Here is a 288,358-nt window from a genome sequence, read left to right on the forward strand (position 1 = left end):
AGTCAGAACATGTCTGTTCTTAAGAAATCACAGTGGTTTCTGGGTAGAGGTCTGATAAATGAATAGACTGATGTAAGTTATCTTAGGGTAAAGGTCTGATAAGTATTTTGAATTTGTGGCAGGTGTTGTGGATGACTTCATCAGACCAAAAAGTCAGATTTCATCCAGGGTTAAAGGTACATACGTCACACTTCCTTAATAGTCTCCTGGCTCCATTTAAGAGTGCTCTCTTAGCAATACTGACTCCATTTTGGTTTTCCATTCACAGTTCTCCAAATTTCTCCCTTCTGATAGAGATGTATCTTTAGAAAGCATTGATGATCAACCACTTGGTTATTTGACATTAGTATTAACCCCCTTGGCACTGGGGAGACTCATTCCCAGAAAGCCATGTCCCACAGAGGAGAAAGAGAGGTGATCATGCAGAAGGTATATGATTTTAGAGAGTTTAGAGATTTCATAGCTTGAATTTTAAAACTTTAGTCATGAATCAGGTACAATAATAAAAAAAAAAAAAAACTCACTAGTTTATAAATAACAGTTGGAACAAATTATATCTGCTTGCTCAGATGGCTGAAGTCTTTTATTATGTGTGGGGAAGACTTATAAGATTTGCATTTGCCCTTGACAAGCAATTTTAAGGAGACTGTTTGGGCCAGAGAGTCCTTTTAGCAGTTTGAGTTAAAAGACCTCTTTTCCATTTTTTTCAGTCTTATGATTTGGAGATGGTCTAGACAGGAGTTCCCTAAGAAGATGAGGTAGAACATTTATATCTCAAAGAAACAGGGGGAGAAATGCACAACTCCTCTGAGGACTTTTGTTCCCTTGGGGTCAGAATTAGGGCCGTTAATTCAAAATGACCACAATAGTCATAGACATTTTCATTAGGTCCTTACAATTATTGTTGTAATAATCAATCAACAGTGCTATAAAAAGAAAGTTCAGAGAGATATGGAGAGCAAGGAAAACATTGTGGTGAATCTTCATAGGAACAGAGAGGAGCAGAGTGAGAGTGAGAGAGTCAGAGACAAAGAGAGCTCTCAGAAGCCTCAGAGGAATTTGCAGTTCTGAAATCCTTCTACAGAATTGTGAGCAGTTTCTCTGAGGGAAATGGATTAATTATTATGTTTCCCGAGTCCTCAAAAATGCCTGTTGAGATATGCTTCCATTTTTGCCTTACATTTTTCTAATTGACTGCATGGGTGAAAATGAAAGTGTTAGTCGCTGAGTCATGTCGGACTGTTTTGAGACCCCATGGACTGTAATCCACAAGACTCCTCTGTCAATGGAATTCTCCAGGCAAGAATACTGGAGGGGGTAACCATTTCCTTCTCCAGGGGATCTTCCCTACGCAGTGATCTAACCCAGGTATCCTGCATTGCAGATGGATTCTTTACCATCTGTGTCACCAGGAAGCCCTGCATAGGGAAACTAATTTAGGAATTTCAAAGAAGCCCCATGTTGGCCAATTTTATTATAAATCATCCCAAGTAATTGTAGTCCAGCAAGACAAATACTTGCAGAACTCAGGTCCATAGTTCTTATATGCAAGACCAGCAGAAATTCCAGGAGACTGCCTTAGAGAGTGAACTTCCCATATTCCAAGAGTAATTACTTACCAGAAAAAGAAAAAAGAGAACCAAAATCATTAGAATAGAAGCTAGCAAACCAAACAAAACAGAAAGTGAAACCTTGAAGGCCACTGGGGCAAAATAGAGAAGACAGGGAGAAAGATCCTAGAGGACAGTAGCTGGTAACAAAAGACAGCCTGCCTCCTACCAAGACAGGAGGTTCAGTACAGAGGACTTACTGCCATGTCAGGACAATGGTCCTAGGTCTCCTTGGGGCCACTGAGGAGACCACGGAGCACACGGGAATCTTGCTGTTACCTCACTCAGATCCAAGGTAATATATACAACCCCAAATGAAAAATACTGATTTCCTACTACCTCTTTGGAATTTTGCAATGGGTAACATTTTTTTTTAAGGCCATCTTAGAGGTACTGCATTTTGTGAAGTGAACTTCTACACAAGAGGATAAGCCTGAACTTGAAGTGACCATTACACTGTTACTTAAATTCCAGGAGATGAGGTGCTTACAGCAAAAGGTTGGAAAGAGATAAGCAAGGTCACTCACTTCATTCACTATAAAAGTTAGTCTGGTATTTCCAAGGTTCAGCAAGTGCAAGTCCACAGAAGATAAGAATTGTCCAGGTTTGCTTCCCTTTCTGTCCAGGTCAAACCTAAGTCTTCTGTGTACATTCCTTCTTTGAAATCCACTCAAGTTATTTTAAATCTTATTCTTTTAGAGTTCAAGGACTAGACTGGTCTGATTCATTCTCTTGGTGAAGAGGAGGTAAAGATGATGCTCGAGCATTAAAACACCTAGATTTGCCAGGCAAACAATTTGGATTATATGTATTACAAAGCAATTATTTAAAGTGGTAAGTCTTCCAGTGTATTTAAGGATTTTATAGCTCAGTAAGCGCTTGAGAGAGCTGGGAAACAGATTGAAGAGGAAATAGCCATTTCTAGGTAAATATACTTCTTTTCCAGAAAGGAGAAATAAACTGTTAGAGATTCTAAATTTTTTTTTAAGGGAAAATAAGTTCCTAGTTATAGAAAATCTCAGGAACAACATACTATGGAAATGAGGTACAGCACTGCACCCATCCTGCATTTGCCACATCAGCTGTAGGCCAGACTCAGCCTGGGTCACATACATTATGCCTTTAATTCTGAAAACATCCATGAAATGTGTATTATCACTCCCACTTCCTGGAGAATGAAAATTAAGTTCAGAGAGTGGCGATGATTTTTTCAATTTGGTTTGGAACTGAGATTTGATCTCATGAAGGAGCCCATGCCCTTTCCATACTGGACAATACCAAGTTGAAAATGGAGAGGTTATGAGCTCGCTCAGGGTGACCACTCCACAGTGACACACTTTCCTTCCCTTTCTTTGTCTTATTTTCTCCTTAAAAAGTTGGGTGTATTTCTTTTTTTTCAATTATCATTTTTAAAAAGTATACAATTTTTGAAGGTTACTTTTCATTTATAGTTATTAAAAATATGCATGATTTTACAGTCTTTAACAGAGTAGTAAACAAGGGAAAAGTCACTGTGGCATCTTTATTTAGCATATAGAGTTCTACTTTGCATTATAGAGAATTTGAGTTAAAAGGCTCCAGGAGTAAAGAGGATGACAGGAAGGGGATGAACTTAGAGACAACTGTATCCAAGCACCTTCAATTTAGTGATACTTTAGACTGTAATAAGAAGAATTTCAGGCTTTAATACTTACTTGCCTAGATTAAGATATGCAGTCAGTACATTGGATTAATACTGGCCCGTGAGAGTTTGGGAGTTCCAGTGTTCCAATTTGCCTTTTCCCTTTTAGGGATTACAGTCTAGAGGTCGGTTTGCTGTCACACTGAACGAGAGGGTGACAGCCTGATTTTGGGTGTCAGATTCTCTGTTGCTAGGAGATCAGAGATTCTGAGCAACTGGATGCTATTTGATACACAGTCTAGAAATCAAGGTGACTTTTATACATGAACCACAAACACTGTTGGATGACTTGTTGAAACAAAGAGGAAAGAGACAAGATTTAGCATGAGAAGACCTGGTCTCAGGTCTCTGCTCCCCTCTTGCTCCCCATACCAGATTGGCTTGGACAATTTTTAGCCTTGTTGATGGAGAATTTTCTCATGTGCAAAATAGAGGTTTTAATATCAGCTTTGGAGATTTGTGAACCTAAAACAGGACAACTGGCACAACAATTGTTTATAAACTACCAAGTAATCATTTGAAAATTACTAGTTAATATCCTTTTGCTTCATTTAAGAGGACCAAGAGGACCTTATCTTCCTAATTGTCCTCACTTGGTGGTCTGAGGTCTCTGATCCTGATGCCATTTTTGTAATTTGTATTCCTATTTAGCTAAAAATTATACACTTTCTTACCAAGTTTTTCATTGATACTTTGTTTGATACTTTGTCCTTTGGCAATCTTAGCTCAGGCTGGGTATAAAATGGCAGTTCAATCAAACTGTATTTTTAAACAAAATATGGACTAGAGCAAAGGGTAAGACAGGATCTAGAAGGTCAGGGGGTTGAGGGTGTCAAATCCCTGCTCTAATGGTTACCAACTGTGACTTAGTTTCCTCCCTGTAGAATGGGTAATGAACAGTAACTACCTCCTAGGGTTTTTGAGCTTTAAATGAAAGCATACACATGTGGCATTATATGTGCCTAAATGCAGCCATGAAATTAAAAGACGCTTACTCCTTGGAAGGAAAGTTATGACCAACCTAGATAGCATATTCAAAAGCAGAGACATTATCTTGCCAGCAAAGGTCCATCTAGTCAAGGCTATGGTTTTTCCTGTGGTCATGTATGGATGTGAGAGTTGGACTGTGAAGACAGCTGAGCGCCGAAGAATTGATGCTTTTGAACTGTGGTGTTGGAGAAGACTCTTGAGAGTCCCTTGGACTGCAAGGAGATCCAACCAGTCCATTCTGAAGGAGATTAGCCCTGGGTGTTCTTTGGAAGGAATGATGCCAAAGCTGAAACTCCAGTACTTTGGCTACCTCATGTGAAGAGCTGACTCATTGGAAAAGACTCTGATGCTGGGAGGGACTAGGGGCAGGAGGAGAAGGGGACGACAGAGGATGAGATGGCTGGATGGCATCACTGACTCAATGGACATGAGTTTGAGTGAACTCTGGGGGTTGATGATGGACAGGGAGGCCTGGCGTGCTGCAGTTCATGGGGTCGCAAAGAGTCGGACATGATTGAGCAACTGAACTGAACTGAAAACTAATAAGTGGTCAATAAATATTAACTGTTGTATTACTGTTATTGGAAACACAAAGTTTTTCTCATAACAGAGCATTTGACTCTTTCATGTGGTCAAAGGCAAAGCTGTATGATGCTGAGCTGTGTCAAGCTGTGTTCTAGGGAACTGGTGGCATATTCCACAGTATCTAGAACATGCCCCAGTTCAGTGGCTTAGTACTGGAAATGTAGCCACCTTCAGTTATTCTTAGGCTGTGAAGGTAACTCCATGCAGATATGATTTGATTTAGTAGTTAAAAAATGAAGTATAGCCAACTTTACTGGTTTTTAATAGTAACTCATTAACTTTCAAATTTCTACTAAGGTTTTTCCTTCCTCCCCTCCTCTCTCTTTAAAATTTCCTCTCCTTTTCTCTTCTTTCCTTCTCTTTCCTCTCCTTTCTTCTCTTCTTCTCCCTTCTTCTGTTCTCCCTACTTCCTTTTCTTTGCCTTCCCTGATCATCTCCCTCCTCTCTCTCTCTCCAGTTGTCTCTCTCAGAATCTGTGCTAAGTCAGGCTGGAGCACAGACATCCATCAGACATGATCTCTACCTACAGTCTGAGAAAAGTGATAAGGTGAGGGGACAAAGGATGATGCAGTGAGGTAGTATGTGGTAAGAATCTCAAGTAGCCTGATGATTTAGAGGAAAGATCAGAGAAATTAGGAATGTTCCCATACATGAACTCTGAGTCAGACACTGAAGGATGGTTAGGATCCGGCCCCAGGAAGACTTAAAGATACACACTCCAGGCTGAGGAAACAGCAGGAACAAAGGCATGGAGGTGGGGTTTGCCTGAGGAAAATCATTGTAAGAGACTTAGCTACAATAATTACTAATGCTTCTCACTGCCTTTTGCAGTCAGCTCACTCTTCATGGCAACAGTGGTTGTGATGGAGACAATCTCTGGTTCTGACCTACATTCCTAGGCCTCAAATTGCTTCCCAGGCTTCACTTTCCTGGCCATTCTTCCTAGCTCCTGAGGTTTACCAGACATCCAAGTGGAATTTACGTGTGTCATTTACCCATTCAGACAATAACCATTGCTATTGTCAATCAGTCTCTAAGCGACCATCATGGTCCCTGTTACTCGGTCCAGTGCTGCTGCCTCTAGTTTTATGCTGTGATGGAGTCATCAGTGAAGTGAAACGGAAGCAGCTTCAATTAGGGTCATGCACAAAGATGCCTTCCTCAGTGCTGCCTATGCCAACATCTTGACAATCACCCCTGGGCGTGTTCAGCTCACACTTTCCATACTTTTCTCATCCATTCATCAGATTCTCACTGAGTGAATCAAAATTCCCCATGTGGATGGGATGTAAGCGACAGTAAAATATGGCACCTACCTTCAATATAGACTGGAGGAACTAAGAGAATGTAAGGCAGAAGGTAATTGGGAGCACAAGAGAGGGACAGTGGCAGTCTTTTGGAGCTGGTATAGGGATGGTCCTCCCCACCCCCACCCCCACAAGAGGTGTTAAAGGGAGTGGCATTGAAGTTAAGCCTCAAAATAAGAGGATGGTTCAGTTCACCTGGTCTCTTAGCCCTTTAGAAACACTTTGGAATGCTTGCTTGTTTGGGACTTTTTTTTCCCTATGAAATTTGTATGTGGTCGTAGCCCCATGGTTGGAGGGTAATAGGGAACACTGGTTCTTACCTGAACATCTGCCTCATGACTCTTGAGTGCTGTCATACGCCACCACATCATATTCACCTTCTGATGCCTCCGTAAGTGATGATGAGACTTTGCCCCTTAAAGCTCTAAATCTACCAGCTTTCAAAGACATGTAGTCCCATCAAGAGGGTTTGTTAACTCTGCAAACTTACACAGTTATATTAAAACAATGCTTTTCAGGTTGAATTTTAGCCTGATGACTTCCTTAACTTCATGGGAGTTTTGGTGTTTATTTCCTCAGGATGAATTCCAAACTTACTCTCGGAAAAAGGTAATGTGGATCTGCCTGTCAGCCTTGAACAGCGCATTTAGGCTCAATCCTGACAATCCTTTCATCACCGACGAGGAGAGCATCATAAATAGAGCCATAAGAAAGCCAGACCTAAAGGTAAGTACGATTATGGCTCCTGCAGATGCTAGAGAAGGTGAATCTTTTTTCCTTCCAAATACAAGATTAAATTCATATATAGTCAATACTTTAAAGTAACTATAAATGGAATATAACCTTTAAAAATTGTGAGTCACTATATCGTACACATGTAACTTACAGAATATTGTACAGCTGCTATATATTTCAATAAAAATGGTTAAATTCAGATCCTCCACTGTGCCAATCTTTAATTTACAGTATAGAACATTATAAAGAATATGGATTTTGGAGCCAGAGCTCAGTTAAAATCTCATCTTCATCCTTCAAAACTGTAATCTTGAGTCAATTATTAAACTCTGATAATGCCTACTGCTAATATTAATTGATGAAATTCAATTAATTAAGAAATGCAAAGATCAATATGGTTGCACGTATGTAGTAGATGTTCAGTGCATATTAACTCTTAGGAGTATCATGCCCTGTATAAGCTATGCAACGGGATTTGTCTTACAATAAAGGTTAATCCCCAAAGAATATCCTAGGGAGTTTATGTCTATAAAATGATCTTATTTGAATTCTGTCATTCAAATGTATTTGGGTTACTCTTTTCCCATCATATTAAATTAATATTACTTGAATTATGACTAGTTAACATTCACATTTCAGTTCAGTTCAGTCGCTCAGTCGTGTCCGACTCTTTGCGACCCCACGAATCGCAGCATGCCAGGCCTTCCTGTCCATCACCAACTCCCGGAGTTCACTCAGACTCACGTCCATCAAGTCAGTGATGCCATCCAGCCATCTCATCCTCTATTGTCCCCTTCTCCTCCTGCCCCCAATCCCTCCCAGCATCAGAGTCTTTTCCAATGAGTCAACTCTTCGCATGAGGCGGCCAAAGTACTGGAGTTTCAGCTTTGGCATCATTCCTTCCAAAGAAATCCCAGGGCTGATCTCCTTCAGAATGGAGTGGTTGGATCTCCTTGCAGTCCAAGGGACTCTCAAGAGTCTTCTCCAACACCACAGTTCAAAACCATCGATTCTTTGGCACTCAGCCTTCTTCACAGTCCAACTCTCACATCCATACATGACCACTGGAAAAACCATAGCCTTGACTAGATGGACCTTTGTTGGCAAAGTAATGTCTCTGCTTTTGAATATGCTATCTAGGTTGGACATAACTTTTCCTTACAAGGAGTAAGCTTCTTTTAATTTCATGGCTGCAGTCACCATCTGCAGTGATTTTGGAGCCCAAAAAGATAAAGTCTGACACTGTTTCCACTGTTTCCCCATCTATTTCCCATGAAGTGATGGGACCAGATGCCATGATCTTTGTTTTCTGAATGTTGAGCTTTAAGCCAACTTTTTCACTCTCCACTTTGACTTTCATCAAGAGGCTTTTGAGTTCCTCTTCACTTTCTGCCATAAGGGTGGTGTCATCTGCACATCTGAGGTTATTGATATTTCTCCCGGCAATCTTGATTCCAGCTTGGGCTTCCTCCAGCCCAGTGTTTCTCATGATGTACTCTGCATATAAGTTAAATAAGCAGGGTGACAATATACAGCCTTGATGGACTCCTTTTCCTATTTGGAACCAGTCTGTTGTTCCATGTCCAGTTCTAACTGTTGCTTCCTGACCTGCATACAGATTTCTCAAGAGGCAGGTCAGGTGGTCTGGTATTCCCATCTCTTTCAGAATTTCCCACAGTTTATTGTGATCCACACAGTCAAAGGCTTTGGCATAGTCAATAAAGCAGAAATAGACGTTTTTCTGGAACTCTCTTGCTTTTTCCATGATCCAGCAGATGTTGGCAATTTGATCTCTGGTTCCTCTGCCTTTTCTAAAACCAGCTTGATCGTCAGGAAGTTCACGGTTCAGGTATTGCTGAAGCCTGGCTTGGAGAATTTTGAGCATTACTTTACTAGTGTGTGAGATGAGTGTAATTGTGCGGTAGTTTGAGCATTCTTTGGCATTGCCTCATTTAAAACATATTTATAACAGACTTCTTTCTCTGAAATTTATATAGGTGTAGGCAACTATTTAAATTGGTTTTATGAGCTCAAGGTCAGTTTTTAAAAATAATAAAATCAATTACTGAGCAGTTCTCTACTGTCAATTGTTACCACTCAGTTGTCTTAATTGCCAAAATAAACAAAAGCAAAAAAAGGTCAAGCACCCAACTAACAGATTGCTTAACTTGTTAGCTGGCCATGAACCTGGAGAAGTAGGCATCCCAAATCATCCCATGGACACAACCTCAGAATATTATTGGCCTCTACGATCTTTAAATTTTTAAAAAATATTTTTTTATTTATTTGGACTTTCCTAGTAGCTCAGGGGTAAATAATTCACCTGCCAATGCAGGAGATGTGGGTTCTATCCCTGGGTTGGGAAGATCCCTGGAGAAGGAAATGACAACCTACTCCAGTATTCTTGCCTGGGAAATCCTGTGGACAGAGAGCCTGGTGGGTTGCAGACCATGGGATCACAAAAGTTGAACTCGACCACAACAACAACAGCATAATTTATTTGTTTTGCTGCACCAGGTCTTAGTTATAGCACATGGGATCTTTAATCTTTGTTGGTATCTTTAGTTATGACATGTGGGATCTAATTCCTTGATCAGGGATCAAACCTGGGCTCCCTGCATTGGGATCTCAGAGTCTTAGCCACTGGATCACGAGGGAAGTCTCTCCACCATCTTTAATTCCATCAAACAAATAAATGGACTGACAAATGAAGACACATGTTCAATAAAATATGAGGAAGGGGAAGAAGTCTTGAAAAGGAAACTTCTGGGACCTAGGCTCAATATCTGCATTTATCAGTGTTTTTAAAAGTGCCTTAGTTGACTCCAACTATTGCTTCATGACAATATGACAGTCTTACCGTTTCTCTTTGTGCTTAATTAGATCACCAGTTAAGGGAAGTTCAGATTCATAAGTAAAATTGCTTTAAAAATTAGAAACAGAAAGTCCTAATATAAGCATTAACCTTTCTTCTCCTTCCCATTGCCAGTACCCTCAGATGCTCATTTCCTAGAGTTCATTTTCTTGAATAATGCCCTCACAGACTTCTAGAATCTGTCAGTCTAATCTTTTTTTTAGTGTCTCTTCCATAGGTTATTCTGCAAATCTGTTGCTTACAAAATTAAGTTCTAAATACTTACCCAAGCATTTGAGAATTCATACTCTGATCTTTATTTATCCTTCCAGCCTCCTTCTCCATTCTGCTGTCAAAGAGGTCCCCCCTCACCTGCCTTTCCCCACAACTAAATTGTACAAAACCTCTTTGAAATGTCATCTTCTCATCTGAACAAAATTCTTCCAATCCTTTAAGAATGCAGCTCTGAAACTTCTTCTCCATGACACCTTCTGTCATCTACCCTCTATATTTCTACAGTATTTCAATCCTATAATTTTTGCTTTATTATGCCTTCATTTCTTTGACATGTATATAATTTGACTGTATGATATAGTTTTCCCTTTTTATAACATATTTCCTTCCCTTGTTAGGTTATCAAGTAGTGGAATGCAGAGGCTGAGTTTTACTTATATAGTAAGTCCATGGTGCACATTGACTGAATGAAGACTTCAAATAAGGAATGCCATTTCTGTCATAGCCAAGGACAAGATATGCTAGGAAAGGATAAAATCTTAAGTATGTTAGGGCTCTCCCTTTGCTTCTTCCACAAATGCTTCTTTAGTCTCTGGATTGTGTGTATCCACTGATCCTCAAACTGGGGATTCCTTAGTACTTGTCTTTTGCAGGTGAGGTGCATAAAAGTGCAGAAAATAAGATATGTTTGGGACAACTTGGAGGGGCAGTTCCGGAAAATTGGGTAAGTTGTTTGAGCAATTGTATCCAAAAAGAAAAAGACTATCTCAGAAATATTTTGTTAAATATGTCTTTCTCAATATTATTATTATTTTAGCTGTTTGGAAGACTGGCTAAGTTCTGCCAAGATACACCTAAAGTTTGGATCTGGTCTGACAACAGAAGAACAAGAAATTAGGTACCAAGTTTATTGTTATCTATCTATGTACCTATAGATGCATAGATGCCTGTACTGTTATCTATATTGTTATTGATCTATACTGACAGCTAGAAATGACTGTCACCAGGTAGTCTAAAAGAGGGCCCTGGAAATGGCTGTCTTAACTGGTTATTAATAATATCAGAATATGTTGTAGTGCTCTATTTAATATTATTAAAACAAATGTGTTTATATACATTATCTCACTTCATCAGAGCAACTTTGTGGGTGAGTTAGAACAGACACCCTTATCATCTCAATAAAACAGACGAAAAATCTGAGACTCAGAGAGGTTAATGGCCTAAACCAGGTCACACAGATGGAAGTGACAGAGGAAGAATTACATCTTTGACTATAGGTTTAGTTATCTTTTTACTCTGCACGATGCTTCTCAAGGTTACTATAATAAGGTTAAACCAGTTTTGACTAATCAGGAAATATGTATTACAATATATAATGTAGCAAAATAATAATTATAGAGCAGTAGAAAAATATCACTCAAGACTTGTAGCTCTTCTACAATTCTAACTCAGTTACTGGGCATAGGAGTGAGGTTTGGGAAGGGCATTGTGTTGAATGTCAAGAGCCTGTTACTAATTTCCTGTGTGCTTTAAGCACATAACTTCTCCTTTCTGGGTTTCAGTTTCCTAATTATTAAAAGTGGGGAGGAGAGCTCTATACACATGTTGCTAGTCCTAAGTTTCTATGATTCCTGCATTCCCCTCCTGACCATTTTAGAGTGGAGCTTTGGTGGCACTTTGAATAAACCCACAGTCTACAGTATCAGCCTCAGTTGGATGCTTGTTAGAAATGCAGAATCTCAGACCACACCTCACCCTTACTGAATCAGAATCTTGCCATTAACAAGACCACAAGGTTATCTACGTGAACATTACATTTGGGAAGCACTGCTGTAATACATTTTGTTAAGTTCTTTGATCTGAGCATTTACATAGAAGCCACAGATAAAGTGTTTTAGTGTTCTTAACAGCAAAATACTCACAGAGTCACTGTTCTGTAGAATCAAAGAAACACATCTCTGAGTTTTCAATTAAAGAGCTGTGTATCTGTGCAACTATTTTTGAGAATTCAACATCTTTTCACTCACTCACAAAATAAATTCTGCAGCTTCCCAGAACTGAATAGGAGGAGGGAAGCAGGCATGGTATTTCTTATCAGTAAAACTGTTCTCTTGTAATGAACCCCTGTCCCACATCCATGGAGCCAGAGCTGGGGAGAGACAGAGTTGAGAGGGTGCCAATCCTGAAACTGCCTGAATGGAACAATGACTAAAATTAAACATCCAAATTACCATCAGGGAAAAATTTAAACTTCATGAAGAGTCTAGTTTAATAAATGTAACAGGGTCATGTTTATTGGTTTTGCACCTGGAAACCCTCCCCTTCTCCAGTTATTTTGAGAAAGATGGAGGTATTATGTTACAAGAGAGGCTTATATTGATTTGACAAGTGAGAAAATGAACATGGAACAGACCTTTTTATGAATGAATGAGAAATCATTTATTTTTATAAATAAAAATAAAGACTGAGCGATCTGTGATCTCTCCCCACAGGAGGTTAATATGTGGGCCAAATACTATTGATGTTGAAATCACACCCATTTGGAAGCTGCTCATCAAGGAGGTAATCAGTATTTTCTCTTGGTGCTGGCTAGAAAAGTTTGGTTCTAGTCAAATGATCAAGAATGCTATTTGTCAATGGAAACCATAATTTGGACTATTTTAAAAGAATGCTAAGCATAGTCACGTCCCTCCTCTTTCTTGGGGTCTATTTTGGCATACACAATGCCTGTTAGAGCATAAGATAGGATGCTCATGTGTTTACTTACCCTTTAATGACTCAGTGAACATAGGATTTCCGTTCTCTGTGTCCTTTTTAATCCAATGCTTTTGTCTCCTGTCTCATCTTTGTGACACTGTAATAATAATTAAAACTTAACCAACTCAATCCCTTTCTTATGGGCAGCATACACAATTTCCTCAGCACCTAAAATTGTAAGAGAAAAGTGTTTGTTCCGCCTTATTTGTTCTATTAATCTCAGTGTGTATGTGTGGGAGGGAAGGAAAGATTTGACCATCATTTATGTCCTTGAATTTTTTCTCTTTGACTCTATCCCTGGGCTTATTCTTCATTTTACAGTGATTACTGACACTGTAACTATACAGCTATACTCTGGATCCTCGCCTGCACATGATCTCTGCTCCTCCTTGCCTTAAAACAGGCTTAGTAAACCCCAGCTTCTTTCTCAATAATTTTTAGCAAGCTTTAAGGCATGAATGAGAGCAGAAGAAACTGATAAGAAAAGTTTCTGTGTGCTTATTCCCTAACCAGAGGCAAAGATTACAATTTCTGTTTTAGAAAGATGAAAATCAACTAGAAGGAATTTGAGTAAGGGCACAAAATGTTTTTAACCTGAGCAGGATTACAACTGTTGGAGTTAAATCTCTACTTTCTCCCATAGTGTTCTAGATGCTCAGCTACAGATTACCCCTTCGGCTTGGCTCTCTATGAGAAAATTTAGTCTTCAACTCATACGATAAAGTACTTGAAAGGCTTCAGATATGACAATGTTTGTCATAGAGAAGGACAGTAAACTAGAAAGAATTTAAACTTTGTAAACCTGACCTACTACTTCAGTGTTCTGAAGGCCAGTAAATGTAAACTGGACATGATTCTACTACTACATACACATGACAGACATACACTGTGTTAGTTACTCAGTCGTGTCCGACTCTGTGCGACCCCTATGAACCGTAGCCCACAAGGCTCTTCTGTCCGTGGAATTCTCCAGGCAAAAACACTGGAGTGGGTTGCCATTTCCTTCTCCAGGGGATCTTCCTGACCCAGGGATCGAACCCGGGTCTCCTGCATTGCAAGCAGATTCTTTACCATTTGAGCCATCAGGGAAGCCATGATATTATGTACTCCTCAAAGGACAGTTGTCAAAGGACAGTTGTCATGGTCAACATGAGGAAACATGAGATGATACTTCATAAATTAATAAGGTGCCGTGTGATTAAAAGTAAGTTGCTCTGGGGCCAGATTGTCTAGGTTCAGGTCCTGGTCTATCATACTTGCTGCTCTGTGATGTTGGGCAATTTCTTAATATCTAAGGCTCAGTTTCTTCATCTTTACCATGGGGATAAGTAATGACTTCTGTTTTAATGAGATAATTATGGGAATTAGATGAGTAAATTCAGGTCAAGTTGCTTAGTGCCATATCTAGTACATGGTAGTTGCTGCATAAATAAAATAAGAATATTTTATAGGATGATTTGTGTCATGGAGATGATTATGACACCAAAAAAGCCAATGAATAGCCAAGTGTAAAGCCTAAATATCTCCTTTGTCTTCTTGTTTTTATGTCTGCCAATAGGTTTTAAATCCGTTTTATGTATTTCAACTCTTCAGTGTCTGTCTGTGGTTTAGTGAAGACTATAAGGAGTATGCTTTTGCCATCATAATCATGTCCATCATTTCCATCGCTTTGACTGTATATGATCTCAGAGAGGTGAGTTTAACCACTAACACTACAGTCTCAAAAAGGAAGAATTCTGACTTTGTTGAAATTTTGTTAGAAAAGAGTACAATGGGGAAATAGTCATTGCCCACCATGTGTGTGCTCAGTCGTGTCTGACTGTTTTGTGACCCCATGGACTGTAGCCCACCAGGCTCCTGATCCGTGATATTTTCCAGGCAAGAATACTGGAATAGATTGCCATTCCTTTCTCCAGGGGATATTCCCAACCCAGGGATCAAACCCAGGTGTCCTGCACTGCAGGCAGATACTTAACTGCTGAGCCACCTGGAAGAAGTCACTGCTCACCTCATAACAAATGAGACCACATTTGTAAATATCTAGCACAACTGCTCATGCTCAACAAGTACTGGTTCTTCCATTCCTTCACATCTCAATCCCTAACCTTTCAAGTTATTTTCCCCCTCTGTTTAGTTTATTAAGTTTTACTAGAATATGTGTATATTTATGAATTAAAAATAAGTGAAAAATATGTAGAGAATACTGATGGATCTTAAAGATGGTGGAGGTAGAGGAGTCTTTAATGTTTAATAGGGACTTCCGTGGCTTAGTCAGTAAAGAATTTGCCTGCAATGCAGGAGACTGGGCTGGGTCAGGAAGATCCTCTGAGAAGGAAATGGCAACCAGCTCTAGTATTCTTGCCTGGGAAATCCCATGGGCAGAGCAGCCTAGTGGGCTACAGTCCATGGGGTCTCAAAGAGATGGACATGACTTAGTGACGAAACCATCGCCACCAAGGAATGTTTAGTATCTTTACTCTTTATGTTGAGTTGGTACTCATTTGTCAACACCCCAATCCAACTCTTGGTTTTCCTTATACCTATACCAGGGGATCCAGGTGCTGTTGGGAAAAAATATTACACTGTGTAGGTTGGTTGATTGTGTTATAAACCATGAATATTGATCTCATCTGGGCAAGCTTTCTCTATGTCTCTAGTCAACGTGCTCTCCAATTGTCTGAAATTAAAGTTTCAGACCAAACCTTCATTCGAGTTTCTAAGATGCCTAACTATTCACATTCTACCTTTCCTCTAACTCAGCTAATAGTCTGTTTCATTGCTTTTTTCACAAAGATGGAAACTATAAGACAGGAATTTGCTCAATTCCCTGTTCTCCAACAACCAGATGATTTTTGTCTCCACCTTCCTCCTGCCTTGATCTCTCTTACATACGAGGAAATGCCATTTGCCTGCCTTCTTCTTCTTCTAATTTTTTTTTGTGTGTGTGTATTTATTTTTATTTATTTGACTGCACCAGGTCTTGGGAACTCTTAGTTGCTGCATGTGGGATCTAGTTTCCCAAGCAAGGATTGAGCCCAGGCCCCCTGTTGGCCCCCAGGCTCCTATTGGGAGCTCAGAGTCTTAGCCACTGAACCACCAGGGAAGTCCTCTGCCTGTGCTTTATAGCATTCTGTCCTACCTTCTCAGCCTGCTTATGTGGTCAGCGAATGACTCCTTCTGCTTCCCCTCCTTAAGAGCTTTCACATCAGCATTTAAACAAGCTCATGTTTCTCTATCAGCACTTAAACATGCTCAAGTATTTCCCAACTTAAAAAAAGAAAAAGAAACAAATGAAAAAAGTTTTCATTTTTTTACTGTACCTTAAACTTCAGCTACGACTCTACCTCTTTTCTCCCTTTGAAGCAAAACTTACTGAGCTCATTTTGCTTTTTTCTTCATTTACTCATCTCCCTCTCATGTCTCACCCATACTGAGCTGGCTTCCTCTCTTGTGATTCCATTCAAACAACTATTGTTAAGGTCACCACTATAATCCTAAAATAACTTTAAAATTAAAGGACAATATTTTTCTTTAAATTAGGTGGTGGTGTTGTTTCTTGATAGAAGGAATAACATATGGATGTAATAAAAAAATTCACACAGAACAAAACTGTAAATGAGGAGTAAATACTCCCCTTCTTTCAGTGTTTGGGTCTCCTTTTAAGAGGCATTCACTGGGACCAGATGCTTTACATACTTCTAGCACAGTTAAACACATATGCATTAATTTGTTTTGTGTAAATGGAAGTATACTATATATACTGTTATACACTTGCAATTTTCACCTAATATATCTTAAATATCTTTCACCTAATATATCTTAAATATCTTTCCATATCTGCACAAATATACTTTTTATAAACTTACCATAATTTTGAAGCCAGTCATATTGATGGATATTTAGATTGTTCTAGTCTTTTGCTGGTAAAACACTGATATATTGAGGATATTTGCACATATATGTTTTCACACATCAATGTATATGTGTGTTTACAAATATGTATAAATCACAAATATGTGTAATTTATATCACATGTAAATGTGTGTATAATGTATCTGTATTGATAAGGAGATATGAATTTTCTATATTTGAAACTAGAACTACTTAATCATAAGCTATATACTATTTTAGTAGACATTGTCAAATGTCTCTTAAACAAGTGAATACTAATATTCCCCTAAGGGTAGATGAGTGTTTTCCTCATTTTTGCCACTATAAGTGAATACAGAATTCTTTAACTTTAATTGCATGTTTTCCATTGAGAGTTGAACTTTTTTTCTTGTTTTAAGCTGTTTGTTTTTCTTTTGCTGTGAACTGTATTCATGTCCCTCATTAATTTTTATTGGGTGGCTGGTCATTAGTTTGAAGATTTTATGATTCCCTTCCTACAGTGAATACTTTTTCAAAAGTGTAGATTTCACTAAACCTCTCGGTTGCATTTGACTATGTTAACTACTTTCCCTTTGGCTTCACTGACAGCACACTCTCCACTTCTCTAGATGTTCTTTCATTCTCTCCCCCCACCCCTCCACCCCTGCCTCTTTTTTTTTTTTTCATTTTGGCTGCTCCTTTCAGCATGAGGAACTTCCTTGACCAGGGATTGAACCTGTGCCTCCTGCAGTGAAAGTGAGGAGTCTGAATCACTAGACCACCAGGGAAGTCTCTTTTCATAGTTCATCCCTCTCTACCTGGCTTTTCAAAACATGGATGTCTAAAAACCAAAACAATAGGAAAATGTTTACCACTTAAAGGCTTCCTCTTCCTCCATCCCTCCACTTGTGCAACCTCTTTTATTAGCTTCTTGTGCTTTCTTCCAAAAATTTTTTTGGAATATACATATATTTTGTTTTTCTTTCCTATGTAAGAGGGAGCATAATTACATTATTTTCTACCTAGCTTTATTGCTATTATTAATAATGGTGTCTTGATGGTCTTTTCATAAGAGTACAACTGAGTCTTCACTATTCTTATATTGTATATACTAATGAATTCCGAAAGCATATGCTAATGACTTTCAAATTTATGTATATATTTCCAGTCCAAATATCTCTTTTGAATTTGAAACTCATAGTTCAACAACCTATTTATTTCAATGTCACTTAAGATTTGTATTGGTTCATTAGCTATATATGCTCCAAAAATACTTTACTTTTTCTATTTTATTGTTGATCATAGTGATATATTTATGTGTGTGATTATTTGATTAAATGTATTTACCCAGTAGGTTGTAAATATCTTGATGGTAAGAATCATTTCTGCTTTGTTGACCATTTTACTGCTATCTCTTAGCATAAAGATTACTCAATAAATGTGGAATGACTGCATAAATAAATAAAATAATAGATTAATAGCAGAAAACTTTTTCACCTTATATTATTCTGTTGACTATTCTTAGGATATATTAATCAAATCTGTAAATGATTCGAAGCTAGGAGATTGAAGGAGTGTCTTAAATAACAAAATCAGAAAAAAGAAAATGAAAAGACCAAATGATTGGGACTTTTTAGTCCCCAGAACCTTATAAAAGGTCTTTCACACAATAGTTTCCTAATAAATGTGAAATCCAATATATTACTATTTTTGTCTGCTCTTATTTTTTCACTGTCAATGTCCCATATATCTTATATATTAAAGTATATAAAATACTATGAGGAAAGAATAGGAACCATTAAAGTCCTTATGAAGTTAAATTAGGAACTCTAATGTAGGATGACCCAAAGCTGAAATAATGCTTGGTTCTTGAAGCTATTTAGGTATAAACATAAATCTTGAATGATCAAAGTTCTTTTGAGTGGGCAGAGCATGCTGGGAAATTTCTTTCTACTAAGCAACACATGCTTCTTATCACTGGATGAAGACCACCACAAGTTGGATGCTTTTTCAGTTGAGTAGCAGGCTACTCCGTCTTGTTTATAAAGAGTACCTTCAGTTGGGTCCACCTTTAAAGAAGGCTGACACTGTACTGGTTATTATCTGGGGCCTATCCTAAAATAGAAAAGGCTTTTTTTTTTCCTATTGTCTGTTCTTCTTTTTCAGCAATCTGTAAAGCTCCACCGTTTAGTTGAAGCACATAATAACATTACAGTCTCTATATATGGGAAAAATGGTAAGTCACTTCATTTTAGATCTATGTGTTGTCCATATGAAATCAGAAAGGGATTTAAATTTTTATTTCTGATTGTTCCTACTACTCTCATCTTCATATGTCCGTTTTGCTCTGCAATAACTTAAAGGGCTGAGGACCTTGACATTTTTTTTCACTTAAAAAAATGTGGAGTAAAATTGACATACCATAAACTGAACATATGAATATTTAAATTGTACAATTTGGTAGGTTTAGACATTATACCTACCCATGCACTATCACCACAATGAAGATAATGACTGTCCGTCGCCTCTAAAAGCTGCCTCGTGCCTGTTTGTAATCTTCCCTCTCAACTTCTTACTGTGCATCCCCATCCTCAGGCAACCACTTTGCATGTTCAGGATATTTTATAAATGGTACTGCACAGTATGCATTTTTGCCTTTTAAAGTATCAATTCAGTTCAGTCGTTCAGTCGTGTCCGACTCTTTGCAACCCCATGAATTACAGCATGCCAGGCTTTCCTTTCCATCATCAACTTTTAAAGTATATCTTGGGTTTAATTTTGTGAAGAACAAAGTTCATAATAATTTTGAAGTTCATCCATTTTTTAAGAACATTAATAGCTTATTCTTATTTATAAGTGAATTCCATTGTCCAGGTAGACCAGTTAGTGAATGCATTTAGTTGTTGACGGAAATTTGAGTTATTTCCACTTTGGGACAATTACAAATAATTCTGCTTGAATGTTTGGATTCAATTCTTTCTATGGACATGCATTTTCATTTCTTATGGGAAAATACCTGACTGTAGAATGACTGAATCATATGACAAATCCATATTTAACTTTTAAAGAAACCGCAAAACTGTTTTCAGAAGTGGTGTGCTATTGTGCTTTCCCACCAGCAGTCTGTAAGAGTTTCAGTTGCTTCACTTTCTTACCACTACTCAGTATGGTCAGTCTTTTTCATTTTAGTCATTTAAAAAGGTGAGTGGTAGTATCTCATTGTTGTTTTAACTTGCATTTTCCTAATGACTAATGGAGGGCTTCCCAGGTGGCTCAGAGGTTAAAGCGTCTGCCTGCAATGCAGGAGACTTGGGTTCGATCTCTAGGTTGGGAAGATCCCCCTGGAGAAAGAAATGGCATCCCACTCCAGTATTCTTGCCTGGAGAATCCCATGGATGGAGGAGTCTGATGGGCTACAATCCATGGGGTCCCAAAGAGTTGGACACGACTGAGCGATTTCACTTTCATCTTTTGCAAACAGATATCCAAAATTTCCTAATACCATATATTGAAAGGGCAATCCTTTCTTCACTTAATTGTCTTTGCACTTTTGTCAAAAGTCAGTTTCCTTCACCTGAATGGATCTATCTGGACTCCTTATTCTCTACTATTCTAATATTTACTTGTCTTTATATTAATTCCACATAACGTGACTACATAAGTCTTAGAATAACATTAGTCCTCCAACTTTGTTCTTTTTCAGAGTTGTTTTGGCAATATAGGGCTCTTTGCATTTCCATATGACTCTTAGAATCAGCTTGTCGATTTCTACCAAAAAAAAATATGCTAAAAGTTTGACTGGGATTGTGTTGAATCTGTAGATCAATTGGTGAAAAATTGGTATGTAACAAATTTGGGCCTTGTGACCCATGGACATGCTATCTCTCCATTTAATCTTCTTTGATTTCTCTCAGTCATATCTTATAGTTCTCAGTGTAGAGCCTTTTACATTCTTTTTCATTATTGGGTTTTCACTGCTCACAACCCCTCTCAGAGAACAGAATTAAGAGAAACTACATATAGAAAAAGGCAAGCAAATATATTTGCGTATATTCTTATATATACACACATGCACATCTATGTTATTTTACCATCTATCTGTTGAAAATCATCCATTTACACTATCATTTCCAATTCCAGTCCAGTACCACAAAGTTCATTCTGATTTTATTTCTGTTTCTTATAACTTCCTTTCTTCCGTGAGAAACCTGTCTCTCTTCAGCCTCATTATATCAACTTATAGTATCAATCCTGCCTTTCTCACCTGGCTGGACTCCAATATCTCAAAACAGACCACTGCCACTATGGGGATCTTGTCTCCCTCCTTGGGCTCTGTCACTCTGCACCCAGCCACGTAAGCACCCACTCATCCAGTTAAGGCTTCACCATGTGGAATGGTCTACCACTCCTATCCCCACTTTACCTAGCCCCCTGCATGGATGTCTATCTTGCTTAACTGCTTGTAGCTTTGGGGCTTTGGGACTGAATAAGGAAGGTAAGAAATAAAGGAAGGTCAGAAAGAAGGACAAAAGGCAGAAAGGAAGGATATATTTTTCAATTTTCTTACTATGAGTAAGAATAAATATCTTTTCAAACACCATGCCGCTTGTAGTATGTATGTGTGTGTCTGTTTGCATGTGAATTATATGGTAACAATTTTGCTATACAGTCATTTGCTTTACATCTTTTTTTTTTCAAACTCTTTTTTTATTAGGAATATTAATCTTTTGTCTGCAATGTAAGTTTCAAACATGTTCTCTGAATTTGTCATTAGTTTTTTCTCTGCCTATTTATTTTTTTATTGCCACACAAAGGTCTTTATTTTATGTAATATAATATATTACCTTTTTTCTTATTGTTTGCAGATTTAGAGTCAATGTTGTGGAATTGCTTCCTTTTCATATATGCTTTGGTTGCTTTTTCATTGATTTCCAATTTAGGTAGATGTTGGACTGTGTTTTTGTGGGAAAAAACCTGACTCAACTTTGTTTCCTCACACTTCCAGCTGGAGTCCAGGAGCTAGAATCACGCTTCCTGGTGCCTGGAGATCTATTAATTCTGATGGGGAACAAAGTGCAAATGCCATGTGATGCTATTCTGATTGATGGCAGCTGTGTGGTGAATGAAGGCATGCTGACAGGTACAGTTCTGTCGCCTCACATACAGCCTCCGCTGGTTCTCCCAGGTTTCTCCTGAATGATAATGGCAGAGCATGTGGCTGCTATGGGACCTTCCTACTCTCACAAATCTTACTAATAGTCCTGCACTGGACAGACCCGAGAGTTCAAATTAAAACTGATTTCTATATGCTAGGTTCGATAACAGTCCTAACTTTTGGAGAATTTAGCATTTCTTTCCTGCAAAAAAGATTATTACAATCCTGTCATTTTAAAGATTTAAAAACCTTTAAAGGTCATTTGATGTTTCAGAATCACCTGTGGCTTTTATGTTTAGTGTTTTTCTATAAAATGTATCTTCAGATAAATACAGATGGTTTGAAAACCGTTATGACATCCTGAAACACCCTTCCTGCCCCAGGTCAAGTTCAAGCTCTTTCTAGCTTGGTTTGAAAATGTTGAAAAGTGGTTGATGCAGGATTTGCCAAAGCTGCTACTTTGAAAACGCACACTGGATATTTTTGAATAATTGTGTTTCATTTTTACTTTTCATTGTTATTTATTCTAATTTTAAATAAATAAATATTTATGTCTTTGGCTTCACCGGGTCTTAGTTGCGGCACCTGGAATGTTTTATTGGGTCATGCTGGATCTTTGTGACACACGGGCTTAGTTGCCCCAGGCATGTGGAACCTTAATTCCCCAACCAGTGATTGTACCCACATCACCTGCATTATAAAGTGGATTCTTAACCACTGGACCACCAGGGAAGTCCCTGGATTTCATTTTTCAATTGCATGATGGAGCTGGAGAGATGTCATATCAGGGATATGGGAGCTGAGGTTCAGAGAGAAGGTCTTATTCAAGGTCACAGTGCTTTGAGTTCTAACTCACATATGCAGTTAGGAGGAGATGTTACAGCCTTTCTGTAAGAATCACAAGCGCTTTTTCAGAGATGCAATTGGAGGCTGTAAATGTATTGATGTACCATGATTCCCATTAAAGTCCAAATCAAACCATTTCTCCTGGTGGACCGGGAAGGCATGAAATGCAGACATCAGCACACAGTCCGTGTGAACTTACAAAAAAACAAAAACAAAAACGATGTGACAGGTCAGGTTTATTTCTCTAAGGAATCCATAGATTTGATAAAAACCCCTTTGTGCTGGGACATTTACAATACCAAATATCATTTTCCTCATGAAAGCAGCTCTAGTATACTGGGACATATCCCTTACTTTATATTATCCTTTCTATGAATGGAGGTAGAGGATTTTAACGAGCTTTCTCAGAACAGGCGCTATTATTTACTTTCACAATTCATTCACCACCTTGTATTAGCACTTCAATCCACTGAAATCTGCCCTTCCCAGTACACTGGCGAAAGTCGCTAAAGTCTCAATTGGCGAATCCAATGGATTCTTTAAATTTCTCATCTTTTTAGCCGACCTGTGGCATTTGACTATTCTGACCACCTCTTCCTTCTGAAAACACGTCTCTCTAACCTTCCCAGATAGCACTGTCTCTTTCTGAATAATACTCCAGTGTCCTGTGCGGCTCCATTTCCTCCACCTCTTCGATTTCTGAAGCTGTTCAGGGTTCTTTGATTTTTTCTTTTTTCATCTTTCATGTGATCCCTAAATAATCTTGTCTCTTCCCATAGCTGTAATTATTGTCTATAGGGTGATGAACTGGGACTAAATATCTCCAGTCAAGACCTCTCCCCTGAGCTCAGGACCCAAATAAATTAACTGCCTGCAAAGCAACTCGCCGTGGTCCTTCCACAAGTCATCTTTAACTCAGAGACCAAAAGGCAGTTCCTCCTTCCTCCTACAAGGATTCCAACAATCTTTGTGTTAATGATTAATACCCGCCCTCTGCTCATTCTTTCAAGTCAGAAACCAGGAAGCCACTTAAAATTCCTCTGTCGCTATGATCTACCAATATAAAAATCTCCCCAAGTTTGGTAGCTGCTCACTTTTTTATTTCTCAAAACCAGTTCTTTCCTGCTCCTACTGTCAGCTGCCATAGTTCAGACCTTGTCCTCTTCAGCTGGGACCCTTGCGATGGTTTCCCAACTGTATGAGTCTGCAACCTCATCAGTCTTCCAATTCATTCCCTGTATTGAAGACAGAATACACTCTCTGGTATGTAAATGTGATAGTACTCTCCTGAATTGGACAACGAGATACCTCCCTATTTCTCTCCTGCCACCAGTGCCTAATGAAAGGGATTTAAACACTCAAGTGTGTGCATGCAGGGCTCTCCAAGTCTTGGCTCCTACATAGCTCTCATGACCTCTTACTCCCCAGCCCTGCACAACTTGCTATTCCCTAAATGGTTGTTTCCAATCTATCTCAGCATCCCTGTTTGGTTTTATAAGACTTAGAGTATTTCTAACATGACATTATATTTAATTTTTTTAATGGCTGTCTCCCTCTCTGGACTACAAACTTCTTAAACACAAGAACTGTGTTTCTCCTTATATCATCTATACCAAAGGTTGTTCCTGCTAGGTGACAAGCTCACAAAAAATGCCTGGCATGTGATGGGTTGGTGAATGCAGGATTTAAATGAATGAAGGTCTCCCACCTCACAAACTGAGATGCTTGTTTTCTGTAGGAGAAAGTATTCCAGTCACTAAAACTCCATTACCTAAGGTGGATGGCTCAGTGCCCTGGAAAACACAAAGTGAAGGGGAGTACAAGCGGCATGTCCTCTTCTGTGGAACGGAGGTTATCCAGGCCAAGGGGGCCTGCTCCAGCCCTGTGAAAGCAGTGGTACTGCAGACAGGTTAGTTAGCACCTCCTGCATTTTATTATTTTCATGAAATACTTTCACTCCATTTATCTAGTGCTTTAAATGAATTAGGCAAGGAGCAGTCTTTAGATGACAAACCCCATATGTGTAAATAGAGATATTTAAAATGTGAATTTAACTATGGCATATACCTTTTAGTAAGAACAATAACACTGGTGACAATAAGTATTATTCACGTGCTTTGTAATTTGTAAACTATTTCCTGCTGCTGCTGCTGCTAAGTCGCTTCAGTCATGTCCGACTCTATGCGACCCCATAGACTGCAGCCCACCAGGCTCCCCTGTCCCTGGGATTCTCCAGGCAAGAACACTGGAGTGGGTTGCCATTTCCTTCTCCAATGCATGAAAGTGAAAAGTGAAAGTGAAGTTGCTCTGTTGTGTCTGACTCTTGGTGACCCCATGGACTGCAGCCCACTAGGCTCCTCCGGCCGTGGGATTTTCCAGGCAAGAGTACTGGATTGGGTTGCCATTGCCTTCTCCGAAGCTAGTTCTACATATCAAATTAGTGGAACAAAGATGCCTGTCCTCACTTTGTACATGAATAGGCTGGAGCCCACACAATTTAGGTCAAGTTTTTCTTAAAAAAAAAAAAAAAACTCACACAGCCAGTCACTGACAGAGCAGGACCTAGAGCTTAGGTTTTCAAACCCAAAGAACAAACCCCAAGTTTTTTCCATGCAGGACTAGAAATTGAAAACTTGATGATAAAAAGCATTAGAAGTTGAATCCATCTGTATTTACTGGACCATTTAAATTCAAGTGTTCTGTGTGTGTGTGCACGCATACACACATGTGTATGTGCACACTTACAAGTCCTTTCCTTAAAATGAAGCTATATTTGGCAAAGCTGCGCTCTGCCCCCATAGGGTGCTTTACTATCTCTGGGATGCACTGAAATTAGAAATATAAAAGGAAGCAAAGCCAGAGAGGAATAGGCTCTGAAAGAGCTAGGATATATTCATTCTAGCATTTAGGTATTTTGCCAATCATCCTTTAATTGTGTTTGGGCTTAAGCACTGTTTAAGTTTCTCTAGAGGAAACAAAGGCCCTGTTAAAGATTAGAAGAGCACTAGCAGAAGGATTTGTCATCCTGAGAGTGTGAAGTGTGTGTTTACTGCTTCAGGATTCAACACCGCAAAGGGAGACCTCGTGAGATCCATTCTCTACCCCAAGCCGATGAATTTTAAGCTCTACAGAGATGCCATCAGGTTCCTCCTGTGCCTCGTAGGAACAGCCACCATTGGGATGATCTATACTTTGTGCGTCTATGTGCTCAGTGGGGTAAGCTGCTTTCATTCTTTTAGTACAATGCATGTAGACTCATTTATATAGTGTCTCTTATTCTCCTGTTGACCTTAATCTAAGGGGTGGTTTTCAAACCTGGGAAAACAAAGCCAAATGCTGAAACCTGCCTACATATTCCCAGATCCCCAATATAAGCAGTTGATCACCAAGCTCCATAATAGCCATTGGATCCAGTGGGATAAAACACTGTGTTTATGGAGATAGTAACACGCCTCTACTCTTGGATTTTGCCTTACTCTATTTTTTCATCTTTAATTTAAGAATATGTTTATTCCAATAATGTAGTATTTTATAGCTGTTAAGTGAGGAATTTTAAATAAAAACCAATGTTGATAAGGTCGTGGCAAACTGGTACATTGTTCTCCACTGGTAGCAGTATGAATTGTTACAGACTTTTTCATTACACTTTGGCAAAATATAGAGAAAGCCAATAAACGCGTTCATTCTCTTTAAACCACATTTGGCCAGCTCATATAATTTCTAGAAATCTGTACCAAGATAGAAAACAAAGAGGAGAGGAAAAGTCATGCGCATTAAAGTGTTCACAATGGATTTATCTGTAATAGCTAACTTTGTCCTCCCAGGAAACTCCCGGGGAGGTAGTGAAGAAAGCCCTTGACGTCATCACAATTGCAGTTCCTCCCGCTCTGCCTGCTGCTCTGACCACAGGCATTATGTATGCCCAGAGGAGGCTGAAGAAGAGAGGCATCTTCTGCATTAGCCCCCAGAGGATCAACGTATGTGGACAATTAAACCTGGTCTGCTTTGACAAGGTATGTGTGTTTCATCATCACCCTCGGCGCCATTTTTATCATCACTGTCATCATGCGCAGGTGCTTTACATTCTTGTGAGGCAGGAAACCTTGGATGTGGGTACTGGGTACCTGATTTCATTTTGTCTCTGATTGGATATGTCATCTAGGACAGATACATCTCTTCATCTCAGATTCTAGGGTTTAGAGAAGGGAAAGTAGGAACTGAGTAGGTGAATCTTTTAGGATTCTTCCAGCTCCAATATTCTATGAATCTCAATGAATTAAAATAGCATTCTGTCCCTCTATAGTCAAAACCGTCATACGAAATTTAAACCTTTTACTATGGTTACTACTGTATCCCTAATGCTAATATTATTACCTGGCGTATAGTCAGTGTTCAATAAATATTCATTGACTTAATGAATGAATAAAAAAGAAAATGTTTATTTAGCTGTCTCTTACTATGAGACTGGGTTAAAATAAATCCCCAGGAAATCTTTCTTTTCTATAGTTTTCCATCTGCAGTAAATTGCTTAAAATAATCCTTGATCCCATACCAGTTACTCCCAACCAGCCTCTTATTCTGCCTTCTCCTGAATATATTCTTTTCATCTGTATACACATGCTGGTATGAAGGTGGGAGCTATAAGAGGGTAAGATGGAAATGAAGGGCTGTTTTGTACCCGTGTCTTAATTTATAAAGGTGACTAAGTGGCTGCTGGCAGAAAATGCCATTGAAAAATGTGTTTAATGTTACAGTTCCCCGACAGAAGAGGTGTGTCCTACCAGGCAGGGCCAGAGATGGAATGCCAGATTTTGATCAGGAAGGAAAGGAGGATTGAGGGGAGTGCTCAGGTTATGGCCTTTATAAAGGAGTTTCTGCAGGAAATAGAAGACAGGGCAGGGTACATAGATGACAACTAGCTATTTGGAATGATTTTGATGGGTTTTGGTCTCTAGGATTGACCTCTAGTTGTCTAGTAGCTGGCCCTGGGGTGATGTTTCCAGGGGAGTGTGGCCAGATAGAGAAGGTATGACTCTTGACTGGTTAGTTTGCATATCAAAGGCATATTCTTGGCTGAGACCCTGGCTATCTCTAAGAACTGGCTGGCTCCAAGGAGGCAGTCTCTCCATCAGAAGGTTTCCTAAATTAAAATTTTGGTGGTGATCATACTGAAATAGAAGTATAATGTTGGCAAAACTTATATAATGTTATTTATAATATAATGTAAACCACTGTCTTGGCAATGAAAAATAAATTGTAAAAGAGAAAGTCCTTTTGCATGTCAAATGTCATAATATATACAAAAAAATTTTTTAAGATAAACAATTCGTAGACATTATAGTCATGTGAATCCACATTCACATGCCCACACTCCATGCCCACGCATGGAGTCAGGAGAGAACAGAGTGACTTTGATCAGAGCAGAACCTTAGTGATGGGAAAGGGTGTTGTAGACCTGGAATATCTGGCTAAGAAATTTTAATATACATTTTAGATAGTGGAGAGCTATTCATTGAAGGTGTTTTCTTCTTCTTTTTTATTGTTTCCTTCCATTTACTGATTTTTTATTGTGGCAAAAGATTTATAACGTAAAATTTACCATGCTAATCATTTTTAAGGGGCTTTAAGTGCTTTCATGTTGCTATGCAGCCATCATCACTATCCATCTCCAGAACTTATTCTCTCTTCCCCAACTGAAACTCCGTACCCATTAAACAGTACTGGGAAGGTCTGGGATAGCAGAGACTTAATGGGATCAGAGCTGTATTTTATAATTACTGGAATATCAAAGAGATTTACGAAGAACAGAAGGTTAATATGGTTCGTGCCACCATGTCAAAGTTAATTTGTGATCAAGCTAGCATCACACAGAAAGATGTTCTGTTTCTAGCATCATATTATCCTTGAGCTTGGAAAGGGAAACAGGGGTGGGGAAGATAATTGTGAAATGAATTTGAATAAAAAGTAATAATTGCAAACAATTTTCATTATTCTCAGCTCTCACTCTTTGCAGACATTGCATTCAACACTATATTATCTCATTTAATCTTTTCAACAACCCTATATGATTATGACCACATTACAGATAAGGACTCTGATGTTTAGGGGACTAAATAATTGGCCCAGGTCACACAGCCAGCGTTTTAAGCCAGTCCAAACTCTTCATCACTTTACTAAGAGAAATACTAACAAACACCTTTTTAACAAATAGATGTCAAAATAGCAAACTATTTCTTTAGAACAGTGAAAAATTATACTTCTATTATTTCTGATGACATACTTTTAACTTCTGCTATAAATGCTGGGACTCACCCATTTTTTTTTTTAAGTTATTGAAGTGTAGTTGATTTACAATGCTGTGTTTAATTTCTGCTGTACAGCAAAGTGACTGAGTTATACAAATACATTTTTTTCATATTCTTTTCCATTATGGTTTCTCAGAGGGCACTGAACATAGTTCCCTGTGCTATACTGTAGGGCCTTCTGTTTACCCATCCTATATATAATAGTTCGCAGCTGCTAATCTCAAGCTGCCAGTCTGTCCCCCTCACCTCACCTCCCCATTGGCAACCACAAGTCTGTTACCTGTGTCAGTGGACATACTCTTTAGCTCTCAGAGCAGGCTTACCAATGCCTCTCCCATCCATTCAGTCTTTCATTAAATTCTCAAAACAGGTCTCTGAAATATGTAGGCAGTAACTGTTTTCTTCCCTTTATCTCGGAGAACACTAAAGTTCAAAGAGATTAAGTGCCAGTTTGTCCCACAACTGGTGTGAGTTCATCAAAGCTTCCACCCAGGATTCCAGATACCCATCTGACTGTGTCATTCCCCAAGTGCTGAGCTTGACCATGGGTTTGTGACATACATTTTCCTGTTAAAACATAACTTACTGGTGTCACTATGGGCTGCTGAGTCTTCAGAGTAAAGTGAGCTCCTGTTTCTGTTTAGACAGGCACCTTAACAAGGGATGGCTTGGATCTCTGGGGAGTCGTGCCTTGTGATGGGAATGGGTAAGTACTCGGGACCAAATGCATTATCATTTCCTCTTTCCCAGTTTTATCCTGAACACTAGTAAAGAAGAGGTTCTGGCACTGGCTTTGGTGATCAGTGATTGCTAGAGTGATGGCCAAACTTCATTTAATTTCTTTTCTTCACTATTTCCAAACTCACTAAAATGTGCATCCTCCCTCCACCCCTGTCCCAGCCCCAGGATTCTCACGGAACCCAGGAACTGAAGGGCACGTTTTGACACTGCATTCATCTTGCTAATGTGTGATTAGCTGTCAGCATATTAGTCAGGGGCCAGTGTACATCATTTGGGCAACACCTGGACACTGTCCTTCAAGGAGTTAATGTTCATAGCACGAACTGGAGTCTTTCCATGTGCTAGGAGGAGCATGGCCCTGACTTGCAGACACCGAATTTCAGTATGAGGAATATCTGTGGAACCACAGCTAGTGTACCTCATTTTCCTTTATATTATAGTTCTGGCTTCTGGAAAGTCCTCTTTTTCTGGCCAGAAAGGATTCCATTTTGACAATTTTCAACTCAGGGTAGTAAAGATTTATTGCCTGTCCCTCTCCTGGGCCTCTCTCATTTGAGTTTGTTTCACAGCCTCCTTTTTCTTCCCACTACAACTTCCAGTCTGATCTGAACATGAACATTTGACAAATTCAGGTTTCGAGTTTGTTTGCTTGTTTTTAAATGGAGGTATAGTTGATTTCTTGGCTCAGATGGTACAGAATCCGCGTGCAATGCAGGAGACCCGGCTTCGATCCCTGGGTCAGGAAAATCCCTTGGAGAAGGAAATGGCAACCCACTCCAGTACTCTTGCCTGGAAAATCCCAAGGAGAGAGAAGCCTGGCGGACTACGGTCCATGGGGTCACAAAGAGTCAGACACGACTTAGCAGCTCAACAGCAACAATAGTTGATTTCAGGTTTTGTTTTTTTAATGAGAATGCTTCCCTCTCATACTTGCAATGTAAGTCACGAAGCATTTTATACATACATTTTATACATTCTTCTGCATTATGCGAATGCATGTGACTTATCCATAATATACTTTATTTATATATATTTAATACATTTTCATATTAATATACTATTAAGATACAAATCCATTTCCTGGGTTAAAAAATTGATTCTGGTGCTTTTAGCCATTTTAGTCTATAGAAGAAGGTTGTTGTATGTGGTAAAGTTTCTCGTTTTTGTTTTTTTTTTTCTTTTAAAGGTAGATTTGGATATATAGCCAGTCTTGCTTATTAGTATTTTTCTGTTTCAGCTTCTATAAAAAGCATGCATTTATCCAAATATGTGAGGATTTAGAGAGCACGTTTTCTTATTTATTAAATTTGTCCCTAGTGACATATAGCTCTATAGCTGGCATGCACAGTAGATACACAGTAAATGTTTGTTTATCTAAAATGAACTAAGTATGTTCTGTCTTTTGAATGTTCTTCTGCTTATTGAATTAACATCATCTTAGTCACAAAATTTTTAAAACTTTCTGTTTCTAAAAGTGACTTGTCAAATTTAATAAAACTAGCTGATATAATATTTAGATTATTGATGGATTAATTCAGCCTGTCACTCTCTTTCCCAGTCCCTTCCTTTCTCCAAATGCTCAAAGTTGGCTCCAAGTGACTAAAAGAGCAATTCATTTTTTAAAAAATGACAGATTTAATTAATAGAATAAGAGAAAACAGAATGAGTTCTAAGTAAGAAGTCAGCACTTGATTTAAAGCTATTAAATATATTATTGTAAAATGTAAGATCATTTCTAATAATTCTTATCTTTTCCAAAGAGGGCCTTCCCAATGTGCCAGGTACTTCAAAACCATTGGAAATCTACCTGACTACCTAATCTTGATAAATGATAAACACTCAAATAAAAATTCAAGGACTGGGATGACAGAATTCTACTTATTTGTTGTACAAATCAGAGTCTGGCCCAATCCTCAGAAATATAGTATGTATTCAGAATTACATATGGAAGACAGTTTTTGTGCTGTGTTAAATATAAGATTCTTTTTTCCTGATCTATTTGCTGCACAGTGTGAGGTTGAGAACCTGTTTTAATCCCTGATGGTGATTGCTTCCTTTTAGTTGTTTACTAAAATACCAGGGACACATTGTAACCGCTGAGGTACTTGAACTTTCAGTATAATAATAGATACCACCATCAACAAGGTCAGTAATCAGTCAAAAGGTTTTTGAGCTCTTAAGGAAGCTTGAATGAGGAAGCCAGGAAGAAAAATGGCTTAGGTTATGAGTTAATATTCTGCCGTCCCTGCTTTCAGGAACAAAAGGCTAGAGCAACCAAGGGAAGCGCAGTGTCCATATCATGAGAAATAATAGTCTGATGCTGAAGACCAAATTTTAAGACAAAGTATGACAAAAAGTGAAAAATACAAACTCTTCCAAGAAAGAGTAAATAGGAAGTTCAGAGATCTGGAAACTGTATATTGAAGGCACAGCTAGAGGTTCCTGTGTAATCCCAGAGGAAGGGAGTAATACAGTGTGTGCAACCAAGTTGGCCCACAAATCTGAAAGAAGTGGACACATGGAGGAGGATGGGCAAGTAAATTCTGACTGGTCCCAGGAGACAGATTTGGCCTCAATCTGGGAAGCACCTTCTGCTACTCGGGATTCTCCAAGTAGGATAGACTGCTTTGTAAACCACTTACTGTGCAACACGTGTAAGAAGGGCCTGACCAATGAGAGGATATCCTTTCATAGGCCCAAGGCCAAATTTGGTAACTTCAATTCTGAATTAGTGAAAGAACCCTGCATGTGACGTTTGAGTTGTGTCTCGGTAAATTTTTAAATGAGGCCACTTCTATAGGAGGTGATGGAAATGATGCCTGCAATATAGACCCTAGATTCCAGGGTAGAAGAGGGAAATGCAGTGTCCTTTTCTAAATGTTTTTTAAATTTGTCATTTATTTAACATTATGGTCTTTCAAATCTCCAGTAACCAAGTCATTCATTTATTTACTCTTAAATTTGTCAACTGTCTGCCATGGACCAAACATCAGATATGTTGAAGAGAGATATGGAAGAAACAACCCTACCCTGAAGGATAGATTGAAGGCGATATATACATAAGAAGCTATAGTATGAGCAAGCCTGTTCTGTCTAACAGCATAGGAAATAGTGGGTCCAGAAGTTCAGGTGGGAGTAGATGCAGTTGGAACTAAGGGTGATATTTCTAGCTCTTTCCATACCTCTGGATTTAAATCAGTGCCAGAGAGGGGCGTAGGGAAAAGAGGGAAGAAAGAGCTTGAAAGAACCTCAGGACCTTTCTCATGCTCACTGAACTCATGTAAGGATGATGGCTGAATGAAACACTATTCATTTGAGGGGATTAGAAACTGAGTATGCAACAAAGCATATTAACTTATATTTTTAAAAGATAGTTACCTCCAGAAGCTTCACTTTGGCCTGGAGGAAGAGGACTAAAGTCCTTTCCCTTTTCTCCTTTAGTTTCCAGGAAGTCCACAGCTTTACCTCAGGCAGGACTTTGCCATGGGGCCCACTGTATGCAGCCATGACCAGCTGCCACTCTCTGATCCTTCTCGATGGGACCATCCAGGGAGACCCACTGGACCTCAAAATGTTTGAGGCCACCACCTGGGTAAGCCTCTGCTTTTCAGAGATTCTAAGAAGCTTCTTCAAGGCCAGGCCAACCCAGGTTTTATCACAGCTCTCCAATACTTATAGCATTAGAGGTCTCCAATATGGATTACATGTAGCAGTGAGGGGCAGGCTCATCTAAACCATTTTCTGCTTGTACAATGTATTTCTGTATTGGGGTTATTGTGAGGATTAAATGGAACGATGCATGTAAGAAATCCCTGGTACTGTGCCTGGAATCTATTACCAGCTCAATAGTCTCAGTATAATTATTATATAATTATATTCTAACTCTTCTCAACTACAATATGAGTCATGTCTGATTTCAAAGTTTTCTAGAACATGGGGATTAGGAAGCATCACGTCCCCAGTGCTTAGGGTAATTCATTGTTACCAGGAGTTTTATTTCTATTACTTTAGTATAATTTTCTCTCTAAGACAAGGCACTAAAAAGAACACCATGAGAGCTTTTGTTGAGACTGAAGTGGATTTCAGAGAAAATTATCTTGTTCAGGACCAAGTATCTGGTTTTCCCAGTTCTCATCTTGGCTCTGCTCTGACTCCTTGACCTCATGAGTATACCTGTGGCAGATTCATTTTGATATATGGCAAAACCAATACAATATTGTAAAGTTAAATAAAATAAAATTTAAAAAAAATAAAAATAAAAAATAAAATGAGGGAATTGAACTAGACCAGCAGTGTTCACATAAAAGAAAACAAAAAAGCTGGAATCTTTTCTTAAAAGGAAACTTTATTCAAAAGCACCCTACCCAAAACAAATCATTGGAGTTACTCTGGTTAAGATAGAAGATGGGGAGTAAATGTACAGCTTAGGGAACATGCATCCTCACGTACTTAGCCACAGTCCACTCCACTCTCTGTAATCTGCTTCAGTTCCAGGTCTGTGTAATAACATGTGTAAAATCCTCACTGAAAGAGACAACCTTTAGGGTCCCTTCCAGCATTAATGGGGCCTCCCTGTGGCTCAGTCAGTAAAGAAGCTGCCTGCAATGCAGGAAACACGGGGTCAATCCATGAGTCTGGAGATCCCCTGGAGAAGGAAATGGCAGCCCATTCCAGTGTTCTTGCCTGGGAGATCCCATGGACAGAGGAGCCCCGTGGGCTACAAAGAGTCTGATATGACTTAGCAACTAAACCACCACCACCTCCCATTGTTAATAGGGCATGCATCTGTACCAGTGTGATATAACTTTCTCCATCCTTCCTGGGTTACTGTTTCTGTATCTTTAAGTAGGAATTATAATTTCCTCTCTGAGATTTTTTTTTTTCTGCCACCGCTCCATGAGATGATTATAAAGCATTATGGCATCTTTGGGTAAAAGGTTCCTTTGCCTATAATTTAGGATCATTGTTATAGCAATTTAGTTCAGTCGCTCAGTCGTGTCTGACTCTTTGCGACCCCATGAATCGCAGCACGCCAGGCCTCCCTGTCCATTACAAACTCCTGGAGTTCACTCAGACTCACGTCCATTGAGTCAGTGATGCCATCCAGCCATCTCATCCTCTGTCGTCCCTTTCTCCTCCTGCCCCCAATTCCTCCCAACATCAGAGTCTTTCCCAATGAGTCAACTCCGCATCGGGTGGCCAAAGTACTGGAGTTTCAGCTTTAGCATCATTCCCTCCAAAGAAATCCCAGGGCTGATCTCCTTCAGAATGGACTGGTTGGATCTCCTTGCAGTCCAAGGGACTCTCAAGAGTCTTCTCCAACACCACAGTTCAAAAGCATCAATTCTTCGGCGCTCAGTCTTCTTCACAGTCCAACTCTCACATCCATACATGACCACAGGAAAAACCATAGCCTTGACTAGATGGACCTTTGTTGGCAAAGTAATGTCTCTGCTTTTGAATATGCTATCTAGGTTGGTCATAACTTTCCTTCCAAGGAGTAGGCGTCTTTTAATTTCATGGCTGCAGTCACCATCCGCAGTGATTTTGGAGCCCAAAAAAATAGAGTCTGACACTGTTTCCACTGTTTCCCCACCTATTTCCCATGAAGTGATGGGACCAGATGCCATGATCTTCGTTTTCTGAATGTTGAGCTTTAAGCCAACTTTTTCACTCTCCACTTTCACTTTCATCAAGAGGCTTTTGAGTTCCTCTTCACTTTCTGCCATAAGGGTGGTGTCATCTGCACATCTGAGGTTATTGATATTTCTCCCGGCAATCTTGATTCCAGCTTGGGCTTCCTCCAGCCCAGTGTTTCTCATCAGGTACTCTGCATATAAGTTAAATAAGCAGGGTGACAATATACAGCCTTGATGGACTCCTTTTCCTATTTGGAACCAGTCTGTTGTTCCATGTCCAGTTCTAACTGTTGCTTCCTGACCTGCATACAGATTTCTCAAGAGGTAGGTCAGGTGATCTGGTATTCCCATCTCTTTCAGAATTTCCCACAGTTTATTGTGATCCACACAGTCAAAGGCTTTGGCATAGTCAATAAAGCAGAAATAGATGTTTTTCTGGAACTCTCTTGCTTTTTCCATGATCCAGCGGATGTTGGCAATCTGATCTCTGGTTCTTCTGCCTTTTCTAAAACCAGCTTGAACATCAGGAAGTTCACGGTTCAGGTATTGCTGAAGCCTGGCTTGGAGAATTTTGAGCATTACTTTACTAGCATGTGAGATGAGTGCAGTTGTGCGGTAGTTTGAGCATTCTTTGGCATTGCCTTTCTTTGGGATTGGAATGAAAACTGACCTTTTCCAGTCCTGTGGCCATTGCTGAGTTTTCCAAATTTGCTGGCATATTGAGTGCAGCACTTTTGCAGCATCATCTTTCAGGATTTGAAATAGCTCAACTGGAATTCCATCACCTCCACTAGCTTTGTTCGTAGTGACGCTTTCTAAGGCCCATTCGACTTCACATTCCAGGATGTCTGGCTCTAGATGAGTGATCACACCATTGTGATTATCTGGGTCATGAAGATCTTTATTGTACAGTTCTTCTGTGTATTCTTGCTACCTCTTCTTAATATCTTCTGCTTCTGTTAGGTCCATACAATTTCTGTCCTTTATCGAGCCCATCTTTGCATGAAATGTTCCCTTGGTATCTCTAATTTTCTTGAAGAGATCTCTAGTCTTTCCCATTCTGTTGTTTTCCTCTATTTCTTTGCACTGATCACTGAGGAAGGCTTTCTTATCTCTCCTTGCTATTGTTTGGAACTCTGCATTCAGATGCTTATATCTTTCCTTTTCTCCTTTGCTTTTCGCTTCTCTCCTTTTCACAGCTATCTGTAAGGCCTCCCCAGACAGCCATTTTGCTTTTTTGCATTTCTTTTCCATGGGGATGGTCTTGATCCCTGTCTCCTGTACAATGTCACGAACCTCATTCCATAGTTCATCAGGAACTATAGTTCATAGTTCATGATTCATAGTTCATCATTCCATAGTAATTATAGCAATTACTGTTTACCAAAAGTTAACCATGTACATCACAGTCCCTGCCCTCCTGTACCCTGAGGACCGTCCATCCAAATTAGACAGAGAGGAAAGAGCAGGAGCAACAGTGAACCAGGAGAAGAAAGACAATAAGGTACTGGCTATTCATGCTCAGTGTTTTCAAGTTAAGCCCTCTGAAATGGAGAAAGCCTTTATGCCGCAAATTCCAGCAGAGAAAGCAGGAGACATTGACTAATTTAGAAGTGTCTGGCCTTCAAGTTCCATAGTATTTCCGATGCATTATTTTTTTGTGTCGAATTAAAATCTGGTTCACCTGCATGTAGCTGAGGGAGGAGAATACATTGAGACGGTCTGAGAATTTTCTCAAGGGGAGGGTTTGAGCACAGTATTCATGAATGAAAGGGAAAGAAATCTCTACAATGAAATATCCTGTATGAAATAGGAAATGGTGGTTTCCAGGGACGATTTCCAACTCAAGGGAGTGCCAGGATGTGCCATGGTTGTTAAGCCCTGTGGAACATCCAGTCAGGTAAGCCTTGCCTGCTCTCTACCCCACAACACCCAACTCAGAAGGAAAGTCCTGCGAGACCCACAATTTTCAAAGTTCAGAAATGTGTCTTCTTTGATTTCTACATGTGGAAATTGGTGAGACCTTGTTTCCCTTATTTGCTAAACTGAGGCCTGGAGGAGCAGTAACTAATTCCCCATAGCTAGAAGCTATGTGGTATGTCTGTCTCCATTCCCCCTCCCTCTACCAGGTCCCAGTGGAAGGAATTGCAATCCTGCATCAGTTCCCATTCTCATCAGTGCTGCAGAGGATGACAGTCATTGTCCAAGAGATGGGGGGTGACCAGCTGGTGTTCATGAAAGGTGCACCAGAGAGGGTGGCCAGCTTTTGCCAACCTGAGACAGGTAAGTGATCAGACTTACATTACAACAGGAAAATCTGTCCCACATATGTCCCTTCATCACTGGATTGGCAAATCTAATTGTCTACTGGCCATCACCAATCTGATGATTCAATGGTACTCCAAACTCAATACCAAAATCAAGCTTATCTTTCTCACTCTGTATTTTCCAACTTGGTGAATGAAAGTATTACTCCCCCACCCCAATTTAGGATTCTTCCTAGATTCCTGTCTCTCCCTCAGCACTCCTATCTTGTCAGTTGCTACTCCATGGCTCTGTCACTCCATCAGCTCAGGCCCTCATCATCCTTCTACTGGATCACTTCAATAGTTGGTGAATTGGCTTCCTCCTCCCCAGTGTTCCCTACTCTGATTCATCCTTTACACTATGTGCAGATCAGTTTTTCTGTCACATAGCATAATTATACTGTTATTTCCTACTTGCATTCTTTGGTTGCTTCTCATAGGCTCCAGGATAATCTCAAACTCCTTTAGAATCATATCTAAAGCCTTCATGATCTGACTTCTATCACACTTTCCAGATTTTCTTTACTATGCCTGTCTTCACATCCTGTGCTTCCCCTGAGCTAAACTGTCAAGGTTTACTGCCTCATGGCCCCACGCCTGAGTACATGATGCTCCCTCAGCCAAATGCCCTTTTTCTTCTCCATCTGACCACCTCCTCCCAGTCTGGTAGATACACTAACGCTCCCAAAGTGTGCTGCCCAATTGCCTGGATCATAGCAAGCATCTCATTCAATTGTATTCTTAGTCTACTGTCTGTGACCTTACTAGACAAAGACCCTCGAAACAGGAATTACAGTTCAATCGCTGCATAAACAATGCCTGATCCATAATAGACTCTCAATAAATTTTTGTTGGTTAAACTGGAGAAAAAAAGAATTATACACTTTACCCATTCTTCTTTTTTTTTTTTTTTCTTTTGAGTACTTCCTTTTCACTTCTGCTTAACTGGATCTCAAGAAGTCAACCATGACAATGTAGTGATATTTAAAGTTCCCACTGACTTCTATACATACCTTTTGTAGAGATGTGTTTTCTTGGGCAAGTGTTGATTCTATTTGCAAGGAATTTCTCCACCAGTACCAATTGAGTTTCATATTGCACACTAATCTTGTGTTATTTTCTGAACAGTACCAACTAGTTTTGTTAGTGAACTTCAGATTTACACGACACAGGGCTTCCGGGTCATAGGACTGGCCTACAAAAAGCTGGAAATGGATCACCACATCTCTGCCTTGATGAGGTAAGAGGGGAGGAGGGGAGAATTTTGGCAAAGCAGAATGATTTCATGGGACGATACACCAGATTGGGCAGCGGACTCAGCAACACAGCTTACTGAATTTTTATGTATAAAATGTCCTTGAACTTAGTAAATGGGGATATAGTCATTCCTTTCCTGCCTAAATCACAAAGGTGATGTGAACTTGACTGGGAGAATTGACCAGAAATAGCTGTAAAAATTATAAAATATGGTTGTACAGCTTTGTGAAACCAAATATGTGAATATAACCTATGTTTCAGAGAGTTTGAAAGTGTGGTCCTGCTCTCATTTTGAACCAAATATAAGTTTGATTTTAAATTATTTTTTTGTTTTTCATTACTTAGCTATTTGGGATTTTATTATTTTTATTTTGTGTCAAAATTGGTGAATTTGTTGAAAGTTAGAAAATATAACACTTGACTGAAAAAAATCTTGATAAAAAATGCACAACTTAATAAAACAAATAAATATAGCTTGGGCCCAACATATAATCTAGGTAATACTTGTTGAAAAACAAGAAAAACTTCAGAGAAGCTGTTATAAAGAGAGTTTTCTTATAGATAGATCAAAATAAGGATGCTCAAAAGTTAAAACGTACTGGAGTGATTAGCAGTTCAAATTTATTTGTTGTTTTATTTTCCACTGTTTTCAGGCAATGGTATTTATTTCATTTTCAAGTTATGTCCAATACTCTATGTCAGCCACTATTGGTGACACTGTTATGGAGATAATCAAAGCTTAGTTTGTTATTTAGGATTTTAAATTTGGGAGGTCTAATGTAATTGTTTTCAACCTTGACAAATTCAACACTCTCTTACTATAACTATTAGGTATCACTTCCTTTAATGTAAGAAAATAAAATTCATATGTAACATAATCTGCACACATTCTCTTTAAAAAAGAAATATAATGCCCTCCTATATAGCAAAAATAGAAGCACAAACTATAATGCCTTACAAAAAGTAATAAATAGTTCAATAAATACTCAATTGACTCCATTAAAACAAAATGAAACAATACGTTGCTTACACAGTAAGTAGACTCATTGGGGATGTAACAGGAAGGAATGCAGATTGATACAGGTGTTTTATTCATTGGAATCTCAGATATCTCTGGCAGTCTTACTGTCAATGAGGTGACTCTGTGAAATGACTAAAAATTCTTAGTAAAACTGAATATAATAGAACACTTTCCTCTCAATATACATTATATTCCTGGAGAACTCAATGCAATATTAAAAATATGTAAAAAATACTTTGTGTTTATATGTAAGAGAGAGCTAAGGGAAGTATGAACCATTTTATATTTGCTTATTGCAATACATCCACAGATGTTTTTAGTGTCCGTGAATCCTATAAAATATTCAAAAGGCATATTCAAAAGGGTAAAATTTTGCATGCCTAAAAAGTTTCCAAAATGTCCTCTAAAGGCAGTATACAGTGGAAGTGACAAATAGATTCAAGGTATTCGATCTGATAGAGTACCTGAAGAACTATGGACAGAGGTTCGTGACATTGTACAGGAGGCAGGGATCAAGACCATCTGCAAGAAAAAGGAATGCAAAAAGGTAAAATGGTTGTCTGAGGAGGACTTACAAACAGCTGAGAAAATAGAAGATGCAAAAGGCAAAGAAGAAAAGGAAGGATGTACCCATTTGAAAACAGAGTTCCAAAGAATAGCAAGGAGAGATAAGAAAGCCTTCCTCAGTGATCAGTGCAAAGAAATAGAGGAAAACAGTAGAATGGGAAAGACTAGAGATCTCTTCAAGAAAATTAGAGATACCAAGGGAATATTTCATTCAAAGATGGGCACAATAAAGGACAGAAATTGTATGGACCTAACAGAAGCAGAAGATATAAAGAAGAGGTGGCAAGAATACACAGAAGAGCTATTCAAAACAGATCTTCATGACCCAGATAACCACGATGGTGTGATCACTCACCTAGAGCCAGACATCCTGGAATGCGAAGTCAAGTGGGCCTTAAGAAGCATCACTACGAACAAAGCTAGTGGAGGTGATAGAATTCCAATGGAGCTATTTCAAATCCTGAAAGATGATGCTGTGAAAGTACTGCTCTCAATATGCCAGCAAGTTTGGAAAACTCAGCAGTGGCCACAGGACTGGAAAAGGTTAGTTTTCATTCCAATCCCAAAGAAAGGCAATGCCAAAGAATGTTCAAACTATCATACAATTGCACTCAACTCACACACTATCTAAGTAATGCTCAAAATTCTCCAAGCCAGGCCTCAACAGTACATTAACTGTGAGCTTCCAGATGTTCAAACTGGTTTTAGCAAAGTCAGAGGAACCAGAGATCAAATTGCCAACATCCATTGGATCATCAAAAAGCAAGAAAGTTCCAGAAAAAACATATACTTCTGCTTTATTAGCTAGACCAAAGCCTTTGACTGTGTGGATCACAACAAACTGTGAAAAATTCTTCAAGAGATGAGACTACCAGTCCACCTGACCTCTCTCTTGAGACACCTGTATGCAGGTCAAGAAGCAACAGTTAGAACTGGACATGGAACAACATACTGGTTCCAAATAGGGAAAGGAGTATGTCAAGGCTGTATATTGTCCGCCTGCTTATTTGACTTATATGTAGAGTAGATCATGAGAAACGTTGGGCTGGAAGAAGCACAAGGTGGAATCATGATTGCCAGGAGAAATATCCATAACCTCAGATATACAAATGACACCACCCTTAAGGCAGAAGGCAAAGAAGAACTAAAGAGCCTCTTGATAAAAGTGAAAAAGTTGGGTTAAAACTCAACATTCATAAAACTAGGATCATGGCATCTGGTCCCATCACTTCATGGCAAATAGATGGGGAAACAATGGAAACAGTGAGAGACTTTATTTTGGGGGGCTCCAAAATCACTGCAGGTGGTGACTACAGCCATGAAATTAAAAGATGCTTGCTCCTTGGAGGAAAAGTTATGACCAATCTAAACAGCATATTAAAAAGCAGAGACATTACTTTGCCAACAAAGGTCTGTCTAGTCAAAGTTATGGGTTTTCCAGTAGTCATGTGTGGATATGAGAGTTGGACTATAAAGAAAGCTGAGTGCTGAAGAATTGATGCTTTTGAACTGTGGTGTTGGAGAAGACTCTTGAGAGTCCCTTGGACTGCAAGGATATCCAAGCAGTCCATCCTAAAGGAAATCAGTCCTGAATATTCATTGGAAGGACTGATGCTGAAGCTGAAACTCCAATACTCTGGCCACCTGATGTGAAGAATTGACTTATTTGAAAAGACTCTGATGCTGGGAAAGATTGAAGGTAGGAGGAGAAGGGGGTGACAGAAGATGCAGTGGTTGGATGGCATCACCAACTCAATGGACATGAGTTTGAATAAGCTCCGGGAGTTGGTGATGGACAGGGAAGCCTGGTGTGCTGCAGTCCATGGGGTTGCAAAGAGTCAGACACGACTGGGCAACTGAACTGAACTGAACTGAGAGGCAGTATCACCTCTGCTAAGAATTACTGATCAATTTCAACCCCACCTTTGTCAATGGTGGGTGAGGCCCGGAGGGGGAAGTGACTCATCCAAAGTCATTGAGTGTTGACTCCCTGGACTTATTGGCCCAAGGATAGTAGGCCAGCTTACTGTGACCCTTAAAACTTTGGCTATTACAGTTCTGGATCTTTGCTGTAATTTAACCAACCCAGGTCACTCAAGTCAGAGAGCTAGAAGTGAACTTTGAGACTGAATCTCACAGTTTAAAGAGGATGCTTGGGTCAGGGATATGGAGCGGTTGGGAATGGAATTTTGTTTCCTGAGAGTCTTTTGACACATATATATCAAGATTCTGGCTGAGGCACTGCTGCTTCTGATTTCTGTGATAAAATATTTGCGTATCAAGTTTCAGACTCATGACTTTGGAGCTTGTGAATATAACAAAGCATTCACAGTAGGGACACATGGTTGGGAGGGGCAGTTGGTGAGAGCAGCAGCAGACAGGAGAGTCCATAGCCCACAGCGTTGAAATTCCAACTCTCCAAAATCTGGTAAGGTCTATATCCAAGTTCACTGGTAGAAGCTGACCCTTGGTTGTCATTTGGCCCATCTTGTGTTAAAGCTGCATCACCACCGTGTCTACTTCTAGCTAAGTCAATTTACCTAATTAGACATTTGCCCTAATCCATGATTAACGCAGAACATTCTTTCTGGTGTGTGTGTTTACTCAGAGTGCTTCCAGCACTGATATCATAATTTCTGTGATGGTTCTTGGCTCTCTTTATGCCTATTTCATCTTTTAAAAATCACATGGATTTTAAGAACATGAAGTGTAATCACAGGAGTGGCAATGCTCCTTCGTATTACACTCCCCATTCTTCATTATTTTTAGGTGCTTCAGGAGGAGGTATAACGTTTGTGCAGGAAACAGGAAAAGATAGCATGCTATTCCAAGTTACAGAGTGTGAGCCCCTTCAAGGGCTATGTCTTCTCCTTATTTCATTTTCTAGATCAGATTGAATGAAAAGAAGAATTGTGTCACACTTGAGCTAGGAGAGACTTTGCAGATTCGTTATTTTCACCACCTGCTTTTGAAAAAGTAGAGATAAATTGCCAGGCAAAGAAGGTGATTTGCCTATGGTTACACAACAGGATAGCCTCAGAGCTTGGATTGGAATGCTGGTCTCCTGATTATTGTGCACTGAACCCACATGCCAGAGGAACCAGAAAAATGACTGCCAAAGTGGGTTGCAGACTTTGTCAGATCTTGACACTACAGCCATTTTCTTGGTGCCTGGTGCCTTGTGGTTGGACTGTGTCAGTGATCTCTGAAAATATCTAAAACCTGATGCCTGTGTATGAAAACTACTAACAAGATTAGAGGACCTCAGTTAGGCATCAACTACATTATCCTTCAAAAAGTAGCTCAAATATCATCTCCTCTAGGAAGGCTTCTCCAGTCATTCCACCCAGAAATGATTACACCATCCTCTGTGACACCAGAGAACTCTTACTTGTACATGATCACAATACTTTCCCCAGCTTTCCATATAATCAAAGTGATCAGGATTAATCTTGTCCTTCCAATTTGAATGTCAAGTTTCTGGAGTTAGGAACTACTATAATCCCTGTATATTCTCTTCCTCTTTTCTGAGCCCCGTTCCTTGCATTTATTTGTTGTTATTGTTATTTAGTCACTAAGTCATGTCTGACTCTTTTGTAACCCCATGGACTGTAGCCCACCAGGCTGTTTCATCTATGGGATTTTCCAGGCAAGAATACTGGAGTGGGATGCCATTTCCTTCTCCAGGGAATCTTCCTGACCCAGAAATCAAACCCATGTCTCCTGCATTGGCAGGCAGACTCTACCACTGAGCCACCAGAAATGTTCTTGCATTTATTTGGGTGTCCACTAACTGGTTATTGATCTGACAGATTTGCTGGCTTCAGTTCCCATGAGAACCCTCTGGCAGTAGAATTTCTGAAAGAGGAAATGAATTTTCCAGGGATGCCTGGGAAAAAGTTATACTAGGCAGTAGGGCATTTTCACTGGCAAATATTTGCTAAGCACATCCTCTGTGCTCGGCACCACATGGGTGTTATTGAACTTGTCATTGAACCAAGGAAGTTTACCGTTAAGGATCGGAGACAGAGAGATAGATCAAGTAGCAAAGAATGACAAATAAAATACAAGCTGAACTGAGGTAGAAGTAATAGGTTGAGGTTGAAATTATTTCTATTATGGGAAGTCTTCATGGGAGGTGCATGTGAGTTTGATTTCAAAATATAGGAAGGGTTTCCATGACAGATCACAGGGAACTTATAACCTTTTCTATGAAGTAAGAAGAAATGTCTTCTGGCAGTCTAGAGCAAATGTTTAAAGATGGTTGTGTACAGAACATACCCATGGTCCAACCTGGCTGGAATGTGGGGTGGATGAAGAATTTAGTGATAGGTGAAGCTGGAAAGATCTTTTGGACTCAGATTATGGAGAGATTTAAATGCTAGGTTCAGAAGGATAGGGAGTGTTATCTCTCTGAGCCAGCTTTGAGGTGAGTAGTTCAAGTTATATCTACTTCCTGCCACTCCTGTAGAGATGTTAGCAGTGGCCTGGGGAGTGTCTCTAGTTCTGGTTTGGGCTGCTGGTTGGAGTGAGGCCCAGCATTGAGACACACACAGCAAGAAGGCAGTTTAGTTCTGCGTTCATCTGTACTTGGGCAGACTTGAGAGGTGCTGGTGCCTTGCTCTTGTGTCTGCTAGACATATTTGGGTCTCAGATAAATGAATCATGGAAGAATCACTGAAACCCCAACCCCAGATGTACTCCCCTGCACTTAGTCCTGTGGAATGTCTTGGAAATGTTCTTGTGATGGGCAGGAGCCTGAGAGAATTCATTTGTTTGCACAAACAGCCACACTTTATGTAGAAGAGCAACGCTACCCACTGAGAGAGAGACACACACAGAGAAAGGGAGAGAGAGAGAGAAGCTTGGTTTCAAAGGAAGGGCTCTTTTTAAGACTATGGCCTCATGTCTCTTGGGACCAAAACAGTATTGATGATAGCTTTGATTTCTAGAGAAACTAGTGTTTTATTTTATTTTTCTGTGCTGCACTTACTTTTCATGATGTTTTATACCAGGGCTAGAACTTCTCTCTGGTGGTTGCTAACAGGTGAGGTGACAAAAATCACCCCATCAGATGGAAGACAATTTTGTGGTTATTTTATTCATTCTCTACCAAGATTAAAGTGAATCATGTACTGAATAAGCACCCTCTCTTCCTCTCAATTCCATCAGAGCAAACGTCTCCATATCCTTGTGCCTTCTCTTGTCTTTTTTCTGGAAGGTTCCTGCACATATTCAGGGCCTCAGCAATGGTGCGTGAATGAGTGAGTAGAGACCACTCTGAGAGGATGATATCTGTCATTGTTTTTGTTTTGCTTCCTGTAAGAAAGACTATAATGGGTGAATTCTGTTCAATCATTCATACACTTCCAGGGACCAGGTAGAATCAGACCTGATATTTCTGGGACTGCTTATCTTGGAGAATCGACTGAAGGAAGAGACAAAATCTGTCCTTGAAGAGCTTATCTCAGCCCGGATAAGGACTGTGATGATCACAGGTATAGAACAAAATACGTGGGTGAAAACAGGAAGAAACTGATGCAGAAATAGACACAGTTCTCTCAAAAAGTAGCAAATCTTTTTGACTCCCTAATATGGGCCAGGCACCATTCTAGATGCTGGAGATGGGCAACAAGAAAGGCAAAGTTACTGTTCTCACTGAGTTTTCACTCACATGGGTTAAGACAGAAAATCGGTCAATCAATCAAATCAAATAAACAGCTCACAATAAGTGTTACAAGCTACGTAAAACAAAACAGGCTGATGTGGTTAAGTGTGTCTGACCGGCTACTTTAGATGAGGTGTTCCTTCTGAGAGGGGACTTTCGAAATAACACTTGAATAAGAATCCTTAAGCCACGCAGAGATGTTGATTTCATTGTTAAATATTCAGAGAAGAAGAATGCTCAGTCAGCGTGGTCTGTACACTACGCTGAAGGCCCATCAAATGAGATCTATGATTCTGGAAATTATGAAATGTCCCTCTAGTCTCACTCTCAAACCCCAAATCACAAACAAGGGAATGATGAGACAGGATCACGCAAGAGAAATGTGTAAAATTTCCTAATGAATGCTTCTGAGTGGAGAGTCAATGAGTTCCTTAAGTATTTACATTTTTTGAGTGTGTGTTGCCTTCCCTTTCTCTGCTCTCAAAGTCAGATGCATTTAGCTCTATGAATTGTGGCATCAAATACAGTCTTTCCCCACCAAAGAATTCTCTCTCCACCCTACTGCCCTTGAACTCAGTTCTATGTTGGGGACTCAAGTGTACCTTCACTTCCCCTATGGTACTTCTCTATCCCCCTCCGCTACCCACCCCTCCAAACCAAGAGATTTTTGGATCACTTTTACCCTCTCCTTTCTGAGCCCCTCAGTCCAACTTCTAGGTGTTGCTGAGTTAATTTACTACTTACTAGAATTCCCCTTATATTATGGCTCTTCTGTTTCAAAATTTTTATTTAACAATTATTGCATGCATTCTCAGAATCTATTTTTAACCAGTTAGACTTATGTAGAAGTAAGAACTTATGGCTCACAACCTTCCCTCTTCACCTCTTCCCTCATATCAAAATTTCTGTCCTGCTTCTTCCCTTGCTTGGTTGTAATTTTTCTGGAGAATTGTCTTTGGATGAGGTGAAAGGGAGATATGCTTTCTGATCTATTATATACCCTGAAATATCTTTCTTGGCTTTGACAAGGAAATGATGTCTTGCCTAGGTATAGGAAGTTTGGATTAGAGTCTTTCTTTAAAAGTTTTTATTGGAGTGTAGTTGACTTACAATGCTGTGTTAGTTTCAGGTGTACAGCAGTGATTCAGTTATATATTTTTATGTTTACACATCATTTTATATATAGTTTTACTCAGTTTATAAGTATTTATATATAGTTTTCCAGGCTCTGCATGAATTGGTTCTGTCTCTTCAATCCCATTTTGGGGTACTCTTCCTTTCTTCTAGGTGACAATCTTCAGACTGCAATAACAGTGGCCAGAAAGTCTGGAATGGTTTCTGAAAGCCAGAAAGTCATTCTCATTGAAGCAAATGAAACTACGGGGTCCTCATCAGCATCTATTTCTTGGAAACTACTAGAAGAGAAGAAACACATTGCATGCAGGAATCAGGTATACCTACAATCAGACCTTCTGCCGTATTATCTGACTCATCACACGGTGTTGGTCTCTGAGCGGCTTTGACTGGCAGAGGTGTACGTGTGACCTGGGGTCAGCATACTTCTTCAGATGTCTAACATGTATGCAGTTCAAAGCACTCAACTATATCACTTTACCATACCATTCATACTGAGTTTTAAAGTATGGTGGTTTCCTGGATGCTGGAAATAATACATCCCATTAAGCTTAAAAAAGTCTTTAGAAAGAATATAGTAAGTGAGACTGCAAATCTATTTCCCTTTTTCCCCTTGCTTCCCAGCTATCCCATTGAGTTCAAACTGGATTTAGTCCCTAGGAGAGACACTGCTGTGTGCACTGGAAAAATCAGACCATGTCTTCAAGATGGGGGAAAAAAGTTTATTCATTTATCCCCAATCTTGCCAGTATTCTATCTTTATTGTGTCTTTGTGAAACAATATTAATTCTGCTAGCAAAAAAAAAAAAGAAAAGGAAAGTTTTCACTTCAGGAAGAGATTTATTAAGCTGCAATGCTTTCATATTTTTACACTTAAAATGTGTGAAATGTGCTTTTCTCTGGGACTCACTGAGATCAAATTAGGATGCGGACAGGACATGAGTGTTAGTTATCCTCCTGTTCACTAGAGGCCGTTGATGTGCAAAGATTGATCCAGCAAAGAGAAAGTGCTTCTCTGAGGAAACAAGGCTGGAGTGTGACTTTTAAAGAGAGACCCCAGACTGTCATAGTTGCCTTTGCTTAGATATGCTTGTGATCCTAACCACCTTATCAAGTCTAAAATAACTGTGTCTTGCTTTGCAGGACAGTTACATTAATATCAGGGAAGAAATCTCTGATAATAGCAAAGAAGGAAGTTACCATTTTGCTCTAAATGGAAAATCCTTCCAGGTTATAAGTCAACATTTCAGTAGCCTACTGCCAAAGGTAAGCTCTAAGATGGTACCTATCTCCTGGTAAAGATGCTAACAATGTCAAAGAGCATGATAGTAAGTGATTTCAAACCTTTAACTAGGTTAGCTATACCTACAGAATGTATCATAAGGAAAGCAGATAGTTTTGCAGAGGTCACTGTTTAATTTCATGCTAGATTTAAAATAAGTAAACTTGATTAACCAATTATCCATCAACTGTAGGATTAAAGCATTGGTGATTTCTCAAGTGATAAGATTGCTTTGAGGTAGCTGTCACTATACTGCCATGATTGAGGGGGTCTCACAGTATAGTGGAATCCAGCTTATACAGGAAGGTAGGCCAAGGATGGGGCTTCCCAGGTGGTACTAGTGGTAGAGAACCCTCCTGCCAACGCAGGAGACTTAAGAGAGGTGAGTTCGATCCCTAGATCAGGAGGATCTCCTGGAGAAGGAAATAGCAACCCACTCCAGTATTGTTGCCTGGCGAATCCCATGGACAGAGGAGCCTGTTGGGCTATAGTCCATGGGGTTGCACAGAGTCGGACACAACTGAAGCAACACAGCAAGGGCAGACCAAGAATAGAGGAATTCCACTAGGCTTTTGATAGAGATTCTCTACACAAAAGAGTGTCAAACTTAAACCCATAGTGGGGCCTGGTAAGTTATATACATAAAACATCTGAACAAACTAGAGGAGGATTATGTTCATAGTAAAGCAAAATGATTTATTTGCATTCAATTGCTCATTATCTTGGGTACTGTTTAAGAAAAAAAAAGAATGAAGACTTAAACTGAGTGAACTCTAAGCTGAGTTTACTCAAGAGGAGCAGGGAGCATACAGCTTTAACAGAAGAGTTTAGACTCTGTTGGATGGTGCTCAGGTTGATGGAACCGTAGAGGTTTTTATACTACAATCAATGAATGTTTCATAGCCCAAATCAGGTTGGAGATATCAGCTGAGTCTCACAATTGGTCAAGCCTAGATAGTATGGCTAAGTCAAAGGCTACAGATAATCACTCTGTCATCACTAGGTTGTTTTTCTGCTAGATTCAAATGAGCTTTCCAAAAAGCAGTTGCCTCCTTTCCTTCTTTTGGTATCCTGACATAATTTTATCTTGCAGTTTCTCATACTCTACTGGTTTAAGGTTCTATTAAGCTCCAGATTTTTCAGGACCACAATCCCCATGGCAGCTGAGTTAAATTCTTGTAGGTCATTGTTTTCTTCAACTCTATTAAGTAGTCATCTTTACTGATTTTAGTCTTCCTGATCACTAACCTGATGACCAAAGTCTCAATATCTGTCTTCAAATCTGAAGGAGGACTTCTTAGAAACACTGTTTTCTCACTCATGGATATCATTAACCAGTCAGTGTTCTGAATGCCATCAGTTATTTCAGGTATGACCAGCTGACATGATTAAAACGTTTCCCTTTTGCGTTTTTTACAGATACTGATGAATGGAACCATCTTTGCAAGAATGTCTCCAGGGCAGAAATCCAGTCTGGTGGAAGAATTTCAGAAACTAGAGTAGGTTATTTACCAATTCAGGTAGTGTAAAGTGCATACAGGCATAACAGGGGGAAAGTAAGAGGTACAGGAAGTCACTCAGTTGTTTAAGGCAGTGTTTGTTTGTTTGTTTTATAATTTCTTTCTTTTCTTTTAAAATTTAAATTTATTACTATTTTTAATTGAAGCCAATTTGCAGAATTGGCTTCCCTTGTGGCTCAGCTGGTAAGGAATCTGCTTGCAATGCGGGAGACCTGGGTTGGATCTCTGGGTTGGGAAGATCCCCTGGAGAAGGGAAAGGCTACCCAATCCAGTATTCTGGCCTGGAGAATTCCATGGGCTGAATAGTCCATAGGGTCGCAAAGAGTCGGACACAACTGAGTGACTTTCACTTTCACTGCCAAAAATCAACATGAATCAGCCGTAGGTATACATATGTCCCCTCCTCTTTTATTTTTATATCTTAAACATTTATATATTTGGCTGGGCCAGGTCTTAGTTGTAGCACACAGGATCTTAGGTCTTCGCTGCAGCCTATGGGTTCTAGTTCCCTGACCATGGATCTAACCCAGGTCCCCTGCACTGGGAGTGCAGAGTCTTAGCTCTGGACCATCAAGGAAGTCCAGGGCAGGGTTCTTAATGTGGCTACTCATGACAGTCACCTCAGGAGCTTTGAAAAATTAGCAATACCAGGACACCACCATCTAGAGATTCTGATTCAGGTACTCACGTGGGTGCTTGGACATTTTAAAATTCCTTTTTAAATTTTAAAATTTAAAGGAATTTTAAAATTCCTTTCATAAGTCAATTTTGCATCCAGAATTGAGAATCCCACTGAACTAGAACATAAGGGGCACAAGAAATAACCCTGAAAGGTCATTTGAATTTGACTTCTGAAGGTACAATGAAAATGTACACTTTATTTTTACAAATTATTTTTATAGTTATGATATATAAGGGATCCTATAACAGGAGAGAAATTCACATAACCCTGAAATATTAAAGCATTCTTATGCAAAGAATCTTGTCCATCCTAAATTAGAAAGATACTCTTAATACAAAGTGTCTCCATTAACAGAATTCCATCATTTGGGATCCTTTATTTCCTGTTAATGGAACTCCATGGAGTCTCTGGGGCTTTCTCTACCTCTGGTACTGGAGCACACCCACACAACTCCCGCTCCTGTTCACTTCATTCAGTCACTGAAAGGGCAAACAGTCCTCTCTTCTGAACATGGCCGAAAACCTCTGCAGTAAACTCATTGTCTTAGGTAGCAGTGTGGAAGAGAAGTACAGCAAATTGTGCAAACACTGTCAGATTGCTCCTGCCTTAAAAAGCAGACTATTTCCATCAACAATTCAAGATAGCAGTATCCATTCAGCCTTGAAAATCTATCCTGAAATAGAGATATATTTTGTTTCTTCAACTTTTGATCCTGGCAGCCCATTTTTGAGTCACTCAAGTGACTGCTGACACAGTGGATTTCCTCTCCAGTGACTAAACATTACCAACAACTAATTTTTATTTATCATTTTAGAATGCCCCACCTCACTGAATACTCATAATGCTTTGTAGGGGAGATGAATGATAGTCAAAATGGAAAGTTATCAGGTCAAAGATCTAGATCTCCTGGTTTCAAATCCTGTGCCCTTCCCACCATGCCATGCTGTCATATAATGATGAACTTCCTGTTTTACAGCTGACAGAGTTGCCTCCTAGATAGTGAAGTGCAGGGTCTCCTTGAAGCACCTGGACTTAGGACGGCTATGTTGGTTTTCTTAATCCATTCAGGAACTGCTGAGTCAAACTCTACTTTTGGTCAAACCAGACTGTTACGGAAACTCCCTTAAAATAAATAATAAGTTTGAGTCTTAAGTAATAAAGTTTATTTTATCTTTTTAATTAGAATAATTAGTAGGTACGATTGCCTTGATCTCCTCTACAATTGACACTTTGTTCCCTTTTAGTTACTTTGTAGGTATGTGTGGTGATGGAGCCAATGACTGTGGGGTAAGTAGCTGCCAGTGGGGGGCCATCGTCTTGCCCTCAACTGTATTTGCTCCAAGACCAATAAGAGATAGCATCTCTGGGGTTATGTACCGTCTCCATTCCTCTTGATGGAGAAACTGATGGGGAGGATTTGGGAAGGTTTGGACCAGAGCCACACAATGACTCAATGACCAGTATGGACTGAATGGAGTAGAATTTGGCTCCAGAGCCTGAACTTCTTTGGCTAGGTGTCGGAGTGACATCCTTTCTTATGTGGTAAGCAGAGCAAAGTATAATCATCTTCTGGCCAGAGCTTGGGCCTACAAGCCACCTTGTGGCCAGATTAACTAGCCTTTCTTATGCAGCCTCAGGAGAGATGTATGTGAGTAGACAGTAAGCTGACTCTTTGCTTTCAGGCTTTGAAAATGGCTCATGTGGGCGTCTCTTTATCAGAGCAGGAGGCGTCTGTGGCTTCGCCTTTTACCTCCAAAACTCCAAACATTGAATGTGTACCTCATCTTATCAAGTAAGTAGGTACTTTCCTCCAGCATTGTTTTAACCTCTCTTGACTTTTAGGTGTAGATCCCTTTATTCTGCAAAAACCAGGGGAAATGTGTGTCCCTGGGTGGAAAGCGTGCTTTGTGGGAGAAAGCAAAGATTCTACTTTGGGGTGGATTTACCTCCTGGGAAAGCAGTGGCATTTCTAATGAAAACCACTGAACAGATTATTTTTAGAAGATTGGAATCTGGAACTTGCTGCTGCTTTGAAAATGGTAGTCATACTGTTAGTATTGTTTTGAATGTATCTCCTTAGATACTTTCTTAATGGAGGATTTACAGAAACCCTCTCCTCCCTATCTGTCTTCCTTTCCTCTTGTGTCTTTAAACTTCTTTGGAATATCCTTCCTATCCCCAGTTTCCAGAATATTTATTCCTCTTTGCTGCTTCTACTACAGTTTCCCTTGGTGCTTCGTTCTCCTCCCCCATCCCAGAATATGTACTTCTGTTGCGTTTTGTTTGAATAATAGAGATGGTGAGCATTGTGGCTGCTTTTGGTTATTATAACTAGTATGTGTTTACAGTTTATGAAGTGCCAGCCTGGGATTGTAGGGATGGTCATTATTTCTTTTACAAACAAAGAACTTGAGACTCTGAGAACTTCATGTAGCCAAGCTCACTGCCATATAAGATTGAAGATTGTATTAGAATTAATTTTGCTTCAATATGTTTTATGTACAAATGTCATACTCTTTCCACCACATTAAAATAATGTTTTGATTAGCTACTCCCCATTTAAAAAAATGTATTCATGCACTTGACAAATATTTATAAAGCAGGGACTCGGTACCCAGAACTGTTGGAGGCACTGGGAATCCAAAAGCAAATAAATCAAACATTCCTTGATCTCACAAAGCTTTCTTCTGATGAAGAAGCCAGACAATAACACATACACAGATAAATCAGGAGTAGTGTGAAAAGTCATGAGATAGCTCAGGTGATGGAATCAATTTCTTCAGATGTGGTTGTGTCGGGGCGCCTTTCTCAGGAGGTGAGGGAGGAGGAGAAACCACCTTCTAGGTGGAGTTAACTACAGCAGCAAAGCCCTGATACAGGAAAAGGTTTGATTTGAGGATCAGGTTTTGGAATCCCAGGAAACTATTCCAACCAGAAGTAAATTTAAATTCTTCTTTTTTTCCCAAAATGAAAGAGATAAAAGTGATATTTGATAAGTAATCTATTTTAAGCTTTAAATTTATACCATTTACTCAAAATCAATTAACAGTAACACAAATGAACATGCTCATTGATTCCAGTCTCTTTAAGTTGGATGCAAGCCTTATTTGAGTGTGCATATTATTTTAGTTCAGTTTTAGAAAAAGTTGGGACTGCCAAATGAAATTTGAATGAGATGTTTGCCAAACCCCTTTAGCACCTGGAGCATGAAAATAGCCCCCAAACCTGCAATCTTATTTAAATTTCTTAGTTCACGGATGAAGAAACTGTGACCAAGAGGAGGAAAATGAACTTCCAAGTCACATTAGTGAATAATTATGAACTCTGGGACTATTTCTCAAGTCTCCTGACTCGGAGCTGAAATAATGCTCACAGACAGGACAAAAGTAATTCCATATCTGGGCTTTAAAGCTCGACCAAAGGCTGGTGGACCTTGGACTGGAATTAGTCTTCATTGAAAATCTGGCATACTGACCACTGATTCCCACTGACTTAAGACTGTCCAGTCTGTTAGACAAACAATCAAATTATCAGGCTTTGATTTTTTCTTCTGAGCTCAGCTGAACAGCACAGGATAACTGACCTCATTTCCTCCTGTGATTTTCATTTCATTACTTTCTCATTTTTTTTCTCATGCAGGGAAGGCCGTGCAGCTCTCGTCACCTCATTTTGCATGTTTAAGTACATGGCTTTGTACAGCATGATTCAATATGTTGGTGTTCTGCTGCTCTACTGGGTATGACTTGGGACCTAGTCTCTTGGTTAGTGAGAGCTAAAAGTAGTGGTCACTTTCAATCTGCAATGCCTTTTAAAGAAAGAGTACAAATAGGATATTTCAGGCTTCCTTGGTGACTCAGACGGTAAAGAGTCCACCTGCAATGTGAGAGATAGGGTTCGATTGGGAAGATCCCCTGGAGAAGGGAATGGCAACCCACTCCAGTATTCTTGCCTGGAGAATTCCATGGACAGAGGAGCCTGATGGACTATGGTCCATAGGGTCGCAAAGAGTCGGGCATGACTGAGCGACTAAGCACACACAACAACTAACTTACTAAATTCCTGAAAATTTAGCAATTGACTTTCATAAGTTAGTACAAAGCAGCATATCACTGATTCCTTGAATATAGGGATTTGAAAATAGGCATATCATATCCCCCAAAGTACATAGATCTTGTGATAGCTTTTAGTATTTAACAAAATATCAAAGAAAAGACATACCTGTTTGTGAATTCAACCTATAGGCTTCTTCTATTGACTAACCCTGAGAAAGGGAATTCTACTTGTGCTGAAGGTATCCAGATTCACCTCTATGTCTTACCCTCTTGCTCCTGGGTTGAAGGTTTTACTTCTGTTATTTTCAGATTATATAAGTCCTTTTCCTTTCACTGATGAATGGGCTGAAAAAAGAAAGGCTGGTTACAGAAATCTGGCCATATTTTGGAATCCCAGTAACTCATTATCCTCAAAAGTAGAGTTAAAAGTAGAGATAATGGGTACTCATTGCCTTTTCACGAAGGGGTTGGGGGGCAAGGAAGCAAGTTCCTTGAAATCAATAATACCTGAATATTTTTTTCTTAAGAATATCAGCATGCTTTATCAGGACTTTCTACACCCGAGAACGCAAATCATGGGTTTAGTTATTCTTATTTTCCCTTGATGAAATTTAGGTAAGATCACCCCATTTCTCATTTACCATTTAGAAAGTCCTATTTTGTTGTGCCAGACCAAACTCCAATCTTTCTGATAACAAGTAGAACAGAGAGAAGAGATGAATCTGGTAGAGTGAGGTGTTCCCCTCAACAAGGAGTAACAGAGATGTTCAAAGGACCAGCCCAGAAAGCACACAGCGGTGTCCCTTCTGATTAGGGAGAAGTTCACGGGCTTGTCTTTGATACTCTTGCTGACATGACCATGCCCCTGACCATATCGCCTTGGTCTTCTAATTGAAAATCCTATGTTGCCACGAGAAAATGAGTGCGTTTATATCAGATTTCATCCAGAAGGTTCTAACTGTTTTGAGCCACTTTCATTTTTATTTTCAGGAGACAAACAACCTTTCAAATTACCAGTTTCTGTTCCAGGATCTGGCCATTACAACTATTATTGGTGTAACAAGTAAGACATCTTTTAAATTTTCTTCTCGGAGATGCTGCCCTGCACCTGTGTCCCTCTCTGCCTGCAGGGTTGGTCCACCATGAGAGGCAGTCGCTATAGCAGCAGTGACGCGTGCCTTGTTCTCAAAGGGATATAGTCTGCAGGGAGAGAAAGAGGAAACAATCTTCAGTTTTAAGCGTTGAAAGAAAGTGTTATCCAAGGAAAAGCTGGCTAGTTATTTTACTGTTTTCCACAAAATATAGAGCTTCTATAAAGGGTCGCTAAACATTTAAAATGAAAAAAAGCACTTTGAAAATCAGGAACACTGTCTTCCATGTGCTTTTAAGTATAGTTATGGTCCAAATGTGCCCAATTTATAGAAGCTAAATGGCTTTCATGGTTTCCATTTCCAATCCTAGCCTCTCAGGATTTAGAACGGAGATTAAATGTAATCTTGCCATTACGCTACTCTCACCCACCACCTCCGACTATCCATAATATGTGAATTGTCTCCCCAGTTTCCCTGATGTGGGATTTTTTCCCCAACCTGACCACTAACCGTCATCTTGACCATATTCTCTGCTTTTCTCTGTTACATATGAATGCCACCGGTTCCACTTGTACTTTTAATCCTACCTGCCCCTACCTCCTAAAGGATTTTGTTTCTGTAAAAAATCTTTTTTTCCACCATCAACTTTTCTTTGGTTGGCTTGATCATTCCAGTCAGTGTATACATATATATTTTTGTATCTTCTTTCTTTAAGAAGCTCTTCCATGACCCAAAATCCACCATACACTGCTGTCCCCTTTATTGTCAAACTTCCCAAGTAGTTGAATAGACCAAATCTGTCCACTGCCATCTCTAATGCTACCGCCATTTTGTTTCAATCAGCCAGATTCTAACATTCAGTGGAATGGATTTGGATTCTGAACCTGTGCTGCTGCTTGGTGGGAGGCAGTGGTTTCCTGGCAAATATTTACCAACCAGCTCTTCAAAAATTGTATATAAATTTGGGCTTCCCTTGTGGCTCAGCCAGTAAAGAATCTGCCTGCAATGAGGGAGACCTGGGTTGGATCCCTGGGTTGGGAAGATTCCCTGGAGAAGGGAAAGGCTATCCACTCCAGTATTCTGGCCTGGAGAATTCTATGGACTATATAGACCATGGGGTCGTAAAGACTTAGACTCGACTGAGTGACTTTCACTCCACTTCAGGTATACACACACACACACACACATGCATATGCATATAAGTTTGGGCTTCCCTGGAGGCTCAGGCAGTAAAGAATCTGCCTGCAATAAAGGAGATGGAGGTTTGATCCCTGGCTCGGGAAGATCCCCTGGAGAAGGGAATGGCTACCCACTCCAGTATTCTTGCTTAGAGAATTCTATGGACAGAGGAGCCTGATGGGCTACAGTTCATGGGGTTGCAAAGAATCAGATGCAACTGAGGGACTATCACTTTCATGCATATAAGTTTACTATGAGCTTTACTAAAAAGAAAATAAGTAGTGAACAATTAACAAATAGTAATAAAATATACATTACTCTTTCTTGCAAATTCCATTTAACCAGTTGATTCTCACAGAATGCTTTAACTGAGTTTCATCAAAATCTTGTATCCTTAGTCACTATACAGTTGTGATTGATGACTGAAATAGTTCCAATGTGATGGTTGATGATGTTTAGTTGATGATAAACTCTTGATGGTTTATCAACCATCAATAGTTGGTTGATGTTTTTCTTTTCCTGAATGAGCGAAACAACAAAGCCTTATGGTGAAACTTTAATCACATCCCATCAGTCATGTGAGCAACTTGTTTGCTAATTTGACTAACAATTCTTGAAAACTGGAAGGATATTTCCTCAGTTAAAAAACAATTGTTCATGATGTAATGGCTACAGATGTGACACACTTTTAAGTTCAATCTCCATTGTTAACTTCAAGAACAATGATAATGCTGCTGCTGCTGCTGCTAAGTCTCTTCAGTCGTGTCCGACTCTGTGAGACCCCATAGACGGCAGCCCACCAGGCTCCCCCATCCCTGGGATTCTCCAGGCAAGAACACTGGAGTGGGTTGCCATTTCCTTCTCCAATGCATGAAAGTGAAAAGTGAAAGTGAAGTCTCTCAGTCGTGTCCGACTCTTAGCAACCCCATGGACTGCAGCCCACCAGGCTCCTCCGTCCATGGAATTTTCCAGGCAAGAGTACTGGAGTGGGGTGCCATTGTAGTAAAATCATTGCGACGTTGTCAGTTTTGAGTATTCATTATCTTTGTTTTTAAGATATTTATTTACTTGCTCTTTTATATAATTTTATTTTAATAATGGCTGTGTTTAATAACTGACTTTTGAACTTCGCCACAGTTGGCTCTTGTGGTCTTGTATGAGCGGCTCTAGCCACCACTGGCTGGGAGGGTCCACATTACTCATACATTCAAAAATACCCGAATATACACACTATTGTATGTGAAGTAGGTAAACAGCAGGGGCCTACTGTATAGCACAGGGAACTGTACTCAATATCTTATAATAACGTATAATGGAAAAGAATTTTAAATGTATATGTGTATGTGTGTGTGTATAACTGAACCACTTTGCTGTACTAGCTAATACAACGCTGTTAAATCAACTATACTTCATTTAAAAAGATGTACCAGTCTTAGATTGCCTCTTCCACATGGCTCCTGGACTTGCTTTCACACTATTTCCTCTAATACCTTCTCATCATCATATTAACAGCTATCACACCAACTCATCATTAAAAAAATTTGTTCAAAAGCTCTGCTTTCAGAGAACATACTCAAGGAGAGCAACCATTGTGTACTATCCACACCTCTGCTGCCACTTCCCCAACACTGCTCTTGTCAAGTCCACCAAGGACTTCCTTGCTGTCAACAATACTGATCACTTCTCTTTCCTCATTGTACTTGAATCTCTCAACAGCACTCTCCTTCTTTAAAAGGTTTCTTCTCTTGGTTTTTGTGATGCCACTTACTCCTGAATTATCTGTTGCTTTAAAGAATACAGCTTCCCCATTTCTTTTGCTGGCCTCTGCTTCTTAAAGTATGTGTGTGTGTGTTTATGTGCGCTTAGTCGTGTCCAACTCTTTGCGACCCCATGGACTGTAGCCTGCCGGGCTCCTCTGTCCATGGAATTTCCCAGGCAAGAATACTGGAGGAGGTTGCTATTTCCTATTCCAGGGGATCTTCCTGACCAAGGGATCAAACTTGCATCTCCTGCGTACCCTGCATAGGCAGGCAGATTCTTTACCACTGTGCCACCTACCTGTGCTCTGACTTTCAGAGTGTTCCAAGGCTTGCGTGTTCTTAGGTTCTCTTGTCTTTTCAATCTACACCATCCCCAAAGTGATTTCAGCCAACTCTATGAATTTAATGTCATCCATATGATGATGAATCCCAAATTTGTGTCTCTAGCCTTGATGTCTATCCCAAGCTCTGGAAATGCAGCTGCTAAGCATCTAATCTTAGCTATTTAACAGTATGGAGACTTCAGAGGCCCAAACAGAACATTTTATTTCATCAGACCTGAGAGTCAACAAATTATTATATATTTACTGAGTATCTGGTTTGTACTACTTACTGTAGTAGGCAATTAAAATACTTCAGTGGAAAAAAAATAAAAATTCTTTTCCTCGTGAAATCTACATTCTATTAAAATAATACCACAATCTAGCAAGTTGTTCAAATTGAAGACCCAGAGTCATCCTTAATTTTCCTTTTTTCTTCACCTTTACATATAATATATCTGCAATTCCTGTTGCCTCTGCCTCCAAAAAATATCCTGCCTCCTTGCTTGCCATCCCCAGTGTAGCTATGGTCACAAAGCCATGTCACCTCACTTAAGGATTTCTGTGATAACCCTCACAATTGATCTTGCTTCCACTCTCGCTGCTTTCTCTTCACCCCAATTTACCTTTTACACAATAGTAAAAGTGTTACTTTTTTTACATGTAAATTTTGTTGTCATCCTTTCTATTTCCACCAAGTCTGAAATCTTACATGAGCCGGCTCCTGCCTACTTCTCTAAATTCACCTCTAACCATATTGCAACTCAGGTCCTTGTTCTAGACACCCTGGTTTTTCTGTCTTGTGAACTTTGCCAACTGTGGTCACCTCAGCATCTTTTTTTTTTTTTTTGCCATTTTCTTTGCCTAAAATACTCTCCCAGTAGAACTGCCTATGGCTTTGGCTTTTTCTTTAGAGTCAGATCTTAGCTTAAATGTCACCACCTCAGAAAGGTCATTTAAACAGTGACCAAGCCAGTTATTCTCCATCACTCATTCTGCTTTGTTTTCATGCTGCTTTCTGCAGTTTGAAATTATGGCATTAATCTCTGTTTTTATCTTTTTTTGCCTGCTTTCCTTCTCTCAGTGTGTACACTGCATGAAAACAGCACCTGATCTACCCTGATCACTGCTGTATTCCCAGTACTTCTGACAGTGCCTGACACGTCAGAGGAGCTCATTAAATATTTGTTAAATCTACCATAAGAACATTCTTGGACAGTCCTTACTGTTAACAGAGTAATCCTTCACATCAAGTCAGCTCTGTCTCTCTGTAACTTTCACCCATCTCAGTTCTCAGTTCTGCCATTTGGGAAGACAGAGAATAATCTGATTTTTCTGCCGAAATAGTCCTTCAGATATTTGAAAACAGCTCTCATTTTCTTTTTGTGATTCTTCTCTTGCCCATAACAAACATTTCCAGATTTTTATCTATTTTTTGATAAATATACTTGACTCTTTAATGTTTTTATGATTGATTAATATAATTAACTAATATAATTCATTGTGAAAATAAAATGGAAAACATTACAAGATATAACAAAGACGAAATCCACCTATATTCTACTATCCAGAGCTAACCAATGGAGGCATTTTGACATATTTCCTTCATATATATGTCATATATATGTCTATACATATACATGTATTTGAATTATGTTTTCTATATTATTTTGCATCCTGATTCTTTTTGTTTACCTTTATGCCCACTTTTTAATGTCATTAAATATTTTCAACCTTTTTGATTGTATTAAATTATACATAGTATAAAATTTGCCATTTTCATCATTTTAAGTATACAATTCAGGTACATTAATTACCTTCACAACAGTGTTCAACCATCACCACTATCTATTTCTCATTTTGCATCATCCTGAACAGAAGCTCTTTACCTAATAAGAAATAATTCATATTGCCCTTCTATCCAGTCTCTCATAACCTCTGCTCTACTCACTGTCTCTATAAATTTGCCAGTTCAAAATGTTTCAAATAAGTTGAACCATTCAATATGTGTCCCTTTGTCTCTGGCTTATCTCAACATAATACTTTCATATCGCCTATGTTGTAGCATGCATTAGAACTTCATTCTTTTTATGGCTGAATAGTATTCCATTATATATATGTATATATCACATCTTGTTTATCCATTTATGTTGATGTGTTCAAACACAATTGATTTTTTTTTTATTGTGTTGATCCTGCAGCATAGCTGAATTCATTTTTTAACTTTAGTAGTTTTCATGTGGATTCTTTGGGATTTCCAAAATATAGGATCACATCACCTGTGAGTAGAGATTGTTTTACTTCTTTCATTCAATTTGAGTGGCTTTTATCTATTTTTCTTCTCTAATTGCTTTAGATAGAATTTCCAATGCAATGTTGAATAGCAATGGTGAACGTGGGCATCTTTGTTTCCTTCCTGATCTGAAGGGGAAAGTTCTCAATCTTTCACCCTTGAGTGTGATGCTAACTGTAGATCTTTTATTATATAATATATAATTATGGGGATTACATGTAATAAGCTAAATGTATGACAATCTAGTTGAATAGGTACATTAACATTAGTAGCAGGCAAAAACTCCTGCTTTATAGCTCTGTCTCCTTCTATATGGTTATTACAAATTAAATCTTTATCCATTTTGTGCTCAGTAACATACATATATAATTATTTCTATGCATTTGTCTTTTATTTTTAATTTTTTTTGGCATTTGTCTTTTAGATAATGTAGGAATAAAAAAATGAGGTTAAAAGACAAAATTGGAATAATATAGGATTTTATATTTGTCTAAGTAATTACCTTTACTGATGTCAAAAATGAGTATGTCAATAAAGAGAACTTATTAAAAAGGGTTCTTTAAAAAGAATGTCTTTTTGCTTCATTTTAAAATTTCTATTAATACCCTCCTTTTGCTCATATATTATTTGACTGACTTTGTTTAGCTTTTAAGCATATTAAAGACAGTTATTTTAGAGTCTTTTCCCAGTAAGTCCAATGTTTGGGATTTCTCAGAAATAATTTGTCAGTTTATCTTATTCCATTAAATATTCTAATGTTGTAACTCTGGAATCAGATTCTTTCCCTTCCCTAAGTCTTGATGTTTTTTGTTTTGCTGCTTTTTGATGGCTTTAGTAGTCCATTTATTTAGTAACTTTTCTAAACTATTTTTCAAAGATTTGGATCAGTTGTCACACATGGTCAATAAAATCTCTATTGCTTTAGCTTTTGTTCAACTAATATTTTGATGGAAATATCCATGAGTTGAATCCCATGACATGAACAAAGAAATTCCTCTCCCAGTATTGCAGACTGGCTCTGTACTGAGGCACTTCAACACATGACCAAGCTTGTGCTGAGTTGAGTGATTTTTCAGGCTTAAAACCTTCAGGTCTTTTCTGGTCTTTCCTGACCATTCATTTTGGCATGCACATGACTTTCTACATTCTCCAAAGGCACAAGTACTTTTGAATACTGTAATTTTCCAAATAAATGCTCCTTAACTTTTCTTTCTAAGCCACAAATGGTTATCTTATGTCTCAACTGCAATTTTTTGCTCCCTGTGACTGTGGGTAGCTTGTTAGCTTTACAATGTTTTCAAGGAGTGTATGGTGCTTTTCTGCCTTTACTAAGTTTTGTATTAGATGAAAGAGAGACGAACACCTTGCACAGTCCTCAGGTAGTCCCCAGACAGGTTAGAACTGACACACATAATTACTTGTCTATAAAGTTTGCTTTTCCCTTCTGTAACCAGGGACCAGGATCCCCTGCTGGGAATGCAGACAACCTTGTTCAAGGTTGCCAGTAAACTAAGGAGGGAGTGGGGCAAGGGCAAGTAGAAAATGGCACAAAGCTTTCCTCCCATTTTTAAGCTATCTTTTTCTTGATTCAGCATCTGCTTGGTTGCTGGAGACTTTTGTCTGTTTTTCAGAGTTCTGACAAGGCTGGTCCTGACACCTTCCTTTTGTCTTTCAATGTTTCTGTGGAGGGATGAGATCTTGGAACCACCTAATCTGCCATTTTGCTAATGTCATGCCTTGTTTTGCTATTAGTAGTTGAAAGCACTACTTCTCAGTGATTACATGTTGTTTCATTGTAGAGATGTACCACAATTTATTGTAAACAATGCTGTGGTGAACATCTTCCTACATCTCTATGTTTTTAGCTTAGGATAAATTTCCAGAAGTGGAATAGTAATGTCGCAAGTTATGAACATTTTTCAGTCTCTTCATATTTATTGCCAAATTGCCCTGCAGAAGGTATTTTTGTGTCAATTTATGTTTCCACAAGCAGTATATGAGAGTGCTCATTTCATCACTTCCTCATCTATAATTTAATAGTTTGCCTATTCATTAGGGGGAAAAAAAGGTATCTTGTGGTTGTTCTATGTCTTCTCTTTTAAGAATTCCTCATATGACTTAAGTTTGCATGCATTCATTGTTTTATTCCTTCTGTTTGTGATATATTCCAATTTGTCAGTTTCTTTAAATACGTGGGACCAAGAAGTTATACCATACTTCTGATGAAAAATACAAAAACTGCCTCCTGTCATATACCATATAAAACCTGAATTTATTTTGTAGTGAATTTGAATGGTGCCTATCCCAAGCTGGTGCCTTTCAGACCAGCAGGACGGCTGATCTCCCCACCTCTGCTGCTCTCCGTGATTCTCAACATTCTTCTCAGCCTCGCCATGCACATTGTGGGCTTCATTCTGGTTCAGAGGCAGCCTTGGTATTCCTTGGGGATACACAGGTAAGATCACAGCCTTAGATTCTCGCATTCCAACTTCTATCAAACATCATCTGGCCCATGTGTCGAGAGGCAAATAGATCTTCATTCTGTTAAAGGTTTTGGCTTCCTTAATGCCCTTGGCATGCAGAGTGTGTGTCTCTGTAGCACTGTTTGGTGGCTTCATTCATTGGTATTTCTCTTTACTCATTTTGTATGATATTGAACTATGACCATCTTTTATATCTAAGGTGAGCATACATTATAGTTTAGCTAGGTAGCCCTATTTTAAGCTTGATAATTCAATGAAATGGTTAAATTTTTTCCTTTCCTATTGAAATCTGTGCCTGTTGGACAATCGATTGTACAGTCATTCTTCTTGTAAATGTTCAGAAATCTTAAGCAAACAGAGGAAAGAGTCATGACTTACATCTTTTCCTCCCACATAGGTTTAATACATGATTCATGCCCAATTTATTGAATAAGTAACTTTTTGAACCTGTTTATCTATCTATCATTTATTCATCTAGCCAAAATACAGGTCTACACATGCTCATTTCTTCCTGTTGCACTTTTCAGTATATTCTTCCCAAAGTGTAGGCAATTATAGAAGCCTTGGGGGGCACAGAGTCATGTAAATACATATGCTTCAGAAGGGCTTGTCATCTCACTTCATTAGCCTTTTCGGTTTCCTTTTTAGTGCCTGCACAGTGCAAAATGACACCATTTCAAAGTTAACCGTTTCACCAACTGCTCCAGTAAAGAATGGAACTAATGGTGTCTTCACAAGTTTTGAGAACACTACTATATGGTTCTTGGGAACAATCAACTGCATCATTGTGGCTCTTGTCTTCTCTAAAGGAAAACCATTTAGGCAGCCCACATACAAAAACTGTGAGTAGAATTATACCAAATCAGAGGAGAGAGCTCATTCTTTGGAGAGGAGAACAGACATGCCTGGCTCGCTCGAGGTGCAGTTCAGAGTTGGTGCTCATCTAGGGTCTTCTGACTTCCACTCCAGGGCTCTGTAAACACATGCAGCCTCATCTCCTGGTCCTTTGCTTCCTCCGTCAAAGCTGCATAAAATTCTAGAATTTCTTAATCCACCTCTTCCCCTCACTAGAAATGTCTCTAGGTATCTTTTCATGGGATCACTCTGAATTGGGAACCTTGTGCGTGTGTGCTCAGTCGTGTCTGACTCTGTAAAACCCCGTGAACTGTAGCCCATCAGGCTCCCCTGTGCATGGGATATGCTCGGTAAGAATACTGGAGTGGGTTGCCATTTCCTTCTCCATGGGATCTTCCTGACCCAGAGATCAAAACTGCGTCTCTTGCATCTCCTACACTGGCAGGCAGATTCTTTACCACCAGTTGGGAAGACGCATTTAATTCTCTGCTTATCAGAATTCATCTCAGAGGATGTGAGAAGAACGATTACAGCACTCAATTGGACATGGCTATGACGTGTACAGTACAATAGTCAGGTGGTCTGTGTGATTGGCAGTTCTGGGAGCAGGTTCAGCCTGGGGGATCTTGACTATAGATCACTGAGGCTGATGACCAAAGTACCTCTCATCTCCTTACAGTCTGGGCTGGGGGTGAGGGAGCATGTTAGGAGACATGAGTGATCTGGTAAGAGACATATATTTATACAGCATCACTCCCTCTCTAAGTGGGAAAATGTAGAAGCACAATTTGAAGACTCAATATCCTCTGTTCAGAGAAAGTTATTTTGCTCTTCTTGGGGTGAGGAACCCGTGGAGTGCTGACCTGCACATGACTGCAATTTAAACATTTCCTGCTGGTGCTGTCCTGTTTATTTACAGACCTCCCTTTTTCCAGAAAAGGACTTGTATTTGCAAATGATTTGCATTAAAGAGATTTGGATATCCCCAAGGCATTTATTGAAAACATATTTTGTCAATATTACCCTGTATGCTGTTATTTCCCATTTTTATTAATTAAAACATATAGCAAGCATGCTAAAATTTCCACTTAACTCAAAGGCATGCAAAAAATTGTAGAAGTGAGACTCATTTCATAGAAATGAGTACTTTTCATCTATTATGCTTATTTGGATGAAGAAATCAAGTAAATCTAAGCAGCGTTAATCAGTATATGTCTGTCAATGAATGTGAGACTTTCTACTTAGATTTCTCTAAATGATAACTTGTATTCTTATTTCCTCAGATATATTTGTCCTTGTGCTGGTCGTACAGCTGAGTGTGTGTCTATTCATTCTATTTGCTGATATTCCAGAATTATATAGGTGCCTGGATGTAAGTCTTATCTCTGGGATATGGTGATATTTTATAGTTATATAAAATCCTGACTTCAAAAACTGGGCTGCAATTGCAATTGACATGGATTCGTGACACCTATTATTCTTTTGAGATGGGAGGGTTAAAAAGAATGCTGAATTTATTCACTTTTTTAATTTAAACTAGTCAGGAGATGAAATTCTGTTTAGTCTTGACTTCAAGTATTTAAAAAACATTGAACACTTTACCTTTAAAAGATCACTGTAAGATTGGAAATTCAATTTATACATTTCCTTTTTCAAATGTGAGAGAATTTTTCCTAAATGGTTTTGTTTTGAAGCTGTTTAAACAGTTTTGCCTGTAACAATTTTGGGGTTAGTTCTCAAATTTGTATTTACATCTTTTAAAAACATCTTTAAAACATGTTTTTCTGTATGTACATACTTAAACGTATTCAAAACTTTTCAAAGATCCATATCCTATCTCAAGAACTCTCTTACATTTTGTAATTTTGAGACAACTTTGGAACTCTATAAGAGACAGAAATTTTACATAGTCAAGCAAGGGAAAATGTATATATTGATTTATTCTAACTTTTTCTTCTTTTGAATCAGAAGTTAACCATTAATAAATGTCTTTTAGACCAATAAATAGAATACAGAAGAGATGATAAAAGGAACTGAGCTTTTAGTTCTTTGCAAAATTTCCTTTCTGCTTCTCCATCTCAAAGATAAGTTCATGAGGGCCAAGATCCCATCTTATTCATTCTTGTATTTCCAGTGCCTAGCATAGTGAATGGTACATAATGGCAATGACTGATGACTGATCATTGTAGATCAGGTTCCTAAATGTAGACAAGCCTTTAAAGTACACAGTGCATTCAAAACCAGCAATACCTTCACAAGCCCACAGTGACATCTGACTTAGACGCTAATATCTACATTCAGTTTTTCATTTTTATAATTGTATTACTGTAGTTAACAGTGCAATTGTATTCATGAACTAGATTAGGTACTCATGGAGATAAATGGTCTTTGCCTACCAGCCTTGTAAGTGAGTTAAAATTCCTTAATCCTGCAGAAATTACAGGTTGGGACATGTTGAATTTAGTTACACTCTTTAATAATAAGGGGGCTTCCCTGGTGGCTCAGCGGTAAAGAATTTGTCTGCCAATGCAGGAGACACAGGTTTGATCCCTGGGTCAGGAAGAGCTCCTGGAGAAGGAAATGGCAACCCATTCCAGTATTCTTGCCTGGGAAATCCCATGGACAGAGGAGCCTGGTAGGCTACAGTCTATGGGATCTCAAAGAGTTAGAAACAATTTAGTGACGAAACAACAACAAAATAGTGAAGACTCTTTTGCATGACTTCAAAAGATTCTGCAAAGAATTATTTCTCACATTAAAATAATTTTTTTATTATTTCATAAAATTATGCATACATTTTATATAATGAAACTATGCAGGTAAGGAAAATTATAACATTATTGAGTGGATCCTTCCATCTTTGAAAATTCATATATTATAAATGTATATTTGACTGAGTTATGAAGTTCATTTTATTTTAAATGGAATCATGCTGCTTTGCAACCTAGTTATTGCTCATTTTTTTTAAAATTCATAATTTTTTTTAAAATAGAGAAAACATTCTCATAGTTTAAAACTCAAAAGTTAGAGAAATTGTGTAGTGAAAATCTCCCTTGTCATCCTTGTTCCCGGGTTACCATTCCCTCTCTGTGGAGACAACTTGTAACACCAGTTTACTTTGCATACTTTTGGATCTGTATTATACACATGTATATATACATTTCTTAAAGGTATATTTTACCACATTTTTACACAAATAATAGCAAACTATTATATTTGTCCAAATCGTCTGATATGGAGATGTCCAGGTGAGATGAGATGTACAAGAAAGTTGTTGGAGAAATTACCCATAGAGGGAGGGGATTAGGCAGCCAGTGAAGGCGGGAGGGGGCCACACTATGATATGAGTCTGATCCCTCTGAAGGACAGAGAGATGGAAGGTGAGCTGAACGAGTCAAGTTTCAGACTGCAGCACAATTCCAGGAAAGTCAAGCCAAAGTTGCCCATCAGAGGTGTCTCACAAGAATGCGTGTGGGTAGAAGCCCTGGGGTCCTCACTTATTAACTCTGAGCAGACCATGCATGCAGAGTGTGGTCACAGAGTGAGTATGGTGGTAGATTCTAAGCATGCTGGTAGTTGGAGGGTTTGCCTTTTGTCCTCCAAGCAGCAGGAGATCCAGGTGAAGCATTTTCACGGCTTCCACAACCACACACACAATCCTGCACTTCGCTCTTTCATGTAACAGTATATTTTGGTGCTTGTTGCATATTAGCACATGATGTTTTCTTATTCTAATGTAGTATTTCAATGTCTATCTATGTATACCATAATTTATATGAGTCCCCTATTGACAAACATTAAATTGCCTCTAATTTTTTACTATTACCAGCAAATAAAATAACTTTACACATATATTATTTCAGCCATGTATATCTCTAAGAGAAATTCCTTGAAATGGATTTGAACTTTGAATTTTAATATCACTGCCCTTCATAGAATTGTACACCTTTTATCCTCACCAAAGTATAAGGCAGCGTATGAGGCAGCGCCAGGTGCGTAAGAGTATACTTGGCTTCCATTCACTCATTCATTCATTTGTTAATTCATTCAACATGAATATGTAAGTATTATGTGCCTGGGGAGGGGTCAGGGAAGATAGAGAGAAAGAGGGGCAAAAGATAGGTAGTGACAACCTGTTTCATCTCTGATTTCTGCATTGGTGAGAAGCCTTGTCATGACACAGCCTGGGAAGCTGTATGCACGGTCCTGAGGGGGAAGCCCTGACTTAGGGCTCAAACTAGAACTCAGCTGAAGGGAGATATGAGACCACAGAGAAGAGGTTTGACAGGTGTACCCTCAGAATCTCCTGGGAGTAGAGCCACATTCCTGTATTCCCTCATAAAAACAAAACAAAGCAAGTAAACAAGAAACACTTTGGGGACTTCCCTGATGGTCCAGTGGCTAAGACTGTACTCCCAGTACAGAGAGCCTGGGTTCAATCTCTGGACAAGGAACTAGATTCCACATACTACAACTAAGACTCAATGCAGCTAAATAAATAAAAATTTTAATAAAACCCCAAAAAACACTTTTACTATTTTTTTTTTTTGCAAAATAACCAAATATATTTTAGAAAATTTAGAAATTACAGAGAGGTAAAAAGAAGAAAGAAGGAAGATAAAAGAAAGCAACAATCAGTCCCCAAGTTATTGGAATCATTGAGTGTAATACTTCCATATTTTCGGTGCATTGATGCATAGACATACTTATGTATATAAAATGTATATGTATGTATATAAATGTAATACAACATACACGTCTATGCATGGGCTTATTGCATATGTAATTTGAAACCTATGAAAAAGTACACTATGAACAGCATGAACTTTTTGCAGCATGATTTGTCTTCAAACTGATTGTACTTCATCTCCCGCCAGCTGCTCTGCACTCCTGTCCTGTGGAGGGTCTACATTGTCATTATGCTGAGCTCCAATTTCATTGTGTCCCTTGTCGTGGAGGTATGTGTCCTCGAGTTGCTGATACCTGGTTGGGTTGGTGGGGGCCATTCTCTGGGAGTCCAAAAAGGAACAGCTTTAGCCAAAAAGGTTTAGCAGTGCAAGAGGCTCCCTTCCTTGGCAACATGAGCAATGATGGTTCCCTGTGATGAATTCCAAACAGGGCATTAGTTTTCCTGTCTGTAAAGTGGGGCTGGGGAGGATGGAATAAGGTCTTATCCATATCTAAAATTCACATATAGAGAGCCAACTAAATTTATTTTTTGAAATTGAGATATGAGTCACATATATTAGATTCACTTATTTAAAGTGTACAATTCAGTGGTTTTTTTGGTATGTTCACTGAGTTGTGTAACCACCACCACTTTCTAATTCCAGAACATTCTCATTACCCCAAAAGAAATCTCATACCCATTAGTGGTTGCTTCTTATTTCCCCTTTTTCCTCCTTCACCCCCTGCTAACAACTAGTCTGCTTTCTGTCTCTATGAATTTGCCTATCCTGGTCATTCCATGGAAAGGGGATGGTATGATATGCGGCCTGTTGTGTCTAGCTTCTTTCCCTGAACAACTTGGATCATTTTTACTTTACAGATGGGAAATGAGATTCACAGTAAGTTTTTCCTGAGTTTTATTCTTTATGCTCCATTTCCTCAGTAAAATGAGTTGGTGCTCCCCTTTTCCCTTGCTATGTGCTTTACTCGCTGCTTCTTCAGTGCTGTCAGACAAAGTCTCCAGTTCTTAAGGCTTTCTTTCGGGGAGAGTTAAGGCATCCAGTTTGCACCCCAGAAAAGGCATCCAGTTTGAAGAAGGATGAGCTATAAAACTCCATCTGTCCTCATCCTGCTCTCGCAAACCCAGGATGGTTCCAGTGAGGGGGGATTCATGGCGGGCTGGGGGCCCCAGGGCCTGTCGTCCCTGCAGTGTCTTGTAAGCACAGAGCCTTCTTTACAGAGCAGAGTGAAGGCTGCGCAGGAGCTGGTGGCAGAAGAGAACATAGAATTAGGGTAAGGAGCATCTCTCTACATGCTAAACCAGGGCCTCCCAAACTTGAGTGTGCATCAGAATTCCCTGAAGGGCTTGTTAGAACACAGATTGTCCCGCCCTGCCACCAGCATTTCTGACTTGGTAGGTTTGCAGTAAATACAAGTTTTAGTTTTTCCAGTAGCTTGCCAGGTCATTCTGATGCAGCTGACTCAGGAACCACAGTAAAGAGCCCTATGCTAAACCATACGGTCCCCAAAGCCACCAGATTAATCAAAGAGCATCACCATGAGAGTCCTCTTAAGGAGTTGCAAAAAGATTGCCCTTGCCCTTTAAGGGATAATCTTATGTGTAGATCTTATTCCTGTCCATGATCACTTTATTTCCACTGTTTCAAACATCTTTCTCCATCTCTGTGTACTGAAATACCATCCCATCCTCTGTGGCATAGCTGTGGTATTATCCTGTTCATGAATTTTTCCTGATGCATGGATCAGTTAGGCAAGTAGCAAAGCTCAGCTCACAGTGGTTTAAACAATAAAGATATTTATTAACTCACTTAGCAAGAAGATTGGAAGCCAGTGGCTTCAGATCTAGTTTAGGGTCTCTATGGCATTATTGGGAACCTGCATTCTTCCACCTTTCTGTCTCACCATCCTTAGAAACTGACCTTTCATATTTGTGCTTGTTGCTTATGGTGCTCAGCTTAGCTCCCATGTAGCTGTGTTAGCTGGGTTTGAGGTCTGTTTTCAGTGCAGGTAAAAAACAAATGGAAGAAGAGTTACCAGCAAGCTTTTTTTCTCACAAGTATGAACCTTTTATAAGGGAACAAAATATTTTCCTGCAGCTCACCAGTGAGCTTCCTCTTATGTCTCATTGCTTAGAACTATGTCTCATTGTCAGTTTTAGTAGGAAAGGATTCTGGTAAAGTGGATCTATGCCAAAAACTTGGACAAATTGTCCTGGACTAGTTATAATTTTTTTAAGGTGGCAAGGAAGAGCCAGGAGGAATGGATTGTAAGGTAATCAAGCAACAAAGCCTGCCATAATCCCCCTACAGAAAACCATTCTCCTTCAGTATATTTGCAGTTAAGAATATAGTTGCAGAGTAGATTACTTGACTTTGAATCCTGGCTCCACCCTTTCTTGCTGGCTGATTTTGGTCAAGTTTCTATACTTCTCTGAGTCTCTGTTTCCTCATCTGCAAAATGATGATAATAATAGTAACTCATCTCATAGAATTGGGTTTCCCAGGTGGCTCAGTGGTAAAGAATCCACCTGCCAATACAGGAGACATGGGTTCGATCTCTGGCTTGGGAAGATCTCCTGGAGAAGGAAATGACAGCCCACTCCAGTATTCTTGCCAGGCAAATCTCATGGACAGGGGAGTCTGGCAAAGGGCTTCCCTCATGGCTTAGTCGGTGAAGAGTCTGCCTGCAATGCAGGAGACCTGAGTTTGATGCCTGGGTTAGGAAGATCCTCTGGAGAAGGAAATGGCAACCCATTCCATTATTCTTGCTTGGAGAATCCCATGGACAGAGGAGCTTGGCAGGCTATAGACCATGGAGTTGCAAGAGTCAGACGTGACTTAGAAACTAAACCACCACCAGATGAGCCTGGCGGGCTGAAGTCCATAGGGTCACAAGAAGTTGGACACTACTGAGCATAAAGGTTTATTCAATTCTTAAATTTAAGAAGTGAGCCTGTCTACCTCCACCCCAACTCCCCCACCCCCCACCCCCACCCCACCCCACATATGGAGAGGGTAATTTGGTATGCACAAAACAAGTCTGAATGAGACCTTATTATAATTGCTAATCTCACAATCTAACAACCTCCTTCTTATAGGCAGAGGAGCTAATGTAGACAGTTTTAACAGCCCTTCTTGTATTACTTATGTATTTGTGTGTATATGTAAGTGTATATATATGTGTGTGTGTGTATATAGATATACATGAATTATTTGAATTGTTTGTCAAAAGAGTTCATGTGATAAAATTTTTGTTGTTTCTTGTTTGTTTGTTTTTTAAAGAAATGGTGTGTTATCAAGGCTTTCCTTTTGTTTCTCCTTCTGTATCTAATTTACAATGTAGAATGACAGGACAAATATCTCAGTGCTTTCTTTGGTTTCCCCTTTCAGAGCAGCAAAGTAATATAGGTTATCACATTCTAGAATTGTAACAAAGTTCAAGATATGGTGGAGAGCACTAAAGTCTTTCTGTGTGTGTGTGTGTGTGTTGATTTGTTTTGTCTGAAGCCTGCTAAGATTTCCTGGATGTAAGTTGGATTTTAAAATCTTTAATTAAATACCCATGATCTTACCTTATCCTAGCTCTAAAGAGAACTACTGTTCTCTAGTTAATTAAGGAGGACAAAAAAACTTTGCTGTGGGAATGTAGAAGAACAGGTCTGGCGAGGCGTTTCCTAAGGTTTCCAAGATGCTGATGAGATAGCTATGTGAGTATTTAACTGATCAGCAGATGATCAGTTTTTAGAGGAATATTCAGACTAGCTCTTTTCTTTGATTTCCATAAGCAGTGTACTCAGATGTCAAAGATGGGTGGATTTTAGGAAACCACTATCTCTAGCAAAATTCCTTGTAGAATCCTACAGAATTAACTCTTTCAGTTTAGCAAAAATACCACTGACAGACAGCAAAACTAGTTCTAATTCTAAGGGACCTCTTAGGCCCTCATATTTTCCTCTTTGTTTCTTTCATGATAACTTCTAAGATGGTCTATCTCTGTGACCACACGTGATAAAACAATGAAATTAACATGATAACCTCTTAGGCACTATGTGTTATAAGTTATAACTTGAGCTCTATTCAAGGTTCAGTTTAACTCATGACATAAAATGTTTCTGAAGAGACATATCTTTTGCTATCTTAGAAAAAGGATTGCAATGAAATATTTGTAGGTGAAGTTTAGAGGTTTATATGAAAAAGGCTGCAATGCCAAACCCTTTATTAAATGAATAGTTCAGAAGAATGGTAAAGGGAGGCAGCTATGCCATGCCATGTCGTGCCCTGCATTGTAACAGGAGCTGCTGCTGCTGCTGCTAAGTCACTTTAGTCGTGTCCGACTCTGTGTGACTCCATAGACGACAGCCCACCAGGCTCCCCCATCCCTGGGATTCTCCAGGCAAGAACACTGGCGTGGGTTGCCATTTCCTTCTCCAATTCATGAAAGTGGAAAGTGAAAGCGAAGTGGCTCAGTCGTGTCCAACTCTTAGCGACCCCATGGACTGCAGCCTACCAGGCTCCTCTATCATGGGATTTTCCAGGCAAGAGTACTGGAGTGGGGTGCCATCGCCTTCTCTGGTAACAAGAGTTATACAATCCCAATGACAAATCTAAAAGGACAGAATTATCATTTCTAATCACTGAGGCTCAGATGGGATAATTAATCTGCACACAGGAGGTAGGTGTCAGAGCTGGGACTCAGATCCAAATCTGTCCAACTCCAAAACTGTGGCCCACATTCCCAGTTTTACCTGTGTTCAAGCTTACACAGTGATATGCTGGGATATACTTGGTTTCTATAAGGTCAATACGATTTGGTATTTTAAGTGTCATTTATATTAAATCAGCAGCAGCATATTAAATCATGTATAGATGTGATATGGAGTAAACTGCAGAATTTAGATGCTTTTACTGCTTCCCTGGTGGCTCAGATGGTAAAGCGTCTGTCTACAATGCGAGAGACCTCGGTTTGATCCCTGGGTCGGGAAGATTCCCTGGAGAAGGAAATGGCAACCCATTCCAGTACTCTTGCCTAGAAAATCCCATGGGCGGAGGAGCCTGGTGCAGACTACTGTCCATGGAGTCGCAAAGAGTCGGACACAACTGAGCGACTTCACTTTACTTTCACTGCTTCCCTGATAGTTCAGTTGGTAAAGAACCTGCCTGCAATGCAGGAGACCCCGGTTCAATTCCTGGGTTGGGAAGATCAGCTGGGGAAGGGATAGGCTACCCACTTCAGTATTCTTGGGCTTCACTTGTGGCTCAGCTGGTAAAGAATCTGCCTGCAATGTGGGAAACCTGGGTTGGATCCCTGGATTGGGAAGATCCCCTGTAGAAGGGAAAGGCTACTCACTCCAATATTTTGGCCTGGAGCATTCCATGGACTGCAAAGAGTTGGGGTTGCAAAGAGTAGGACACGACTCATCGACTTTCACTTCATATTTAAGATACACATGAAATTCAAAAGAAATTTCATCCTTGAGGCAGACTACTTAAAGCTATATTTCTGTTTCAGAAACTCTCTTCCAGAAGCATTTCTTAAATGTAAAAGTTTGAGAGGCCTTGACCTCTCATGTGAAATCACCTTGGGAGGCAGAGACTTAAGATCTTTGTCAAGCTAGATTGAAGCAGTCAATGTGGTAGTGCCTTATGAGGACTATGTTCTGGAAACAACCTCTGATTGTAAACAATAACTCTTTTATTTTGCAGGAGGCCATTATTGAAAATAGAGCCCTGTGGATGATAATCAAAAGATGTTTTGGCTATCAGTCAAAAAGCCAGTATCGGATATTGCAGAGAGCCTTGGCAAATGACCCCAGTTGGCCCCCAATAAACCAGACCTCCGACTCTGATATGCCAGAATGTGGCAGGGGAGTGTCTTACAGCAACCCAGTGTTTGAGAGCAACGAGGATCAACTATGAAGACAATGTGATATCCAAGTTTATATAACATAGAAACAATGACAAAAGGGACCATTTTCAGTTATTTTACTTTTTTTTTAAGCAACAAGACTCTTTTAATATCAGCTGGAGGTTTTGGAATCAAAAACCTATCCAATCATGGTGACAAATTAAAGTCTTTTTGATAAGATACTTTCTACAGAGCTGAACACTGCCCTAAGGAGAACACTTTTCTCCTGGCTTCTGAAAGTATTAGAGGTGTTCAATGACTCAAGAATATCCCAGGGATGGCAATGGGCCAAGAGATTGCCTGGCTGAAGGAGAAGGAGAGTATGTAATCTTTCTTCTTAGATGTATATGTTTTAATGAGTTGAGGGAAAGTAGCATAGAACTATAAACATGTTAAAGATCATTTTTGAATTCTTATTTCATTGATGGAAAAACAAATGCTGGAGAACCATCACACTGCTCTTTACTGTCTGGTTTCCTTTCCTTTGTGGTACTTTTCAGATCTGAGATATTTTCTTCTATTTCTGGCCTCTCCTGTGTATTAGTAAGGACAGGCTAAGCCAATGCTGTAATAACAAGCAACTCCAGTATCTCAGTGTCTTTACACTCAAGAACGTCTTTCTTGACCCAGGGGACTCTTTAGAATAGCCCTCCTCAGGATGGTGACTGCTCCAATCTGATGGTTCCACTGACTCAACACAAGAACTCCATGTGTACTGAGATAGGGAAGGAAGATGGAGGCTCTTCACTGTGCCAAGGTGGCACACATCTCTCCCATCACTCACAATTCATTAACCAGGAGTTTGGCAAAGGAGCTTGGAAGTAGAGTCTCCTTAGCCCTGGCTTCATGGGTTTGCAATCTGGTGATCAAACCAGGGCTCAGAAAGCTCCCATTCTTGGTTTAGTACTCTGCTGTTGCCATCTTGACATTCTTAATTTTTAACAAGCATCCCCACAGATTGTCTAGTTAGTCTGGCTTATATTCCTGGGAAAGAAAGGGAAGTAGCCCACATCACAGAGCGCTAGAACTATCCACTAAACTGTCTCCTGACCCTGTGGTCTTCTTTGTTTTAGGAGCCCCTCATCTTGTGTGCCCAGTTCCAGAAATTTTTACCCCTTTGTTCCATTATTTTTGAGAAAAGTTAGTCTTGTGCTACAACATTATATTATCATTAACATAAGTCCTCGTACAACCTATGCATTTCTTAAGTTTGAGGCTTTAGTTTTTAGAAAGCAAAATTTTCCCTTAATTGATCACTCCTACAGTTTGGTTATATTGAATTCACTTGGCATAGAAAACACCCAGGTTTCTGTTAGCTCAGCAGACAACACTGAATTCTAGGAAAACATCCACAAATAGTATTTTTAAGGCAAAAGCAACATTTTCATGGCAAACAGCTAATTCTAAGTGAATATTTGGGGCAGAGAGTGAGTCCCTGACTGACTTGGCTACTTACCAAGAATATCTGCAAGCATTCCCTTCCTCTGCTGGATTCCCGAGCATCGTCAGTGCCTTGTGACTGCAGATAATTCTGGAACATGGTGTTTCTCAGACACAAAGCTACCTTGTTCCTTCTGGTTTTAAAATAGGGTGTGAAGAATCATTAAAACAGGCTGCAGGATCATTGTCTTCCTCAGTACAGAAAGGAATGTTTCCTTTTACAAAGTCAGCCTTGGCAATGATAGGACAGCTCTAAATGTCTTTTCTAAAACTAATAGTTGTTCTCATTTTTCAAAAGTTGTGGGCAGGGGCAAGCTGGAGACAGCCTACAGCCTAGTGATGAGCAAGCATGGGCACACCATTCACACTTTGAAGAGCCCCCTCTCACCAATTATGTCATCTCCACTAGCCATCTGAGTTACTTAGTTCTCCCGGAACTCAGACAAGGGAGGGCTTACCATCCCCATGTTACAGATGAGAAAGCTGAGATTCAGGGGAAGGAGAGCACAACCAGACCTTGGACACACATTTTCTGAACAAACCTTCTGTAACCTCCAAATGCCTCCTAATTACTAAGCTCCAGCAGGGCAGGGTGCACGGTGTGATCTCACAGTCAAACAAAGAGTGAAATTCTTCTCTGTCAGGTGCAGAGGCAAGCCTTTGTAATACCAGCGCCTCCACTTCAAAAGAATGTCAGGCAGCCTGCCAGCCTTGGACTAGAGGTGTGTTAAAACCCCAAACCACAGGTGTTTGTTTGTTTTTCTGCAACTCAGTTGCTTTTGTCTTGATCAAAAGTGATTCCATCCTCAGCAATTCACACACAGCTGGCAGGGAACAGGGGTGGAAAGCTCTAGTTCCTTACCCACCAAACAGCCCTAAAACCTTGGCCAAAAGGGACTTGTTCTAAGCATGGTTCTTGAGACGAACTAGATCTTAGTGAGTAAAAGAGCAGGAAATGCTTAACCAGGAAAAATGGAGATTCGAGAGATGCCAGAATGGCATTCAAATAGTTGAAGGGGTTAACCTGAGAGAGAAAGTTCTGACTTGTTTCTGGTGGCTCCACCAATGGGTGAAGACCATGGTGGGAATGGCTTCAGGCTGACACGAAGACTGCTGCCTTATTAGTCAGCGTGGACAGAGGTGGAAGCTGGTGACCCCACAAGGTGTGCACTCCCTGACACTGGTGACTGCAACGGGTATTCGAAGATCAATTAGCAAAGGAAGTCAAGTATTAGATGAAACTCAGTTACCTGCTGGATTCCTTTCAGATTTGATAGCCTGGATCTCAGCTTCCAATTGAGTTTTTATGACTGCTGAGCGCCCAAAACAGCAGCTGGACCCTGTGGGGGGCTGGGTGGGGGAGGTCCTGTGGTGAGGATACACAGGCTGACTGCTCTGTCACTTGGAAGGTGGCTTCTGATAGGGACAGGAATCTAGAAGAAAGCTGCACAGTGAGGGATTCTGACTGACAGACTGACAACTGGGGGATACTTCTGATGTATTTTCTCAGAAAGAAATGTTTGAAATATTTAAGAAAAAGAGAAAAAAATGAGAAAGTGCCCCAAACCCAAGGGCCGCACGACTTGTACCCACTGCGCTTTCCTGACCAGGACCTAGAGGAGAAAAGGACATAGTCACCTGGTCTAAATCATGTGGGAGAGTCCCTGGCATCTTCTTTTACCATCTGAGCCACCAGAGAAGTCCCTAAAAGTAGCAGTGGTGTTTAAATTTTCTACGGGAGTGGGTAGCCATTCCCTTTTCCAGGGGATCTTCCTGACTCAAGATCAAACCTGGGTCTCCTGCATTGCAGGCAGATTCTCTTACCACTACTTCCCTGGTGGCTCAGACAGTAAAGAATCTGCCTGCAATGCAGGAGACCCAGGTTTGATCCCTGGGTCAGGAAGATCCCGTGGAGAAGGGAATGGCTACCCACTCCAGTACTCTTGCCTGGAGAATTCCATCGACAGAGGAGCCTGGTGGGCTACAATCCATGCGGTCGCAGAGAGTCAGACACAACTGAGTAAGAGTTTCACCTGTATACCTTCACTGTATACCTGTATACCTTCACTCCAAGGTATACAGCTCTTACCCATGGAGAAGAACCCTGTCTCCAGGCTCACCTTACTGAATATGGAAGGGTGGAAATAGAGAATGGAAATACGGCTGTGCCATCTGTGTCCTTTCTGTATTCACAGAAGTGTGCATTGCACACTTGCAGATGTGATGACTGGAAAAAATGACAGTTCAGAGCCTTGTACGCAGTTTGTGCTATCATCAATTATCCTGTACAAAAGCGATGAGTAGAATCTATCATTCTGTTGTTCTAAAATCGATCCCTCTTTCTCTGCAGTGAAGTCTTTCACTCTGGATAATAAAATAAGGTAGTCTCCTTCAGTTATGTGGCCAAAAAGCCACTTCTTTACAAAGTCCCAGGCATTTCTAACACTGCAGATGTGACTATTCCCTGCTTTGTTACAGGGCGTTATAGTCTCCAAAATACTTTCATTCTCGGTCTGTTATTTAAGCTTCATAACAATCCTAGGAGGAAGGCAGGGTGAGGATTACCCTCCTCCTCCTTTTCATCATATAAATCCTCCAAAGCCTCAGTAACCTGTCTGAGGGCACCCGACTCATGAGTGGAGCCCGGAGCTGGCTTCAGACGTGGGACCCCTGCCGTGAAGTCCCTGCGGTGCCACTCCTCTGTGTTGTTCTCCCTGGGATGTTCATAGCATCAACAGACAAGAAGGCAAGCAAGACAACTATCCGATGGATTGTCATCATGAATATAATTTCCTCCAGAAAGAGTTTTTAGTTTTCCTAGAAGTTCTCTTGGAGCTAACCATCTATCACAGAAAAGGTCAGCTCCCACAGCTGAGAGAATAAAATTTAAAACCAGAAGAGCTGATGTCATGAGAGCAGACAGAGTTCTGGTTTCTGCCTTTTGTCTCCAGAAGCAGAAGCCTGGATCCCTGCTTGAACTTTGCTCAGCCTCTGCTTGTACAATTTCTGTAAAAGGGTCATATGACTTCTCTCTCGGCTTTGTACTATGCTCACTTTTTTATGTGAAAGAAAAAAAAAAAACCCTTGAAAATTGCTGCCACACAACATTGTCTGTCCTTTGATATCTTTAGACTTGTTAATATGACCCTTTAAACTTTATCAGCAAATTGGCTTTCTTCAGAATTGAACAAACACAAATAAAAGCAACAACGACCAAACGTATCTCTCCTGGAGGTGTTAACCGAGCCACCCTGGCCTTCCCAAGCCTGTCGACCTTGTTCCTTCATCAGAAAGGCTGCTCTTGCCATGCTCTCTCGCTTGAATATTCCCCCCACTTCCACCACCCCGCCTTCCTCACGGCCGTCTCCTTTTCCTCCAGATTTCAGCTCACTGGTCACTTCTTCCAAAAAGTCTAGCCTGATCTGAGCACTTTATCCAAGGGTTTCCTCGCCCTGCTAGCTCAGCTTGTTTTTTACATAATTACTTGAGCAAACTTTCAGGAGACCGAGGTTGAAAAAAATCCCAATTGTTCAAAATCATGCACTTAGGAAATGGGTGACCTGAGTCTAATATCCAAGTCTAGGCTTCCAAGTGAAGATCCTTTATGGTCTTCGCTTCTAGCCAGATTCTGCTAATCAAATCAGCTGGGGGAAAATCACTGGGGGAAAAATGTAACATGTTGTAGAGCAACTTCCATGTTTGAATGAAGTGTGTTCAAGGGATTATCCAGGCTCTCCTGGCTCTATTTCTTTGCTCTCTCATTCCTATTATCTCTTCTCAGTGTTTCAACCCCATGAAAAATCTGATAAAGTACTGGCCTGTGATAAATGCTGCACACACATCGACCATGGAGACTGTTGAATTTGAAGGTGTGGGTGAGGATGACAATATTGCCAGAAGTGTTGAGGCAGTCCAAGTGAGGGTTGGAAAAGAATTTCCAGACATAGAGCATTTCCTGAGGGCGTGAGTTTATTAAGAACAAAGAGCAGAGATAATGTGGGCACTGCTAACATGGCGGGCTGACCTCCTGACGGACCAAGGGGAGTCAACAGTTTTTGTGAGTTAATGGCTAGTTTTTATAGCCTAAGATAAAAAAAATTCCTGCTGGAAAGTCAGCATTAGGAGATTGGTTACCATGCTATTGGTTGACTACCAGACCAGGCACCTTTGCCTAATTTGGAGTCAGGAAGCTTGTTAGTGATGACCAGGAGCCTTTTGGCAACAGTTACAAAGGGGGTCAGTCAGCTTTGGAAGTGACCTTGGTTCTGAGCTCTGCTTCTGCAGCCTTGGTACAAAGCCTTGCACCTGTGGCCTTGGGGCAGGACTCCATAGGTAGGTTTCATGTATGTTGCATGTATTAGGCATTGCACAACTCACAAGACACCATTCCTATTGTATCACAAGCCAAAAGTGGTGTCTCTGTGTGACATCAAGGCTTTGTGGGTAAGTGAGGACTTTTCCTTGTGTAGCCACAAACATAGCATGTAACAAAGAGTCTCACTGGTCCCCCCTCCAATCAGTTCTTAAGCCCCTGAACACTCCTGTGGCACTGTCTCGCATGTAGAAATTCCCTCCCTCAAAAACTTTGTCTGAATTGAGAATCTCTTATCTCATTTCCCCAACTGAAGTCTCTCTTCTGTTTTTGCTTCTCTAGGTCCCTATGAATTTTATTGCTCAACTCTGATCATGTTCTGTCCATGGTCAGAAACCCTTCATAGTCCATGTTATCTACCAAATAAAATGCATATTGCCTAGAAAGGAATTTAAGACCCCTTGCAATGGCCACATGTAGCCTTATCTCAGACATTTCTCATCCTTGCACTCTCTAACGCAGCAAACTACTGTTCCCAGCGTTCAGTAACTCACTTGTTATTCCCAGCATACAGGAACCATTTTTCCACCTCAATACCTTTTCTCATGCTGTTTTCTCTGTAATTGTTACTCTTATCTTCATATATCCAAATCCCACCTATTTCTCAATTGGGATGCTACTGAATCTGCCAAGCCAAAAGAGAGATCTCTTTTATCTACACATGCATCACACTCTACATATTCACCCTTTGTGTAGCAGGCAGCTCTTTTCACCTTGTATTATGATCCTGTAGTGTTTCAATTTCCTCTCGTGTCTACGCAACCCCATTTTAACTAGAAGCACATTCGCTGAGGGTAGGAACAAAGCCTGATACATTTCATCTTCCTACTCTGCACCCAGAACAATGCCATGGTTGGGGCTTTGTAAGCAGCTGTGGCATGATTGAATAAAAAATATAATCACTGGGACATTTTGTTGATTTATTTCTCCTTCTTTGTCTGTGAACATCTGTTTTGCATTCAATACAAAGAAGCTTAACTAAAACAATAGGACATGAATAAAGGCAACCAAAAGTACAAAGTATAGTGATTCCCAAGTTGTGCTTAATGAATTTGGCTGTCCATGTGTATAGTAGATGTGGGGAGGTGTGCTGTGAAATTAGAAGGGCTAGATATATGCTACAAAGACCATCTCAGTATGTAGAGGACACTAGAAATTTATTTGTGAATGCAAAGGCTCTTCTAGAAAGGTACTCAACTCAAGGGAAGAGAGAATCAAGCCAGGCAAACTTGTTTGAAAAACCAAACAGTGGGTACTGGGGAAGAGGGGAAAAGTTTAAGTATAATTAACTGTATATTTTCAATCTGTTCTCTGGTTTCACCCTGAATTTACAAACTTTCGCAAGGGCCTGTGATGAAAACAGAGAGAAAGGGCTAGAGATAGAGACACCGAGAGAGAGAAGGATGGGGTAGGGGTACAGGTAGAGATAGAAGCCCACTCTGTGGTTGGTGTGTCAGGATGTAATAAAAGCACAGTGAAGGGAATCCACCTGTGCCCTCTGTCACTTGGCAGAGAGGTGACTGGGGCTTACTCTATAAGCCCCAGAGTAAGAGGCATTTTGCTAGTGGCTGATGGTATCACACAGGTATTATAAACATTCTGAGCATGTCTCCAAATGGCTAAGGGAGTTAGTAGCTAAAGGAGACAGAGGATGGGGAGATGTGATTAGAGCATCTAATCCAGATTTATCCAGATTGCAATGAGATTGATCTAATCCAGATTGCAGTCCCCGGCAACCAACCTCCAGGTGAAATAAAACTCACAGAAACCTCACGGAAGCATCAGAGATCATCTTGGGCTGGTGGACTGTGGTCTGCAGGGGAAAGAAGAGCATGCTATAGCACTCTGTGTATCTTCTCAGTGATCCAGAGGGACTTCAGCATGACAGTGCCTCTGTGACCCTGTTTATGACTACAGTCCTGGGTTTATGTGACCAAGGAAACATCAGTTACAAAGATAGGAGAGATACCTCTCCAGGAGGTGAAGGTGCATTTGGTGAAAGTATATGCAGGAACACTTAGGGATAAAGCACCCTGAGCAAACAGCTCAGAGACCCAAGGCCATAACAAGTTCCTGATCTGCTCAGGAACTGAACAAAGTACGAGACAGCTGGCTGGATGCACTTTCCTGAAAGCTGAGTCACTTCTTGACTCAGGCCAAGGTTAGTCTTGAGAATTGGTGCGAGTGCTCAGCCAATCAGTTGCAGTTACTCTGCAACCACATGGTCTGTAGCCCACCAGGTTCCTCTGTCCATGGGATTCTCCAGTGGGTTGCTAGTTCCTCCTCCAGGGGATCTTTCAGACCCAGAGATTGAACCAGTGTCTTCTGCCTTGGCAGGAGGATTCTTTTTACCCCTGAGCTACCTGGGAAGCCCTTGAGAATTGGATAAGGGCTAAAATAGCCTCAAGCGTTGAACCACAATCCATGGCTAATTGAAAACTGGTTTGATCTGGGGACAATTTTTTAAGTTCAGATCCTCCCTAGATAAATTCTATAACCTATAATGTATTTGATCTGGACGCCAAAAGTCATATTTGGGAAAGATCAAGTGTTTGTGTCTGCCCACATCTCACTCTGGCACAGCAGGTGTCCCAGGGCAAAGTGGGAGCTCAGGCCTGCACCTGGAGTCTGGAGGGTGGGACAGAGCTAGCCTTTGTGGGCATAGAAATAGCCATGCTAGCTGAGGTCATGGGCTCTTGACCTGTACCCCATGTCTGACCTCATCAATGGGATCAAGCAGTGCTCAGATAGATAAAGTCAATCTCAAAGGTGTCTCTTTCAGACAATGGCATATGGTAGCTAAGAGCATAAGCTTAGGAGTCAGGCAGGTTTGAACTCTAACCCAGACTTCTTTCATTTGTAATTTTGAGAAAATTACTGTGTCTACATCTTCTTTCCCTGACTATTGGCATGAAAATATTATTTATTACCTAATTTGTATCTGCAAAAATCAAAGAATATTAAATGCAGCACATTATTTTTTTTCCTACATCTCTCAAGCTTTAAGGAGGATTTTAAAATCTTGGCCTTGCACATAATATAGCTGTTTAATGTGTTATGTGAATCAGTGAAGGAGTAAATAAAAGAATGCATAAGTTGAGAATGAATGAACTGATGAGAAACTTGCAGGAACTGAATGAATCTAATTTTATTTTACTTAAAATGTAATAATCTATTATTTGCTAATTGTTTAAAATTATTTTCTTAGTTAATCTCTTATTTATTTAAAATGAGATGCAGGGTGGCCTACTGCTGGCTTTTGTTTACAGAATCAGTTACTCACACTTCTAAAGCCAAATTTCTTTTCAGACTTTATTTTGAAGCTCTTCTTGTCCCATAATCTGACTGCTCTGAAGGACTGCTTTTTAGAACTGGCCCTTCCTGGATGACTTCTGAGTCTATAGAATCTCCCATGAGATGCGAAGTCCTGTATAAATAGTCCAGATTCAGACATATTTGTAGGTAGTGTTTGGTTGATCTTTTTGTCCACTCTCTCCAAGGAATTGTCCATAGCACTTCATAAAGTTCTTTTTGGAACATGGTGCTCAAACTTGATACATCATGAAAATCCCCAAGGAGCTTATTAGAAATAAAGTCTTGCACCCAAGCTCAGATATCCTCTGAATCTCCAGAATGAGTCTTGAGGAATCATAGCTTTGTCAAGCTCTCCAGTTGATTCTGATGATAAATCAGATTTATGAACTATAATCCTAAAAGAATAACTTAGTTTATTTTTCCCTAAATGTTCTATCTTGCATTTGTCCTCATAGAGACTCATCTACACTTTTTTTTCTGCCATCTCCCGCTGTGTTGATATATTTTGTGGCATATTTCCTTTGAAAATACTATGTCACTGCTATATTCTCGACTCTATGTTAAAAAGCAGTTCCTGGTGGGGGGAAAGCCTGTTGACAGACTTCTTTCCCTTTGAGATGAGCTAATTTGTCCCTGCTCTTTGTTAGAGTACTAAGTACTCCATTCTTGACAAAACAATCACCTGCTGGCTAAGTTCAGTGGGAAAGCATGGCCACTAACCAAAAGCAAAAATGTAGAATGGTGTTTAATACCTTGTATTCTTGAAGTTAGTTTGAAAATATATGTAAAACTTTTATTCCTTAAGGTATCCAATCTAATCCATCCTTTAGATGAGGAAGAAAAAGAATAACTGATACTGGACCATGCCCTGGTCTGAATATACTCATCTCTCCAACCAGGTTAAATCGTCTAGAATTGATTAATAAGAAATCAATTTGCTTTAGGACATGAATTTAGAAGGTTTCATGCAAAGATGCGCACAATAAAGGACAGGAATGGTATGGACCTAACAGAAGAAGACGATGTTAAGAAGAGGTGGCAAGAATACACAGAAGAACTGCACAAAAAAGATCTTCATGACCCAGATAATCACGATGGTGTGATCACTCATCTAGAGCCAGACATCCTGGAATGTGAAGTCAGGTGGGCCTTAGAAAGCATCACTACGAACAAAGCTAGTGGAGGTGATGGAATTCGAGTTGAGCTATTTCAAATCCTGAAAGATGATGCTGTGAAAGTGATGAACTCAATATGCCAGCAAATTTGGAAAACTCAGCAGTGGCAACAGGACTGGAAAAGGTCCGTTTTCATTCCAATCCCAAAGAAAGGCAATGCCAAAGAATGCTCAAACTACCGCACAATTACACTCATCTCACATGCTAGTAAAGTAATGCTCAAAATTCTCCAAGCCAGGCTTCAGCAATACCTGAACCGTGAACTTCCTGATGTTCAAGCTGGTTTTAGAAAAGGCAGAGGAACCAGAGATCAAATTGCCAACATCTGCTGGATCATGGAAAAAGCAAGAGAGTTTCAGAAAAACATCTATTTCTGCTTTATTGACTATGCCAAAGCCTTTGACTGTGTGGACCACAATAAACTGTGGAAAATTCTGAAAGAGATGGGAATACCAGACCACCTGACCTGCCTCTTGAGAAATCTGTATTCAGGTCAGGAAGCAACAGTTAGAACTGGACATGGAACAACAGACTGGTTCCAAATAGGAAAAGGAGTATGTCAAGGCTGTATATTGTCACTCTGATTATTTAACTTATATGCAGAGTACATCATGAGAAACACTGGGCTGGAGGAAGCCCAAGCTGGAATCAAGATTGCCGGGAGAAATATCAATAACCTCAGATGTGCAGATGACACCACCCTTATGGCAGAAAGTGAAGAGGAACTCAAAAGCCTCTTGATGAAAGTCAAAGTGGAGAGTGAAAAAGTTGGCTTAAAGCTCAACATTCAGAAAACGAAGATCATGGCATTCGGTCCCATCACTTCATGGGAAATAGGTGGGCAAACAGTGGAAACAGTGTCAGACTTTATTTTTCTGGGCTCCAAAATCACTGCAGATGGTGACTGCAGCCATGAAATTAAAAGACGCCTACTCCTTGGAAGGAAAGTTATGACCAACCTAGAGAGCATATTCAAAAGCAGAGACGTTACTTTGCCAACAAAGGTCCATCTAGTCAAGGCTATGGTTTTTCCTGTGGTCATGTATGGATGTGAGAGTTGGACTGTGAAGAAGGCTGGGCGCCGAAGAATTGATGCTTTTGAACTGTGGTGTTGGAGAAGACTCTTGAGAGTCCCTTGGACTGCAAGGAGATCCAACCAGTCCATTCTGAAGGAGATCAGCCCTGGGATTTCTTTGGAAGAAATGATGCTAAAGCTGAAACTCCAGTACTTTGGCCACCTCATGCCAAGAGTTGACTCATTGGAAAAGATTCTGATGCTGGGAGGGATTGGGGGCAGGAGGAAAAGGGGACGACAGAGGTTGAGATGGCTGGATGGCATCACTGACTCGATGGATGTGAGTCTGAGTCAACTCCAGGAGTTTGTGATGGACAGGGAGGCCTGGGGTGCTGCAATTCATGAGGTCGCAAAGAGTCGGACACAACTGAGCGACTAAACTGAACTGATTCTTCTTAGGATAGATCCTGGGGCCCAGCTCACTTTAGAATGTCTATTTCTCATCTTTGTGACCATCCCATCTCATCCCAGCCCTTTTCTTTCTGGGGAAGCCTCTTATATTGACAAATTTTATTGAACCTCTGTTCTTTGAGCAGTGACAACATCAATTTTAGAAATGCCACTGTTCTTCTGGTCAGTATCTTTATTTGATCTCAATGGTCAATAACATTTTTAGCTGTGAGGGGAGCAGAGATATGAGTTTAGTGTTTTCCAAGGTATTGATATTGAAACCACAATTCTTGGATGGAACTTGAACCCAGGCACACCTCAGAGAGGGGATTGAACCCATGATTTCTGACTTAGGAGGGGACTTGAACCCGCTGTCTTTTAATTAAAACCATTCATCTAGTGTCAGGACTTACTGACGCTCAGGTTGCTTTGTCTTGGCCCAGAAAGAATTTAGCAAGAGGCAAAGTGATAGGTAAGAAGTGGATTTCATAGTATAGGATGCTTAAGAGAGATACGAGTGGGCAGGCAAGAGAGTGCTGCTCTGAGAACTGAGAACTACAGTTTCATAATCAAAGGAAAAATTGGGAGGAGGAGAAGATCACCTTTTTACTCATTCTTCAGTAGACTTTAAACTTCCATCCTCAGCTCCTCCTCCACACTGGGTGGGGGAGTTTTCTGTTCTACATGGTCAACCTGGGACGGTCATGGTTATTCAAATCAGTAGAAAGGTGGTAACATATGCTAAAACATGGCAAATCATCTTTAAGTTTCAGTGTAATGAAGATTTTCTACTTTTCAATGTCACCTTTCCCCTATATTTTTGTTTTTAGTGTGTTCAGAGAGCATGTTCTAGAAATCATTAATTTACTGACCTCAACCAGCAGGATACAGGCGTCATTGACTTGTTCTATAGTTTTGTTGTTAGTTTCATTGTTAAGCAAGCCTGCTTAGTTTTGTTGCTAAGCAAATCCGTTTTCTTGAATGATCATTAACTTATAGGGGTCTTCCATACTTCTCTCTACTTATGATCCCCTAGTGAGATTATTTAATCAACTACCCTGTCTCTTTATTCTGTCTCTATCAATCTGACAACACTGGGATATCTTTTTGGCCACTAGTCAGACACTGGTAGGTGACTTAACCTGACAAACGCAGTTAACAGTTGACAATCATTCTCACTGACATTTCCAGTACTCAGCTGACAAGCCATGCACCTGGCAGTTTTTGTAGATTTGTTCTTGCGGCCAGTCATCTGGAAAGTCCTCCAGAATATGAAATTAAACAGACATTCTTGTCCTATCCTGCTACTAAACACACAGAGGGCTGGGACAATGTGGCTTAAGCTTAGCCAGGCCTAACATCCTTGACAAGAGTCAATACATTTCCAGAAGCATAAAATGAGCTATTGAATTCTCCTGGAACAATCTTAATACCTTAGGCAGAAAGAATGGTTAGACCAAACTCAGAGAAGTTGAATGGAAATTTTTAAATTAGGGAGAAAAGAGGCTTTGAAGTAAGGTACTGGGTAAGAGCCAGGTGGAAGAAAACAAAGATGAAATCCGCTTATCAGTAAGTAATTCCCCATCTCTCCCCAAAAGAAATGAGTTCCTTGATAGATCCAGAATGGGGGTTACAAATATTAGGAACCTACCTTAGCTCTTTTCTGGAGTTGAACTCCCCAGAAACAGACACTAAGCCATGGATTCATATGCAAATATTTTATTAAGGAAGTATTCCTAGGAGAAACTGATGAGGGAGAAGATAACACAAAGGAGAATGTTATTTTTGGCAAAGTCTTAACCTTAACCCGATGATACCAGGCAGCTTTAGAATGTAAACTTCACCTCTGTGTGCCAACTCTTGGCGAAGAAGAAGCGCTTCAGGCTTCAGCCTTAGTCATTGATCAGGGCTGTTTGGGCCAGGTGGGCATGTGGAATAAACTCCAGGTACTTTTGTTTCTTTGCTAGGGCAGGCTAAAGGGTTCAAGGGCAATCCTCTGCATAGAGTTGCAGGTACCTCAGAAGAAAACACATAAATGCATTGAAGAACATTCAAGGGGATTTAGACAGACCACAGATATCGTCTATAGTTCTATTTTCCACTCTGCCATTGAGCATCCTAAAGGGAAAACTCTGTAAGCATCCACCTAATTTTAAAAATGCAATAGTATAAAGCAGTTTCTCCAAGCAAGAAAAGAGTGATTTATTCATCTACAGTATTTATTGAACAGTTGCCATTTCTTCCACTCTCTGAGCTAAGTGCTTGGATTTGAAGATGAATGATTCTTTCCCTTGAGAGTGTTAAGAGCCATTATTGACTTATGTATAAAATGCTATGGGAATAGTGTCCAAATCAAAGTCAGTGGACTCGAGGGCAGTTAAGGCCACCAAACCTGGGACATACAAAGCATTAGGAAAATACTAGAGTGTAATAGAGTAAATAATATACTAGAGTAAATAAATGATAGAGTAAATAGAGTAAATATTATATAATAGACTGAAGAGACAACATTTAAAAAATCTCAAACAAGAGCAATTAAATACAAATTTAATGCTTCAGTGACCTACACAAAATCACTGTGCCTAAACTGCATAAAGTAAGTTTTACAATAAAGAAGAAGTAGAGCCTTGCATTAGATACAGATTCTCATACTTGACTCCCACGAGGGCCATGGAAGAACTAGGTCAGCTACCTAACTTGTGTCTCTGCCCTTACAAAGGGCTGATGGAGGGGCAGTAATACCTAAAATAGGAGCAGAAATGAGATCCCCAGAGAAAAGCCATTAACAGATGAGGAGGAGCCTTTTTCCAGTTGACCAGGTCACAGCAGTAAGTGATCAAAGTGGAATATTTCTTTCCCTTCTGATTCAAATGCTCTAATCAGAAGTCCCTGGGCTGCCTTGTTCTACTACAAGTTCAGATATTCCAACAATCAATCATTTTCAAAAGTCACAACCTCTGTCAATAGATTCTGAACTACCTAGTTTCTATAGGAGGAAGATACCTCAAACACTCCAGCTAAGCAATGGATGGTTTATGCGTCCAATGACAAGCTAAACTTGATCCTGTCCATGAGAGATGAGTTTGTCAACACTCCCTGGGACATGGGTTCTAAGAGAAACTGGAGGGAAGTGGAGAATATGGAAGATTTTGATTCTGGAGCATGGCTCCAGTAAACTGAGCTCAAGGACAAGATTCCAGTCTCAGTCATCACTAGATTTTCATCTGAGGGCCTAGAACAGTGCTTTGTTTATGGCAGCTTTTTATACGTGTGGGCAGAATTGAATTGAGAAGAGCTTAGGAGGTTGATGAGCTACAATTACAACTCCAAAGGCTGCTTTTTGCCAACCATGTAAATCCAACTTATTGCCTAGAGAGTTCGGATTTCCATCCTTTGGCTTAATTTGTGCGCTTAGTTGTTCAGTCATGTCTGAGTCTTTGTGACCCCATGGACTGTAGCCCACTAGGCTCCTCTGTCTTTGGAATTTCCCAAGCAAGAATACTGGAGTGTGTTGCCATTTCCTCCTCCAAGGGATCTTCCAGACTCATGTCTCCTGCATTGGCAGGCAGATTCATTACCACTGTACCACCTGGGAAGCTCAGGAATATTGAAGTGGGTATCCTATCCCTTCTCCAGCTACTTATCCAGTTTTTACTTCCTCAGTTTTTCTTCAAAAAGAATAAAACAGAGTGCACAATGCAAACTGAAATACTGTGTTTGGTAAGTGCAAATTTTGAATTATATTTGAAATATTTATCTAATTTGAATATCCTTAAACTCAAATTTATTTTTCTTTTCAATTTTCAATTGTACATTATAAAACTAAAGACTGGGTCAAGAAGATAAAATTTTATATCACATGGAACAGTTTGATAATTGCCCAAATTTTACCTTTCACAGCAGTTTTGGTTTTATTAAAATTCATGTATTAGTTACCACAATATCACTATTAATTACAATGCATGAATTTTTCTTTTGTAAAAATACATTAATAAAATTTTAAAACATTATCTCTCCTCATGCACAGTAATATTTATTTATTTATTTATTTTAAAAACACTTTACTGGTGTAATTACATATACAAAATTCAATAAAAATATTATGTTGGCCTCTATGTTTATTTTCTGTTTGTTGTTCTCACAAATTGAAAATCATTTGTCACATAGAGGAGGAAGCAAAAAGAATGAACTACTCAACAAGGACAAATACGTTATAGCATCACTTATATGTGCAATCTAAAAAATACAACAAACTTGTGAATAAGACGAAAAAAAAAACGCTCACAGATATAGAGAACAAACTAGTGGTTGTCAGTGGGGACAGGGAAGGGGAAGGGGCAACTTAGGTGAGTCGGAGGTACAAACTATTAGGTATAGAACAAGCTACAAGGATGTATTGTATAATACAGGGATTAGACTCAATATGTTATAATGACTACAAATGGAGTATAACATTTAAAAATTGTGAATCACTACATTGTATACCTGTAACATATAATATTGTACAGCAACTATACTTCAAATAAAATAAAATAAAAAATAAAAACTGTCTGCTGTAGGTGTGAAATACACCAGCCCCCCAGTACTGCATCTCTACCTCCAGTCCTGAGGTCCTGTCCCTTGTAGACACAGGTCTGGGCGTACTGACTTCCTTCCTGGCACCCAGCTTAAGCACTTGGACACTTGCTATTCCCTTTACCCAGAGCTCTCTTGGCCCAGATAGCCATACGCCTTCAGTTCAGTTCAGTTCAGTTGCTCAGTCGTGTCCAGCTCTTTGTGATCCCATGGACTGTAGCATGCCAGGCTTCCCTGTCTATCACCAACTCCTGGAGCTTACTCAAACTCATGTCCTTTGAGTCAGTGATGCCATCCAACCATCTCATCCTCTGCCATCCCCTTCTCCTCTTGCCTTCAATCTTTCCCAGCATCAGGGTTTTCCAAAAGAGTCAGTTCTTCATATCAGGTGGCCAGAGTATTGGAGTTTCAGCTTCAGCATCAGTCCTTCCAATGAATATTCAGGACTGATTTTCTTTAGGATGATCTGCTTGGATCTCCTTGCAGTCCAAGGGACTTGCAAGAAGTCTTCTCCAACACCACTGTTCAAAAGCATCAATTCTTTGGCTCTCATCTTTCTTTCTTTTTTTTTATAGTCCAACTCTCACATCCATACATGACTACTGGAAAAACCATAGCTTTGACTAGATGGACCTTTGTTGGTAAAGTAATGTCTCTGCTTTTGAATATGCTGTCTACGTTGGTCATAACTTTCCTTCCAAGGAGTACGCGTCTTTTAATTTCGTGGTTGCAGTCATCATCCACAGTGACTTTGGAGCCCCCCAAAATAAAGTTTCTCACTGTTTCCCCATCTATTTGCCATGAAGTGATGGGACCAGACGCCATGATCTTAGTTTTCTGAATGTTGAGTTTTAAGCTGACATTTTCACTCTCCTCTTTCACTTTCATCAAGAGGCTCTTTAGTTCCTCTTCACTTTCTGTCATAAGAGTGGTGTCACCTGCATATCTGAGGTTATTGATATTTCTGCCAGCAATCTTGATTCCAGCTTGTGCTTCATTCAGCCCAGCATTTCTCATGCATATAAGTTAAATAAGCAGGATGACAACATACTGGCTTGAGGTACTCCTTTCCCAATTTGAAGCCAGTCAGTTGTTCCATCTCCAGTTCTAACTGTTGCTTCTTGTTCTGTATACAGATTTCTCAGGAGGCAGGTCAGGTGGTCTGGTATTCCCATCTCTTTAAGAATTTTCCACAGTTTGTGGATATCCACACAGTCAAAGTCTTTGGCATAGTCAATAAAGCAGAAGTAGGTATTTTTCTGGAACTCTCTTGCCATTTTGATGATTCAATGGATGTTGGCAATTTGATCTTGGTTCCTCTGCCTTTTCTAAATCCAGGTTGAACATCTGGAAATTTACAGTTCATGTACTATTGAGGCCTGGCTTGGAGAATTTTGAGCATTACTTAGTGTGTGAGTTGAGTGCAATTATATGGTAATTTGAACATTCTTTGGCATTACCTTTCTTTGGGATTGGAATGAAAACAGACCTTTTCCAATCCTGTGACCACTGCTGAGTTTTCCAAATTTGCTGGCATATTAAGTGCAAGACTTTTATAGCATCATCTTTTAGGATTTTAAATAGCGCAAGTGGAATTCCATCACCTCCACTAGCTTCGTTTGCAGTGATGCTTCCTAAGGCCCACTTGATTTCACATTCCAGGATGTCAGGCTCTAGTTGAGTGATCACATCATTGTGGTTATCTGGGTCATGAAGATCTTTTTTGTACAGTTCTTCTGTGTATTCTTGCCACCTCTTCTTAATATCTTCTGCTTCTGTTAGGTCCATACCATTTCTGTCCTTGTCACCTTGTCAGTATATCTTCCCTGCCCGATTTTTATTTAAAATACAACTCCACGTCTCTTTCTGTTTTCTGCCCCCTCACTCCAGACACCTCTGACATGCCTAGACCCATTTTACCCTTATTTCCCTCCACAGCCATGTCACTATTTCCCCAACTGTGAATTTTACCCATTTACTTGTGTTGTCAATCTTTTCCCACTGTATTGTCATCTCCATGGGCAGTGACTTTTGTCTGCTTTGACCCCTACTGTCCTTCCAACACCTTGAACCGGACCTTCTAGAAAGGAAGCTCCCAGTAAGTATTTGTTTAACCAATTCATGAAATATGAAATAAAGGGATTGGACCTGACAATGGGTAGGTAAATCTGATGTAAGTAAAATTTTATGCATGTGTATAGATAGGTGTATTATTCTTGGGAGGAGAAAAGTTCCCTAATTCTCAAAGTTCTCTGTAACCCCACCAAAGTGAATAAACTCCCAGACGAAAGATGTTTGTCATTCCTTTGCTTTCAAGGATTCTGAGCTTTTCCAGCCATTTCTCCATCTGTCCCTCTGGGTTATTTAATTTTTACCCCTAAAGCAGAGTCACATTTTTGACTCTTTCTTTACTGGACTGTGAACTCACTACGGACAGGATTGTTCTGCGTACTCAGTCATTTAGTCGTGTTTGACTCTTTGCGACCCCATAGACTGTAGCCCACCAGGCTCCTCTGTCTATTCCCAAGCAAGAATACTGGAGTGGGTTGCCATTTCCTCCTCCAAGGGATTGTCCAGACCCAGGGATCAAACCCATGTCTCCTGCATTGGCAGGCAGATTCTTTACCATTGACCCACCTGGGAAGCCCCAAAGACAGGATGAGAGTGATTCATTTCCACACCTCCTTCAGTCCTAACCCTGATCTGAGCGCTCAGAAGCTGTTTGCTAAATGAATGAACAGGATAGAGAGAAGCTGAGGGGTAAAAAGGGAAGGTCCCTGTTTACAGTTTGGATTCTTTTTTTGTCCTCAGATAAGATACAATTTTATTTCTACCCATCTAAGTTTTGACACAATCACCAAATTCTCTATTTGCTGATGATCTCTGAATAGAAATTTAAAGTAGAGAGTGGGAAAGACAAAGCATACCTTCACCATATTTGTGTTTCCTAAACCGAGCTCCCTCTACCCTGATTTGTTCTGTGGGAAAAGTGTGGGTTGTTTTGGTGAAGTGAAGGCTGAGGGTGGAAGGAGCAAGTTTTGGGCAGGTCTGCCTCTCAGCAGATTGAGTGCAGTTAGAGTGGATATTTGCCTACATTCTTGAATCCATATTTCAGAAAGAAGATTAGTAACGTACAGAAATTCAAGTATCTTCTTAACGTTGTGGTCATTACAGAGTGCTTATAAGGTCCCTCAAACAGATATTATGTTAATAAGATTAGAACTAGTAGTAAAACCCCTGAAAAATCTAGTTGTGTAATAGGGATGGAATGGAATTTTATCAGTATTGGATAAGATTCCTGTAGGTTGTTGAAGCCTGTTTTGTGGAGGAATCATAGGGTGTGGCGTGTCCTGTGATATAAGATAATATAATGAGAATAGGGCTTCTTACGTATGTTCCTCCTTAGTCTGCAATAACCCAGGCCGCCCTCACTTCTTGTGTTACAGTCATCTCTACATGGCTTTGTCACTTTTATCAGACTCTGAGTCTTCTGAGGAAAAGAATCTGATCTGATCCACCCCTTTATGCCTCACTGGGATCATCACAGGGTCTATGTGGAAATCTTAGCTCTGCAAAGACTGCAGGATAACCACCAAGTTCATATTTTCTTCTTCCTGGCACATAGGCAGACCACATACCCCAATCATCTTGCAGTTAGGTGTGGTCATCTGACCCAGTTCTAGCTAATCTTTTGGCACAAGTACAAAGTATTTCTTCTAGGACTAGTCCATAGACACCTTCATTAACTCTCCCCCGTCTTTCATACAATCATAGCAGCCTCAGACAGCTTGTGTTGAAGATGGTGGAGATGCAGGATGGAAGAACCCAGCTTCAGAATCATTGTTTGGAGGAGACTCCCCTCGATTACTCCACCAATGCCCTCCTATTATTATAGACTTAGACCCACACTTCTGCTGTGTTAAACCACTGAAAATTGTTACAGTTGTGGTCATTATAGCAGTCAGTTTACCTTAATTAAACAGTCTTGCCCATGTAGGTGTCCAATAATGTTTGTGTGATGGGATGCTTCAGAAAGGCTCCAGTGCAGTAGAGAAATCTAGATAAAACATCTAAATCCACACTAGTTTTCCCTCTAGGTCATGGGGAAGTGGGGACAAGGAATCTTGTCCCTGCCATGTAGGAGTGTGATGCATGGTTCTAATACGTTCCACTCTGCCTGTTGTTTCTTCATTTCTAGGCCTCATGGACTAGAGGTGGAGACATTTCCTCTGCCTTAATCCATGTAATCCCCCATGTCCTCCACCTCTCCAGAACCACGGCAGAGTTCTAGAGAAAATACAGCATTAAAAGAGGAAGTATTGTATTTCCTGGTTGAAATAAACTGGACTGGAACCAAGAGACCTGGCTCTGTGTCCTGCATCTGCCAGTACTTTGCTGTGCAGCTTTGAGCAAACAACTTCCATCTCTGCATTTCTGATTCATTTTCTGGAAATTGTATTTTGAGTTAAGGATTGTCCAGGGAGATACTCTCAGTCGTTTGCTTCTTCTGGCTTCACTCTGAACAAAAAGACCCTTTGAAGAGCTAAGACTTGGCTTTAAGGGTGTTAATCACTTCCTCAGGTCCTTGTGTGGAGTGAATATTTCACTCTTTTTTTCTTTTGTTTCCTCATTTGGCTCTTCCTTTCCTTCCTGTCTCTGGAGTGAGTGAGTGAGTGCTATGTTGATTCAGTCGTGTCTGACTGTGACCCCGTGGACTATATAGCACATCAGGCTCCCTTGTCCATGGAATTCTCCAGGCAAGAATACTGGAGTGGGTGGCCATGCCCTCTGCCAGGGGACCTTCCCAAATCAAACCCAAGTCTCCTGCAGCTCCTGCATTGCAGGTGGTGTCTCTGGAGGGCCCTACTTTACAGCATCTGATGCTTGCATCTTCTCATGAGTAGGAAGTTTGCCTCTTTGGTTCATCAGGATGACTGTGTTCTGCTTCCAGTCACAGGCAATCAGGAATCTGGCCTCTCCAGATGGAAAAGATTGGAAGAGTGTCAGCTTAAGTGGCAACCTCTACCTCCTGATCTCCGTGACTAAACAACCCCTAGGAGGTCCTCCCCCCATGACTGAGCCAACTTCCTTGCTATCCTCACCCCCACACTACTAGCCGCCACCCCCCACAAGGCTTTTCCTCTTGTGGGCCTTCAAGGAACTGGCTAAGCTACCGAGGTGTGACTGGCTCTCTCTTGCTTATGGGCATCTCTCAGCAGATCCTTTAAATTTTAATATCTGTTGCAAATCCTGCAGGAGGTAGGATTTAAACCAGGAGTGATTATTTTCTTACGGAGCATGTCCTCTGGTGGCTGAAGCAAGGGCTCAGTATTAATCGAACTTCATGATCAACCAGTTTAACTTGGTTTACAAGCGCTTCATGGCAGGCACATCTGTTTTCATTCCAAGCTCATTGCCCAATATTCTTCCTCATTCCCTTGGTTCTCAAGACTTACTTTGACATCTCTCGGTACCCCCAAATAAGCTATATTTTCTCACCTCTCTTGAACATTTTCACACATTTTATGCTTCTGTCCCTGGTCAAGAGTGTGCTCACCATCCACCACTATCCCCTATTCCTTCCACCTAGTTAGCATGTGCTCATATTTGAGATGTCAGATAGGTGTCACTTCCTTCAGGAAGCTGTTATTATCCCATTAAGCCTAAGTTTGATTCCCTTCCTATTTAAGAGGCTGTTTATTTGCCTATAGCAACTGCACCCCAGCACCACCCCTTGGGGTGGTGACTCTCCATTTCACCACTGACTCCCAAGAGTTCAGCACAGTGTCTGGAATATCTGTTGTTTAACTCATAATTAATGAGTAAAAGTCGAATGGAGCTGCTATGAGTGTTATATTTTGTATATTTGGGCTGTAACAGAAACCACAAACAGTGACTTTTTAGGAACATTTAATTATATGTTTAACAAGGTGTCTAGAGCTAGGTGGTCCCAGGGTAGCACTGTGGCTCAGTGGAATTGTAAGGATCTAAGCTCTTTTATCCTTTTCTCCACCATCATTAACTTGACTATTTTCATCTTCTTCATGATCTAAAGATGGCTGTCATGCATGGAGTATTGCATTCTCATGTGTCATCTTTAAAGGAAGGAAGAAAAAAGTTCTCTCTCTTTTGTCAATAGGACATTCTTTCCCAGAAGACTCCAGGTGTCTTTCCCGCTCAGATCTGGGTCTTGTGCCCACTCTAAGACATGCCATGACTCATACTTGGTGCTTTTACCTGAAATCATGCTGCCTAGAGTAGGACTATTTCTAGCAAAATATATGAGTAGATAACTGATCAGTAAGGAGTGAATGATGATTGTCCTTCAAGTCTTTCATTAGGTTTTACTAAAATGGTGGGCTTTTTTTTCTGAGTCTGAGCTCTACTTTAGATTGGTGTCACTTAAAATGCAACATTTGTGATGGCATGTTCTTTCAGTAGCCCCTCTGGCATGAAATGCTATATTTGTCTGTTTATTCTCATCAGCCACTTTTTTCCTGAGGCAGGAAACATATTGACCTCTCCTGAACTTCAACGTGGGTAATGGTGCCCCCTCAAGGCAATCAACAAGTATCATCCTCCAGTAGTGAATACTAGAAAATTTTCTTCCATGGCCAAAGCTGCAAGCATTTTGTTCAGTTATTGCATCCTGATATTATTGCACCAGGACTAGATGGAACAAAAAGGCAATAAGATGATAAAAATTTTTATTGTGAGCAAATTAACCAATTCCTGAATAGATCACAATGAACCTAAGTTTTTGTTAAAATATAAAATTCAGGGGTGATTATACAGTTGTTGAAATCTAGATGACATTCCCAATATTTAGCCTTTCTGGATCCATCTACTTTTTTTAATCTGAAAACTTTTTAAACTAAAAAGTGAAAGTGAAAGGAATATGTTTTATTATTACACTTTACTTTTAGAAAGCTCGTTTCTTCTTGGTTAGTGTGACTATGATGGTCTCTTACGGAGTGTGACGCATGTATAGCTGGACTTCCATCAACATTATCTTAAATCTCGATGTCAACTCTGGCCTTCCTGTTGACATGTTATATAATACTTCAGATTTTAAGTAATTTGTCCAGAGTCAACAGCAGAGCAGGTATTAGAATTCAGATTTTCCCGATTCCCAAATGATCCCTACATTCCCTGTCAGAAACCAAAACCCGTTTCTTCAATTTTCATGGTCACAATACGCTCATTACTTTCCCAAAGTCCATAAGGTTTTCAGTCACCTGTCACTGGTTAATCCTTCTGTCTCAGGTTTTTGGCAAAGTGACCATTCACATTCATTGGCTGAGATATTTACAGACAGCACATGAAATGGTTTATCTTCCTAGTTCAACAGTTTAAGTCTGGAGGCACTTATATTTAGTTCAGCAAGTAAATACAAAGAATTTAAAAAAAAAAAAAAAAAAGGATAGATTAACAGACCAATCCTGTGGCTGAGGAAAGTATTTCCTCTCCTTTGTTAGTCTAATAGGTAAGGCGTGTGCTAAGAGATTTTAAAAGCAGCTGAGAACAGCAATGACAATTGGTGATTGTTCTGGATTCGCTGAAGCCCTGGTGGTTTTGACATTTCCCCAGGGAATTAGTTTGGCGGTCCTGTTCAGATGGAGGAGGAGAGAGAAAAGGACCATCAGGCTTTGCTCAACCCAGGAGAGGAGAATGAAATGGTGAGTCTGTCCTTCTTTTTATTATAGTTTCTCAAAAGTGTCTGAGCCTGTAGGCTACTTGGGGTGGTGCTGACTTGAAGTCTGATAAGGCTCCTGGAGATCCACGAGGCACACTTTTACAGCAGGGGAGAGAAAGTTGTGTCTTCTAGATGATGACCACGTGTCTTTTAGCTCTTGCCATCCTGATGTGCTTTGATTGGACCCGTGAAGTTCCCTCCTCACAGGGTACTCATGGAGGCGTTCCTACTTATCATCTGGCACTCTGTATAATTAGACAAATGCAGGCAAAAAAATGAAACTCTTTTTAAAATTTTTCATTTATTTTTAGTGCTCTGGGCTGAAATCATGCCTTATAAGAGCCAATTGAGAGATTTTAAGCACCAAGTCCTAAAGAAGGACTAGAGTGTAGCCATATTAAAAAAATCAAACAAACAAAAACAAACAAAAAACAGTTCTCACTTCTTTGATTCTTTTTCCCCACTGCCCCTTCCACCAAACACATATAAATCTTGAAAAGTAATTATGAAAAGCTCGAGAACGCCTACAATATCTCTTTAGTACTGAAGACTTTACATTTATGATTTTATTTGATCCTCAGAACTCATGGAAGGAATTAATCCTATTTCATAAACAAGAAACGTGAGACTTGGGAGGTAAGCAACTTGCCCAAGGTCAGCCTAGGAGGCCAGTCCACTCCTCCCCACTCCACACCCTGTGCTGTTTACACTCTAGCAAGGCAATGAGAAATGGAGATTAAGAAAAAGAGGGGATGGAATAGACAGGGTGCACTGAAGGGCAGAAAGGAACCCAGAGGATAGGGTTCATATATCCAAAGGGTATCAATTTTCTGCTTGGTTCTTCCGGTTCCCTATGAAATCTGTGGGAAATTCATATCCGCACTCTCCCCACTTACTGTGTTTGTGAACCTATGGAAAATAAATGATGTCATTTATACCTGCACTGGCCACATGTGGTTTTAGAGAAGTTGTTGCTGGTTAGTCTCTTAATCATGTCCAACTCTTTTGCAATCCCATGGACTTCAGCCTGCCAGGCTCCTCTGTCCGAGAGATTTCTCAGGCAAGAATACTGGAATGAGTTGCCATTTCTTGACCCAAGGATTGAACCCTTGTCTCCTGCATTGGCAAGCGAATTCTTTACCACTGAGCCACCAGGGAAACCGCTTTAGAGAAGTAGCTAATTCCAACTGAAAAGTGCTTTAGTGTGTTAATAAAACACACATAGGCTTTTGAAAGCTCACTAAAAACAAAGTGTAAAATATCTCATGAATAATTTTTATATTGGTTACACATTGAAGTAACAATGTTTTGGATAGGTTGGGTTAAATAAAATGTTATGAAAATTAATTTCACCTGCTTTTTTTTTGTTTTAACTTCTTCAATGTGGGGGCTGGGAAATTGAAATTACAAAAGTGGTTCACATCAGTGGCTTGCATTTTTCTGCCCCACAGATCTTTACAGTGGTATAGTGCTCTAAAATCCTCAGACTGAAGGGATGCAAAGAACTAAAACTTACTCACTTGTGTTCACTACTGAACAACTCTGTAGCGGGTCTGCTTGCTTTTTTTCAGCATGTCGATGAGCGTGCAAAAAAAAAAAATCTCTGTTTTCTCCTCATTGTTCTCTAACTCAGTGCTGTATTTTTAAAGTTTAGAGTCTAGTGTTTTATTTCTATTAACCACACAGGGGGCATGGGTATCAAAGGATTAAATAGCAGGAGTCACCAATTTCTTTGGTGAAGAAATTGGTGATCAAACAATTCTAGAGAAATCCACCAAAAAAAACCTCTGTTAGGAACTCCCACTAGGTTTACCTCATTGTCAGGGCATCTTGGGGAGGGGGAGAAGGAGCGGCTGTCGATCTCTCCTTCATAAATCTTACTCAAGAACTTAGGCAGAGAGCACAGATGCAAATCCAGGTGAGTCAGGAAACCTGGCTAGTAGGCAAGCTAGAGGGGTGACCTAGGCCCACAGCTGACGGGACGCTGCCACCTGCCTCCAGGCAATTGCCATTCTAGACGTCGCAGGCCCAGCGCTGTCAGGTCTTTTGAGTTTGAAAGAGAAGCCAGAAATCTGTATACTCATGTAAAATAGCCTTATGATAAACTCTGGGACTTTTTCTTTCTTAGATAATTAGTAGGCCAATTCAACCAGGGCCTGGTCTAATCCCAGCCTTCGCAACCTCTCAGCACTTGCTCTTCCTTTCCCAAAGTTTCCTGTGGCCCAGACTTGACTTCTTGCAGTCATCATTTCCAGTGAACAAGCGCTGTGATTATGTGAGAGGGTGTGAGGTGGAAACTACCTCCGTGGGTGGAGAGGGCCTGTGAGGTGATCCACGTGCAGTCTTGGGTCATTTTCCTGAACTCATCTCAGATACGAGGTGTGGCCGTAGTATCACAGTTGAACCTTGCCTTACTATCTCCTGTTCTCCAGCCCCTGCTCCTCCACATACTTCCTGTGTGGGTGCTGTACTGGGTGTTTTTTTTTTTTTGTTTTTTGGTTTTCTTTGTGCTGGGTGTTTGACAAACAATCTTTCATGTTACCCTCACAATAGCTCATGTGATAGGTACCGTCACTGTACAGGCCTTGACTGTCCTTCCCAATCTCCTGCCTCCCACTCCCTACCCCCACACCACCACCTGGCTCCAGTGGTCTCTTGTTTCTTCACTTTTTCCCCAAAAGCGTCTCCTTTCTTCTGCCCAAGTGTTTCATCAGCCTCTCCATTTGCAGTCAGCTTTTCTTGTCTCTTCTTGTGATCTTCTCAGGACCCTGCTGTTTCACTCAGCCCACAGCATCCTTCACAGCCACAGAACCTCACTGAGTCTGCAGTCTGTACAGTTCATGCCTAATGGATAGGGATTTGTTCTCAGGCAGACATGGGCTTAGATTCTGGTCCTGTTGGGTAAGTTATTTTAACCTCGCTGAGTTATTTGTTAAATGAGGCTAGTAATACCAACCATTTGGAATTGTGGTGAGGATAAAATGAGGTAAGACAGCCTTTCCAAAAATATCTTCTGTTGTACAATATTGTTAATAGTATTTATTATATAAAAACTCTCCTTTTTCTCCCTAGCAATTAAGTTTGAGAAGTACTTGGTGAAACAGGCTGGCCATTAACTTCAGGGCCTCTCAGAGCCTTTAGTATACTGTATCTCACTGTGAATCTACCCAAAGGGCATTAGAGTATGTTCTATTTCACACATGTGTATACATGGAATCCTTTCTTGGCAGGGAAGATTCCCTCATAACTACTGTTCCATGGAACCTCTGTAAGAAAGGCTGTTTTCAATGAATGACTGGTATCATTTTAGCATTATGATTATTCTCCTGGAAGAAAAAGTCATATTTCTCTTCAGCCAGGTGCATCAGGAGGCACAGGGGGTGCATAGCGGCCTCTGTTTTGGGGTCCTCTCGGGCCTCACTTGCTGCATTTACTTGGTGGAGACGAGACAGATTCTGCCCATGAGACAGAAGTGCTGCATGAGTCACACTGGTCGTCAAGCCCAACCATTCTCTCAGTGCTCCCCTCTGCACACATACCCACCACTTTAGTGTCAGAATCACAAACGGGAGCAGCCCAGAAGGCAAAATGGCTGCTTGGCATGGAGGACACAGGTTTGATAGGAGAGAACTTCCCTTTGTGGTAACTTTTTTCTGGAATACAGTGGAAGAGCCATGGACTTAAGCAGCAGATCTGAGTCAAGTGTCCACAGCTGACTGGATGGCTATGGACAACTTATGGGACCTTGTTAGTTGTCTGAGAATGACATCAATTACCCCTTCTGACTCACAAGGTTTGCAAGGATCATGTAGGAAACATGGAAAGTGCTATGAAAATATAAAGGGTAAATTTACATGCAAGGAGTCAGGGGTTGTCACATGGCTTTAAAAATTACAGAAATAATGTAATAGGTGAATGTGATGCTAAGGATATTTTCTCTTCCTCTGTTTAAACTTGGGGAATGATAATTGTTTGAAGTCTATCATTTCAAAAATAATATGTAAAGAGTTGGTAAGAAACATCAGAAATTTTGAACATCTAAATTATTTTAAACACTATCACATATTCCTAATATTCCATTAAAGGACAAACAAAATAAAACTCAGAGGACTAACTCTGAAAATTCAAAAGTGAGCCTTACTGTCTCTTTCTTATTTAGTCACCATTTATATTATAGATTGACAAGCTTATCTGATCTTCAACTGGCACCCCATTATGAGGGAGAAAGAATAATATAGATGACAGAATCAAGATTTTAAAAGTTCTCTGGGGACTTTCCTGGTGGTTCACTGGTTAAGAATCTGCCTTGTAATGCAGGGGACATATGGCAAAAAGGGATTTACAAATAATAAATGCTGGAGAAGGTGTAGAGAAAAGGAAACCCTCCTAAACAGTTGGTGGATATAAATTGGTGTTGCCATTGTGGAAAACAGTATGCAGGGTCCTCAAAAAATTAAAAATAAGGATACACAGCTAGAGACAAAACAAAAAAAGAGAGAAATAGTCACCACATGACCCAGCAATCCCATTCCTAGACATAGATCTAGAAAAGATAAAGACTGTAGTTTAAAAAAAATACATGCACCCCAATGTTCACAGCAGCACTAGTTACAGTCACCAAGATATGGAAACAACCCAAATGCCCATCAATAGACAACTGGTTTAAGAAGACAAAGTGTATATGTATATAATGAAATACTACTCAGCCATAAAAAAGAATGAAACATTGTCATTTGCATCAACATGGATGCACATAGAGAATATTATACTAAATGAAATGTCGGACAAAGACAAATATTATATAATATCACTTATGTGTAGAATCTAAAAAATAATAAAAATGAATTTATGTAAAAACTGAAATAGACCTAGAAAACAAAACAATGTTTTCCAAAGGGGAGAAGGAGGGAGGAATGGGCAAATTAGGAGTGCAGGATTAACAGGTATAAACTATATATAAAACAGATAAGCAACAAGGGTTTACTATATAACACAGGAAATTATATTCGGTATCCTACAATAACCTATAATGGAATAAAAAAAAAATAAATGAATCACTTTTTTGTACAACTGAAACTAATACAATCTTGTAAATCAACTATATTTTAATTAAAAAAGAGAGAGAAAGTATATGGATAAGCCTGACCTAATCAGGTGAGCCCAGAAAACAATCTGGACATTTCCTGAAGTCAGATTTAAAGCATAAGAGAGATATGAGCAAAGGAGGCTTTACTTTGCACTTTTGAAGATGGAAGGTTCAGAGTAGTAAGAAGCTCTGAGTAATCTGTAAGAACTGAGAACTGAGAGTAGCTTTTGGCTGACAACTGATCAGAGAATGGGGACCTTTGTTCTAAAGTTACAAGTAAGTGAATCCTACCAACAACTATGTGATCTTGAATGAAATCTTTGATCTCCAGAAGGTGCAGAGTCCAGACAATACCTTACTTTAGTCTATGAGACTCTGAGCAGAGGACCCAGCTAGCCAGACCTAACTCATGGACACTGTGAGACAGTAAATTTGTGTTGTGTTAAGCCATTGGTTATTCAGTGATAGAAAAATGAACATGCCATCACAGCTGTCCAACAAGTGAAGGTGCAACCCTGCCATGTAGTGAGTAGTCTGTCTTAAGCAGACAATGGATGTTCATCTGTGAAAGATGGTGTACAGCTATTTTTTTCCCAAGAGAGAAATTTGAACCAAATAATTACTGACATACTCCTCCTGTTTAGTGATGCTCTTACTCCACAAATAACTTTAAACAGAATGTGCCATGTTGCCCCATGTCTTTGACATGGGGCCAATTTTGGTTCTTAAAATTGCCCCTGGTAATCAGCCTATGCATTTCATTTCCTTTTGATGTATATTTAGTGCTCTCTCACCATAAGTCTCATTAAACAAAAATCCTTAGTTATACTTTTACTTCTGGCAGACCATGTGTTTCTTGCCGGGGTCCAACCCTGGCTGATCCAGGGTATTCGAAGCGGGGACGGCGTCGGTGAGGGTCAGGATACAAAAAATAGCTTCAATTAGATATTAATTAAAGATATAAAGAGCAATAGAATAAGGATAGCTCAGTAGGAAAATTCAGTGGAGAAAAGAGGCTGAGTGGCTTGGTTTACACAGGAGACCAATAAAACTTCAAGACAAGAAGTTTGCACCACTTATGTAGGCTGCAGGCGTCCTTCTGTTCTCCCGAAGGAGAGGAGACACTGAGGCCTCCCCGGTCGGATCTTAGAAGCCCAGGCATAATTAGTAAGCATGGTGGGTTCCACGCTCCAGATGGAGACTCAGCCAGAGTGAAAGAGAAAGAGACATGGGGAGACCAGTATTTCGAGAAACTGATCCCAATTCTTTATTTTCCAGAGTCTGTTTTTATACACTGAGATGTTATACAAAAGTCATGCGGGGACAGCAGTCCTGACTTTTATTAAAGTCAGGTGCTTCACACAAATGTATACAGAGGTCTTAGGGGTGTTACATCATCTTCTGGCCAGGGGGCCTGCTGACAATTTACGACCCTCTCCTTGTGACAGTGGTCAGAACACTTTTTTCTCCAAGGGTGATTATTCTTAAAACAGACGCCACCCAAATAAAGTTACATTCCTATAGGGTGAGGGTGTAGTGGGTTTTAGTTAAGGAAAGAATTTACTTAGCCTAAGGTCTAACGCGATTAATATCAAAGGTTAATAGTTATTTCTTCTATATATTCATTAATATGTGTAAGGGCAGGGGATATGGAGACTTAGCAACAAACATTGGCTCAACAAATGAAAAACCCTTCACCAATATAATTTCTAATCAGCCCATTATACTTATACTAATAGTTTTCTAACTTTTCTAAGGAACCTGTTTTTAGAAGGTTTAAAGCATCTCGTGCCTCTCATGGTTGGGAGGCTGTGAGCAATCACATGTGGCCGGACAAGCCTGTCAGGCAGGCTAGAGAACCTTCAGAGGAGTTTGTAGGTTAAAACACTCTTATCACGCCCAGGAATTATTATTAACTGGAGCTCTAAGTTAACTCCTTCTCCGAAAGAGGTGGTGGGGGACAGCCCCCCGTAAAGTTAGAGGTGTAGGTGAGAGCACAAAGTAGTAAAGTAGGCAGGCTCTGGTTAATGGGGGTAGATGCTCGAGGATTTCCAGGGGGACTCCTGAGGCTCGATCCCGCCTTTGTGTACTTCGAGCCTCCTTCCTCATGACCTTTGCCATGGGCAGAGTACCTCACTCTGGCCCCCAACAGTTTCTTTTTTATTTTTCTAGTTTGTCAACAGGTCTACATTTCATTTTATTTTATTTTGTTGGGGAGAATTGGCAAAGAATTTTATTTTTGATTATTTATTTATTTATTGAAGTATAGTTGATTACAATATTGTGTTAGTTTCAGGTGTACAGCAAAGTAATTCAGTATATATATATATATATATATATGTATACACACATGTATATATAAACACATATATACATATATCCTTTTTCAGTTCTTTCCCCTTGTAATTATTACAAAATATTGAGTATATTTGCCATTTGCTCTAAAGTATTCTTGCCACCTCTTCTTAATATCTTTTGCTTCTGTTAGGTCCATACCATTTTGGTCCTTTATTGTACCCATCTTTGCATGAAATGTTCCCTTGGTATCTCTAATTTTCTTGAAGAGATCTCTAGTCTTTCCCATTCTATTGTTTTCCTCTAATTCTTTGCATTGATCAGTGAGGAAGGCTTTCTTATCTATCTTTGCTATTCTTTGGAACTCTGCATTCAAATGGATATATTTTTCCTTTTCTCCTTTGCCTTTCACTTCTCTTCTTTTCACATCTATTTGTAAGGCCTCCTCAGACAACTATTTTGCCTTTTTGCAGTTCTTTTTCTTGGGGATTGTCTTGATCCCTGCCTCTTGTACCATGTCATGAACCTCCATCCATCATTCTTCAGATACTCTATCAGATCTAATCCCTTAAACTATTTCTTACTTCCACTGTATAATCGTAAGGGATTTGATTTAGGTTATACCTGAATGATCTAATAGAAGAAGAAGATATTAAGAAGAGGTGGTAAGAATATACAGAAAACTATACAAAAAAGATATTCATGACCCAGATAATCATGATGGTGTGATCACTCACGTAGAGCCAGACATCCTGGAATGAGAAGTCAAGTGGGCCTTAGGAAGCATCACTACAAACAAAGCTAGTGGGGGTGATGGAAATCCAGTTGAGCTATTTCAGATTCTAAAAGATGATGCTGTGGAAGTGCTGTACTCAATATGTCAGCAAATTTGGAAAACTCAGCAGTGGCCACAGGACTGGAAAAGGTCAGTTTTCACTCCAATCCCAAAGAAAGGTAATGCCAAAGAATGTTCAAACTACTGTGTAATTGCACTCATCTCACACACTATCTAAGTAATGCTCAAAATTCTCCAAACCAGGCTTCAACAGTACATGAAATGTGAACTTCCAGTTGTTTAAAGTGGATTTAGAAAAGGCAGAGGAACCAGAGATCAATTTGCCAATATCTGTTGGATCACCGAAAAAGCAAGAGAGTTCCAGAAAAATGTCTACTGCTGCTTTATTGACTATGCCAAAGCCTTTGACACTGTGGATCACCACAAACTGTGGAAAATTCTTAAAGAGATCGGAATACCAGAACACCTGGCCTGCCTCTTGAGAAACCTGTATGCAGGTCAGGAAGCAACAATTAGAACTGGACATGAAACAACAGATTGGCTCCAAATAGAGAAAGGAGTAGGTCAAGGCTGTATATTGTCCCCCTGCTTATTTAATTTATATGCAGAGTACATCATGAGAAACACTGGTCTGAATGAAGCACAAGCTGGAATCAAGATTGTCGGGAGAAATATTAATAACCCTAGATATGCAAATGACACCACACTTCTGGCAGAAAATTAGGAAGACCTAGATAGCATATTGAAAAGCAGAGACATTACTTTGCCAACAAAGGTCTGTCTGGTCAAGGCTGTTTTTCCAGTAGTCATGTATGGATACGAGAGTTGGACTGTGAAGAAGGCTGAGTGCCGAAGAATTGATGCTTTTGAACTGTGGTGTTGGAGAAGACTCTTGATAGTCCCTTGGACTGCAAGGAGATCCAACCAGTTCATTCTAGAGGAGATCACCCCTGGGTGTTCTTTGGAAGGAATGATGCTAAAGCTGAAACTCCAGTACTTTGGCCACCTCATGCCAAGAGTTGACTCATTGGAAAAGACTCTGATGCTGGGAGGGCTTGGGAGCAGGAGGAGAAGGGGACGACAGAGGATGAGATGGCTGGATGGCATCACTGATTCAATGGACCTGAGTTTGAGTGAACTCCGGGAGATGGTGATGGACAGGGAGGCCTGGTGTGCTGCGATTCATGGGGTCGCAAAGAGTCGGACACAACTGAGCAACTGAATTGAACTGAACTGACCTGAAAGAGCCTCTTGATGAAAGTGAAAGAGGAGAGTGAGAATGTCAGCTTAAAACTCAACTTTCAGAAAACTAAGATCATGGCATCTAGTCCCATCACTTCATGGCAAATAGATGGGGAAACAGTGGAAACAGTGACAGACTTAATTTTGGAGGGCTCCAAAATCACTGCAGATGGTGATTGCAGCCATGAAATTAAAAGACGCTTACTCCTTGGAAGGAAAGTTATGACCAACCTATACAGCATATTGAAAAGCAGAGACATTACTTTATCAACAAAGGTCAGTCTAGTTAAGACTATGGTTTTTCCAGTGGTCATGTATGGATGTGAGAGTTGGACTATAAAGAAGGCTAAGTGCTGAAGAATCGGTGCTTTTGAACTATGGAGAAGACACTTGAGAGTCCCTTGGATTGCAAGGAGATCCAACCAGTCCATCCTAAAGGAAATCAGTCCTGAATATTCATTAGAAGGACTGATGTTGAAGCTGAAACTCCAATACTTTGGCCACCTGATGCAAAGAACTGACTCATTTGAAAAGACTCTGATGCTGGGAAAGATTGAAGGCGGGAGGAGAAGGGGACGACAGAGGATGAGATGGCTGGATGGCATCACCAACTCAGTGGACATGAGTTTGAGTAAACTTTGGGATTTGATGATGGACATGGTGGCCTGGCATGCTGCAGTCCATGGGGTCACAAAGGGTCAGACACTGGTGAGCGACTGAACTGAACTAATATAGTAGGCCCTTGTAGGTTATCTATTTATATATAGTAGTGCTGCTGCTAAGTCGCTTCAGTCGTGTCCGACTCTGTGTGACACCATAGACGGCAGCCCACCAGGCTCCCCCATCCCTGGGATTCTCCAGGCAAGAACACTGGAGTGGGTTGCCATTTCCTTCTCCAGTGCATGAAAGTGAAGGTGAAGTTGCTCAGTCATGTCCGACTCCTAGTGACCCCATGGACTGCAGCCTACCAGGCTCCTCCATCCATGGGATTTTTCAGGCAAGAGTACTGGAGTGGGTTGCCATTGCCTTCTCCCATATATAGTAGTATATGTATGTAAATCCCAAACTCCTAATTTATCCCTTCCCCATAAAACTCAGTTTCTCTGATCTATAAATAATAACTTACAAATATTATTATTAATAATAATACCTATTTTAATACAAAATAATATGTATTTCATAGGATTGTTGTGAAGATTAAATGACACTTAAATAAATGCCTAGAAAGGTTAGTTCTTATTGCCAAATGTGGACAAAAGTGAAAGTACTCATGACATTTTATCCTTACCCAAAGGGTACTCCATGGCATGAATGCAGGACAAAACATAGAAAGCTATAATTAACAATGCTTGGTGGCTAGTGATAACTAACACAAATTACTACATGTGATCACACCAAACCAGTAATACCAGGATGAGGAACAATGGCCACACTAACATGATTCATTACCTACAGACAATATTATCCTAACATTAAAGAAAAGAACTTTGAAACATGGCAGAGTTAGAGATAAGAGAGCAGTTTTAAGAATATCCTCCCATTTAACACATAAAAGAACACAATTTGGCATGTCCAGATAAAGACAACAAAGGGTAGACTGTGAATAATGAATAGAAACCTGGAGCTGTGATTGTTGTTTTAAAAAAAGAAGATAAAACATGATGAATTCTAGCTTCATAAAAGGACACAGAGACATTATCTCTTTGGCTATGATTCAAAGGACTAAAAGTTTGAGGCCTACAGAGAAAAGGCTGACTTACTCTAACGTTACTGAAAAATTCTTACTTACGGAAAAACCCAACTTGTCACAACAGGAAATTGGCATTGCCATCCATGAAAGGTAATTGAGGTAATGAGAGTCATTTATGGCATATCTTGTTTGAGTAAATAAATTTGTAACTTTGAGCTGTAATAATCTGGCTTGAATAAATGAGAATGTTATGCACTGTAACCCACAATACCCATTCCAAAAAACTTGAATCACTATCGTGCTTTTGCATGGTGGGTATGCGACAAATATTTCAGATGGATAAATACACGAATGGTGAACATAATAAGACAGTTTACAAAAACTGAAAAAAGACCTGTTCACAAGACCAGGGGTTCATAAATTCTAGTGCTCCAGATGCAATGAAAATTCCAGAACAAGTAGGAAGGAAACCCTTGGGCATAGTTCTATAAGACAAAGAAGACCCCACCAAAAGGGAATTTGGGGAAGAATTATGTTTAGATGAAGCTGGGCCCTGTAATTCTCCTTTCCTAAATAGTGTGACCAATCTTGGTTCTGTCTCTGATGGTAGCATATATCTGATAAACTACCTATAAAGAAAGCAAGAAATAATTAATGTCCTCTATGTGCTAGTGCTTCACGTATGTTCTCACAAAATCCCTACGAGCTAGTTACTCAGATATCGGTTTAACAGCTGAGAAAATTGAGCTCAGTGAAGTAAACATATAAAAGGTCATATTATGTAAGCATCAGAGAGAGAATTATCTGGTACACTGTTTACTTCCCCTACTAGTGAAGGGGGACTGTAATGGTGTGTGTGTGTGCATTGGGATACTTGGGCATATAGTTACTACATCTAGTGAGTCTTTGAATCAATTTGGTGTTTATCTTAAAGCCTTTCTCCTAGTTTCACATATCACAAAGGTGAGCAGTTTTCTCTTTAGCCCGCATTTGATTTCAGTTTTGACAATTTGTACTCTGTGGAAAAAGCAAAAATTCCACTTAAGCCACTTTTAGAAGCACAACTTATGGTTTTGGCAAATAGCATTTAGCTCTGAATATTGCCTATGGTCAAAACATTTCACAACCAGTTCAACAAGACTGGCTACTTACAATCCACTGAAATTTTGTTGGATGGTAAATTAACCAAGCTAATGTTTACTTTCAACATATACTGAATGTTCAAAATGTTTCAGGAACTGTACTGTATTGCATGCATTATCTCATTAGTTTATCACAATAACCCAGAAAAATAGTTAATGTTTCTATTTTTATTTATGAAGGAGGAAATTGAATCATCCGAAGTCATGTCGATTTCCCAAGGGTTAAGTGCTTAAGTGGTAGAGGCATGATTTGAACTTGGTTTTCTCATGCCCTATCCCCAGCTTTTAACTGTGATGTCAGACAACTTCCATCATTTTACAACCAGCCACATTTTTCACACAAGGAATCTAAAGTTCAGAGAATTAAATCATTTACCCAGATCATATTAACTGGCAAGTGATGGAGCAAGAAATAGGAGTGAGGGCTTCTAGAAGGTAACAGAGTAGGCTGTAAAGAACAGAGGCTCTGCTGACAGACTTGGATAAGGCTCTAAATTGTGACCTTAGAGAACAACCTCCGTCAAAAGGCATCTGCATATTTCAGTTACTCCTACTCAGTACAGAGGCTGCCTACTCTGTACTCTGGGTCTAGGAAAAGACATTTAAGCCTGTGCCACCTTTCCTAGCATTTGGAATACAGAATTCTGTTGGGGAACAAAGAAGTGAGGGAACATTATTGCTTCAAGGAACTACAATTCAAGTTTATTCAAAGATGGGCGCAACCTCTGTGCTATTCAACTCCAGTAATAAGTGGCAGGTCTGGGGTCCTCAGCAAATGGAATACAGCCTGTTTCCATTGCCAACCTTGACTCAGTATATTGCAACTCAAAACTGAGTCACCTCTTTTCCTCCTTTGACTGAAAAGTCAGAGTGTTAATTGCTCAGTCCTGTCTGACTCTTTGCAACCTCATGAACTGTAGGCCACCAGGCTGCTCTGTCCATGGAATTCTCCAGGCAAGCATACTGGAATGGGTTGCCATTTCCTTCTGCAGGGGATCTTCCTGACTCAGGGATCAAACCCAGGTCTTATGCATTGCAGGCAGATTCCTTACTATCTGAGCCACTAGGAACCTATTATCAAACCACTGCTAACATTGACTGAGCACTTCCTTTGTCCTCAGCACCTTACACTTCTTGTTTAACCTTCACAACTATTTGTCCAGGTGTGTGTTATTAATATCCCCTAAGTACAGAGATGGAAATTGAGACTTAGAGAGGTTAAGTCCTGAGGTCACATAGCTAATAGGTGGCAAAGCTCACTTCACTGAAAGGAGCTTGAGATTTTGATCTTCTCACTCCTGTTTGTAGAACCTTTACATTTACAAAACCTCTATATTCTACTTGTCTTCCGATTATGGCTCACATAATATTCCTGGCTCTCTCGTCTATCCTGCATTTCTTAGTGGATTTTACTAGGACTGAATCAATATTTAGGAGAACTCTGAGTGAATCTTACTGTATCGAAGAATAATCATTTAGAACAATCAAATTGTAGTCGAGATTAATTGGTTAAAATGAAAATATGATAAACTTGAATCACACAAACATTGACAAACCAATTGAGACTAGATCGAAAGAGTGCCAAGTCAAGTAGCAATTCTTTGAGCTGAGACCTCAAGTTCCATATCTAGTCACATAACCTCCAGGAAAACTGAGAAAGGAGAGAAAGGAATTTCATTAAGACAAGTTCCATATCTAGTCACATAACCTCCAGGAAAACTGAGAAAGGAGAGAAAGGAATTTCATTAAGATTCATGAGGCCACTTTATCAAGGAAGCAAAAGTATTCCTTCTGCTCATCTTTGCTCAAGGAGCTACACAGGTCTGAAAGTTACTCTGACATTTGCAAGGTCTTTTATTTCTGTCTATTATCTATTTTTCTACTGATTTTTTTTTTGAACAGATCAGGGAAAAAGCTGTTGATATTTTAACACTGAGCTGTTTCCAGCCATAAGCAATGTCTTTCACAGAAGTTTATCTTGGTTATTGGAGATGTGATTTTTAACTCTCCTCCTATGTATCTTCGCACTTTCCAGTCATCCACAGCTCAAGACAGTTACTGTCTTCCCAGGTCACCAAACTTCCTACTTTCCATAGAAATCCTTTCTATGGTCCTTTTCTTTTATCATTCACTTCCCAAATTTTGCTGTCATTCTCTCTTTCTCAATTCAATCACACTAAAGTAAGTAAAGTAACTTTCACCTGCTTGGACATCTAATAACAAACTCCACTTTTGCTTTATTTATTATTGACATATGTACATACAATGATGTAAAAAAATACACTGATTTTCATTGTACAGTTCCATGAAGTCAATCATCATTTAGTTAAATGGTATTGCTAATGGTTAGTCCTCAAACTTAATAAACCTCTCTATTTGTGTCTTTGCTCTCAGTAATAATATGTAGTTTTCAATTCAGAGGTCCTGCACAATTTTGATAGGACTATTACAAGACAACTGATTTTTTCCCCTGGATAGTACTACAAATGATATTTAACTTTACTCTCAAGTTGTTTGTTACTAGTATATTTAAATACAATTGGTTTTTCTATATTGACACAGTATCCAAAAACCTTGATAATTTCACTTACTAACTCTGATAATTGCGCATTCTTTTGAATTTCTTTACGTAGGTAATCACATTATCTACTCATAAAGAGAGTTTTACTTCTTTTTTCCAAAGGCATTGAGATATAATTGACATATAAAAATGTGTAAGTTTAAAGTATGCAACATGTTGATTAGATATACTTAAATACTATGAAATGATTACCACCATAATATTAGCTAATACCTCCATCACCTTACATAATTATCACTTCTCTTTTGTGGTAAGAACATTTAAGACTGCCTCTCTTAGCAAGTTTCAAGTATATAATATAGTATTATTACTTTTCATTTTCTAATTATTATAAACATTATTTCATTTTCTTATCTTATGCAATGGTTAAGATTTCCAGTACTATATTGTATACTAGTAGTGATTGCTGGTAACCTTATTTTGCTTGTCACTTCAAGAGCAGTAATATTTTATCATTAAGCATGATATTAGCTGAAAGGTGTTCTTAACTGTTGCTAGGTTGCTGAGAGGTTTCTTTCTTTTTTAATGTATTGGTATTAAATTTTATGAAAATTTCTCTGTATCTGATTATCATTTTCCTCAAGTTAATTTACCAAAATACATTGATTTTCAAGTTCTTGTAATCCTAGAATAAACTGCATTTGATAATGACTCATCACTTTTTAAATATTTCACTGATTTAGAAAATGTACTTCAGGATAATTTCATCCATGTTTCTTATAAATCCTAGCCTATGCTTTTTCTTTCTTATTACATACCTATCTGATCTTGGTATCTGAATATGCCAGCCTCATAAAATGAGTTGGAAGGATTTCTACCTCCTCTATTTATGACAGAGTTTGTGAAAGACTGATATCGCTTCTACCTCAAATATTTGAAAGGATTCACATGCCATCTGGGATTGAAGATCTTTTTTTTTTTTTGGTATTACGGCTTTTAGTTACACATTCATTTTCTTTAATAACCATAAAATATTCAGATTTGAGTTTATCAATTTTATTAACCCCTCCAAGTACAAATCTGGCATTCTTGATTTTGTCTAGTGTATGTCTGCTTTCTATCCTATTCATTTCTCTTCCTATCTTTATTATTTCCCTCTTAATGTTTTAAAATCTCCAATAATGAGAGTAAATCTAAGTTCTATCAAGTATTCTTTATAAGTTTTGAAACTGTGTTTATAGATGCACAAAAATTTAAGACTGTTACGTCTCTTTGTTGAATGAATCTTTGTCTTTTTTCTCTTATTTCTTTTTTTAGTCTATTTTGTCTGCCATTAATATAGCTTTACTGATTCTGTTTTCTTAGTGTTTGTATGCTATGTTTTCCCCTTCGTTATCCTTTTAATCTATCTGCTTCTTTACATTTAAAGTGTGTCTCTTTTAAACAGCATATACTAAATCTTTTATTGTCTAGCCTGATCATCTTTGCTTTCAAACGTAAAATTAAGACCTTTTGCATTTAATGTAATTATTGATATAGTTAGGTTAAAGTTCATCATATTGCTATTTGTTGTCCATCTATTTTTATCTGTTCTTTTCTTCACTTAACATTATATCATATATCACATCATGCCCCGGAGAAGGCAATGGCACTCCACTCCAGTACTCTTGCCTGGAAAATCCCATGGACAGAGGAGCCTGGTGGGCTGCAGTCCATGGGGTCGCTAAGAGTCGGACCCAACTGGGCGACTTCACTTTCACTTTTCACTTTCATGCAATGGAGAAGGAAATGGCAACCCACTCCAGTGTTCTTGCCTGGAGAATCCTAGGGACAGGGGAGCCTGGTAGGCTGCAGCCTATGGGGTTGCATAGAGTCGGACACAACTGAAGCAACTTAGCAGCAGCAGCAGCAGCATATCATGCCTACACTTCTAAATTGAGTTCATGCATTTTGTTTCAAATGGCTCCACAATAGCCCATTGTTTTGACTCATATCTTATTGAACTGTTAGCTATCATTTATTCCTTCTAATAATTTTGCTATTACAGATAATGCTGTGCTGAAATCTTTATATACATAAGATCAGATCAGATCAGTCGCTCAGTCGTGTCCGACTCTTTGCGACCCCATGAATCGCAGCACGCCAGGCCTCCCTGTCCATCACAAACTCCCAGAGTTCACTCAGACTCACGTCCATCGAGTCAGTGATACCATCCAGCCATCTCATCCTCTGTCGTCCCCTTCTCCTCCTGCCCCCTATCCCTCCCAGCATCACAGTCTTTTCCAATGAGTCAACTCTTGGCATGAGGTGGCCAAAGTACTGGAGTTTCAGCTTTAGCATCATTCCTTCCAAAGAAATCCCAGGGGTGATCTCCTCCAAAATGAACTGGTTGGATCTCCTTGCAGTCCAAGGGACTATCAAGAGTCTTCTCCAACACCACAGTTCAAAGGCATCAATTCTTTGGCTCTCAGCCTTCTTCACAGTCCAACTCTCGTATCCATACATGACTACTGGAAAAACAGCCTTGACCAGATGGACCTTTGTTGGCAAAGTAATGTCTCTGCTTTTCAATATGCTATCTAGGTTGGTCATAACTTTCCTTCCAAGGAGTAAGCGTCTTTTAATTTCATGGCTGCAGTCACCATCTGCAGTGATTTTGGAGCCCAGAAAAATAAAGTCTGACACTGTTTCCACTGTTTCCCCATCTATTTCCCATGAAGTGATGGGACCAGATGCCATGATCTTCGTTTTCTGAATGTTGAGCTTTAAGCCAACTTTTTCACTTTCCACTTTCACTTTCATCAAGAGGCTTTTGAGTTCCTCTTCACTTTCTGCCATAAGGGTGATGTCATCTGCATATCTGAGGTTATTGATATTTCTCTCGGCAATCCTGTATTATTTCCTTAGAGTATATTTTTGAGTGTGGAATTACTGATTCAAGGGATAGAAACATCTTTATAATTCTTAATACAATTTATCACCTTGCTTTCTCTAAAGAATTATTCAATTTATAAGGTTATTGGAAGTATGTAGCTGTAGTGATTTCACTGAATTCTTGATAGCATTGTGAGTTACTTTTTTAATAAAAAAATTGTTGTATAGAAAAGACCTAATGGAAAACCAGAATTATGATTATCAATGCCATTGCTGTATGTAAGTAAACAGAAAAAAGTTATATTGTCTACAAATGTGCTCATTTCAGCTAAAAGCTGGACTAAAATTCCAAACTAGTCTGCTTCTATTTTGCGTACTCTTGGGCTTTGGAAATAGACCCTGTAAATAGCTTTGTAAAAGAATGAATATTGGGCCTGGTGGTCCAGTGGTTGAAAATCCACCTTGCAATGCAGGGGACAGTAGGTCAATCTCTGGTTTGAGAAGATCCCACATGCCGTGGGGCAACTAAGCCCATGTGCCACAACTCCTGAAGCCCACACACCTACAGCCTGGGCTCTGCAATAAGAGAAGCTAATGCAAAGAGAAGCCTGCACACCAAAACTGAAGAGTAGCCCTGCTCTCTGCAACTAGAGAAAGTCACTTGCAGCAACGAAGACTCAGTACAGCCCAAACTAAAAATAAATAAATAACTTTAAAAAATGTAAAGCTAAAGCTATTCCATTTTTTAAAATGTAAAAGAATGCATATTTATGACATAATATGTGCACTGGCACATACTTTTTATTTGAGTCTAATAAACCTAATGTAACTGACAAATAAAACCAAAGCAGGTTTACAGAATCAGAGGAAAGATAGGAGAGAGAAAGGAGCTCTAACTGAAAATATGCTTAAAGCAGAGTGAACACGTGTTTCTAAGATACATGTAAAGCTTATCATGAATAATTTCCAAATAGTTGCATCATGAAACTTAATGGATAATTTTTCCCCAAGTAGGTGATCCTATTGAGGAGTAGTGGAAAGAAACTTTTAACCTTGTAATTACTTTGCAGAACACTTAAGGTGACATTATCTCATTTGAGTCTAAGTGCCCTGTAAGGTATATATTTCTAATTGTTTTTGTAGAAGAGTAAATTGGGATTCCCTAGAAATGATATTATTTACCTAAGTTTACATAGTTGGAAACCAACAGAGTGGTGACTCTAACTTACGTCTTTGCTTCTTAAACCTGGGATCTTTTCAATATGTTTAAGGGTTACTTTCATTAACTTTTATTGAAATCTTGATCTACCAGAGTTCTTTATTAGAAGATATTAATTAAAATGATTATTTTGAAGATGAAAACTTTCCCAAAGAATTAAGCCAAAAGATTTATTATAAGCATGATGGCTCAGGTGGTTAAGTGTCTGCCTACAATGAAGGAGACCTGGGTTCAGTCCCTGGGTTGGAAAGATCTCCTGGAGGAGGAAATGGCAACCCACTCCACTATTCTTGCCTGGAATATTCATGCCTCCTCCATGAACGGAGGAGCCTGGTTGGTTACAGTCCATGGGGTCGCAAAGAGTTGGACTTGACTGAGTGACTTCACTTTCACTTTCTTTCACTTTCAAACTGTCCTAAGGACTTCTCTGGTGGTCCAGCAGTTAAGAATCTGTCTGCCAATGTAGCGGTTCAATCCCTGGTCAGAGAAGATTCCATGTACTGCAGGGCAACTAAGCCTGCAGACACATCTACCAAAGCCCACGTGTCCCAGAGGCTGTGCTGCACAGCAAGAGAAGCCAATGGGGTAAGAAGTCCATGCACCACAACTAGAGAAAGCCCACATGCAGCAAAAAGACTCAGCACTGTCAAAAATAAATAAAATTTAAAAAGTAAACTGGCATAAAATTCAGGAGATTCCATCACTGAAAGTGCTGTAGAAAAACCCATTTTCTTGACATTGCATTCCTGTGATCTGGACCCCGGATTCCAGTCACAGAAAACACACCCACGCATACAATAACAGCAGAAAGTAAAATAATGGTAGAGTAACAATGTCACTCATAATCAGGAGCCCTCTGGCTTTTTTAAATACACTAACTATCTAGTTTTTTGAAATTTAGAAAACAATACTGTGAAATTTCATGGTAGGAGGTAGAAACTAGAAATTAGCTTTAATTAAGCAATTGCCAACATCCGCCGGATCGTGGAAAAAGCAAGAGAGTTCCAGAAAAACATCTATTTCTGCTTTATTGACTATGCCAAAGCCTTTGACTGTGTGGATCACAATAAACTGTGGAAAATTCTGAAAGAGATGGGACCACCTGATCTGCCTCTTGAGAAATTTGTATGCAGGTCAGGAAGCAACAGTTAGAACTGGACATGGAACAACAGACTGGTTCCAAATAGGAAAAGGAGTATGTCAAGGCTGTATATTGTCACCCTGTTTATTTAACTTCTATGCAGAGTACATCATGAGAAACGCTGGACTGGAAGAAACACAAGCTGGAATCAAGATTGCCTGGAGAAATATCAATAACCTCAGATATGCAGATGACACCACCCTTATGGCAGAAAGTGAAGAGGAGCTAAAGAGCCTCTTGATGAAAGTGAAAGTGGAGAGTGAAAAAGTTGGCTTCAAGCTCAACATTCAGAAAAAGAAGATCATGGCATCCGGTCCCATCACTTCATGGGAAATAGATGGGGAAACAGTGTCAGACTTTATTTTTCTGGGCTCCAAAATCACTGCAGATGGTGACTGCAGCCATGAAATTAAAGACGCTTACTCCTTGGAAGGAAGGTTATGACCAACCTAGATAGCATATTGAAAAGCAGAGACATTACTTTGCCAACAAAGGTCCGTCTAGTCAAGGCTATGGTTTTTCCTGTGGTCATGTATGGATGTGAGAGTTGGACTGTGAAGAAGGCTGAGCACCGAAGAATTGACGCTTTTGAGCTGTGGTGTTCAAAAGACTCTTGAGAGTCCCTTGGACTGCAAGGAGATCCAACAAGTCCATTCTGAAGGAGATCAGCCCTGGGATTTCTTTGGAAGGAATGATGCTAAAGCTGAAACTCCAGTACTTTGGCCACCTCATGCCAAGAGTTGACTCATTGGAAAAGACTGTGATGCTGGGAGGGATAGGGGGCAGGAGGAGAAGGGGACGACAGAGGATGAGATGGCTGGATGGCATCACTGACTCGATGGACATGAGTCTGGGTGAACTCTGGGAGTTGGTAATGGACAGGGAGGCCTGGCGTGCTGCGATTCATGGGGTCACAAAGAGTCAGACACGACTGAGCGACTGATCTGATCTGAAGCAAATGTATTGTTTTTGGCTATTTATGTTCCCCTAAAACTACATCTCAAGTCTTTACACAATTCATGACAAGTGTTAACTAATCAATTATTAAAAACAGAAATATTTCAGCATGTTACTCTCAGGATAAATACCTATAAGCTGTCTGTTGAAAATCTTTCACATGTACAAATAATCTCTTAATTTATATCACCCTACTGTTTTACAAAGCAGTACATTTATGCACACTTTCATTCCTAAAATAAGATATGAATCCTATTGGTCATAATTTATCATCTTCTTCCAATAAGTTCATATTAATAATTTTTAAAAAGCCTTTTATCTAAAGGAAGTAAATCTGATCTAAAACATAGGTATTTTATATTAATAAATCTGAGGTGACTCATGAATATTTAGAACCAAATAAGTCCACCTGTTCTTTGCTCCTAACATTTGAGTTCCATGTGCCAGGATAGCAAAATGAGTCCTTCCTTCTTTTTCTTTTTTTATTGTGTCAGCTGACAGCTGTAAGCAATGGATCTGATCCAACCAACGAAAACTAGATTGCTCTCCCAACGCAACCTGCACCTAAAGTTTGTGTGTCCTGGAACAAAATGTGATTTTATATGGGGAAAAAATAGAGTGATTTTTTTATTTACTCTCCAGGAGGTGTTTGGTTACCAGACCCAGAAGCTACGCAGAGTTCTCTTCCTTGTGACATCCGTGCTGACCTGTGGGGTCCTTCCCCTGTTATTCTACTGGAAGCCCCAGTGGAGGGTATGGGCCTACTGTATCCCATGCTCCCTGCAAGAAGCAGACACTGTTTTGCTAAGGACAACGGTGCGTGCCCTTCTGTGTTGCATCGAGTGCACAAGCTGTGATGATCAGCATTCCAGAGCAGATCCTCCTCTGTTTAAGAGTTTCCCTGCCCCCAGATACAATATGGCAGAACTATCTCTGCCATCTATATTTTGATCCAGGAATGTAGGACTTTTCCTCCACATCTGCCTGGAGAAATTTCTATCATGTCAGGCTAATTGTAAGTGCTCTTAGCCATAACATGAACAATGGCTGTCAGTGTTATAACTCTTAAACATATACAAGGGAATTACTGTTCAGTTTTTCAAAAACATGTGTTTTGAGGGATATTATACATTTTAAACACCTAGATGTCATTGTAGGATAGCTGGAGACTATTTCCTGATATGAACTTTCTTGCAAAGTGTATCTTTTTCTTTTTTCCCTAGCACAGTGGTCCTCAAATTTTAGTGCAATTCACAATTACCTGGAGGACTCTTTAAAACATGGACTGTTTTAATATCTGACCCAGCAAGTTTGGGGTGAGACTAAGACTCTTACATGTCTAGCAGGTTACAAGGTAATGCAAATGCTTTTATCAGTAGCCCAAACTTTGGCAACCACTGGTCTAGGACTTGGCAGGTATTTGGTTGACTGAGTGCTTTATGGAATAACACTTCAGAATTTCATGGGCTGAATTGTCTTCTCTAGGATGAATTTCAAAGATATATGAGGAAGAAGGTAATCTGTCTCCACTTATCTACATTGAAGATTCCTATAAGCAAGAACACAGAAGAACCCCTAGTGGCTGACTGCCACTCAGTCATAAACAAAGCTGTATTGAAGCCAGAATTAAAAGTAAGTGATTTGACTTTAAGAGTACAATGTTACAGCATTTTTTCTTTGCGAGAGAACACTGTATTTATTGGATGAAAGTTCTGAAAATCACACTGCTGGGCTGGAAATTATAGCTCTATGTCAAGAAAAGTGAGAGCTGTTTGAGGACCTGGACTAACCAACCCTCACCTTCCTTGATGGGCTTTACTTTGTGAATGACATCTGTTCTATCAGGGCTTCTCTGGTAGCTGAGTTGATAAAGAATCCGCCTGCAATGTGGAAGACCTGGGTTTGATCCCTGGGTTGGGAAGTTCACAAACAGACACAACTGAGCGGCTTTACTTTCTTTTCACTTTTCTTTTCTATCACATTTGTACTTGCAGTTCCGATGTATCCAAGTACAGAAAATCAGGTATGTTTGGAACAACTTGGAGAAGAAGTTTCAGAAAGTTGGGTAAGTCTGACTTTTTTCCTCAGCATTCATCAGAATATAAGGGAAGAACCCTGATTTGTTGAGTACCATGAACTGAAGTACGGTTCTTGTCCTGACCACATCCTAGGTTGCTGGAAGATAGCAACAGCTGCTATGACATCCACCACACGTTTGGACTGGGTCTTACCACTGAAGAACAAGAGATCAGGTAGGGTTTGGGGTACTCCAGAGAAAATTTTGCTAGCATAAATGGAAATGTTGCATGGCTTAGGATGAGTGAATTGTTGGCATAAGGCTACATCAACTTCACATAACCCCAGTTCATTGACTGGCATCAGAGTGTTCTAAATTATTCTCATCGTAGGCACACTTATTAAAAAGGGAAGACTAAAAGAACAATGCAATCAAATAACATTTGATCTTTTCTCTCAGGATTATAGAACAGTATTCTCTGTGTTGTCTCTTTTCTTTCCTCAAAAACACTTGAGTCATTTCATAAACATCAGCATCTTAATCTTCCAGGTCCTCTGAGAGACAGAAAGACAATACAATGATTGCATTTTACTAGGAGAACTGGCCCTGGAGATGAGGATTTTGTTTGCTCAGTTAATTATGTCATTCACTACTATTATTTACAGAATCTAGAACAGTGCCTGATTCATGGTAGAAGCTCAATAGACTTGCGTGGAAGGAATGAATAAATAAATGCATTCATTGATCTGTGAACTAAACTCCTCTAATATGCCAGGCATTTTGCAAGGCACTAGGGATCTAAGGATAAATAAGACTTAGTCATGGTCCGAGAGACATCAACTGACTGGTGGGAAAGAGAGACAAAGAATAGAGGTACAGTTGTGAGAATGAGATCTATAAAGGCGCATAGGTTAGGAAATGATAGGATAATAGTACAGGAAATGCTTAGGCTTCTCATCAACTCACAGTGACCTAGAGTCCCTGCTTCACTCATCTGTAATTTAAAACGGTGAATCCTGGTGACTCTGAAAGAACACCATTGCAAGTTTTCCCAAGAATCTTAATAATCCCCTATAGTTCTTGCCCAGTTTTAGGGATGAGAAGAAGAATTTGCCTGATCTTCTTCACACTTGGTCAGAAACACAAATTCTCAAGTGAAGGAGCAATTCAGTCCTTAAAATATAGGTTCTTGGGTTCTTCTCCATAATTCTGATTTAGTAAGTAGAAGCTAGGGTGGTGGTGAGAGAAAAACAAGATTTTTAGCAAGCATCTCCATGATTTGTATTTGCACCAAGCCTGTGAGTGATTGATCTAGTATTGTTTTCAAGTTTTCCCTCTGTTTGAACACTATGAAAAATGAACTGGGCATCTAGATTCTGACAATATTCCAAAATGGCTTAGAAATAGGGTACATTATATAAGATTTCAGATACAATGCTTTAATACTGAAGTACAAAAAGTTTGCAAAGTCATTAAAAACACATTGCTTTCCTAGCACTAAGCACAAGACATTTAAAGGATTGATCTATTTAGGAAATCTAGTTGATGAATATATATATACTCTGCCTAAGAAATGTTTCCCCAGATTTTCCATCCTTGTAGCTACCTCACGTTTATTTATTTATCAGGTGCCAAGCTTTAATAAACACCATACATAATTAAATTTAAATTTGGTCCACACAATAAAGAACTTAACAATCTAATAAGCAAGATAAAGTATATGGTTTCCCAAATATGAAGAATAGAGGAGATAATCTACTTAGAAATATATAGTCATATTTTATTTTGTGAGTTTTTCCATTTGGAGAGTAAAGAGAGAAAGTAAAATATGGAGCATTCCTCACCCATCCATAAATTTCCCCTTTTATTTTTTTAATGTAAGACTAAACACTTTTTCCAAAAATTAAATATGATGGATTGGTTGGTTGAGTGATAGCTTAACAGTTTCCTCAATGAATTTGAGCTTGCTTGCATGAGAAGCAAGGACCCAATATAAGAAATAAAGAAAGAGGGATACACAAAAATTTCTGTCATGAAAAATCATCAAAAAATACAACCTCTTTCACTCTTCCTAGCAACCAGGAAAAGAGAGAAAATGCAAAGATGAACATAGTTCTCACTTTTCAGTAGCAAAAAGCAAATGAAGACATCAGGAGTGACACATTTACCCTGGAGAGAAACTATCAGAGGTTTCTCTGAGTCTCTTACATAATAGGTGGATCCTTTACCACCTGAGCCACCAGGGAAGCCATCAAGAGGAAAGCAGGAAAATTATTCGAGAAGGTTCCCTGTTCTCACCTTCACTCATCCAGGAACTGAACACAACTTGCCATCTTAGTGACTGTCCTAGACAGGTATACAGACACTTGGAGTAATTCTCTTACCTCATGGACACAGGTGAAAAAACACAGCTACCTCATCCCCCATCCATCCAAGCTGTCTTCGTATTAGAACAGTTTTTTTTCAGTTGAGTGACACTTTATCTCCTCACTCAGCCCTCCCTGTCCCTGCCTCCTCTGTTTAGCCTCCTGAAAACATAAGAACTTTCTGACAGAAGTGATCCAGGTGCCTCCTAACTGGGGGTTAGCTCCAGACCAATCATCTTGTTGGTATCCCAGAACTCTGGAAGGAAAAAAACAAAAAAGCTTTGATGGATAGGCTTTACCAATTTCTATAATAGGGATACTCCAACCATGGCTGATTCCAGTGTGACATCACTGAATGTGAAGCTGTGGAGTGGTATTCACAAGTGGCTTGGTGATTCTGTAGGACCAAACTTAATTCTCAACACTTGTTACACCACTGAAAAAAGGCATGCTTGTTAGTACCAGAGGAAAGAAATCTGAGTGGACAGCAGCAAAAGGATGGGTTTGCCTTCAATGCTCAGCTCCAAGCTGATAGAAGCTTTTCCCAGAGAATAGAGAGAGAAAAAATAAGCAAGGGGAAGGCAGGGGAGAGAGAGATCTGGGCTGCTATGAAATCCGACCTTTTTACTCCTCAGGTCTTGTGGGAAGCCAAAGTCATAAAAGAAATCATATCTATATACCACGACCTTTAATCTCTTGGAAATCTCCATCTTTAGAAATACAACTCAAGTGTAGACACTTGTCCATCAGATCAGTCTTTGGAAAAGAACAAGGAAGAATTGGTCAGAGTGGAGGAGACAGGCTTCACTCATTGTTCTGGAAGCCAATAAGATTGTCTCAGATCTTAGCATTAGATTAGAAGTCAATAACATTCTTAAAAATATAACCCGTGTTTCTATGGTTCTGGGTCCACTGAAAGTATAAAGTCACTTAACTCCAATGCTTTGATTCAGAGCAAAGCATTATGAAAGCACAAGTAAGCCTAAGACCCGAGTCTCCCTGGTGAGATTGCCCCTGGGATTTCTCCACCCCCACCTCCATTTAGATGCCCTCATGGTCCTCTGTGTTCTGGATCTGCATGCCTGGGAATGCTCTGTGCACGTCCCCACAAAAGCTGATGAGCAGCACCTCAATTAGCTCACATACAGGGCATGAAACTCTGCAAGAACTTGATTTTCCCTGAGGTTATCTGGAAACGTGCTTTAGGAAATGGAAGAAAGGAACAGGTCACAGATGAAGACTAGTGTGAAAAAATAAAATGACTTTTGTCATTTGTAAAATGAATGTTCTCTGTATAAATTATAAAGTATAGAAGCAGGCTATGGACTGCTAAAATAGGGAATTTCTTCCCCTGAAAGCAATTTCTCAAAACATGCTAATCTTACTTTTATTATTATTTTAAAATGGGAGGGCTCAAAGACTAACATGCCTGTTATACTCTATGACATACCCAAATGCCAGCAATTGGATGCCATTTCTCTGCATCTGTGAATTTCTCAGGTCTCCTTTTCTTCTCAGGTCTCCATTAGGAGAGCGAGGGATTAACTAGCAGAATCACCTGGGAACTTTTATTCAAACACTAATAAAGCTGCTCCCTAAAATCCCAAATTTCATGGAAATGGGTCATGCCAGAATCCCCTGGCTTAGTATTAACTCTTTGGAAAACCTCAGACCTCCCTCCCTGCCAAGGACGCTATTGATGGCTTATCAGAATGGAAGCAGAGTGATTATATGAAGTTTGAAAATGCTCACCAGTGTTGCTGACATGGTCCTCCTGCCTCTTTGAGGACTCTCAGCCTAGTCTTCACCATCTAGAGCCTAAAGGGCCCAGCAGACAACATATTCTCAACATAATTGTTATTTGGTGAATAAATTGACGAATGAATGAACAAATAATCATATTGAAAAGAGATATAGACCATTGCCAAAGAAAATATTCCTAGTCATTCATGCTTGATTTTTAAGAAATAAATAACTTTCAGCACATTTACTAATATCTCATGGTTGCAAGAAATCTCAGTGCTTCTTCAAGCATAACCCATAGCCAGTGCAGAAATGCCTTCGTAACTTCCCTGTTAAGAAACTCTTCAATCTCTTTTGAAGAGAGATCTTCTACATCCAAAGTAATTATTCCCCTAATGAATGGTTCTGAATATTAGGCAAGTCTACTTAATTTCATTTAAACTATTGAGTTTTGTGAGGCCACCTGGAATTGTTCTAGGGCTTCCTTTCCCTGCCAGCTCATCAGATTTTTAAAGTCAGGGAATGTCATCTCCTTTGTTCCTTGGAACTTTGCTAATGTGACCCAGCTCAAACCTCGTATTTCTTCTTCTGGTTTTCAACCAATGGTCAATATCCCTGAAAATTCTATGTGGTTCACGCTAAGATTGAGATGAGTACATGATCTGTAACCACACAATACTTTTTGGCAAGAGTGGAAAAGGTGAAACATCAAGGCGCATGCCAGTTTGTGATTCAAACATGGTTGTTGTCTGACAACATAAATGTTGAGAATCATGTTTTATTTGGCAGACATTCTGAGGACTTTAAGCCAGTGAGACAGGACTCTCAGATCACTCTGAGGGACTGCTTCAAAGAGGCAAGGGGGTTGAGGAGCCAGGGCATATAGGGATTTTTGCAACAAAGACCAGGCAGTCGGAATTTCAGATTACTGTTAATTGAGGAAAACCGGAGGTCTCAAGTTTAAGAATGTAGCGCTTTTCTATGTATGGGAAGATGCAAGAATCTGGGCTCACTGAAATGATTGCTTCGGTATGAACATCAGCTATCTGGAGCTAGTATCCTGTGTTTTACCATCCTGTGTCTCCTCAGCGTGCACCATCGGAGGCTGCAGCGGTTGTCGGCTGACAAGGTGTGCTAAGTCATTTCAGTTGTGTGCAATTCTCTGAGACTCTCTGGACTGTAGCCCTCTAGATGGTAGGCATCCAGTTTCTATCCTGAGTTCCCTCAGGATGAAACTTCAAGGCCGCTGTGGCAATGTGATGGTCAAATAGCTACAACGTCTTTTATTTACTGACATGACAGGCAATATTTTTTATTCACGTTTTCCAGATGTCCCCTAAAGAGGATCATCACAGGCCAGTATGAACCTACTGGATCTCAGTTCTCATAAGGGCTGGGCACCTCTCCCTTAAGGGTAACATTAGAAACCATCTCACCCAACAAAGAAAAAGGTCATAGGGCACTTGGCTTGCTTCTTTCTAAACTGACTTCCACAGCCTGTGTGCTGTTCTCTAAACTGGGTTTACAGTCTTGTTAGGGGAGACGGTATTCTAGTCATGGTTCATGAAGGTCCTCATTAATTAATTCCAATATTTAGGGAACATTCTTTGTGACAGACACTGTGCCCCTAGATGTCAGAAAAATAGAGCTGAGAAAGCTCCCTCTCTGCCATTAAAGAGAGCCTAGGAAATTCAAGGTAAAAGACATGTAACTATATGTTACAATTCAAAGAGGTTACTAAGAAATGAAGGGGACTAAGAAATTGGGGACAAGAAAAATAATTAATTAATACAGGAATGGAGACTCTGTCAAATATAGGTGTTACTTATTAAGGACTTGTCATGTTCTAGGTGGGTTTTCCAGGTGGTGCAGTGGTGAAGAATCCACCCACCAATGTAGGAGATGCAAGAGACACAGGTTTGATCCCTGGGTGGGGAAGATCCCCTGGAGGAAGAAATTGCAACCCAATCCAGTATTCTTTGCCTGGACAATTCCATGGACAGAGGAGCCTGGCAGGCTATAGTCCATGGGGTAGCAAAGAGTCAAACACGACTGAGCATGGCACTGTTTTAGGCACTTGTGTTAAATGCTTATTTATTTATATCTTTTGCTACTAATAGCAATTTTATTAGGCAGGTATTAGCAACCCATTTTCTAGGTAAGAGAACCAAGGCTCACACTTCACTCATCCATTCACTCATTTAACAAATCATTCCTCAGTACATTCTATGAATTAGGCCCTGCTTTAGGCATTCAGAATATACCAGTGACCTCTAGATGCTTATATAATAGTGGAAGATAGTCTGTTGTTTGCATGCCGATTAACATGCAAAAGATAAGGTATAACTTCAGATTATCAAACAGTCTATAAAGAAAAATGAGTTAGGTTAAGGAGATAAAGATGATCTGATTTGGTGGTCAGGGTAGCTATTTTAAATCGAATTGGAGAAAAGCCTCCAATAAGAAGATGTCATTTAAACAGAGGCCTGAATAAAATGAGGGCATGAGCCATGCAAAGATGTGGGGGAAACTGGTTCCAGGTAGAAGGAGCAACAAGTACATAGGCTTAGCATTACCCAAGTCTGTTGAATCTCAAATTTCTTAATCCTGAAACCACAGAATACATTTCAGAGCTTGGTGGAGTTCAACCTCCTTATGTCTTGGCTCAGAAAGAATTCAGTGAGAGGCAAGGTGATAGATAAGCGTGAGTTATTAGTATGGGACACTTGTGAAGGCTACAGGTGGACAGGCCAGAGGACTCTACAGGAGAACTTAGTGGGCTACATTTTTTATAATCAAAGGGAAAGTGGGGAGGGGGAGAAGACTACCTTCTTCCTCATCCTTGAGTAGACATCAGGCTTCCATCATCAGCTTCTCCTCTAAATCAGGTGGGGGAGTCTTCTTGTCCCTCCACAGTCAAACCCAGATGGTCATGGAGCTATTCAAATCAGTAGAAAGGTGGTGGTGGTGGTGGTTCAGTCACTAAGTTGTGTCCTACTCTTGTGGCCCCATGGACTGTAGCCCGCCAGGCTCCTCTGTCCATGGGATTCTCCAGGCAAGAATACTGGAGTGGGTTGCCATTTCCTTCTCCAAGGGATCTTCCCAACCCAGGAATCAAACCCAGGTCTCCTGCACTGCAGGCAGATTCTTTACCAACTGAGCCATGAGGGAAGCCTAGAAAAGTGCTAACATATGCTAAAATATGGTAAATTATCTCAGGTTTCAGTGTAAAGATGTTCTTGTACTTTAGAATGTCATTTCCTCATATATATATATGGGATCATTAACTTACTTACCTCAACCAGCAAGATGCAGGTGCCATTGACTTGTATAGTTTTGTTATTAAGCAAGCCTGCTATATTTACAATGTCTGGATTGTTTTCTCAAGTGATATTAACTTACAGTTGTCTCCTAAAGCCCCCTAAATTTCCCTCTCTATCTATAATCCTCTAGTGGGATTTCTAAACTAACTGTTTGGTTATCCTACTCTTTCTGTATCACCACCAAGCTCTATTCAGATTTAGCTCTCAAAGGCTAAGCAAACCTTAACAAACTGAAGGATGTGGGGAGGGTATTCCAAGGAGAGAGAGAGGAAAACCAAGTTTAGGATTCTGAGGAGTTCTGAATACTTGCCAACCACAGGTTATTTTGATGGCTTTTGGAAAAGGATTTTAACCACTAAAGTGGCTTGAGTTATGGTCCTTTCTCAATGTGAGACTTAGGGACTTCTGAAGTCCCTTACAGTAGTACATGCTATTTGACTTCACTGTTTCTCAACACCTCTGAACCATGGTGTTTTCACACAGGGAGTCAGAAGACCTTGGTTTGAGTCCTTGCAATCCCTTGCAAGTGATAATTGCATTTGGACTAGCATGCACGTTACCAACCTATTCTAAAAAATGTAAGATTGAACAAGTAGACAAAGAGGATGAAGTTATTGAAAAGAAGGCCAAAAAGGCCAAGGTTAAAATTAAAGTTGAAGAAGAAGTAGTGGAAGATGTAGAAGACACAGAAGAAGGAGGAGTACAAGCTGTAGAAGAACAGGAAACATCTGTGAAGAAGAAGAAGAAAAAGGACAAGAAGAAACACGTTAAGGAAGAACCACTTTCTGAAGAAGAGCCATGAACCAGCACAGCAGTTGCTAGTCCAGAGAAAAAGAAGAAAAAGAAAAAAAAAGAAAGTTAATGAGGACTAATGGAAGGAACCATTCTTTCAAAGAGTTCATAGTTGAATCACCTGGATACATCATGCTTATGATTCAGTCAGAAATATACCCAAGATACTCTGTAAAATAATTGATGGGAGGTTGGATTAATCGTTAATAGCATTTCATACCTATTTGTGTCTTGACATACTTCAACTATATTAATTTTATTATGTCATCATTTCTTAGGATATTTGTTATACAAATAAAAATATTTTCTTTGTAAAAAAAAAAAAAATTGCATTTGGACTAGCATGGCTTAGAAGTCAGACAACCTTGGACTCAGCTCTCTGTCATAGACCAAAGGTCCATCAGGCAGATTTTCACATCCATCTTTACTGAGGGAGAGAGTAAAGTGGAGTCAAAGAGACCATGGTGGGAAGCCTGGCTCTGCTGCTTTCTCACTCTGAGACTCTGGGAAAGTTACTTAGTTTCTCTGAACTTCAGTTTTCTTTATAACAATGATGATAATGTAAAATCTCACAGGGAAAATGTATATGAATGGTTAAATGCAGTTTCTGACACTGTCATCTCTGCTTAAAAGTTACATTGTCATGATTAATATTAGGTATGTGCATCTTTGTCAAAATATCCACATTGAAGAGTTCTTTCCATTGGCAAAGTGAGAATATCAGTTCTTTCTTTTGTTTTTAAAATTATGTTTAATTTAACTTTTATATTGGAGTGCAGTTGATTTACAATGTTATGTTAGTTTCAGGTATTTACAGCAAATTGATTCAGTTATATATGTACATATATTCATTGTTTTTCAGATTCTTTTCCCAGATAGGTTATTACAGAATATTAGTAGAGCTTTCGGTGCTACATAGTAGGTCCTTGTTGATTTCTTATTTTATATATTTTATATATAGTAATATGTTTATGTTAATCCCAATCTCCTAGTTTATCCCCCCTCAGGGCTTCTTATTGTAATGTACATGTGTGTGGATTTACAAAGTGTTAGCCATGAAAGCCATATACCATCTTCCAGTTCATTGGTTCATTCCTTCATGTAGTCATTGAGTTCAAAAACTAAAGACCTGTCTAGGTGCTAGAGATACCAAGGTAAGACAGATATGATCTCCAACATCAAGGGCAATCTAGAATTCCTGGGAATTCTAGGAACACTGTCATATCTGTTTCTTTTAGCTGCTCTTAGAATATAATCAATTAAAGAAAAAAGAGCTCAAAATGCCTTTCTAATTTCATTTTGATTCATGAATTATACTGTACTTCAGGTATGTTTAACAGAAAAACAACTTGTCCACCATGTGCTTTCATTTACAAATATAGTAGTATTTTGAGATTGGCATATTAATTTTTAACTGAAAGCACAAAGTCCCTTGAGGGTAGAGAAGGGACTTCTGCTTAGTGTTGCCTGTACTCACTTATTGATAAGCATGTTGCTGCTGATGCTGCTGCTAAGTCTCTTCAGTCGTGTCCGACTCTGTGCGACCCCATAGACGGCAGCCCACCAGGCTTCCCCGTCCCTGGGATTCTCCAGGCAAGAACACTGGAGTGGGTTGCCACTTCCTTCTCCAATGCATGGAAGTGAAAAGTCAAAGTCAAGTCGTTTGGTCGTGTCCGACTCCTAGCGACCTCATGGACTGCAGCCCACCAGGCTCCTCCGTCCATGGGATTCTCCAGGCAAGAGTACTGGAGTTGGGGTGCCATTGCCTTCTCCGATAAGCATGTTGGTATGACACTAATAGATGATCAATCTCCTACAGAAGATTAGTATGCGGGCCAAATGCCATTGAGGTTGAAATCCAACCCATATGGAAGCTGCTTGTTAAACAGGTAACTGTTTTCATTTGTTTTTAAAAATAAAATACTGTTTTTTCCTTTTGCATTTCTAGCACTCAGGGATATCTTAAAAACATGGATACTTTGACAAGGACAAAAATCTGTATTTTGTGCAACTTTCTTTGGTTATTCCCATTGACGTTAGTTTCTACTTTTCCTGTCTATTAAGGCTTTCTTTTTTATTATTATTTCAATAAATATATATTTTTCATTCCAGGATTTATAACTGGTCCTTTTCAATAATCACTTGTTCTAAATTCAAATCTGCTTTAAAAAATTCCTTCCCAGTGTGAGGGACAGATTTTCATTTCATAATCTCCTCTTTGTTTTCTTCATTTTTTTGATGATGGCTGTAGTGGGGAGGGGGAAGGATTGTTATCATTTCATGATCTCTTTGAGGATTTAAAAAGTATTATTTGATCTTTTTTTGTATTATTCTATCACTCTATTATATCCATTCTCTTGATAGTGACTTCTTCCTTTTTTAGTGTTTCTGTTTGTTTTAGGATGTTTTCTCTGTATGCTGTGGAGTTTATCTATTTATTTTAGTAGGCTCAGCTTGGGTGGGACCTTCCTTCCTCCGTGCATCCCTCACTCTGTGCTCACTTTCCTTCTTTGGGTCGTACTGGTCACCACGGGTCCCAGGTTCAGAACTGGAGCCTGTATTGAAGGTTTGTGCTCTGTCCATCATGGATCTGTTGGATGCAGGCCCTGACTCAGCTTGGTGCTTGGCCAAAGTCACAGCTGAACCACAAACTTGTCTCTCCTATTCCACCCTCTGCTGCTGGTGAACCCTGGCTGCTTGTGACTTTTCTCAGCCTCTGCTCTGGGGCAGGACAAGTCCAGGGGCTATTGCTGTTATCTTTAGCAAGCCTGGTTATGTCGCCTGCCATTTGTGGGATACTTATTCCCCATAAAATTGAGCTCCTAGCCATTGATCTCCTGTCTTTGTGTAAAACCTAACAGACTGATCAACCTGTCTCCGCTCAGGCTACATGTTTCCAGTCTATTTCTAATCCACAAAGATGGCCATTTTGGTTTTTACATGGCCATTTTTTAAAAATATTTTTTTATTAGACTTTTTTGTTTAGAACAGTCTTCGGTACACAGAAAAATTGATCGGAAGGTACTGAGGTTTCCTCTGTAACCCATGCCTCCACATAAGCACAATCTCTCCTATTATTAAAAAGCAGATTGCTTTTAAAACTTCTTATTCAAGTACATTTTCAAATTACCAAAGACTCTTTCAAATGTCTATTTAGTCTACTTTGAAAAGAGTGCTAATATTTCCTGACACTTGCTTATTAGGTCTTTAGTAGAAAAAATAACAAGAAAATCTATGTCTTTACATTTGATTTCAAAAGAATATTGAATAAGAGAACTAAATTAATTAGAATGGTTTTGTTTCTTCTACAAGAAGTATTTCACCAATTTTCTACTGAGTTTATACAAACTCAAAATCATATTACTAGAAATGCATAATTTATAATTAAAGCATTTCATGCCAAACAGACAGAAGAGCTATAATTTGTAAGAAAAGCATGTTGCAATGGAAATAATAAAAAAGTTAAGGAACACAAGCTTTCTTAACTGATGAAATACGGCAAGGGTTTCAGAAACTTTTAAGTTATATCCTATTAACTTATGAACCAGATGTCGGTTTATTTTTAGGATTAAGGTAGAAATTTATTTAATATATTAGAAAATTATAGAAGATAGAGGTAAGAAAGAACAACACTGATTTTAAGTAATATTTCATCTAATTCATAATAATTATAAAGAGCACTTTACCAAGAAAAAGAAAAATCTTTGCCCTGATCAGAAGGGGTGCTTAATTCAAGCTAAGTGTGTAGGTCATGTGACCTTCTCTAGCTCCCTGGGGTTTGCCTTCTCTGCTATTATTATTAATAGTAAAGTCAGCAGGACTTAAATGGGGATAATTGAGGGAACAAAAAAGCCCAAGATAGTATTAAGAGACCAAAAATACCTGCTTGGAACTGGTGATACATTCTGCACATAATTCTCACTGCAACTTTGAATAAGACTTTTCTCTTTGGTGAGTAAGACTATCCCTCCTTGTTTAAGAGAAGGTCCAAGCTCTCAGAGGATCTTGCTAAGACCTGTGACATGAGAGTATTATTTTTAAATGAATTATTTGGATAAAAGTGAAATCCTTCATTTTCATTGCACAACTTGACTACATCAAGCATGTGATTACATGAAAAAGAAACTTGCAATACACAGTTCAAAATTAAAGTTTGTTCTTAAAAGAGTCTGAATCATGTTTCTCCTCCAATGTGGGTACATCTGTTTTAAAAGGTAAACTATTAGATTTTGTTATTGGTCAAATATTTTTGAAAGTTCAAAATAAATAAGAAGGATCAATTTGTGAGCATGGTTCTGAACACCTAAAATAAATTCGCTTCTACCATATCACATTCTATAAGCTTGACATCGCCTCTACTGAAATTAATGGAGCTCTAAGTGAATTCTATTGTTGTATGTTGCAAAAAGGAAAGAAAAAAATCCTATAAAGAAATGACATCATCTAGACTGCCACTAAGGTCCATGCAGGTGACCCAGAATCTCTTTTCGTACCTGCAGGTTTTAAATCCATTCTACGTGTTTCAAGCCTTTACCCTCACTTTGTGGCTGTCTCAAGGTTACATCGAATACTCAGTGGCCATCATCATCTTGTCTGTTCTCTCCATTGTCTTAAGTGTGTATGATTTGCGACAGGTAAGAACAGAAATCATAGTTGGATTCTATTTAGCTCAGGCTGCACGAGAAGCCAAACATGCGGTTCCACTGAGAGCAAAGAGTTGCTTCGTTAATCATAAGTCATAACAAAGCAAAAAGCAAGGGCTTACTAAACCTTGGATCTGAGAAGGAGGGTTTCAGGAATGTCAGATAGATTTAAACATCTTTGCAAACTCTGATTATTGACTGAAGGCTGCATTGAGTAACTATGTTTAGAAGGGCTCTGAGGCTATGTCTGAGTCTGATAGAAAAATGATGGATTAATGATGACAGTATAGTACCTTTCTGTCATCTTCCATCATTGTTCATCTTATAGCCAATTAAAGTCTTCCTTTTAAAGAAAATCAGTCTTATAAATGATATAATAGCGTATTCTGAAGTGGATGGCTTCCCTGGTGGTTCAGACGGTAAAGAATTCATCTGGAATGAATTGAGACTTGGGTTCAATAGCTGGGTCAAGAAGACGCCCTGGAGAAGGGAATGGCTATCCACACCAGTATTCTTGCCTGTAGAATTCCACGGACAGAAGAGCCTGGTGGGCTACAGTCCCTGGGATCGCAAAGAGTCAGACAAGGCTGAGTGACTAACGCTTTCTGAAGTGGAATCTAGCTGAATATTACTTATAAATCCATAGCCCCTCTAAGTCTCTGTTCCCCACTACACCTTTCTAGAAAATGTTCTGCTACTTTGCTCAAGATTCATCAGGCTAAATTATGAGGCAACTTCTAAGTGTGTCTCAATGTATTTGTTGTATATTTTTGGAAACTTGACCGTGAAATTGACTTTTTAGACAGGGGAAACAGTGATACTTGTATCTGTCAACTGTCGAACTTTTAAAATCACCTGGTCTCAAACTTCATCCGTCATCTGGAAAAGAGGAAGCTAAGATACAGGGGGTTGGTTCGTGTCACAAAGTGATTTTGTGACAGAATCAGGGCTTCTGGTTCCCTATAAATGAAATTCTATTACATGTGTGGTATTTCTTTAGCAGAAGATCCTTTCCAAAATAGCACATTGCTGGGGAAGAAAAGTCAGACCTACGAGTGAGAGGAGAGATGGCCTTCTAGCTGTCAGGAGTCTGGGCACATGTCAGTAAAGCAGACCTGGAGGCTTTAAACAAGTCCAATCGAAAGACATTTTTATTCTTACTCTGTTTCAATCACTCAGCAAATATGAGGTCTAAGCTTGGTTTTTTATCAGGTTTTGGATTCTACAAATTTTGAGTTATGAAGTGTTTGATGAGAAATGAAAGAAAGGCAATATATTTAAAGAGTTAGAAAGCAGGACTTAAAAATGAAAAGTTAAATGAATGGAGACACTTTGAGCTAGAGAGTGAAGACTAGAGGGGTTTCTTTAGTTTATGGTTTTTTGTTTGTTTTTGCTATTTTAAAAATGAGTGGCCTAGTGTGTTTCTTCATGAACTAATTTAGAATCACAAAAGCCACACAAATATTAATAATGACCAGTAAGTAACCTGCCTTTCATGGTGACAATTTCTTTGTGTCTGGCTGCCAAGTCTAGGGGAAGAGTGACTGTCCTTCTGGTGAACTCTCAGCACGTGAGCAAAAGTAGGAAAATAGACACCAGGACAATAACGATCTGCCAGATTCTGTTCAGCCACAGTAGGAAACAAATTATAGTTGTTTTACTTTTGTCATTTGATAGAGGCATGTAATGTGAAGCCCCAAATCAAATTTCTAGCTCCTGGGTTTTGAGAAATCTTTGTTTTAATAGAATGGATAATTTGATACCTGCAAGCCACTCATGTGCTTTCTGGCTGATGTCAAACACCAGTGAATGCAGTTCCTCTTCCATGTGCTTCCTTCTGTTGGGAAGACACATACTCAACATATACCTGAGTATATCATCACTGACCATCTCAGGGTTCTAGGAAAAATACAGAAAGATCTGAGGACTTTGGCAGGGAGATCTTTTCAAGTTAAAATCTTCCGTCCCCATACATACTAATCCTATATGTATTACTTGACACAATTTGTTACTGGACACTTTAGTAGTCAGTCTGCTTTTGTGTGAGATGTGTGTGTGAGTGTGTGTGTGTGTTCACTGTTATAGTTCAGTTCTGTTCAGTTGCTAAGTCATATCCAACTCTTTGTGACCCCATGGAGTGCAGCACACAGGCTTCCCTGTCCATCACCAACTCCTGGAACTTGCTCAAACCTATGTCCATCAAGTCAGTGATCATGTATATAGTAGAGAAAATTAAATGAAACAATGCATTTGAAATGCATGTGTTCCTAGTCCATAGCAGGCACTCATCAAATGTTACTTTTTGTTACCACTGATATAGTTGTTACGGTTTGTACCCTTATTCTTGGAGTGGAGAAGCTAGACTATGGAAAGATGGGAGGCAGCCTAGAGAGGGAAGACAGGAGTTCTAACTTGAACAAGGAAAACCCCGGGATGAGCTTCTAACCACTACTGATTCATCCACTGTGACTCTGGGAACTCTTTCTCCTCTCTGGACTCACTTTCCTCAGCTGTAGATAGTGGAGGTTAAACTGTTTTTTTTAGGTCCCACCTTTTTAGGATTCTATCATTTTGCCAGGGCTACCAGCAAGGCACGAACAAGAGCCCTTGAAAACTTTAAACATTAATTAAGAAATTGGCTGGCCACGGGGAATGTGGGGGCATGTGCTGTAGACTGGAGTAAATTTCTATAGGACCCTATTAGTTTTAGACTGATTAATCACATAAACTACTCTGTCAGGAGTGGACAAATAATAGAAGACCATTTTAATTCCCCTCATCACAAAAGGAGTATAATTATAAATACACACCAGTAGCTCATGGCAAATAGATGGGGCAACAATGGAAACAGTGGCAGACTTTATTTTCTTGGGGTCCAAAATTACTGCAGATGGTGACTGCAGCCATGAAATTAAAAGACACTCCTCAGAAGGAAAGTTATGACCAACCTAGACATATTTAATATCTGCATATTAAAAAGCAGAGATATTACTTTGCCAACAAAGGTCCATCTAGTTAAAGCTTTGGTTTTTCCAGTAGTCGTGTATGGATGTGAGAGTTGGACCAAAGAGAAAGTTGAGCGCCAAAGAATTGATGCCTTTGAACTCTGGTGTTGGAGAAGACTCTTGCGAGTCCCTTGGACTGTAAGGAGATCCAACTAGTCCATCCTAAAGGAAATCAATCTTGAATATTCATTGGAAGGACTGATGCTGAAGCTGAAATTCCAATACTTTGGCCACCTGATGCAAAGAACTGATTGATTTGAAAAGACTCTGATGCTGGGAAAGATTGAAGGCAGGAGGAGAAGGGGACGACAGAGGATGAGATGGCTGGATGGCATCACTGACTTGATGGACATGACTTTGAGGAAACTCTGGGAGTTGCTGATGGACAGGGAAGCCTGGCATGCTGCAGTCCACGGGGTTGCAAAGAGTCGGACACAACTGAGCAACTGAAATGAATTGAACTGAGCTCATGGAACCCAAGGACGTAAAGCGTAGATGGACTTCACCAGGGGGCTGAGCTGAGGAACCTGGGTTCCTCCTCCCAGCCTCCTATTCTATGGCAAATATGCAATGAAGCAAACATATTTTGGAGAAAATGCTGCACCCTCACTCCTTTTTTTCTGAAAACTAGGTGTACCTAGAGCTCTGGAAGCCCACAGATGGTTTGTTCCATGTGGCTTTCTCCCTCCACTGGCACAACTAGTTGGAAAGGGGGCATCTGATCTGGTGGAAGCTGACTGGAATCCTTCTGCCTGGAATCCTGGAATAAAAGCTTGAAGCTGCTGGCCATATTCTGTTAGGAAAGTGATCTATGATGTATAGTTAGGAGCAGGGTGGCAACCCTCTATCCCTGCATATGGACAAGCAGAGAAACACACACACACACGCACACACACACACACACTTCCTCAGAAAAAGTAGGGAAAAGAGTGAACAAAATACACAGTGAGACATAGAGGTAAGCAATAATCAGTCCAACAGAGAGAGTAACCTGTTTCTCACAGCGTTTCCCTGCACCTAGTCTGGAAACTCCCTTGGGAGACTTGGCTGTGCTTCCCACCTTAGGTTCATAGGACATTTCTGCATCTTCATAAACTCTCAACTTCTGCTGAAACCAGCCTGACAAGTTTCTGTTCAGTTCAGTTCAGTCGCTTGACTTTCTCTAGTTGCTGCGAGCAGGGGCTACTCTTCCTTGCAATGCATGGACTTCTCAATCTTCTCCTGTTGCAGAGCAAAAGCTGTAGGCACTTGGACTCAGTAGTTGTGGCACATGGACTTAGTTCCTCCAAGGCATGTGAAATCTTTCTGGACCAGGGATTGAACTGATGTCCCCTGCATTGGCAAGCAGATTCTTATCCACTGTACCACCAGAGAAGTTCCTTGATGAATTTCTTAATTTGTTTTTAATCAAAACAGAATTGTCCTATATGAATTAAACTGGAACTGGAGTTTTTCACTTTATAGTTTATACAATGGCCATCCACTATAACAAATAATTTTAAATTATGTCTAAAAATAATGATGTGATATTCCATGGCCTACCATCATTTATTCAACTGTTTTCCTCTTTATGGAAAATAAGGGGTTTCTTCTCTACAACACATATATTGAATTAAAACTAACTACAACATCCACTGGATCATAGAAAAAGCAAGAGAGTTCCAGAAAAACATCTATTTCTGCTTTATTGCCTATGCCAAAGCCTTTGACTGTGTGGATCACAATAAACTGTGGAAAATTCTGAAAGAGATGGGAATACCAGCCCACCTGACCTGCCTCTTGAGAAACCTATATGCAGGTCAGGAAGCAACAGTTAGAACTGGACATGGAACACCATACTGGTTCCAAATAGGAAAAGGAGTATGTCAAAGCTGTATATCGTTGAAGATATACAACAAGGAAGAGCTGACTCATTGGAAAAGACTCTGATGCTGGGAGGGATTGGGGGCAGGAGCAGAAGGGGACGACAGAGGATGAGATGGCTGGATGGCATCACTGACTCTATGGACGTGAGTCTGAGTGAACTCTGGGAGTTGGTGATGGACAGGGAGGCCTGGCGTGCTGCGATTCATGGGGTCGTGGAGAGTCGGACACGAATGAGCGACTGAACAATATAGTGTATCCTTACATATTAGTGTTTGTGTCTCTTTTTTCAGCAAAACAAGATATGTATATTTTGGACGTTAATAAATACTGTAGTATTATTTTCCCTAAATGGAATAATTCAGTCTCTTACTGGCAACATATGAGAATATCTATTTTCCCAGATCCTGACCAGCATTAGGTGTTATACCTTGGTATTTAAAATTTTCCATCTAATACATTTTTGAAAATTCTGTCTCATTGATGTTTTAATTTACACTTCCCTGATTACTACTGAGATTAGACACACTTTCCTTTGTGTAAAAGAGATTTGCACTTTTATTTACTCTCTTTTTTATATCCATTATATATGTGAAAAAGTTCTGTTTTTTAAATCTTCTTTATCTTGACCTTGACTTTTGCTAGATTTAAAAAATATGTCTATTTAAATATGTTTCCTTTTCTTTATGGTTTCTGGGTTTTTGTCTTAAAAGTCTCCTCTTTTTTTTGTTATAAAGCTCTCCTTTTCCAAAATTAGGTATTTTAATTTTTTCTATTTGTCATTTTCTTAATATTTACTTTAAAATTATTCATAGAATTTAAATATTCAGATCCTACAACTTAAAAATCCCTGAATGCCTCCCTTTAGTCCAAACAGTAGCATGGGAATTTCAGACTTGATGGCAATTTTGCAAAAGGCTTCTTTGAAATGAGGACACTAAACCCATTAGCAGTTAGCATTTGTTAATAAAAGCTTATCTGACCCAACCTGCAAGGCCTCTTGTAACACTATACAAAAAGGGCCAGTTTCCTGCAACTATCTCTTTGTAGTTTAAATCACAAGTCCTCAGCAATTAATAATAATTAATTGCTATATTATTAATTAAATAGTCCTCAGCTAATCCATTTAGTGCTTTACAATTTGCAGTGGAATTTGATATTTATAATGAAGGTGCTTGTATGAGGCTTGGCAAACTGTGAAATGATACACAAATTACAGGGAGGGATAGGAGCAATCAGGGAGGTAAAGTGATTTAATCACATTCACCCAAGGAAGGGTGGCTATAGACCTTCATCCCAGGTTTCCTGACTCTGAGTCACTTTCCCCTTGAGCAAAATCTCCAAGTAACTTGTGAGTTTCCTGTGGCAGTAAATGATAATTTTGATAATTTATAACAAAGAGCAGATTTGGGCAGGAGAGCTGGGAAAAAGGGAAGAAAAATCATCTACTTACTGCCATTTCTAAATTATGCTAAACAAATACATGCTTTTGAAAACTGCAAAGGAGAAGAATGTTGTCAGAAGTGGAATAAGATATCCCCCTGCACCCACTCTAGCCACTGACAATGTCGCACAGAGAGAGGTTACCTTGCCTAGGCCAAGAAACGCCCCAGTGCAACATGGTCCCTTTGTACCACTTTTGACGCAGATAATGAGCACAAACCTTGGCACCCATTTGCATTTCCATTGAACTGTACTGCACGCTCCACTGCTGGCTCCACGGTGGCCGCTGTCAATAGCATGGACATAGCTGGCCCATAGTTCTTTGCCTCAATCAGGACTGAGCTGGGCTCAGGAGACACCTGAGTTAATGCCCTCATTATTCATCTCTGGAGGAAATCCAGCCACCGCAAACACAAGGACACATAGCAACAGACGCCGAATAATAACAATATGCAAATTCATTTTGGAAGGGAATCCTGGTCTCACTGAACAGGAACTGGAGAAACCAGAGGGGACCTAATGAAAATCAGGCAGTGAGCTTGGAAATCATGGCAAGCATCACAGTGCTGGCTTTCTCCTAGCTGGTTGGTTGTCATAGAAACCCGTTTGTGTAGCGTTTCTGAGTACATTAGCTCAAAGAGGATGCTTATATTATTTTACTGCAGAATGTTGGGCGAAGTAGAATTATTCAGCTGAGTTAAATAAATATTTGCTAAGGGCCTACTATGTGAAGGCCACAGGGGATACATAGATGAATATGTAGTCCCATCTTTGAACCTCCTGACTTGGAGTAGAGAACTGACAAGAAAACAGATAGCTCTAGTGGAATGGGATCTATGCACTAACACAGGAGGAAACACAGAGAGTGGGACAATTAATTCTTCCTGCGAGTGTTAAGGACTTATGGATTGGAGATATTTCAACAGGGCTTTATGTATAGGAATAGAAAGAGTTGGCTAGTAGAAAATGGGGGTGAACATCCTAGGGAATAGCTCAAGCAAAGACAGGAAAGCTTGGCAGGTTATGCAAGATGCTGAGTTTGATAAACAAATTCAGCTTTATGCCTTCATAAGTTTGCAGAATTATAGTCAAGTATTATTGACCCAGGCTTCACCACTTCCAAATGTGTTACCATCCTCTTAAGCAAAGTTGAAATTGACATTAACTAAAGGAGTTTGCTATGCAAGAAAACAAAGGAATTTGTAAGGAAGGATGTTTCTCTTCTCTTTAGGACAAAAGCTGCTTTCAAGCACTTTCAGAGACCATTTTCACCCACAGAAAAGGCTTTAGTCAGACGAACCTTTTTGTTGTTGTTGGTTTTCATACTTAATAAGTCAGTGATTATGGGCAAGTTACTTTAACATTTTTAAGCCCCTGTTTTTTGTTTTATTGTTTTTGTTTTTAGTTATATGTACACTGGGAGTAATAGCATTTTCATCATAGGATTATTTTGAGGATTAAAAAAAATCAAGCAACATATTCCAAGTGCCTAAAATAACACCTGGCACTTGGTGATTGAATAAAGTTTTAAACTATTTAAAAACAATAATTTGAGTCATTTGCTATGCTGTGAATATTTCTCCTATGAAGCCTTGGAAATCTGAATGAATCTTTGATATGCAAAATAAATCAGTATCATGTTTTTGTAGAGCTTGAAGGGAACCTGAAAATGATCCAATTCATTGTTGTCTGTTGACAAAGGAAACAGCTTATATGGTGAAATGTGTTATTATATAGGGGTACCTGACTGGTTGGTGGGTAAGCCTCAACCCACTCAGGAATCCTGACTGAATCTAGCGGTCTTGCTACCAAACCACGTTCTCATTGTCATCCATAATTAAATGAATGTGCCAACAGGCAAGCCTCAGGAAGTCACCCTAGGCCAACGAATATGTGCCCAACAGTAATATCACTTCTTCCACTCAATTGGCCCAAATGACTGAAGTTTAGTTTTTGAAGCAAAACTGAAATAAATAATAAATTGTTCTACATAAATATTAACACCAAACTTACCAAACTCATTATGTTCTCTCAAGAGGAAAGTTGCATAATTGTGTGTAATTCTTGTCTAAGCCTGATGACATTTATAACATTAAACATTATCAACACAACAGACAAAAATAATTTAATATCTAAAGAGAAGTTTTATTATATCTGAAGTATGGTAAGCTGTTGCTGCTGCTGCTAAGTCGCTTCAGTCGTGTCCGACTCTGTGCGACCCCATAGACAGAAGCCCACCAGGCTTCCCCATCCCTGGGATTCTCCAGGCAAGAACACTGGAGTGGGTTGCCATTTCCTTCTCCAATGCATGAAAGTGAAAAGGGAAAGTGAAGTCGCTCAGTCGTGTCCGACTCTTCGAGACCCCATGGACTGCAGCCTACCAGGCTCCTCCGTCCATGGGATTTTCCAGGCAAGAGTACTAGAGTGGGGTGCCATTGCCTTCTCCAATGGTAAGCTGTATGGTAAGCTAAATTACGGTGTTTAAGTACTGTTGACAGTATTTAGACCTCTTCTATTTAGAGGTATCTGATCTCTGTTCGTTTCCAGGCAAACCATTCAATATCACAGTAATCCAAGTCTAAGCCCCAACCAGTAACGCTGAAGAAGCTGAAGTTGAAAGGTTCTATGAAGACCTACAAGATCTTTTAGAACACCCAAAAAAGATGTCCTTTTCATTATAGGGGACTGGAATGCAAAAGTAGGAAGTCAAGAAACACCTGGAGTAACAGGCAAATTTGGTCTTGGAATACAGAATGAAGCAGGGCAAAGACTAATAGCGTTTTGCCAAGAAAATCCACTGGTCATAGCAAACACCCTCTTCCAACAACACAAGAGAAGACTCTACACATGGACATCACCAGATGGTCAACACCGAAATCAGATTGATTACATTCTTTGCAGCCAAAGATGGAGAAGCTCTATACAGTCAGCAAAAACAAGACCAGGAGCTGACTGTGGCTCAGATCATGAACTCCTTATTGCCAAATTCAGACTTAAATTGAAGAAAGTAGGGAAAACCACTAGACCATTCAGGTATGACCTAAATCAAATCCCTTATGATCATACAGTGGAAGTGAGAAATAGATTTAAGGGCCTAGATCTGATAGATAGAGTGCCTGATGAACTATGGAATGAGGTTCGTGACATTGTACAGGAGACAGGGATCAAGACCATCCCCATGGAAAAGAAATGCAAAAAAGCAAAATGGCTGTCTGGGGAGGCCTTACAAATAGCTGTGAAAAGAAGAGAAGCAAAAAGCAAAGGAGAAAAGGAAAGATATAAACATCTGAATGCAGAGTTCCAAAGAATAGCAAGAAGAGATAAGAAAGCCTTCCTCAGTGATCAGTGCAAAGAAATAGAGGAAAACAACAGAATGGGAAAGACTAGGGATCCCTTCAAGAAAATCAGAGGTACCAAAGGAACATTTCATGCAAAAATGGGCTCGATAAAGGACAGAAATGGTATGGACCTAACAGAAAGAGAAGATATTAAGAAGAGGTGGCAAGAATACACAGAAGAACTGTACAAAAAAGATCTTCACGACCCAGATAATCACGATGGTGTGATCACTCACCTAGAGCCAGACATCCTGGAATGTGAAGTCAAGTGGGCCTTAGAAAGCATCACTACGAACAAAGCTAGTGGAGGTGATGGAATTCCAGTTGAGCTATTCCAAATTCTGAAAGATGATGCTGTGAAAGTGCTGCACTCAATATGCAAGCAAATTTGGAAAACTCAGCAGTGGCCACAGGACTGGAAAAGGTCAGTTCTCATTCCAATCCCAAAGAAAGGCAATCCCAAAGAATGCTCAAACTACCACACAATTGCACTCATCTCACATGCTAGTAAAATAATACTCAAAATTCTCCAAGCCAGGCTTCAGCAATATGTGAACCGTGAACTTCCTGATGTTCAAGCTGGTTTTAGAAAAGGCAGAGGAACCAGAGATCAAATTGCCAACATCCGCTGGATCATGGAAAAGGCAAGAGAGTTTCAGAAAAACATCTATTTCTGCTTTATTGACTATGCCAAAGCCTTTGACTGTGTGGATCACAATAAACTGTGGAAAATTCTGAAACAGATGGGAATGCCAGACCACCTGATCTGCCTCTTGAGAAATTTGTATGCAGGTCAGGAAGCAACAGTTAGAACTGGACATGGAACAACAGACTGGTTCCAAACAGGAAAAGGAGTTCGTCAAGGCTGTATATCGTCACCCTGTTTATTTAACTTCTATGCAGAATACATCATGAGAAACGCTGGACTGGAGGAAGCCCAAGCTGGAATCCAGATTGCCTGGAGAAATATCAATAACCTCAGATATGCAGATGACACCACCCTTATGGCAGAAAGTGAAGAGGAACTCAAAAGCCTCTTGTTGAAAGTGAAAGTGCAGAGTGAAAAGTTTGCTTAAAGCTCAACATTCAGAAAACTAAGATCATGGCATCCGGTCCCACCACTTCATGGGAAATAGATGGGGAAACAGTGGAAACAGTGTCAGACTTTTTTTCTGGGCTCCAAAATCACTACAGATAGTGACTGCAGCCAAGAAATTAAAAGACGCTTACTCCTTGAAAGAAAAGTTATGACCAACCTAGATAGCATATTCAAAAGCAGAGACATTACTTTGCCAACAAAGTCAAGTCTAGTCAAGGCTATGGTTTTTCCTGTGGTCATGTATGGATGTGAGAGTTGGACTGTGAAGAAGGCTGAGTGCTGAAGAATTGATGCTTTTGAACTGTAGTGTTGGAGAAGACTCTTAAGAGTCCCTTGGACTGCAGGGAGATCCAACCAGTCTATTCTGAAGGAGATCAGCCCTGGAATTTCTTTGGAAGGAATGATGCTAAAGCTGAAACTCCAGTACTTTGGCCACCTCATGGGAAGAGTTGACTCATTGGAAAAGACTCTGATGCTGGGAGGGATAGGGAGCAGGAGGAGAAGGGGACGACAGAGGATGAGATGACTGGATGGCATCACTGACTTGATGGACGTGAGTCTGGGTGAACTCCAGGAGTTTGTGATGGACAGGGAGGCCTGGCGTGCTGCGATTCATGGGGTCACAAAGAGTCAGACACAACTGAGCGACTGATCTGATCTGATCTGATCTGAGTAACTGACATTCATACACAGCCTTCCAGGGAGGCTCCGGTTAGTCTGGCATTGCACTCGCCTCTGGCTGGTGGCCTAAGAGTCAGTTTAGGTGACTCTGTGGATCACATCCTCTCTCACCTCTCTTTTCTCATTCCCTGAGTTATCCTAGGAGATGCTTCCTCCACTTCTCCAGGCTGCCTCCATTCTCTCCACTTTGTCAGGGTCTTACCTCAATGAATCCCACTTCAAGTGAATTTGTTCAGCTGATGTACTCAGAAAAGTGTTTTCTTTTGTTTCTTTAATGACAGCTTTCTTATTAGTCATCAACATTCATCAAACTCATACTATAGTAATGAGTACTATTCAAAGTGATAAGTAAAATAAGCATAAAGTAACTTAAAATAACCATATAAAATAGATACTGTTCTTACCTCTGCCTTTAGATGAGGAAAAGGGGGTTAAACAGGCTGAATAACTGAAAAGTTGTAGCACCAGAATTCCAAATAGAGCAGTATGAGTCCGGTCTGCAGAATTATCCAATATGAAAATCCACCAGTTCATAGAAGAGGTGATAGTTGTTTCACATGCAATCAAATTACAACCTAAGTATTCAGAGGCTCTTACAATGGAAACCCCTTACAGATCAAATTCCGCTTTGCTTTTTACAGACAGAGCAACAGAGACACAGAGAAGGGGAGTCACCTGTTTGTGGTGTCATTGGTTTTCTTCAGTCTAATCATGCATCTTCCAGAAACGAAGTCTCAGATCCTTAGCTTTAGCTGGTGAAACAGTGGCTGTGCATCATTTTTCCTGGGATTGAAATAGCATTAAGCTAATGAGCATACTTGCTGCTCTGAATAGGGAGTTGAGTGAGGTAGGGGTTGAAACAGGAAAGTAGGAGCTTGGAAAGTAGACTTGAGTCTTTCCCAGAGTCAGTTTGACTGTGGCAGCAGGTTCAGCATTTACTGTATTGAGATCAGGTGGTTTTCAGGATATGGACTATCTAATATTTAAATACTGACTTTAAATTTACAGCAATCAGTGAAGCTGCACAACCTTGTGGAGGATCACAACAAAGTCCAGGTCAAGATCACTGTAAAAGGCAAAGGTAAGTGATGTGTTTTGCTTTCATCAGCATCCTAGTATTTGGAGTGGAGTTGGTCTCATTTGTTTTGATGATAAGTCAAGGAGGAAGTCTCTTTGATTATACTGAGAACTGGGGCTGGGCAAGGCAAACAAGTCATCATAGATTGAAAATTTAAGGCAGCAAGGTCATAAGAATGCTGACTTGTACCTGCAGGATACTGAGAGTGAGCCCCTTGTTGAATTCTGTACCTTAGGTGCCTGGCATGCCTCACCCTGACCCCAGCCCTGATTGAACTGTTTCTACTCAATGTCTGGTTTATTTCAAATCCCCTCTGTACTCCATATTTCACTCACTGGAATGTTACTGGGTAAGCCTTCTTAAGGCTTTTTGATTTGCTAACTAACCATCTCAAACAGACCCAGCAGCATATATTTGTATCTGTTATATGGAAACCAGACCTGTATAAGGCTTATGGGTGGCTGGATGGACAGTGGGCATTTGCTCCGAGTTACCTGGGCTAAGGTGACCATGGCTCACAGCAAGAAGTGAGGAGCTGTACTCCAGAGCAGTGGAAGTTGTCTGGAGTGTTTACATGGGCCCTGATCCAAGTACTGAGTGTGCTATAGGGGGTCAGGAACCCAGCTAAAGGATGTAAGCAGACGCAAAGGGGCACTCTTCCATGGACCAATGCCCTTTAAGGGTCTCCTGTGGACAGAGTGCTGTCCCAGGTACTAGGATCAAGATGGGATCCTATTGCTGAGCAAATCCTTTCCTAAGACCCAGACACCAATTCCCTAACCCTAGTTTTCTGGGAATCTGCAATTGAGTGAAAAGAGGCTGGAGCAGGTGAGCATGCAGGGTAGTTCTTGAGCAAAAAGTTGATAAGAGTTCTCAGCTGTTTTGATTGTTAGGTAAAAACATGAAAAGTTCATCTGATCATGAAAATGTTGCTCCTATATAGGTTTGCAAGAGCTGGAATCCCGTCTCTTGGTTCCCGGAGATGTTCTTATTCTTCCAGGAAAGCTTTCATTGCCTTGTGATGCTGTTCTGATTGATGGAAGTTGCGTGGTGAATGAAGGCATGCTCACAGGTAGGCAGTTGTCATGGAGCTTCCTCTTTCTTTCCTTCCAACAACCAGGCCAAGTGAGCAAAGCAGATCAGCATACACTTACCTGCTTTATGTACACAACTTAGTGACTGAACAACCACAAAGGTATTGAGAGATAGATGGGGAAGACACATCCAGGCTATTCATGTGAATGAAAGCAATATATGTAGATAAGGAAATTTTAAAATATCAGAATGAAAACCACAATACATATGAACCTAGAAGAAAAGACTGATACAACTTGTAATTAATTAACTACCCCATGAGTGAGATGAATAAGATGCTTTGAGTTTAGAGTTGGGTGAGAAGATCCTACTATTTGATGCACAATCTCTTTATAAATATGAGGATGGTTTATACACCTGTTCGAACAAAACACAGACTAAAACCGTCAGCTCACAATTGACAGGGCATAGGGAGTTTATCCAGCCCTGTATTCTGTAGATGGAAAACTGAGCCCCAGTTTTCAGTGGGAGAAAGATTGAGTTGGGTCTTCCAGAAAGGCAGTAAAACAGTTCTGTTCTTTAGAATTGTGTTTCCAGTTGATCTCACTGAGCATAAAACTGGTTTTCTAGTTACGGCTTGAACTGTCCTTGTCCTCATTTGTGTACAGTCCATTTGAATTTGAGTAATTAGTAAGGCTCTATCTATAACATATTCTTTAAGCCAAAAAGAAAAAAAGAAGAAGAAGAAGAAGAAGAAGAAAATACACAGGGCATCTTAATTAAAGAAGAAAAAAACCATATGGAAACATGAAAAAGAAATTATTGGTCTTTTGTGTTTACAGTTGGTGCATTTTTCTGTTTCCAAATAGTGTAAGACAAGGAAAAGAAAAAACACATGCACAAAATTTTTTAACATCACCTAAACATAAAGAGAGTCATTCTCTAATTCCTAAATTGTTCAACAGAAGCATATTTCCCATTAAAGATGAGCCTGCTTAATTTAAAACTGAGACAAGAAAATGCAGTAAACATAAATATGTGCAGTATAATTACAAAATACCCCTTTAATGTGTTAAGATCTAACTGCCTTGTAATGGTAGTGTTGACGATTTGCATACTGATCATATCTCTCATCCAGAATGTTGCCATAGTACCTCAGGTACAAACCTCACCCCCAAGAAAACCGTGCTCTTCACTCAGAGGCAACAACTATCTCTCATTTCCAATAGCTTGACAACCAAGAACAGTGTCTCTGAAGGCAACAGAGAGCGTGGCAGTGAGACTAGAGAGGGGACACACAGCAGGGTTTACTCCCCTGGGTCATCTGACCTGGAGGATCATGCTTGCCTGATTCTTAGGAAAACTCAGAAAGTCCCAGAGAAGCAGCAAACACAAAAATGTCACCTTTTAACAAATGTGCAAAGTTGACCTAAAATGACCTCAAATGGTCAGTGGCTTTTCTGAGGGCCTGTTTCAGGAAAAACAAAGTCATCAGTATTAATATCTATGCAGCCTAAGTATTGATAAAGTCAACTTTAGAGATAAACACATAAAATAGAAATATAGCCATCTCTTTCTCATTAATTTCTTGAAATAGACCTCAGTACCAGCATGCTTTGAATATTTTATTACATAGCTTGCCTAGATCCTCCCACTCACTATGTATTCCTGGGAAGGATCCTGATTGAGTAATTAGATTAAGGTTAGATTCCTGAAACTGCAACTGTATTTCTTGAGTATGTGTTCATAAATGTGACTCAGGTAATATCCTCCATGTGCAAAAATAGTCCTTTACATATACAGAAGTCTTTATGTAAGAAGAGTAGCAAATATTCCTAGCATCTCTATAGCAATTTATACTTGCATAAACAACTTTTATATCTCACTTCATTGTAACATAAAACAAATTAGACTAGGCGCTATTATAATACCCAATTTACAGACAGGGAAACTGAAGTGAAGAGACTAGGGCTGCTCAGCTAATGAGTGAAAGGGTCCGAGTTGGAGGTGGATTGGCTTCCAGGCATGAGGGACCATAGGAGTGAATACAATGATTCTAGGATGGGTACAGGTACTGTTTTTTTGTTTTGTGTCTCCTTGCCTTTTCCTTTCTCAGGATTAGTCCCATTTATAGCACATGCGCATTGCAGAATTTTCCTTAGCATCATCTTAACCTCATCCTCTCGTCATAAACTCCACTAGGCAAAAAGCTCAACTTTATTTTATACCTACACTTCATTTTAATTTTGGCTTCAAATTTGGCCATTCTTGAAAGTGTGTGGTGTGAAGCATCTGATATAAGTCAGGTATCCCAGCAGTTAGCAGGAGCCCCGCCCCCACGCCCCCCATTCTAGTCTGGCTACAGAAGTTGTGCTAGGTACTGGGGAGAGGCCTCTGGTCTAGGACACGCTCCTCTCTGTGGTTGCCTCATGCCACTCAGAGCTCGGGGAACGTCGGGGAACTATCTACCAGGAAATGAGGCAGACCCCGGCGACGTTTGCACTCAGTTTCCACAAACTTCTAGAATGTTTCCATGTCCTAGTTTGGTTCGGGCCCCTTCTCTCATAGACATACGATATCCAACCTCTCTTTAGACTTTCTTCCAATTCCTACTCTTTGGATTTTTATTTGGCTAGAAAAGTAGTAAAAGAAAGGCATGATGAGCAGAAAAGCTTTCTTCTTTCTCTCAGGTGGTCTCTAAAATTTATGGTAAATTTATGAGTGACTTTTGAAATTCAAAAGCCAGTCCCTTGCTCTTTTCTTGTACCTCCTGAGACAGTGATCCCCTTCAAGATTTAGCTCTTCCCGAAGGGTCCAGAGGAAAAAAGGAGTACTGTGGGGAGAAATTTTTTCCTGGTAGCAATAGCTAATTTTTCTTAGCTCTCATAAATATTAGGTGTTATGCTAGCATTTTACACATGTTTTTTCATTCAATGCACAGCTCTGCAAAGTGAGAGAATCTGAGGTCCCGAGAGGGTAGTTTATTTGCCTAAGGTTACACAGCTTGAAAGTGGTAGAGCTGAAATTAGAATTCATTTGTTTATTCATTCATTCATTCATTCAACAAATGTTTATTAGCCCCCACTATGGAGCAGACGCTCTACTAGGTGCTGGGGAGACAGCAGTGAACAGGCAGATTTCTGCCCTCATGGAGCGGACTCTAGTGGGAGGACAGAAAACATGAAGGCAGATAAATGACATAAATTCCCAATAACAGGAAGTTCTATGAAGGAAATAAAATACTTAAACCCAGCCATTTTGTCCCCAGAGCCTACGCTTGCAACTACTGTTTCTCGTTCTCTTAGGGATAATTATGAGGGGGCGGGGTAACTTTCACTCTGCCACAGTCCCTCACCCTCCCTCTGCTCATTAGAATTACTGATCTATTTGAATCGTATGTGCAGAATCAGGTAGTGGTCTGAGCTGGACACAGGAATTCCCCTAAGAGGTTATTTCATATTTATATCCTGCCAGACAAGCTTGTAGTCAGTGGATAGATCAGATCTTCTCCTCTCTTCCTGTTTTCCTTTCTTCTTCTCTCTCACTCCTGTCTTTCTTTCATTTATTCACTCATTCATCCATTTATTCAATAAAGTTTCAGAGATGCCTGCTATGTGCCAGCACTGAACTGTGTGCTGGAATCAACAAGAGAAATGAGAAAAGGTCCCTGCCCTCAAGTAGTTTATAATCTGATGGTCCCAGAAGTATAAATAAACAAGGACCTGACCTTTCAAAACACTGTCACCATGTAGAGACATCTGGCTCATTGTGGACAAAGGAGGGAGTTTCAATTTCACAGCAGCCAGGATCTTCGGGTCTCAGAAGCCAAGTGAACAGTTGGCTGTGAGTGTCTTTCCTTCTGAAACCCTCTCCAGCCTACATAGATATCCAAACTTTTGTTAGGAGAATCCATCCTTTCCTGGGATTCCCTGGGAAAATGCTGAATATAAAAATTTTAAATGTCAAAGTCCTTGTTTTCTGATATTACCTAGATCACGAGAAAGAACCTAAACTTGTGTAACTATAATCAGTATAACTGTATTTCCAAGTAGGAAATATAACATTATCTTGCTAATTGAATAGCAAAAATCTGATGACAGTTTCAACCAATTCTAGTGCTTTTTAAATCTATGAGCCCAGAAGTGTTATTGGCATTTTTATTTTGTCTCTGAAGCTTATTCTTTTTGAACTCCGAGCTGATTTTCTTTGTATCTGAGATATCTGGTTGTACATCCATTAGGGAAAGTAGAGGAAGAATACTGGCAAAGAATCGGAGTCAGTAATAGAATACGTCCATGGCCTGGTTTAGCTGAAGTCTGTGTAGAGTGATAACAGCCATGGATGCTCAGATGGTGGTGGCTCTGACAACCTAGCAGGAGAGTTTGAGGCTTATTAGCAATGGCAACTGAAAAGGTTGGAGGATTTTTGAGAAAAGAATGAGATAATAAAAGGAGCCTCTGTTAGGATTCATCTGGAAATGGTTTGGGAAGACTGAAAGGGGGGACTGGAGGGGAGGAACAATTAGGAGAATGGGAGATAAGAGAAAATAGATATGTTAGTCTCTGACCCAGTTCCTGGCACAGGGCTCTTGAAACACTTGTAAATTCCTACTTGATAAAAGCACTAGGAGCGTCTCTTGTTCTCATGAGGCCGCTGTTGGTGGATACCTGGATGGCTCCTGGATGGGGGCTGGTCCCCAGAAAGACCAAACCATGATTAGAAACTTGGAATTTTCAACCTCAACCCCCATTCTCTATAGAGGGAAGAAAGGCTGGAAATGGAGTTGATAATTAATCATATCTACATGAGGAAGCTTCCATAAAATCCTAATAGTATGGGGTTCAAAGAGCTTCCAGGTGAATGAGCACACCCACATACCAGGAATATGATGCACCCCAACTCCAGGGGGACAGAAGTTCCTGTACTCAGAACTCTCCCAGACCGTCCCCCAGGTACCCCTTCACCTGGTTGTCAATCTGTGTCCTTTATAATACTCTTTAATAAACAGCTAAATGTAAGTAGGCATCTCCCTGAATTCTGTGAGCCGCTTTATAAAATTAACTGAATCCAAGGAAGGGATCATGGGAACCTCCGATTTATGGGTCATGTTTTAGAAGCACAGATGACAAACTGGATTTGCAACTTGCATCTGAATGGGGTGGGAACAGTCTTACAGGACCGAGCCCTTAACCTGTGGGATGTGACACTATCTCCAGATGGATGGTATCAAAATTGAATTTAATTGAGTTAAATTATAGGACAATCAGCTGATGTCACAGAATTGCATGTTGTGGAGGAAAAAACCCTACACATCTGGTATCAGAAGCTTTGTGAGTACAGTAGGGTGTGAGACTAAAGACAAAACACATAAGGAAGGATTGGGGATTTTCCTAATTCAGGACTTCAAAGTTGAGATGTTTATTTAAAAAAAGATTGATTAGTTCCATGGTAGCCTCAAATTACCCAGAGGACATGTTTGCACTTCAGAGAGCTAAACAAATCACAGCTAATCCATTGTTAATGCAACCACCAAGAACCAAACAATGATTGCCATTTAAGCCACTGGGACCTAGATGCAAAAGTCCAGGAATGACACTCAGAGGAAGGTATGTTAGGACTTGGAAAATCATTCTGTGAAAAGGCAGATTATGGAAAGAGGAGGAATCAAAATGGTTCTGAGACTATAAATCTGTGACTCAGCAACAAGGTAAGACCTTAAGAGAAACCGAAATTTAAAGAGGAAATTTGGGGCTAAATATATTGATACAGATTTTAGAAATGTTGAGTTCCAGAGGCTAGTAGAATATCCAGGTTGGGGTGAACAGCCAACAACCGAGAAGCACCAAACAAGGGCCCAGGAGAGAGGAAAGATGGAGCTAGGCATTACTGGGATATCTTTTTAGACATGCCAATTAATGGAAGTACGGCTGAGGTCATCCAGAAAGAGGAAGGGGAAACAGAGGTCCTATCTTGTTACATTAATTTCTCTTTCACTGCAAGCTCCAAAAAAGATCATGAAGAATATTTTTTTTCTTCGAGATTTGAGATGTAATTAACATACAGCACTGTATAAATGTAAGGTGTATAGCGTGACTTGACTTACATAATGAAATGATTACAAGTTCAGTGAACATCCATCATCTCACAAAAAACAAATAAATAAAAAAGAAATTTAAAAAATTCCTTATGATGAGAACCCTTAGGATTTATTCTTACAACAAATTTCATATATAGCATGTGGCAGTAATGGTCATATTCAGTGTTAATCATATTTATCATGTTTACATTACATCCCTATTACTTATTTACCTTACTGAGAAGTTGGTACCTTTTGACAATCTTCATCCGTTTCCCTCTCCTTCTACCCCAGCGTGAAGAGTACTGAGAATATTGTGCAGATTTCCTGCAGGCATCATTTCTCACCCATCTCTGTACTTCCAGGGCTGCTTTCCTTTACCCCAAACTCAACATTCCAAACACCCTCAACTGCCATTAATACCCAGAGCACACCATGCTCTTTCTCTCAGATCTCCTAAGAATGCTCTCTCCTCCTCCTTAAGCTGACTGAGCTTATTGCCTTTCAATTGTCACCTATTACTTGCACACAGAATCTTTCCTGATCTTCCTTTTGGGTTGGATCTTCAGATCACCTGGTTCTGCTACCAAAATATTTACCACACTGTCAATTTAATTAATTATTTACTGATATTTATGGGCCTGGCTCCCTGAGCTTTAGGAGGTCAGAATTTCTGTCTTATTCATTATTACATTGCCAGCATCTAGAGCAATGCCTGGTATGGAATAAGCACTTAGACACATTTGCCAAATCAATGGATGAATGGACAGATAAACAAGTGAATAAGAGGCAAGTAATAATAACTAATAATAACATGCTTTGTAGCTTCTTCATGCCTAGAATAGTGCTGGGCTTAAAGAAAACTTAGGAAAATGATTAAGTGGCAACTCCTTTCTCTAAAATGGGATGCTTTTTAAATAAAAAACAGTAAACCATACTGGCCATACTTTCCCAGGTATGGGAAAGATAGGCAACTCTTAAACAAATATTTGAAATATAATCAAGTATACCACTGCTTGCATCACTAATATCCTTAAGAATGAATAGTCATCTGACTTTTGAGATAGGAATGAACAAACAGATTAACTGTGGTTTCTATCCTTTCTTGAAACTGGTGAATACCAGCTCTAAATTACTACCCAAGTTCACACAAAATCAACAAAATACCATCTTCTTTAGGAGAAAGTATACCTGTTACAAAGACACCACTGCCCCATGCAGAGAACACCACAGCCTGGAAATCCCACAGCTTGGAAGATTATCGGAAGCATGTCCTTTTCTGTGGAACAGAAGTTATTCAGGTCAAGCCCTCTGGGCAGGGGTCAGTAAGAGCAGTCGTTTTGCAAACAGGTCAGTAGATTCCATTTTTGTAAACATGGTCCATGATTAGAGGTGGGGGAGCTAGGTTAGGGAAATCTTGTTTACAGTTATGGAGTTTGTCACATTCTGGTTTCCAATGAAATGCTTATTATTCCAGGTTGCTGCCATTTCCAACTGAACTGTTCATTGTGAATACTGTTGTTTGTGATGAAGTGCATACGGGGATGAAGTACACTTCCTCAAAGGCAAAACTGTGTTCTTGGATTTACTATGTGTCCAGAGACTTCTTCTCTTTTCACTCTGTACTTTCTCTAAGTGATTACCAAGAAAATAGTTTCAACCATGATCACTTGAGAAATTTTTATTTTCAAAGAGTCATATGCCAGGCTGTTATCTCAAGGTTTTTACTGGACGCCTTCAACAGGTCCAAAGATTCTTCAAAGTCAAGGCATCTACAAGGGGACTCATACTCCTCTAGTGCCGAAAGTTTCTAGCAAGTTTCTTCATATTGTCTTTATTCCTCATTTTCTCTCCTACCAAATAGGGCACCACATCCTATGGATTCTGCAAATACCTCCTGCATCCTGTCTCCCTCCCTCTTCTTCATCCTCATAGTTGGTGTTATCTAAGTTATCATTTCATGTCTAAATTATTACAGAAGAAATATTTATTTGAAAGTATCCCTTTAACTTTCACCTTAAATATTGTTTTTTTATGCCTTGCTCAATTTTTCTCTAACCTATTCCTCAATCTGTCACCAAGTCACACTTCTAAAACATAGTTTGGAGCAATTCATAAATACCATGCTCAAGAGTGTTTCAAGACAACCCATATTAGTCCCATTCTTTCACATGACATTACATGATCAATACCTTCCATGATCTGGTCTCAGCTCTGTATTTACCCATGACCTGTGTTTCTGCCCCCCCACATATTCATAGACCCAAAATATATCTTGCATTTTGATATTTCTATGCTTTAGTTTAGTCTATGATTCAACTGTTCTACCTAGTTTTTTAATACAAATATCAAGGTTTGAGGGGTTTTTATGCTCAAAGTAGTCAGTGGACATGAAAATATCCCTCAAGCTGCTGCCTAAGAAAAAGCTAATAGGTGTAGATCATGAAAACTCCTGATCTAAGCTTGTAAAATGCTAAAGCAACAGATTAGAGAAAATTTGGCTGTTTTCCTTCAAAGTCTACAAAGCCATGTTTGAGGAGAGCAGATGTTCATCAAGAAGTGGGATTAAAGCATGCTTGGAAATGGCAACCCACTCCAGTTCTCTTGCCTGAAAAATTCCATGGATGGAGGAGTCTCGTAGGCTACAGTCCATGGGGTTGCAAAGAGTCAGACACGACTGAACGATTTCACTTTCACTATACTTACAATACTGATTCATGTCTGGAATATATAGTAGTCAATCTTTTTGCCAGTACTTTAGAGATGAATGAGTATCTACTAAGTGCTATGCATAGAGGGCTAAAGAAAAGCAAATGTGAGATACTCTTTGCCCTCAAAGAAGATTATGATTTGATACAAGAGACAGATGGATTTATAGCCTACAAAACACAGTGCATAGAGGGATGTCATACAACCAAGTTGGTTTTTATCCTTTCTTAAAACTGGCAAATACCAGCTCTAAATTACAGACAGAGGGAGAAATTACTTTGATTATGAAATATGGGAGTAGAATTCTGGAAATACTTATTTGAAGAGATGGTATTTTGAGCCAAACCTGATAAAAGGGAAGGATTTAACCAATCACAGAGAGCTGGAAAAATAGGCTAATTTGTATCTAAGAAACATAAAAGGAGGAATGCATGGAGGTCTCTGGGACCAGGGAGCAGGGACTAGGGATAAGCCTAGTGAGGCAGGAGACCTCAAATGCCAGGCCTACAAATTTGAACTTTATTCTAAAATGTGTGTGGTTTGGAAGGTTTTTGAATTTAAGAATAACATGACCAGAGGCATATAAAATTACTTGGACTTGTGCTTTACTTTTCTCTTAATTTTCCATTACTTTCAACACATATTTTTCTTTAAGTCTTCTTCTCTCAGCATCTCTTGTTCTCTGGTCATTGCCTTCATCAGCTCCTTGGTCTTTTCCTCATCCCCATATGTGAAGTAGGGGTTACATTGTTTGAGCCACTGAAGCACTGACCCCCAGAGCAAGAGAAATTGAGAAGGGCTAAGTGAACAACATTTATTATTCCTGGCAATTTGGAAGAATAATAAATGTAAAACTGTTAGGTCACAACAATGCTGTTTTAATTCCATATTCAAATGACTCTATTAACTAATTCTTAATTCAATGCAAACCATTTTTTTCTTTTTGGTTTTAGGGGAAAATGTATTAAAGGACCTTACACCACTTGTGATTATCTTCATGTAGGTTACAATACAGCCAAAGGGGACTTGGTGAGATCCATCCTCTACCCCCGGCCTCTGAACTTCAAACTGTACAATGATGCCTTCAAGTTCATAGTGTCCCTGGCCTTCCTTGGAATCATGGGTTTTTTCTATGCCCTTGGTGTATATATGTACCATGGAGTAAGTACTTGGGGGTAGGGCTTTTTAATAGGATAACTTTCTCAAGGAACTTAACCTAACTAAAGGGTTAGAATCAATGTCATCCAATAGAGCTTTCTAGAATGATGAAAATATTCTATATCTCTACACTGGTCAACTTGCTAGCCATTAACTATGTGTTCACTGAGCACTTGAAATGTGTTGGTGTAATAAAGGAAATAAATTTTCAATTTTTAAAAATTAAAATAGCCACATGTGATTAGTGGAAATTATATTGGAAGGTGTAACTATTAAAAGTTGTGAGGTTCACAGCTCCTTTCACCACCTGGATGGGAGTGAAAAGTTACTTCATGTGTGGCATTTGTTATATCCAAGCCCAGAGGAATACATGTTCCCTCAGAGGAAATACATGCTTCTCAAACATTATAGGATGGGGAAGATTTGGTCTTAAGATTAGAAAGCAGTAAGGATATACACATTTGAATGACAAAAATGCAAAGGAAGAAAAACACAAAGGAATTCTGGAACTAGCAAGCAGTTATGAGATGAATCTATTAAGGTACGATTAGATTAGATTAAAGGGGATATTGAATGCCATGCCTAGACGTTTGGACTATTTGAAAGTGTTGATGTATTTGAGTGTGTACATTGTCAAGGGAATACTCAACACACCATGCAGTCAATGAGCTGCCCTGTGTTCTCGTTAGGTTCTGAGATGAAATTGAATGTCTGGTTGTACAGTTGTGTACTGTATGGATCCCCACTTCCCTTTATAAGCTTCATGATGTCTGGTTTTGTTTGGATGTCTCTCTGAATAGTTGTGATGGCTGTGCAGGAAAGAATTGTCACAAATAACCCATGAGGTCCTTTCTGGTCCTAAGAATCTGATTCTGTTATCAACTTTGCAGTCTCTTCTATAAAACATGCTGGGATCTTAGCAGTATGGGCTTATAGGGGAGAATAAAACATTGTGAATAGAAGGATCCACACACAGGTATGAAACTGGGCATGAGTGGATTCTAAAATGCCCAAACTGATGGCATTGGTGATGGCATAGAGAAGTGTGTGTGTTGAGTGTGGGAGAGGCAAAGGCAGTCATGAGAATTTTTAGGCAATGCCATGTTCAAACCTGAGCTCTGCATAGTCATTGCAATCTGAAATAAACTGTCAGAGAGCATTTCTAGGGGGAAGGAGGTTAGAGGAGGCCAGGGCACATGGGCACCAGTAGAATAGAGTCTGGAAAGAGTGAGGCAGAAAGTCAAAACCAGTGGGGCTGGAATTTGAGGCAGCGTGCCAGTTTCATCTGGGAAACATGAGCTTTGAGCAGGAAAACAAGCAAAAGCCCTCTCCTATGGGCCAGGAAGCCCTGGTGGTGATAGCATATGATAGTTTCTTGGGCAAGACTCAATGTCCGGTACATACCAACGCAGCATTCTCATTGCACATCCCATCGTCTTGTAGGTCTGGACCTGCGGACCTTTTGGTTGCTTCTCTCTGCACTGGCTCAGCATTAGGCAGGGCTGAGTCTCCTGGGTTAAAGCTCCTCTGTAGCTGGGGTTGGAAAAATCCAGAAATGATGGATTTCATGATAAACTAGAATTGGCCCGAAGATGTGCCAAGTAGCCATTGTTACTAAACTTGAATCTACGTTTCCAATACCGAAAAGAGAACTTTATGGCTAAAATCAAGGTCATTTCATAAAAACCTAGGCAAGGTTGTAGAGGGAAAGCCATTCGTTAACAGAGCATGGGAAAATTATGCAGCCTATGATTTGACCTTGGCCCTGCCTTTATTAGTCCTGTGATCCTTAGTAGATTGCCTGGAATCCTGATTCTGTGAGACTTGGCTTGGTAATATGACATGTCAGTCACACATTTGTGCCCTCCCTCTAGATGAACAGACTAGGGATTATATCCTCACCATTTAACCAGCATGTGGCCTTGGGAAAGTTGTTTACTTTTTTAAGTCTCAGTTTCCTCTTCTGTTAAATGGAAGAAATAACAGTATTTACATTGCAAGGTGGTTGTGAGGAGTAAATAAACAGTGTGTGTACACAGTGCTTATTCCAGGGTGTGTATCCATTGAGAACAGCTAGTTTTATTATTGGCTTACCCAGAGCAGTGAATATATGCTGAGATCTTGGCAGAATCCTGGTCCTAGTTTTCATCAGGCTTCCAGGCACTCCACGCATGTGTTGAGCACCTTCTGTGTGTCAGAAGGTGCTAGGCTCTGCATCTGGTGACGAGTAAGATGAATTCCAAGGTGACTTCAAAGATGAATGAGGCACAGCTGCTGTGCCAGAGGAGTTTGTAGAGCTGTTGAGAAGGCAACAGTCAGGCCATGTGTGAACTATTACAACTCAAGTCTAGTTCCAGTGACCAGGGGTCCAGGGGGTGTGCAAATGCCTGATGGGCAAAGAAGGGGTGGCCCTCTAGGTGGACAGAAGGCTGAGTGGAGAGAATCCGGGTCAGGAAGGGCAGTAGGGTGTGGGGTGGGGGTCCAAGGTGTCATTTCCTCTGCAGTGGGTGACAATTTGTTGATTTCTCAGACTCGGCCTGGAGAATACTTAGTCCAACCAAGAAAGCTGGCTCATGATGACTATTCTGAGCTTCCAGAACTCCATTGGTGTGACAGGAGATGGAGCCAGGAAGGGTGTGTGCTTTCTGCCAGGCTAACCTGTGTGTCCCTCCCTCCCCAGGCCTCTCTACAAGACACCATGGCCATGGCCCTGCTCCTCCTCACCGTGGCGGTCCCTCCTGTGCTGCCAGCTGCCCTGACCACAGGCATCGTGTACGCACAGAGGAGGCTGAAGAAAAGGGGAATCTTCTGCATCTCCCCACAGCGGATCAATATGTGTGGGCAAATCAACCTTGTGTGCTTTGACAAAGTATGAGCTCAACTCCCCAGGTTGGAGGTTAATGATTTGGGGACGTAGCTGAGCCGGGAAGGGCCTCAGAGACTATCTAGCCCTGCACCCTCCTGGGACAGATGGGAACATGGAGGCCACGAAGGTCACACACGGAGCTGGTGTGAGAGCATGTTCTAGAAGCCCCCTCTCCCGAGTCCTGAGGAAGTGGTTTAGCCATCACATCAAGCATTTCTTTCCTGTAAAATTTAATATTTCCATGCCTGTTTCGGGTTTCAAAACAATCTCTTACTGTAATCACTTTTATGAATGACTGGCTTTTTACAGGCAAAAAGTAATATGAGGAACATTTCTGTTCCTTTGGTGCTTTGTCCAGAGCTTAAGGGAGCATATTCACTTCTCCTCCGCTGCTTCTTTTCAGGAACTGGAAAGCAGGGGCTGTGACCTGTGTTTACACACTCTGGTCCCTCTTTTCCCCTTTGTTTCCCAGAATGTCGAGCCTCAGGACTGGGGCAGATTGTCTGTGCTTAGGGCCTGGAAAGGTGGCAGAAGGGAAGTATGTTCAGAGGAGGGGACAGCTGTTCTGGGACAGGTCCCAGGACCCCTCTCTGTGGCTCCTGTGGGGAACCAGGCAGGGCTGCAGTATCAATCACCTCACCCGGGTACCCAGTTTACCAGCTCTAAGGCAGGGGTCTGGTCTGTTCCCTACATGCCTTCACTTTGTCTTCATGAGAATAAATGATGAAGGCTTTGCTGCTTTTTAGATAACTGATGTTGGCAGAGAGCCCCATTAATGAGATGTTCCAGGCTCTTGAGAAGCTCACAAGCTAGTTGAGGAAGAAGGTAACAGGGAAACATAGATGATGAAAAGACAGTGAAACGCATGCTAAATAAGTATGAGCCAAGCACTGGGGTGTGGTTACCTGCCTCAGGTGGGAGTCACCTCTAAGCTGTGGCTTTGGCTGTCAGGCAGAATGGGCCCCAGGCTCAGCGGTGAGCAGCCCAGCAGCACGCAGATAGCAGGGCTGCCACAGGCGGGGAGCCAGACTCTGGGTGGTGAGAAAGTGGCTTTGTGGTCAGGATGCAGCTGGAACCGATGAGCCCAGCTGCTCAGGGCTTTATGTGCTCGGAGAAGATGGCTCCTTGTCCTAGACAAAGAGGAACAGAGAGCAAAGGCCAAGCTGGAGAGACACCATGATCAGACCTGACAAGTCCTGGTCCCCAGGTAGAAGTGGCATAGCTCTTACATAGTTCTTTTCTAGTTTCCTTTGACAAAGAAACCTGTAAGGTTAACTTAAGAGTAGCTACCTTTTAGATTCAGGGCCAGAGAACAACTCTTGACAGCAATTCCTATTACTGACCCAGCAGCCTCACCAGTGTGTAGAATATAGGAGGGAGATTTACAAAATGTGCTCATTACATATCTGTTTCTAAAACTAATTTTTCCAGAGGTCTTCCCTTTTCTTCCTGTAGAAAGCGTTTCCCTCCACATCCTTGTGCTCCTTTGCTAGACTGTCTTAAGGATGCTTGACAGCAGACTTGGCCAGACTCCATATGTCGTGATGGCATCTTATTATGCAAAGACTCATGATTGGGAATTAGTGAAATGGGACATCTAATCATGAATTTGACACTAAGTTTCTGTGTGACTTTTTAAGATAGTTGAAGTACAATTCTCTGTTTCTTTCATGTTATAAAACTCTACCACCAGGATGTTAGAATAAAGCCCTCCACAATTAATTGAATTTCCATCTGGTGTTATTTCAATTTAGAAGATATTCACCACTGGGCTTCTGAGTATATTTATTCCCATATATTTCTAGTTTTACACTGGCTTCTTACAAGTTCTTTAAAACAAGTTCTCTCTCTCTTTTCTATTCAATTCAGTCTAAGCCTGGACTAGTAATCATACTAAGAAGTTTTATTTTTCTATCTTATTCACTTTAGAACAGCAACTGTAATTTAGTGCTTTTTCCATTTATGGCTAGTTTTATTGTATAAGGGTTATTTTCATGTAGAGAAATAACTTTGTTCCTTATCTATTTTTGCTACGGTATCATCTCTGTTTTCGTGTTTGAGATATTGATGTTTTAAAACATATCTAATCATCAGGAAAACATTTCAGTTTGAATTAAGTTGCTAACTCTTGCTGAAATAGAGCAACTCAAGAGCCTTTGGAATCTAATCACATGGATTGGAGTCCTTATAAAATATAGGAGGTACATGAAAAAAGTAGTGTTTTGCTTTTTTCTTTTGCTGTTGTTGTTCTTGAAGGAATAACCTACAGGAAGCATGTTAGCTCTCCTTGAAGTCCAAATTAGTTAATAAAACAAACTTTCCTTGTTTCTTTAATCCAGAAGCTCAGTACAGACGTCTCTCCACATGCTTTTCACAATTCACTTAACATTTGTCTTCTGGTGGAAGTCTCCAAAACAGGCTGGATTCTGTTTCTTTCTCTCCAATCTATGTGCCAATGGACCCTTGGGTCCATTTCACCTTTATATGCTCATTTCACCTTTATACTGAGACTGTCTGCACCCTAGTTGTAAGAAGAGAAAGCACTGCAGACACTTCACTGTAAAGCATGGTGCTAATGCAAATGTGCTATGATGATAACAGATATCATTTGATGGAAAACTGAAAACTTCAGTGTCTTATTTGGTGATGATTTTCAAGGAAAAATGTGTCAGAAACAAAGGTGTCAGTGTTGAAAAGGACATTCCCTATCACTTCACAATGCATTACTGATAGTTAGAGTTGAGCCAGTGGTAGCCACCTCCTTATTCTGACTGGGTGTAGACCAGGCCAAATGCCATTGGCCTATTGCATAAGGACACTAGGGTTTGTAATTAATAATCGACTGTGAAGCAATGGGCAAATTAAAAGTGCTGTGATAGCACTCAGCCCCATTTTGCTTTCTCTGCTACATTATCTGACAAATACTTTCCCCTGATGCAGCAAATCAACCCTCCCCACCATTTTCCTCTTGATCTAACAGTCAAACCCATTCCTGGGCATTAATTAATGTTTATTATGAGCACTTCACTTCTCTCTGTAGTCTCAAAGCCCTTTATTAACATTTCACTATCAATCTGGACAGTCTCCATGTCACCCATATTTTTAGGAAATAGCTGTGAACCATATAGCAGACTAGGAACTAAACAGTCTTGCAAAGAAAGAAAAAATTCTGACCTCTGCTTTGGAAAGACAACAGGTGCCAACTGAGAAGGCAGACCTGAGCTGGTTCTTGTTGGGTTTCTATCCCCTGAACCTTTCTCATTCAGCAACAGCAGTGGTCACGGCAGTAAACAAACAAAAGGAAGCACTTGCATTTGGTAATAATTAGTGACTAGACTCAACTTAATTTTCAACATGGTCTTTTGGGAATCATTTGTCACCGGCTGAGTCCTTCCTTCAGGTGCTCTTCTCTGATTTAAAATTTGATGTTTGCCAGTAAGGGCTTGGCCAATATTTTATAATAAGTATAAATGGAGTATAACCTTTAAAAATTGTGAATCACTATATAGTACACCTATAACTTGTAGAATATTTTACATCAACTATATGTTAATAAAATATAAAACACAAATTAAATTTTAAAAAGAATCATTGAACAAATGGAAAATAAAAATTTAAAAAGTCTGTTCTTAGAAGGAAAAAAAAAGAAAACTAATGGATAGCTGAATATCACACTTACTACAAATATAAACAATAGTGAAAAAAATTTTAATAAACATCTAATGTAAAAAGAAAGGGCTTGGGAAAGCTAAACATACTTTGGTTTCTTAGGAACTTGGGTTTTATAGTTAAAAGCTCTAAATCTTCTGGTAAAACCCATTCTGATTTTTTTTGCAGACTGGTACTCTCACAGAAGATGGACTGGACCTCTGGGGGACTGTCCCTACTGTTGACAACTGGTAGGCACGTAATGAAGACAGAGTGTGTGGTTGGTGGGGCTGCCTTGTGACGCTCCAGTCCATCCTTCCAGTGTCGAGGGATGAATCTCACATAAAATATACATAATAGGCTGGTACTGGCTCCCCATTAATCTAACTTGTTAAATAAAATGAGTTCTAAATTCGGAATCAGAGGGGGAAAGTAGATCTTCAAACTCCACATGAAAAATGGAATAGAATAAGGTGGACGATTAGGGAGTTGAGTGAATAAAGCAAAGAGTGAAATTAGGACTGTGCTTAATTTAAAACTGCATAGGCTTCCTGGGTGGCTTGTGAGGTGGGAAATCCAGAAAGGAAGACCCCCATCTCCCCCTTCATGGAGTTCACACTCTAGTGAGATGAAAGGTGCAAATGGACCCACCTGCAATGTACCACATGGGCTGGGAAAAGAATTAAGGCACAGATATCACAGTAGAGAAGAAGACATAATAATGATTGCTTGATAAAAGACAGTCCTGATTTTTATAACAACATAGTGGATAAAAGGTAGAGATTCATTTTGAAAATGAATAGATCAAGGAATACCACCTGGAGGAGATAACAAACAAGATGGGTTTTGAAGGGAGTATGGCTACAAATTTTACAGACAAGGTTTAAAAGCTGCACTAGGGAGCGAAGCCAAAGCCAAAGCTCCAATATTTTGGCCACTTGACGTGAAGAGCCGACTCATTGGAAAAGACCTTGATGCTGGGAAAGATTGAAGGCAGGAGGAGAAGGGGGTGACAGAGGATGAGATGGTTGGATAGCATCACTGACTCAATGGACATGAGTTTGAGCAAACTCTGGGAGATATTGAAGGACAGGGAAACCTGGTGTGCTGCAGTTCATGGGGTCACGAAGAATCAAATATGACTCAGCGACTCAACAACAAGAACAGGGAGTGGAGAGGGCAATCACATAAACACTACCCCCCAAACAGAGCTAGAGACAAGAGGGAGTGCCCATCCTCAGAGAATGCCCCCTGCACTCCCTTCCCTGCAGGGTTGGGACCCACCCTCTCAGTCAGAGTGGAGACACTTCTGCTCTTGAGCTCTGGGTATACCACCTGGGCTCCAAACAGTGGCTGAGGCTGCTGTCACTGAAGGAGTCATGCAGGGACTCTCCAGGTTGGTGACAGGGTCCTGGGTACAGCCCTGGCACAAGGGAACAGTAGTCAGGCAGTGTGACGTTGCAGAGGATTCCTGGGCTACATGTCAGTGAACTCCCTGGGCTCCTGTTAATGTGCCTCTGCTTCTGGGTACTTGGATGCACAGATCAGGTTTTGGTCCAGACAGGCAGACCTCTACTGACCAGAGCAATGAAAGGGGAAAGGGATATTTGCAGTTTCCGTTCCTTCTTTCTCTCCTTTTCCCCTAGTACTCTGAGACTTTGAGAGAAGTAGAAACCCTGGATACAGTTTTTATTCAGCTGTAAGATGGGAGGAAAGAATGTCTACCTACTGTCAAATAGGGAAATGAGTTTTTGATGCTAGATATCCATGCCAGGAGTTTTAAGAAATAGGGATGAAAGCCAAAGGGCCGACTTGTGAGAACTATTTGAATCCATGCTTGCTTTTTTTTCTTTTTGTACTTATTCATTAAATTTTGGGGCCATGCTATACAGCATGGGCTTCCCTGGTGGCTCAGATGGTAAAGAATCCTCCTGCAATGTGGGAGACCTGGGTTTGATCCCTGGGTGGGGAAAATCCCCTGGAGAAGGGCACGGCAACCCACTCCAGTATTCTTGCCTGGACAATCCCATGGACAGAGGAGCCTGGTGGACTACAGTCCATGGGTCTCAAAGAGCTGGATATGACTAAGTGACTAAGCACAGCATATGGTATCTTAGTTCCAGGACCAGAAATTGAACCCACACCCCCTGAGTTGTAAGGGTGGAATCTTAACCACCAGACTGCCAAGGAAATTCCCCATCCATGCCTGCTTTTACTTGAAGAAGAATGGAGCCAGCAGGCAGACTTCCTTTCCATCCCTGCTACCCCACTGGCCTAGAGACTTCTTGCCTGGTCGTTTTCTAGAGACAGCTCTGCAATTTGCAGATGTCAGCTCTGAGCCTTCCCACAGTCTACCTTCCCACAACACCGCCACCCTGTGGGCTGGCAGCAGGCAACCTGACAAAGGGCTCTGTTGTTGTTCGGTCACTAAGCTGTGTCCAACTCTTTGCCACTCCATGAACTGCCTCATGCCAAGCTTACCTGTCCTCCACTATCTCCTGGAGTTTGCCGAAACTCATGTCCGTCAAGTCAATGATGCCCTGTCATTATACCCAAACACTCAGAATTTATCATATGAGGTTTGGGGGGAAGGGGAGCTAGTGAAGGTTTTGAGCATAGAGGTGAGGTATCAGTAAATTTTATCTCAGTAAAATTGAAGGTCAGGGTGTGCAAAATGGTTTTGTTGAAGACCTTAACTTGAGAATTGTTTTCTCTACCAGTTTCCAGGAAGTCCACAGCTTTACCTCAGACAAGGCTCTGCCCTGGGGCCCACAGTGTGCGGCCATGGCCAGTTGCCACTCTCTGATCCTCCTCGATGGGACCATCCAGGGAGATCCACTGGACCTCAAAATGTTTGAGGGCACCGCTTGGGTAAGGTGATTATTTCTTGGTTCAACTGAATGAAGAAAATGTGAAGACATATCCAGTACTCACTGGGAGTGCCTAGGCTTTCCTAACTTTGGTTGAATCATAGCAGATTCAGAGAATCTGAATCCCAGAGAATCATAGCAGTATATAAATGAATGAAGGTCTGATCCTACCTGAATCTCCCAATCTCTGCTCCAAAACTCTACAAACCTTTGCAACATGATATAGGGGTCTACCACCAAATAAATTTGGGAACTGATATTTAAACAAAGATAATTTGATTTCTTGAGTATAGAATTTCTTTAATGTTAATGTATGGTGGTATATTGTGAATATTAAAGAGGGGATATAATATGCAGCATTTACTAAACCTGTTTCACCACAAAAACCTTGATAGGCCAAACCATAGCACAAACACCCTTGGAGAAACACTCATCCAAAGCAGTGGTGTAAACACAGTAGCCACTAGCCACACTGGCTATTGAGCATTGAACAGTGGGTATGCAAATTAGGAACTGATTTTTAAATTTTAAATAATTGAAATAGCCACAATTGGTTGGTAGCTGCTGTATTATTAGTAGACAGTATAGGTCTTAAAAGTGTTAGTCGGCTTAGTCATGTCCCACTCTTTGCAACCCCACAGATTGTAGCCCCCAGGGTCCTCTGTCCAAGGAATTCTCCAGGCAAGAATACTGGAACGGGTTGCCATTTCCTTCTCCAGGGGACCTCCCAACCCAGCGAAAGGGTTTGACACCAGAATGGAGGCCCCTCAATCTGGGGGGTTCCATTTCCTCAGCTGAGTGTGAATGACAGCTGAAGGATATAAGGTCCTACTGGCAACTGTCAGGACAGGATGGGGAAAGTACACTCTAGCTTTCTGACCTCAAATCCAGAACAAAGATTCTGAATCATTACCTCCTATGTGTATTTGGATAACAATGACTCACTTCTGGAGCTTTGAAACTATGAGCCTGAGGGAGCCAGGCATTGTAAAGTGTTCAAAGAATGGAGGGTACTCATTCATTCATTCATTAGTTAATTAACCACATTGTTCTTCCCTTCAAAAAAAAAATGTTTTTTTCTAAAACTACTTACATGAAATGCAGAACAGCATTTAAACAGAGCTGTAAAGAAGTGAAAACAAACAACTGCAGGGACCTGCAGAACCCCTCGACAGAGTGTGTGCTCAGTCATGTTCTCTGACCCTTTGTGACCACAGGGACTAGAGCCCACCAGGATCCTCTGTCCATGGAATTTTCCACCAAGAATACTGGAGTGGCCTGCCATTTCCTACTCCAGGGGATCTTCCTGACTCAGGGATCCAACCCATGTCTCCTGCGTTTTCTGCATCAGCAGGCAGATTCTTTACCACCTGGGAAGCCTGAAGGACAGTCGCAAAGAGGCTAATTAAAAGATTTATTGTAGGAAAATCACGGATTTCTAGAGGCCAAAGTAATAAAAGGGGAAACCTGGCAAACAGGGAAATTTCTGATATCAGTAAGTAAAATTAGAGCATTTGCTGTGGAGAAATGCTTGATACTGCCTATTGGAAAAAAAAAAAAAGCACAGCCTAAAAGTTGAGTTATGTTTTATTTGACAGACAAAACTGAGGACTTAAGCCCAAGACTTAAGCATCTCAGATAATTCTAAGAGAGTGCGCTGAAGAGAGAAGGGGTATGTAGCTAGGATACATGTATAGGATTTTTTGCAGCAAAGACAAGGTAGTTGGAATAAAAAAAATTACTGTTACTTAAAGAAAACCACACATTTCAAGTTAAGGAATTTAGTGCTTTATTTGTATGGGAAGATGCAAGAGTCTGGGCTCACTGAAATCTTTTCTTTGATATGCATCTCAGCTCTCTGGGGCTAGTGTCTTGTGTTTTCACTTTCTGAGTCTCCTCAGGGTGCACTGTTGGAGGTAGCTGTGCCCATAGGATATTCCTCTGCCCATAGGATATTTCTCCTCCAGGGGATCTTCCCGACTCAGGGATTGAACCCATGTCTCCTGCATCCCCTGCATTACAGGAAGAGTTTTTACCGCTAAGCCATTAGGCATCCTGAGTCTCCTCCTAAAGGTGCACTGTAGGAAGTGGCTGCTGGCAGGCAGAGTTTCCATCCCGAGTTCCCCCAGGGTTCACCATCCAGATGGCTGTAATGTGATGGCTTGATGGCTGCAACATTCTTTGTTTGCTAATATGGAAGGCAGTATTTTTTATTTGCAATATAAAGGCAAGACAGAAATCACTTTCCTGGATCTAAATGAAGAGGAATCAGTGTAATTATTATAAGCAAACAGCACCAACATCCTTACCAGCATCGCTGGTGCTGACACAGTGAGGAGTTCCACATGGTCATTATTACTCTATATGACTTCGATCCTGGTTCTAACACTGCTCCCTCTTCTCCAAAAGAGAAGGCTTCCTCTCTGTGTACAAGTGACCTACGAGTTGGGGTCTTATGTGGGGACATAAATCTTTAGTATTAGCTCTATAAGAACTGTTTTTAAGACCAGTTGTATCCACTCCAAACAGAGCATAACAGTGCAAGATCGTTCACTGAGTTTAAAGCTGAATAAGCCTCTAGTTAAATATCTTTTGGGTATTAAGAAACTTTCACTAAGCATAAGGAGGAGTGAAAATGTTCTTATAGATTCTAAGAATATTAGAAACCATAAGAAATGTCAGAATATTTTTCCAAAGAAATTGAGATTTGGAGAAACAAAGTGATGTCCCCAAGGTTGAACAAGTGGTAGAGGAGAGACCAGATGTTGTCTCTTATTTTTTGACTTCTACTATTTATATTTATCTGACTGCCTTTCCCATATTTTAGCTAAATATTGGTTCTTCAGATGGTATAACTTATAGTGCTGTAACATCCAAAGAATACAAACTATTTTCAAATATGCTTTCTAATTTGCTAGCAGCTAACTTGTAACTCTGTAGCTAACTAGTTAGGCTAGTAGCATAGACATAGCATAAAAAGTAGTTCAAGAGTCAATCCTCTGTCATCTGGGAGCTAATGTGCTCAGGTGTAATGGAGAATAGGTCTCTACCCTCATCCATTTATAAGACATACCTTTTAGGAAGAGCCAGTGGGCTGCGGTTAATGCTTCCTCCATCAATTATTGCTGGCTTCCCAGGTGGCTCAGAGGTAAGAATCTGCCTGCCAAAGCAGGAGATGCAGGAGACACGGGTTCAATCCCTGGATCAGGAAGATGCCCTGGGAAAGGAAATGGCAACCCACTCCAGTATTCTGGCCTGGGGAATCTCATGGACAGAGGAGCCTGGGAGGCCACAGTCCATAGGGCTTCAAAGAGGCGGACACGACTGAGCACGCACACACAATCAGTTACGACTGAAAATGTAATCACGATAATTCTGCTCTTTGACATTTTACAATAAGATCCTTAATATGAATCAAAACAACAAATTTGATAATGATGGTATTAAAATAATTGGCTTAGAAGAGGAAAAATGTAAAAGGGGTTTTGAAAAGATTAAAATGCTATGCAAATGAGGTGTTTCTTTCTTCTTATTTTTCTCTAAGGAATCTTATGAATGTTTTCATTTGAAAGCAGATAATCGAAGATTGCAATGCAGACTACTGTGAACTTGGGATATCAGATTCAAATGTAATAATAAAGCCAGGACCAAAAGCCAGTCAGGTATAGTTTGCTTCTTCAAATTATATAAATCGTTCCCCTTAAAACTGGTGAAATTCCCCTGCCTTTTATATGTTTTTATATTCCTATTATTTTGTCTTATCCTAACTGTGTGTACAGTTGGTTTGCTCATTCCTTCATTCCTAAATTTGTTCGTTAGTTTATTCAACAAACACTCACAAAATACCTATGTATACTCAAGCTCTGTGCTAGGTGCTAAGAGATAAAGTGATTTCAAAACTAGACATGTTGTGTTCTGTGCTGGAGGAATACATGGACTGATAGAAAAATCAATACCAGTGCAAACAAATGCAATACAGTGCACCAAGTGCGAGAATAACGGCTGAAGAAAGAGCAGCAGGAGTCCAGAGGTGGGAGTGAGTAGCGTTGCTGAGAGAGAAGTACCGCAGAGAAGGTGACCTATGAGCTTGGCCTGGAAGATGATTAGGATTTCTCAGGCCCCCAGGGGAAAGGGCTTTGTAGACCAGACAACTTGATGAGATGCGGCTAGAAAAATATCAATGTTGTGACAATATACCACCTCACGTCCCTGGGCTCACTGCAGAGTAAAGATTATTTGTTGGTGTACATCTGCTAAATCTTCCTTAATAGCTTCTTAAGCTCCTCTCTCTTTGTGCACTTAGAGTCCAGTGGAAGCCATCATCGTCCTGCGTCAGTTTCCATTTTCCTCCAGCCTGCAGAGGATGTCTGTGGTTGCTCAGCTGGCGGGGGAGGATCACTTCCATGTCTACATGAAGGGAGCCCCGGAGATGCTGGCTCGGTTCTGCAGACCTGAAACAGGTACTAACTGGCACTTCCCCCTTTCAGGAGGTGAAAATACTTAAAACTCAGAGAGAGAAAACCAGCCTAAATCAATGAACATGGAGGTGGTTGTTTTCTAGGTAGGTGGCAAGTGGGCCCAGCAGATCTGCTAAGGCAGAGGTGATCATTTCAAAGCAGAGAAACAGAGAGTAAATATCAGACTCTGGTCTTGCCAGAAAAGCCCAACCACACTGTGGCATTAGAGAAGGAGATGTGAAACAAGCATCGGGACAAATCAGGAAACTACACGGGGGTCAGAGGCCCAGGGACGGTGAGAATGAGTAGCGTTCAGAAGGAACCAAAGAGACAGGTCTGAACACCAGACTCATTCTCCAAACAGGGATGCTCTGTCACCCACCTCCTGGGAGCTGGAACCACTTATGGTGTCTCAGATCAGTGGGAGGAGAATATAAAGACAATAAATCTTTTAGGGGAAAAAAAAGTGATTAGAGTAAATTAGGTGGTATTAGAGCAAGGTAACTGATCATTTTCACAGCAATTTCATCTTTCTGGGCCAGATTTTAAGCTGATTTGTATTGTTTCTTCATCTTATAAACATGTACTCTCTAAGCTGCAATCCAGATTTGTAAGAATATTGCTGCATTCAAATGAGTTCATTTGGATAAAATTGGCCTTTTTTTCTCCTGATTTTCATCTATATTCTCCTTACAATTGCTGATAGCCATCAGCTTGTGCATAGAATTTTAAGAATTGGCAAATGATTGCTTTCACTTCTTTCTCTACTTGGAGTTGTTTTTTAAAAGAATTCCTTCTATTTTTCTGACATTGATCTTCCTCATAGCTCCCATTAACTCCATCCTTTACAGACTGTTGGTCTATAGTTGGCTGTTACTTTTTTTAGGTGTCATTTGCCACTGCTTATTTGTCTGGTCAGTCTAATTCTTCTTATTGTCCTAACTTCTGATCCTTGACATATGATAATATCATATTCAGTGATTTCTTTTTTCTTCTTGTGTTTAAGAAATAGAGTGTTAGCAGCTTCCTTGAAATAGATCACCTCCAGAATTATTGATATTTTAGAATTATAGAAAGTCTGTGCTGAGTGGGAGCATAGACATCTACAACCTCTTCATTTTATGGATGGGAAAATTGAGATGCAGAAGAGAGACTTAAAATGCCCAAGGTGAGAAAGCTAGCTGGCAGCACAGTGGAGACTAGAACCTAAGCTACTACACTTATTATGCTATTCTTTTCCCTAATATTTTTATATAACCATACATACATAAACCATACAAATTTTATAGACATATTAACCTTAGTTATGATTATCACATCGAAACACACAAAGGTTGGCACTGTGTCATCCATTATCTAAATTGGCAAACGTTTCTGCAAAGAGACAAGTAATAAATATTTTAGGCCTTGCAGGCTACACCATCTCTGGCTCAACTGCTCAACCCTGCCATTGTAACCTGAAAGCAGCCATAGGTAACAAACAAACAGGTATGGCTGTGTTCCAATAAAACTTTAATTACAAAAACAAGAATGGGATAGATTTGGCTTGCTGCTACTGCTAAGTCGCTTCAGTTGTGTCCAACTTTGTGCAACCCCAGAGACGGCAGCCCACCAGGCTCCCCCGTCCCTGGGATTCTCCAGGCAAGAACACTGGAGTGGGTTGCCATTTCCTTCTCCAATGCATGAAACTGAAAAGTGAAAGTGAAGTTGCTCAGTCGTGTCTGACTCTTAGCGACCCCATGGACTATAGCCCACCAGGCTCCTCCGTCCATGGGATTTTCTAGGCAAGAGTACTGGAGTGGGGTGCCATTACCTTCTCCAGTACCTCATTTCATCTGGGTAGATGGTCCTGAGGTCTGTCTTTACTGAACTCAGCTAATGTATGTGACACCCAGTTGATGATCAGTACATCTTTGGCATTTATTTCTGTTAGATTATAAGAAAAACATACTGATGAAGTTGTTTGTGGCCTTTAACTGAAGTTATAGTGTTCCTATTTTTTAAAATATTTTTTTAATGTGCACCATTTTTAAAGTCTTTGTTGAATTTGTTACAATAGTGCTTCTGTTTCATATTTCGATTTTTTTGGTGAGCGGCATATGGGATCTTAGCTCCCTGGCCAGGGACTGAACCCACACCCTCGGCCCCAAACATTGGAAGGTGAAGTCTTAACCATTGGACCACCAGGGAAATCCCCATAGTGTTTCTATTAAAGCATTTTTATGGAGGGAAAGTTAAAACAAAGCACTGTGACTATCCAGAATTTTGTTTAGGAGTTGAGCCACCTTTAGTGGGACCTGTGCTTACCTCTCTTTTCTCTCTTGGCAGTGCCCAAGAATTTCCCAAAGGAGCTAAGAAATTATACAGTGCAAGGCTTCCGTGTCATTGCCCTTGCCCACAAAGTCTTGAAGATGGAGAAGCTTTCAGAAGTGCAAAGTTTAACCAGGTAGGGAGCTCAGAAATTGGCACCAGGGCAGGCTCTGTGTGCGTGAAGAGAATGAGCCCTGGAGATGAATGGATGGAAGCCAAATCACCAGGAAACCTCTTAGAGATGGAGAATGACTCATCTAACACCTTGCTTTGGAGAGGGGCAACTCTGAGCCACATTGGGGAGGACTTGCTCAAGCCACAGTGCAGGCTGGTGATGAACAAGGATGGCAGTTGAGATCTCCTGACTCTCAGATGTCACTGAGTTATCTCTGACCAATGTCCCATCATCCCACTCAAAACAACCAACCCCTCTTCAACCATGGAGCATCATGTGGCTGACGGATTAGGGGTCCCCTAGAAAAATGGGGTTCAGAGAATACAGTTGTCACTTTGAATGACCTCCATAAATTTTTAGACTTGATTTCTTTCAGGAATCAGTAGTATACCCCCTCAAAGCTGTGAGTGCAAATTGAGTTCCTTATATGAAATAGAATTCAGTATTCTTTATTACATTCAAGGGGTAAGTTGTCTTCTGCAGAGGGTAATCTGTAAATTATTTTTTCTTTCTAAGTTTTGCAGTTCTTAAAGGTTGTTTTTGAATTGTTTATGACAAAAGAGTAAAGAAATACTGTGGCAAATTGAATAAGAGATCATGTACGTTACTCATCTTTGATTTTGTTTTGCTGACAGAGAGGTCCTCACTTAATACAATTTTTAAAAATTATCTGCCCATCTGCATAGATGTAATGTGTTACTATTTACAATAAGTCCATCTACTCTAATATAATCAATAATCACATCCCTTCCTTACACTGTGTCTATTTCCCCCAACTATAAGATGTGCTATTAGATGATCTCTAATGAGTCTTTCAGTCATGACATTTTAATCTTCTAAATAGAACCACAAAGCTCATTTTGAAATGGCACTCTCAGGTTTAGTATTCAAGGTGTCAGCTATTCTTGAGCAAACATAAAGACTCATAACATAGGATTTTATAATTTTTCAAGATACAAATTTTAATGAAAGTTAAGGTCATATGTGAAGACAAGATGTATTTTGCTTGAAGTGGAATGTAGCCACTACCCAGCTGCTATATATATGGATGTGAATGTGATATTCTCATTTAAAAACTACCAGTGAGATAGACATTATTATAAATATAACACAAAATGAGGATAAATGTGCTAGATTTCCAACCATCTCAGGTTTTCCCAAAGAATATCAGGAGACTATTTATCATGCTTCCTAGAATATAGTTATTATTTTCAAACAGGGTAAAAGAATAGGATTTTTTTTTTAGAGTCAAATTATATTTAGGAGAGGTTTCCAATTAGGAAAATTAAAAATGTTTAAAAAGCTGGCATCATAATGAGGAAGTAGAAGAATTTCTTAGGATGGCTTAGGGAAAAAAAGACAAAAACAGAAGAAAATTCCTTAATAACACTCACCCTTTCACGAGTTTAGCCCATTTCTATTAAGCTTGGCTATTATTAGATGTCCCTCAAGGCACTGAGGATTCAGAAGTGAATAAAATCAAATCCTTGCCTTCTCAAGGCTTATATCCTACTTGGGGGAAACAAATAATAAAGTTAATCTATAACATATGGTCAGGCAGTGATAAATGCCCTGCAAGAAAAATAAAGCAGGTTAAAAGGATTTTTTAAATGACAGGAGGGTGGTACTTCACATAGGGTGATCAGGGAAGTCCTCCAAGGAGGTAACATTTGAACAGAGATCTGAGTAAAAGTAAGGGAGTAAGGCATACAGATATCCAGGGCAAAGCACTGCAGACAATAGGAACAGTGGATAATGCAAAGGCCTTGATGCAGGATTTTGCTGGAATGTTGTAGAATCCTGAGAGGCCCAAGTACCTGAAGCAGTGAACAAGGGAAGTCATAAAACAGAGATCCAAAATAGAATAAATTGATGAGAAGATTTTGGGATCTTTCTTTCAGTTCTAGTTAATAAGAACATTAATCCAATTTTTAATAGAAAGTCATGAAGCTAAATGATGGGAATTATAATATTCTCTGAGATCACAATGGCAGAATTCATATTTGATTATCTGAGTGTTCACCAACGTGCCTAATGTAAGATCTAAAGTAGTGATTTAGTGACTAGACTTTTGAATGGAGGATGTAGCTACTCACTCTCTACTCCAGAGAGATGTTTCTTCAATGTATTCTTATCCAAGGATGAATTATTTCTCATCAAGAGATTCAACTCTATTCTTTCTCTTAAAGAAGTTTACTGACCATGTGATCATTTCCCTCCCAAGTCCTACTAACATAATAGAAAAGAAATAGTATCAAAGAAAACTAAAGAAGCAATACGTGTAGATGAGAGATTTCTACAAATTTCTATAAGTTGTAAAGTAACTGGAAGAGTGGTAGCTGAATCAGCAGGATAGAAGAAACTGTAGCCTACATCATGCCAGAGAGAGAGATTCCAAGAGTAAGTTGGTTCACCCTGTAGAACCTGAGAGGATGAGCCTCTGGTATGTCATGTTCTATGGAAAGTAGGGGCTTCCCTGGTAGCTCAGCTGGTAAGGAATCCACCTGCAATGCAGGAGACCCTAGTTCAATCCCTGGGTTGGGAAGATTCCCCTGGAGAAGAGTTAAGCTACTCACTCCAGTATTCTTGGGCTTCCCTGGTGGCTCAGATGGTGAAGAATCCGCCTGCAGTGCAGGAGACTTAGGTTCGATTCCTGGGTTGGGAAGCTCCCCTGGAGAAGGGAGTGGCAATTCACTCCAGTATTCTTGCCTGGAGAATCCCTATGGACAGAGGAGCCTGGTGGGCTACAGCCCATGGGGTCACAAAGAGTTGGATACAACTGAGCAACTGAGCACAGCACAGCTCATGGAAGGTGGACCCTGAACACGGGGGATGAGCTGAGAGCAGGCACAGAGATCGGTTCCCTAGGTCTCCCTCTCCTCCCGCTTCTTCTCCCTGCAATTGTAACTCCACTCTGCACAGAAAAAGGAACAATAGAGGATCAAGAAAGAGCTCTTGGCCCCCAAATTTACTTTCTAAAAAACACCTGAGATTTATTTTCAAGGAGAAGTCTCCCATAACTAATGGAACACAGTTAGACTCCAAGCCTCCAATTTCAAATTCTGAAAACTAAATTCTTGACTGATGCCATTCATGTATTTACTGGAGGCAACAGATGGAGGCTGAAATAAATGATTCCATATTCAACTAGTACTATAATATCTGGTATTCAGTATGTACTTAATAAATGTCTACTAAACTAAAATGCTTACAAATTTAAAAATACATGCTTACATGTCAGATTATATACTTACAAATTTTAAACTGCTTATATGCTTACAAATTTAAAATATATATGACTAACAAAAAATTTTAAAAACCAACAGAAGAATTGGAAGATGAATACATTGTTTTAAAAGAATGGAGTTGAAAAACATGGAAAGAGCAGCTAAAAGACGTAGAAGTGGTCACATCTGAGAAGGAGAAGGAGGAAGGTGCCGTGAAGACAGGGGCTATAGGTTTTCTTTATTACGAACTTTTGGATTCTTTCTGATTTGTTAAACCTGTGCATGTATGACATTGATAAAACTTAGAAATTTTAAAAAGAAATAAATCCAAGTGTTGAGACTATATGGATATGCTTTAATATTGACTTTCTCCCAAACCCAAAGAGAACATGTGGAGTCCGAGTTAACATTTCTGGGACTTCTCATAATGGAGAATCGCTTGAAAAAGGAAACCAAACCAGTCTTGAAGGAGCTGAGTGAGGCCCGCATCAGGACTGTGATGATCACTGGTATGCGTTTCTGGAAGCCTAACAAGTTAAACCCATCCTAAGCATAAGCAAAAGACCATGTGAGCTGAGTGAGTTCCTGTGGCTGAGGCAGGAGGAACGATGCTTTGCCATCGAGATTGTTACCCTCTGCTCCAGTTACCTGGGAACTTGGGGAGCTCCCCTCAATGACTGTGAGCTTTGAAGGCAAGGGCCACGTCTCATTCTTTTTGCCTAAGGCCCTCTGTTCCCACCCAGGGTTTGTTCAGGGCCAATAGGCTCACAGCAGATATTGAAAGATAAGAACAGGGTTCTCATGAAGAACCCCAGTGAGACCTCTGTGTAAAGGGGTGAGACCGTCCTTCAGGGAGGTGGGGTAGGCATGGTTTGTGATGATTAAATTCAACATGGCTGATCCTAAGTGCTTTTTTTTTCTTTAACTTAATTGGAATCCAGATCCCAAGAATAGGTTTATGTTATCAGACCACGCCTATAACTTCACCGCTGAAAATTGTCAGTCTCTTGAGGATGAGCTGTAAAGCACTTGAACATTTATTTACTCATTAGTGCATATTTTGGAAATATGTGATGTTCATGGACTTGATGCTAGGATGAAAGGGAGAGGTAGACATAATGTTTGACCACTAGGAACAGACAGGCTTGATAAAACATTATGAAAAAATGCAGAAAGTGTTAAATGCCCCCAAAGAGCACCAACAACACAGTATGGTCACTCAGAGGAGGGAGTGTTCAGTCCTGGATGCTGAGAGGTTTCTACACAAATCACGTCCACCTTCTTTGTCATCTAGGTGACAACCTTCAAACAGCCATTACCGTTGCAAAGAATTCTGAAATGATTCCTCGAGGGAGCCAAGTGATCCTTGTTGAAGCCAACGAACCTGAAGAGTTCGCCCCTGCTTCTGTGACCTGGCAGCTGGTGGAGAACCAGGAGAATGGGCCTGGAAAGAATGTGAGTGAATTTCAGAAAGCCCCTCCATGGACCGAGGCTGACGCAATACAGCCCTGACCCTGGGCAGCCCTCTCTCTCAGCATTAGAAGTCATCACAGTAGTAATCCCTCCCATCTGCCCAGAGTTTTACAGTTTGCAAAGCTTTTAGCATTTCCACTGACACTCCTCAGCCTTGACTTCATGTAGAAATTACCCAGAAGCGTTTTCAAGCTTCCAAGGCTAAAACTAGAGATTCAGTGAGAATCTCTGGGCTGGGAACTGAGTCCTTCGCCTAGTGATTCCAGTGTACAGATGTGGCTGAGACTCACTTACTCACATCATAGTTCCCATCTGACCCTCAGTTACCCTACACAGTTGAGCAAAGTATTCCTTTTACAAAAGAGACAACTGAGGCCTAGAGAGGTAAGCTTGCCACGACACATGCTGGTGAGCTGCAGAGCAGGGAATCAAGTTCGGTCTGTTTGATCCCTGCTCCCTTAATTCATGGTCATTTAGATTGTCCTGGACTGGTGAACTGATGTGAACAGATGTCAGGCTTCTCTAGGTAGCGAGTTTCCTGTGCACTTCCCCCAGGACGGCTCTTTCTTGTGAAGAGAATGGGCTGCAGCCTGATGTTTCATTACTAAATGGGTCGCCTCTGCCTTTGTGTGAATTCAAAGAGATGGTCCTCAGGGTGATAAACTACAAAAAGCTCCCTTCCTTCAGGCTGACCAGCCCTTCAGATTGTTCAGTGTCGAGTATTTCTTTGTGCAGCACACAAGCTACACAGCTGTATGGAGTGGCCCTGCCCCTACCCTGCGAAGAGGTGTGTTAACTTGGCTCAAATCCATTGTGTGGGTTGTGAAAGACGACAGCTCGCTCTCTGCTTTCAGTGGATTTCTGGTGCTGATTTCCTTCTAAACTCACTTGCCTCAGCAACTACATGTATTGCCTCAACTGCACTGTGTGACGAAACTCAGATCCTCACTAATTTTTTAAAAGTGCCTAACATATTTCAATAAAAATTAGTTTGCATGTACATATACAGATTTTTAAATAAGGATGGTATTTTTTTAAAATGTATTTTAATGAGGTATAGTTGATTTACAGTGTTGTTAGTTTCTGCTATATAGCAAAGTGATTCAGTTATACATATATACTCTTTTTTCATATTTTCCATTATAATTTATTACAGGACACAGATTTTCATTAATTTTTAATAAAGAGTCCAAACACTTCCCTGGCAGGCCAGTGGTGAAGACTCTGTGCTCCCAGTACAGGGGACATGGGTTCAGTCCCTGGTTGGGGAACTAAGATTCCAACTGCCATGCATAGTGCATCCAGAATAATAATAATAATAAGGTTCAGGGACACAAGGTGGAAGGGATCTGGGCACCTTGAGGGAAGTGTTGGCAGAGGTCAGGTTAGGCTCTGAAGAAAGGGTCCACCTATTTTACAGGGAAAAAATCCGGGCATGATTTCTGAATGAATGGTAAGAGATCTTAGGAAACAAAAGGTTGTATGAGGAGAAGAAACAGAAGGGAAGACTGTTTCCTCTTCTTCTCTGGAGTCACTCATTGGAACCTTGGAATGATTTCCTCAGTAGCCTGACATCACACATATTATCTCCCAGACTAGGATCCAGAGCCTCATATTGCCAAAGTAATCTCTGTTCATTTAATTTTGGGGGAACATTTTGAGTGTCTTCTTTATATGAGTCTAAGTTCTGTGGGCAAATTCTACATTATATATTTGCTGGTCCTCACACTCTTGTGTAACTTGAATACACTTCCTTCCATAAAATGTAGGAAAACAGCAACATCCTTAAGAGCCAAGGTAGAAATAATGCCCTTTTGATTTTAGGACACCCACATCAACATTGGAAACAGTTCAGTGCCTGTTGAAGAAAAAGGGAGCTGTTACCATTTTGCAATGAGTGGGAAATCATACCAAGTGATACTGCAGCATTTCAACAGCTTGCTTCCAAAAGTAAGTACTGGAGAAATGACATGTTTCGTTTTGCTCCTCAAATTAGTGAGATAAAAAAGGGTAAGAGAACAGTGAAGGCGATGCTTAGCAAGGTTATCTCAGAATTAGGAAATAAACACCCTCACAGGGAGCACTGTCTCTTCAAGAGGTCTCCCTTCATCACTCCTCTTATACCACTCATCACACGTCCCCGGGCCCAAGGCCTCCTATTCAGAGCCTGAGGCTGGTGTTGCCCCTCGCCCCGCCCCCCGTGGCCAGTCCAATCCCAGTTTGCCTCTTCCCTGCCTCCCCAGCAGAGGGAACCTACAGATAGTCCCAAACACGCAGCCTGTTTTTTGGAATTTGCTTTTCTCTGAAAGCCACTAACTCATGTCAGGCTGAGCTCTATTCCCATTCCTGTCTGGATTCTTAAATTACAGCAGGAGGAAACAAAGGCTTTATGGTTTATTTTCAAGATCATTTGTTATCTTGTCGCTGTGTGTCTATTTTAAAATAGTGCTGTGCAGAGTGGTCCATTGGTGGGAAGGAAACAAGCGGAGCGGCAGCAGCCGTCTGTTAGCAGTGTCTTGAAAGTCCTGTCACCTTTCCAGTCGAGGACCATAGAGTCTAGACCCCACGGAGTCTAGAAAGCTGTTAGTGCAGTTCCTCATTGAAGAGATGGGAGAGCTGAGACTCAGAGACACTGTCATTCGCCTAAGGTCGTCACGGTCTGGGACAGAGCTGTAATAGCACCTTGATTCTCAACTCCCAATCTACTGCTCCTTCCTCTGCAATTGTGGAGATGGTGCTTAATGAAAAGAACTGTAGTTGCCTAAGCATTTTTATCTTATATACTCCTCTGCTTTTCAGTTACTATTATTCATTAGAGCTTATCCCATCTTGGAAAAATGATTGGGAACAAAGTAACAGACTTGTGATGGAGAACCAAAAGTGAAAGTTAAATATTAAACTGTTAAATCCCCCTTTTGCCCTTTCCTAATATTTGGTCTGATGTTATATCACCCAATGCTATATTAAAATGGTGGCCAGGAGTAATTTTTCAAGACTCTTCTTTTATTTTTTTTAATATAAATTTATTTATTTTAATTGGAGGCTAATTACTTTACAATATTGTATTGGTTTTGCCATACATCAACATGAATCCACCATAGATATACCCATGTTCCCCATCCTGAACCCCCCTCCCACCTCCCTCCCCTTACCATAAAGTGTTCTTTGTTCCAATCTTATTTCAATTGTTATTTTTCTCTTTAGATTCTGGTGAATGGAACGATTTTTGCAAGAATGTCCCCTGGGCAGAAATCTAGCCTTGTTGAAGAATTTCAGAAATTAAAGTAGGTTTTAGTGCATGAAAGGAGGGTATATTTGTTATCAATTGCAGTGTAACAAATTATCCCCAAGACACAGTGGTTTAGAATAACACCATTTATTTTTTCTTACATTACTGTGGGTCAGGAATTCAGGTGTGCTTAGCTAAGTCTTCTGGCTCTAGGTCCCCTTCAAGGGGTCATCAGGTGTCGACCAGTCCTGCAGTCATCTCAGCACTTGGTGGGGAAGGATCTGCCACCAGCCTCACCCCAGGTGTCCTTGGCAAGATTCAGTTCCTTGTGGAAAGTTGGGCTGAGAGTCTAAATTTTGTACTCATTGTTGGGCACAAGCCACACTTGTTTCCTTGCCATGAGGTGATTTCATAGGGATGCTCACAGAGTATCGGCTAGCTCCAGTGAGAGTTAGCAAGCAAGAGGAGTCAGAGAGAGAGAAGAGAGATGACTATTTTTTATATCTTCATCTTAGAAATGACATCCTAAGCTGTCACTTTACTCCTTTCATTAGAAGCAAATCACTCGGTTGGTCCACACTCAAAGGAAGGCATTAGATAACCTCATGAATTCCAGAAGGTGGGCCATTTTAGAAGCTGTCTGCCCCAAAGAACATTCCTTCTGTGGCTGGTAGGGCTTATCATAAAGGAAGAAACCCCTGCTTGGATACAGAGACTAGAAACAACAGCATTCTGTACAGCTTAGAATGGGGGAAAAAAATAAGGAAGCGTGTGAGTTATCACCTGGAATTATTTGAGATTGGTCCATTAGAAGATATGTAAACAATTTCAGATCTTCCAGGAAAGAGAAGAAATTATATTTTTACTGTTTTAGGTATAGAGGCAAAAATTAAAAAAAGGAAAAATTTCTTTCATATCTCCTTCAAAAATACAGATGACCAAGTCACATGAAAGTGAAATGGTTCTTCTTGAGACCAGACCTACCTATTACTTGCTGGGAAGGTTACAGCTTCTGGACTCAGATTTCTAGAAAGTTAAGTAAGGAATGAAGAGTAGTAAAACTTTAAATAATTGCTGATAAGCTGTAGGTAAACTCAAGAGACTACTTTTGACTATTATTTTTTGTTGCCTAAGCATTCTTAGGGACATTTCCAAAACTGCCTATTAACTCCCATAATGCCTTGAGGCTGGGTTAGTAACCAGTGTCTAAAATGATTATTTTACTTACATGGTCATTATATGATATTGGCTGAAGAAAGTAATTTTGCCCTTCTCAAATACTTGAGAAATGTTGCCAACTTAAATGCTTACTTTTGAAAAGCTGTATTCCCCTAAAGAAAAATCAATTCAGGATGATATATGCTATCTCAGAATAAGTTATCCTCTCAATTTCCAGATCTTGCTCTTCATTCAGAATTTATTCTTTATTGAGACAACACTAGAAGATGTAAGATTCCTCCTGTGATATAAAGACTAAATATGTACTTTATGCCTGAAGAAAAGAAGCCATTTTCAGCAAATGTATAGTCTTGATGCGTACATCAGCACAAACAAATGTTTACCGTGTGATTTTCATATATACTTACCAAAGAGTAGTTTGAACCTACAAATTTGTTTACATTTGGCCATATTTGACCTATAAAGATGGCCATTTTTTATGTCAACTAATAATAAGGAAATTCTCTGAGAATTTCATTTTCCCCTATATTGTATCATTTCATGTGTTTCTGGCAAGTTACCACTGAGCCTGTAGTAATATTGCCATTAATCAATACCTCCAATGTATTATTTACACACTTAGTGTGTTTCACACCAGAAACTCCTTTAGTAACAGGTTTAAAATTTACTTTTCTTTTTATACAGTTGTGCCTGCACATCACACTGGTATAGATGGGAAGCATGTTATCTTATTTTCACTCCAAGATGCATCTAGAATATGTACATACATCTCTAGTTGTTATCTGTTAAACCATTTCCCAAATGTTTCTTCTCCTAGTGTCTACATGCTAAACTTTCAGCAGCAGTGAGCAACCAAAACACAGATGGACTAGGTTATGATCTGTGCATTAGGGTGTGAGAAACACTGATTATGACAGTACTCACTTCAACCTGGCCTTGGTGGACAGAATCCAACAGGACTTCTTCTGAAGTGTGTGATCATCTTTGTGGATGTCCTTGGCAGTATTGCCATGATTTCCATGTGACTGATTGAAACAATATACCAGAGCTTTATTCCTCTGGGAATATTTCTCTCCAAGTTACTTTCCTTCAGCTTGATTCTACATGTGCTCCAGAGACACATACACACACACACAAACACACACACATCATGCATGTTAGTGGTGATGGAAATTACTCAAGTGAGGCATTGAGCTATTAATGTTTCTTATCCTTTCCCTCACAGTTATTATGTAGGCATGTGTGGAGATGGAGCTAATGACTGTGGGGTGAGTAGAAATTACTTCTTCTAACGCAGGGGGTGCGTTGATATTCCTCCTGAGGACCCCACGTCCCCTGTGGTCTGACTCTTCACCCTTCTGCCAACAACCACATCACTTAGTCATTTTGATGTTTATATTCATTTCTACCAGAGTATGGGTTGGATGTGGTGAAGAGTAAAGTGAGATGAGTCACTTCAGCTGTTTTCTAGCAACTTTTAGAATAATAAAGACAAAGAAAGGCTACAGAGGTTCCCATATTTCAGACCCAAAAGGGACTTTACAAGACTAGGTGGTTTAAATCTCTCCTGTTATAAATAAGGAAATGAGCCTCATGGAGGTAAATTCTTTTTTTTTTTTTTTTTCCTTTTTTTGCCTAAAGTCATACAGCTGGTAAAGGCTTAGTGAAGGAAAAATTTGAAACTGATGATAAAGGTTTGAATTATGTGTAAATCGTATTCCTGCCAAATTCTCCACCAGGGTTACTTTATACAATCTGGATTTACTCCCAAATTTTCACACTCAGAAAAATCATAAACCAAATTATTTGGTTATTACATACAATAGCAAATTGACATTACAAGATTCTCAGCAGATGACTTCTCTGATACAGTAGAAGGCAGTACGTGTTTAATAATCTGAGTTTCAAAGATACAGTTGAAATAGTAGCTTACCTTGAAGATTTATGTATGTCAGAAAATATTTTGGGAGCCAATTTGTGGGAGAAGTAATGAAGAGAATCATTTTGTATTTCTAAAGCCTATTGTATACTTAAGGTCTGGGTATTTGTTTTATTTTTTTCTTAAATATTTTCTTCAAAGTTCTGAGATAAACTAAGCTCACACTTAGATAGCAGTTATGAATTTTTCTGCTTCATACTTTGTGAGAAGGAGCTAGCTGTTAGTCTGTTCTTCAAATCTAGGGTGAGTACACATTCTCACTAATTATGTGGAATTTAAAACAAAACAAATAAATCAGATGTTATATAGGACATAGTCTCTGCCTCTGAAAAGTTCATTACCTGGTGGGGAAAAAAATCATGCATAAAACTAATCCTAATATATAAAGCAGATGGTCCTAAATTACATGATAGAGGTACAAAGTACCAAGGGAAAAATGAGGAAGAAGGAAATATTCTAATATTCATTGAACATGAACTTTGTGTATACTGGCCATGGTTACCAGGAACTTTGCAAGTTCTATAGCAGTACAGAAATACAAAATATCATCTTATGTTCATACACTTCTTGTAGGATTAGGGGCTGGCTGGCCTGCTCATTGGCTGCTGTCTGCTTGGGGCACTCTCTGAGCAGTTTGCAGTCTTGATGAGAAAAGATTTAGTCCTTATTTCAGTGAGACATCATATACCTTGGAATGATTCTCTGATGAGTGTAATCTGGTCCCTGCCTCCAGCGAAGGTGCTCTATGTCCCAAATTTCATCCCAGCAGTTAGCTGGTTGGCTGGATCAGGCAGCCTGGGGGAAGGTGGGCATTAGATAATTTTTCCCCTAGTTCATGAAGATGACCTGTTAAGTATAAAACTGTGATGGTAAAGGACTCTACACAGGTCCATCCAAACGCTGTCATCTTTTTAATCAACTTCTCAAATGAGTCCTTCCACTTTCTTAGCCTGTCTACATCCCCTCAACCAACACACACACACACACACACACACACACCTTCTTCTACTACTGAGTCATTGTTGGTGCCTCTTTAATTGGTACCTTCATGTACCCAGGTGGAGGGGCAGCCTAAACAGAGATCCAGTGGTGGAAGGGTACAATACTATCAACTCTATAATGTGAAAACTAGCCTTGGGGTGTTTGAACAGTTAGAGCCTGGTCTGAGGAGTCATGGGTATAACATGGATTTATCATTCTAGGCTTTGAAAATGGCTCATGCGGGCATTTCGCTGTCAGAGCAGGAGGCATCTGTGGCCTCCCCTTTCACCTCAAAAACAACCAACATCGAGTGTGTGCCTCATCTCATCAAGTAAGCTACCTCTTCCCCTTCTATCCTTTGACCGTCTGGCTCACTGTTTGGCTCCAGGTGGAATTCAACTCTAATTGAAAGTGACAAATGTCACAGCAGAAACTTGGCTGAAGTGCTGTTGAGAACCAATTAAGGGGAGGGGGCTGTGAGTGCTGCCTAAGAATGCTGATAAAATCAACAAAAAGGTGACTTTTGCTGAGTTTTAAAGAATACATGGCTGTGAATGCTAGTGTTGATATTTTAAAGCCAACTGTATATCTCACTTCTCCTCTCCTTTAGTCTTTTATGTTGGATGCTTACTGGAACCTTTCTCTCAGGAGCTGGGGATGGAAAAGAAGCAGAAGAGGAATTCTCTACCACATAGCCTTCTCCTAGTAGTAATATGTCTCCAAAATACAGATTAGTGGATATCCAAAATGACTGCACCTACCTTTACTATCATTATTGTCTTAACCCGCTTTGTGTCATGGTGACTACAAAACAAGAGTGCCCAGGACACTCACCTCACTCATGTGGCCCTTTTTAAATATTGTTCTTGAAAATGTGGTGTATTAAAAATGAGACAGAACTTTTCCCTGGAGGACTCACATTCCAGTAAGGGGTATAGAAAGATGTATGTAGATATAGTCGCCTAACACAGAATCTTCTGCCTAAGGAATGAGAGGTGCTCAATAAATTAGCTTTCCGTAAATGAATGTCCAAACAATACAGTCATATGCCAGTAGTTCAGAATGATAACTCAAGCTAGGAGGGACGGTTTCAGATGTAGGTTGTAATTTGAACGATAAATGGGATGTATGGAAACACTAAGGAGGTGGAGGGAATTCCAGATAAAGGAAATGGAGAGCCATGTTTAGAAATGGGGCTTTCATTGGAGAGTGCAGGGGCCTGATTGCTAAACTGAGCTGGAAGATTTCTCAGATGGGAACTGTGGAGGTGAGGCTGGAACACCAGGTGTGGAGGCATCACAGAGGGGATTCAAACTCCTGGACGGTTGTGCCAAGTGCATACTTGATTCATCCAAAAGGCAGTAGCACTTTCAGATGCTCTTTCTCATGCAAGTTGTGTGATGCATTTATGATTGCAATATGTTGTTTTAAAATACAAGTCAGGATGCAAAATTTTCTCTAGTGGCAGATGGCTTAGTAAGTCTTCATGATAGAAACCCTCTTCTTTTATACTTCACAAATTCATAAAAATACAGAGTTCAGCTCTGTTATGCTGAATTTACCCTTGCTATTCTTGATGCCTGCCTAGTCCTGAGAAAATATCCTTTAGAGATATTTTCCTTTAGAGGAGCGATAATGTGCAGTTTTAGGTACATGGGTCTACAGGTTCCCATTATTATTCTTTGAAACATGATTGGCTTGTTATAGTTCAAGTCCTTTAGGGCAAGGACTATGCCTTATTAATTTCTATGTCGTTGTGCCTCCCATGACACATCAGAGCCTTCGATGAACGTTTGTGGAATGCATTAAGTAAATGAATGAACCACTTAAAATTCACATCCATTAGGAAGAGCAGCCATTGTGGAAGCCTTGCAAACATTCTTTATGCTTTACCACTTTGGATTTTTGCACTTTTTTTTTTTTTTTTGATCTGGGTGTCTATTCTCTGGGAAATGTACACAACAGCAGAATAAAGGATGAAATCACAAAGTTTATGTCAGAAAACAATCTAGGTTTCACATGGTTTCCCCTTCTCAACTGGTTTTCTCTCTCCCCTCTGTGCTGAAAATAGAAAGGTAGTGTCTCATAGTCTGGTGGAAAGCACTGACCTGAGGTATCCTGGCCTATCTCCCACCAGAACCTTCTCATCTTGCCCAAGACCCAGCGTGGTTTTTGGCTCTCTGGGTTTTCCTTCTTATGTCCCTGGTCTGTAGAAAAATTTTGAGCAGCACAGGTGTCCATGTCACTGGGGACTGGAAATCAAGAGTATATGGGCTGCCTCCCATATGGATTCGCTTCTACCTTGACAAGAGGAGGCTGCAGGAGTGCTTGTTGGCCAAGTTCCTCCCTCCCCCGACATGTGCTACTTTGGCCTGACATAATCCATTACTGCTGCTGCCACTAAGTTGCTTCAGTCGTGTCCGACTCTGTGCGACCCCATAGACGGCAGCCCATGAGGCTCCCCCGTCCCTGGGATTCTCCAGGCAAGAACACTGGAGTGGATAGCCATTTCCTTCTCCAACGCATGAAAGTGAAAAGTGAAAGTGAAGTCGCTCAGTCATGTCCGACTCTTAGCGACCCCACGGACTGCAGCCTACCAGGCTCCTCCATCCATGGGATTTTCCAGGCAAAAGTACTAGAGTGGGGTGCCATTGCCTTCTCTGAATCCATTACTAACTATACTTCAATAAAAAAGGGAAAAGGTAAATATTCTTTAAAAAATTCTGTTTGAACAATTATTCTTCTAATTGGGTCTTAGAAGAATAATTGTTCAAACAGAATTTTTTAAAGAATATTTACCTTTTCCCTTTTTTATTGAAGTATAGTTGATATACATTACATTAATTTCAGATGTACAACATAGTGATTCAACATATATGTATATTATGAACTGATCACCATGGTAAGTCTGGTAACCATCTGACACATTAAAAAATTATTACAATATTATTGACTAGGAACTATTTACTTTTGATGCTGCGACTTTTACAATTGTCTTTTTCTCTTTGTGTTCCCAAACCAGCTCCCATTATTATCCTGGGTTCTTCCTGGTGTACTGAAGCCAACAAAGCCCATTTCATCTCAAATATTGGCGTCACATCTACTTTTTTCCCATAATGTGAGAGCACCGCCTTAGCATCATGAGTCTAAGGAACTCTAAAACATACACAAGGAGCAAGTGTTGCCAGGATGAAATGAAGCACAAGCCAGTCAATGCTTGACATGTTGCACCTTGTCACGGTGTATTGTGTTTATAATCTTCTTAATTCATTGGAAGCTTGTTGAAAATAAGGACTGTGCCTGATTAATTTATGTCCTCTGTGACTCTGAGCATAATGCTGCTATCTTATAAGCCTTAAGTAAAAGCAAGCTTAAGAGTCAATGGGTGAGATGATGGTTGAAGGAAAGAATGAGTGAATGAATAGTTAAATGAATCATTGAGAGGATGAATCAGTGATGAAGTGAATGTATATATCCAAGAAAGAAAGTGAAGTTGCTCAGTCTTATCCGACTCTTTGTGACCCCACGGACTGTAGCCTACCAGGTTCTTCTGTCCAGGGATTTTCCAGGCAAGAATACTGGAGTGGGTTGCCATTTCCTTCTCCAGATCTTCCTGATCCAGGGATTGAACCCAGGTCTCCCGCATTGTAGGCAGACGCTTTACCATCTGAGCCACCAGGGAAGTCCAAGTATATATCAACAGGCCATTAAAATGAGCTCCTTTGAAAATATAAAAGAGACTGGGAGATATGTATCATATAAAACCAATTATTTTTATTTTTTCTTAAACAGAGAAGGCCGAGCTGCTCTTGTTTCATCCTTCGGGGTATTTAAATACTTGACCATGTATGGCATAATCCAGTTTATTGGCACATCACTGCTCTATTGGGTATGAACTAAAATAATTTCTTCCCAGTTCTAATTGCACTTACATCCCCTGTTTATTTTGGGTGGGGGTGCAGCTCCTACATGGGATTTAATGTTTTATAAATAAATTACTTTTTTCAAAATAGATGTCCGCAAACTTGAGAACTTGGTATAACTGTGCATGAGACACAGAGCTAGAAATGAGTAGATGTGGCTCAGTGTTGTTTTTCTCTAGATAACCTGAGACACTTGACCTCCTCAAGCCTCTACTTCTTCACTTAGAGTATGGAGAGAGCTTCAGAGCAGCCTAAATATATCTCGGCAGGCAATGCATCAGTCTCCAACTGGGGAATATTTTTGGCAGACTAAGAAGAGATTAAAAAGAGAGAGAAATTGTTGAATTTGACTTTGAAGGACTAAAAACTGGAAAGATTCCCATACCAGAGCTTTAGTTCTGAACCTGCCCAGAACCTCTACATGTCATTAGTAAAGGATTAGCAGTTCTGTAAAAAATGTTTGGAAAAGACTTTTGAAATGAAATGATAAAAATAATCATCTAAAAATTAACTAGCTATATGGAAGAAATATGTATAGGTTGAAAGTAATCTGCATCAGGTCAGTCATAACTTGGTCTACAGTAAAATAATCCATCAGGCTCAGGGAACACTGGGGGCAAGGGGAATTAATTTACTGCCTTCCTGAGACATAGTGATGAAAGCGAGGAACACAGGACTCCAGCCTCGGGTGGGCTAAGATTGTGAGAAGCACATAGAGGCTAAGGGGCAACCAGGTGCATAGACAGAAGAAATTGGTTGGAAGCCAGGAAACCTGGATTCAAGTTCTACTTCTGTCTCTAAGAACAAATTCGTTCTTGCCCTTGGCTGAGCTTTTATCCGCCTCCAGAAGTCAGGCTGACTGATTTCTAAAACCCTCCATAGTTCTCTGAAAACTCCCAAAATAAAGTAAAGCTGCCTTTGAAAAGTTCTCCCTATTCCATCTCACCCTGCATGTATAATGTTACCATTCTGAGGGGAAAGAATATGAGAAGGAAATGTAAAAAAGACAGAGAAAGAATTGCAAGATGAGAAGAACTCAGAAACCATTTGCATTCTCTGAAAGTTAAGAAATCAGAATTTCAGTTCCAAAGTCTCCATAGATACAGTTGATTGAAATCAGTGTACTCCAAGTCATTCACTCTGATGGTCTAGATCTAAGTTAAGAGTGTTCTCCAAGAACCTTCGCCTGGAAACATCTTGGCCTTGAGTTCACTTTCTAAGGGGACAGAAATATTTTCATTGGCATCAGTGTGATCTGGTAATATGCATAGAGCCAGATTATGACTTCGTGCTCAGTCAACAGCTATGAAGAAAAACTGACCTGTCTGCAAAAGGTATTGCAAGGCAAGTTCTTGCAGAGTACTTAGCGGACTTGTTTATTTAAATACTTCCAGTATAAACTGAAAGGGAGTTCTATGTCTACACAAACCTTAGAGAGGCAGGTGTACCAGAATGAAGTCTGCAATGGGCTTACTTGGGGTAGGGAACTTGTTCAGTTCGTGAAAGTAAGTGGGTTTCAAGAGAATCATGTGAACTCAACCCATGGATAAAGACAGAGAGAAAACCCTGTTCAATGATTTGAAGCCTTGATTTCAAATTTTAAGTGTAAAGTTCCTAGCAAAATTTTCAGGTTTAATATCTTCTGTTGAGAGTTCAACTACCCAGGCTGAGTCTGCAGCTGCCAAAATCACTGTGACCAACCAATAAGAGAGTGTTTCTCAACGGACTGATTCTCATTGCAATTAGTTATATGGGATTAAGTTAAACATTGGAAAAAGTGATTTGGTTTTATTCTATCCAATGAGATGCTAAAGAGCTTAGGTCAATCACTTTCCTCCTAAAATGGGGAGGAAAATAACACTTGCTTCCTGACTGGTTTCAGGAAGAGTGTTGGGGATGGTGAAGATGTTTTGATGTCAGAATCCTCACTTATCTTTACTTTTCTTCATTTTCAGCAACTACAACTGTTTGGGAATTACCAGTATCTCATGCAAGATGTTGCCATTACGTTGATGGTCTGTTTAACAAGTAAGATCTTAAGCAAAGTAAACCATATTGTTTTTATTTATCCATAAAATTCTAGAAGTACTCATACAAATAAGAGCTTCTGAGAATGACACTTTAACTCCCATATCTCACTGTGTGCGTGTGTGCTCATTCACTTCAGTTGTGTCTGATTCTTTGTGAACCCATGGACCGAAGCCTGCCAGGGTCCTCTGTTCATGGGATTCTCCAGGCAGGAATACTGGAGTGGGTTGCCATGCCTTCCTCCAGGGGATCTTCCCAACCCAGGGATTGAACCCCGAGTCTCTTGTGTCTCCTGCATTGGCAGACAGATTCTTTACCAGTAGCACCACCTGAGAAGCCCACCAGACCTCATTACCTATCAATTTTTTGAAAGTGGTGTTGGTAGTAAGGTGAGGCTTGCAGTCCTCAGTCTTGACATTTATATAGTCTGATAGAAAATAGGTCTTAATTTCATAAAATTGTCAACATATTCTGAGTTCTTTGTAGGTTTATGTCTTATACACAGAAAAAATGTATAAGAAATTGAGGAAGGGAAAACTTTAAAACCCAAAGGTCATTTTCCATTATTCGGCTATACTTCTCATTGACATGAAACCAGATTTTTGCTAAGGCCTTTGATGTTTGAGAACAAATGCTAGCATTTTATTCTAGTGGAATTCTCTCAAAAGCAAGGTGTGGCTCACAGCAACTATTGCTCATTTCCTTCTTTTGAGATGACACTGATAAAGTATTTCCTATCAAGGAACTCAAAGCTTGATACTAACTCTTAATAAGTGAGAAAGGTGACTGCCTTAACAGGGAGCAAAGAAAAAGAATGACACACTCATCTCTTTTTCCTTGTTCAACAATAGAAGTGTTATGAAAAATAACAGATAAAACATCCAGCAATGCAGGATATTAATAACCTTGAGAATTTCACGTAGCATCATAAAACATGAAACTGATATTGAAGTCATTTTTTACATCATCACAGTGACAAAATTTACCAGTGTCAGAGATTTAAGTAATATCAATTTTGATTCTTAGGAATGAAATATCTATTCATAGCCCATTAAAATACTAAGTGTTATTAATATTCATATGCCTGGATAATTTTGAATCAATGGATGGGTATATTTGTTTCTACAATGTTGGCTATATTTTAAGCAATTTGCATGATTTTCTTGTGAACATGGACAATGATATAAAAAAGAAGAGAGTACCAGGAGGTTTCAAGAGCTAAGCTAGCAGGCAGAAGCATGAAAGTGAAGAGTATGGCCATCCTCCATCATTTCCTATCTCTGTGACCTTTGGCAAGTTACTTACTAAATAAATCATTGATTCACTGGGGCTTCCCAGGTGACTTAGTGAGAATCTGCCTGCTGCTGCAGGAAACACAGGAGATGTGGGTTCAGTCCCTGGTTCTGGAAGATCCCCCAAAAGGGAATGCAACCAACTCCAGTATTTTTGCCTGTCAAATTCCATGGACAGAGGACCCTGGCAGGCTACAGTCCATGGGGCCACAGAGCACCGGACACAACCGAGTGACTGAGCACGCATGCACACATAAAATTGATTCGTGTGAAAGGTCCTCACAGGGTTGTGAGGATTAGATAACACAGTGCACGTAGTGTATAGCATAGAGCACGGAACCCGATAAGCACTCATTACAAGATGAACGATATTGCACTACCCCCACCCCTCGCTGGTTTTTTTGAGATGACTGACTAGCTTGTTGAGCACTTAAAAAATCTGAAGACTGTGTACAAGTAGACTGTTGGATTAGAAATTCAAAAATATGAGTGGATGCTTTGCCTCAGATTTGCCAGATGACCTCAAGCAAGTTGTTTTGAGCTTTTGCACACTTAATTTTCATTTTGGTCATGAATTTGACTCTCAAGGTGATGAGTATACTTTACTGTTTCCCATGGCAAGAGCCTGTGGACTCTGGTACCTGTTGCTCACCCTGTGAAACAGCCTCTCATCTCAGAGCAGGCCGAGTGGGAGAGTTGGGATGACTCAGAGCAGGGCCACTGTTCCCGTGGGAGTAAGAAGAAGGCTGACAGTTCAGAAGCATAGTGTTCTTTCCAAACGAGAGCACTTCATTCAATTAGTATGCAACAAACGTGTAGCTGGCTGACTAAATGAGCTAGACCGACGAAGGTGAGAAACACAGTGTGGAAATACCTTTTTTTTTGGTCTCTTTTTACTTTCTGCCTTTGAACACTATCACTTTCCCATCCCTGTGAGTTCAGTCATACTATAGGCAGATCATTTCCTGGTCATTTCCAGGTACTGAAATGATCTCATCTTTAGATGTGAAAAGTCCAGGTATTATAAATTAACATTTCATATTCTCATCCAATTCAAAGTTTTCTTCTCCAAATGAAGCCTGACCCATGGCTTGGAGTAGGTAGTGTTAGAGAAGGCCATGAACTGTTTTCCTTGTGTCAGCTACTTTCAACCCTGCTTCGGTGAATGCAAGTAGCAAGAGCCCAGGACTTTCTACTTAAATGGGGCTATTGTACTTATCACCTGTCGAGTGTATTCTAACAAGGTAGGCATCTAAACTCAGGCCCTTTGCATGGGGCTCACTAGTGAGTTCCTGAGTTCTTTAGAGATTCCCTGTGGATTGTCTGAACCAGACCACTCCCTTACATAGGTGGTGCTCTCTTCTCTGACCCCTCAGGATTCCTTTCATTAACTGCCTTCTGGTGGTGCATATCACACAGCTTTTTCCTTCTGCTGGTCTCTCTAACCTCAGCTGACTGCCCCACTGGGCAAATTCCTTCTGAGACTGCTCTGCTAAGTCACTTCAGTCGTGTCCGACTCTGTGCGACCCCATAGACGGCGGCCCACCAGGCTCCCCCATCCCTGGGATCCTCCAGGCAAGAACACTGGAGTGGGTTACCATTTCCTTCTCCAATGCATGAAAGTGAAAAGTGAAAGTGAAGTTGCTCAGTTGTGTCCGACTCTTAGCGACCCCATGGATTGCAGCCCACCAGGCTCCTCCGTCCATGGGATTTTCCAGGCAGGAGTACTGGAGTGGGGTGCCATTGCCTTCTCCAGAAGCCCGGCTAATTTACAGAGCTTCTGCTTGACCTACTAGACAGATGTGGCACGTGTTCTCACTGCTGCCCCCTCTCTCTTCCCTTTGATATTACAAGTAGGACAATGAGTGCTAATCTCCACCCTCACCACTTCAGGACTTTTCCTACAGTGGTTCTTATGATTTGCTCTCATTTGTGCTGTGATGCTGAGACTAAAACCACAGTTCTTATTGCTCCTAACAATTCCTATTAAGGAATCTCTTCATCATCTCCATGGTTTTCTCTTGTACAGTCTGTACGTACCTGGGGGATGGAGGACGGCCTGTTTGCCCCTGAAGGACCAGTACGAATCCCTGTTAGTAGGTACGATAGCAACATGGCAGTCATCTCTCTTGACATTAAATTGGCACTTACCTTTCATTGTCCTTCCCTGGTGGCTCAGATGGTAAAGAATCTGCCTGCAATGTAGGAGACCTGGGTTCAATCCCTGGTTTGGGAAGATCCCTTGGAGAAAGTATTGGCTACCCACTCCAGTATTCTTGTCTGGAGAATTCCAGGGACAGAGCAGCCTGGCAGTCTATAGTCCACAGGGTCGCAAAGAATTGGACATGACTGAGCAACTAACACTTCCATTTTCACTTATTTTTTCTTTTCATTGTCCTCAAATATGAGGCTCAGCAAAATTCCCCAGACAAGAGGAGGACCTTCATTCAACCTCACCTCAGAAAAGTGTTCGTCTCCTACTGTGTGTTTGGCACATAAGTACCTGGGCATTAAAATGTTGATCACTGACATACAGAGTTTAGTGGAGAATTCACATACATTAATGGATGAAGTACAAGTCAAAAATAGTGAGTACCAAGAAACAACAGATGCTCTGGGAGTTTTGGAAAAGGGGAGTTTGTTTTTGATGATCTGTAGTTAGGGACGAGACAGCAATGAAGAAAAGAGAGATACTGGGGTTGGCTTCATGGAAGACATAGCATTTGCACCAAAATAAGAAGACTGTATAGATTTCAAATATCTTTTACCAAAAGAAGGGCATTTCAAGTAGAAGGAAGCAGCATGAGCAAGAGAGAGCTGATAAATATAGGGCATGAGTTTTTCAATTTGACCACACTGTAGGGTACGTGGAAAGAACAGCAGGAGACAAAATTTGAAAAAGTAGGTTGGGTCAGATCACAGAATCTTGACTACTAGGCTGAGAACTGTGAACATTTATCTGCCGACATTGAGTCTTGGACGATCAATGTGAAATCACTCTCATCAACCCATCTACATTTCCAGGTTCCCAGGTTAGGGCTTTGACTTTCAAGCCTCAATTAGTAAGGGACAAAGATAATGCCATCACAATATGCTAAGTGAAATGAGACAGAAAGACAAAATACTGTTGCTTATACCTGGAATAATATATATATTCACTAGAATATAATATATATTCACTAGGGAATAAAATATATATTCAGTAGAATATAATCTGGTAAATAATATATATTCACTAGAATATAATCTAGTGAATATAACAAAAGAAAAAAAAAAGCGCAGACTCACAGATATAGAGAAGAAACTAGTGGCTACCCGGGGTGGGGTGTAAGGTACACTATGGGGGGGGGTGTATAGGAGGTACAAACTACTGAATGTAAGATGGGCTACAAGGATAAATTGTACAACACGGGGAATTTACCCAATATTTCATAATAACTGCAAATGGAATGGATTGTAACACTTAAAAATTGTATAAAAATTGACAAAATTAATATAAAAACCATAATGAAATAAATCTACCAGTATATTCTCTTGGAGAATGTTTTAAAAAGATAATACTCTCATATTATTTATTTATTTACTTGCCTATCTATCCACACCCTGCGTGTCCCCGCAAGATTTTAAGGCAACATACAAAGGCTTCTAATAAGACAAAATGGGCTTCCCTGATAGCTCAGCTGGTAAAGAATCTGCCTGCAATGCAGCAGACCCCAGTTCAATTCCTGGGTTGGGAACATCCCCTGTAGAAAGGATAGGCTACCCACACCAGTAGTCTTGGTCTTCCCTCATGGCTCAGATGGTAAAGAATCCGCCTGCAATGCAGGAGACCTGGGTTTGATCCCTGGGTTGCGAAGATCCCCTGGAGAAGGGAAAGGTTACCCATTCCAGTATTCTGGCCTGGAGAATTCCATGGACTGTATAGAACTCCAGTACTTTGGCTACCTCATGCGAAGAGTTGACTCATTGGAAAAGACTCTGATGCTGGGAGGGATTGTGGGCAAGAGGATAAGGGGACGACAGAGGATGAGATGGCTGGATGGCATCACTGACTCGATGGACGTGAGTCTCAGTGAACTCTGGGAGTTGGTGATGGACAGGGAGGCCTGGCGTGCTGCAATTCATGGGGTCGCAAAGAGTCGGACACGACTGAGCGACTGATCTGATCTGATCTGATCTGATAGTCCATGGGGTCACAAAGAGTCAGACACGACTGAGTGACTTTCACCACCACCAGTAAAATATAATATACGAAGGAAAAATCTAGGACAAAAGTAAGACGGAGTCAGAATAGTCCATTAAGAAAATGTGTGTCTTGGGAATTTCTTGGTGGTTAGGACCTGATGCTTTCACAGCCAGGGACCCAGGTTCAGTCCCTGGTTGGGGGATTAAGATTCTGCAAGTTGCACCAGTGCCAAAAAGAAGAAAGAAAGAAAAAGAATGCATCTCTTGAAGTCCCGTTTGACCCTCTTAGGTATAGAAGCAATCTTGAAAGGAACTTGTTTAGCTATGTCTCTGTTCTCTTTAGTAAGACCCACTCAAATTAGAACAAGAAAATTGAAGAAGGAGCATGTTTAATACTACAATTCTCACACACAAAAAATAATCTGAGAACAGAAACTTGGAAGCACCTGGGCCTGAGGAGGGCTAGAATTTTCTTTCCTTATTTCCAAGAGACCATCTTCTGTCTTTCTTCTTCTTTCTAACCTTCCTGTTTTCAACTGACTTCTACTCATTCACTTTGCAAATAACCCCAAATGGTAACTATTATTGGGTCTCCATAACCTTTCTGCTTGTCTTCCTACAGCCAATTAGCTCAACCTCTCAGTGTCATTTGCAAATTGTTTAGAAAGAAAACTGATCACCTTCACTTGGGTAAGTTGCCCACTCTAGGCCATTTACTTTTATGAATGAGGGAAGAGTCATGTAATTCAGCTCCATTTGGGCAATCACTCCAGCACATGGGAGAAGGCAGTGTACAGAGGAGGAGGCTGTAGGGAGGATTTATCCATCACATAAATGCATCTCTTAAGTTTCATCTGTGCTTCAGTGGGTCCTTTCTGGGTCTTGGGCCTCTTGAAGGAGCTAATGAAAGATAAAGATTTTTTTTTTTCTCCTTAGAAATTTCCTGACACATGCTCAAAATTTTGCATTAAGTTTGGGTGGGTTCATTAGCCTCCTAAAATTTGACTTACATGACTTGAAATGTCAATAAAAAGTAAGCCAACTATTTAGGAGAAACATACATACATAATATCCAGATAATGATGACCAATTAAAAACTATACTTTGAGAATAGACTTTGAAGCTGCTAAGTCCTCCCATACAGCAGGCTCTGTGCTAGGTTCAGTAAAGGACAGACAGTGAGCAAGACAGGACTTCTTTCCTCAGGAAGCTCACAGCTGGCTAGGTACATGTATACTTTACCATTTGAGCCAACATGAAGCTTTACAATCAGACAGACTTACATCACCACCATGTCCCTCACTAAAGCAAGGATTCTACTTCTCCATGGACTAGTAGGGACTCTAATATGGTTGTCATTATTTTTATTAATAGTCAAGTATACAGGTATATTTTCTTATCAGAAAGTATTAAACATCTTTAAAAAAGAAAAAGTTAAAATAATCTTCATGTAATAATCTGTATCAATCAGCTATTGTCACAGTAATGCTGTATAATAAACCACCCTCAAAACTCAGTGGCTTGCAACACCCACTTATGCTTCTATGCTTTGACTATCATTCAGTTTGTCTAGGTGGGCTTGTCTGAGCCACTCTGCTTAGGATGTACATTAGATAGTCTTGATCCAGGTTCTGGGTTTAACTGAGGTTTGTTTCAGAATTTTCTTTCTGAGGCCAGGCTGAATAGACAGACCTGGGTATGTTATCAGTATAGATCAAAGAGAGCAGAGCCAGAGAGCAAGCCAAGCCACACAAGCATGCCTCGAAACTCTGCTAACACATACATTACCATATGTAAAATAGATAGCCAGTGGGAATTTGCTGTGTGATGCAGGGAACCAAAGCCAGTGCTCTGTGACAACCTAGAGGGGTGGGATGGGAAGGGAGGCTCCTGAAAGAGGGGACCTGGGTATGCCTGTGGCCGATTCATGTTGATGTGTGGCAAAAACCATCATGATATTGTGAAGTCATTATCCTCCAATTAAAAATAAAAATAATAACCCTCCTAACATCTCTTCGGCCAGAGAAAACCACACAGTAAAAAACAACATTAAGGGGAGATAAAGTACACTCTTTCACAATGAGATGAGACCAACAATTCAGTCTCTCACAGTTCCTGTGTAAAAGAAAAGGCAGAAATTACAATGAGCATCCAAAAAAGAGAAAACCAAATAGGTAGAAGGCAGATGCACAGAGATGCAATTACATGTCTCTCCAGTAGCCACAGCCTGTCCATGAACTCTGTGGTCACATTCTACCTTGGATACTGGACGACAGAGAGAATTCCAAGCACGGTGGCCTCTGCCTCCTGCAGCCCCAGTCTCCTTGCACTCCTTCTCAGCACTGACCCCAGTCCACCGTGTCTGCCTGTGCCCATGCAATAACTTCTGACACCAATTACCTGGAGTTGGGCCAAACCTCACAGCCTTCATAAGACTGCCTTCACATTAGAAATCAGCTGTAAGTTTGAGAGTCCCCATGCTACAAACACCTCTGATCTGCTGGTTATTAATGTAAGGGTTCTTAATAGTCCCTCAGAATTCAATCATTCACAGCAACAACTCACAGAACTCAGGAAAGGGCTATTTAGCTTATTACAGCTTTATTATAGCAAAAGGGTACAAAATAGAGCCAACCAAAGGGAAAGACATAAGGGCAGGGTCTGGAAGGATCGCAAACCTGCCATTTCCATTGGCCTCTCCCTCAGGAGTCAGTTTGCCTTACTCTCCTGCACAGTGATGTATGACCATATTCAGAATATTGAAAAAAAAAACAGAGAGACACTCACCTGAGCTTTAGTGTAGGGAATTTTTACTGAGGTTTCATTAAATAGATATGATTGACTGAACCATTGGCCATAAGGTTGAACACAGACTCCAGCTCTCCTCTTTTCCCCTGAAGGTTGAGTTGATAGCAAGTGGCTCAAAGCCCCCAGCTTTCTAATCACACAGTTGGTATTTTGGGCATGGCCAACTCACAAATTCTGATTCATCTCATTAGCACAAACTCTCTTCAGGCCTACTGTGAACAGAAAAGATATTCCTATCAATTAGGAAATTCCAAGAATTTAGAGGATATATTCCAGGAAGTGAAGACAAAGGCCAGTCAAACTCCTCACTCCAGGAGTCCAGAAGTGACCTCCCAGGAATCTGAGATGAAGACTAGTCACTTTCTTTATTACACACCCCATGTGTTTCCCAATGGGACTCAAGCTCTTTGGAAGCAGATGAGATGTCCTTCTTACCTTTGCATACCTCATAGCCTCTAGCTCTACATCCTTCTGGAAAAATTGATTAAATTAGTAAAGTTAAAACTTTAGACAGCCATAGAGCTTTAGCTAAATGAGCTGCAAGAGCCTTTGGAGACCATTTAGACATTCCCACACATCTGGAAGCTCCAAAGGGGCTTCCTAGGTGGCACCAGTGGTAAAGAATCTGCCTATCAGGGCAAGAGACATAAGAGACATGGGTTCAGTCCCTGGGTTGGGAAGATCCCCTGGAGGAGGCCATGGCAACCCACTCCAGTATTCTTGCCTGGAGAATCCCATGGACAGAGGAGCCTGGTGGACTACAATCTATATAGGGTTGTAAAGAGTTGGACATGACTAACGCGGCACCCCACTCCAGTACTCTTGCCTGGAAAATCCCATGGACAGAGGAGCCTGGTGGGCTGCAGTCCATGGGGTCGCTAAGAGTCGGACATGACTGAAGCGACTTAGCAGCAACAGCAGCAGCAACGCGACTTAGTATGCATGCATGAGAAAATGAAAGACCAAAGACTGTCTGTGATTACCCCAGAACATGCACTGAGCAAACTAAAGACCCACTGTAAACTTTTATTATCCAATACTGGACCCTCATTCCCCAGTGCCCTGTCCCCACAGGAATGAACATAGCCCTAGGGATATATACCCCTCTTTCTTACATCAAAGAAAGCAGTCATAAGCTATGAAAATGAGAGAAGTGACAGATGTAAAGAACTGAAACATCCTGACCTCTCCAAGCTTCTTTCCTGCTCTGCCCTGAGAAGTAAAGTACATTCCATTTTCATCAGTTTGCTAGAATATGAGACTTCAAAGACAGATGTAATTGTCTTTTTTGTGTTTTTTTTGGTGTGCAGTGTGTGCATAGTCACTCAGTTCTATCCAACTGTTTGTGACCCTGTGGGTTATAGCTCGCCATGCTCCTCTGTCCATGCAATTTTCCTGGCAATGATACTGAAGTGGGTTGCCATTTCCTCCTCCAGGGGATCTTCCTGACCCATTGCAGGTGGATGCTTTCTTGCTGAGCCACGGGTGACCGCCCATTGCCAACCTCAAATGTTAAAAAACAAACACTAAGACCAAAATATATTTTAACACTCCCATCTAAAGGCAATATTTTAAGTTCCTTTTCCTAAGTCTAATGCACTCTAGCAGTCCTTCATTTGCACACTTCTTCAGGAGATAGCAGAACACACCTGTAGCATCTATCCTGGTACACTGAAGTGCTCAAAGAATGTTGGCTGAATGAATAATAGAGTGAACATTTTTTGCTTTTTAAAAAATCTCCCAGAATATGAACATTAGTCCAACTGAATGCTTCCTTGCCTCTCCAGCTTAATTTTCCACTTCCCCATCATCCTTGAGAGATAACAGTACTCTTATTCCGGTGGGAGGCCATCTTTTATACACCATTCCTGACCAATCTGGTAAGGAAATGGTGTATAAAATATCTGCACCATGCAATATGGTACATGTATTAATTATAGAACTTTTGAATCCATCATTTTCCTTTCTGAAGATGAAACCAAAGCATGGAAGAGGCCAAGGTGGGTAGCACTGGTGTGCAGCTGGGCAATGAACTTACCGAGATGTAAACCCTCAGTGCATGTTTACTGTATCTGAACCCTGATGCGAGACTCAGAATAACATGCATCTCAATCTTTTATTCTCACTAATGAAATTGGACCTAGGAAAAATACATTTGTCTTTCAGTGAGTGCAACACATGCATACCCAAAATTGGCTCCATACAGACCATCAGGACAGCTTCTCTCCCCTCCTTTGCTGCTGTCAGTGGTTTTGAACACCTGCTTCAATTGCATTGTGCTGGTCTGTGCATTTCTTTTGTTGAAGCAGCAGCCCTGGTATTGTGAGGTCTACAGATACAGGTAAAGTTTGGGTCCTTAATTTTCCTTTCTGAAGGTGGTACAATGAATATCTAATGACTCTGTTCAAATTAGTTTGAAATATATTCAAAATTTTTAATTAACCAAAGTTGTTTCTGTACTACAAAACCTCAGTGATGGGATAGAATACAGGACAGAGTCAATGGCTAGAGTCCTGGGGTAAGCTATGTGGAGTGGGTGGGAAAAGATCTCCACATTGGCTCTTGATATATAGATGTAATAGTTACTTGACTGGATGAATATATTCACTCCCCGGTGGTTTGGATGTCATATAAACCAGAAGTTGGCAAACATCTCTAGTAGAGGGCCAGGTAGTAAAAATTTTGGGCCTTGTGGGCTCTGTGGTCTCTGCTGCAACTACTCAACTCTTCAGTTGCAGTGAAAAAGCAGCCAGAGATAACATATAAACAAGTCAGTGTGACAGTGTTCCAATAAAACTTTATTGACAAAACCAGGCATCGAGTCAGATTTGGCTGATGGGCTTAAGTCAACAGGCCCCTGCTATACAAAACAGATTTGTTTATATTAGTTTCAGTTTTTCAAATGAATGTTAAAATTAAAATATTTGTTGATGGTATCAGTGTTTTGATTTTACTGTAGGCTCAGGGCAAGTCTCTTCACCTCCCAGGGCTTTAATTTCCTTAACTATAAATAAAGTGTAAGATGAGGTGAACTTAGATGCTCAAACTGTTTTTTTCTGACAAAGCCTGCCCGATCTCCAAAAGAGAAGGGCAGAAAGAGCTGATCTTTTTGGAGTAGGGCTTGTACAAATTCCCCTTCACTCTTCTGTCATCCTGAAGGCATTAGAGCCCCAGGGATCAGCGGAGAGATGGGAAACTACAGAATGATGTCTAAGATTGTCATTTAGAACCCAAATTCAGCAATTCAAGTATTACTTAGAGTATAGAGTTCATTTTTCTTTCAAAACCAGATTTTTCCACAAATTGGAGCACAGGTATTCAGAGAAGTAGCCTTCTGAATGAATATAGGAGGCAACCTGGGGTAACCAAAATGGTGATGGATGGGTTGTCCTGCCTTTGTCATTAACCACTCAACTGTCTTATCTACAATGCAAGTTGATTAGATTAGAAATATTTTGGTGTTAAACTCTGTAATTCAGGCCCTCTAGTCTACCTATTCCCTTTGGGCTAGAAAGCTCTGTGACTGTTGATCGCTTGCTTCATTAATGTATTTATTCTGCAGGCACCAACTGAATATCTACTATATGCAAAGCACATCTGGGAGCCTAGGAAGTCTAGGATAAGACTTATGCCTTGCATTTGAATTCACAATTGAAAAATGAATTTTATCTATAAATAGTTGTAATAGTAGCAAAAAGTTTGAAACTAAACAAGAAAGCCGATGAAAACAAATTTCTTTGTGGGTTTGATTACTGAAAAAATGAAGATTGCAAATGGATCAGTCAACACTGGGCAAGTCCATATCTTAAATATTTTTCTGAGAAAATATGTGGCATCACTGTGCTAGGTGCTAAGAATTTGCTACATATTTGAGTAAAACAAACAAGCAAAGGGAAATAAAACCAGAAGTAAAATTTCACATTCAAAGAACTCTCATCCCAAGAATGGAAAATAAAAATATGTGAAGGAATAATTGCAAAACAATGAGCTAAATGCATCACTAGAGAGAAGACTGAAGGGCACTAGTTATGCTCACCACTGAATGTAAAGAGTTTCAGAGAGAAATAGGATGTCTGGACTCAGAGGTGTGCAAAAGGGGAAAAGGAATATTCCCCTATGATTGGAGTATAAGGAGCATGGGAAGTCTGGCAAAAGATAAGGCTGGAAAGGTTGACTGAGACCAGAGTTTGAAAGTCTTCTGGGCCTGCCTGAGAAGTTTGAGTTTAATTTGTTAGCAAAACAGAAACACAGACACTCATAAGCAGGAGATTGTTCAAATCCTCATGGAGAGGTTTTGGTTATGTAAGGACAGTGGGTCAGAATAGGCAGATTCCAACTCAGGACCCATGTTAAGAGATTTATATCAGCCCACAAAAGGAAACACACCACGCACGCATACATACACATAGAGTTCATATGCTGTGAATTGAAAGGAATTTCATAGGAAATTGTCATCCAAGCCCTTTCAAGACAGATCATTTGTTCTAGATAGGCTTCTGGACAAAGAACAATCTTGACTTCCTCTGTAGTTTATTTCTGCCTTGCCACTGCAAGAGGTGAACAAAATATATCCTGGTAGTTATTTGCTGGAACAGCTTGCAAGGTGAGGTCCCTGGGTCATGATTAGTTAATTTTTTCCTACTGGCGGGATAAAGATACAATGAAAGTTCCATAAATGCTGGTTATTCTTTTCCAGTAAGTGCTTTCTGGACAGCCAGAGTAATTTCTCAACAAATGTGATGAGTTTGTCAAGAAACAGGACGGGAAATGGAGCATTGGTTCCTGGTTCAGTTTTAAGCTTTGAAAGTACCACACTGTGGCCCATCACCACCATCAACTGTATCACAACAGCATTTATCTTTTCTAAGGGCAAGCCATTTCGAAAACCTATCTACACAAACTGTAAGTGCGAAGTTTTTCTTTTCAAATATGTTTTTTCTACTCTCCCACTATCCCCAGAATTGCAACTTACTGGTGAAGTGATTGGCTGAGAAGGAAACAATTGCAATACTCTAAAATTGAGTACTGAACCATAATTATCACAGGTGGTAAAAAGCCCAAGGGCGGAAACACGTTTATGTGCAGATAAGCATGTGCTGTATTGATTAGTCATGACTCATGTCCTAATTTGAGTATTATTAATTTATTCATACTTTCTTTTATGTCTCTTAGTAAATATTTGTGGCTTTCTCCATTATAGATCCTATGCATTTATTTTAAAAACAAATCTTCTGCTTTTTGTATTTTTTTATATAGTGATTGACTTTTTTCCATTATATTTTCTAATCAGTGATCACAAATATATGTGAATGATATAGTGCTGTTTATAATGTTTATTTTCTACTCAGAATCCTTTCTGAATTTTGCTATTAGTCTTTGCTCTTTGACTGTTCTAGAAAGGGAATTACTATCATCTGCAATTAATAATGTTCCACAGGGAATTTCTTGATAGTCCAGTGGTTAGGACTCTGCTCTTCCATTACAGGAGCCACGGGCTAGATCCCTGGTTGGGGAACTAAGATCCCACAAGCCGCACTGCATTACCAATAAAGAAAATAATGTTCTTTCTTCCTTTCCAATAGCTATAATGCTTATTTATATTTTCAGTTTTAGTGTACAATCCAGAATTTCCAGGACAATGTTAAGTACTAGTGGAAGCAGCAAATAGTTCTACTCCTTCATAAAAATACATCTAGTAATTTTTCACTTGTAAATACGGTTTTGAATATTGGTTCAAGGTGGGCCACCTCATGTGAAGAAAAATACCTTTCTATTTCCATCTATTTTGACCTATTGCTAGAACACGTTACATTAATAAACTTATTAAATATTTCCATATTCTTGAACAAATTCTACTTATTTGTGGTGGATTTCACTTTTAGTAAAAGGAATCCTACTGTTTTTTAATATTGCTTTTAATATCTGTATTTTGTCTGGGATTGGTCTGAAGTATTTTGTGTTAAGAGATTTTTTTAGGTGTTGATATTAAGACTTCAAAATTCTTGGACTTTTCCTTTCCTTTGAAAAATATTTTATGGTTAGAAATAGTCTATTCTTTCACTGTTTATGAGAGCCCAGTAAAATCATCTGGTTCCAAATATTTTCATTAAAAGAATTAATTTTTTGAAAATTTATTTAGGTATCCTCTTTTTAAACTGTTTTTTAAAATTAAAAAAAAATTTACCCATAATTCCATTTCATTGAGATTATTTTGTTTTAGGACAGGGTTTTGATAATTTTAATGCCATCTACAACTTTTCATATCTTCTCATATTAATTATGTTTTGTGCACTGTGTTCATTTATCCTTACCAGAAATGTACTTTTACTGGTTTTCTTTAAATAAGCAGCTCTCAGATTTAATACTTCTGTATGTTTTCTATTTTCTAATTTATTCATTTTTGCTTTTCCCATTTTCCCCCTCTTCTTACTTTCCTTGGAAAATTCTTTAATGTTTGAATTGATTTTATAATCCATATATTTTCTTTTATTCTTATAAAATTAGCAAAAACATCAAGACCAATAATTATAGTTTGGGTTACATTATTTACATTTTCATATGTCTCTTATTATGACTTAATTTCCTCTTTGACCCACTAGTTACAAGAATAGTGGTTTTCAGTTTTCAAGTGGGAAAGGATTTTGTTTTCATTCTCTTACTACTCTTTTTCTTAATAGCTTCCAAATGGACTTAGTTTCCTTTTTGACTCGACAGATCTTTAGAATTTTGATTTGTATGCGGGGAGATATTTCCTTTAAATTTAGTTACTAATTTCTAGTTTTATTGTCATGATCAAAGAAAATCTAGCCTGTAATATTTCTGATCTGGAAATTTTACTACAGTTTTGTATATCACATGTCATAAACTCTAATTTCTAATTTTCAAAAAGAGTCATAGATATTAGAGAAGTAAGTCTCATTCTTATTCCTAAATTAAAAATTAATTTATCATATAAAACCAGTTTTAGCAATTATATTATTTACATGCTTTCTGTTTTCATCCCCTCCCCCACCATTTTCTTTTGTATAGCTGTTTTGTCAGAGGTTTTGAGAGCATGCTAAAATCTTGTTTTAATTACAGTTTTTACAAATTTTTTCCTGAATTTCTTATTTTTGTTCAAATTTTTCTGAATTTTGATATAGTATCTGATAATGTCCCTGGCTCCTGTCAAAACAAATCAAGATTCTATTTTTGCAGGTTACTATTTTTTTTTATTGTAAATATATTTTACAAGGAGAATATATTATATTGGCTAGTACTTTAATTTGAATAATAGCTGCAAAGTCATTCTAAATATGAGTTAATTAGAGCTGAACTAGTTACATCATAGGGACTTAAATTTTGTGGGTAAATTCAAATCCCTATGTCAAACATAACTGGTAATTTTAAATGAAAAAAGTTTTTTATAAACATATTCTAACAAACATAATCGTATAGTAAATCATACACTCTCGAGGTTACAAGTCAAAAGTTCTCAGAATGGCTGTTGAAATACACAATTCTATTTTAATGTAACAGAAAAGTCTTTACCTTTTTTAACAGTCTTTGACAGATCAACTTTGTGATGATGAGCTATAGAATAAGTACAGATTTAGTTTTTATGGAACAGGTGTGAATATTTCTTAAGCCTCTTCTTGCTTGAGAATAGTCTATAATGGCTTACCCAGGGCTTGTCTTCCCAAATCATCTGTGCAAACAGAACCCCATTCATTCCAGTTTCCTCATCATTAATAATTAATTACAGGAGGGCAACATTCACTTCAGTTCTTTATGAAGTTGTCCAATCAAAGCTGAATTAAAGAAGAGAGCCTCACCATTTTGTTTCCCCTCTGCTCATTTGTGCCCTAGCCTGGTCTGCTTTTGGACCCCTAGTCTGAGAGCAGTGTGACGTGCACAGTGCTCAGCCCACTTTCAGTGAGTACTTCACCAGGATGGACATTTGGGGCATCATCTTCTTCCCAACATCTGGGTCCTTGGGACTTGGAAACACTGAAGGAAATTAAAAATCCACACAGCCACCTCCTAGGGTCTTCTCATCACCAATCTGCTCAGATTGCTTTACTTTAGGAGATGCAGCTCCCTCCTTTCTTCTCTCTGCCTCACACACCGCTCAAGCAAGCATGGGTATTCTTCTAAGAGGTGTTACATCTAGTTATATATGTAGAGTGAGGCATGGATGAATATGAAGGTGAGTGTAGGTGGTGAGGATTAAACAGAGCTCTTGTGGCTTCAAAATATAGGGCCTGCTGTAGCCGGACAGTTCCTCTGATTTCTGTTTAATATAGATCTATGCAGAGTTGGGAGCCCATAAACCATCAACACTGGAAGAAATGAGGTAGAGAGAATACAAGAGAAAATCTAGCTTGTTTTTAAATGTTGAAGACCGTAAGTATCATATCACAGCAACACTGATTAAATGCTGCTGTTTAGGCCTGAAGGTGCTAATCCCATTGAAAAGCATATATAAAGCACTGTCTACAAAGTGCCTAAAAGCTGATGGCCACAAGAGGGGATAGGGGTGGGGAAATAAGGACAGGGATGTTGGCACTGTGCATCCTGAGAAATTGAGCATCCCAAAGTAAAGCCATCTGGGCAGGCTGGAGAGAAAGAAGCCAGCAGATATGCATGCTAGTTTCTCACTTCCACTTCCAATTGGAGTCTCAGAGAAGCAGATCAAAATCCCTTTCAGGTGGTTATAACATACTGAATATATATATATGAAGACCACGCAAAGCAGAGTGATAAACACCATATGAAATAAAACTTGGTAAGGGAGAATTGGAGAGTCTTTAAAAGAAAGTGGTATTGGAACTGGGCTTTTTAAGAAACACTGGGAACTTGCCAAGACTGGAAGACTACCATCTACACAGGGTGTTTTGTGAACCAAGGCACGAAAGCTAGAAGGCACTGGGTCTCTGTGAGTAGCAGGTTTATGGTTTAGCTTTCCCAGAACTTAAGGAAGAGCAACCAGAGATCAGTTTAGAAAGGCTGATTGGAACCAGACGCAGAAGGCCTTGAACATCAATCATTCAAGACCCTTGTACTCTCTTCTCTAAGCGATGAAGAGTGAGGTGCCACTAAGAAGACTGACTGTGTAAATAATTTATTCATGAACGACTCACTAGACCCGAGGTGATAAAGCATCAGGAACTCTCTGGTGACCATTTACATAAGCTGGTCACTGCAGGGTTTCCCAGCCCCAAGGACTCCTCAGTTGAGGTAACTTCCTCATGGAGTTTACTGGAATATATTTAATTACTAACTCTCTACACTCAGCCTTTCAAGGAAAGATTTTCAAGATATCACCTTTGTCTTGTAAGCATTAGAACACATTTTAAAACATATGAGGATATATCAAAACATCTAAAGATGTATCCAGTATTTGCCCAACAAAGATAATTGATATTGAAACATGTGCCAAATTACAGGAAACATTCCCTCAGCATCTAAAAATAATGTTTGCTGTTTCTTCAGATATATTCTCATTTTTGCTAGCGTCTGCCTTGGGCCTCACAATTTTCCTTCAGTTTTCTGATTTTCAAGATATATACCGCGGAATGGAGGTATGTGGAATCCGTGACTCCTATGTGCAGTGGGGCTGTATTTGCATTGTATTGATAATTTACAAGTCAGTTACACCCATATTCTCTCTGGTCACTGAGAATTGTGAGGCTATTTTCATTTACTAGAAGAGCAAATAACATACTTCTATCTCACACACGCTGGCCTGAGTGTTTTCATATTATTAGTATCATCAGTTGGGTCATTTATTCTGTTTATACCTGGAACACTGTGTTTGGATGTTTTATTCTTCTATGTTATACTAATACGATGAAATTAATGCATTAATACAATAATTAATCCTCCAACTTTAATTTTTTAATCATATAGTATAAGTCCTTTATAATGTAGTTGTGAAAAGCAAGAAAATGTTGACTGTAAGCCAGTCATATTCTGTCTGTAAGACACTGACAATGGGCGGGGGGGCTTATTTCAAGGGTTAAAATTAAATTTATTAATAAGTTATTGAGCCTATTTTTGGACCTAGCATTGTAGGAAAAATAGAAAGACAAAGATTGGCTCTGGCCCTCTACCTACAGTTTAGTTCCAAAGATGAGCCATACCCAGTGAAGTGATGGAATGGCCACCTGAGGCCGTCCATGCTTAAAGAGAGTGTAAAACAGAGAGAAGTGGGAAGGACATAGGGAGGAGGAGCTCTCCCTGGGGCCTGTGGCTTCCACGGGAGGCGTCATACAGGAGATGCAACTTGATCTGGTCTGGAAGGATAGGTTTGACTTTGCTAAGTAGGAGGTAGGGATATTCCCAACTAGGAGAACAGCCTAAGCACAAGCAGAGAGGGCTGGCCCAATCTCTTTCGTTTTAGAAATGCAAGAGAATGTGGAATGTCCGAGAGGAAAATCCAAAGCAAGATTTGTTTCACAGACCACCTAGAAGGTTAGCTAAGATTGAGCCAGTAAGTTGTGGAGTAGACGTGGATGTAGGAAGGCAGACAATGATGGTTCAACACTATGCCGAGAGCAATGGGAGTCATTGAAGACATCAGAGCAGGTTTTTCAGTGGAGCACTTAAGACAGATTCGTTAGATGACAGCAGGAATGCTGTGTGTGAGAGAAGACAGGCTGTGGAGAGAGAAGCAGTTAGGATATGAAAACCCAGACCATTCAGTCACTTACAAAGCATTGTGAAGCTTCAGAGTGGGCTTGGCACTGGGGTTACAAAAACGAGTAAGATGTGGTCACTGCTCTCAAATAGCTCAGAAGCTAGGAGGGGAGAGCATCACAGAAGATAACTCCAAAGTGATGTGACAGGTGCCTTCCAGGCCAAGGCATGGAGAAGTGACGTCCCAGATCAGGGCAGTAGCAGGATGCGGGAAAGGGCCAAGGGCTCCACTACCATCTGACCCACTGCCGGATCTCACAGCCCTCTCCAGGCCACCTGCTACCCAGCAAGCCTATTTCACATCCTGGAGAAAGGCTGTTTCCACTTAGAGGAAAAATAACATGTTGTTACTTTAAATAACCTATGAGAACAGGAATAAGAATCAAAGGTGAGCATTTAAACATTATGGAGGGTCTGTGGTTTTAGTCCTAAACGGAGCTCAGCCTCTACATAGTCATCCTACATTTTAGGGTCAAAAAAGGAATTTCATAATTCATCTTTTGCTATGGATGTGTCTATAGGAAGTTGTAGATCTCATACCTATTCAATAAGTGTATTTGGTGGTCAAGGGTACTCTCTAATCCTTAAAAGGAGAGAGACTGAGCCAGTTCAGCTTTCAAGGCATTAGATTTAGGGATGAGAATATTTATTCAAAAATTATTCACCAAGTATCTATCAAAATAAACTTGAACCTCTGTCTACCTTTATTTCTTTTACTCATATGTCAATGTTACTGAACGAATGAGCTCCAAGTAGATTTTGCTTTGGGAGCATTAGAAGTAATAACATCATTAGACGCATGATTTAATCTTTCTTGTATTTGAGAAGATAAAAATAAAGAGAGAGAACACAGGCTCCAAAGCGTCCTGTCTCATGTCTTTGATCCAGGGCACGCTGACTCCATGTTTATCATCAGGCAGTGGAGGGAGCACTGGGCGAGAGGCAGTCAGACTTTATTTGAATTCTGACTCTGCCATTTATTTCTTGGTATTGAATCCTAGGGCAAGGTATTGACCTTCTCGTCTGTAAAGCTGAGAGAGGAACGTCTACCCTCTAAGCCCAGAGAGTTGTTACAAATATATATAAATTAAATAAGAGAATGCAAAGTATAACGTATGCAAAGTATAACGTATGCAAAGTATAAAGGTAGTATTTCTTTTTCAACAGTTTGTCCCGACTGTAACATCATGGAGGGTTTCAGTTTTGGTGGCAGCTCTCACCCAGTTCTGTGTGGCCTTCTTTGTAGAGGTAAAGAAGTTTCTGTATGGCTCACTATCTGGGGGGAAGGATAAATAAAGGGCTGACTCTCAACAGATGCTCATTGTTTAGAGCAACCACTTTTATCCCCCAAAAGTAATAATTATTAAGTGTTTGTTAAGTGTTCTCTTTGGGGGAAATGAGAATGATTTAAAATTCTTTGAAGGCTGCATAGAAATGCTCTCGGTATCTGCAGTGTAGGAAGCAAAACATCAAATTAGCTAATTTTGTCTCACATGAAGGCCTTATATTGTACTTTCCCAGAAGTCTTAATAATCTGGTAGACTAGATCAAATGACCTTCCAGCTCTAAAATTCAGTGAGACCTTTTAGTGTGAAGAACTGTCTAGGTGGGCTTCCTTAATTAAGAGAGAAGGGAAGCCATTGCTCATTCTAGTCAATTCTTAACCTTGAAGGTCTTCTATAGCATTTCTCTTCTACTCAGTGTCACTAAATGAATTTACCTTCTCAGTGAAAAACTCAGGTACTATTTTTTAAGGGACAGTTTAAAAGAAAAGTTTCATGAAGTTCCTTGAGAAAAGGTATCAGCCAAATTAAGAAAAAATATGTGTATATACAAATATTCCATGGTATACAATGCATGTAAAATTTCTCATACTCTTAAGGAATTCCATTTCTGAGATTTCACTTAAAAAATAACTTAAAAAGACAGAAAATTTTACATGTATGAAGATTTTCATCATAGTATTATCTAGTGATAAAATATTAGAATCAAGTGTTTCAAAAGTAGAGGTGCTATTAAATAGTAATATAGAAATTTGACTAAATGTTATACAATCATTAAAAATGATTATTGAGAAGATGGTAGCTACAAACTGTATATGACAGAGGAAGTGGAATGCAATATTTGAGCACTTCTATTACTATAAATGCATAAAATTGTGTGTGCTTGTAATCGTACAAAAAAGAGAACCCCCAAAATGGAAAGCAAAGGGCCTCCCTGGTGACTCAGTGGTAAAGAATCTGCCTGCCAATGTAGGAGGCATGGGTTTGACCCCTAGGTTGGGAAGATCCCCTGGAGTAGGAAATAACAACCCACTCCAGTATTCTTGCCTGGGAAATTCCATGGACAGAGGAGACTGGCAGAGCCTACAGTCCATGGGGTTGCAGAACAGTCAGACAGAACTTAGTGACTAAACAACAACAACAAATGGAAAGCAAAACCCATTTGATTTTTAGAGTTCATTCATTCATTCAACAAACCATTACTTGATGCCTTCTTTGTATCAGGGAGCGAGTAACAGTGATTTTTTTTTTCTTTTCTTGATTTTGAGTACATTATTTTGCTATTTCATTCTAGCAGTAAAATAATTCTAAGTGACTCTCCTGCCAGAATTGAACTAGGAAATCTGTGGAAATGAAAGACTGTAAGCTTTTGGCAGATTTCTATGAACACAAGCTCACTCAGTTCTCAAGGAAATGAACCCAGGAAGCTGCTAGGCTTCATGGGGCTGCAAGAAGTGGCCAATGAGCATAAATAATTAGCACATTTAGAGAAGGTCTGGGGGAACAGGGTAGCAATGAGCAATCTGGCTGCCAGGGAAAATAGGTGATGGTTTGATTGTCTTTTCCACCTGATTTTCCAGGATGCCATCCTTCAAAATCGAGCGCTCTGGCTATGGATCAAGAAAGAATTTGGAATCTATTCTAAAAGTCAGTATAGGATCTGGCAAAGAAAACTGGCAAAAGATCCAACCTGGCCTCCTACAAACAGGACAGATTATTCAGGCGATGGCAGAAATGGATTCTACATCAACCAAGGCTTTGAAAGCTCTGAACAGATTCCAAAAGAAAAACTTAATTTGGGAGGCCAAACCACAGAACAACATTTCTGGACCAGATTGTAATCAGAATTGTTAAATAGCATCCTCCTTTTACCAGAATCTAAAACATTGTAGAGAGGTGATAATAGTCTACCCTTTTATTTTCTTCCTCCATCTGAAGATTCAAAGTGCATTTCTCAGTGCATTGAACCTTGCAACAAAGGACTTTACATATGTTTATTTTGACCTCATCCTCTATCATTAAGAAAAATAATGCATTTTCTAAAGTATTATTTTTTTTTCTAACAAATTTTATTCACAATGCATAGCATGACTTGCTTCAAATGCACAGCTCTTTATGGTAGTAAAATTAATAGTATGAACATCAATAGAAGAAAGAAAAAAGAGTTTAATTTTGAAAGTTTCACCAATGTATTTGTATCTTTATCTACTGAAATAAAAGAATCTATATATTTAAAAAAGCTTCTCTCAATAACTTGTCACACATTTACTTAATCTTATATTCGCCTGCAAAGAACATCTATGCATATATCTTTTCTCCAGGTCACAGAATTCTTCTTTTTGGTTCTTTATATGGTTTTAATAGAGAAACAAGAATTGAAATTTACCTCAGAAACTTCACCCCTGTTGTTAAATGTGGAAGTGGAGAAAGACGGAGGTGTCTGATAATTGTTTATAACCTTGGCCTGGGCACAGCTAAGCAAACTCTACTCAAATTGGCATCTCCCAAGTATATTGCTTTGGGGCTAGTGAGCTAGAGGTTCCAAATTAGATCACAAAAATAATAAAACTATTAAAATGTAGTTTTCACTCTTAAGAATTATGGTACCTTTATTTGCTTTTTATTACTGACAAAGAAAAATATCAAGTTCTAACTCTAAAAGTTGGCCCAGACTCATCATTGCTCATCTGAAAAAAAATCAATCCCAGGGAAGGAACCCATAATGTTTTTATCTACAGCATGACAATTCTCAGAATATTAAACAACCTTAAGTTCCATTTCATCTTTTCATAATCTAAATCAATTATTAGATGCACATTAAGGATCACAAGAAAGGGTACATCCTTTACAAATACGTTCTGCACATTATTACCTTTAACATATATCAACCTCACTGTGACCTTGAGAGGATATTTATTCCTAGTGAACATTTTAAACTACCTACTACATTTTCCTTGTAACCATAAATCTAATTTTGCTAATTAAATGGATCTTTAATGGGTCATAGGCAATTAGCTAACCAGTCCCATTCCTTGAGTGTCAATTACATGCCTAATACTGTGATATATGGATTCAATCATGTCTTTACAATTATGAGATCTTTAGGATTGGAAAAATGTCTCAACATTTTAGCAATTCATTGCTGTAAATAGCACCATACACTTTGTTACACAGGCCAGCAGCATAAATGCAAATTCCTATGCAAACAAGCATTTTATATTTTATTTGCTTTTTAACCTTTTCTTGGATACACAGCTCTTGGAGAGTGATAATTTTTTAAATATGTCTAATTTAGTGGATACCAATAAAAGAACAAAACATCAAAAATATTTTAGCTAAAGATTAAGAAATATGTCAACCTAAAACATACAGCAGCTCAGGTTCCTTGAGCTGACATAGCTCTATTTAGTAATTTGACTTTTAGAATGAGAGGATTCAGTTGATACTCTAGTATATCTAGATAGCATAAAAATATTTTTTAATCTTTTTTCAATAAGTGTTTAGCTTCTCTCAGTTTCTTCTACAATCTATTAGGTGTCTGATAGGTGATACCTTTATTTCACACATCTCTTTGAAGGTGGGGATGGGACAGGATAAATTTGGTCTCTACACTAGACTTTGATTTAATCTAGTCTAATTCACTAAAAATACACTCAGAGAAATGTTTACTAGTCTTGGAAAAAGATGTTCGATAAAAGCACAGTGAACATGGCCACATATAAATGGACAGGCTGAAGCTGCCCGTCACCAAGAGTGGCCGTTTTAGGGGGAAACTGACGACTAACTTTGTGTGCTTACCCTTAAGGCTGAACATTACTAGAGTCCTGAACACTATTCGTGAAAAAATGAATCTATGAATTTAATTTAAAAGTGCATTTGTAACAATTATTCAGTATTGCTAAGATTGTCTTCTGCAGTGGGCATGTCCAGCTATCCAGAAGAAGTTTGATTTAAGGATCCTGAAAATATCCTCTGAGTTGCCAGTTCCATTCCCTCTGTCACAGGCAGTGTGGTAATTGCACCACACCCAGGTCTCCTGCTCAAGGCTAAGATTTGTCCTCTGCAGTCATCTTTACTAAAAAGTAAGCATATCCTGTGGGATGTAACACATAAAGCTGCTGCCAGTTCTGCTCAGACTTGACAATACTAGGAAACAGACTGTTTTTTTTTTTTCTTTTTTAATGTTACTGTTACTTAAGAGTAGGACATAATAGGAATAAGAAATTGAATTTAGAATAAAAATGAAAGGGTAATTTTGGATCATGCTATCAGATAGAAGACACTATTCCCAGAGGAACAGGGGAGGAAGACAGAGTTTTGGGGTTTATCTGGAAACAGAATTGGTGCCATAAGAAAGGGAAGGGATTAGTCAGGGAACAGGAAGAAAGGTAGGGTCTCTACGGGCCCTGATGGAAGCACATGGCCGTTTCTTGTTATCATTGTTCTTAATCCTACAATTAGATTGTACAGATTTTCTGGCCCAGGAGTAAAATCAAATCAGTTTACTATGTCAAAGACTTTGAGGCAGCTGTTTTGTTACCTTTATCTACCAAAGTTTTGTTTCCCTCCCTGCACCACAACACCCCATATTTACTTAAACATTTCCTTTATTTAATGTCATGCTTTTGGCCATGATACAATAAAGATGTCACTGACTAGCAATGTGGTTTGGAGGGTAATGTTATAATATCTGATATAATCCCAGGATAGAGAGACTGTCATCCATTTTTCCCCATCTGCTACCAAACAAGAATTCCATTGGAAAGGTATTAAAAAGTTGTTTGCTTCATCCAACACATAATCAATAAAATGCAAGAATAAAATCATGAGTCTCTCCCTGATTGAAAAAGTAAAAGTGTTAGTCAGTCATGTCCAACTCTTTGGGACCCCATGGACTGTATAGCCCACCAGGTTCCTCCATCCATGGAATTCTCCAGGCAAAAATACTGAAGTAGGTAGCCATTCCATTCTCCAGGGGATCTTCCCAACCCAGGGATCGAACCCAACCTTCCTGTATTGCAGGAAGCTGCTTTACAGTCTGAGCCACACTCCTTGAACCTCTAGTAAAAGCCATAAAAAGTAATATAGGATATTGTTTTCTAAATATGGCACCTTAAACCTATGTTTAATGATGTCTTTACCCATCACTTCATGGGAAATAGATGGGTAAACAGTGGAAACAGTGTCAGACTTTATTTTGGGAGGCTCCAAAATCACTGCAGATGGTGACTGCAGCCATGAAATTAAAAGACACTTACTCCTTGGAAGGAAAGTTATGACCAACCTAGATAGCATGTTCAAAAGCAGAGACATTACTTTGCCAACAAAGGTCCATCTAGTCAAGGCTATGGTTTTTCCAGTGATCATGTATGGATGTGAAAGTTGGACTGTGAAGAAAGCTGAGCACCGAAGAATTGATGCTTTTGAAGTGTGGTATTCAAAAGACTCTTGAGAGTCCCTTGGACTGCAAGGAGATCCAACCAGTCCATTCTAAAGGAGATCAGCCCTGGGTGTTCTTTGGAAGGAATGATGCTAAAGCTGAAACTCCAGTACTTTGGCCACCTCATACAAAGAGTTGATTCATTGGAAAAGACTCTGATGCTGGGAGGGATGGGGGCAGGAGGAGAAGGGGACGACAGTGGATGAGATAGCTGGATGGCATCACCAACTCGATGGACGTGAGTTTGAGTGAACCCCGGGAGTTGGTGATGGACAGGGAGGCCTGGCGTGCTGGGATTCATGGGGTCGCAAAGAGTCGGACACGACTGAGCGACTGAACTGAACTGAACTGAACTTAGGTTTAAAGGGCGAAACTCTTCAAATACTTCAAAATACAAAGGGAACAATGGAACTTGGTAGAAGCAACAGCCCATTTCTACTTGTCACATACTCCTAACAAAGGAGTTGCTGCCAGGGAAATCATTGGATCCGAGACACTGGAGCCAAGAGCTCCTTCTCCCATTCACCTCCTGCTCACACCTACACAGGGTCAAGGAGATGAGTATCCACTCTCAGATAGTTTATTAATAAAAGATTCTTAAGCTACCTGACCAAATGCTTTATTTCAAATTTCTTCTCTCACCAGAAAAGGCATATGAATTTTGATACCAATCTAAATAATTAAGGGTTTTTAACATTTTTTCCGGTCACATATAAAAGGTTCTTCATCCCTCTGGCAAAATAGTTACCCTCAGGGGAAAGAAAAACAATATTTATAGAAGAAAAAGGATAAATGATGATGTGATATTAAGATCTGCCACTGGTTCATTCAAAAGGCCACTGCTTCTTGTTCAAGTTACCACATGAATCTATACTACTAAGGAAGAAAAATTTCCATGGCTCAATGATGAGATAATGCCAGTAAGCAATTTATTAAAGAGTCTGTCATCCATCACTGGAAATTTGGAACAATAATGATGCATTGAAAATAAGTATTCATCCCAGGTTACTTTTCCTCCTCACAAATTCCTTCAGCTCCAATATCTCTTCAGTAAATTAATAGAATTTTGGTCTTAGTCTTTTTGGAAACAAGCCCAGGAAGGAGAAGGCACCAGCAGCAGCTGTCACAAACCCAATGGTACTTATCGCTCGGCTGGCCTATAAGGAAAAAGGAATCAAAAACACATCTTATTCTAAAAGCATCTTAGTGTCCTAAACCTCAGCTTTAGCTTGTTTCCTAAATCAGAGACTCATTTTAATGTACAATGGATGAACTTAAAGGTGAATGCAAAATTAAAATTTTGTACGAAGATGAAATAAATTTATAATTATGACAAAGATATAAATACACATAGGTTATTTTTATAGCCTCTGACAGTTTATAAACTTATTATGCCACAATTCCTAATAATCATCATGGTACACCTGGACAGTATAGCATTACTGTTTTATACTATTTGATAAGTTAAAAGTGATTTGCCCTAGGGAGGCAGTAGCACCAGGGCATTTAGATATCGTTTAGTCCTGAATCATGTGTCCTCCCCCTATACATCCCCCGCTCCCAAGCACATACTCATTTGGCTGGGTCTATACCAAGGTGAATAGTGTGTGCATATATGTGTGTGCATTGGTCGAGGGAGTGTAGACAAGAAAGCAGAGTACTCACTCAAGAAGTCTATTAAAAAGATGACAGCATTTGGATGGACGTGTGTGTGCATGTGTGTGTGTGTTCCCTGACTTAAAGCTGTTAGGAAGATAATTCAGGAATGTGATCTGAGGTAAATACCATACACTCTTACTTGGTAGATACACTTTATATTCCAATAAACAAACTTCAAGATAAGTCACTACTAATGTTAACTATTATGGCAAAAATTAATTTCTCATGTAGACAAACAAATCACTCTCAAGTTCAATTGTCCATAAAGGAGTTCAGACATTTATAGCTTTAAGGGTATTAATCATCATCATGATGAGGGAACTGATGAATATTCATGGTTGCATGGCACTCAACTAATATTACCTTCCATCTGCAAGGGTTTGAGTGCAATTTTATGACCCAAAGGTCACATTCAGATACTTCAGTGTCATCAGGTATTTGGAAAACAAGAGTTGTTTTCTAAGAGTTAAGAGTCAGGCTTTCAAATAAAGCTAAATATTTTTCCTAAACGACTCTGGGGACCAGCCCAAATGCTCAAAAACCTGACCCAGGTAACACTGGAGCGTGCCCTCTGTCTAACCCATAGCCCTCCACCACTGAGCCTGCCACCCCCATATGCAACATAATGCTCCCTCCCTAACTGAGGCTTCCCTGTGGGGAACAGGCAGCAAGGGCTCTGGCCAGGAAAGCAGCACAAAGAGTATTCACTTCATTACACCACCCTGTGGTCTGTAGGGACATGGCCTATAATTGTAATCTCTGCTCTGCCACCATCCCTAGTTGCCAGGGAGAATGACATTGGCAAACAATGGAAAAATCCTATTTTAGTTTACAGCTCTTAATTTTATGTATTTGGTTGGTTGGCTATTTCTTTTATTTGTAATTCTTAATTAGTTGCTACCTAAATTGTTTCCAAGCAGAATTCACTGTAGCAGAGAACTACCCATATAGGACACAGGGAGCAAAAATGGGGTGGGAGATACAAGATACCTGGCAGAATTCCAAAAGGGGGCAGAATCAATAATCAGACAGGGATCAAGGATTACAAACCAAGCCCAAACCTCATGCAATTCCAGGCAGATGCTGAGATCCCAAGGAGTCTGACACAGGAAAAGTGGCAGGCAGTGAAAAAACTGGAAGGTGTAATTGGTGTCTGTAAACAGAGGTGTCCAATGGCAGCAGGGGACAGCCCTGGGAAAACCTGCAGGATCCTGGGGGGAGGGGGACAGCTAGATGCAGTCCTAACTCACTGGATGTCTTTCAGCCACTAGAAACAGAACACATGAGAGAAATCTCTACATCTAAGAGACCTGGGGAGAGGACAGACAACTCAGTCCTAAATCAAAATTCCCTGAGACTGCACAGGCAAGATAAAATTATAATAAACCACTTCCAGTGTGCAGTTCCCCAAATTCCAAACATTTATTTCAAGTTGCATTCTAAATGGAAAAATCCCACATAATTTGGACAATCCCTTAGAGTTATGTGTAACAGGATCGATCTGCAAGATTAAAAAAATCCCAGGATGTCTATGGTGAGCCAGCATGAACAAGAACTTTTTGTGACTGATTTAGAATTATCAGATCACCAAATCCTATCCTACACACTTTGTCCTATACAGGGCTTTCAGGTGTGTGTGTGGGATGGGGGGCAGGCATGATTCTGAGGATCTATACATGCCCAGTGAAATGTTAGCTACAGCTGAAGCAGCTGGGTCCGGGTACCAGTGAAGCTGGGTCACAGCCAACTACAGTGGTTATCAAAAATCTCTCTTCCCCCAAGACTCTAAGGCTACAGTGCTGCAATGAAGCACAGTCAGGTGTACTGCGTGTCAGCTCGCACAGGCACACTCAAGGGTGCTGCCATAGTGCACAAAAACAGGCGTATTTAGTAACTTGTTTAGACTCACAGTGAGAAATGTTGATTTTAGGAATTTATAAAAATAAAGACAAGCCACAGGCTGGAAGAAAACATTTGCAAAAGTCATATTTGATGAAGGACTGTTTTCCAAAATATGCTAAGAACTCTTAAAAATATGAAAACAAGTAAGCAACCCAATTAAAAATGGGCAAAAGAGTTTGAGACACATCACCAAATATGATATGCAGATAGCAAATAATATATGAAAAGATGGTCAACATCATACATATTTAAGGAATTGCAAGTTAAAACAATGGTGATATCACTATGTACCTATCAGAATGGCTGACCTCCAAAACACGGACAACGCCAAATGCTAAAGAAGATGTGGAGCAACAGGAACTCTCATTCATTACCGGGAATTCAAAATAGTACAGCCACTTTGGAAGCTAGCTTGGCAGTTGTTTTTTCTTTTAACAAAACTAAACATACTCTTACCATATGATCTGGCGATCATAATTCTTGGTGTTTATCCAAATGAGTCAAAAATTTACATCCACAAAAAAGCTGCACACAAATGTTTCTAGCAACTTTATTCATAATCACCACAACTTGGAAGCAATCAAGATATCCTTCAGTAGGTTAGTGGATAAATACACTGTAATGCGTCCAGAAAATGGAATATTATTCAGTGATAAACAGAAATGAGCAATCAAACCATCTAATGAAAAGACATGGAAGAATTTTAAGTGCATTTTGCTTTGTACGATTTCAACTATATGACATTCTGGGAAAGATAAAACACACAGCAGTAAAAAAAAAAATTAGTGATTATCAGAGGTTTATGGAGAGTGAGGAATGAATGACAGGCAGAGTATAGAGATTTTCAGGGCTGGGAAACTATCCTGTATGATATTGTAATGATGGATACATGTATTATATATTTGTCAAAACCCACAGAAGGTACAACGCAGAGTGAACCCTAACATTAACTATTCGAGGAGAGGAAAATTCTTTTCTTTACCCATCTTAAGTTCTCAGCTGAGGCTCTGTAATAAAAGACAAATTAACAAGAGGAAAATGAACAGCAGTTGATTAACATGCACGTCTCATACACTCATGGTAGAAATTCAGGGAAGAAGTAACTCAAAGACATGGCTTAGAATTCAGACTTATAGAGCATCTTCACCAAAGAAAAATAAATTTGTAGAGAAGTGAGGGAAAAGTGGTTCCTCTTCCAAGGGCGACAACCTGTGGGAAGGTAGGAAACTAATGGTATATAGAAGCCTGTGAGTAGTTTGTTAAGTAGATTCCTCTAGTGCCCTCTCCAGGCTGCTAAGGGTCTTACATTAAACACGGGTTGTCCCGGGTGATTACCTTTTGTCCTTCCGGGTAGAGTGGGGAGGCAGGATACCTTTGAAAGTTTCTGTCCTACTTTTAGAAAAATAGGGGGAGGGCAGCGAGCTTTATTTCCTTCTGCTCCTACTCAATTGCTTCTCAATTGCTCAAAATAATCCTTATGCCAAAGTAACATATTTGGGGTGGTATGCTCTGGTTTCCTTCAGTATGAACTCTGGTTGATAATGATGTATCAATGTTGGCTCATCTTATATAACAAATAATCCACAGTGCTATGGGATGCTAACAGTGGGGAAGGATATGTGTGTGTGTGTCGGGGTGGAGGGTACAGAATATGTGGGAATTCTGTATATACTTCCAGCTCAATGTTGCTGTGAACTTAAAACTCTAAAAAGCAAAGTCCATTAATTTTTTTAAAAAATACAGAAAAGTACAAAGAAGAAAAGGACAGGGCCCACAATCCTTCCACCTTTCTAATCTTTTTATCATTTACCGTTTTTTGTTTAACTGGGAAATAGATGGGGAAACAGTGGAAACAGTGAGAGACATTGTGTGTGTGTGGGGGGGGGGGGCTCCAAAATCACTGCAGATGGTAATTGCAGCCATGAAATTAAAAGACTCTTACTCCTTGGAAGGAAAGTTATGACCAACCTAGACAGCATACTAAAAAGCAGAGACATTACTTTGCCAACAAAGGTCCGTCTAGTCAAGGCTATGGTTTTTCCAGTAGTCACATATGGATGTGAGAGTTGGACTATAAAAAGGGCTGAGCAATGAAGAATTGATGCTTTTGAACTGTGGTGTTAGAGAAGATTCTTGAGAGTCCCTTGGACTGCAAAGAGATCCAACCAGTCCATCCTAAAGGAGATCAGTCCTGGGTGTTCTTTGGAAGGACTGATGTTGAAGCTGAAACTCCAATACTTTGGCCACCTGATGGGAAGAACTGACTCATTTGAAAAGATCCTGATGCTGGGAAAGATTGAGGGCAGGAGGAGAAGGGGACGACAGAGGATGAGATGGTTGGATGGTATCACCGACTCGATGGACATGGGTTTGGGTGAACTCCGGGAGTTGGTGATGGACAGGGAGGCCTAGCGTGCTGCAGTTCATGGGGTCGCAAAGAGTCAGACACGACTGAACGACTGAACTGAACTGAACTGAACTGGAAATACACAGCCATTTCCCAAGGAAACTGTTCTATGCTCAAGATCCTTGAGCCTTAAAGGGACCCCAGAAACAAATCTAACATTAGCTATTATTAGTACTATTATTGATAGTAATAACAAATAATTCAAATGCTGCAGTTTCTGTTAGATCAACAGAATATTACTAAAGCGTATCAACAAAGACCTTAAAATTGCTAAAATAAAAAGTAATATCGATGGAAGTATACCTTTTATTGGGATGAATAATATTTAATAGAACATGCTGCTGCTGCTGCTAATAGAACATGCTAAGAGACTTTAAAAATCTCTTACAATCTATGAAACAACTTTGTTTGACAGATTAGGAAACTGATAAACATGTCCAAAGTTATCCAGGTTAGAAGTGGTGAAGATGGGGTTCTAGGTCAGATCAGCAGAATTCCAAAGCTCAGATGTGTCTTTAAGGCTGTTACTACACCCATCAGAAGCTGCTAGAGAAGAGTTCTTCTAGTTCTTGAAAAATAGTTACTTTTTCATGGGTCTTATTTGGGTATGAAAGGTGAAAAGAAGATAGACTACAAGTACGAGTCTGAGCAAAAAGAGACCTGTAATATCTTTTGATTTAGCCACATTTTTAAAAATTGCTGATTGAGTACTGTTGATAACTTTATCATTAACAACTTTATTTCCTAGCTATATGCTACTTTTCAATGCAAAAATGAGCAGATATTTATGTCTGTTATCTTCTATGTTTTGGCTCAGAAACAATTTATTGCTACATGTGTATAGTTCATTATAGTAATGTATTTCCTAGTAAAAATGAATTTCCAATTAAATTATTTCTTAATAAAAACAAATGTATCCTTTCATTATGTTCTATTTTCCATTCTTCCAAGCTTTCATGAGCAGAGTTATAATTTCAATCCTTAGAATAGACATTTATACAACAGATCCACCATTTCAAGATACTAGGAGCCTTTATATATTAATTTTAATAAATCTTTGGGTTAAAACATCAATGATGCAACTGAATTGCTGGGAAGGTAAGTAGGGAAAGGGCAACTGAATCAAGCTTGCTTTCAGTGAGGAATCTGCTACACTACTGAACAGTGGTGGTAAATACCAAAACTATAAGCTACTTTAAAAATAAAGTCAATTAATCCACTAAAAAATCATCCAAAAGCTCAATGAATCAAAAGTGAAAGTGAAGTCACTCAGTCGTGTCTAACTCTTTGCGACCCCATGGATTGCAACCTACTAGGCTCCTCTGTCCATGGGATTTTCCAGGCAAGAATACTGGAGTGGGTTGCCATTTCCTTCTCCAGGAGATCTTCCCAACCCAGGGATTGAACCTGGGTCTCCCTCATTGTAGGCAGATGCTTTAGCGTTGGATCCACTTAAAAGCACAACATTTCTTTGAAATTAGTGTTGCAAGGAAATTGAAGACATCCACAAATCCATGGTATCAGTTAGCCTCTTTCAGTTAATGGAAAAGAATCTCAGTACTACCATCTATGTTTTTGGCAAAGGAACTCCCACTCAAAAAAGTCAACATTATTTTCAATATATATAGTTACTGATTTAACTGCTGTATGGTATGGTAATGAAAAAAAAAAAATACTGAAGGACAGGGGCATTAAGACAGACAGAAAGACATTGTCTTGACTCTGCTTCAAGTCCCTTCTAGCCCCAGATTCATGACACAAAATGTTCTCATCTGTTTGGTCATGAACTTTCTGAGTGACCTTGGGTAATTCAATTCCCTTCTTTGTCCTTCAGTGTTCTCATATATTCTTGTTCTTTTCCATTTGTTTGAGGTCTGAAAACTTGATCAAGACTGGGTAGTTATTATCTTCCCAATGTAAGAAATTTTTATTTCTCCTAAAGAAAACTCACCTGCTCTGAAACTCCTTCTCCGTATCGAAGCAAAGTCACAAAATGCTCACAGTTGTTGACAAGTATGTCATATTCCACCTCTTGCCCAATAACAAACTCTGACCGTTGGATAACTTCTTCAACAGGGAGAGGGGGGTATGTATCATCATATTTATTGTTTATTCTGTATGTGTCTTTTCCAACAACATCCTTCAAAAGCTGCATCTTCACCAGGGCCTTTCTGCTGAATAGAGACTTGGCACTTGTAAACGATGGGGAGATGCCATCCTCTATAAGGAGAATTCTGGTTAGCAAAACACAGCAATCCAGCCCAGTGAACTCCAATGCCATCCTAAGTTATCCTCAAACCAGAAACCACTTAATCTTACTAACCATCAACACTCATTCTCTAATTTACCAATAACACTTATTCAATACTCTTAAGACTGAGAATATAAGAAAACTTTTTGAAAATTTCTATCTCCCCATTGGGCTTCCCTGGTGGCTCAGCAGTAAAGAATCTGCCTGTCAATGCAGGAGACATAAGAGATGAGGGTTCGATCCCTGGGTTGGGAAGATCCCCTGGAGCAGGCCATGGCAACCCACTCCAGTATTCTTGCCTGGGAAATGCCATGGACAGAGGAGCCTGGTGGGCTACAGTCCATGGGGTTGCAAAAGAGTCGGACACGACTGAGCGACTAAACAACAACATATAGAACAAACTGGGTGTGAAAAATCTACTCATTCTTGAGGTGTAAGTTCTCTATCAATTAGTATTATTATTAGGGATCTTGGCATATGTTTCTAACATAGTACAGAGAAGATCACTGCCCCCTTTTTCTATAAAGCCCCTGTTTTTTGGTATCAGAACCTTTCTAAATTAGTATGCTTGGGCTTAGCAGCAGAGTGTTAAGATTGATGCTCTCCTCTTACAACTAAGCTGCACTTCTTACAGCTACCTCTCTGCTTTTACACTTATTCTTTTAATCAGGCTTTACTTTGAAATCTGCTGGGGACCCTAAGCATTTGACAGGGTCAGTTGGGATCAGCTGGGGCCCTGTCTTTGTTTTGCTAGTTCCTTTAGCCAAGAAACTAAGTCCTAAAACTAAGCCTAATGCAGTAGGCACTATCCACTCTATGTGGTCCTTTGCTGCACTCCACCCACCTGTCGAAACACCCTGTGCCCCACCACTCCATCTTACTGCCTCTATTGGTAAGCATTTGCCTGCTGCTAAGTCGCTTCAGTCGTGTCCAACTCTGTGCGACTCCATAGACGGCAGCTCACCAGGCTCCCCCGTCCCCGGGATTCTCCAGGCAAGAACACTGGAGTGGGTTGCCATTTCCTTCTTCAATGCAGGAAAGTGAAAAGTGAAAGTGAAGTCGCTCAGTTGTGTCTGACTCCTAGCGACCCCATGGACTACAGCCTACCAGGCTCCTCCGTCCATGGGATTTTCCTGGCAAGAGTACTGGAGTGGGTTGCCATTGCCTTCTCCCAAGCATTTGCCTAAACAGCCCCAAATCTCTGTATCCTGACTTGCCATGGTTGTTATCTGAGATTGGAAAAGTGATTCCTTAGTGTTCAGCTTTAAAGCCAGGCCCTAGGCCCTCTCTATCTGCCCAAGATTGCTATGCTTGGCCATTGTTGAAGTAAACCATGAGATGAAAGGCTGCTATATAACCAGTGTTTAGACACTTTTCCTTTCAGTAATGACTAAAAGCAAACTTTTTTTCCTACTCCTCTTTTTTTTCACTCCTTTGAACTCCTTTTCATTGGAGTAGCATTTTCAATACCTTACATATTCCAAATTCTTACACAGTACAAGTTCATAGAACACGTATATCCTAGTTAGAATTACTCATCAACTAGTTTGAAGCAATCAATTTATTGATGACAAAATCAAAGCGTGGAGAGAGAAACTGGCTTGCGGAACATCACACAAGTAGTTAACAGAAACAGGAATTTAATTTCAGTCAAAGCTCAGTGCTTGAACCACATCAGTATGGAGCTTAAGATGTGAAAAAAAGGAACCAGCACAAAAGCCTCATATTGTTTTCAAATGTGAAAGCTGCAGAGATAATATAAAGAATTCCTTAGTATTAATCACTAGACTCTACAGAATGAATAGCTCTGTATCGTAAATGCCATTTTATTTGCCATTTCCATTTCCAGTATTCCAGAACAAGTGGCAAATAGCTCAAAATCTCACAAAAATCACTTCATTAAAAGTTCTCAGAAGCTCTCAAGATAGTAAAACTTCAACCTGTAAACACTTCTTTTTAAAGGTATCTTGAGGGAAAAAATATTCTAGGCTCTTTGTTATTTGCATACATTTTTCTTAATAGCTTGTACTCATTTCTAAACATGTAGAAAATACAGAAAAATACAGCATAAACACTAAATATAAATTACCTGCTATCCTGCCAGAAATAACTATCATTATTAATGTATTTATACTGTCTTTATCACTTGCAAATATACATGTATGTGTTTACATTAACATGTATGTGTATATATATGATTTCTTTGCAAACTCGATACCATATTACACATTGCATTTTTAATCTGTAATTTGCCAATAGTTATCATACCAGATCATCTTTCATGCAATTAAAGATATCTAGAAATTACTTTCAGCTGTTAAAGTGGCCACTGTTTTAGTCTGCTTAGCACTTCATCCTACCACTACTTCTTTCTTTCTAGAAAAGACTCTGTCTAAGCCAGTCATACTGTCCCATTCCTGGACATAGTGATGGTTCCGTAACGGACAGGGGACCCACACCAGACAATCAAGAGTCATTCTCCATGATTTTTCTAACTTTAGCAGACAAAGAGTATCTCTCTCCTGTGGGTCACCAGCCTACAAGAATGTGAGCCTAAGGATGCCTAGGGTCATCAGTTCAGCTTCTTAGACATAGCCTGGGAAAATAAATAAAATATATACAAAAAGAATGCAGATGTGGGACAAAGAGTTTTGATAGTGTTTAAACTTCTAGATCCAGGTATCCCTGAGACCAGCCTCATCTCTTCCCTTCCTGTAGTTTACTTCAGTAAAGCAATGAATTTGCCTTTTTTTCTAAACTGATTTATTACTTGTGACTAAAAAGTTCTACCAAACACAAAATCCTAATATCTGAGGCTAAATCATAATTCATTTAACCATTATCTTTTTAATCTTATTAATCCATTGTCTAACTTTACCCACCATAAAAAATCAATAGTTACTTTTTTCCCATTGTCCTTTTTTTAAACCATTATAAATGAGATAGCAGTGAACACTCTAATACACAAATCCTAAATAAGTTCTCTAAAAATATTTCCCAAGAATAGATTCATAGAGGTAGAATTACAGGATCAGAGCATGGAAACTCTTTTAAGACTCTTAACGTGCATGCATGCCAAGTCACTTCAGTCATGTCCAGCTCTTTGTGATCCCATGGACTGTAGCCCACCAGGCTCCTCTGTCCATGGAGTTCTCCAGGCAAGAAGACTGGAGTGGGTGGCCATGCTCTCCTCCATGGGATATTCCCGACCCAGGGATCAAACCCATGTCTCCTGCAGTTCCTGCATTGTAGGCAGATTCTTTACCACCCAGCCACCAGGGAAGCTCAAGACTCTTGACACATCTTGCTAAATTGTTTTGGGGAATGATTTTATCAACTTGTATTTCTATCAACAATATCCTGTGTTCATTATACCTTTATCAACACTGATTTTCATTTTTTAAAATTCTGCTAATGTGAGAGGCATAAAATCTATCATTTTATAATTCCTAGATGACTTAAAAGCTGAATGCTTTAAAAATGGGTCTTGGAGACTTTCATCTTCTACAAACTGTTCACAATCTTTTATCCATTTGTTTGTTGGGATTTGAGTATTCACTGTTCCCTCGGAGGAAGAAACTCTTGCCCCAAATATCATGTGCTGGGTTTCCTCACCTCTTTCAAGTTTTCTCAAATGTTACTTTCTCATGAGATTTTCCCGACCAGCTAATTTCAAACTGTAGCAACTACAACTCCCCAGAACTTCCTATCCTGCTTCTATGATTTATTTTCTCCGTATCACTTATCTCTAATCTAACATTGCTTTCTGTATTCTGTTCATACTCCCTCTCTCAGGCTCTGTCTCCTCTCTCTCTGTCTCTCTCTCTCTCTGTCCACTAGAATGTAGGGATTGGCTTATGTATCCCTAGCATTTGAATAATATTTGGCATATAACAAGAAAAATCTATAAATAGATGTTAAGTGATTGAAATAATCTACTTGTATTATATATAAAGACACTGACTCTTGTCACATTTGTGGCAAATATCTTCCCCAGTTAATTCAGTTCAGTTCAGTTCAGTTCAGTCGCTCAGTCATGTCCAACTCTTTGCAACCCCATGAACTGCAGCACACCAGGCCTCCCTGTCCATCACCAACTCCTGGAGTTAACCCAAACACATGTCCATCAAGTCAATGATGCCATCCAACTATCTCATCCTCTGTTGTCACCTTCTCCTCCTGCCTTCAATCTTCCCCAGCATCAGGGTCTTTTCAAATGAGTCAGTTCTTTGCATCAGGTGGCCAAAGTATTGGAGTTTCAGCTTCAACATCAGTCCTTCCAATGAACACCCAAGACTGATCTCCTTTAGGATGGACTGGTTGGATCTCCTTGCAGTCCAAGGGACTCTCAAGAGTCTTCTCCAACACCACAGTTCAAAAGCATCAATTCTTCGGCGCTCAGCTTTCTTTATAGTCCAACTCTCACATCCATACATGACTACTGGAAAAACCATAGCCTTGACTAGACAGACCTTTGTTGACAAAGTAATGTCTCTGCTTTTCAATATGCTGTCTAGGTTGGTCATAACTTTCCTTCCAAGGAGTAAGCATTTTTAATTTCATGGCTGCAATCACCATCTGCAGTGATTTTGGAGCCCAAAAAAATAAAGTCAGCCACTGTTTCCACATCTATTTGCCATGAAGTGATGACACCGGATGCCATGATCTTAGTTTTCTGAATGCTGAGCTTTAGGCCAACTTTTTCACTTTCCTCTTTCACTTTCATCAAGAGGCTCTTTAGTTCTTCTTCACTTTCTGCCATAAGGGTGGTATCATCTGCATATCTGAGGTTATTGACATTTCTCCTGGCAATCTTGATTCCAGCTTGTGCTTCCTCCAGCCCAGCATTTCTCATGATGTACTCTGCATATAAACAGGGTGACGATACACAGCCTTTACATACTCCTTTTCCTATTTGGAACCAGTCTGTTGTTCATTTACTTTTTGTGTTTTTTTTTTTAATCCATAAGTTTAAAATCCTAATGTTACTTGGCTTTTGTGATTTCTTCAATGCCACTTTAGCCTTAGAATTGTTCATTCTTGTCCAGTCGCTAACTCGTGTCCAACTTTTTGGGACCCCATCGACTATAGCATACCAGCCTTCCCTGTCCTTCACTATCTTCCAGCATTTCATATGATGTACTCTGCATATAAGTTAAATAAGCAGGGTGACAATATACAACCTTGACGTACTCCTTTCCCAATTCTGAACCAGTCCATTGTTCCATGTCCAGTTCGGACTACTGCTTCTTGACTTAATACAGCATACAGGCTTCTCAGGAGACATGTAAGGTGGTCTAGTATTACCATTTCTTTAAGAATTTTCCACAGTTTGTTGTGGTCCACACAGTCAAAGGCTCTAGTGTAGTCAGTGAAGCAGAGGTAGATGTTTTTCTGGAATTCCCTTGCTTTCTCTATGATCCAATGGATGTTGGCATCTGTACATCTGGAAGTTCTAGGTTCACTTACCGCTGAAGCCTAGCTTGAAGGATTTTGAGCATAATCTTGCTAGCATGTGAAATTAGTGAATTGTATGGTAGTTTGAACACTCTTGGGCATTGCCCTTCTTTGGGATTGGAATGAAAACTTAATTTTTCCAGTCCTGCGACCATTGCTGAGCTTTCCAAATTTGCCCGTATACTGAGTGCAGCACTTTCACAGCATCATCTTTTAGAATTTGAGAAAGCTCAGCTGGAATTCTATCACCTCCACTAGCTTTTTTCGTAGTAATGCTTCCTAAGGCCTACTTGACTTCACACCCCAGGATGTCTTAGAATATCCTTCCAAAAACCTAGATCAGCTGGATTTACCTAGTTTCTACATTATATTTCTGGTTTGTTTTATAATTTTGTTCATGATTACTTCTTGTAGCAAGAAAGCTAAAAAACTCCCAGGAACTTCAGAAAGCAAAACTTACCTAGAGGTGCTATGTTGATAACATACCCATCACCCAAGTACAGTGCCCAATGTTGATAACAAGGACGAAACACTTCAATCAAATCCCCTGGCCGAGGATTGCCAGGATAGCTCAAACTAAAGCAATCATTAAATGCCATCTGCAATGACAGACACCAAGATCTAGCTGATGTGACTTGCCAAAAGAAAATCAGTTCAAGGCTTCTATAGAAACATAACAATACAGACTTTATTGGGACTGCATCCCTTATTAAATATTTAGACTCACACCACTGTCCTTTGAATGATTCCAACACAGAATTATGTGCGCACATACAGGCAAGTGGAGAAAGAATCTGTCTGCTATTGCTTAATTTTCTACAGCAGTGCTTCTCATACTTATTAACCCCAGGGCTCCTTTGTTATAATAAGCATTTCATAATTCTCTCTTTAAATCCAGAAATTCGTGGATAATGTAATTTACCTATATACAAGATTTCAAAAATTAATATTATACCCTATTTGGAATAGAAAGGGGAAGTAAATTTGTAATAATACTTGTTTTACTGTGTAAATGCTGAGTTCATGAATACCCAAAAATATAATAAAGCACTTATAATAAAATACATCAGGGTTTAGAAGTAGAAGATCAGAGTCTTTCAGCCTTTCATATAGCAACATAGTAAAATCAAAAAGAAGAGGTTTGTAGACACTAACATTCTGTGCAAAAAAAAAAAAAAGCAAAACCCTTTAATTGCAAAACTTACTCTGTGTTTTAAGCAGACACAAGTTCCAGGCTCAGAAGAGTGTCCAGTCTGATATCTAGGCATACTGTAAGACACAGGACCTTTCTTCCTTGTGCTGAACTGTGCTGTGCAGACTTAGGCACACTTGCGTCCGCCTGAAACCATATACAATTCCCCGTGTCACTGTCCTTTGAAGTAAAAGTCTTTTGCTTTATCTGAGTCTCCCAGACCTCCCCTGAGTCTCAAGAGGCTGACTCAAGGGTTAATGATTAGGTGTATGGCATAAACCAAGCACTTCCCTCGTGGCTCAGATGGTAAAGTGTCTGCCTACAATGCGGGAGACCCAGCTTCAATTCCTGGGTCGGGAAGATCTCCTGGAGAAGGAAATGACAACCCACTCCAGTGTTCTTGCCTGGAAAATCCCATGGTCAGAGGAGCCTGTAGCCTATAGGCTCCTCAGTCTATGGGGTCGCAAAGAGTCAGACACGACTGAGTGACTTCACTTTCACTGTTCACAGCATAAACCAACACAACTCTGTAAGGCAACTATTCTCCAACTAAAACTAAATTTAAAATAAGTAAAGAAGTAGTTGGCACATAACAAGTAATATATATGTCTCAACTGTCTCAATTAAACAGCTAATCTTTGGGATATTCCCCACAAATATTTTTTTGTTATAATTTCTATTCAAAAAAAGAGTTAATGAATTTAAAAGAAGAGTTAATGATTAGGAAATGTGAAAAGGTAGAAAAAAGGAATAGCTGTTGAGTGGGGAAACTGGTAACAATTTAGACTATAAACCAGCCACATGGTAGAGTCACCAAACTCCTAGTTCCCTGAAAGATAAAGATCTCACATTCCTAAATTGTTTTTACAGGTGAAAACTACTGACCTCAAGCATATAGACCCCCAAATGGTTGAAATCACAAGATTAATCATCTTTGAAACTTCACATTGGATACTATCCAATATAAGAACTGAGCATAAGCTGATCACACAGCCTGTGGCCCCTCCCTCACCTTGCCTTTAAACACCCTTCTCTGAAAGCCATTGGAGAGTTCAGATCTTTTCAGCATGAACTGCCCATTCTTCTTGCTTGGCACCATGCAATGAATACTATACTTTCCTTCACCACAACCCAGTCTCAGGAGATTGACTTTGCTGCATGTCAAGCAAGAGGACCCAAACCCAGGTTCAGCAACATACCCACTAAATATCAGTAAATGCTCCTTGTTACTGTGACAACCACAAACACCCTCCAGATTTCCACCACTCCTCAACTGCCCTGCTTACTGTCTAATTCTTCATTTTTGAATCCAAAACAAGTGCAAAGTAGCTGAGGCAGAAAGGAGACAATTTTGAAGTGTGGGAAGTTCATCATATTAATGTGTATGTCTGAAAATTCTCAGTTTGGTGATTTTTTTCCTTTGAAGAGAGTATTTTTAAGAAAGAACATATAAGTCTCTGATGGGTGATTTTTATGGAACATTACATTTCCTATGTATAGCACTGAAGCAGAATGACTCAGTAAAAGGAAGTTATGTACATTCACTGATAATCAAAAAGGGATTTTATGCTATATCCATGTTGAACATCTAATTGACAACAGAGTATTCCTCGGCATCTCTCACTCTAATGTAGATACTCATTTACAAAATAAACCCCAGTGCCAGAAAGGGAAACTTCCCAATCATCTAAATTATAATTATAACAGCATAGGCAAAGGACTTGGGAATACAGACTATTATTTCCCTGGCACGCTAAAAGTCTTTTTTTACAACAATTAATATTGGGAGGGTGTTTTCTCAAGTATTTGTATGCCATCTGTTGAAAAGTTCAATCATCACCCTGTCACAGAAATGAGGCCAAATGCAAGCTGTCCATCTGTTGAAAAACAACTATTAAAACAACTTTATGGAAACCGTTAAGTCTAACCACCCTCTCAAATATGTTTGAGTCTTATTAAAATGGCAGTTCAAAATTTGGCCACATGGGCACTAAAAGGAAAAATAGACACTATACTATGATATAAACAAACACATTTCCCATGAATAGGAAGCAGCAAGCACACACAGCTGCCTGTTAGCATTCAGAGACCTAGCCAAGCTTACAATAATAACCACCATTTGAACAGAAAGTACTTTGTAGTATAACATGTTTTTTTTTCAAGTGCACTATCTCAATTAACCCTAATTAATTTTTAAAAAAATCTACCATGATTTGAGTTTATTATGTTATTATCCCATTTTACAGCTAAAATGATAGTAGCAAATGCCAATTTCTGAAAAATACTCACTGAAATCCTTGAATTATAAAACATGGAGGGAAAAAAATAACTGGCTTACGTGTGAGAGATATGATTTCTTGCTTCAGGTCTTCTCCATGACTTCTGTCACTTTGGGACTTATATGCAAAATATAAAACTATAAAACATAAAGAAGAAAAACAGATAGGAGGAAATCCTCAGGCTCCAGGGTAAACAAAGATTTCTTAGACTTGATACCAGAAGTGTGCATATGTGTGCTCAGTCATGTCCAACTCTTTGCGACTCCATGGACTGCAGCCCGTCACGCTCCTCTGTCCATGGGATTTCCCAGGCAGGAACACTGGAGAGGGTTGCCACTTCCTTCTCCAGGGAATCTTCTCGATCCAGAGACCGAGTCAGAGTCTCTTGTATCTCCTGCATTGGCAGGTGGATTCTTTAGCACTGCTCTACCTGGGAAACTGATACCAAAAGTACTATCCATAAAAGGGAAAACTGACAAATTTGATGTCCTCAAAATGTCAAACTTTTGCAACACAAAAGATCCTGCTAAAATGACAAAAAAGATAAGCTATGGAGCAGAAGAATATTTTTGAAAACCACACATCCAAGAAAGGACCAATATCAAGAACATAAAAAGAACACTCAAAACTTAACAATTGAAAAGACTACAGTTAGAATCTGAGCAAAAGACACAATGACACATTTTGTCAAAGAAGAGACACAGATGTCAAGCAAGCCATGTTACATCATTAGCAATTAGGGAAATTTGGATTAAAACCACGATAGCACTACTTACCTGTCACAATAGCTAAAATAAAAAAACTGTGACCAGAGAAAATTCTGGCAGGGATGTAGAGTTAGTGAATCATTCACGCAGTGCTGGTGAAAATATAAAATGTTGCAGTCACTCAAAGCAGTCTAGAAATTCCTTTAAAAATGTAACTCATAACTACCATGTGTGCCTGCATAAGTTGCTTCAGTCATGTCCGATTCTTTGCAACCCCATGGACTGTAGCCTGCCAGGCTCCTCTGTCCATGGGATTCTCCAGGTAAGAATACTAGAGTGGGTTGCCAAGTCCTCCCCCAGGGGATCTTCCCCACCCAGGGATGGGACCCATGTCTCCTGCATTGCAGGCAGATTCTTAGGAAGCCCTTATAACTACCATATGATCCAGCACTTGCACTCCTACATATTTATTCCAGAGATTGAAGACATGAGACTTATATTGACTCAAAAACCTGTACAAAACCTATACAAAAACCTATTATAGCATAATAGCCCCAAACTGGTACATCCCAGATGATCTTCCATGGGTGAACAATAAACAATTTGTGGCACATCCACAGCATGGAACATTACTAAGAAATAAAAAGGAACAAACTGCTGACGAATGCAACAGCATAACCAGGATGAATCTCCAGAGAACTGTGCTGAGTGAAAAAAGCCAGACACAACATTATATATATAATTCCATCTATATACAACATCCTTGACATGACCAAATTACAAAAATAGAGAATGAATAGTGGTTGCCAGGGGTTAATGAAGTGGTAAAAAGGAAGTGGGTGTGGCTATAAAAAGGCAACATATGAGAGATGTTAGAGGTGGTGGAATACTCTGCCTCTCCACGTGGTCCATGTCAATAACCTGTTTGTGATACTGCAGTGTGGTTTTGCAAGAAGTTGCCACTGGGAAAAAGCAGGCAATGGTACAAGGGATCTCTCTACATTATTTCTTACAACTGCATGTGAATCTACAGTTAGCTCAAAATAAAAATCTTTAACAGAAAAAGAAAATTCACTGTATTTTTTCCCACTGAGAAGAGGATCAATATGTGGAAATTATACTGAGACAGCTTTTAGCTGTATATGAGGAAAATTCTTCTTACATTGAAGGTGATCTAACAATGAAATGGAGGACCTTGTACAGATAGCAGTCCCTATCACTGAAAATCCTTAAATACAGTCACAGTCAATAAAAAGAAGATTTCCATGGGAGGTGGGGAAGATGGTGGTAGGGAAAAGAGGCCTTCCAAGTTCTCTTTGATCTCCAGTGTTCATCTCATTCTATTTCCCAGTAACTGTGCAATCCTCAAACCAACCCCACAAAGTAGATATAATCATTTCCCCCGTTTTAAAGATGAGGAACCTGACATTTACCACAGTTCAGGGACTCATACAAAGTCACACAGTGGGAAAGGGCAGAACCCACATCTGGACTTAGATTAGCCGACGCCTAGGTCAGGCTCTTCTTCATCCTAAACTGCTTGTCCCTATGTGCGCTGTATCTCCTCCCTAACTGACCTTTGAGACCGGGTGACATTTGTGACCTGATGATTACCATCACCTTTTTACAGATGAGGAAACAAGAGACTCATATGATTCAAGTATCAGAACTAAAGTCAACACAGATAGTGACAGAACTATAATTCAGTTCCAAGTCTCTTCGTTTTCCAGACTGCATCCTTCTTCCTTACATCACTGATTAACATCATTGACCAAAGGAACTGCTACAAAACAAAACTTCATCTTTCCCCTCTCCTCAAATATCCATCAGATAAAGAGGCTGCAAAAGCATACAGAATGTGTATTTCATAAAACAACATAGGAAGGTTTTAAACATTCATACATGGAACCAGTGAGTCATCGGAAGTGGAGCCTTAGGGAACCCCTGCTCTTCTGCAGGGGAGGTGTCAAGATGAGAAGGTTCTAGACGAATTTAGAAGGTTCCCAGACTCATATCTTAGAGAAATGTCTAAAACCTGTCTGCTTGAATAATTTTATTTTCATGGCCATCCACCCATTTCATTCAAGCCCAAGTATGTCATGTCATGCTTCTGAAAGACAATAATTCAGAACCAATTAAAGATACATTTTTAAGTCCTCTGCTGAAAGCTGTGCGTGTCACCTTTAAGGTAAAAATACTTCATTTTAACAGTTCATCTGCACAGAATTGTTTGACTAGTTTATAATAAAGAGTGACAAGAAAGTAAGTCTGTAATCTTTATGCAAGAAATTTCCTTTTTCAACTGCCAAAACAAGCTGCCCTGTTTATAGCTCCCTGTAGGTCCCTGGGGCTACATCAAAAGAAATAACAGGCCCCTGCACAGAGAGGGACTGGCTGATTAACTGCTGCTCATGTCCATGGAGCCACCTGTGCTACAAGAATACTAACAGCACTTTTTCACAAACTACTCCCAAGGACGCTATCGGCAGTCTGAAACATGATCACGGCCTATCCTTATATAAGTCCAAAAGTCTCCCAATTCAATTTGGACCCTTTCCCACTCCAGCAGCACATTTCATCCATAGCCCTGCCACATTGAGATGGTTCCACAAATCTCCCTGTTCCCAGATTGGCTACTTCACAAACTCTCAGAGCTGCAAAGATCCTTGGTCCAACATCCTCTCCCTACAGCTGAGGGTTCCACGTCCCAGTATGATGAATCTTCCTCAGCCACTGCCCAGTCATTCCTTGCCTGGAACCCCTCCATGGATCCTCATGTTGAGTCTGCATCGCACCCCGTCTGTAATCTTGGACTCCTTATTCATCCCTATGTTCTAAGCAAACCAGACCATTATTCCTCACTTTCACCTAGAGTTACGTTGCTAATAATGAAATTTCTACTTGGCATTTGCTGATCATTTCCAAATGACCCACTCTTAAAGGTCCAGATCAGATACCATCTCCTCCACAGGGTCTTCCTCCACTCAGCCAGAACTGACTATGAGCTTTCAAATTACCACTGCTCCTTTCTCTAACACCCACTATGTTTCCTACACCTGCATCACTTATTGGTGTCTAGGGGATTTTCTGCTCCATGCAGAGGGCCGTTTCCTGTTTATCTCTACACCTTCAGTTTCCTGCAGAGCTTATCTGGCTCAAATAACTGCTCAGAATGTTTAATAAATGAAGGAATGAGGATTCCAAGCTCGGGGAGAAGAGAATGGCTGGGCTTTTCCAGCACATAAATTACATTAACAGTTCTGAATGTCAAAGTGATATCACCATTGGTTGTTCCAAAGCCTAACAGAGCATAATAATAAAGGTTTATATTGTAACTCATTTCCATGAGGATCTGATGCCGGAAAAGACTGAAGGCAGGAGGACAAGGGGACAACAGAGGATGAGATGGTCTGATGGCATCACCAATTCAATGGACATGAGTTTGAGCAAGCTCTGGGAGATGGTGAAGGACAGGGAAGCCTGGCATACATGGGGTTGCAAAGAGTCTGAGCGACTGAACAACAGCAGCAACAGTGATAAAGAACTCGCCTGCCAATGCAGGGTACATAAAGTGATGCGGGTTCCATCCCTGGGTCGGGAAGATCCCCTGGAGGGCATGGCAACCCATTCCAGTGTTCTTGCCTGGAGAATCCCTTGGACAGAGGAGCCTGGCAGGATACAGTCCGTAGTGTCGCAGAGTCGGATACAACTGAAGCGACTTACCACCCCCCTGCGCACCCCACGACCACCACCACCACCCTCACCTCACACACACACACAAGGGATAGAGGCTTTGGTAAGCAAGACCAGGTCCAGTCCCTGTTTTGCCATTTGATAGCTGTGTGATTTGGGAAAGCGAGTCTCTCTTTCCCTGTGGCCTCTTTAAAAAAAAAAAAAAGATGTGGGTGAAATTACATGCTCTCCACTGTGTCTTGGGGCTCTCGTCTGACAGTAGGTTCAGCAAGGCTGTCTGGGGGCCTAGCAGGCTTCCCTCCCCATCCCTAGGACACCTCACTCTGACGCCGGCTTGGTGTCCCCTCCAGTGGCAGCGGCGAGGGTCCTGAGGTCCCGCCGGCCTCACCGCTGCTGCCCCTCCCGCTAACGGCCCGGGCTCCACTCCACCTGGGGGGAGGTCAAGGCGGCAGTGGCCGTCTACCGGTAACCAGGGCGGCCTCCAGCGCCAACTCCACCCTGCCGCGCGGAGACTTCCTGGCGCCCCGACGCTGCCGCGCACGCACGCTCGCCGCTCCTGCCGCCCGCCCAGCGGGCCGGCCCCGCGCAGCCGCCGGAGTACCCTCGGCTCGCTCGCCCCCGACTCCGCACACGTCTCTATCCCCCAACGCCGCACTCCTGGGAGCCCCACGGAACACCTGCCCTCCGCCCGCACAGGCACACACACAAACCCTACAGCCGAGGCGCAGCCCCAGCGCGGGAACTAACCAAGGAACCGCGCCCCGCCACTGCGACGTCCTGGCTGGTCAAGGCACGGAGGTTGTACAGTTAACTTGTCTTGTTGAGCCCAGAAATGTTACAAGCATGAATACACACTGCATCCGCTGGAAGTGCGCCCCCCGCCCCCCAGCTCTATACAGACCCTCGGAGTCAGTAGAAAGGGTCCTGGTCCCTGTGCCCCAAGAAAGCACCTCAGTCTAAGCTGGGGGTGGGGGGAGGGTAATGGGGAAAGGGGTGGGGAAGGAAGCAGTGACCTTAAAAAACCTTCCTCCTTCCCACCACACATGGTGTATTCTGTGAGCCCGATCCTGCGCCCAGGACTGTGGGGACACGCATGGACCCCCCACCCACTTTGGCCTCCTCCCTGTCGCCACCCTGCAGCCCAGGATCAACTTCAGAAGTGGGCGGAGTGGGGAACGGAGGAAGGAAGGGTGCACAGGTCCCCGTTTCTTCCAGTGAGAAATTTACCTGGCTCCAGATGCGGCCTTCCTTGAAGAAGAGGCTCTAGGAGGCAGCCAACTCCCCCTCCCCCACATCCCCGCCCCGCCCCTGACAAGGGTCTGCTTCTATTTAGAGGAGTAGAGCAGGTCTTTTATTCAGTGTGACCTGGGTGCATGTGACAGGGCAGCACCTATCTGACTCTCTTTCAGGCCATAGGCCAACAGAGGCCTCCAGGAATAAAGCCATGAGGGTTTAAAAATAAAGGTGGGCGTGAAGAGTATCCATTTTCTCCTTGCTAAAAAAGGGAGGCCAGGAAAACAAACCAGCTAAGTAAGGAAGGCCCACAGACTGCTAAGTGAACCTTCTGGAGCACAGCACAAGGACTTGCCTTCAAACAAGTCGTCCTAACCTAGATTTTTACTCTGATATAAGTGGACTCTCAGCTAAAAGAAAGGATTTTTTCCCTACTGATTCAAAGGCTGAACTAGCTCTCTAATTTTATGTTGTTTTGTCCCAGTGGAATAAGAACTACCTAAACATGCAGCCGCCTTTATAAAGGAACCAGGTTCTGTGGTGAAGGTTAAGGGTGAATCTGCAGGTTTTGACATCGAGGTCTGGCTTTGACATCTTTGGAAATTAATCAGTAGACATTGAAAACACGTGGAATCTAGATATATGTATTGATAAAGTAGAAACTCGAACACTTGAGAGTGTAGCTTTATTTTTATGAGTTAATATTTTTCCTACCTGTTCCCTGTTTAGTGTATTTTTAGAGTTATAAACTGAATTAGATATACCTTTCAGTGTTCTTTTAATATGTCAAAAAGAGATCCATAAACATGCATTTGCTTTATGTTCCCCAACTATTTCAATTGAGTCATCACTGAAGGCTGTGGTTCATGATTTTATGCAGGAGAGTTATTGTGAGCATTTATAAAGCCATCCTGCTTATGAGCTAAATTTATTATGTTTGCCAGGTTAATCTGTTTTCTCTAATCGGACACTTAATCATCGGCTCTCCTCCTTGCATTATAGATTCATGAATGTGAACCAAGGAGGGTTGCTCAGTCAGAACAAAATGATAAATTATCTTTTCATTTTTGGGGGGTATTTGTGATTAAATGCATCATGATAGAATTAAAATGAAATAAATCTTGTAATTTTACTTCTAGATCCCTGCCAGGTATAGATAAAATGCATTCGGTTAAGAGTAAATTCAATTTGATGCCTGAATGGAATTTGTAGGAGAAACAGAGAAAGCTTTGTTGTTCAGGAGAACTCTCAGTTCTCTCTTCCTTTCTACAGATTGGAGAGATACTTAATCACTCCTCATTGGTACTCTACGGATGAACAGTACAGAATTAAAATTTCTATCCAGAAAGAATGAGGAATTAGTGTAGGGTAGTTATAGCCAGTTTGCCTGAATCCAGAGTTGTAGTCCTGGGATGTCAAGGGCTATACATGATATGTGATGGGACCAGGTATTAGATTACAACCAAATAACTCATTCCCATTATTTTGGCTATTATATTAAGTGAAGCACCGCATGGATGACACTTTAAGTTGCTGCCTAGTTAGGTGAAAGGGTTGAAACATATTGAAATAACCATAATGGAGATACTTTTGTCATGTTTGTTGTAAAATGAATAAAGTCCAGCAAAAGCCCAGTGTTAACAGGAATCATTATTTGCCTTTTTAACATATGTACTCTAAAATCAATTGGCAATGTGTGACGTTACTCCTCAAAAGAACTCTTGGTTTGGTTTGGTTTTAATAGAAGAAGAGCTAATGTACAGCGTTGTGCTAATCTCTGCTGCACAGCAAGGTAACTCAGTTGTACACATGTAAACATTCTTTTTTATATCCTTTTCCATTATGGTTTATCACAGGATCTTGAATATAGTTTCCTGTGCTATACTTTAGGACCTTGTTGTTTATCCAGAAGAACTCTATTTTTTAATGCATATTTTACAAGTAGCAAAGCACTTTCCTATTCTTTCTCTCGTTTGAGCCTGACAGCAAATGCATGATTCCTCAGGTTCTGGAAGTCACTCTGAGGCCTGAGCCATGGAGTTCCTCACTCAGGGCCTCCCCCTGGGAAGGGTCCAGATCAGGTTTCTTAGTCAAGAGCTCTTCCTCACAGCCTAGATGTCCACTGACAGATGAATGGATAAAGAAGTTGTGGTACATATACACAATGAAATATTACTCAGCCATAAAAAGGAATGAATTTGAATCAGTTGAACTGAGGCAGATGAACCTACAGCCTGTTATACGAAGTGAAGTAAGTCAGAAAGAGAAAACAACTATCATATATTAACATATATACATGGAATCCAAAAAGATGGTACTCATGAACCTGTTTGTAGGTCAGGAATAGAGACGCAGACATAGAGAACAGACTTGTGGGCACAGCAAGAGAAGGAGAGAATGGGATGAATTGAGAGAGTAGCACTGAGACATATACATTACCATATGCAAAACAGACAGCTGGTGGGAAGTTGCTGTATAACACAAGGAGCTCAACGTCGTGCTCTGTGACAGCCTAGGGAGGTGGGATGGGGGGCAGTGGGATGAAGGTTCAGAAGGGAGGGGATATATGTATACTTATGGCTGATTCACATTGTTATACAGCAGAAACCAATAAAACATTGTAAAGCAATTATCCTCCAATTAATAATGAATTTTAAAAAGAGCTCATCCTCTACCCTGACTCCCTCTTTTGTTAGATATTAAAAGCAATGTCTTCCTTTTAGGTGAAAAAACTGCAAAAACAAAAGGCCTATACAAATACACAGTGAATGAGACTTCATGCAAAAATGATGTGATGATCTCATGACCTTAACTGAGATACTTGCTGAAACGACGCAGAGGTTTTTGGCTACAAGAGCATAACAGATGAGAGTGGAGACAAGCATATACTTCCAATGCAGCCCCCAAAGTCAATGCTGCAAAAAATACAAGCTTTTTTCTCTACTTGACTATCCAGGCAACATGTCTGCTCAGATTGCATTTTGGTATGGAGTTCTTGAGCCTCTCATTCAATGGGTTTTGTACATTCTTGGTCAATATGGTTGGAACTAGAAATCTGTTTCCCTACTGAGTCCTTATGCAGTACATATCCAGGCTATGTGATGTCTCTGCGACTCTGTTTCCCAATGGTTATGTGCATGTGAAATTACTCAGCTTGGTGTGTTAAGCTGAGCCAAGTGTCTGAGGCAGTTAAGGGGACTGAATGATTGGAAAACAAGTGGAGAAAAGGAAGATTTAATGGAGCTCAAGTCAGAGGCACAGAAACCTATCAGCAAGTGGCAAGGAAGGAAGAACAGGGGCATGCCTTCTATAGAGGAAGTTGCCTGTATTCTGCCCAGGAAAAGGACAGTGGAAAAGCCCTGGACAGTGAGTTAGGAGTCTTTAGTTCTAATCCCGGAGAAGGCAATGGCACCCCACTCCAGTACTCTTGCCTGGAAAATCCCATGGACAGAGGAGCCTGGTAGGCTGCAGTCCATGGGGTCGCTAGGAGTCGGACACAACTGAGCGATTTCACTTTCACTTTTCACTTTCATGCATTGGCGGAGGAAATGGCAACCCACTCCAGTGTTCTTGCCTGGAGAATCCCAGGGACGGGGGAGCCTGGTGGGCTGCCATCTCTGGGGTTGCAGAGTCGGACACGACTGAAGCAACTTAGCAGCAGCAGTAGCAGTTCTAATCCCAGTTCTTCCACTTGCTAGCTATGTGACACAGGGTATGTTCCTTAAACCTGAGCCTCAGTTATACACATAGGAAATGAGAAAAGAAATGACATAGCCTTCCATGTTCACAGATGTACAAAAAGATCTTTTAATTATACAAAAAAAAAAAAAAAACCACCTGAATATAAGAAAGAGTGCATTCAAACAATGATTGGTCAATAGATGTGACACAGGGGTGTCCTTGAAACTGACACATTTCACCCTACTCAGGAAGAGAAATGGCTAAATATCTACATAATATTCCTGTTCTTGCTTTCCTATTTGCTTTTTTCTGTTTTAAATGTAGATCAAACTGTCTTATTTATTAATTGTAACGTTTATATACTATAAATATCTGTCCCTTAAAAGTGATACTGACAATGCAGTTAAACCTTTATTGTCTTTTATTAGTCTAATAAAGAAAAGCTCATCACTAAAAAGAGGCCACAAATGTAAATGATTTCAGGGACTTTGCCCTAAGGGGAAATCATACAAAGCATTTGGGAAAAGGCAATTCTGACTCAGTCCTCTATAAAATGGTAAATTTCTGAACAAAATCTTAAAGCACAAGCGTTTACAGGACTCTCGGTGACAAGAAAAACGGTAGTAAATGTGCCTTAGCACTAAAATTCCGGTATCCATGGAAACCTGTGAAGTTCTGTAAGTGCAGGCACATGGCCTATGTGTTTACTGAAGGTCTGAGGCAGTGATGGGTGGGTTACTATGTTATGAAAAGCTGACAGATTTCAGGGAGCTGCTCAGCACAGCCCCCTGCTAAACGTAATTACAGAGAAATTCAGAAATCTCAGTCATTACCAATAAAAAAGATGTTTACATATTTACATTTACTTATATCTCTCAGAATACAGGAAATTAAATCAGATTTTAATTCAGAAAAGTCTTGAGAAACCATCAGAATTTCCTTCTTCCCACATATTTGTAGCTACTTTAGAAATTATCTAGATTTTCCATGTGGTCATACTCAGATATTTCTAGAGTGTTGGGAAAAGTCACAGTTTTTATCAAAATGATTATTCCTAGGACTTTAAATGTGTTCCTGGTCAGTGTGTATAATGGCTTTAAAGGCAATGAACATAATAATATTGGAAAGAAAGAATTATCTACAGATTTCTGAAGTGCTTATTTAACCAGGGACCAGGAACCAAGATTCTAATTAAACAAGAAAACAATACTATTCATATCCATAGAGGCGTATTCTTATAGTGCTCTATTTTCTTTTAAACCCACATACCATCTCATTTAGTACGTATATCAATTTAGTGGATATTATTATCTCCATTTTCCCTTGAATTTGCAAGACCTGGATTTTTTTTTCAAATATTGTTCTAGGTTTTATTGATTTAAAAATGATCTGTATTTTGGTTATGAAAGTGTTAGTCACTCAGTTGTCTGACTCCATAAAATGGAGTGACCCCATGAACTATAGCCCACCAGACTTCTCTGTCCATGAAATTCTGTAGACAAGATTACTGGAATGGGTTGCCATTCCCTTCTCCAGGGGATCTTCCAAACCCAGGGATCAAACCTGGGTCTCCTGCATTGCAGAGATTCTTTACTATTTGAGCCACCAGGGAAGCCGGTACATTAAAACAGGTAAAATTATTAATGAGTTTTAAAAACACAAACACAGAAGTTTTCTAATAAAAACATTTCTTTTCATGTTTGGTTCTCTGAAGATATGGTGTTCGATATTCCAGCCATATTAGTGGCTCCTGGATGCTTGAAATGTGGTTGGTGTCACATGTCAAAATGGTAATATCTGAATATATTCAGTTAAGTAAAATATGACCTTAATTTGACTTGTTTTTACTTTTTAAATATACTTACTAAATGCTCTAATGAAACTATCCAGAGCCTTCCAAAGACGTCTATTTTTGGTCATTTCCAGCCTCACTCAGTCTCAGAATTGACTTGCCATATGTTTCATCAGAATAAGGAGATTAGAAGCACTGATTGTTTCCTTGAAAAAGAAATCCTTTCAACCATATTTCCTTTCTTGGTCCAGTTTCTTTTTCACCCGTGTGATTCTCCATGGCAAAATCTCAGTAAGCAAATCTTTCTTACATCTTCTCCTTTGTTGTTGCTTCCAGGGAGGCAATGAGGCCTTTGCATATGCTATTCCCTTTTCCTGGAGCAATCCTTCTCACTCCCACCCCCAATATCTGCCTGACGTATTCCCTCACTTTCTTTAGGTCTCTCAAATATCACTTTATCCACCTATATGTAATATCACTCCATCACTTCCCAGACCCCATATGCTTCATAATTGTTCACCATAATTCTTAACTCTAGTTGATGTATATTTATTATTGGTTGTCTTTCCTCCTATAAGCAGGGACATTGTTTATTTTGTACATATGAACCCCCTATCATAGTACAGTGCCTGGTGCATAATAAGCTTTCAACAGTTTTTGAGTGAATACTTCAGCACATGAATGATATCAACCCCTCTGTCAGTGTCTCTGAAATTCTCTGGGCCTTCTTGTTGCAAGATGGCTACAGCAGCTCCTACCATCATGTCCTTACATAACCATGTATAGAAGTAAGAAGCAGTGGGGAGAGAGCCTTTTCCTCCTGCACTGCTGTCTTAACAGGGAGAAAACAGGGAGAAGATTTTTCTAGAATCTTCCAGATTTCCCTTCATATTTTATTGACTAGAACTGGGTCAGGGGTTACTTCTATTTGCAAAAGAGGCTGAGAAAGTGAGTATTTGGCTTTTCTAGGCTTTTAAAGAAGGACACAGGCAGGTGAGACTCATATGACTAATGAAACCACCATGCTGATAAAATTATGTGCTTCATATACTCCGGTTATATCACACAGCTGATTAGAGACTTAGCAAACCATGAGACTTAGTAAACCAGAAGCACTCAGTAAGCGCTTTCACCCTGTAATGCCTATTTCTTCCACCCTTCACTTCTTGAAAATGTAGCCATCTATATGTCTTATCTTTCCAATTTAATTACAGTTCATTAAATGAAAATATTTTCACATAATTATGTGGAAAAAATTACACATGTAATTCTGTTAGAGAAGGTTGGTAGAAGGGTATAACAAGGGAGAGAACTGAATTGTTAAATAAAAGAAAATGGCCAAAGGGACAAGACCAGAAGAGCTGAGAAAAGGTCTGCTGTGTCAGTGGTGGGAGTTGGGGAGTAAAGACAAAAGCCAGAAGCCATCCTACTTGATATCACATACTTATTCATGATTTGCAAAAGAATAAGACCAGGTTTTGATGTAACATTTGGACATATCTTTCTCTCTTTAAATAATGTGTCAAAACTTGGTTCTTGGCAGGTTGATAACTATAACCCAGGACAGTGTCCTTCAAGTTCCAAGGGCATCTGGAAAAGACTCAGATTCTGATGCCAGATAAGCTCTCCTCTTCACGTCATTTATGAGCAATCAGTGGCGTAATGTATCAACTAGAGAGTGAAGACATAATTCAGGTCTTATATGTAGGGCAATAGATGAGAAAGCAATCTGTACAGAACACCAAGTGAGGAGGGAGAGAGGAAGCAAGGAAAGCCTTCTTACCTTTTCACCTCAAGCACTTTGCGTCCCATGCATCTAGTTCTCTGGTGCAAAAGAAAATAATGGCTCTGAATCTCAGAGCCCTAGAATCAAGTCTGAAAATGTGGACCTGAAGATTACAGATGCTAACACTCCCGGACTTTCGAGTAAGTCCTGTATAATATGATCATAAGACACTGTGTAACCCCACTGTTTAATCTTGCAGCCTTTTAAAGAGTAAGCAGGGAGTTTTTGTTTTGTTTTGTTTTTTGTTTTATGTTCTGTAATGATAGTTATGATGACATGTGACACAGGCATTTTGAGCTATGTGATATCTGAATGCCTAGCCACTCGGATCTCTTTTTCAACAAAGCATGGATGGGAAACCAGTAAAATAAAATTAATAAAAAGTGAGCACTAGCTGTGAAATCTTTTGTCAAATGTGATATCTGGGATAAGCACCCAGGCCTGTTGCCCTCTGGTTCACATATAGTACATTTTATCAAATTGGCATGTTCTCCAGTCTATTAGCGGAGAAGGCAATGGCACCCCACTCCAGTACTCTTGCCTGGAAAATCCCATGGATGGAGGACCCTGGTGGGCTGCAGCCCATGGGGTTGCGAAGAGTTGGACACGACTGAGTGTCTTCACTTTCACTTTTCACTTTCATGCATTGGAGAAGGAAATGGCAACCCACTCCAGTGTTCTTGCCTGGAGAATCCCAGGGACGGGGCATCCTGGTGGGCTGCTGTCAGTGGGGTCGCACAGAGTCGGACACGACTGAAGAGACTTAGCAGCCAGTCTATTAGAAAATGGCTTTCAGTTCTTTTTGTGGAATAATCAACAAAGAAAAGAAAGAGATACTGGATATTAAAGGTGAACACTTTGCCCTTGAGTTAACTTGATTTCCATCAAATTCTAGTGCTTGCTGTGTATGAGCCTCTGGCCAGGCTGAACTCTGAAAGGTAAGAAGGACAGATTGCCTGGAGGTGGGCTTCAGCTCTGCCACGTGTAGTATTGTGATTGTGGCAGATTACTAAATCTCTGTTCCCAATTTTCCCAACTTTTATGAAGACCTATCTTTTTAGATTAATGTGAGGATTAAACAAATTAATAAATAGTAAATACTTAGAAAGTGCTGTTTGCTAAGTTGCTTCAGTTGTGTCTGACTCTACGCGACCCTATGACTGTAAACTACCAGACTCCTCTGTCCATGGGGTTTTCCAGGCAAGAATACTTGAGTGGGTTGCCATGCCCTCTTCAATACTTAGAATAGCACCTGGCAAATGCTATGTAAATGTTAGCTATTATTGTCATTGTCCCTACCCAAAGTAGACATGTGGTCAGTGAGTAGACACTTGGAAGGATATAGTGGAGGCAGATTTTTGACTAAGTAGATTTGAGGACACAAGGAAAACATAAATATTTTGTTTCCAAATAAAAAAAGAATTGCAAAAGAAATTATAGCATGATATTTACTTCCATATGTCTTACTTACAAAAGACATTACCTTACGTAAAATGGATCACAGATGTCCATATATCTCTAGCTGGGACTATTCATAAAACTTGACTGCCTGGAAAATTAGGCATATTCATGTGTATATGTAAAATTAGACATAAAACAGTGACTTCAAGTCACTGAATTACCTGGAAAATTTATCCAGAAACCAGTCATTCAACTCAGGAAATGAAATTGTTGAAATCAAGTTTTTGGCTCAGGTGACCCTTTTCTTTTTTTTCTTCTCTGTCCACACTTATCTGATTGATTGCATTAGGACCACAAAACCAGCTAAACAGGGAGGTATCTTCTGGGCTGCCTGGAACAGCTTCCCTCCCCACTTTTTTCTTTATTTAACAGATTACTAATCTTAACTCTGCCCAGGGCGGCCTGAAGCTCTGCTTCTTAATGTTAAACTTTGAGTGATTGTCTGTGGCTTATTGCTACGGGAATGACGAGAATCCTCAGACTACTGATTCTCAGTATCTGACTTATCCTGCTAAGGCTGTCCTTTTAGAGGCCAGAACCTGGGATTTTGCATGTAAACTACAGAGCTGTTATATCCGAAGCAAAATGACCTGCAATGAGCAGAAGGGCACAGACATGTAAATGCGTGGATGTTTCCTGATGGGGCTGCTGCAAAGGAGTCCCCCCATGTCTGCCTGCAGGTCTTTGCAGTAGGTACCTCAGTTCAGTTCAGTTCAGTTACTCATTCATGCCTGACTCTTTGTGACCCCATGGACTGCAGCACACCAGGCCTCCCTGTCCATCTCCAACTCCCAGAGTTTACTCAAACTCATGTCCATTGAGTCGGTGACGCCATCCAGCCATCTTATCCTCTGTTGTCCCCTTTTCCTTCTGCCTTCAATCTTTCCCAGCATCAGGGTCTGCTCCAGTGAGTAATTTCTTTGCATCAGGTGGCCAAAGTATTGCAGTTTCAGCTTCAGCATCAGTCCTTCCAATGAATACTCAGGACTGATTTCCGTTAAGATGGACTGGTTGGACCTCCTTGCAGTCCACGGGACACTCAAGAGTCTTATCCAACACCACAGTTCAAAGGCATCAATTCTTCTGCACTCCACTTTCTTTATAGTCCAACTCTCACTTCCATACGTGACTAATGGAAAAACCATAACTTTGACTAGATGGACCTTTGTTGGCAAAGTAATGTCTCTGATTTTTAATATGCTGTCTAGGTTGGTCATAATTTTTCTTCCAAGGAGCAAGAATTTTTTATTTTCATGGCTGCAGTCACCATCTGCAGTGATTTTGGAGCCCCCAAAAAATGAAGTCTCACTGTTTCCATTGTTTCCCCATCTATTTGCCAAAAAGTGACGGGACCGGATGCCATGATCTTTATTTTTTGAATGTTGAGTTATAAGCCAACTTTTTCACTCTCCTCTTTCACTTTCATCAAGAGGCTTTATAGTTCTCTGCTTTCTGCCATAAGGGTGGTGTCATCTCTGTATCTGAGGTTATTGATATTTCTCCTAGCAATCTTGATTCCAGCTTGTGCTTTCTCCAGCCCGGCATTTTGCATGATGTACTATGCATCAAGTTAAATAAGCAGGGTGGCAATATACAGTCTTGATGTACTCCTTTTCCTATTTGGAACCAGTCTGTTGTTCCATGTCCAGTTCTAACTGTTGCTTCCTGACCTGCATACAGATTTCTCAAGAGGCAGGTCAGGTGGTCTGGTATACCCATCTCTTTCAGAATTTTCCCCAGTATGTTGTGGTCCACACAGTCAAAGGCTTTGGCATAATCAATAAAGCAGAAATAAATGGTTTTCTGGAATGCTCTTGCTTTCTTGATGATTCAAACCAAGTTGGCAATGTGATCTCTGGTTCCTCTGCCTTTTCTAAATCCAGCTTGAACATCTGGAAGTTCACAGTTCATGTACTGTTGAAGCCTGGCTTGGAGAATTTTGAGCATTACTTTGCTAGCGTGTGAGATGAGTGTAATTGTGCGGTAGTTTGAGCATTCTTTGGCATTGTCTTTCTTTGGGATTGGAATGAAAACTGATCTTTTCCAGTCCTGTGACCACTGCTGAGTTTTCCAGATTTGCTGGCATATTGAGTGCAGCACTTTCACAGCATCATCTTTCAGGATTTGAAATTGCTCAAGTGGAATTCCATCACCTCCACTAGCTTTATTTGTAGTGATGCTTCCTAAGGCCAATTTGACTTCGCATTACAGAATGTCTGGCTCTAGGTGAGTGATGACACCATTGTGATTATCTGGGTCATGAAGATCTTTTTTGTACAGTTCTTCTGTGTGTTCTTGCCACCTCTTCTTAATATCTTCTGCTTCTGTTAGGTCCCTACCATTTCTGTCCTTTATTGTGCCCATCTTTGCATGAAATGTTCCTTTGGCATCTCTAATTTTCCTAAAGAGAGCTCTAGACTTTCCCATTCTATTGTTTTCCTCTATTTCTTTGCACTGGTCACTGAGGAGGGCTTTCTTATCTCTTCTTGCTATTCTTTGGAACTCTGCATTCAAAGGGGTTTATCTTTCCTTTTCTCCTTTGCCTTTCAATTCTCTTCTATTCACAGCTATCTGTAAGCCCTCCTCAGACAAACATATTTCTTTTTTACATTTCTTTTCCTTGGGGATGGCTTGATCCCTGCCACATGTACAATATCACAAACCTCGGTTCATAGTTCTTCAGGCACTCTGTCTATCAGATCTAATTCCTTGAATCTATTTGTCACTTCTACTGTATAATCGTAAGGGATTTGATTTAGGTCATACCTGAATGGTCTAGTGGTTTCCCCCACTTTCTTAAATTTAAGTCTGAGTTTGGCAATAAGGGATTCATGGTCTGTGTCACAGTCAGCTCCCAGTCTTGTTTTTGCTGACTGTATAGAACTTCTCCATCTTTGGCTGCAAAGAATATAATCTGTTTTTCGTATTGACCATCTGGTGATGTCAATGTGTACAAGTCTTCTCTTGTGTTGTTGGAAGAGGTTGTTTGCTATGACCAGTGCGTTCTCTTGGCAAAACTCTATTAGCTTTTGCCGTGCTTCATTCTGTACTCCAAGGCCAAATTTGCCTGTTATTCCAGGTATTTCTTGATTTCCTACTTTTGCATTCCAGTCCCCTATAATGAAAAGGACATCTTTTGGGAGTGTTATTTCTAGAAGGTCTTGTAGGTCTTCATAAAACCGTTCAACTTCAGCTTCTTCAGCATTACTGGTCTGGGTGTAGACTTGGATTACCGTGATATTGAGTGGTTTGCCTTGGAAATGAACAGAGATCATTCTGTTTTTGAGATTCCATCCAAGTACTGCATTTTGGACTCTTGTTGAGTATGATGGCTGCTGCTGTTGCTGCTGTTAAGTCGCTTCAGTCGTGTCCGACTCTGTGCGACCCCATAGACGGCAGGCCACCAGGCTACCCCGTCCCTGGGATTCTCCAGGCAAGAATACTGGAGTGGGTTGCCACTGCCTTCTCCAATGCATGCAAGTGAAAAGTGAAAGGGAAGTTATTCAGTCGTGTCTGACTCTTAGCAACCCCATGGACTGCAGCCTACCAGGCTCCTCTGTCCATGGGATTCTACAGGCAAGAGTACTGGAGTGGGGTGGCATTGCCTTCTCCTGCTGCATTTCTTCTAAGCGATTCTTGTCCATGGTAGGAGATATTTTGGTCATCTGAGTTAAATACACCCATTCCAGTCCATTTTAGTTCACTGGTTACTAAAATGTTGACATTCACTCTTGCCATCTCCTATTTGATCACTTCCAATTTGCCTTGATTCGTGGACTTAACATTCCAGGTTCCTATGCAATATTGCTCTTTAAAGCATCTAATTTTACTTCCATTACCAGTCACATCCACAACTGGGTGTTGTTTTTGCTTTGGTTCCATCTCTTCTTTCTTTCTGGAGTTATTTCTCCACTGATCTCCAGTAGCATATTGGGCACCTACTGAACCTGGGGAGTTCATCTTTCAGCGACCTATCTTTTGCCTTTTCATACTGTTCATAGGGTTCTCAAGGCAAGAATTCTGAAGTGGTTTGCCATTCCCTTCTCTGATGGACCACATTTTGTCAGAACTCTCCACCATGACCCGACTGTCTTGGGTGGCCCTACACTGCATGGCTTATAGTTTCATTGAGTTAGACAAGGCTGTGGTCCATGTGATCAGATTGGTTAGTTTTCTGTGATTGTGGCTTTCAGTCTGTCTGCCCTCTGATGGAGAAGGGTAAGACGCTTATGGAAGCTTCCTAATGGGAGAGACTGACTGAAGGGAAAATTGGGTCCTATTCTGATGGGCGGGGCCATGTTCAGTAAATCTTTAATCCAATTTTCTGTTGATAGGTGGGGCTGTGTTCCCTCCCTGTTATTTACCAAGAAAAACACCTATTTCTGCTTTATTGACTATGCCAAAGCCTTTGACTGTGTGGATCACAATAAACTGTGGAAAATTCTGAAAGAGATGGGAATACCAGACCACCTAACCTGCCTCTTGAGAAACCTATATGCAGATCAGGAAGCAACAGTTAGAACTGGACATGGAACAACAGGCTGGTTCCAAATAGGAAAAGGAGTACGTCAAAGCTGTATATTGTCACCCTGCTTATTTAACTTCTATGCAGAGTACATCATGAGAAACGCCGGACTGGAAGAAACACAAGTTGGAATCAAGATTGCCAGGAGAAATATCAATAACCTCAGATATGCAGATGACACCACCCTTATGGCAGAAAGAGAAGAAGAACTATAAAGCCTCTTGATGAAAGTGAAAGAGGAGAGTGAAAAAGTTGGCTTAAAGCTCAACATTCAGAAAACGAAGATCATGGCATCCGATCCCATCACTTCATGGCAGATAGATGGGGAAACAGTGGAAACAATGGCTGACTTTATTTTTGGGGGCTCCAAAATCACTGAAGATGGTGATTGAAGCCATGAAATTAAAAGATGCTTACCCCTTGGAAGGAAAATTATGACCAACCTAGATAGCATATTCAAAAGCAGAGACATTACTTTGCCAACAAAGGTTCTCTAGTCAAGACTATGGTTTTTCCAGTGGTCATGTATAGATGTGAGAGTTGGACTGTGAAGAAATCTGAGTGCCGAAGAATTGATGCTTTTGAACTATGGTGTTGGAGAAGACTCTTGAGAGTCCCTTGGACTGCAAGGAGATCCAACCAGTCCATTCGAAAGGAGATCAGTCCTGAGTGTTCATTGGAAGGACTGATGCAAAAGGTGAAACTCCAATACTTTGGCCACCTCATGGGAAGAGTTGACTCATTTGAAAAGACTCTGATGCTGGGAGGGATTGGGGGCAGGAGGAGAAGGAGACAACAGAGGATGAGATGGCTGGATGGCATCACTGACTCGATGGACATGAGTTTGAGTAAACTCCGGGAGTTGGTGATGGACAGGGAGGCCTGGCATGATGCAATTCATGGGGTCACAAAGAGTCGGACACGACTAAGCGACTGAACTGAACTAAACTATGGTGAAAGTAATGAAGATTATGGTGACCTCCTTCAAAAGGTCCCATGTATGCACTGCTACACTCAGTGCCCTCAGCCCAGCAGCAGGCCACCATCAACCCATGCCTCCACCAGAGACTCCTGGACCTCAGGACTGTTTAAACACATCTTTAATTACTCATGTTAAATGGTAGTATGGTCTGCCATGAATATTAATGGTGACCATTGGCTATGACGCCTAAACTATTTGGAAACAGCACTAATGTCTCCAGAAAGCCTGTAAACTACTGGGGAAACAAATACATAAAAGAGTAGAAGCAAATGTAAGGGGGAAAACATACAAAAACCGCTCTCCTATCCAGGAAACACCCATTGCTTTACTGGGTTACCTTTTCATGCCTGCCTAGCATCACTTTTCTGGGTTTAACCTTCATGGCGAACCAGAATTGTTTCTAAGGCAGTTCTGATTATGTCACTCTCCTGATTAAACCTTTCTCTTCCACCTGTGAGAAAGTGTAAATTCCTCAGCCCTTCACTTCCATCTTGATGTCAGATTCCATTATACCTTTCAGACTTCATCTCTCACTTCTACTTCTCTCTGCCACCCTTCCAGCCCCAGTCCCTACACCATATGTTTTAGCTACAGTGAACCACTTAGAATTCCCTGACCATGACACATGTCATCCATTATGCCCTTACAACTTCTGTTTCAGTGATAAAAGCTCCTCATATCTCAAGGGGTAGTTTAAATATTACTACACAAAAAACAAAGCAACCTGTCCCTCTTCTTACAATTTCTGTATAGCTTTCTAAGACAGTACTTGTCAGAGGTGCTTTGATCTCTTTCCCAGTTGATTGTGAACACCTCAGAATCAAAACTATTGATAGTTTTATAGTTCATTATTCATATTTTGTTCCTAATACCTAACTCAGGACAGCAGATGTATGAATAGTGGTTAAATTAATTTTAGTGGGATGAAAATATGAAGGAGCTTGTCTTTGTTTTATGTTCTGTCTCCCTACCATCATTTGGCACTTCTCCCCAGGGATTCATTTTGCTAATCACAAGTGCCAGTTCCCATTGCTCCGATACCACATCGCAGCAAAACCTCAGATGCCAATGAAAGTAAGGTGACTCTCACTAACTCCTCCAGGGTAAATGAAGGATGTTCTGTGGAAGTTGCTAACACAGACTTATAACCTGATAAAAACAGCTGCCCTGTCTCACCTGCTGTCATCACTACCATTCCAGAAACTGCTTGCAAACTCGGCTTTCTGACAACTAGAAGCTGTTCAGCATCCTCCCTGCTGATTTGCTTTCTGGCGGAGCTGAAAAGGCACCAGATTGTAGTCAGAAGGCCTGAATTCTGGTCTTGGCTCTGCAGCTTGAAATGCATATGACTTCATGTAGGACACTGAGAGCTGTGTCTCTGTTTCCTTGTGTTCAAAACAAGAAAAGGATCCTTTCCCCATTCCTACTAACCTTGCTGGACTCTTATGAAGTTTAGAGAACGTAAAGAATTAAAAATCCTTTTACAAAATAGTAAACTCATCAGATAGCATATTAAAAAGCAGAGATATTACTTTGCCAAGAAATGTCCATCTAGTCAAGGCTATGGTTTTTCCAGTGGTCATGTATAGATGTGAGAGTTGGACTGTAAAGAAAGCTGAGTGCCGAAGAATTGATGCTTTTGAACTGTGGTGCTGGAGAAGGTTCTTGTGAGTCCCTTGGACTGCAAGGAGATCCAACCAGTGCATCCTAAAGGATATCAGTCCTGGGTGTTCATTGGAAGGACTGATGCTGAGGCTGAAACTCCAATACTTTGGCCACCTCATGGGAAGAGTTGACTCATTGGAAAAGACTCTGATGCTGGGAGGGATTGGGGGCAGGAGGAGAAGGGGACAACATAGGATGAGAAATCTAATCACTTACTAATCTAATCATCTAATCAGCAACTGGATACACATGAGTTTGGGTGAACTCCAGGAGTTGGTGATGGACAGGGAGGCCCGGCATGCAGCAATTCATGGGGTCTCAAAGAGTCGGACATGACTGAGCAACTGAACTGAACTGAACTGAAACTCATCAGAGGGATAGTGGCGGTGGTTGTGGTGGTTTAGTCACCAAGTCGTTCATGTTTGACTCTTTTTTTTTTTTTAAATTTTTAATCTTTACATAATTGTATTAGTTTTGCCAAATGTCAAAATGAATCCGCCACAGGTATACATGTGTTCCCCATCCTGAACCCTCCTCCCTCCTCCCTCCCCATACCATCCCTCTGGGTCGTCCCAGTGCACTAGCCCCAAGCATCCAGTATCGTGCATCGAACCTGGACTGGCAACTCGTTTCTTACATGATATTTTACATGTTTCAATGTCATTCTCCCAAATCTTCCCACCCTCTCCCTTTCCCACAGAGTCCATAAGACTGTTCTATACATCAGTGTCTCTTTTGCTGTCTCGTACACTGGGTTATTGGTACCATCTTTCTAAATTCCATATATATGCGTTAGTATACTGTATTTATGTTTTTCCTTCTGGCTTACTTCACTCTGTATAATAGGCTCCAGTTTCATCCACCTCATTAGAACTGATTCAAATGTATTCTTTTTAATGGCTGAGTAATACTCCATTGTGTATATGTACCACAGCTTTCTTATCCATTCATCTGCTGATGGACATCTAGGTTGCTTCCATGTCCTGGCTATTATAAACAGTGCTGCGATGAACATTGGGGTACACGTGTCTCTTTCCCTTCTGGTTTCCTCAGTGTGTATGCCCAGCAGTGGGATTGCTGGATCATAAGGCAGTTCTATTTCCAGTTTTTTAAGGAATCTCCACACTGTTCTCCATAGTGGCTGTACTAGTTTGCATTCCCACCAACAGTGTAAGAGAGTTCCCTTTTCTCCACACCCTCTCCAGCATTTATTATTTGTAGACTTTTGGATCACAGCCATTCTGACTGGTGTGAAATGGTACCTCATAGTGGTTTTGATTTGCATTTCTCTGATAATGAGTGATGTTGAGCATCTTTTCATGTGTTTGTTAGCCATCTGTATGTCTTCTTTGGAGAAATGTCTATTTAGTTCTTTGGCCCATTTTTTGATTGGGTGGTTTATTTTTCTGGAGTTGAGCTGTAAGAGTTGCTTGTATATTTTTGAGATTAGTTTTTTGTCAGTTGCTTCATTTGCTATTATTTTCTCCCATTCTGAAGGCTGTCTTTTCACCTTGCTAATAGTTTCCTTTGATGTGCAGAAGCTTTTAAGGTTAATTAGGTCCCATTTGTTTACTTTTGCTTTTATTTCCAATATTCTGGGAGGTGGGTCATAGAGGATCCTGCTGTGATGTATGTCAGAGAGTGTTTTGCCTGTGTTCTCCTCTAGGAGTTTTATAGTTTCTGGTCTTACATTTAGATCTTTAATCCATTTTGAGTTTATTTTTGTGTATGGTGTTAGAAAGTATTCTAGTTTCATTCTTTTACAAGTGGTTGACCAGATTTCCCAGCACCACTTGTTAAAGAGATTGTCTTTAATCCATTGTATATTCTTGCCTCCTTTGTCAAAGATAAGGTGTCCATATGTGCGTGGATTTATCTCTGGGCTTTCTATTTTATTCCATTGATCTATATTTCTGTCTTTGTGCCAGTACCATACTGTTTTGATAACTGTGGCTTTGTAGTAGAGCCTGAAGTCAGGCAGGTTGATTCCTCCAGTTCCATTCTTCTTTCTCAAGATCACTTTGGCTATTCGAGGTTTTTTGTATTTCCATACAAATTGTGAAATTATTTGTTCTAGCTCTGTGAAGAATACTGTTGGTAGCTTGATAGGGATTGCGTTGAATCTATAAATTGCTTTGGGTAGTATACTCATTTTCACTATATTGATTCTTCCAATCCATGAACATGGTATATTTCTCCATCTATTAGTGTCCTCTTTGATTTCTTTCACCAGTGTTTTATAGTTTTCTATATATAGGTCTTTAGTTTCTTTAGGTAGATATATTCCTAAGTATTTTATTATTTTCGTTGCAATGGTGAATGGAATTGTTTCCTTAATTTCTCTTTCTGTTTTCTCATTATTAGTGTATAGGAATGCAAGGGATTTCTGTGTATTGATTTTATATCCTGCAACTTTACTATAGTCATTGATTATTTCTAGTAATTTTCTGGTGGAATCTTTAGGGTTTTCTATGCAGAGGATCATGTCATCTGCAAATAGTGAGAGTTTTACTTCTTCTTTCCCAATTTGGATTCCTTTTATTTCTTTTTCTGCTCTGATTGCTGTGGCCAAAACTTCCAAAACTATGTTGAATAGTAATGGTGAAAGTGGGCACCCTTGTCTTGTTCCTGACTTTAGAGGAAATGCTTTCAATTTTTCACCATTGAGGATAATGTTTGCTGTGGGTTTGTCATATATAGCTTTTATTATGTTGAGGTATGTTCCTTCTATTCCTGCTTTCTGGAGAGTTTTTATCATAAATGGATGTTGAATTTTGTCAAAGGCTTTCTCTGCATCTATTGAGATAATCATATGGTTTTTAGTTTTCAATTTGTTAATGTGGTGTATTACATTGATTTGTGGATATTGAAGAATCCTTGCATCCCTGGGATAAAGCCCACTTGATCATGGTGTATGATCTTTTTAATGTGTTGTTGGATTCTGATTGCTAGAATTTTGTTAAGGATTTTTGCATCTATGTTCATCAGGGATATTGGCCTGTAGTTTTCTTTTTTTGTGGGATCTTTGTCAGGTTTTGGTATTAGGGTGATGGTGGCCTCATAGAATGAGTTTGGAAGTTTACCTTCCTCTGCAATTTTTTGGAAGAGTTTGAGCAGGATAGGTGTTAGCTCTTCTCTAAATTTTTGGTAGAATTCAGCTGTGAAGCCGTCTGGACCTGGGCTTTTGTTTGCTGGAAGATTTTTGATTACAGTTTCAATTTCCGTGCTTGTGATGGGTCTGTTAAGATTTTCTGTTTCTTCCTGGTCGAGTTTTGGAAAGTTGTACTTTTCTAAGAATTTGTCCATTTCTTCCACGTTGTCCATTTTATTGGCATATAATTGTTGATAGTAGTCTCTTATGATCCTTTGTATTTCTGTGTTGTCTGTTGTGATCTCTCCATTTTCGTTTCTAATTTTGTTGATTTGATTTTTCTCCCTTTGTTTCTTGATGAGTCTGGCTAATGGTTTGTCATTTTTATTTATCCTTTCAAAGAACCAGCTTTTGGTTTTGTTGATTTTTGCTATGGTCTCTTTTGTTTCTTTTGCATTTATTTCTGCTCTAATTTTTAAGATTTCTTTCCTTCTACTAACCCTGGGGTTCTTCATTTCTTCCTTTTCTAGTTGCTTTAGGTGTAGAGTTAGGTTATTTATTTGACTTTTTTCTTGTTTCTTGAGATGTGCCTGTATTGCTATGAACTTCCCCCTTAGGACTGCTTTTACCATGTCCCACAGGTTTTGGGTTGTTGTGTTTTCATTTTCATTTGTTTCTATGCAAATTTTTATTTCTTTTTTATTTCTTCTGTGATTTGTTGGTTATTCAGCAGCGTGTTGTTCAGCCTCCATATGTTGGAATTTTTAATAGTTTTTCTCCTGTAATTGAGATCTAATCTTACTGCATTGTGGTCAGAAAAAATGCTTGGAATGATTTCTATTTTTTTTGAATTTACCAAGGCTAGCTTTATGGCCCAGGATGTGATCTATCCTGGAGAAGGTTCCATGTGCGCTTGAGAAAAAAGGTGAAATTCATTGTTTTGGGATGAAATGTCCTATAGATATCAATTAGGTCTAACTGGTCTATTGTATCATTTAAAGTTTGTGTTTCCTTGTTAATTTTCAGTTTAGTTGATCTATCCATAGGTGTAAGTGGGGTATTAAAGTCTCCCACTATTATTGTGTTATTGTTAATTTCTCCTTTCATACTTGTTAGCATTTGTCTTACGTACTGTGGTGCTCCCGTGTTGGGTGCATATATATTTATAATTGTAATATCTTCTTCTTGGATTGATCCTTTGATCATTATGTAGTGACCTTCTTTGTCTCTTTTCACAGCCTTTGTTTTAAAGTCTATTTTATCTGATATGAGTATTGCTACTCCTGCTTTCTTTTGGTCCCTATTTGCATGGAAAATCTTTTTCCAGCCCTTCATTTTCAGTCTGTATGTGTCCCCTGTTTTGAGGTGGGTCTCTTGTAGACAACATATGTAGGGGTCTTGTTTTTGTATCCATTCAGCCAGTCTTTGTCTTTTGGTTGGGGCATTCAACCCATTTACGTTTAAGGTAATTACTGATAAGTATGATCCCGTTGCCATTTACTTTATTGTTTTGGGCTCGAATTTATACACTGTTTTTGTGTTTCCTGTCTAGAGAATATCCTTTAGTATTTTTTGGAGAGCTGGTTTGGTGGTGCAGAATTCTCTCAGCTTTTGCTTGTCTGAAAAGCTTTTGATTTCTCCTTCATACCTGAATGAGATCCTTGCTGGGTACAATAATCTGGGCTGTAGGTTATTTTCTTTCATCATTTTAAGTATATCTTGCCATTCCCTCCTGGCTTGAAGAGTTTCTGTTGAAAGATCAGCTGTTATCCTCATGGGAATTCCCTTGTGTGTTATTTGTTGTTTTTCCCTTGCTGCTTTTAATATTTGTTCTTTGTGTTTGATCTTTGTTAATTTGATTAATATGTGTCTTGGGGTGTTTCTCCTTGGGTTTATCCTGTTTGGGACTCTCTGGGTTTCTTGGACTTGGGTGATTATTTCCTTCCCCATTTTAGGGAAGTTTTCCACTATTATCTCCTCAAGTATTTTCTCATGGTCTTTCTTTTTGTCTTCTTCTTCTGGAACCCCTATGATTCGAATGTTGTAGTGTTTAATATTGTCCTGGAGGTCTCTGAGATTGTCCTCATTTCTTTTAATTCGTTTTTCTTTTATCCTCTCTGATTCATTTATTTCTACCATTCTATCTTCTAATTCACTAATTCTATCTTCTGCCTCTGTTATTCTACTATTTGTTGCCTCCAGGGTGTTTTTAATTTCATTTATTGCATTATTCATTATATATTGACTCTTTTTTATTTCTTCTAGGTCCTTGTTAAACCTTTCTTGCATCTTCTCAATCCTTGTCTCCAGGCTATTTATCTGTGATTCCATTTTAGTTTCAAGATTTTGGATCAATTTCACTATCATTGTTCGGAATTCTTTATCAGGTAGATTCCCTATCTCTTCCTCTTTTGTTTGGTTTGGTGGGCATTTATCCTGTTCCTTTATCTGCTGAGTATTCCTCTGTCTCTTCATCTTGTTTAAATTGCTGAGTTTGGGGTGTCCTTTCTGTATTCTGGCAGTTTGTGGAGTTCTCTTTATTGTGGCGTTTCCTCACTGTGTGTGGGTTTGTACAGGTGGCTTGTCAAGGTTTCCTGGTTAGGGAAGCTTGTGTCGGTGTTCTGGTGGGTGGAGCTGTATTTCTTCTCTCTGGAGTGCAATGAAATGTCCAGTAATGAGTTATGAGATGTCTATAGTTTTGGGGTGACTTTGGGCAGCCTGTATCTTGAAGCTCAGGGCTGTGTTCCTTTGTTGCTGGAGAATTTGCTTGGTATGTCTTGCCCTGGAACTTATTGGCCCTTGTGTGGTGCTTGGTTTCAGTTTTGGTATGGAGGTATTTGATGAGCTCCTGTCAATTAATGTTCCTTGGAGTCAGGAGTTCCCTGGAGTCAGGGTTTGGACTTAAGTCTCCTGCTTCCGGTTATCGGTCTTATTTTTACAGTAGTTTCAAAACTTCTCCTTCTATACAGCACCATTGATAAAACATCTACATTAAAGATGAAAAGTTTCTCTACGGTGAGGGTCACTCAGAGAGGTTCACAGGGTTACATGGAGAAGAGAAGAGGGAGGAGGGAGTTAGAGGTGACCCAAATGAGATGAGGTGAATCAATAGTGGAGAGAGTGGGCTAGCCAGTAGTCACTTCCTTATGTGCACTCCACAACTGGACCACTCAGAGATGTTCATGGAGTTATACAGAGAAGAGAAGAAGGAGGAAGGTGACAGAGGTGGCCAGAAGGATAAAAGGGGGGAATGAAAAGGAGGGAGACAGATCCAGCCAGTAATCAGTTCCCTAAGTGTTCTCCACCGTCTGGAACACACAGAAATTCACAGAGTTGGGTAGAGTAGAGAGGGGTTAGGGAGGAGACACAGGCGACCTGGTGGAGAAAAAGGAGGGTCCAAAGGGAGAGAGAGCAGTCAAGCCAGTAATCTCACTCCCTAGTGAAAAATGGGTCCTGAAGATTGGGTTCTTAAAGGTACAAAATTGGTAACAAATACATAAAAGCAAAAATTAAAAATCTAGAGTAGAGTTTGGAATTTCAAAAATACGATGTTAAAGAAAAGAAGAAGGAAAAGAAAGAGAGAAAAAACGAACAAACAAAAACAAACAAGGTCGCGAAAATTATAAAGAAAGTACAGGTACAAAATTGATAACTAATACCAAAAAGCAAAAATTAAAAATCTAGAGTAGAGTTTGAAATTTCAAAAATACAATGTTAAAAAAAAAAGAAGAAGAAAAATAAAGAGAGAAAACAAACAAACAAAAACAAACAATGTCACAAAAATTATAAAGAAATACAGGTACAAAATTGATATCAAATACCAAAAAGCATAAATTAAAAATCTAGAGTAGAGTTTGGAATTTCAGATATACAATGTTATATAAAAGAAGAAGAGAAAGAAACAGAGAAGAAGAAAAAAAAAAGTCACAGAAATTATATAAAAAAAAACTATAGGTACAAAATTGATAACATATACCAAAAAGCGAAAATTAAAAATCTAGAGTAGAGTTTGGAATTTCAAAAATACAATGTTAAAGAAAAGAAGAAGAAAAAAAAAAAAACAAGGTCAAAAAATTATAAAATATATATATATGAAGTTTGCTGAAGAAAAAAAAAACAGGGTCTTTTTTTTTTTTTTTGCAAAGTAATAGGTTATAAAAGTGAAAATTAAAGGAACAATAGAGGACTTAAATTTTTTTTTAATTAAAAAAAGAAAGAATGATCGTAAAAATAATAAAAATATATCTAGGACTTTCTTGATTTTGTTGTGGGTGTTGTGGGTTCAGTTCAGTTTTGGCTAGTTCCTTGGTCAGACTTATATTTCTCAAGATCTATAGGCCCCTTCCTATGTAGTCCGTAGTAACCACAGGGTTTTGATCTATTGCCTGTAGCTTCCAAGGCGTTTCCCTCTGTTATATCTTCTTCTGTTTGCTAGTCTCTTCAGTATCTGGTTTCTGCCCTGACACAAAGGGGACGGTGGAGGACACTTTTTTTTTTTTTTTTTTTAGGCTTACTTGTTCAGTCGCGCTGTGGGGAGGGAGGGAGGGATGCTGCAAACAAATAACACTGGCGTGGGCTCGCAGTGCCTCAGCCACCCTGGGTCTGCCCCCGCTCACGGCGCGTGTAGCCACCCTGCCCACACTGCTCGGGCTCTAGGTTGTTCCGCTGGGAACAATCTGAGGCCGGCCCTGGGTTGCATGCACCTCCCAGGTCCAAGCCGCTCAGGTTCAGGCACTCGGGTAGTCCTCAGAGGCGCAGACTCAGTTGGGCCTGCATTTTGTGCTCTTCCCAAGTCTGAGCAGCCAGGTGATGAGGTGTTTGGCGAGCGCCAATGCTGCGACTAATCGCCTCCCCGCCACTCGGTTATCTGGGTGTAAAACCGGCGCACCTTCTCAGGCAGATGTTGACCGTCCAGACCCCCAAGAAGTTTAGTTAGCAAAGAAGCCTGCTTACAGTTTTATAGATAATGTCTCTCTGGGGCTGCGATTGCCCCCTTCCGGCTCTGGCTGCCTGTCACCAGAAGGGGAAGGTCTGCAGCCAGCTATCTCTGTTCAGTCCTTTGTTCCGTGCGCAGGCCTGGCGGTCTTAGGTTAGGGCTGGCTTTTCACGTGGTAGATATCCCACAGTCTGGTTTGCTAGCCCAAATTATTTCGCTCAGATAGCGCTTAGGGTATTCAGGCCAGATTCTTACTCTCAGCGATGCAGCCCGCGCCGCGCCTCCCTGCCCAGCCCCCGCTTGCTAATCGCGGATGCAGGCGTCTGCGCTGCTTCTCCGCTGGGGGAGTTACCGTAGGGCTTGCAATCTGCGAGTTTTAATTGTTTATTTTTTCTCCCTGTTATGTTGCCCTCTGTGCTTCCAAAGCTCGGCACAGATTCGGCAGTGAGAAGGTTTCCTGGTGTTTCGAAACTTCTCTCTTTTTAAGATTCCCTTCCCAGGACGGAACTCCGTCCCTCCCTCTTTTGTCTCTTTTTTTTTTTTTTGTCTTTAATATTTTTTCCTACCTCCTTTCGAAGAGTTGGGTTGCTTTTCTGGGTGCCTGATGTCCTCTGCCGGCATTCAGAAGTTGTTTTGTGGAATTTACTTGACGTTTAAATGCTCTTTTGATGAATTTGTGGGGGAGAAAGTGTTCTCCCCGTCCTACTCCTCCGCCATCTTGGCTCCTCCCCCTCCATGTTTGACTCTTGCATCTCCATAGACTATCGCCCACCAGTCTGCTCTGTCAATGGGATTTCCTAGGCAAGAATATTGGAGTGGGTTGCCATTTTCTTCTCCAGGGGATCTTTCCCACCCAGGGATCAAAGCCAAGTCTCTTTCATTGCAGGCAGTCTGGTGCACTGAAGGTAGGTTCTTTACAGCTGAGCTACCAAGGCTTCCCCATCAGGGGAATAGGGGGTAGTAATACAGTATTATTTATAGTTTAGCCCTGGTGGTCTGGTTTTCCACAGTGGTGTTCTTTAGGAAAATCAAATTAAATACAATGTCTAAAATATAGGAATTTCTACAAAAAGGTCAAACTGAATACAATGCCTGATAAGATAGCCAACAATTTATCCATCCACCTGTTGATGGATATTTGGGTTGTTTCCAGTTTGGGGATATTACAAATAAAGCTTCTGTGAACATTCATGTACAAGTCTTCGTGTATGCTTTCTTTTTTCTTGGGTAAATAACTAGGAACGGCATGACTGGATGATATATTAAGTGTAGGAATATGCTTTTTTTAATGACTGTACAGAGGTCCTTTATTTAGCTGTTCATAATTTTTAAACAATATTCCATTGTTTAAAATTTAGACCTTTCTGATTTTTTACTATTGTAGCAAGTAATATATGATTTTTTGGTTGAAGAATGTGCTTATAGATATTCAACTTGAGGGAAAAAAAACACCTAAAATAATGAGTAAGAAGGCATTGTGAAGGAAACCTGGAGATGAAGAGTAGCTGTTAGATAATTCTGGATTTTTCAGTGATTGCAAAGCAAGCATTTTGTGTTGTTTACTGGGAAGCAAAATGGCATGAGACTTTAAATGAACCAAAATTTGAATTTAAAGTTTATTCACTGTTTTGTTGTCAAGTTTATAGGACCATGATTTCATCATAATATTCCTTATAAACTTAGGTGTGGTCTTTTGTTTCTGGAAGCTATAATTAGCCATCTGGTATACTTTTAACATTGTGTTAAATTAAAAGACCTTAAAACATATAACTATAAATAAATAAATACAATGCCTGAGATGTATTCTGTGATACAGGTAAAAGACCAACCTCTACCTCCATAACCCGGGACCTTTGCTAGGTGATCTCCATTCAAAGTACATTAGCCAGTTGTCACCACAGCACCATTTATATGTAAGACCACATGTGCAGACTCAGCTTAGCCACAGGAGACTAGAGACCAAAGAAATGCCACATCCTAAAAATACCTGTGCACCCATCAGAGAGGTAACTGGCTAATCTGTGCAGACATTTCCGATGCTATTCCTTGCGTAATGAGGTGGTTCTATGTCATTAGACATAGGATAGGACATAAAGTCTTATTCTACTTAGAATGGGACTATAAATCTATTTTGATTAGAGTCATGAAAAGTCACGTGTGATAAGTGATAAGGAAAGTTGCTGTAGAGAATTGCTAACAGAATAGCTAATAGAATTCTCTGGGGAGAGTAGCTAATAGTGTGATCAGTGTGTTCCAGGCACAGTCCTCTGGGCTTGTCCTGCATTCTCCTAACCCACAGTCCTTGGAGGCAGAGTTCCCTGACAGTCCTATTTTATGAAGAAAATGAAGTCATATACTCAGAGAGTGTAGTGCAAGGATTCAAACCCATTCTATAGTCTGGATGCTTAACTCTCAGTCAGGTCCTGGTCTGTGTGAGGTCCACTAGCAGCTAGAATTTCCATGAGGATTATTGAGAGTTATTTGGGTACAAGTGTCAGGTGTTCATTTACTCTGTATGGTTTCTCTGTACAGTCAACTTCAATAAATTGAGGTGAAAGGAAACACCTGGATGCTTATTTTTTTAGATTGCTGTCAATGGCTACTTGCCTATCCAAAAATTTCTCTACTTCTTGTTCAATAAAGACTCCCACTTTTATATGAACTGGCAATATGCCCATGAACAACTTAGGATGATCAGACTTCTCTAATGCATGTATAATGATGTTCTGAGCAGGGAGAGGGTAATGGAAGCATTACTATGGAGTAATTTCGTGATTTTTCCATAAAAGGGTGTTAACACAGCTAGGAGGTGCACCTTCTTTCATCCTGCTTCTTCCTTTCTGTTGCCTGAGCCACACACATGGCGAGCTCTCCTGTACTTGTGTTGGACCATGAGTGCCTTCAAGTTGAAAGCCAAAGGCAGAGAGAAAGAAGAGTCTGACTTTCTGATTATTCCTGTCAATACTGAAGAGCCTATTCTACTTCCTTTTCTGTTAGAAGACTAAACCCTGAGTGCTTCCTGTTATGTTGGTTTTCCTTTCATACAAAATCAGAAGTAATCCTAACTGTTAAAGATTACTTGGAAACTTTCTAGGTTTGTCTCTGTCCCATAGACGTAACACTCTAACACTCCAACTATGCAAAGAAATTGTATAGTTAATTCCATTCCCTTTGCTTGGTTTTTAATAAAATTTGGAAAAAAAGATGTTTTAGGTAGAAAAAAACTGAATTTATTGATTAAAATGAAATCTGTAGGTTCACTTCTTTTCCTAGCTCTAATTAAAATAAACCAGCCAAGAGATATTGGATTTGAATCCAACAGAGAGGAACCATCTTTCCTCTTCAGTGCTCCAGAAGACAGGTACACGGTGGGAGGTTTGTCCTTCCTTAGACTGTACATCAAATATATTTTCTATACTATTGTGATAAATCTTCTAAATCATCCACATTGAGCCTGGTTGTGTGAACTGATTACTGCAGGCCAAAAAGTCTAGCTGGAATTTGTCAGGGTCTAGGATAAATCACTGGAGAAGGCAATGGCACCCCACTCCAGTACTCTTGCCTGCAAAATCTCATGGATGGAGGAGCCTGGTAGGCTGCAGTCCACGGGGGCGCTAAGAGTCGGACACGACTGGGCGACTTGACTTTCATTTTCACTTTCATGAATTGGAGAAGGAAATGGCAACCCACTCCAGTGTTCTTGCCTGGAGAATCCCAGGGACAGGGGAGCCTGGTGGGCTGCCGTCTATGGGGTTGCACAGAGTCGGACACGACTGAAGCGACTTAGCAGCAGCAGCAGCAGGATAAATCACAAAATGTATAAAACCCAAGGCATTTCAGCACATTGTGAAACTTATCCATTGAAAGTGCTCTGAGGAGACCAACTTCCTGTGCCCAATGGCCCCAGTGACCCCAGTGACAATTGTGAAAATTATATTTTTAAAAAGTAAAACTCCTAGAAATGGTCCTAAGGGCAAACATTGTTTCTTTCCACAAATTCCAATTCTGTTTTTAAATTCTTAAATTATATTCACCTTTTGTCTATTACATTTCCACCCTTTGACTTGAATGCAAGAGTCTTAGAGCCTAATGAATGTACTTCAACAAGTAAAATGCTTAGCAAGATGAGTAGCCATAGTAAGAAAATAACCAAAAACTAACAGCTCCCATCATCACAAGAACCACCATTGTTACCACCTCCACCTCCAGGGTGCTGAACTTCTCCTCTGTGCCCCTCTTCTGCTTGGTCTCGTCTGTGTTTTACCTGAATTTATCTTAAATTGTTCCACACTGTGGAGCAAAACTACTTTGCTCTGTCTTATTTGATCATAACTCCCTCCTTCGCTCTTCTGATTCTCCAAAACAAAATGAAATCTTAATTGAAATTTCCTGTGGTGCACGTGCGCTAAGTTGCTTCTGTAATATCTGACTCTCTGTGACTCTATGGACTATAGCCCACCAGGCTCCTCTGTCCATGGGATTCTCTGGGTAAGAATTCCAGAGTGGGTTGCCATGCCCTCTTCCAGGGGAGTTTCCTGACCCAGGGATCAAACCTGTATCACTTGAAATGTCTCCTGTATTGCAGACAGATTGTTAACTGCTGAGCAACTGGGGAATCCCAAAAGTTCCTGTTAAAAAAGTTGAAACATGATTTTGCTGTACTTAACTACCACTGAACCCCAACTCAGGCATTTGAATAATTATTTTCTATTTTTTTAATGATGAAGTGTTGACTAACTTCACATTAAATTAATGATTAAAGCAAAGCTCATTAAAGTGCAGATATAAAAAGTTTTGTTTTGATTGCTTTTGAACAGTAGGAAAAATTAAATTTATTCATCTCAGTATTCAAAAGAGAAGGTAGTATGAAAATACATATGAAGAAAGTCAAATGATCTTAATGTGCCAAAATAAATTCTTCTATTTTATAAATATTGGCATCTTTTATGAGGAGGTGAACAGGAAAGCATTCAGTTGTCAAGAAGAGAGGATGTTGCATTTTTCTAAACTTTAATGGTTTTCCAGTGAGTAAGGTTTACTTCAGTGGAAACTTCAATGGAAATGGAAGAATATTCTATTTGTTCTTGCGGCAGGGGTAAAGGAGATGAGACCATGGTCACATTTTAGGAACAAATCAGAGAGAACTGGAGAATCTGAAAAACAGACATTAAAAATTAGAGAATTGTACCAGGACCAGGAGTTTAGAATAATGGATAATATGCAAACCCCAGTAATCATTTGTAGGACTTTTTGATGTTAATTGAGATTGTACACAAGTTTTTTTTTCTTTTTGGAAGGATGTAGGGAATAATAATAATTAATAATAGCAACAACAAGAACTACAACTAACACTGAATGTTTAAAATGTGGATATAATCTTCTAAGTTCTTTTCAAATATAGCATCACAGAAATTCTGTGAAGATGTATTATTAAGCCTCTTTCTTAGATGAATAAACTGTGCACCTACAAAAGTTGGGAGACAATCCTCCATGAGTCTCTCATGTTTTTGTACAACTTGTGAACAGAGGCACTGGTGGGTTTTTTCCCAGACTATCTATTCAGAAATGTTTGTATAGCAAATAGGCTGGGAAAATAGAGATAACATCTCCCTCAGGTGCAAAGGGCAAGTTTGTTAATTGTCCTGTGTAATACAGATAAATCTTTCAGGACAAAGTTCAGGCAGGCTTACTGCCCACTATAAAAGATTCAGGTTCCCTACACCTGAGGTTCCTCTCTTGTGGACACAATCCATGGCATGTGTAGGCATCTCTTGCTCTCTTCCTATCATCCTATAAGAATTGGGGCTGAAGGGACTGGCACAGATTCTGGCGCTTTAGCCACTGCTGTTGCCATGAGTACTTAAGTTCTTTGTCTCTGACTCAAAAGTCTCATATCTTCTTCCAGTATCCATGAAACTGTGACAGGGCTGACTTGTTGGATGGCAAGTGGGGAAACATCTCAAACTCCTTACAGTTGTGATAAGAGGTTGACAACTTATCTAAGGCCACTCTGCTAAAAAGTTGTAGAGCCAGGAACTGGACCAGCATGGGTAGTTCCACTTCCTAGCATGTGCTCTCCCCCATCACATTCAGTTCAGTTCAGTTCAGTTCAGTCACTCAGTTGTGTCCAACTCTTTGCGACCCCATGGACTGCAGCATGCCAGGCCTCCCTCTCCATCACCAACTTCTGGAGCCTACTCAAACTCATGTCCACCGTGTCAGTGATGCCATCCAACCATCTCATCCACTGTTGTCCCCTTCTCCTCCTGTCTTCAGTCTTTTCCAGCATCAGGGTCTTTTAATGAGTCAGTTCTTCCCATCAGGTGATTAAAGTATTGGAGTTTCAGCTTCAGCATCAGTTCTTTCCAGTGAATATTGAGGACTGATTTCCTTTAGATTTGACTGGTTGGATCTCTTTGCAGTCTAAGGGACTCTCAAGAGTCTTTTTCCAACAGCACAGTTCAAAAGCATGAATTCTCCGGCACTCAGTTTTCTTTATAGTCCAACTCTCGCATCCATACATGACCACTAGAAAAACAATAGCTTTGACTAGATGGACCTTTGTTGGTAAAGTAACATCTCTCCTTTTTAATATGCTGTTTAGGTTGGTCATAGTTTTTCTTCCAAGGAGCAAACATCTTTTAATTTAATGGCTGCAAGTCACCATCTACAGTGATTTTGGTGCCCCCAAAAATAAAGTCTCTCACTGTTTCCATTATTTCCCCATCTATTTGCCAAGAAGTGACAGGACCGGATGTCATGATCTTTGTTTTTTGAATGTTGAGTTATAAGCCAACTTTTTCACTCTCCTCTTTCACTTTCATCAAGAGGCTCTTTAGTTCTTCTCTGCTTTCTACCATAAGGGTGGTGTCATCTGTGTATCTGAGGTTATTGATATTTCTCCTGGCAGTCTTGATTCAAGCTTGTGCTTCTTCCAGCCCAGGATTTCCCATGATGTACTCTGCATATAAGTTAAATAAGCAGGGTGACAATATACAGCCTTGACGTACTCCTTTTCCTATTTGGAACCAGTCTATTGTTCCATGTCCAGTTCTAACTGTTGCTTCCTGACCTGCATACAGGTTTCTCAAGAGGCAGGTCAGGTGATCTGGTATTCCCATCTCTTGAAGAATTTTTCCCAGTTTGTCGTGGTCCACACAGTCAAAGGCTTTGGCATATTCAATAAAGCAGAAGTAGATGTTTTTCTGGAACTCTCTTGGTTTTTCAACGATCCAACGAATATTGGCAATCTGATCTCTGGTTCCTCTGCCTTTTCTAAATCCAGCTTGAACATCTGGAAGTTCACAGTTCATGTATTGCTGAAGTCTGGCTTAGAGAATTTTGAGCATTACTTTCCTAGCGTGTGAAATGAGTGCAATTGTGCAGTAGTTTGAGCATTCTTTGGCATTGCCTTTCTTTGGGTTTGGAATGAAAACTGAACTTTTCTAGTCCTGTGGCCACTGCTGAGTTTTCTAGATTTGCTGGCATATTGAGTGCAGCACTTTCACAGCATCCTCTTTTAGGATTTGAAACTGCTTAACTGAAATTCCATCATCTCCACTAGCTTTATTCATAGTGATGCTTCCTAAGACCCACTTGACTTCGCATTCCATGATGTCTGGCTCTAGGTGAGTGATCACACCATTGTGGTTATGTGAGTCATGAATATCTTTTTTGTATAGTTCTGTGTATTCTTGCCACCTCTTCTTAATATCTTCTGCTTCTTTTAGGTCCATATCATTTCTGTCCTTTATTGTGCTCATCTTTGCATGAAATGTTCCTTTGGTATCTTGTGAGCACCAGGACCCAGGAGAAAGGAGCAGTGACCCCATAAGAAACTGACCCAGAAATGCCCATGAGTGTCTAGGCGTCTCCGGCAGAGGTGTGGGTCAGTGGTGGCCTGCTACAGGGTTGGGGGCACTGAGGTCAGCAGTCCATGCATCAAACCTTTTGAAGGAGTTTGCCATTATCTTCATTACCTCCACCATAGTTTGGCCTCAGCTCAAGCAACAGGGAGGGAACACAGCCCCACCCATCAACAGAAAATTGGATTAAAGATTTACTGAACATGGGCCTGTGCATCAGGAGTTTCCCCCTCAGTCAATCTCTACCATCAGGAATCTTCCATAAGCCTCTTATCCTTATCCATCAGTGGGCAGACAGAATGAAAACCACAGTCATAGAAAACAAACCAAACTGATCACATGGACCACAGCCTTGTCTAGTCCATCACATTAAAAGACTCTAAGTAACATAATAATGTAACTGAAAAATACCTTGATATAGTACATTGAATTATTTTATATTTTGTATTTACTATGATCAACAGAATGTACTTTGCTTTTACTTATTTAATTTGTTTTTCTCCTAATTACAAAAAAAAAAGACTCCAAGTGGTCAGAAGACATGAAGATTATATTCAAATATGTGTTACATTATATAAAAGTTAATAAAATATGTATGTATCTTTAATAAATCAGTCCAGCTATATTTGATATAAGCTGACTCCACGCAATTTTAGAGTGAAAAAAATGTATCCAAAATCATTGGCATAATTTGATATCAGGCAGAAAGGCTCTCCATCCTGACCTAATGGTAATAAACCTCCCATTCTCTACTTTCATAATTATGCAAAGATGTAATTTTAAATACTCTATTGTGCATGAAGCTCCTCGAATTCCCTCAGTAAAAGCTAATGCTACATTTCTCTGAAATCAGGAACATTTTGCATCTCTCTCTACAACACAGTAGAATGATTAAAAACATGGACTGTGGAGCCAGACTGCCTCAGTTCTAATCTTGATCCTGCACTTCTAAGCTATATAACCTTGGGCAATTATTTTAAGCTCATTGGGGCTTAGTTTCCTCACCTCTAAAATGGGAGTAATATTTTTGACAGCATCTTTAGGTACAGTTGTGATAAAGCAAATGAATCTATGTTACTGCATCCCTATAGCTTATGAAAAAACCCACACATTTTCTATGAAGATGCTTTGACTTCTGTTTATTGGCCTTGCAACCTACAACATGAAAGCCTTGTGCTACAAGATTCAATGAGTTTATCCATTTAAAGCACTCTGAATACTACCTGATACATCATTAAGTTCTCAATAAATATCCACTGTCATTATCCATTTCTTGTTGTTGTTTAGTTGTTCAGTTGTGTTTGACTCTTTGTGATCCCATGGAGTGTAGCCCACCAGGTTTCTCTGTCCATGGGATTTCCCAGGCAAGTATACTGGAGTGAGTTGCCATTTCCTTCTCCAGGGGCTCTTCCCAACCTAGGGATCGAACCCACGTCACCTACGTTAGCAGGTGGATTCTTTACTACTGAGCCACCAGGGAGGCCCTCACCCATCTATTATGTCTCTTTTAAATTCTCTCTGACTTAATGGCTACATGAGTGTGTTACCTGAGAGTCTCAGGCTTTTGCAATTGGTAAGCATAGTTCCATCTATTCTACCATCTATTCTATTCTGATGTGATCTATTGATCAGATCAATGACTCTGATCCTCTGCTTGATTATTTTAGAAATGCAACAGTAAATCACAGTTTCTTCTCAATTATCCTCAAGGCTATTGTCATGTTTCTTTAATCAAGTTCTGATTAGAAATCATCCCCTCAGCCTGAGCCCCACTGTTCCTCAGAGGTGTTACTTGGATTTGAATACCACTGCCATCACAGGAGACCCAGTGGAGCTGGGAAGCTACCATGTCCATTGTTGATGGACAGGGAACAATTTGACCTAAGAGATCCCTACCATCACCCTTGTAAAGTGAAAAGGACGGCACACCTTCTGTGTGATATGTGGGTGAAAAAGAGCCCCTTAGCCAGGTGGCTCCCACACTTTGAGTACTTCAGAACTCAGGGAAGGAACAACTGCCGCGCATGCATGTGTGTGCTATGCAAGGCCAGCAAAGTGGCTCAAGATGAGTTTCCTCACCACCACACTGTCTCCAGGACTGATAGTCCTCTCTGGCTCCATTCCTGAGTCTGGTTCCCGCTGACACACTCTTTTTTCCTTTATGATACATTTTTTTCCAGGGGTGCATTTTGTCTTATTCCATATATAAGTCTGAATGGAAATGATAGGTGTAGTTCAAGGTTTTTTCCAAAAGAGGCTACCAGCCTCTCTGTAAATCAGTGTATATGTGGATATAGAAAGATACTTTTGGAATGACCGAAATTAAAAAGATTTACTATACCAAATATTGTCAAGGACACGGAGCAACTAGAACTGTCATATATTGCTGGTAAGAATGCAAAACGGTGCAACCATTGTGGAAGACTGTTGGGCAGCTTCTTCAAAAGTTAAGCATTCATAGATCACGTGATGCTGCTGTTCCACTCCCTGCTATTTACTCAAGGTAAATAAAAGCATATGTCTGCATGAATAAAGATTTGCACATGAATATTTATAGCTTTCTTTGTAACAGAAATTGGAAGCAACCCAAACTTCCAATGACAGATAAGTGGATAAACAAATTGTGATATATACATATATATATTCACTGAATAAAATATTTACATATACATATAATATTTACTTATATTATAAATATATTTATAGATAATATTTATACTATCTATCAGATCAGATCAGTCACTCAGTCATGTTTGACTCTTTGCGACCCCATGAATAGCAGCACACCAGACCTCCCTGTCCATCACCAACTCCCGGAGTTCACTCAGACTCACGTCCATCAAGTCGGTGATGCCATCCAGCCATCTCATCCTCTGTCGTCCCCTTCTCCTCCTGCCCCCAATCCCTCCCAGCATCAGAGTCTTTTCCAATGAGTCAACTCTTCGCATGAGGTGGCCAAAGTACTGAAGTTTCACCTTTAGCATCATTCCTTCCAAAGAAATCCCAGGGCTGATCTCTTTCAGAATGGACTGGTTGGATCTCCTTGCAGTCCAAGGGACTCTCAAGAGTCTTCTCCAACACCACAGTTCATACTATCTATATATATTATATAAGTATTTGTACTCTATATTTATTTTTATATATTTATACATTTACTCAGGTTTGATCCCTGGCTTGGGAAGATCCCCTGGAGGAGGCCACGGCAACCCACTCCAGTATTTTTGCCTGGAGAATCCCATGAACAAAGGAGCTTGGCAGGATCAGTCCATAGGGTTGCAAAGAGTAGGACATGACTGAAATGACTTCGCACACACACACATGCACACACTTACTATATTATATATATATATATATTCCATGGAATATTACTTAGCAATAAAAAGAAGCAAACTGTTGATACACACAACAGTGTAGATGGATCTCAAGCTAATTATGCTGTGACAAAAGCTAAACAGAAGAGAGTTTGATGATCCCATTTATATAAATTATAGAGACTGCACCTAATCCATAACGACATAGAGCACTCCTTGTTTTTTTTGAAGCTGGGTTATAACATCAAGAACGAGTGAGAGGAGGGGATTACGAAGGGCACTAGCAAACCACAGTGTTGTGGATATGTTATGACTTTGACTTGACTTTCATGGATGTTTACATTTGTGAAACATATTAAATTGTTCCCTTTAAATATATGAGGTTTATTGTATGTCAATCATACCTCAATAAAAGCTACTTTTTAAAATGGATATATAGAGAAATTGTGTTAGATAACTTTTTCCTCCAGAAACATCTTGCTTCTCTCCACTCCTACAGATTCAAAATACTCTGCTGAAAATCCATTTCTTAGTGTTTCTTAGGCGATCAGAAATTAGCTCATTCAGGGCAGACTTGGACTTACTCACCTTTGGGTTCTTCATGAACAACCTTAGCACAGTATCTTGCCTACATCACAGGCACTAAATATTTACATGTGAAATGAGTAGAGAATGAATTAACTAATTGAATACTTGATTATCAACTTTAACCATCTTTACATAACTATTGTTTATATGCAGGTCTACAATTGATAACTTTCATCTGTCTAGGATAAATGCCTTTTTTGGACAAGCCAATATTTCTCACTCCAGACTCTTAGGCAGCTAATCTTTGTTTGAGGAAGATCTATGTGTACAAACGAAGCAATTCATAAAAGAACCCAGGGAGCACTATTTTTTCTCCTCAAATAGAGCATTGAACTTGCCTCTTCAGTGTCTTTTCAGCAGAGTTAAAATTTAGAATTGTAGTTGAAGACCTACTGGATTCAGCTGACAAAATGTCAATCAACATTCAGGAACCTCACTGTAAATAGAAAAATACTTAGAAATAAGAAGAAAGCTCTGAACCAATCCTGAGCCTGACATTTCTCTAGCTGTTTGAAACTGGTTAGATCAGTTCATCATTCTTGAGCTTAGTTTCTCAGTACTCAAAACAAGGGGATGAAGCAAAAATCGCTCATGAAATTTTCCTGTCTCAACATTCTGTGATCTTGTGATTTTCAAGAAGGATCTATTTAGGTTGGACAAGGGTTTAAATGAACTGTTTGGGGGAGGGAACAAAATGAGGTAGGCAGTTGAGGGATTAGGTAGAAAAGGAAAAGGTTAAATCTGCAAAGAATATTCACAAAATTCTTACACATGGTTGGAAATATTCAGAGTCAGTTCTCTGCCACTGAACTTTCTACTTGGAGTATACCTCGCATATCATATCATATTATAATTCCTCTTCTAGGAAAAACACAATAGTTTTAGCTTTGTGTCCCTTGTGGATAAATTGTGTAATGAAAAAACATGGTGTTTTCTTCTAAAGGAAGCATGAGCCGAGCTACTCAGTTGGCAACTTTTCTGTGCCTGTTTCATATCCAGGGACAACAGGCAAAGATTTGGCATAATCTATGTTCAATCACTGTCAGAGACTGGAATTGCATTTTCTGCCCCTGCTTCTGCTTGGCAAGAGTCCTTTTTGTGCTGATGCCTAATGGGATGCAGTCTTCAGAACAGTGATTGATTGCCAGGTGCAAGCATCATTAAGCCAGTGCAACTGTGGGCCACCCCATCCCCACAGTGGAGCAAGAAAAGCATGCATTTTCTATGAGAACACTGTCTCTTTCTTTGGCTCTGCAGCTCAAGACAGAAATACCCTAGAGTTAAAAAGAAGTAATAATAACCTATGTATATACTGAGCAAGCTGGGCTCCTTCATAGAAACAGAAAATGGGTAAAACAAGCTACTATCAGGACTTAGGGGTGATTTTTAATTGTAAGATAAAAGCATAATGCTTGTTTTAAAAGACTGATGAACTAGTGGTATCTTCACTATGCTGTGCTTATTTAGCCAAATAAATGTGATGTGTGTATAACACGGTCATATCTCAACCATTTGCTCTGCCTTAAAACCTCTCTCTGTCTGGGGGAAAACATTAAATAAAAAACAAATCTAGCTCTGAAAGTTTTGAAAAACATTCAAGGTTTGCTAAAGATTTGAAGAAGAGAAAAAGGAAAATTGAACGAGTAAATATAGAGCATAACTTCCTAAAATCTTCTTTATCCATCTGTTCCCCAAAGCTTCACTTGCCTTCCTCCCAAAATGAGACAGCCCAAAGTCCCATCTTACCACCTCTAAGGCCAGAATCTCTTGCAGCTATGTGTTTCTTTCTCTCTCTTCTGTTTATGGCATCCTGAGTTTGGGAATATAGACAAGAAGTTTCTGCCACTGGACACTTAGCCCACCACCCAAGGGCAGTCCTGGACAGAGCAACCAAATGAAAGTTTCTTTTCTGGATAAGGAAGTAAGGCCAACTAGGAGGCAGTGGTTCATGGCAAGGAAGGGGTACTGAGGGATGGGTCTTATGAAGAACACTTATTCTTCAGAGGAGAAAATTCTTAATAAACCTTGGATCTTGCTTCTTGGATGAACTCCCCAGTCTATAGTTTTCTATGGTCCATATCTCTATCTTCTGGGAAGATGGAGGCTCAAAGATTTTTGCAGTCAAGAATTTTTAAGGCCAAGCTTACCCTATAGTTTTTGTTTTGTTTTGTTTTGTTTTTAGCAATGTGTTTCCTCCAAAAGGGCTTCCCTTGTGGCTCAGCTGGTGAAAAATCCGCCTGCAATATGGGAGACCTGGGTTTGATCCCTGGGTTGGGAAGATCCCCTGGAGAAGGGAATGGCTACCCACTCCAGTATTCTGGCCTGGAGAATTCCAAGAACTGTATAGTCCATGGGTCGCAAAGAGCCGGTCACAGCTGAGCAACTTTCACATTTACTTCCTTCAAAAGCACTAGGCTTCTGATCTGGATGTTCCCTGTCAATTCCATCAATGACCAATGACCATACCCTAAGTTCCTTCCTGGACTTTGAACTCCAGCTGGCTGTATACCTTTATTTTTTCACCTATGCTGAATTCTCTCAAACTAATAGCATTCTTAATCTGATCTGTGCTATAGGACTGAGTTTCTTCATTAAATTGGTAAGTTTTTACAGACTTTCTCAAAGGTTCAAAGCCTTTATGTTTCTTCCAGTTTGGAATCCAGAAGCAGTGAACTTTTCAGACCTAAATTTCTACATCTCTATCAACTTTTATTTCTACTTTCAAACCAGCCAATTCTTGTACAGCTTCACTTCTTCTTTATAATACCTCACTAAATGCATTAAAACACACAATGGACGTGAAAACATTCCTGCTTTTTCTAACCTATTGCCCTAGAACTAAAAATGTAGAAGACACTTGTTCTAGCTTCCAGGTCAATGAAGGTGAAAATATTACCTGTCATTTTGCCACTGTATAACATGATATCCGTTTCCTCCCCAGCAGATACTTGACCACTAAGTCAAATCTAAATATTTTAGGGTTTTGTTATAGCAAAGTCCCACTCATGGGATCAGTTTCTGATTGGTGTTGGAGAGATAATCCAATAATCCAATCCTGCCAACAATAATTCAATCCTTCTATATAGGAGAGAGAGAACACAATCTACTATTGAGTGAACACTAAAATATTTATATGCACAAAAGGTAAAAAAGTGACTGCAATGTATGAGCGGAGTTTCAGTCAAATTTATACAGAAAAATGGTGGAAAAAAGCAATTAAAGCTTTTTTATCTTCTTGAGAGACAAAAGGGCTGAAGCTTGTGACAGTCTCAGTTCATCTCATGAGAGGCCCCTAAGCTAAGGTTATGTGGCTCATGGCTTTGGAGATGTCTCTATATTATAAAAACTGTAGCCTGGGCTTAATGGAGATTTGTCTTTATTCCAAAGGTTAGAGCAAAACCTCAGATTCAGTGCATCTCAAAATACAAACAAATACTAAGAGGAGAAAGGGGGAAATGGTCTCTTTGCCCTTTGTACATAGAGACAATAATGTTCATTTATCCTTACAGTAGGGTCATGATATTGAATTGATGTAACATAAACAATGGCTCCAAAAATCTGGTTTTTGTTCACATTAATAGTCCAAGGTAGATGTTCCTGGTCTGCAGTTTGGACCGTAAAGTCATTCAGGCACCCAGCTGGCAATGAATCTGCCATCTTTAACTTGTGATTTATAAGATCGGCCTAGGGGTTGCCATCCCGGTTAGCCGTAAAGGGGAAAGAGCATGGAGGCGGCACTTTTGTTTTTTAAAAGCCTTAACTTGGAAACCATACCCATCACTTGTGTTCACATTCCACTGACTGAGTCATATGACCACCCCTATGAGTAAAAGAGGCTGGAAAATGTGGTCAAACTCTGTCCACAAACATTAATTGCCAGAGAAAATTAATTTGGTAAACAGCTAGCCACCTCTATTATAAGACATTAGACCAAGAAATATGGAAGGCAGATTATAGGAACCTATAGATAAATTGGAGAAAGGCAGTGCCTTTTAAAAGAGCTCACTTTTTAGGTCACCACAGAGCACTGAGGTGAGCTGCCTTAAGGGGGTGGGGAGAGGGAGGTCCAAGAGGGAGGGGATATATATATATACATATAGCTGATTTACTTCATTGTATAGCAGAAACTAGTGCGACATGGTAAAGCAATTATACTCCAATTAAAAAAAAACAGTGGTCACCTTTTTCATTGCTTGTATAGCCTCCCCGTCCACCTGGTGGATTCTACCTCTACTTCTACCATTCTACTTCTACCATTCATGACCTGGTAACACCACAGGTAGGACTACTGCAACTGTCTTTGCTGTGCTGAGGTCCTCTGGATCATCTAGAAATCCATCTCAGTCTGGATGAACTCAGTGCTAAGAGAGTCACCCACAATTGCCCTTGCCCCGACCTGTTCTAAGTGGATCTGTTCTAAATGGTCTGAGCTCTGAGTTTCCAAGAGCTTAGATTTCCCTGGCCAAGCCTGTCTCTGCTTCAATCACCAGCCTCAGCCTAGAGTCAGATATGTTATATTTTTGCTAGCCTTTTAGTAAGCTTGAGGATTCCCACTGCTTCTCTCCAGGCATTTATTCAATGCTAAAAGTAAGAGTATTGAGAGCAGGGGCCTTGCTGGTCTCCACGCATCATAGAAGCTTCTCAGTAACAGCTACTGAAGCATTTTTATTCGGAGATATGAATGACCCCCAATCTATTCCATCAGTTTCCCATAGCTTTCCTCTTTCTTACTTGTAATAACCGTATCTTTTTATTTTCCAAATGTTGACATTTTGACACGTGACCTTGATGACACTGAAGGGACTGCTGTCCCAGGCCTAGCCAGTTCCTAGAGGTAGTAACCACTCTCCTGGGAAGGTCCTTTTTGAATGCGAACCAACCAATCCAGAGCCTACATCCCCAGCCACTTCCTTTATACTCAAACTCCTGGCTGCTATCCATCTGTTCTAACCACCCCATGTCCAGTGAATTAGTCAGGGTTCTGCTGAGCCAGAAACAATGGGATGTGTGTGTGTTTGTGTGTGTTGCGGAGAAAGAGAGGGAGAGAGTTTATTTTAAGGAATTGACTCTTGTGGTCGTAGAGATGTGGTAAATCCAAAATCTATAGGCAGGTTGGTAGGCTGGAAACTCAGGGAAGAGTTGTAATGTGAGTACAAAGGCAGACTTCTGGCAGAAATACTTCTTGCTCAGGGGAGATCAGTCTTTGTTCTAGTCAGGCCTTCAGTTGATTTGATAAGGCCCACCCACATTATGGACAGCAATCTGCTTTACTCAAAGTCCATGGATGTAAACTTTAATCTCATCTAAAAAAAAAAAAAAAAAAACACTGTCACAGAAACATCAGAATAATGTTTGACTGGATATCTAGGTACCATGGCTCAGCCAAGTCAAACCTAAAACTATCAGAGCCAAATAGCAGATAACTGGTGACAGCCCCTAAATCTTGGAGCCTGCTGAAATTATTCAACTAGCCAATTTTAAGCCTGTTTACCCTGATTCACCCTTTGTTGTTGTTGTTTTAGTATAAGTCATACCTGATTCTTTTGTGATTCCATGGACTGTAGCCCACCAGGCTTCTCTGTCCATGGGATTTCCCAGGCAAGAATACTAGAGTTGGTTGCCATTTCCTTCTCCAGGGAATCTTCCTGACCCAAGAGATCAAACCCATGTCTTCTGCTGGGTAGGTGGATTCCTTACCCCTGAGCCACCAGAGAAGCTCCCTGATTCACCCATTCTATCCTACAAAAAACACAACAAAGCCTCTTACTTCTCTCCATCTGACTCCTAATTGACCCTGCTGCTACTCCATGTGGCCCAGCTGATTATAGGGAATCTGTGAATACAACAAATTTCTTCCCTTGTGACAATCACGTCCATGTCTATGTGTCTCAGCATATATGATTAAAACAAATCTAGGAACCCTTAAAACATCACTAAATAGGGTACTCCTGGTCTTTTTCTTTGGTAGAAGTTTTATTCCTGGAAAATCATCTCATATTCTGGAACTTAAAATCCTCAGCATTCCTTTTGCAGGTTGAATGGCTTCATTCCCCTTATGCTAATGGGCTAGCTCTTGCCTCTGAGCTTTATATCTTCAGCTTGGCAACATAGTGGTATCTGGTACCCCAAGTATAAGAGCAAAACTAACCACTGTGAGCTTCTCTTCCTCAAAGAAGAGTCATACCCTGAGGTCTAACCATACTCATATTGACTCCTGAAGCCATGCTGAAGTCTCCATCCCCTGTACCTTTCAAATACAATGAACTCATTCTCCCAATGACCTAGCTTTTCTGTAAGAAAGATTTCTGTGTAGTATTCAGACTCCATCCTCAACCCTTCAAATCCAAGTTTATGTTTTTAATAATCAATGGTTCGGCAGGGAAATATTGGTTGCTACACTTGAACTGTTCATTCACACATACGCTTTCCTAAGAAGACACATCAAATCTAATTAGATAGCAATATCTGTTTCCAGTAAGTACCCTGAATGTTGTCCACTTTTTTTTCAAGCTACTGCCTCTACTTTCAAAATTAGATGCTGATTCTTGTTTTCACGTGGTAATATATTTAGACTTTTCTCTATCATACTGAACTCAGCTTTCTGACTGAAAATTGTGCCTTTTTACATCCTCTCCTTCTCAGGAGAAAAGCTCCCTCAGTCCAAACCCAAAGAGAATCTGCACCTGTGGTCAACCTTGGGAATTGCTCTGGGTCCTAGATATTTAGATCACTCTTATTAAATAGTCTCTACTTTTCTCCTTTCTCTCTTATATTCTGGCCATTCATCCATCCTTCCATCTACTAATTCACTAACCCATTCAAAATTATTAAGAATTACCATATGACAGAGGCTAGGCTAGACTACGAGACTAAAACAGGGTCTACATCATCAAATCTACAATATAGTGGTTGGGAACAACGTTTAGAAAAAGAAAAATAGCATAGAATGTGGTGCACGCTATAATAAGAAGTAGGAACAGCACACAGTGGGAGCCTGTTAGTGACTAGCTGCCTTCCTGCCTACCTCCTTCATTTCTCTGATTCCTCTCTGATCTTCTGTGTTATCCTCCACCAGTTCAGGTGTCAACTCCTAAGCCTGCTATGTGCACCACTTCTGACATGCCTTCTTCTATTCACCCGTCTTTTCTCTCTCTTTTCCTCGCCTATGAAATGAGATTCCACAAGAGATTATTAAAATGTGATAGGCATTCCATGGGCAGAGCTTTAAAGAAGATTTTGAATGGCTCTCAGTGTGGAAAATTTGTGTCAGGATAATGAATTGTCTGTATACAGATATACTCTACTGTAGAAGACCAGATGAAATGAAGTGCCTGTTATAATTGCTTCCTTTGGGAAATTCTATGAGAGATAGGACAAAGTGATATTACTAATCTATTGGCCCAGCACCATGAATTTTAAAATGTTTATGTGTGACAAAAACAGACAACATTACAGTCCCACACACATACGAGACCTGGACCAAAGTGCTGGAAACTACAGTTACTTAGTGTTAGTCACTCAGTCATGTCCAATTCTCTGTGACCCCATGGACTATGGCCCACCAGGCTCCTCTGTCAATAGAATTTCCCAGGCAAGAATACTGGAGTGGGTTGGCATTTCCTTTTAAAAGCAAATACTTTTGCCTACATCATCAGAGCCATATGTCGATAATATGAATGATCAGGCACAGGTCAAAGCCTGCCAACTTGGGATGCCCCAGTGTTTGGTGGCTGCATGACTCGCCCTCACAGAGAGGGAGGCAGGCTGTCCAAGAGTGCTAGTCAGAAAGTCTTTCATTTATTAATTAATTTACTTATTCAGCAATTATTCATGAAGTGCCTACCATGTGCCAGGTACTGGACTAAGCTGAAGATACAACCATGAACCTTAAGGATACAATCTGAGCCCTCTTGGAGCTTACATTCTAGTAGCTACTAGGAATAGCTGGAAGCAGGCAAAGCTAGAGGGTAGAAGGATGTGACTGTAGTATTTCTATCATTGAACTTTGGCAAGTCAGGTACTAAGTGCTTTACTTCATTCATTCAATATACTTCTCATCATCTTATGGTTAAGTTTATCATCCTCACCCCTTTTATTTGTTTTAAATTTATCATCCTCATCTTACAGAGAAGGAAACTGAAGTTCAGAGGATTTCAGTAACTCACCTCAGTTCATATCGTTAGTAAGTAGCTGACTTTGTCATAGCCTGTACTTAGCCACTATGCCCTGTGGGATTCCAAAATGAGAAAGCCTTATCAATGGCCCAGTGAGGGGCCATCTTCCTTGCGTTAGACCTCAAATCTCTTCGCTGCCCCTCTCCCACTTCATGGACTTGCCTTGCCCCTCAGGGCTAGCCTTCCTGCATTTCTACTTGTGGGTAGTCTCCAGCCTGCACCACCCTTAGCTAAGGTGCTCCAGCTCTCTGGGGAAATGCATTGCCTCAGGGAGTGCAGCCTCAGGACCTGCAGCTCTGCAGGTTTACCTGTCATTAGTTAGGAAAACAACACAGAGCATCCCATGGTATCTGTATATAATGCTCCTAGAGATAGATACACTATCAGATGCATCTGAGGCTCCAAGGAAAACAAAGGCGAAATCTTTGATTTTTCCCCTCTGCTATAATCTAAACCAATAATGCTATTGAAGGTAATACACAGTTGTATCAGGAAATCCTTTTTCACTTTGTGCTGAGCTTGGCTAATGGAGAAGTAATATAGCAACTGATTTTTTTCTTTCTCTGCCTTTGTTAGCAACTAAAACCAGAATGACTTATTTTTTTCCTCCTGACTTCATTTAGGGATTTAAAAACCTTTTGTTCTAGTTCTCTACAAAATCCCATTGTATTTTTGCAGGAAAAGCCTCTCTCCTGCTTTATAATCTTTTGCTATTGGTAGGAAGGAACATGGAATAATGTTCCAGGAGAAAAGCCATCACCTCTGTCACTTGACAAGAACTGAAATGAGAGGTTTTGACAGATAACAAATTGATAGTGATTGGGGGGAATTATTTAAGTCATGAAGGGCAAATATGAAGGGTAAGAATTTTTCAGCTTACAGGCATAAAGCTAAAACGAACCCACAAGTTGCTTGACAGCCATATTTTCCGGTGTTTTCCAAAACACATCTCTTGTACTCCAGGCAGAAGGAATGCTATCTAGAAGTGACATTTGTTGACTAAAAAAAGATGTACAACTTGAGAGCTGTGAGTTAAGTTTTATTTGGGGCAAAATGAGGACTGCAGTCCGGGAGGCAGCATCTCAGATGGCTGAGAGACTGCTCCAAAGTGGCAGTGGGAGAAAGTCAATATATAAGGTTTTGGCGAAGGCTGAGTTCAATACCATGAAGCACTCAATTTAGGTTGAGTGCTAACAAAGGTTTTTTTGTTAGTCATGAGGATCTGATGTCACCATGAAGGGATTTAGTATTTCTCTAGATATGAGGAGATGCAAGGATTGAAATCATCAAATCTGTTCCTAAAAACATTCAACTATCTAAAGACCTGTCCCATCAGATTCCCTGGAGCACAGACTGCCTCACTCCACCCTGAACTCCCCCAGGGGTTGTTGAAAGTCAACAGCTATGGCAACACGGGGTTCAATCTCCATAGAGGCAGGTGGCAAATGCCTTGTTCAGTCATTGGCAATGCTTTTGGTAAGTGCCAATTTGTAGTTGACGCATTCTTATTGCCTACAATGCAGGAGACCTGGGTTCCATCCCTGAGTCAAGAATATCCCCTGGAGAAGGGAATGGCTATGCAGTCCAGTATTCTTGCCTGGAGAATTCCATGGACAGAGGAGATTGCAAAGAGCAGGACACAACTGAGTGACTAACACACTCACAGTATTATTCAAGGCTTCCCAGGCGGTGCTGGTAGTAAAGAATCTGCCTGCTGATTCAGGAGTCACCTGTTTGATGGCTGGGTCAGGAAGATCCTCTGGAATAGGAAATGGCAACCCACCCCAGTATTTTTGCCTGGAGAATCCCATGGATGGAGGAGCCTAGAAGATTACAGTCCATGTGGTGACAAAGAGTCAGACATGAATGAGCATCTGAGCACAGTATTATTCAACAAGATCCAGAGAATGTAAGAGTTAGAAGCAAATTCTGAAATCCCCTAGTCCAAGGAGCTTGTTGTCTGTTGGGGAAACCAAGGTCCAGAGAGGGACACTGCTTGGCAGACATAAGCAAAATAATCAGATTATACCCTGGGCCTTGAATGTCCCTCAGTCGGTTGTCTTCATGTCTGTTACCTCTACTGCTGTTGTTTAGTCTCTACATTGCATCTGACTCTTTGCTACCCCGTGGACTGCAGCCTGCCAAGCTCCTCTGTCCACAGGATTTCACCCGCAAGAATATTGTACTGGGTTGCCGTTTCTTTCTCCAGGGGATCTTTCCCACTCCTGCTGTTTCCGTATAATTCCTAGACTTGTGGCAGCTAGGAACTGCTCTCAACCAGACCAGCTGTATCCAGCTCTTTGTGTGTGTTGGAGGAGGAGGACAGCTCTGTAAGAAACACTTAAAATAGTTTAATTATTAATGGTAAAGAAGAGATCTCACAGCTGCTGCTGCTTCTCCTGAAGGCTCATCATTCTCATGTTTTAGTGACACCTCGTTTATCAAATAGCACAATAAGATGATAACTTCAAAGAATGAAAAATACTGACTTAATCTTACAGTATCAAAAAATGTCTTTTTCTTTTAAGAAAAAAATGTCAAAATGAAATACATGTTTCCATAATATAAAATTATACTCATCCCTTTAAAACTATCCTTTTTTTCATGATACATAAAATATTAAAAGGGCCCAGCTGCAAACTTAACCATTGGGAATCTATGTATATGTACACATCTTGAGGACTTCCTGGAATAATTTTGGCTGGAAGTGTGTTAAGGAAAGGAAGAAGAAACTGAGCTTACTTTCCATCTAAAAATTAATTTTAGAAGATAGTTATAACCATACTTCCTTTTTAATTAGGTGCATAATTTTTAATAAAATTAATAAATAGCAGCCACAGAGCATCACTGCCCAAAAAGTGGTCCATTGTCTAGTACTACCATAAGACAATTTGTTAAAAAATGGATTTTGTGGTAAAATGAATTTTAAAAATGCAAATAATGTAGTCCCTTGAAAATGTATAATCCATATTAGCTTTTTATGGCT

General features: G+C 40.0%; 3 protein-coding genes across 18 annotated transcripts in view; 2 read left to right on the forward strand and 1 right to left on the reverse strand.

The window, feature by feature from the left end:
* Positions 1 to 75,825, forward strand: part of ATP13A4 (ATPase 13A4) — a 123,421-nt gene extending 47,596 nt beyond the window's left edge. Inside the window, exons 3-30 of one of the 3 annotated variants that reach the window (XM_061412668.1) lie at positions 6,753 to 6,899; positions 10,650 to 10,720; positions 10,814 to 10,894; positions 12,489 to 12,558; positions 14,312 to 14,446; positions 18,790 to 18,859; positions 21,629 to 21,763; positions 24,363 to 24,533; positions 25,683 to 25,840; positions 26,449 to 26,637; positions 29,574 to 29,635; positions 33,112 to 33,262; positions 37,123 to 37,209; positions 37,439 to 37,592; positions 38,744 to 38,855; positions 45,834 to 45,958; positions 47,416 to 47,579; positions 48,406 to 48,528; positions 49,964 to 50,043; positions 51,991 to 52,033; positions 52,429 to 52,538; positions 54,386 to 54,482; positions 55,789 to 55,861; positions 63,725 to 63,896; positions 64,573 to 64,766; positions 66,063 to 66,151; positions 69,657 to 69,737; positions 75,171 to 75,825. In XM_061412668.1, the coding sequence (XP_061268652.1) occupies positions 6,753 to 6,899; positions 10,650 to 10,720; positions 10,814 to 10,894; positions 12,489 to 12,558; positions 14,312 to 14,446; positions 18,790 to 18,859; positions 21,629 to 21,763; positions 24,363 to 24,533; positions 25,683 to 25,840; positions 26,449 to 26,637; positions 29,574 to 29,635; positions 33,112 to 33,262; positions 37,123 to 37,209; positions 37,439 to 37,592; positions 38,744 to 38,855; positions 45,834 to 45,958; positions 47,416 to 47,579; positions 48,406 to 48,528; positions 49,964 to 50,043; positions 51,991 to 52,033; positions 52,429 to 52,538; positions 54,386 to 54,482; positions 55,789 to 55,861; positions 63,725 to 63,896; positions 64,573 to 64,766; positions 66,063 to 66,151; positions 69,657 to 69,737; positions 75,171 to 75,383 (3,357 nt within the window). In that variant the 3' untranslated portion in view covers positions 75,384 to 75,825. The remainder of the gene's footprint in view (positions 1 to 6,752; positions 6,900 to 10,649; positions 10,721 to 10,813; positions 10,895 to 12,488; positions 12,559 to 14,311; positions 14,447 to 18,789; positions 18,860 to 21,628; positions 21,764 to 24,362; positions 24,534 to 25,682; positions 25,841 to 26,448; positions 26,638 to 29,573; positions 29,636 to 33,111; positions 33,263 to 37,122; positions 37,210 to 37,438; positions 37,593 to 38,743; positions 38,856 to 45,833; positions 45,959 to 47,415; positions 47,580 to 48,405; positions 48,529 to 49,963; positions 50,044 to 51,990; positions 52,034 to 52,428; positions 52,539 to 54,385; positions 54,483 to 55,788; positions 55,862 to 63,724; positions 63,897 to 64,572; positions 64,767 to 66,062; positions 66,152 to 69,656; positions 69,738 to 75,170) is intronic. The other 2 variants (XM_061412685.1, XM_061412678.1) reach the window with 2 other exon arrangements.
* Positions 75,826 to 99,213: 23,388 nt separating this feature from the next.
* On the forward strand, positions 99,214 to 215,727 carry ATP13A5 (ATPase 13A5). The gene is made up of 30 exons (XM_061412700.1): positions 99,214 to 99,393; positions 121,016 to 121,189; positions 121,859 to 122,005; positions 122,368 to 122,438; positions 122,545 to 122,625; positions 132,434 to 132,503; positions 135,114 to 135,248; positions 147,695 to 147,767; positions 148,708 to 148,836; positions 156,055 to 156,225; positions 158,588 to 158,745; positions 161,423 to 161,611; positions 165,446 to 165,507; positions 167,977 to 168,127; positions 171,702 to 171,788; positions 172,430 to 172,586; positions 174,912 to 175,029; positions 178,680 to 178,804; positions 179,590 to 179,750; positions 181,593 to 181,718; positions 182,973 to 183,052; positions 185,402 to 185,444; positions 187,318 to 187,427; positions 190,889 to 190,985; positions 192,975 to 193,047; positions 203,499 to 203,673; positions 206,029 to 206,234; positions 210,807 to 210,895; positions 213,180 to 213,260; positions 214,876 to 215,727. The coding sequence occupies exons 1-30, from the start codon at positions 99,331 to 99,333 to the stop codon at positions 215,134 to 215,136; spliced, it is 3,663 nt and encodes a 1,220-aa protein (XP_061268684.1). The 5' UTR covers positions 99,214 to 99,330; the 3' UTR covers positions 215,137 to 215,727.
* A 3,915-nt stretch (positions 215,728 to 219,642) lies between these two features.
* PLAAT1 (phospholipase A and acyltransferase 1) lies at positions 219,643 to 241,609 on the reverse strand. Of its 14 annotated transcripts, none has more exons than XM_061412761.1 (7): positions 241,510 to 241,574; positions 236,659 to 236,741; positions 235,942 to 236,019; positions 233,617 to 233,750; positions 232,872 to 233,010; positions 226,655 to 226,923; positions 219,643 to 219,892 (listed from the first exon to the last, which is right to left on the reverse strand). In XM_061412761.1, exons 4-7 carry the CDS (start codon positions 233,677 to 233,679, stop codon positions 219,791 to 219,793), a joined length of 573 nt encoding a protein of 190 aa, XP_061268745.1. In that variant the 5' UTR covers positions 233,680 to 233,750; positions 235,942 to 236,019; positions 236,659 to 236,741; positions 241,510 to 241,574; the 3' UTR covers positions 219,643 to 219,790. The 14 variants fall into 14 exon arrangements, with proteins under 14 accessions (XP_061268745.1, XP_061268714.1, XP_061268723.1 ...); XM_061412730.1 differs by lacking the exons at positions 236,659 to 236,741; positions 241,510 to 241,574 and adding exons at positions 234,890 to 235,021; positions 240,505 to 240,732; XM_061412739.1 differs by lacking the exon at positions 236,659 to 236,741 and having other exon boundaries at positions 241,510 to 241,609.
* Positions 241,610 to 288,358: the final 46,749 nt, after the last annotated feature.

This window comes from Bos javanicus, chromosome 1 (assembly GCF_032452875.1).
Source record: "Bos javanicus breed banteng chromosome 1, ARS-OSU_banteng_1.0, whole genome shotgun sequence".
Lineage (NCBI taxonomy): Eukaryota > Metazoa > Chordata > Mammalia > Artiodactyla > Bovidae > Bos > Bos javanicus.

Bases quoted from the DNA above. Each gene is read 5' to 3' on its own strand.
- ATP13A5 (XM_061412700.1), top strand. From the start codon at position 99,331: ATGGAGGAGGAGAGAGAAAAGGACCATCAGGCTTTGCTCAACCCAGGA. The intron at 122,006-122,367 runs GTAAGTGATTTG...TTGTACTTGCAG, and splicing joins TATTGAAGCCAGAATTAAAA to TTCCGATGTATCCAAGTACA. The intron at 206,235-210,806 runs GTAAGTGCGAAG...CTGTTTCTTCAG, and splicing joins AAAACCTATCTACACAAACT to ATATATTCTCATTTTTGCTA.
- PLAAT1 (XM_061412739.1), bottom strand. From the start codon at position 233,679: ATGCCTAGATATCAGACTGGACACTCTTCTGAGCCTGGAACTTGTGTC. The intron at 233,011-233,616 runs GTAAGTTTTGCA...CTGTCATTGCAG, and splicing joins GTGTCTGCTTAAAACACAGA to ATGGCATTTAATGATTGCTT. The intron at 219,893-226,654 runs GTGAGTTTTCTT...TTTTCCTTATAG, and splicing joins GAGAAGGAGTTTCAGAGCAG to GCCAGCCGAGCGATAAGTAC.